Source organism: Acinonyx jubatus, chromosome C2 (assembly GCF_027475565.1).
Source record: "Acinonyx jubatus isolate Ajub_Pintada_27869175 chromosome C2, VMU_Ajub_asm_v1.0, whole genome shotgun sequence".
NCBI classification, from domain to species: domain Eukaryota; kingdom Metazoa; phylum Chordata; class Mammalia; order Carnivora; family Felidae; genus Acinonyx; species Acinonyx jubatus.
The window spans coordinates 76,924,811-77,208,661 of NC_069384.1; the positions used below are offsets into that span (position 1 = coordinate 76,924,811).

Consider the following 283,851-nt stretch of genomic DNA (forward strand, 5'->3'; position numbering starts at 1 on the left):
GCCCTCATCTAATACCCTGCGTTGTAATTCTCAGGGTCATGACAGAGTGCCATTGTTTGGCTTAAGCCAAACTGGGGCATGCTTTGCATAAGAAAGTCAGAGAAGCAGTTAGGAATGCTCTTACCATGGAGTGATAGGAAGAGTACTGCAGTGGACATGAAGAAGACCCCTGGGAAGTTGCTCTAGGTTGATCAGTGACTGGTTGTGTGACCTTGGGAGATTGACTCAAGTTACCTGGGCAATGGTGTGTCCCTACTGTAGAATGAGGTGTTCTCTACCAGCTCACCATTGTCAGTTTTCTATGATTTTGTCTTTCTTTCAGCGGTATTCAGTGTTAGTACGGACATTGGGTGTTTTCTGTATCGGCTAGCCTTGGTGCAGAAGACTGGTGATTCCTCACATGGCATTCTCCCCAGGGCATAGAGCTTTCCTGCTCCTTGCCCCGTATCTTGGAAAGTGGAAAGACTGCAAACTGATCCAAGAGTCACTGAGCAACTGTCCAAATGTTCTGAAGGGTGGCTACCCCACTGGGAATGTTTTTTTTAAAGTAAGCTCTACATTGGGGGTGCCTGGGTGACTCACCGATTGTGGGTTTGAGCCCCATGTTGGGCCCTGTGCTGACAGCTCTGAGCCTGGAGCCCACTTCAGATTCTGTGTCTCCCTCTCTCTTGGCCTCTCCCTTGCTCAAACTCTGTCTCTCACTCTCTCTCTCAAAAATAAATACACATAAAAAAAGATTTAAAACAGTAAGCTCTTCGTTGAATGTGGGGCTCAAACTCATGACCCCAGGATCAAGAGCCACATGCTCTACTGACTGAGCCAGCCAGGTGCTCTCCCATTAGCAATTTTTAAATGTTTAAGCTATGGAGCAGCAGGAAAACAGACTTTTTCTAAAATTCTATTATCCTTTAGGGGCAACAGTTTCCTGAAGTAGATATAGTGGCCTCTCTTTCCTGGTCATATATAAATGTGACATTGCAGGACCCGTTCCTGCAGGACCCCTTAATGAAAGCCACTTATTGACAGTCTCCCTATATTATTAGGCTATTACGATTTTGCTTGTGACACGTATCCCACAAGAGAGTCCAAATGCTGCTTCTCCAACAATGCCTTAGGTCTCTCTAATCAAAAGCATCTCTCTACTCTCTACTCTCCTAAGTAATTCATACCGTAATCTCTCCCTGCAAAGCCTTACTGACATTTGTTTGTTTCTTCATCTTCTACTACCTTCTCCCTAAATTCTAGACTATATGCACCTGAAGGACAAGGGCTAAGTCTTACACCTATGTTGATCCTTGAACCCAGAACACATTAGAAATGATGGCCTTTCAAGCATTGACACCTGTTTTATTCAACCATTTCAGAAGAGGCAGCAAGAATCAGAGGAAAGAGCAAAGATTTTAGAGTCAGGAAAGTGGTATTTCACTCCTGGTCCTTCTACTTACTCTCTGCATGGGCTTGTTCAAATTATTTCAAATATTCAGACCTCTGTAACAAATTCGAATTGAACCCGTAACATGGCAATGTCATCCCTTAACTTGACAGGACTGCATGAGGGCAGAAATATCTGTTGTAAAAATAAGCCTCAAGAAATAGTAGCCGATGTTATGATTATGTTTATGACTATTATTTGTCTCTATGGAATGCACCTATCTGTACTGTGGAAAGTGATATAAAAATGGATTGGATCTAAATTTGTGATACGGATTTTTTTTCCTGGCCCAAGGTAATGAGAATATGTCACAGAGAAAGATGTTTGTAGATGAGAGGTAAACATGGGAGCCTTAACTTCGTTAAAATGTTTGATTTATAAGTATACACACACAGTGGTTTGTAGCAATTATGAAAAAAATGTTAACAATCATAATTTCTGTGGTGTAGTTACATGGACAGGTATCACACTACTTTTAAATTTTTTCATACCTTTAAAAGTACAAATACTATGTATGCTAAAAAAGAAAAATAAAGCTCACTTCTATACACACCATAAGGCTTAAGGTATTCTCTGTTGATACTAAGTATTTTTTTTTTCCTTAATAGGAAGCATATCTTAATAGGAAGCCAATGGCCAATCAAGGAGAAGCTAGAGTAGGTGTCAGTGGAGTTTCAAGCTCTGGGAAGAAATCCAGAGGAAGATGGAAAGAGCAGGTGAGATCTGAAATCTGAGGGTTATACCCCAGCTGGGGATTGGAACCCCCAACCATCACAGCTCTTTCCTTTCTATAATAGACAGGAGCCAAACAGTAGCTATTGCATTGTGTAGTGTGTTTGAAAAGACAACCTTCAATATGTGTATGAAGATAAACTTTGAATATGCCATGTAGCTTTGAATCTCTTCACCTTTTTTCCTTCCTTATTCTGAAAGCCATTTAGGGAAAGAACAACATAAGAACTGTTTTTCCTGTGTATTATAACTGAAAGAAATCCATCAAATCTTTCCCAAATACTTAGTATGTTTTCAACACTTTACTTAGAAGTTGGGATAGAAAACTGTAAAACGATCACTGTGCAGGAAACACTTTCAAGAGACACATGGCCACCAAAACCCAAACAACAACAACCACAACCACATTGTGGTAACACCCATAGAAGCAGGGGTGATATTCAAACCATTTATCCAGCCATACCGAATGTGCACAGACCCCTCAGAATGTACACACTGACCGAGAATGGGTGCCTGCCCTAAAAAAATTAATGTTAACTGTTCTGAGGCAGGAAGGATCGTTCTTGCATCAAGGAGTACCTGGGTTTTAAAGGCATTTTTGACAGTGTAGTTGGCAACCATCTATTCTATTTGTTTTGTTTTCTATTTCACTTTTTACTTTCTCTTTTTTTTTCCCCAGAGAGTAAGAGAAGTGTTATGTTCTACATCACAACAACTATAATGCTTTCTAGTGGTCAGAAACAATCCCCTGCCAAAAATCAAAATGAATAGCAGAGGTCATCTGAACTGTGTCACAGAAACAGGAATATAAGCCAGGGCTATAGAGTCATACCTATGGCGGATAATCAATGAAGCTTGGTTGTGGAGGTGATGTTTCAAGAGTTAATCTTGAAAGCTGGGTCATCTTAAAGATAGATAAGGAGATGGGTGAGAGTGAGGTCAATGCATTCTGTTGGAAAGAATAGTGTATCAAGGCACAGAAGCATGAAAATTCAAGGATTGTCTTTTCATTTTATAGTTCTCAAGTGACTAGTGTTATGAGGTTCATCAGTGAACAACACACAGAAGCCTGTCTAGTCAAATTATATTCTAGCAGGGAAAGTGGTATAGGCAGAATTGGTTGGATGACATTAGACTTGAAGAGTGAATCAGTGGCGGACTGTAGATGGGCTTTATCTTTTCAGCAATGGCCAGCAGTTGAAGGGTTCTCCCTCCATTAAGGGGTCTGGGTGCATTGGAGATAGCCTGGGGGGTGACAGATTCTGGAACTGCCTAGCACAAGACCACGGGCATCTGCTTTCTGGATGTGTGTTTGTGTTCCTCCCAAGAGGAGTGATCCACTGAAAAATTACTTGCTAATTTAGAGATAGTAGTACCATCTACTACTCTGAAATGGAATGAAGGACTTGGTGTAACCCTTGGCTTTACCCCTACCTAGCTTTGTGAACTTGGACATGGATGTGACCTCTCAGAGCCTCAGCTCTTACCTGTAAACTATAACTAATAATGTTTGCTCTGCCTATTACATAAGACTGTAGAAGTCAAGAGGCAATTTATATGAAATTTCTTAGAAAACTTTGAATCAGTGTATATGAAGAATAGAAAGATTTCAAATTTATTTGTGTAATCAATCATAAGATCCTTTACCAGATTTCCTTTATCTTTGTTTTTCTTAATTTTCTGCATATATATATATATATATATATACATATATATATGAGAGGAGCTGTATATAGCTGTATATATATATACACACACACACACATATATATATACTACATATATATGTACTACATATATAGTATTTTATATACATGTATATTTCATATACATATATATGATTACATATAATTTCTACATTATATATACACACACACACATACATATATATGTATATGTATATATATACACGTATATATATATATATTTCCCCCCTGAGAGATTAAACCAGGATGCCTCAGCTGGGAGAGACATGTTATGGAGAGATATTGTCCTGGAAAATGCCTCAGCTGTTGCACAATTCTTTGCTTTTATCCCAGAAACTCCCACAGCTTTCCTCGAAATGGTATTAATTCTTATGGCGTCTTAATTTTATGTCAGTAGCAGCCCTGTGGTCTTCCTCAAGTGGTGGGCTACCTCATGTAGAACTTCACACTTCTAGAATACTCATGGTAGTAAAAAACTTAGAGCTCTACTCCTCTAATAGGGCTAGAAAAGAACAAGACCTACCTGTCTTGTCCAAGGATTCATATAGCTCACAGCAGAGGGATGCCTAGAACCTGAGCTCTGTACTCTAGAGTCCTTATAGTTCAGCTCCTCTCATTTCTATCCCTAGCACATTCTCATCATCTCAGATTTGGATTCCTGATGCGTATGAACAAGAAGTGGAAAAGAAAACTTAATGTCTTCCTTCCAAAGTGTGGGAGGGTCTTTCTCAGAGAAAGCCTGCAAAATTTTGAAACTCAGACTAGGAGTTTTTTAATCTGGTAGGTTCCCAGGATTCACCTATGACAGATACATAAAAGTCTTTTCATAAATAAATAATAGAGTAGAATAAAATAAAGTAAAATAAAAGCCTAGAGACCATTAACTATGCTTTAGGCTTTTTAGATTTTTTGTAAAGCTTATTTACTTATTTTGAGAGAAAGAGAGAGAGCTCACACAAGCAGGGGAGGGGCAGAGAGAAGGAGAGACAGAATCCCAAGCAGGCTCTGCACCATCAGTGCAGAGCCTGTGAAGAACGTGAAATCATGACCTGAGCTGAGATCAAGAGCTGGACACTTAACCAACTCACCATCCAGGCACCCCTGCTTCAGGCTTTTTAAAATAATGCTTTGCAGGTATTAACTCATCTAGTTCTCACAACAAAGTTACAAGGTACCACACTGCCCCCATTCTACACATGAGGCTCATTAGGCAAAGAGAAGTTAAGGAGCTTTCCCAAAGTCACCAGCTGGCAGTGGGAACATAGAGGGTCCTACTGCACAGCTAAGTCCTTGTTCGTATTTCCTACACACACACTTTAATGCAGACACCGATTTGCCGTAGTGCGGGAGAGACGATACATCCTCATGAACGTCAAGCATTCTCGGGCTTCAGGGGATTGTCCAGCTGGGAGGGACACTTGCCTCAGTTTCTCTAGGAGAGGGTAGGCTTAAAGTAAGAATGACAACGTTCTGCCATTAAGGACTACCTAGGTTTTTCGAAAGGAATTTTTGGGAGACAGGCCATGGAACTATAATTTTTTTTTCCTTAAAAAATTTTGGGTAAGCAGAGAAGTTGTTAATCCTTAATCCAAGTACTGCAGTGAATATTCTTTTTTTTTTTTTTTTGCATTCAAAACCAAAACCAAAAAAATCAAGAAGATCAAAGCAAGTGTAAGAGGTGTTTTGCACCATGAGCATAAAAGCCACAATTGGTTCCAACACTCCCAGAGTGCGAATTCCAGAAAGTGCTTTAGGCCAGGAGTGTTTGTGGCTAAACAAAAGCACGGGGGGGGGGGGGGGGGTGGGAAAACAGTAAAGCAAGTACAGAGGGAGAGAAAGATCCATTTGTAGGCAGCACCCAAAGTATTCATTGCCAAATTACGCTGAGAAAGAGGATCAAAAAGAACAAGAACAAGGGCTCAGCTGTGACATGGAAAAGAGACCTCTTCTAAGCAGAGGTTGTATTGTGTTGCACTAAAAGTGGGAAAGGAAGGTTGGGACTAGCAGTTCTTTGTTAGTGGCTAGTTGGATGCAGCCTTGCTGTGAGATGCGGGATAGTCCTATTTCCTGCCTGGACCTTGGTTTCCTCCTCCAGAAAATGAGGAAATTAGACCCGATGATTCCTAAGTTCCTTTTGGTCTATACCTCTAATATCATAGTGTTGTGTTTTTCTCCACCCTGACTTGTCCACAGTGCTTTGCAACAGACCAAAAAGTATCAAGGGAAGCTGAGCAATCTTTTGAACAGGAATCATCGAGGGAACCCTCAGCACCAAAGCCCATGTACCACTTCTGTGCAGACTTTTGCCGATCTCAGCCTGTCCGTCTGATTCTCATACCTTAACAAAGTTTTTACTTCTGATTCTCTCACTGTGAATGCACACGACCCATTCCACATGAGAAAGAGTGCCTGGTATTACACCAGAGTACCATGGAAATAATTGGGATGGAGTTCATAAGAAAATAGTCTTTCAGCCAAGAGACAGGAGCTCTTTTCTTCAGGAAAGAAAAAAATGCATTCTAATCATGGGAGAGAGGCAGACATTCACCACTCCTGCCACCCTCACCAAGGAAGGTCAAAGTGTTCAAGAGGCTGTGATGATGAGCAAAGACTGTGGTATTGTACCCCAGGACAAGAAGTAATGAGGCTGAGGAGATGAAAGACGGAGGGGAGAGGCAGCCAAGCTACGTTCTCATGAATAGGATATTATATGAGGGAAGAAGAAAAAGGGCAGTATATGAAAACACAGAACTCCCATTGATTACTGAATCCTGATTGAACACTAGCCAGCTAGGGGACACCATGATGCCTTCTGCCGAGTCCTGGTAAGGCTACACTTAGATATGATTTCCGGTCCTGCATGTGACTCTTGAAGTTATCACAGGTCTGAAGGTAGGGGTCGATATGAATGGAGGCAACTGCCTCCAAGGAATGGCCTGAAGTTCTTGACAAAGTACGAATAACCCTGGAGTCCTATCCACCGTAGAGGGAATCACGACTCTTCTGGGAATATCAGGTGTGCACAGAGAATGAAATACCGTGTGGATGTCTCTGGTAGTAAAGAGAGGGAGTTAGGCAATGAAATGGGACTGTTCCAAAGATAATTTTCACATCATTTTGCTGAGTTTGTGTTGCTTATGAGTAAACCAGGTAGGGTGAAACACTTTAGGGTCCCTGAAAAAGCAAAAGACAAAGGGAAAAGATGGACCCCTGTCCCAAAAGTAGTAAAAGAAAAATACACACACACACACACACACACACACACACACATTCCCAGTGGCATGAGAATCACTCTGAACACCAGGTGTTAGACTTCCTAGGGCTTTCTCCTGCCTGGCTGAGTTTCACAAAGGTGAATTTCCTAGAACATTATTTTAAAAGAATATTGGGTATTTATGAATACCAGGATTTGTTTCACTATACCAAACACACTGGTACCTTGATGACACTCCAGTTTTAGAATCCTTGGGCACAGATGTTCTGAACATATCCAAAATGCATCTGGCAGGAGGCCCTGTAGAATGACACAGCAGAATTTCTATTTATTTCACAGCCCGGAATCTGACAATGGGTTGCTCTTTGTGTTCTTTTTCTTTTCAATCTCATTTAAAATCCAGGCTTTTCTAAACCCTAGGTATTGTGAGTGCTTTCAAGTTCTTTCTCTAACTTTTAGGAAGGTATTGGTTAATTGACAAAAAATTAGATACAGTTTGATGCAGACCTAGCTGAAAAACGGTAGGGCAGGATGACCAACTTATAAAAGGTAGTACCTAGAGTTTAGAAATATAAAACCATTATTCCGAATCATTATGATTTCTTTTACAGACAAAATTGTGGTATTCCTCAAATTCTAGAGCAAATGTCAGATGAGTTAAAGTACCATAAAATTCTTACTATACTCTCTGCGGCTCCCTATGCAAAACTCTCTTTGCTAGAAATCTCTTCCTGTCTCTTGGCCTTCAGCATGTAGCTTTTACTCGAATTGCAAAATACTATACCCTCCAAGGTCCTAGACTGAGAATTCTGATATCACAATTGCAAAGGAGAAACCTACCTGCTAGTACTTGTCACCCACTTGGCACATGGATTCAGGATCAGTGTGCAGAATTACAAATCTCATAAATTTCAAGTGCACACCCAACACTGACTCTAAAATCTATACTTTAAACTCATGAACTATTCATATATATATATATATATACATACATATATATATATATACACATATATATGTGTACATATGTATATATATGGCTTTGTGACTGTAATTTGTCTTAAAATTATAACCTTATATCTATTTTGGCAGACTTGTTTCAGGACACTCTTAAGCTCTCTTTAACGGATATTGCTGAAATATGTGCCAGGGGTTCACAACCCTTCACAGATTACAGATGTGAAGATGAGGTGCAGAAAATCAAGCACCTGGCCCCAGTCACCAGACTTACTTCAGTGTAGTGTTCTTTCAACCCCATCTCTTTGTATTTCCATGAAAACCCAGGGGAGGGGCAGGGAGAGGGGGACAGAGAATCTGAAGTGAGCTCTGCGTTGACATCAGAGAGTCCAGTGCAGGGCCTGAACCACGAGATCATGACCTGAGCCCAAGTTGGATGCTCAACCAACTGAGCTACCCAGGTGCCCCTCTATAGAACCATTTCTGATATGAGCCTGAAGCACCAGGAGAAAAGACAATGTCAATCAAGCTCGGAAAAATAATAATGGACACTATGGCTTTTGGGGGTACAAAGAGGATGCTGGGAAATCTAAACTTAAGGCTAGAAGTCCCTTATGTGCTAGTTTATCTTATAAGAGAACCATACAATATGTAAGAGAAAGAGTCATTGAAGGGAGGATGCCAATCTGTGGGTGCCCTGATTCAAGATTAAGAGTATCTTCCCTGATTCAGGAAGGCTTGATTATGTACCCACCACTCACGTGTAGCCCTTTATTCTATACTTTTATTTTGCTATCAGAAGTGCCTTGTATACCAAGTGGCATCCCTGGGTTACCTTCCTAAAGAATCCAAACAATACACCCAAAAGCAGAAATATGGTCCTCAGAAGTCCTATGCAAATCGGGTAAATTTTGGTGCACACGAATTATTAAAGAATAATGACTCATGTTTTTTTAGAAACACAGGATGGGCAAGCTTTTGTCACCAAAATTTACATGGAGAAATTCTACTTGCTGAATAATTAACTATATGAGTACCATATATCCTTTGTATCCCTAGAACTATATTGCTCAACCACTGAGCCTTTTGTTTGAGAAAATTCATCTAGGAGATTATCACATGAAAACTCAGTCTGACATTTAACTTAATCAACCTCACCATCAACATTAGAGTCCAAAGTGGTGCTGTCTCTTTATATTCATCTCCTGATTTAACAATTTTGAAACACATTTTTATGTCAATTTTTTAATTTCTTTAATTTCTTTAATTTCTTTCTTTATGGGGATCAAATGAAAGATTATGAATTCTTAGGAAAAACTAAAAACAGACTACAAAGACGAGACTACAAAGACCACTATCCCTTCTTGAAAGATGATGCAGTACTTTAGAGCAACATGGCAAGAAAACTAGAAATTAGGCAACAGTAAATTCATCTCACTACCCTTCTGGGTTTCTTATTGCATCATCTTTCTGGGCCAGCTGTCTAATAAGACTGTAATGAAAGTCACTTGTATAATTTTACATCTTCTAATGGGCACATAAAATATAAAAAGAAACAGATAAAATTAATTCTAATAACATTATTTAATCCACAATATCTTTTAACACGTAATCAACATGAAAATTATCAATGAGATATTTCATATTCTTTACTTTTATTAAGCCTCTGATATCAAATATATATTTTTCACTTACAGCACATCTCAGTTTTAAATACCCACAATTTCAAGTGCTCAGCAATCACATGTAGCGAGTGGCTACCATATCAGCACGGTTTTGGACAATTCCACCATTCTTCCTTTTTTAAAAAGTTTAGTCTTTTGTTTATTGGCTCATTAGAATTGACAAGTAAGAATAAAGTAATTCCTACCATGGTAAAGAGACAAAATGTCTCAATATATGAAAAAGCAAAACCACTAAATTTCCATACTGCATTTTAGATTTATATGATAATATAAATGCTGTGATAATTGTAAGGAATACATTTGATTGTTTCTTTAAGTAGTTTTGGAATTGTTAAAACAACAATAAGAGAACATAAAACTGAAAAAAAAATGGGCCAAAGACTTTAACAGACATATCTAAACATATTTGAACAGACATATCTAAAAAAGATATACAGGTGAAAAATAAGCCTATGAAAAGATGCTCCACATATGTCATCAGGGAAATGCATATGAAAACAATGAGGTACCACTGTATACCTATTAGAATGGTCAAAATCCAGAATACTAACAACACTAAAGGTTGGCAAGGGTGTAAAGCAACTGGAACTCTCATTCATTGTTGACTGGAAGGTAAAATGGTACAGCCACTTTGGAAGACAGTTTGACACTGGGTTACAAAACTAAACATATTCTTACCATGCAATCCACCGATCATGCTCCTTGGAATTACTCAAAAGAGTTGAAAACCTATGCCCATGCAGAAACTTGCACACAGATGTTTATAGAGACTTTATTCACAATTGCCCAAATTTGGAAGTCACCAAGATGTCCTACAGAAAGTGAAAGGACAAAAAAACTGGTACATCCAGACAATGGAATATTATTCAACACTAAAAAGAAACGAGCTATTAAGCCATGAAAAGGCATGGAGGAAACTTAAACGCATATGACTAAGTGGAAGAAGTCCATCTGAAAAGACTACATGCTGTATGATTCTAGCTATATGACATTCTGGAAGAAGCAAAACCATGGAGATTGTAAGAGGATTGCCAGATAGTAAGAGTGGTTGCCAGGAGTTTTGGGGTGGGAGGAATTTCAGGGAAGTGAAACTATTCTTTATGGTCTTGCAATGATGGGTACGTGTCACTGTATATTTGTCCAAACCCATAGCAAATCAGCACCAAGTGTGAACCCTAATGGAACCCATGGGCTTTGGGTGATTATGAGGTGTCAATGAAGGTTCCTCAACTGTAACACATGGCCCGCTCTGGTGGGGGGGTGCTGATAATGAGGAAGGCTGTGCATGGGTGAGGTCAGAGGCTACATGGGAAAGTTATGCTATCCTCTCAATTTTACTATGAAACAAACTACACTAAAAAAGTCTTAAAATGTTTCTATCAAGTTTTTGTTTTACACTTCAGAAGATTTCTAAGAGACAATAAAAGCCATGAAGTAGAAATCTATATGAATAGCTAGAACTGCTCAAAAAAATAAGTTTATTTGATTATACAGTGCCTTGATAGCATATCAAGAATCAACCATTTTCTTTGCTCTTTTTCTTTTCTTGGAAACATTGTATCAATCATTTCATTTTGGAGGCTCTATCACCTAGATTTTAAGGAATAAGAATTTTGAACTTTTTGGTACCCCTAATTTAAGCTGAATCTTCTTTGCCTATTTGAATGTACATATACATGATGTGATTCTATATATAAACAGGAAAACAAACTGATATTTTTAAAGTGTTATGTATTATATCCAATGTCATTCCATAGTTATTTATAAATCTAAGTCATTAAATTGTTTTCATGCCATCTAATGTAGCCCATAAAAGAACAAACTTTCCTATTTCTTTAGTAAAAATCATCAAACCATTTTGATAGTAGATATTTTATTGGCTGAATCAATGTATATAATTGAGAGTTGAGATTAACACTGAGTTTAAAGGGGAACATGCCCAGAGCCCACCATCTGTAGTGCTGTTTCCACATACAACCAGGCATCTGCATCCCTTCCCAACACTGCTGAGGTCATTGTCATGGGAAAATCACTAAATAGACATTAGGAGTATCTGTAGTTTAGTTCCTATTCCAAAACAAACTCATTCTGATTTCAATCAAATAAAGTATTAAATCTGTGAGTATCTCATGTACCAAATGAAGGTATTTTCCTGGTCTTTCCTACCTCATAGATTGGTGAAAATAAGAAAATAATAATTTTCTCTGAGATGAGAAACATCAATATTTGAATCTCCGTAATGTCTCTTTCCTCTTCCTCAATGATAAAAATAAAGCCAAAGGACAGACAGACACACACACACGCATACACACATGTACACACACACGAACACACACACCATCAACACCATTTCTTGATGCATTTTTATTTATTTTGTAAATTTTATTGCATGCCCTGGCAAACATGGGTGTGCCTCTGGCTCACCAAAATCCCATTACACAAAATACCAAAAGACAAGCAACAGAAGCTTAAAAAAAAAAAAAAAAGTATCACATCTATAAGAAAGAAACTTTCAAAAACATTAATAAAGCATATAAAACATTTGACATTTAATTTTTGTACAATTATAAAAATAATAAAAAAAAACACAACCTTTAACATTTAACATCCCACATACTGTACTTTAGGAGAATGTCAAGAAAACAAGAGGTCAGTGGAATTAATGAAGAAAGTTCTATTCTCCTTTTCTGTTTCTAATCACCTCCAAACAAAAACCTTTCTACTCCTCAGCTAACTGCCTTGAGCTGAGGCCACCAGAACTCCATTAAGCCCACTCCCACTTGTCTGTCCCTAATACTCTTTCACCCCTTATCCTAGCTACTCATACACTCAAAGAGTGCAAGTTGCCACCAGGACATGAGGCCAGTAGTTGTGCTTAGCCTTGGCTAGTGCCAAACACATGATACAGTACAGGGATTTCTGAGTCCTTAGTGCTACCTGAACAGTGCTGAAATAGCTCAGAAGAAGTCCTAGGTTTGTTCAAACACTCAGGACAGTAGAGGAAGCTATTTCCCTCCTCGCATTGCCAATGCACAGCTTTTATTCTTCCCCTTAATAGGTTTTCAAATCCACATATTTATTCCACAAAGTAACAGTGCCCACAACCACTTAAGCACAATAAAACTTTGAAATCAAGGACTCACTCTCTTTTAACATACAAAATAAAAATAATAATAAAAAACAACTTTCCCATCCCCCTATCTTACAGTTATAGCATTTATTTTCTTATTTGACATTGTCATCTTACTAAGTGGTGTTTCCATGAAAATATAAAAACAATAATAATAATAATAAAAAAAATTTGAACTGTGGTTCTGGAAAACCCACTATCCCAAGAAGAAAACAAAAATTGAAACACAAAGTAGGCAATATCACACACAAAACATATATACACTTTTCAGGTGAAACTCACACATTATATTTTTGAGCCCGGTTAGCCCTTTTGCACTTTAAAACAGAAATGGAAGCTTATGTGCAATCAAAGCCCTTTACTAGAATGCACAGAAGGATTTTAGAGCTCATTAGCATATGTACAAAATATTTGTTTTAGAGTTTGGAAAACAAAAGTATCTTTCTGAAAGATCTACAGGAGTATTGTCATTTACAGGTTTTCTCAAAGTCTGAAGACAATTCTATGTTTAAGTGGTTCAAGCAACGCCTCCCTTGGAAGGCTGATCCCCTCATCTGTGGGGACATTTTTATGTCTATGACAGTCCAGAAGAGAGATGGACGGGAAATTGGATTCTCACAGTTATTTTCCAACAAACTCAAACTCTTATTGATCAAAAATGAAAAGTTATATAGTGATGCAACTGATGCCACAAGAAAGCTGATCTCATAATCTTATATTTTCCAAATCACTACTGTTTTCATCCTTGGAGAGAGAACGATAAACAAGCTTCTACTTGCAGAGTTTTACATCATTGGAGGATTTCCAAAAGAAACTTTTACCAAATAATATTATCTGTGTTTCAAAAGGTCTTCTAAGAATTTCAGTTCACAGCTCACTGACTGCTTACCGTTTAAAGGAGATTGAGTATTTCTGTATGATTCCTGTTTTTCCTGGATATTCTTAATAAACCTTATGACTTCAGTGTAAGAACTAGATAGAGGGCATTCATTCTGATCAAATCAAACTTAATTTGAACAGTGGTAGCAAATGTCTAATTGACTTAGTCAACCCAGTACCGAAACTTAGTTTTCAGGCTTCTGTAATGGCCACAAACGTTTTCCCAATAAATATTAAGAGATAAGGCATCTGGTATTAAATGTAAGTGGATTGCTGATATACCCAGATACATATACCAGGTGTGTTTGACCCGGTTGCCACACACCTTTTAAGAATTATTAGGCATTACCTACATTCCCCATTCCCAACCAAAAGCAAGAGAGGCTATTTCCCTTCTTCCAGTGCCACAATCCTGTGACAGTGTGAACATGGATTTTTTTTCTTGTGATTGGACTAAAAATAACCCCAAAGTGAACGAGCGTCACTAACAGCAGTGCCAGTAACATAAAGTACGCCAACATACAGAACTGTGGATATATGTATACAGTCTCTCCCATATGATAAGCAATGGTAAATACAACTGGATGCATCCAAAGGTTTGATGTGCCAACTGTTTAATATAAAAATAAGTGAAGGGACATTTTTGTCACTCACATGTGCCGTCAAGCTCCAGATACCTATTACCATACATGATACCCCTTGAAATAAAGGGTAAAGATAAACCATCCAAACAAGTAAATTAAAAAAAAATAATAAGTTGATAAGTGCAACTCAATTTCCTTTCCTTTAAATTACATTTAAACAAAACTCAATGTCCCCCACCCAAAAATACACACTGTATATTTATATATTTATATATATAGTCTTAGACTATAAGGGTGAACATGCTTTATAAAAGTCAATGAGAAATCTTTGCAGCTTAAGGAGACACCCACTGCTCTTTTGCTCACTTCCACCTAGCCATGGTAACTTCAGTCCTGCAAGCAATAGATTTGGAGGCTTAAAGCCAGAATCAGAATCAGATGCCAGGTTGGACATTAAATCAAAGGTAGCCTCTTACTTCTTCTTCCCTTAAGAAACCAGACTGAGAAGAGGAAGGAGAAGACCTAGGGAGAACGCTCTGAAGGTCAAGCACTAGTGCTTTGTAGGGAGGCAGACAGATGGGGACAGGATGGTAAGAGTTCACACGGTGGTGCTCACTCCCCCTCTTCCTTGATGCGCTGTTGCTTGTTGCGACGAGCATCCATGTCAAAGTTGAAGTCATTCCACTCATCGCGGGGCGGGAAGGAGATGGTCTGGCGCAGGGTGAAGCGCACAGCGTCAATAACGCGCTCGCCCCGGGTCTCGCTGGAGCCCACGCTGACTGTGGAGGCACCACTTGGGGTCCTCAGGAGGTGGGGAGGGGAGGAGAAGTCGTGGAGCTGTCGGTGGTCCAGGATGCCCTTCCAGATGGCATGTCTGAATTGCTCAGGGATTTTTAGACTTGCCAAATCCTGTGCAATAAGGAAGGGGAGCAAACAGATTTAGGACAAAGGGACAGACTGACGATTTAGTCCACATCATTTTATCATTCCCCAGTGTTCTGATTTAACAGTCCGGAATTGATTGATCTCCAAATTGGAAAATAAAATTAATTCTCTGATAACCCTTGCCATTATATGTAAGCAAAAGGCACAGCCTTGAGGTGCCATTTCTGCTTGTGGATAACACCCCACTTGCTCTCTAATGGTCTGTTTTTTCACTGGTAAAGTAGGGATAGTTAGATCAGAGGGCAAAAGTCCTAAACCAAAAACATGAGATAAAGGTACCTTCCAACTCTTAAATCTACCTGGCTCTAGTCACTAGAAGAAAGATATCAATGGAACATCACCACTGCTCAAATGAGTAGATGAGAAAAAAAAAAAGTTTATTAATAGGTAATGAACACTCTCTGTATACCAGGCACTGAACTAATTATTTTATATACATGATCTCATTTAATGCTCAGATTAGTGGTAGATACTATTGCACCCGCTTTATAGATTGAAAAGCTGAAGTTCAGAGAGGTTGACAAGTCTAAAGTTACACAACTAAGTAAATGAAATGGGGACTCAGGACAGCCTCTGAGCCTAAACTGCCCTAATGGCCAGAAGGTCTCTTGGTGTTTGGATAAACCAGGGTATCCAAATGCAAAGTATGTGTCCATCCTCTATTAATGGGGGTAGAAGGCATTACAAATATGCCCGAGCTTAACTATCTGTGGAGACATCTCTTACATTTTTATCTGCATTATCTCTTCATTAGCTTGTTTCAGTGATAGCTCACATTATTTTTGTTTGTTTGTTTGTTTGTTTGTTTGTTTTGGAGCAGCATGGTGGGTAGAAAGAACACTGTGTTTGGAGTAAGAAGACCTTGACGGAGGTTCTTATTCTGTCACTGAATGACTCTAGACCTTCATCAAGTCACTTTTTCCCTACTGGCCTCAGTTTCTTCATTGATAAAATGGGATCAAATTCCTTTTTACATCAGCACCCATTGTGGGCTCTTGTGTGAATATGGATGTGAAAGTACTAGACCAATTATAAATGACACTATCTAAATCTTAACCATTGGCATTATTACCATATTAAATTATTATTAACCCAGTCTGTCATCTTAGAAGGGATACTTATGAAAACTGCCAAATGTAACTATATCGTTTTCCCAGGAAGGGATGCCAAATGACTCAGACAGGTATTGAGAGACAAGCTGCAAAAGAAGTTTCTATTTCCAGTAATGAGATGGAAGAAGCTGAGGTGAGGATGCAGAAATGAGATAGCTTCCCAATTACTTCCCAGTTTGGACGTTTGCAGTATGGGCACTCCGATTTCCCATTCTGGCAGAAGAATACACCATAAAGAAGGCAACCCACATGGAGATGAGTAAGTGTAACTCTTTATGCTTCTGGAGCTCTCAATAAGTCTCTAACGCTGTAAACTGGCCTCCCTCAATCTCCATGATTCTCTGGATAGATTTTAACTTATGATAGATGAGGAAATTGTTGTCCAGAGACCGGCACAAGACCTAGCCAACACCAACAGAGATGGACTTCTGGAGAACATCTGCAGATCCTAATAGCCAAGGGAGTACCTTGACACACTCCCCAGTGGGGACAGGGAGCAAGTGGATGGCATAACTTTAAAAAAATAGGGAAGGGACCGATTCTCTGTTCTATCATATAGGACTATCAAAGAGAGGGCAACTCTCTTCTCCTCAACAGATGGACATCATTGTAAAGTTACCCAAAACCTGTCGAAACTTACTACTAAAGCATTCTCTATAGTTTTCACTTATAATTTATTCCATCAGGGAGCAGCAGCCAGGGTGATGTGTGGGGTGGAGAGGGGTGGGCACAGAGGCAGTGCAGTATGTACTTGTCATCACAAGGGCTGGGGCATTCTCATGCTGCAGGGGCATCTCTAGCATCGGTGCTCAAGGAGGGGAAAGAAGAGATCTCAACTACACAAACAGCAGCAGAGGCAGAGAATATTTCTTCCACTAGTCCAAAAGGCCCTCTGGAAGCTGGAAGAGAGGATAGTAAACCCCAAAGAGAACAGCATGAAGAGAAGCCTGGAAGGAAAATCAGATTGCCATAAGCCAGAACAATACAAGCTCCCAAGAATACAAGCCATTCATGAAGTGGTATAGGAAGCACGCACACACACACACACACACACACACACACACACACACACAGTCCCCTTCCATCCAGCTTGCTGCAAAAGACAAAGAATATCAAAGCCAGAGGGAGTGATTTTGAACCCAGTTTGATAAACTGAGGCTCAGAGAGGCAAAGTGATAACCCAAAGTCTCATTATTACTAAAAAAGCATGGATGGGACTTGAACCATGACCAGTGAATTTTCTCAATGATCAGGGATGGCTTGGCCCTATTATAATATAATTGAAAATGAGGGAACATATGGTTCTAATTGAGAGGAATGGCTGAATCCTCCTTAAGGTCCTACTTTAAGGAAAGGCAGAAGAAGCCAGTTAACAGAGTTAAAGACCAGAAGCTTCCACCTTAGGACTCTATTCCTAGTTCTGTCATCAACTCATCATGCAAATGATTATAATGTTGTCTCTCCATGATTTAAAGTGAGGATAATATCACCTGATTCCTGATAGCTTCCCTGGGGTCTCATACTGATTAATGAGCACATCTAAAAAATTCTCTAAATTCTTTCGAGATTATAAATATCTTGGAGGTGGGAATTGGGTTTCCTCTTTCCCACTCTGAATACAGTATGTGTGCTATAGAGAATTACTGGCTGATCTGACAAGCAGAGGAAGACTGATCACCAAACTTCTCACGTATGTAGGCTAAGGCCTGGGAATCTTTCTAATATGGTAATGGTTTCCACCAAATTTGGGGACTGAGGGTATGATAACAAATTTTAAAACCAGGGGGAACTGAACTACAAGGTGGATGTCACCAGGGGGAGGGAATGAAGAAATAAAACTCAAGAGAAAAGTCTAACAGTTACTTACATCCATGGAGTAATGCTCAATCTGATAGATGGTGGTCAGCCCCTGGGTCGTGAAATAGTCCAGACATGATGAACAGCCCAACCTCGCTAAGAAACTGCAGAGGGAGGAGGGAAGAGGAAGGAGGAAACAGAAACAGAAAGTTCACCCCAACTGCATTGGCGAGATAAAGGAAAACCCAACATTATCGCCCTCGGATGCCCTACAGGAAAGACTAGGGGCAGGTGAAACATATGGAGGCCTTGGATTTGAGGTTTGGGAATGGTTAGTGACTTGAACTTTAGGTCTCTAGAAATTAAAATCAACTCTGAAGATAACCTGCAGAGCAGTGATTTTCAAAAGGTGATTGGTGGAATTCTCAGGGGTTCTACACAGATAAGTGCCTTATGAGCCATTGCAGGGGGGTGAAAGGAAGGAGTCCAGTGGTCAGGTTCCCAGCGCTCTTGCCTCCTGCCTCTTCATGTCCAAAAGAGCACCTCTACTCGAATTGCTTTGTCTCCGGGGTTTCTGAGAATGGTTCACGCGGCTAAGAAAAAAATGGAGGCTACTCTACTAGGAATACTTTCTGATTTATGTCCTACTCAGAATACAGACCCCTCCTTTCTGGCGCTGGTCTCAGATTGGTGATGCCACCATCACAGAGCCACAGGTTGGGTGGCACAAGCCACACGCCTTGCCGTCTCTCTGACACTGTTTAGGACTGCCGCATCAGTCACATGGGGATCAGTACCCATTGTTCCAACAGCCAAACGAAAGGGTCATTCTGCACGTGAAGCAGGGGCAGACAATGTGCACTAGGCGTGGATGTGGCACCCACTCTCACTTCTGTGGGAAGAGATCTTTCAGGCTTCACACATTTCCCTCTTCTGGCTGTCTGAACCCCCTTGCCTAAGGTGTGCCTGCTTTGTGTATGGCAGTGTAACAGCAGCCATTGGCTTCTTGAAAGTCTCTGTCATCTCTGTAACCATTAAAACTTAAAACTTCTTTCCGGACATCCCACTCTGACATAACGAGGCCATGGTGGCTGAGAGCTAGGAGTCCTGGAGAACGGGAAAGGGAGCGAGATAGCAAGTTTACGGCCCTTCTTGGGTCCCCAGCCCTGAGCACCAGTTTGAAGGCCACAACTGACCATGTGAAACTGTGAGGGAGGAGGAAGAGGGTAAGTGAAGATGAGGGGAAACAAGCATGAAAAATGATTTGCCTATAAACTCACATTTTCACTTTGTCCCCTATGGATTATAGTGCTTTTCCTCGATTAAACACTGCTGACCACTCCACAGATCAGAGATAACAGTGCTGAACACCCATCGTAGGAAGGGCTGCTTTCTTTTTTTCCCAACTGCGTACTGAACTCTGAGAGCGTCCGCCCTCCACCACCCCGAGTTGCTGAGGACAGGCCCCCGGGGGCACATGCCGTGGACTCACCTGACAAGGCTGCAATCTGTGGGGTACGGAGGTGGGGGAGTGCAGTGGGAGGTGGATGGCATGGAGAGTGGGGGAGGGAGGGCCTGGGTGGGGCTGAGTCCATTCATGTCTCCAGCCATTGGCATGTGGGTGCCCATCATAGGAACTGAACAGAAGCAGGAGGAACAGAGAGGGTTACTGCCGTCATCAGTACCAGCTTCCCAGGGGTCCATCTTGTCTGGTTTAATGTTACCAAGGGCCTAATCCACCAGCCTTCCTTTTCAGTCTTCTCTCTCACTGCACCCCTTAAGCACCCTATGTCTCATCCAACAGAAGACAACGTTCACCAAACTCCAAACTAATTACACATTTCTCGAACCCTGCATGTGCTCCTAGGACAATCTCCCCCCACTTCTTTCTAATGCTCTGTTCAACTGCATACTACTCCTGAGGTTAATATATTCCTCTTTGCATTTGCCTTCATGGCTTATATTTCTGTCTCCCTTGTTAGGCTAACTCCTTAGGCCTGGCACAGATCACGTGCTCGGTAAACTGAGGTGAGGTGAACAAATAAACAGATCTGTGAATGAGAATGACCTCTGGAATAACTGTTTGGGAACAGGAGGATTTACTGCAATATTTGGGAACCATAGGCCTATTAAGCAAGAATGAAATGAAAGGTTCCAGCTCTTTCTTATGGTCCATTTCTGGATTGTATTCAGGGACACCAGCAACACTGATTGGTTTTTTACTAAACTACAAACTGGAAACATCTACCTATAGAGAAGAAGCGCTTAATACAGACCATATCTATGAAGCAAATTTTGTCTTCAGGTCAAAAAAACAGAGGAACATTGCTACTAAAAGATTAATGCGATTTGCTTTTATTTTCGTGAATAGCAACATGCTCCCAAAGGAAAGGCCTCTGTCACCAACTAGCCCCCTAAAGAGCACAGGCTTATTTTATCTTATCACTTTCCCTTCTGACTTTGCCGGTGCTATCAAAGAAAATTGTGAAGTATAAAGAAAAAGTAGGCAAACCGTAAATTACACAAATGTGAAGGAACAAATGGACTCTAAGATGTCACAAGAGAGAAAATGAAGTAAAAAAAAAAAATGACACTTTTTCCTTTTGCTGTCAGAGTAGCAGACCTGTCAGGGGGTGAGGTTTGGAGCCTTAGGATGAATTTATCACTAGTGAGACAGCAGTTTGGCTCTAAAGTCTTTGTTAGCAAACCAAGCAACCTTACCACATACACCTGTATCTCATTTAAATCTGAATCTTTGCCATCGGACCACAGAGAGTCACAACCCTAGCTTCCCTTAACTTTAAGAAACCAAAACCAAAACAAAACCTCTACTCTCTTCAAGGTAATACTGAAATGCAGGTTTAAAGGCTTGATCAGAATAATGAAGGATTTCAAAGGACAAGATTGAGGCATTATTTTATGAGGGGCACTGTAGGATACATGTATAGTGTTTAGACTTCTGTGTCCTTATAATACATCCTTCTGCATTTCTAGCATCCGTTTGATTTTCTCTAGTTTGGATATGCACTTTGCTAGATTTAGTTCTAGTGGATAATTCTATTTACAGCAAAGCTATATAGCAATCATCATTCATTTGGAGGCCCAATTTTCACATTGCCTCTCACGGTTATACTTAGTCGATGTGAGTAATCTGTGCGTGAATAAGTAAAAGGGAGATTCCTTTCTCTATGTCAGTTCCTTAATGACTGTATATAGGATGGCATGGACAAGATGAGAAGGCTAAGATCACAGGGACACACAATCATAAGATGTTAAAAGTGAAGAGTGATACTTTTATGAGTGGAAACGGAGCATTAGAGCAGAGAGGTTACTTGTCCATAGTTGCATGGCTAGTCCTGCCATAGCATCCAGAGGACAATCTATTTCTCTAGACTTTAAGTCTACCACACCATGCTACTTCCCACATGTTGGATATATTTCCTTTTCACTATCTCAAAGGATATAGGAGGTGGGTCCCCCAACCAGGCTGATGGGAAGTGCCTGGTTGTTTTCACAGAGATCCTTTTCTCTACTGAAGGAACAGCCTCCTCTATCTCTACCAATGTGCTTTGCCATGAACCATACACTTCCAAAGCGACGAAAAGCTCACCATGAGGAACTCAAGCCATTAGGCTGTGATCTGTCTGTTCCACTGTGCCTTTCCCCAGCTTAAAAAGCAAGCCTCTCCCCGCACCCCAGAGTGGAGTCCTCCCCTACACTAGCCCTGTGGACCCATAAGGCGCAGCTGAACGGAGATGCTCTTACTGTTGGCTCCCATGCCATCAGGAATGGTGGTAGGAGTGAGGGCGTTGCGTTGCTGAGGGTTGATAAGCTGGCTCACAGAAGGCAGCTTGTTCATGCTGTTCATTTTGTTGAGAGGTGGAGAGCTGTTGCCATATGAAGACTGAGTCTGCATCGAGGTCCTGGGAACACAAACATGGCGATGATGGTGAGCGGGTCATACTGAACGGGGCGGACTGGTCAGATCCCGCAGGTCTCAGATTGAAACGTGGCCTCGAACTACAATTTGTAAAAATATTCCTCCAGGACCTATGACAAGAAATTATTTATTTCCGAGAACTTTTGTGTTTTTTTGTAAACTAGGGAGGGATTGCAAGGCTACCATCAAGTCATATTTCTCCTGAATGTAGAGTATGAAGTTGCATATCTTCCTAAAGAATCTCTTTTGTGAGAGGGGAAACAATTGCATCTTCTTTTTACCTCTATGATTTTTTTTTCTCCATCTCTTTCCCCTCTCTGGCCCTTCAACTCAAACAAGTTTGAAAATCAATAAGGGAAAAGAAGTCAGTGAAGACCCAAAGGCTTAAGAAAGACATGGAGATGCCAATTTCAAATTGCAGCTGAGGCCTGTTGTGTGTAGCTTCCTAGGCCAGTTGGGATATACAGAAAATGACTATGAGCATCATCAAATCGGGAATTTGGCAGCACAGCCTGCTGTCATGCAGAGGCCACAACATGGAAACATGCTTCCTCTGCTTAGGTGTTCGAGGGCCTTTGAGAAAACCCATGGGGATGCCAGCCGCCTTTCTACACAGGAGAAGCCCGGAGCCCAAACAACTCTTCTGATGATTTTTGACAAGTCTCCTGGGAGACAAAGACCAACAAAAAAATTCCACTTAGCATAACTTCAATTTGGAAATTTACTCGGATTGGCTTGTCATTCTATGCATCATATCACATATGATATTCCTTACCAACTGTCACGTCTCACTCTCTGATTACAGAACTAGTGATATCTACGATCATCGGAGCAGGATATAGCATCAGAAAAAGTTTAAGACTTCCTCTAGCATATACTAGAATCTATAGGTCCCCGTGTGGGCCACTAAATATCTTTGCTTTTTTTAATCACAAAAAAAAAAAACTCTATAAATTAAATACATACACACTTGTTCAAATTGGATGTTAGAGGTAGAAAAATAGTAAGAAACAGTCCCATCTGTGAGAAGCTCATACAGTAGTGGATACATGGGGATAACAATCCAACCTACCTTATAAGGCTGTGGTGGGAACTGGAAAAGATAAGATGAGGAAGAACTTTATGGGCTATATGCCATTTACAGTGAGTATGACCACAGAACGAAGATGGGGCTTAAGCATGTTTTGAAACTATGGTGGGAAAACTCCCCTTTTACAATTTTCAGACAAAGTGCGTTATTTTTTCCTATTTGTCTCCTTCCTGCAGTCATATTTATTATAGTAGATAAGAGAGTGAAAAAACAGTTTCTCTAACATTTTATTTTGTATATATGTGTATATAAAATACTCTATGTTTTATATATATATATACATATATATAAAACTCTATATTATATAAATTATATATATGTATTATATATAGAGAGAAACTTTCTGTGTTTGTATGTGTGTGCATGTATATATATATATATATATATATGTATATATATATATTTGTATGTGTGTGCATGTATATATATATATTTGTATGTGTGTGCATGTATATATATATATATTTGTATGTGTGTGTATATATATATTTGCATAAATAAGTATGGAAATTGGTGTACAATTAACAATTCAACTGTGTTCTATAATTCCTGACTTTAAGGTAGGAGGGCATTGCTTTTGCTGTTTAGATCTTTTCAAGAACTCACAATTATAGGTCCATGTTGTATAAACAGGTGTTTATGTAATAAACCCTCCCAATTGCAAGACACTTCAGGTTACTAAGCTCTCCTTTATCCATTTTCTGAATGATTTCCACATCCCTCTGGAGGAGAACATGGTCTGGCAGGGCAGGGATTGGCAGAAATTATTATGCCTATTTTACATATGTGTAAATCTAAGGTCTTAAGAATAAATGGGCACGAGTCACACATTACTAAATGATGAGTTGAGGGTCTCCTGGTTCCTAGTCCAGGAGTTTCTTTCTTTTATTCTGTGGTAACTTTCCAGAAACAAGACAGTATTATGCATTAGGTTACAGAATCAGAAAATGGGTTAAGTGGTAAGAGAAGTGGGAGAGACTGAGATATGGTAGGGGGCAAGGGATCTAGCAGTCAGTCCCCCCAACTATCATCAATCCAACTATCATCTATCCCCGTGTTGAAGCCTAGTGTTAAGAGTTAGCACGTTGGATATACTTAGGAACACTTGTAAATCCATATCAAAGTGCAGAGAAGCACAGGGAAAAGTGGCCAAGAGATGCTTTGCCAGGTGCTTTTTCCATTTTTTCCCACTCCAGGGGGAAAACTCCCCCTGTTCAGACTCCAGGGGCAGGTTGATCTTCTGCAGCCTAAAGATACCTCTCTCTTTCTCCTCCATTTTCCCAAATCAGTCAAATGCAAAGCAAGAGCTTATGGAAGCATTGCTTGAACCATTAATATTCACCTTTAGGAAAATAAAAATATTCTTAAAGCTTTGCATTTTTCCTGCGTGCTCTAGTATAATAAATTCCTTCTTCCAAATCCTATTACACTTCTCTCCTCTGTTTCTTTTTGAGGTCTGTATTTTTGACCATTTTATTAGGTCATTTATTATGAGCAGCCTAAACTATTTTAGGAAGCTAGCTCAAAAACCATAGATGAACAAAGAAGGAACATGAAATTTGGAGTCAAACAAAACATCCAGGTTCATCTTCTAGATTTGACACAAATTAATTGATTTTGTATGTTATGCAAGGCTCTTGAGTCTTATTTTCTTTATCTGTAGAACAGGTATTATACTTACTCTAGAAGAGCTGCTATAAAGACTAACATGGAATAATATGGAAACAGCCTAACAGTCTATCGATACACGAGTGGATAAAGATTCGGCATATATACAATCACATATTACTCATTCATAAAAAAGAATGAGATCTTGCCATTTGTGACAACATGAATGGACCTGTTGAGTGAAATAAGTCAGATAGGAAAATAAATTGTATGATTTTACCTATATGTGGAATCTAAAAGTAAAATAAATGAACAAACAAAACAAAAACATACTCATAAGTACAGAGAACAAACTGGTATTTGCCAGAGGGACCAAGGATTGGAGGAATGAGCTAAGTAGGTGAAGGGGATTAAAAGGTACAAACTTCCAGTTATAAGATAAATGTCACATGGATGCAAAGTACAGCATAAGGAACACAGTCAATAATACTGTAATAACTTTGTATAGTGACAGATGGTGACTACACTTAACGTGGTGAGCATTTTGTAGTGTATATAAATGTCAAATCACTGTGTTGTACACCTGAAACTAATATAATATGTTAACTATATTTCAATTAAAAAAAATAATAGAGGGGCACCTGAGTGGCTCAGTTGGTTGAGCGTCTAGCTTGTGATTTCGGCTCAGGGTATGATCGAGCCCCGTGTGGGGCTCTTCCCTGAGGGTGGAGCCTGCTTAAGATTCTCTCTCTCTCTTTTCCTCTCCTCCTCTCCTTCACTCACATGCTCTCTCTCTTTATCAAATAATAATAATAATAATAATAATAATAATAATAATAATAATAGGTTTTTTTTAAGTTTATTTATTTGGAGAGCGAGCCCATGCATGCAAGAGGAGAGGAGAAGAGAGAGAGAGGGAGGGAAAGAATCCCAAGCAGTCTCCACACTGTCAGCACAGAGCCTGACAGAGTGCTCAAGTCCATGAACCCTGAGTTCATGACCTGAGCTGCAATCAAGTGTCAGACCCTTCACCAACTGAGCCACCCAGGTGCCCCAGTAATACCAGATTTGTAAAAATAATTAAAAAAATAAAAAAGTAAAATCTATTATATTCTTTAAAAAGAAAACATTAAATTAGATTATATGAGAGCCCTGAACATTGTCCCGTAATTTGTAGATGCTCAAGCAACTTTGGTTCTTTTTACTCTTACTCTCAGTAGCAAATGTTTAATACTCTCGTGTTTGGTCAAGGGAGTGAGAGGTATCAGTTTAAGAATTAACAGGAGGAGATGAAAACTATTCTTTCTTGAACAAGTCCAGGAATTAGGGTGAGTGGATAAATGGGGTAAGAGAGTGCAAAAAAGTCAGAAATTCTGATTGCCTCTCCTTTAATGTGGAAGAGAGGGTTAAAGCCACAGGGAGCAAGGTCAGGGCAGTCTGTTTATCATTAAGTTTTCAATGCCTGAAATACAGTGAAATACAAAGAGTATTCTGATAAGCTCTATGTGTTGTGGAAAAGGGAGCAAGACTGAATAAGTCTGTGACCAATTTAAAGGCCTTGAAGAACCACCTTACCCCCCACCCCCCTTACACATATAATGTCACAGTCATTGAGTGGAAAGTCCCAAGGATTATTGAGGAATCTGAAGAGAAGGAAAAAGTGTACAAGGACAATAAGGATCTGTGACGTGATGGGTTTCTTGCCCTCCTCCACCCTCCCAGTGCGTGCACGCGCGCGCGCGCGCGCGCGCGCGCACACACACACACACACACACACACACACACACACAAAAGCGATAATGTAGCAATCCTCAGAAAAACAACCAGGAGTAAGCCTCAGGCTGTTTTCTCTATATTTCTCTAGATTTTTGCAGGAATCCAACATAACAGAGATGTAGAAAGACATGTTTCATGTAATTCTAGTTTTGAGGAGAAATTCTGGAAAAGTCAAGTCCTAGGTCTTAACTTTAACAGCTCAGGCTTCTGTGTACATTGCTAAGAAAACAATTCAGTATCTCAGAGCTGTAAGTGACCTTAAATCATTTAGGATGAAAAACACAGGTTTCCTGATTACAAGCCTCATGCCTATATCCATGGCAAAGAGCCCAAATTCTTGAAAAGACAAATTCAAAGTCATCTCCATCTTGATGGAGATATATAGAATTCCGCCAAAGGATTCCTTTTTTTTTTTTTTTTTTTTTTTTTTTGCCTTAAATCTTTCATTGTTGGTTAGAAAGCAACTCTCTGGTAGAATTTGGTGATACCTGAGGGTAAATCTAGTCCAGCAAACTGTTTCTGGAGTACAGAATTTGAGAGGGGAAAGAGATAATGAAGATAAAACAAAATACCCCCTATCTGAGGAAGGTCAAAAAAAAGGGAAGCCATGTGACATCAGAAAAGGAATTGTTCTTCCTCAAAATTTTGCCCACGACTGCCCTGCCAGTAACCTTACCCTCCAGTTGGGTAATCTTGCTTCTAAAGACAAAAGGCGGCATTGATTCTCTAGATAGATCAACTGAAATTATACAATATTTTCCATTAGTTCATGTATATACATTTATATAAGTCACTATACATGCATTAAAAACTTGCATAAAAATGGGGTGAAAGAAAAAAAACTTGTGAAAGAAAAAGCAAATGCAAAAAAAAACTAAACATACTCATTAACCCTTTTAGGGATTTGTGAACCCCTTAAAAGGGGATTGGAAAGTTATTTGAAAAGACCTCAACAGCATAATGAGTGCATCAGATTTTACTAATATACTTTTGTCTTGAACATAATTTTTTCTTAAGTATTTTTTCAAGCTACTAGATTACTTATTTTTATTCAGAACAAGTGTTTTTGAAGCTTTTAAAAATAATTACTCAAAGATTAGAACATAGTGTAATTAAAACAAAATTGGACAACAGGTTCCACTACAGAGTTCTGGATGATGATTTTCTAATGCCCATGCCACAGAAGCCGAGTTATTTAATAGATTGGGATTTGGATTTGATTTAAGTTTGGCAATTTCATATATAGCTCGAGAGCTGTTCAGAGAGGTAGACAAATGATACTATAGTACCTGACTCCTTATGGTGAAATTAAACACCCACAGGGCTAAAATATATTTCAAGTTGAGGTAGGCATTGAAATTTATTTTTAGAACTGATGACCTTAATACAGAGCATAAGAACACCAAATACTGACAGAAGTGGAACAAAACCAAAGGGACTGTTCAATTACTCTTGTTCTTAAACTCACACATGGTACTTCAAGCATTGATGGGAAAATATTCTAGGATTAAGGAATTAAAAAAGCAAGAGAGACAGAAAGAAAAACTGCAAGATGAACCAAGATGCAAAAGTTTATTGAAAATTAAAATCACACATCCATAAAGCAACAGCCTCAATAACAAGAAATCATTGCTGTGATGACACAGAATAAAGGGCTGGTGACTTGGTGTGGGGAGAAGTGGGGGGAGAGTTTTCAAGTCTTTAAACTATTATTTTAAAATACATTTCTAAAATGGAAAGCAATAGATTCTCTAAACTCTTTGAGCCAAAAGAAAAATCATCTATTCTTACTATCTTTAAGTTTCAGGCCAGGAGTGCAGATTTTCACATTGTCTACCTGGACATCACTTAAATAAAATGTAAGTGTCCTGGACAAAGGAGTTGGAACAGTATCAGCAATATGGCTAGTTTCATGGTAGGACTGAGAGATAGGGGCTCCAATGAGCAAATTAGTCATAGATTTGGTGAGAGGCCTTTGAACCCCATTTCGGCCATTGAAATATGATCTTTAACTGCCTGGAATAATATTACTGAGGTGGTTTTACCCTCGTATTAAAATGACAAATTAGGTTTATCTGCCTTGGGGTCTTAACAATAGCTTGCGGGGTAGGGCCCCGGGGTTTCCATGAGCCAGGAAGATTATCATATCAGATGCCAACAAGGTAGCAGTGGTAGGATCTAACACAGTGTTACTGAACTTTCTATCTACATATTGAGGGGAGGACACTAATAATGCAAACTCTCTAAAAGAAGAAAAGAACATCCCCCCACATTGGCTACTTATAGTAATTATCATCTCTCTGCCCAGCAGTACACTTGACACTTTAGTGTGTTACTATTTGTAATATTATTGCATGACCAGCATTAAAAGGGCCTGACTGAAGCTCTCAGTCATCTAGAATTTTCTTATGCACAGACAATAACAACTTTTTTCTCCTTTTCTTAAAAAGACATCTTAAATTTGAGACCTGCTCAAAAGCTTCTTTATGAGTTTTAGAAACACAACAGAAGGTAACAAAAGGGTTCCAATAAACATCTTAATGCCCCTCTTTCCAACCTGAGCCCCTCCCTTCTAAGAAAAACACAAAGCTCACAGACAAACACAGGGGTTCCTGACTGCCCAGTGCTAGATATAAGGATGCAGAATCTGTGGAAAATGTCCTTTCTTGTAAAGTTTTGAGTCCCTTCAAAAGATTTTCTCACTACTGGCTGTATGCCTTTGAGCAGTTGGGTCTCTGAGCCAAAGTGTCTTCAAGTTCTGCTTACGAGGGCTGGACACACACACACGTGCACGCGCGCGTGCACACACACATACATGGACACACAAGAAACACACGCTCAAAATACAGATATGGGGTGTGGGGGGGGGGTGGTCTATGGGTACACTGATCGGTTTGGAGGGCTGGAATGTCTAAAGAAGACGTCAGACTGTTTCGGGGTTTCTCTCCGGGGCTCCACAAGCTCATTCCTGAAGCAGGCTGAAAGGAGACTGCAGAGAGGACCAGAGAAAAGAAGAGGTGAAGACTTAGGACTTCATATATTCACATCAACTGAATACAGAAATACCCTCCTACCTTCATGATCACAGTAAGACAGAATAGAATGACCTACAAAGCTATTTTTGCTCCTTCCTCATTATCCTCCTTTAAAATTTCTCAGAGATGCCTTCCTCTCAAGATTTTTGTGAAGAAATGAGATAAAGTAGTGGTAGTTAACTAGAATTATCAGAATCACCCATAGAACTTTAAGAAAGAAAGAAAGAAACAAACAAACAAACAAAACAAGATCCCTCAGAGACCAGGCTGGGGCCCAGGCATATATATTTTCAGCAAGTTCTTCAAGTGATTCAGTTGAGGACTAAGGTGTCAGGGTAGGTCAAGGTACTTAGTACAGTGCTTGGCACATTGGACTCGATGACTTGAAAAGGGAATGCAGAGACAAGAATTAACAATAATCTTTTATAAAATGTCATTGGCCCAATTATGATACCTCATTATTGTTCCTGTGTAGCCTAACTATGAAGCATGAAGAAATACGATCTTATCAGTATGGGGACTGCATCACATGTATTTGTAAAGAACTATTAATGAGCATTTTGCATGTGCCCAGATTGAGGTGGATAAATATCTTAATCCTTTCAGTCACAAACTTGGCCTCCAAATGCACATATCAAACTCATGAAAGCAACTTTTACATAATTAAGAAATCAATTATGCCACAAGGATGCCAGGAACAGATCCTTTTACTTTGCTCAAGATTGTGTAACCCTATGAACTGTTTGGGAATTATTTCCCAGATGGCTTTGAGTCACATTTGGTTATTCCTTACAAAGGAACAAAGCCATTTTTATTTGGTTAGGGCTGGAATTCAGTAAAACATCTCACCAGCAAGAATTGAGATCATCTTAAAGAATATGCCAGAATATGAATTAGTAGGGGCACAATTTACTCTCAGATAAAGAATTGTAACTGACTTCTTGTTTGGAGATTACATTTTGGGGCTTCTCTTGGAGCAAGGACTGGATGGGACAATATGCAGGAATCGTCTTTTAGTTATGACAAGAGTATATATACGGACCACGAGGGTCCAAACTTTGAGATCTAGAACTGAGATTAGTGGTGCAATGAGATGTGAGAACTTAGAAAAGTGATTTAATCTATCTGAATTCAATTAGTCACAGGTTTTTCCTCATTACCAATTCATGGCTAATAAATCTCTGCCCTGAAAACTTTCTAACAGAGCTGTGATGTTCAAAAAGTAACCCTGTATAAACTGTAAAAGTTGTGTTGTTCCTTGACCTAGAAGGTTGAACCAAATGAAATTGTCAATATCCACCTGTTTTTTCCTCTATGAGATTGGCAATTGCAAACAAATACTCTGGACATATGAAGGATTTTTTTTAATTTATTTTTTAATGTTTTTTTATTTATTTTTGAGACAGAGAGAGACAGAGCATGAACGGGGGAGGGGCAGAGAGAGAGGGAGACACAGAATCGGAAGCAGGCTCCAGGCTCTGAGCCATCAGCCCAGAGCCCGACGCGGGGCTCGAACTCACGGACCGCGAGATCGTGACCTGAGCCGAAGTCGGGCGCTTAACCGACTGAGCCACCCAGGCGCCCCAAGGATTTCTAAATCAAACTTAGAAATATGGTCTAAATCATACCTGTCAACAAGACAAAGATTTGTATATTCTCCTCTCTCCTATGTTGATAATGCTGAAAATATTGCTTGCTTCTCCCTCAGCTATGTAATCTGAGGAAAAAATACCAATACTCTTAGAGAAAGCCATAGTCAAATGAGCTTAAAGAGGTAAGGCTTTGTACTGAAACCACAAGGATACATACCAACTGACTGATACAGAGATATAGAAGTGGGCATAGATATTTATTTTAGTTTTATTATTATAACTTTCTTAACCAATGAAGCAGACAAAACACTGCAAAGAGCTGTGTCTTCCAGATCTGACTCTCATCTCACCTTAATTATAAACTGGTTATAAAATCACAGGCACAGTCATTGGGCCTCAGTTTCCCCAACTATGGTAGGATGAGATTAGAACCATGACCTTCCAGATCCCACTATGCTCCACTGTTCTCTGACCTGTATTACTGATAATCTACAATCATCAAGGGATCACCAAGGAGAAGGAAACACTCCTCAGGATGCCACGTTTGTATTACAATTAAAATAAATCCATACTGTAGAAACTCAAAAATAATTTTCCAGGAAAACAAGAGTAAGGCTAAGTATAATTTTAACAAAATGATGTTGACCTGAGATCACGGTGGAAGCCAAGACGGAGGATAAACTACAGGAAAAAAATGAAAAAGCAATACTATTGGTCCAAAGTGCGCACATCAAAAGATTGCTAAAAAGGTCTCAAGTAGCTTCTGCAAAGTTGTCTTAAGAGTTAATGTCCCTTGGGGCACCTGGGTGGCTCAGCTGGCTAAGTGTCTGACTCTTGATCTCAGCTCAGGTCATGATCTCACGGTTCCTGAGGTCGAGCCCCGGGTTGGGCTCCACACTAACAGTGCGAAGCCTGCTTGAGATTCTCTCTCTTCCTCTCTGTCTCTGTACCTCCCCTGCTCATGCTCGCTTGCTCGCTCTCTTCCCTCCCTCAAAATAAATAAACTTAAAAAAAAAAAAAAAAGAACTGTAGTTTCTTTGTTAAAAAAAAAAAGAGTTAATGTCCCTTGAAAATATGAAGGCAGAGTCCAGTGTCAAGAATGCGTCTAATTTGTCCTCCCATGAGATTCTTGTTTCTATAAACATAACCCCAGAATGTTTATTTCAATGTGAGCAAATCAACTAAAATCACACTTCTTTGCAAATGTGTATAAAGCCTACTTATATCTATACCAATTTGATTCATAAAAACTCCGTGTAAAATTTATTTTCCATAAAGCCTATGATCATGAAGGTAACTGTGAAGGAATTTTTGAAAAAGGAAAACCATGCACAAATGAAAAGCAAGCAGAGAGAAAACACATAGTGAGAAACAGAAGTAACTCAGCTGAAAATATTTTATTGCCACTTAGTGGAAACTATGTATTTTCTTCCCACTAATTTTCCCTCTACTAAAAAGAAAAGCACAAAATTGATCCCTTACCAGCATAAAATTGGTACTATATTTTTGGAAAGGAAATCACAGTCTATTATAGGCATTTTCCAAGCTGATTTTTTTCTTTTCAAATGATTGCCAGGGAATTAGATTTCCATTTTTCTTTGTCTAGTCATTCATACTCTTTCTTGGAGATTTACACATAAACAAGAGAGCTGAAAAAAAAAAACCCAGTGGAAGAACGCAGCAACCAGAGAATTTATGCAGATGTATATTACTCATTTGAGACCCATGTATATATGATACAATAAAGACAGAATGAAGCCAAATGTCTATATTTTGCAAAGATTTCATTTGCAGTGTCACATTCTTCCATGCACAAGGCACCACACTGAAGTTAGCTCTTACACACTGAGAGATAGTAACTCAAAAACATGCAAGGACGCTTTTAAATGGACACCCCAGGGAAGGGGGAGGCTACTATTTCCTCACTATTTATCTATGGCTACACATGCAAAAAAGGGATGATATGTTTCTAATGTCTTCCGGGCTTTTAAAAATAACACAAGTTTAATATGCAGTTTCTCTCTGATGAAATAGATTGCTTTATGAAATCCAAATTATAAAATAATTTCCCTTCAGAGCAATGCCACCCAGTCAGACGACAAGCGCTGGATAACTCCTCACGTGGGAGCACAGGGTTATGTATTCTCATGTACACCATGTAAATGAACACAAATTGCCTATGCCCCCAGCTGACTAAGGTAGAGCTTCCTGGTTTATCAAATCTCCAAAATTATGGCACTAAACTATTCCTTCTATGGTATGATCTAGAGAAGTTGTTTAAAGTTGTCCTATTAACTTATACAATGCTCAGAATAAATTTCCAGAGCTTTCTTAGGATTCAAAAGGTAGTCTGATTAGGAATTCACCACTAAATTGTAAACTATGGAAAGGTAGGAACTTTTCCCTCTGTCCTTAATGCTTTCCCATAACAGATCTTCAATAAAAGTTTGTTAGGTGAATCAACTCAACTACTGTAGACTTAGCTGATGATAAGGTCACAACACTAACCATATTTTGTGTCCAGATGGGCATCCCTAACTTTCTCAGACAAAAGAGATCTCTGTTAAAGGCTGTCGTTTTGGTAGATGCCAAAATACCACTTTAAAAATCACTGGAGGCTTTCCTAAAACGTTTTCATACCTCTCTACTTTAGGATACATGTATTAGCTTCCAAATATTTCTAGCAAAAAATCTGAGCTTTGACAGGCATGAAGGATGATCCCACTCATTTATCTAGAACAAAAACTGGCAAACTACAGTGGATGTAGTTTGGGCCATAGGCTAAGAATGGTTTTTACATTTTTAAAAGGTGTGAAAATTCAGAAGAAGAAGAATTATATCATGATATGAAAGTTATATGAAATTCAAGCTTTAGTGTCCATAAAAATTAGTGGCCACTCTCATTCATTTATACAATGTTTATGATTGCTTTTGTGCTACACAGACAGAACTGGGCAGCTGGCTGCAAGAGACCATATGGACTAGAAACCTGAAGATGTTTACTATTGGTGTTTTGCAGGAAAAACAAGTTTGCCAACCTCTTTGCTAGATGGTCAGGCTTTTATAAACCACATCGTTTAATAAGTATCAATGTGGCCTGACAGTACTTTTTCTGTTAAGGGGGGGGGGGGGGAGGCAGGAAGGACTATCACAGAGTAACTAGCTCAGCATGATATGCTACTATGTAATCTTTCTGAGTTCATTTTGGCTGAGCCAAACATTTCCAGAGTGCACTGGAGGCATTTTCCGAGTGTTTTTTTAATACCAGGGCATGCATATTTGGGAAAAGGTACTTATCCTCTCTCGGTCTGTAAGTGATGTTACGGGTCTGTTTCTTTGATCCTTGCTGTATGATTTGACAAGAACTAAATCGGTTTTAAACTTGAATATATTAACATACATTTTCTTCTGATATCCTAAAGAATATGCAGGATTGGCAATGGGAATTCTGTTTGCCACCCTGATTTCTCATTGTCCTTTGGGATATTCTGTGTCCCCAAGAAAACTCCTGATTAAACTTCCCACTCAGCCTTACTATAAAACTTTATAATTATGATTTGCAAAACTTCATGCTCAAAGTAAATGGTGGGATCCCTTCCAGGCAAAAAAAGGTCTTCAATGCTCAACAAGCCTGAAGTCTTTTAAGGGAGAGCACAGTTCTTTTCCACCCCTCTGCTGCTCACCCCATATGCCACAGGCAGGGGTGCTCAGAGGTTGCCTCCTGACTATCCCAGATGCAGCCCAACTCCTCAGCTGCATTTATGTTGATTAAAAAAAAAAAAAAGAATGAGAGACCTCTTTCTTTCACTTTCCGTAGTTCTGTATAGTTGCTAATAATATATCAGAAATTAATCATTATTTATTGTTCATTTGCTGTAAAAGACAAAATTTGCCTTAGGCAAGATGGTTTTGGCTTCATTTCTTTTTGTCTGGAGAGCAGAGTCAAATGTTTGAATTACTTAGACATTTTACATTATCTACAGAGACTCTGGCAATATTTTCAGTATAGACACAATATCTTACTGAAAGTAACAAGTGATTATTCTTAACCACAGATCAACAGAGTCTTGACTTGGTAACTTTCCTTTCTCCCATAAGAGCTATGCTATTCTGATTAGTCACAAAACAATAGCATTAAAGATCCAAGAGTCAAGGTAAAAATCAACATATAAATAGGTTGCATGCTGATTCTAATATGGTTGCAAACTCTGGCCCAATGTATGTAAAAATGTATTGTTGGAAGACAACCTAGAACAGAGATGCTGAAACCTGGCAATAAGACTCCACTTTGCCCTGTTGCATCCGGGCAGTTTCCCAATGAGCACACACTGGGTCTCAGAATCCTCAACACAGTGCTCAGATAAGTCACTTAGAGGAAAACCTAGGCGTTAACCCCAGTCTACGATGGTTTTCCCAAAAGTGGGTTGTTTGCATCCCCAGAAAGGTACAGGACAATCCACTGGGATAAGGGAAGATGACGTGTTTTAAAATATACACATTGTTACTAGAATAGCCTGTATACCCAAAATTCTTCTATTGATAGAGGTGTATGGTTGAGGCGTGGAGAGAACAAACTCTCTCTGTAGGAGTCTCTGTAATTCACTTGAAATGGTTTAGCTTTATTTCAGAAGACAGGTGGAACTTCTAAAGGTATGGAAAGAAACTTAGAAGGTGGTCGAAACTAAAGAGGGGGCCCCGTACCAGCTCATGTGAACCTCTCATGTTCTGCTGCCTCACGGCCTCTTCTACGCCATCCACCCATTGCCCTGCTTCTACCCCAAACAAACAGCCACTGTTACTCACACCTCCTAAAATGACACATCAACACACTCACTGTTTCTGAAGTAAATGTTGGTGCTGTTGCTGCTGTTGTTGCCTGTATGTCTCGATTGTGTGCTGAGGAAGGTACTGCATGAGTTCCAGGGACTCTTTTATCTTCAACAGCATTTCATAGGTCTCACGGCCCCTCACCTACATGAAGGACACAGGAAGGAGAAGGAAGCATGAAGAACTCTAGAACAATTAGCAGTATAGTCAATCGTCTTTGTGCATTCTGCATTGACGAATCTGCCTGCTCGCTAATGTTCACTGGTGACGTGAACATCGGTACTGGGGGTGCCTGTGGTTATTCGTGGACGTGCGCAGAGCAGCACATTTTGGTTGCTCAGGAGAACAAGGGTGTGCTCTGCCATCTTGTTTCACGGTTCCTACTGCAAACAAGTATCCTTTCCATGGTCTCTTTACTGCCACATTTTGCACATTGTTGTGGTTTTTGATGGTGAACCTGTTCTCTAAAGTGGTCCCCAAGGGTAGTGCTGAAGTGCTGTCTAATACTTCAGGTGCCAGAAGGCTGTAGTGGGCCTTAAGGAGAAAATGTGTTAGATCAGCTTCATGTAGGCACAAGTTATAGTGCTGTTGGTCATGAGCTCAGTGTTAAAATGAATCAATAGTATATATTAAATAAGGTGCCTTTACTGATGGGCTGCTGAAAATGTCGTGCCCAGAGGCTCACGGGAACTTAATCCTATATTTCCCCACGAGCAATGATTCAGTATTTAAGATAGCATTTGCAGGGATTTTAGAAGACAAAACTACCCAAAATAATGGGAATGAGCTGTAATTAAATATCCCTGGAAGGGCATTCAGCTGAGGCAAAATAGGCTTCTTCTCTCTTTAAAAGAGTCTCTGAAAAGGGTTTAAAAGTATGAGCAGGACCAGGACTGGAGCAAGGCAAGCAGGGCCCGTGAGCACTTGCAGGGCCCTAAGAGTGAGTGCTTATTTAAATTCTGCACCCTAGGCATTTTACTTGCCTCACCCCAGTCCCCTCCCTGAGGATGAGAGGCAGGGTTTGTCAGAAGTCAGAAATGGAAAGGTTTCCTCTCCCTTAACTCTTACTTGCCCCAGCTCTGTGATCACCTCTGCGAAGCTCCCCACTGACCTCAGTCTTCGTGAGTCTTCTGTCCTTTCTAGGTGCTGCTACTGCATCATGCCTGATGCTCCAGAGGCAATTATTTCATTATATCCTGTCTCCTCGCTAGAAGGCAAGCTCTTTGAAAGTAAGAGTTGTATTCTACTGATCTGCAAATGCTAAAGGCCTAGCATATTTGCCACCCCAACAGACACCAACTAAACTCATGTGAAATTAAAAGCTCCCCCCCCCTTTTTTTTAATTCACACAATCCACTGTGGCTAATTCTTTACTGCACGTTCAAGATGTAACTGATTACACAGGACCTCCTTCCTTAGCACAAACTGAAATTTCATTAAAAACAGCTTCTCAAGTGGTTCCTATCTCAGCAACTGAAAACATATTAGGTCTTTTGGAATACGTGGGATATCAGGAAAATGTTTAACTTAAAGTTCACAAGTCAGTTTCCATATATAGCCTGAGAAAAAAGACACCGAGAATCTTGGCTAACTCACTGCCTGATTGTTTTACTAGCAAGCAGTCTATTGCCCTGAAGGTCAGGGCCCAAAGAAGGTAGGGAAGCAGGTATGGCACACCCAAACCTGTTGGTTTGCTTTAGCTTCCATACAGGGCGGCAGCTCCCAGTCAGATCTCCTGGCCTTCCTTGCCTGGCTCTCAGGTCAGTCAAGATGGCATCAAGGGTTATACTCGTTACCAAGACTTGACTGCCACTCTAGATGACCAAACCTAAGGTCATAAGAATCCAACAAACTTCAACCATAGTCTAAGACAGGGAGCCTTAGCGACCGTAAGAAGACTCATGTTCCTTGTAGGAATGAACAGTGCTGTTACACAGCAACTGGGCTGAGTCTCCTAGATATTCACACGTAACTGAGGACTCTGTCTTGCTTGGCCTTCTTTATAGCACTTCCTAAAAGAAGTCACAGTCGAGTCTGGAATTGTTGTACTGTCAGATCTGTGAACTCTGTCTGGCAAAATTTCAGTCTTGGTGACGATATGGCATGACCATGCTGTCTAGGGGAATCTTATGATTCTTAAACAAAGAATCTTACGATTCTTAAACAAATTAATAATAAATATTTGGGTAAGAAAAATTATATTAGAACAGTAACTTTGGCTGGATGGGTAGCGGGAGAGGAGCCTGCACTACTGACGTATTTCAACATTGGGGAAGAAAGGGATCATTTCCTGATTTTTCAAACAATAGCTTCTCCCTGTTTTATCTCCCTCATCACCACCACCCCTTTCGCATTGTCACAGATAATAAGATGACACAGAGGAAGAGCTCATTCAGAGAAGGTAAAATGAAGTAATCGTGAATACTCAAAGGAGACTCACTGGTAAATATAACAGCTCATCATCTGGGGATCTCCGTTTTTTGATGGATGTCATCTGGATGCCGTGTGTGTTCTGACGAAAAGCTAGTGGAGGGAAAATGCAAGTTTCATCCTGGGAACATTTCTGAAGCACTAATACATTCATTAAACAGACAGTAGCCTCCGCAAGACCTGTGAGATTTGAGTTGCCAGTCCTAAACCTCCATTTACTTGGTGATAATCGCGTTTGCATTAAGGGCACACCTAACAATCATGAGGTGGGGGAGGGGAGTGAGCAGAAGGAAGACTTAGGGGAGCTGGCTTAAGTCATGTGCAGGAATCCCTGTGTCTTGCTGGCCTGCGACTGCGAACAGCTGTTAAGGAAAGGAAAGATAAATTGGTTTGGTGTTTCATGTTTCAGATCATTTGTCTTCCAAGGAGGGAAATGTGTGTTGTGGAAGTTGTCTTGGCCATGCATTCAGCTTGTGTGTTCAGCCCGTGCGTGGTAGTGCATACATCACGAAACTTCAGACATGCAGTCTCATTTCCGGGGCTGTTTTCCCTTTGGGAAAGTGAGTGAATGCAGCTCATAAATCCCTAAGGTTTCCAAAATTAGCAACTACACCATATATCCAGGATATAGAGCTGATCCTTTTACCGAAGCTAAGATAATCTATTCTTACTAAAAGTTATTAATTTGTAGGTAACTGAGGTGCTCAGGGAAGCATATAGAAGCTATACCACCAGACAGACTCAAGAGCAAAATTAGGGTGGGGATATAACTTTCTTCATATGGGTATGTATACAAAGTAAAGGCATGTATATGTGTGTGTGTGTGTGTGTATGTATATATATATATACATATATATATACATATATATATACATATATATGTATACATATATCTGTGTGTGTGTGTATATATATATATACATATATATATATATATATATATATACATATATATATATATATATATATATATATATACTTTTTTGAAGAATAATTAGGGAGAGGAGTCTAACAAGAAGGGCAAATAATACTATAAAAAGTATATATGTAAGATATATGTCAAACATACATATATACTTTTTTGAGAAATAATCAGGGAGAGAAGGAGCCTAACAAAAGGGCAAATAATGCCATATATATGGCATTATAATACCATTATAATAAAAGTATAATACATACTTTTTTGAGAAATAATCAGGGAAAGAAGGACCCTAACAGGAAGGAAAATCATACTGAACAGTTACAAGTTGATGATGAGTAGCTGTTATAACACAATACAATTTATATATCTTCAGAATACTAATCCAAATAAGATTAAAATGTTTTTTTCATGATATAAGTCATAGGGTGGTGCATTTTAAAATACTTGCTGTAGTGATAACAGGCTGACATGGGGCACCTCCTAGAATCAACTTTGCAATCAGATGGGCATGCGGATCAGTGGTTTTCACACTTTGTTCCCTGGAGGTCTGGGCCCCTCTGGGGCTGTACCGCATGGGCAAGGGATCATGGAGCCACAGAAGATCCCCTACTCCCGTCCCCTTCAAATAGAGTCACTCTGCTTTAATCTATATGCATTTTAGGTTTTTTGAAGTATTTCATTAAAGCAAAAAAAAAAGCTTTTAATGCTTAACAAAAGAAGTTTGAAAACAGCAGACCTAAATCGTTAGCCTTACTGTAAATGAGGTAACTGAGGCCCCAAGGCCCCAAGAACTGTCAAAATTCAATGCAACCCAGATCTTCAGAGTCCCCAGACTGTGCTTTGTGAAATATATTCTTAAATCCCACTATTCCCAGGAGTTCATTAGGTAGATAGATGCTATTTTCAGCCCTGATGCTCAATTACAGAGAAGTCAACTGACATCAGTAGCTGACACCCAGAGTTTCTGATTCAAGAAGGCTGGGAACTAAGAATTTGCATTTCTACTCAGTTTCAAGATAATGCTGATGCTACTGGTCTGGGAGTCACAGTTTTAGGACTGCTGGACTAAGAAATCCTCACAATGAGGATTTGCTTTTGTAAAGCTGTGGTGCACAGCTGGCGTCCATTTCAGCACCTCCATTAATGGGACAGCAGTTTGCACTGGCTGTGGGGCCTCAAGTCATACTTGCCCCTAAAGCCTTGAGGTCTTATTATGCACCTTCCCAGATGTCCTAGTCCCCACATCTGGAGAAAATTTAGCCCTACCCCATTTGGCTACTACAGCTACTTACGGCGCTTCGTACCGTCACCGTTCTTTGCGCTGTCCGAGACTTGCTGCTTCCTGATGCTGTCTTCATCCGCCTTCCTGTCTCTCCCTGGGCAAGCACAGATCCTGGCCTCAAAGCAGCGTCGGCCCAGGACTTGCCCACTAGGAATCAGAAGAGGGAGAGAAAGGGTGAAATTGAAAAGACCCTTAAAAGCCCTGGAATTCTCTCATTTCCATTTCTGATGCTGGCCATCACCCACCCACCATGACCACCAGTTCACTCATTGCTGCTCCGAGAATGGACCCAGAAGCGCTTGGCAGAACACAAAAATGCTTGCATGCCACAAACAACATTAGTAAATATGATTCCATTTGTTCCGCAAGAACCCCCAAGCCATTAACTGAACAGTTGGATTTAACTACAGATTTTGAAGGACAGTTGAGTTGAGCTTATGGATGTCTCTGGATAAAACCCCCTTAGGCAGCCCAGACTTACTCAAAGAGGTTGTTAACTGCCTTGGGAGCCACATGAAAACAAACACTGTCTAATCAGAAACTACTGTAGTCAAATGTCAAGAATTCAGGTATAAAGTGACTTGCATGCCTTCCTGGTTCTTTTCTCCCCTCTACTTTAACGCACCCTGTTCTGTCTCCACCTTCTTAGATCTTTTATGTCAGTGTTTGCAGCCAGGATTTAAAGCACAAAGGACAAAATCAAGGTTAGCTCTTTGCTATACATGGGAAGTTAATGACAGAGCAAACACAATTTCACTTTGCCCTCTGCTCACGGTGTTTTACAGAATGACAATTCCACATATGCCACTTACTCTCTGGTTTCCAGAGTAACAATGATTAAAATTGGACGGCGGTTCATCCCTCCAACACAACTGCTGTTACACATGAAATTGTACAGGACTGTCGTGAATTCAGTGCCAACCTGAACACAGGAGGAAAAAGAATCTGGGTTAACACTGATTTGAACTGATGTTTGTTCTTTCTTCCATCACAGTTCTTCTATGTAACCAACTCACTTCTCATGAGGTGATATGCTTTCCTTTAGGGAGACAAACTCTAAAACCCATTGTAGATTCCTCTTTGCCTTGCCTCTTGGGAAACTTAAAGCAACATTGGACACTACATTAGGTGAAATGGGCTTTTAAAATATTAATTTTTGATCCTATTCATTTGTAAGCTAATCCCTATCACCCAATTCAAATGGGGGGGGAGATGAAAAAATTACCCATAACAACAGCAACACCCCAGGGATATTTCCCCTATGTGAATAAAACAGTGCAACACAGATTTAAATGTAGACTTCCATAAATAACACTGTGGAGCTAAAAAGGCCCTCAGGATTAAAAATCACCTAGTCCTAAGTGGTCATTTATGGGTGAGTCAACTGAAGTTTAGAGAGGGAAAGTCATAGGCTAAAGGTCCACACAGAAAGCCAGCAAACCAAAAGACTCTGGTTTCACTGCTCCAGTGTTCTTCCCACAGAACCCGTCTGGGAACAGGGGCACAGAGCAATGTTACCAAGTTAACTTAGTGCAAATTAAAAGAGTTCTTAAGGAGACAGACAGTCTATAATAAAGTGGACGAGGGGAAGTACAAAAACTTTTGTATTTGATGACAAAGACTAAGGCAGAAATAGATGCTCAAAACACACTAATGTTCTCCTAAGTCAGCCCAGCGCTTATCTTTTTACCTGGGGTGGTTCATAAGGTACCAACACACTCTGTCTTCCTGTGATGGGGTCTTCTACATACTGGGCATGGCTGTTCCCTTCTACTCGAATCAAATGACTAGGAGGAGCAATCTGTCCTGCAGAACAGAGAAAGACAAAATAGTTAGTTCTTTGCCTTCAAAATTTAAAACAATGAAGCTGCATGGACAAAATATTGGTGGCTAAAGAAATAGTTTGTTTAATACAGAAAATACACATCCTTGGAAAAAGGAACAGATCTCATTGCCAGATATCTAATAAATGAAGGTGTACCTTTGTAGCAATAGAGATGGCTGGAATGCTCATCTGTATTTAAGGAATAGTTCTTTGTTTCTGGTGCTTAAGGTAAATAATTCAAGCTTTCACAGTACTCCATGACTATGTCTCTGCCCTGATCCATAGAGGGGATTCTGTTAACTTCCATGGGAAATGGAAGGAAAAGGATTAATTTAAAAAGACAGCTCAGCTTGAGAGAAGATGCTTCCCTCAAATTGACTAGCAAAAACATTCAATAAGGATAAGCATTTCACTGCCTATTCTTTTCTCTGCTACAAAGTATCCATATTTACACCTGCTTTTTTTTTTTAAGATCTACACCCATTGTCGGACTTGAACTCATGATCCTGAGATCAACAGTTGCATACTCTACTGATTGAGCCAGCCAGGCACCTGGTTTTACACTTGCTTTGGTCATAAAGATAAATTCATTGGCTTTGTGGTTCTGAAAGAGCTCCAGGTAGGAGAATAAGAAAAAGGAAGTATGCTTTTAAAAGAGTATAGGCCAGGGGTGCTTAGGTGGCTCAGTCAGTTAAGCAGCCGTGTTTTGATTTGGGCTCAAGTCATAATCTTACAGTTTGTCAGATCATGCCCTGCATCAGGCTCTTTGCTGACAGTGTGGAGCCTGCTTGGGATTCTCTCTCTCCCTCTCTCTCTGCTCCTCCCCCATTCATGTTCGTTCTCTCCACACCCCCAATCCCTCTTAAAAGAAGTAAATAAAACTTTTAAAAAAATAAAATAAAAATGAGCATAGGCCAGATTTCACAAAATTGGGATACCTGACAGAGCTCCAAAGGAAAGAAGCTGATCTGAGAATTGGGAGCCATAAGGGTGTTGTTAACATTTGGATACATATTACCATTCTATACAATTTTATACTCAATAAAAGTCAAACATTAAGTGTGAAAATGCTCTCTGAAGAATCACCTATTTGGCAAAAACTAAAAATAGCTATCATGTCAAACAATGAGAAAGCGAAAGAAAACAAAATATAGTTGTATCATCTTGATGGATCAAGGACAGTTATAGAAACCTATAATGGAGTCTACATATAAGGAATACTCTTTAAGGCATACTGTTAAGTGAAAAACAAGATAGAGAGGTATTGAGGGGAGCCTGGGTGGCTCAGTCTGTTAAGCCTCTGACTCTTGATTATGGCTCAGGTCATGATCTTATGGTTTGTGAGATCTAACCCTGCTTGGTATTCTCTCTCTCTCTCTATCTCTCTCTCTGCCTCTCCCCCACTGGCATACATGCACATGCTCTCTCTCTCTCAAAATAAATACTCATTTTTTTAAAAGAAAGGTATTGAAAATGAGGCCATGTAGACAAGGACTAGAAGTTAATTTGTAAAAAGTAGTTGTGTTAAGGTGGGAGGGTTTTAACTTTCTCTTTTGAAATTTCTACCCACTCTTTTTCTTCCTCCATTAATTTTTCTTCACTATCTATTCCTACATCCATACTAGCTACCTACCAATATTTCTATTTTTAACATATTTTCTATCTAAAGTATCCTAACTTGCAAGCCTCTGCACCCAGATCACTCTTTGGTGAATATTTATGTGTTCTCTTGTCCTTCCTTTCCACTTTCCTCTGCTCCTTACCTAGCCTCCTTTCATAGAACCTTAGAATATTCAATGTAAGAGAACCCATGGAAATAGTGACCTCCTTTGTAAAGCCCTTGTTGGATATGAGGCTCAGAACTTGGGGCCTGACATTTCTATGGACACAAAGCTTAAAGGAGACCCCAAGATACCTGTTCCCTGATCCATAGTCCTTTACTTTGCTGTCCCCCCTCCCAGCTTATGTCCTAGATCTTCTATTTACTCCTTTTATCCATTATTCATCTTCATTCCTTTTTCATCTCTCCCACTTTCCTCTTCTGTTTTTTCATGTTTCTCACCTTTGATGCTTCCTCCACTTACCCTTCCTGCTCAGAATTGATATAATCTTAATAATCACTCTAGGAAAGGCACTAAAGCTGAGGGTTGCCATTGCCTGGGCTGGACAAATCGGAAGTCAGGTTGTCCCTTCTACATCCTCTCATTCAAAAAAAGGATAAAAGAGAAAAAGGAGGGAAGCAGTAGGGACTGGAGAGGCAAGTCCAGGTCATCTAGTAATCACCAATATGAAATTAAGCTGTCCAATCATTATGGAAGCCACAAGTTTATCATTTTTCTCAAACAGCCCATTAGACATAAAGGTAGGCTGACCTGCCATCGGATTGCACAGATTGGAACCCCGTCGATGGGTTCCAAAGAAAAATCTCCACAGGATCTCTATATTCAAAGAGCTTAGCTAAACAGCCACCAATCCTAATTCTTACCCTCATTGAATTCACGGCTCAGTTCGTGGTTGGGGCACCGTTTCACCACCTCAGTGACATGTTCAGCCTTCTTGTAGACAGGCATGGCACGGATGACAGCGCCTTGTGGTGGTGGGGTCATCACCTTGATCTGGATGGGACATGTCTTTGCAATTTGGCAGTAGAGTTTCTTCAGTTCAGTGGAATACTGCTTAGAGATGGGCCAATGGTGGCAGGAAGGAAAGAACCAACAGGAGATACCATTACTTTCCAAATCAGAATAAGGACAACATGTTCACTTTGTACAGATGTATGTTCACAGTTGGCTACTACATACACGACAGCGAGCAATCTTATTAGAAGAAGTTATATTCATCAATCAAATTAATCATTTTTCCTACTTTAAATACAATCCCATGGCAAAAGAAGAGTTTGCATTTATCAAAACATATTTATGCCATTATTTCCTATTATCTTTAGGATAAAGAAATTGAGTCTCAGAGGGGTTTAAATAATTAATACCACAAACACCTTTATGGAGTTCCAGAAACTAAATGGAAAAACCAGTGTTTTCATGTACTGAGTAATATTTCAGAGATTGTAATTTACCCTGCCCTTACAAGACTCTAGAGAGACTCAGAGGAAATAGGATTTATGGAAAAATTAAGATGGAATGGAATATCTGGCAGAGAGTAAAGAGATCTTACCCAAGGTCAACCAACTAGAAAATTACAAAGCAAAAGTTCTCCCAAACTACTGTACTTATGTTCTCCTGTCATAGCCTGAGACCATGAGAAAGCTGACAGGGGCCATTTGGTTCTATACTCTCATGAAAAAGGACAGGCCTGTTGTAATGCCACAAATCATGGTGGCAAAAGCCATCAAGATACAGAACTCTTCACTCATAAGTGACTGTAATGTTTCCTGCCCATAATTCCTTCTGCAGGGAAAGGAAATTCAGCAGTTGGTTGCTTGGCTGGCTGGTTGTAGAACTGGCAAAATAGGGAAAAAGCATGAGACTTAGAACCAAATAGAAGAAAAAAAGCCCTATCCTGTGCTTCTTCCTCTCCCTGTCTCTGAACCAATGTAGAAAGTCTCCATTCCAATCCCTACATTCTATTAAATCTTAGTGTCCCGATCCTCTGTGTCAATTCCCCATCATGGTATTTCCTTCTCATTCTGCTGCTAACGTGAAACCACCCAGGCACCAGAATTGCCAGCCAAGAGTGGGGCACCTAGTAACACCCAAACAAAGGTAAACACACACACACACACACACACACACACACACACACACACACTCAGTTTGCAATGACATTCTTCCAGGGGAAAGACACTGGGGACCAGGAGCCAGAATGGCAAAAAGATTTATTACTAATATGTTTCAACCCAACTCTGACAAAAGGCAAATGTCCTACTAAAACGTACATTTAAAATAACCATTTTATCTCTTTCCTTTTGAAATATTTTATTTAAAGAATCCTTCTTTTCATCCCAAGCCTTTTAGTATATGAAATTTTCAGTTAAAAATTTCCTAATGCTAGAAATGTGTTGCATAATCAGCTCTCCATGCCCACAGGTCAAGGATTAAACACAGCAAAAGGGTTTTATGTAGCCTGAAGAAATAGGGAGCATGCCAAAAATTGACCACAAAAATAAAATTCTACTTGGGACACACTGAATGGAATCTAGAATAATATTTTTGTGCTAGTGTTTTTTAACCAATGACTTTACAAAACAAAGGCACTGCCTTGGGATGTGTTAAGAACTCACTTTTACTGAGAACTCTCAGAAAAGAAGCATAGCTGTTTGTGTGTTTTAGTTAGGAGATATATAATCTAACCATGGGTTTCATAAGGTTCACCTTAGGAAAAATGACCGAAAAATAAGTTTGTCACCTGAAGGCATATAAGATACCTACCCAAGTATGTAAAGACTGCAAAAAAAGAAGGATAAGTGTTCAGAATAGGACAGTTAAAAAACATATACCATTTCAATAACTGATATACTAAAATGTGAAAGTACTAAAAACAAATGTAGGCATCATCAGGTATTAATCCTCGCTCGTTCTCAGGGATGGGGGAAGGGAATCTAATTTCTGAGTCTGAATAACGATAAATAATCATAGCTTTACCATTTCCTGAGTTCTGTTGTCAGAAATGCAATCCTCACACAACCCTATGAGGAAGGTATTACAGGTATACAATCTCTTATCTGAAACCCTTGGGGTCAAATGTTTTAGAGTCCAGAACCGTTTTGATTTTAGAAAGGGAGTAGAGTTCCTATAGCATATATTATAAACACCTCCAGCAGCATTTAGGTCAGCGCCCCATAATCAAACCTTAGCATTACTTCGGAATTCATGAACATTCACGCCAACTGGGAAATAAGCATAAGGCCTCAGAGTTCAGCCTAGATTTCACCACCAAATGAATCTGCCACAAACTCCATGAAACTAAAACCGAACCAAACCAACTTTGGGTTTTGGGAGCTCTTGGGATTTCAGAATCGCAGATAACAGATAATGAAACAGCATTATTACCCCCATTTTATAGATAAGAAAATTGAGGCATGGAGAGGACTAGCCTGAGGTCACCAAGGAGAGCTGGTTAGCAACCAGTGTAGAAGAGTCCTAGTCCCAGCCTTTTAACAACGGTTCCTTGTCTCTATTTCTCTTGGCTCAGCAGTGCTAATTCGTGTACTTTTACATTTTTCTATTTCCCAACAGCATGACTATTTTCTGAACCAACTTAAAAGGCATACAATCTTCTTTAACATTAAAATGGGCTCAACAGCGGTTGACTCACCATCAACCATTCCTCTTTATTTCTCAGTGCAATAATGTTTGCTCACTGAACTGCAGAGAGAGGGAGCAAGCGATAGAGCTGGAAAAGTCCTGGATGAGGAGGAGGTCGTCCTTGGAGGCTATACTACCAGCTAGCTGGTAGCTGTGTGTTAGCACTCTTGTTACAGCTCAGGGGAATTCACGTAGGAGGCCCTGATCTTCCACATGGTTTATTAAGGCCCTTTTGTGTTCTGACCCCATCTCTCTCTCCGCCCCTCCCCGTACCCTCCTAATACATTCACCTCCCACGTGTTCTACTCATGCAGACATCTTAATGCCTCAAACACATTACACTCATCACCCACAATTCAATCATGCCACTCGGTCTAGAACAACTCATGTTCTTCCTCTGTTCTCCACACCAAGCGAGGACAATTTAGTCCCAGCCCTCTGCTAGGACTGCATCTAGTACTATAGACCACATTTTCCAGTTTTAATGATGCAGGTTTCATATTGACTAAATCCAAATCTAAATCTAAATATCAGACCAGGGCCAAGATCCCTTTGATTACTGCTTCTGGTTAAACTACTAGGCCTGCTGTTCAGTAACTAGAGGGGCTGAAGCTGAAGAGGCCTGGCGCGCTTGGTTCTTTACAAAGCCAAGCTTCTGCTACTCTGTTTCTTTTACTGGCAAATCCAACCTGTGATGATGTTTAATATTTTTCCAGCACTAAATTCGGGCTCCCTGGCCTATAGTGTATTCATAATTCTTTACACTTGCCCATTTCCCTCATCCTCTACCAAATAGCCCACTGTCACCAATTTCCCAGGCTTCTGCATGACCACAAAAAATGGGAATCTGATCTATGCCAATATTCTAGAATACACTGGTAATTTAAGTTGGCACAGGGTGGAAACTGAAACACATCTGGTTTCTCTTAATGTCTCTTTCTCCCTGGGACTTCTAAAATCTACCTTTAAACCACTCCCAACACTGACTTGACATTCTTGAATTCTAAGGTCTAATTTCTTCTTTTGGGTCTGTATTCTTTGTTGTAATCAGCTTTGAGGTATAACTTACTACAAAATATACCAATTTTAAGTATACAAGTTGATGACTTTTGACAAATGCACACAGTTGTGTAACCATCACCACCAACACCCTATTCATCAAGATTATCTTTTGTCCTTTTGCAGTTAATTCTCTCCCTGATCTCTTCCTAAGCAACCATGTACCCGCTTTCTCTCACTGCACTTTGCCAGAATTTTACAGAAATGGAATGATACAGTATATAATCTTAGATGCCTGGCTTCTTTTCACTTAGCATAATGCTCATCCACGTGTTTGCCTGCATCAGCATTTCATATTTAATGAAATTCCATTATTTGTCAATTCATCATTTATTTCCAGTTTGTATTTACTATGAATACAACTCTTACGAACATTCATACACAAATCTTAGTGAGGACACATGTTCTCATTTTTCTGGATAGGGACCTGGAAGTATGATTGTTCAGTATGTGTATGCTTAACTTTATAAGAAACTGCCAAACTGTTTTACAAAGAGACTCTGTCACTTTACATTGCCACCAGCAATGTATGAAGGTGTCACATCCTCATCAGCACTTGTTATTGTCCATGTTAATGCCATTCTAGCAGGTATATATGGTTCTTATTGTGTTTTAAATTAGCATTTCCCCGATGATTACTGATGTTGAGTGTCTTTTCATATACTTACTTCATGTACTTCATTTATATTTTATATAATAAAAAAATTAAATATAAATATTTTATATAAATAAAGTATAAAATTGAAAATATAAATAGATTTATATTCATTTTATACTATTTCATATACTTATTTACTATTCTTTTTAAAGTGTTCAAATCTTTCATACTTCTTGAATTTTAACTTTTTTTAAGTTTACTTATTTACTTTGAGAGAGAGAAAGAGTGCAAGTGAGGAAGGGGTAGAGAGAGAAGGAGAAAGAGAATCCCAAGCAGGCTCCATGCTGTGCAGAGCCTGATGAGGGGCTTGATCTCACAAACTGAGATTATGACTTGGCCTGAAATCAAGAGTTGATGCTTAACCAACTTAGCCATCCGGCATCCCTTAAATTTTAATTTTATAATTGGGTTGCTTGTATTCTTAATTTGAGTTGAAAAAGTTCTTCATATATTCCAGATACAAGTCCTTTATCAGGTATGTTTTTAAAATATGTTTTCCCCCAGTCTGTAGCTTGTCTTTTTTTTTTTTTACCAATTTTCTGTGCTTTTCCAAAACAGTTAATTTTGAGGAATCATCAATATTTTGCCTTTAAGGCTCATTTCCTTTCTGTCCTAAGAAATCTTGGCCTAGCCTGATGTTCAGAAGGATTTTGTATGTTTGCGTGTAGAAGATTTATAGTTTTAGCTATTGCATGTAGTTCTATATCTATGTTCAGTCAATTCTCCTCTTCCTTTTCATCTTCTTTTTAACAACTATCTATTTGTTCCAGAAACATTCTGGGACTCTGTTCAATAGCCTTGGCATCTTTTTTGAAAATTAATTGGCCAAATGCATTCACGTTTTTATCTGGACACTGCTCTTTTCTATTGATCTACGTGTCTTCATACATCAGTGCACACTGTTTGGATTACTCCAACTTTATAGGAAGTCTTGAAATCAGGTAAATGGCAACCTCCAATTTTGTTCTTTTTCAAGATTGTTTTGGCTATTTCAGGTCTTCTGAATTTCCATTTAAAATTTACAAGCAAGTTGTCGATTATCACAAAATACCTGGTAAAATTTTGGATGAAATTGTTTCTAATATATAGGTCATCTTGAAAAGAAGTGATATATTCACAATATTATGTATTTTAATCTATGAATGTGGTATATATATCCAAATAGGAGCCTTTAATTTCTCCCAGGAATGTTTCATAATTTTCAGTATGTAAATCTTGCACATATTTTGTTAGACTGCTCCTTTGGTATTTTTTTAATTGTTTACATGCTACTTCAAAATTTTTAATTTCTAATTTTATTTCTTCAGTATATAAAAACATAATTGATCTTTGTATATTGACTGTGTATCCTGTGACCTTGCTAAACTTATTAGTTCTAGTAATTTTTTATAGCTATCTTATGATTTTCTACATAGATGATTATATTAACTGTGACTAAAGACAGTTTTACTCCTTTCCAATATGCATGACTTTTAATTTTTATTCTTGCCCAACTGCAAGAATTGAACTATGGCCCAATTTGTTATTGTTTTATTTTTATTTTTTAAATTGATATCTTAGACCATTGATTTTAGACTTGTTTCCCTAATATAAGCATTTAATTCTGCAAAGGTACATCTAAAGCATCCCTTTGGCTATATCTACAACATTTTGATATATTCTTAATATGGAGGAATATATAAGCATTTCTTTTGGAGGTTGGATTATCCAATATAATTTGACATCCAATTATAATTTCTTTTGGAGTCTTCATATTCAATATAATAAAGGACCATACTTACATTCTTGAGAAAGATAATTCTTCCTCTAAGACTTCTGTTTATTTAGTGGGTTCCGTCTCTGGCTCTAACCTATTTCCCCTTTGCACCATTTTCTTATCATTCCAAATGGATTTTTTTTCATTGCTGTCCTATGGTCATTTTTTTTTCTGTAGCTAGGTTTTTTCGACTATAGGTATCAAAGGAAGAACCCAGTTGAGTCTATATCTGAAAAGAGAATCTCCTATATCTAAGAACTTTGTTGGTGATGCATGTCCATTGCATTGAATCTCCAGCAGCTCTTTGGGTAGATATCAAACATTCCAACCTTTATGTTTAAAGGTATAACCTATCTCATCCCACAATGCTGTCACTATTAGAAGCAGTTATGAAGGATTAAAGACTTATAAATTTCTCAACTTCTTTTTCCATAAATGTGTCTGGTTTTTTTCATAATTATAACATATGCACACAGAAATTCTGAAAAACAGAAATATATGACATATTTCCCCCACCCAGAGATGCACACCATTAACATTTTAGACTTTTTCCTATTCATATAAACACATACATATACACAAACACTCTCTCACAAACACACACACCCTTATACAAACTGGAACACACCATAAAAAATTTTGGTATCTTGTCTTATTTAACATATCGTGAGTGTGTCTAATTTAAAAATATAATGTGAAAGGGCTGTAATTATAGTATTAAAAAGAGACATACCATGATTTATTTAATCATGCCTTTCTTATAGAATATGAATTATATTATAATTTAAAAATATTAAAAATAATGCTCTTGTGCACATTTTAAAAAATTACATTTATTTATTTATTTATTTATTTTTGAGAGAGTCAGAGACAGTGTGAGTGAGGGAGAGTGGGAGTGAGAGAATCCCAAGCAGGCTCCGCACTGTCAGTGCAGAGCCTGATGCGGGGCTTGAACTCACGAAACCAAGAGTCAGATGCTTAACTGACTGAGCCACCTGGGTGCCCCATGCTGTGCACATTTTAATTCACAAATCCTTTGCAAATAAATTAGTTTCAGTTGGATCCCTTAAAACCAGATAGTTGAGTCAATGCTCATGTTAGTATTGTAGGGAAGTCCAAGGTCAATTTGAATTTTCTTCCTTTAAGTAAGCTGCTTATTTTTCCCTAGATCCTTACAGGATTTGTTTCCTTCTTTATTTTTATTTTCTTTTAAGTGAGAATATTTCTAATTTTTTTTGGAAATTATTTGGGAATTGGTGAGCTTTTTCAACTTACATACTTTAACTCAATATAATTTATTTTTCTTGTTTTACTTATATTTTTGCTTTTTCTACCCATTAATTTTCAGAAACATGCAAGTCTTACTTTGGATCCACATTGTCTATCTTTCATACATTTTATATACTCAAACATGAATTGTTAGCATCTTTTCCTTTTGTCTGCATTCAGGGAAAGCTTGTCAAAGTCATGTACATATCATATGTAGGGTTTTCTAGAGTTAGTTCTGTTCTGCCCTACTACAATTAGTTGTAAGTCTTCTATTGCACTTAAATGTTGTTCTTTATCTTGCTTAATCTCCCTTTTTACCTTATACAGTCATCTTTCCATCACAGCCTGCTGTTCTAGGTATGTTATTTTCTTTACCAATTTATAGTGCTTATGTTTTATTGCTTTGTACTGAAGCAATCTTCTAATTTTTTTCTGGTTGCTAGGATGTTTTTGCTTCCTTTGGTTCATTAAAATGCTGTTCCCTTATATTTAGAGTTCTTTTACTTCTTCCTCCCCCCTCCTCTTCCCTCTCCCCTTCCTTCTCCCCCTTGTTGTTGTTTTGATATAGGTATGTAATCACTTTTATAGTTTTCTGTGAATATAATAAGATATAACTAGGGCTAGTATTTGCATCCCTCATGTCTCTTTGACAATTGAAAATTTGACAAATGTCAATTTTCAACTTGATTCTATAAGCCCTTTAAAAAATAAAAATTGCCACACTATTATAAATAGCATGAGTGTCCAATTTAGTTGGGCTTTTTCCTGTAATTCATAATATTTTAGTGGAAAGTTAAGATTCTATATAAGAATTTGCTTATCAGCTGCCACTGTAAACTAGGCATGAGATCTATATATTAACATCATTCAATAATTACCAAACAAACATTTACTAAGCACATACTACCTATGGTCGATACTCTGTTCTATACAAGGAACATAGAAAAATAAGATTCAAAACCCCATAATGCAGGAACTTATATATCCTTGCTGTGTAGTGCAGTTTTTGAAACATAAACTGAAAGAAAAACTTAGTCTTACCTCAAATTGGTCATGGTTTAGAGGTAGAGTGAAACAATCCACTGAGCATAGCAGAGGTATACAGAATGTATTATGGGATTACAGAGGATAGAGCAATAACATATTTGTTAATAAATTAGCTATTTATTTAGTATTATATTCAAGACTCTGTTTTAGTTCTGGAAATTCAGCAGTAAAAAAAAGCAAAGTCCATGCTCTAAAAGTGTCACTGCTCTAGAATAAACAAATAAATACTATGTCAGATGGTAATAGGTGCTATAAAGAAAATAAAGTCAGGATAAAATTAAAGGATATACTCAAGAACCAGGAGCTGGGTAGTGTGGTGTGAGGGGGATATTATTTCATCAGGGAAGAATTCTTTGATATATTGATATGTAAAGAAAGATCTGAAGGAAATACACTGGATTGAGCCATGCATACACCTAGGGAAATAATATTTCAATTACTGGAGCTAGGACATGCTAAGGTCCTGAGGAGAGTATGTCTGTCAAGGAGACCAGTAAGCAAAGGCTACAGTGGTAAGGGACAAGATCTGAAGCAGACAGAATATGGGGCCCAGACCACGTAAGGCTTTACAGGCCAGGGAAAGACTTCAACTTAGTGTGAGCTAGGAAGTCATTGGAGAGGTCTGAGAAAGTGACATGATATGATTTCCACTTGAATAGTATTTTGGCTGTTATGTGAAAAACAGACTTTATAGATGGAACAGAGAGATCAGTAAAGAAGCTACTGCAAATAATTCAAGTAAAAAATCCCACTGGCTTAGACCAGCAGTAGAGTTGGTGAGAAGCAGTTGGTTTCTGGATATATTTTAACCAGATCTACTGGCAGATTGGTTGGAGATAAGAGAGAAAGAGAAAAGTAAATGTATTCTACTGGAGAAGAAAGATTTCACAGTGGTAGTAATATTTAAGTGAGGCCTTAAAAGGCAAGTTATTCACCAACTATATGGTATACCCAAGGATGCCAGAATGGAAGAGCCAAGAGACAGAGAGCAGGCTTTCCACAGAGAGGGAATATCATGGATATAAGCAGAGAGATGTTAACTATGGCTAAACTATAGGTGGGGGGAGGCAGGAGGCAGGAGGCAGAGGGGCAGAACAGAAAGCAATGAGGCTAAGCCAGGAAGGCAGTTGCCAGATTCTGAGGAGCCCTGGATGTCAGAAGAAACAGCTAGACTCTACCAGCAGGCAAAGAAGAGTCACTAAGGATTGCATACCAAGGGACGGATCTATCAGGTCAATGTATTAAGTAAAGCAAAGCCAGTAGGAGCGAGACTGGAATAAAGTAAGAGGAAGGGGACCTGTCAGGAGGTGTTCAGGCAAGAAAGGAGGAGGGCCCAAACTAGGGTGATAGAAATGACTAAAAAGGTGGAGAGACGGAGGACATAGGACTCATAAAACTCAGTCTTCTAGTTTTCATCATGAAAGCACCAAAACAGACTGAGAATTGTTTTTCATTGGAACAAAAGATGCTTGCAAAAATAAGACCAGTTATTTGCTTATTACCTTTTCTAAAAAAAAAAAAAAAAAAAAAAAAAAGAACGAGAGTTAGTTTAGGGCTCCCAACAGTCAGCAGTAAAATAAGACTTGGCTTAGTCAATGGACTCTTCAACAAATAGAGAAAACAAAAGATAGTTAGCTTTAATTCTGGACCAAGAAAATAAAATAACATGAGGTAACACTGGAATTCATAGGCCAACTTTGTTGTGAAAGAAGTAAGGGCTTAGTTATCAAAGCCAAGAGCATTAGGGAAGGACTCTTACTCAACCCCATCAATTGTAAGCAATAGTCACTGAGCTAGGGGTCAAGAGTCAAGATTTAAAAATTCTGCCTCCTCTACTCATTCCCTGGGTCTTTATGCAATCACTTAACTTCTCACCAACATAAAATTAAAATATATACATATAAACTTCTATAGCTCTTAGGGTGGAGGGGTAAAATCATGGATGGATAGGAGAAGCCTTAGTCAACTGCAAAGACCAACATAAAAGCTGTGAATTATGATTATTACTGAAGCCTCATATTTCTAAGATCTTCCACATAAAGTGTTTAATGTAGCTTAAGTAACTTGGGGAGCATTGTGAAAACATTATTTCAACCTGGTGAGGGAGTGGTAGTCAGATAATAAAAATCTGCTTAAGTTTGAATATTAACCATTTACAATGAAATCAGACAATTCTTATTTACCTGGTAGTGATCACTAAGTTCTAGACCATGTCAAGCTACTGGGTTCATTTGTTTAAGAAAATGAATGGATTTGGTTTATCTGCTTCCATACATTTTTATATACACATGTATAGATTCATAAGTAAGTACAATATAATTTTATGTGTCCTTAAAATTTACTTAAGCTACACTGATCAACATTTAATCTCAGCAATCTCTTTTCATTTCTCTTGTTTTCAACATTTATCTGTGTTCTTACATGTGGACATACTCATTCATTTTAATAGAAGGAAGAAGAGAGGGTAATGAGATAGAATGGAGGGAGACCTTCTGGCTTCATCTGTAATATTTTATTTAGAAACAATATTTGAGGGGTGCCTGGTTGGCTCAGTCAGTTAAGCATCTGACTTCAGCTCGGGTAACGATCTCATGTTCCGTGAGTTTGAGCCCCGTGCCAGGCTCTGTGTTGACAGCTTACATCCTGGAACCTGCTTCAGATTCTGTGTCTCCCTCTCTATGCACCCCACCCCCCACACTCACACCTCTCTCTCTTTCTCTCAAAAGTAAATAAGCATTAATTAAAAAAAAAAATATTTGAAGCAATATGAATTTTGGTAGGTACTCAGGTATCTAAACTTATTTGCTGTTTTTGTAGGCTTGAAATATTTCCTAATAAAAATTTTAATAAATAAATTTAATATGGGCAGTACCTGTAAGTCTGTTGCAGACTTATAATTTTAGAATATGGAGAATATAGAAATAAGATATTAGAACCCAGAAGAAACATTATAGCATGTCTTGTCCAAACTTTATTCTCCCATTAATTTTCAGATATAAAACTTAGTGAAGTTGGTTCATTAATTTAACAAATATTTATTGAACACCTGCTTCATGACAGGCTCTCTCCTGAATTCCAGGGAACTAGCAGTATACCTTGGGCTAATGGAGTTGGCTTAGAGGAAGCAATGACATTAAACAAATTATTTCTAAAAATGTGATATATGTTCTAAAGAAAAAGCAGAGGGACACAAGGCAAAATGTGAAGCTCTATTTAGTTTGGAGGGTCAGGAGAGCATCCCTGAAGAAATGATTTCTAAAGGTTGCACTAAACCTAGGCAATGTAGGAATGAACTCAGATTTCCTTCCTTCGGAAAAACTAATACTTTTACAACTTCATTACACCCTGATGACCGAGTTTCCATATAAAACCAAACTGACATTGTAAGCCAAGGATTTGGTTTTCCGTTTCTATTATCAAATCACTTGTTTCAAGGCAGTTTTAGTTTATGATACCATGGCTAAACTTTTCTTACAAAGTTAGATCAGCTTAGAGATGATTTGGTTCAGCCACTTCAGTTCCAGAGGAAAGATCCAAGCCCCAGAGAGGAGAGGAGACTTGCTCAAACACACTCAGCAACAAGGACCATCTTGACACACAGGCCAATGTCCCAACTCATGCACCATGCGGTCTTAACACTAGCAGTATGGGGCCCAAGTGGAACTGGTGTATTTCATACCAGAGTGAATTTACATAAACATTCAATATGATTAGAAAAACAAGTATAAAGCTCAGAGTTCATCTAAAAAATAAAATTTGATCACCATTTCCTGCAAGATTACAAGGATATTCCATACTGCTATTTGTTTCAATATCACATGCTTTTTAGTTTAGTAAATAAGTCTGACTAGGAATTGTGATTTTCTTCCTAAAAGGTAAGTACATTTTCAGAATGGGATCTTGAATGTAAGAATAACAGGAAATGCCCACCAATTGTTTTAAGAACCAATTTTACCCCGTCTGGTCTTAGATTTGATAAGTCAGCAGTGGATTGTATTAATCTTTTTATATACGGTATTTAGGTAAAATACCACATGAACTTGTAGCTCTTAAAATTAGGCAAATCTTAATGTAAAATCACAAAATAAAATATTGTGATAGAGAAAGAGAAAAAAAAAAGGAAAAGAAAAAAGCATATGTGAAAGAATTTACTTCCAAAGATAAAGTAATTGAGCTCTCGAAAAAAGTCATAGCCTTTGGCCACTCTGTCACTGAGGAATTTCAGGCAACTCACATGATCTCTCTGAACACTGAGCTAATAATCATCCATAGGGGAAAATGAGAGAACTTCATTAGATGATCTATGTTTCTTTTGTTTTGAATATTTTATGATCTGATGCAAATCTGTCAGAGAATTCAGTTTCCAGGTTCACACTGGCAAGGTACCTCTTTAAAAAGAATCTGGAAAACAGAGTGTTGATAATCTTTCTGATCAGAAGTACATAAAAATAGTAGGAATCAATGTGTGTACTGATATAAATGTATGCATATCCAATAGTGTGTTTATTCCTAAGGATTGCTAGCCTATGAGTAAGAACAAAGAGCCACATTTTTTGTTGGGCCTCAACAAAATTTCCTCTTCCACAATCTTGAGCATCCACATGAACAAAGTATTTCTACAGTGTCATGGAACAGAGGTGCCTCAAAACTGACAAATGAACTAACCTCTTTCTTGCTATACAATATCCCTGACAAAATGGAAAAGCAAGCTTTGCCTGAGTTTTGTTTCACTTTGTGAAGGAGGGGTGAAGGTTTGGCATACTGAGGAGTGAACTCCACAAAGCCAAATATCATGTTCAAATAAAATAACTCCAGGGGATTTTGGAAAACAAGAGTAAATTCAGCTCCTCTACTAATAATATGTTGCAAAGAGAAGTGGGGAGAAAAGCATTCCAGTAACTACGACCCCACCGTCACCACCTGCCTCAGTAGACATACTATATTACATGCCCTTGGCTGCCAGACTGGTAATTCAGTATCACAATGCATAGAGATGCCAGCTAATATCAGCACACACCTGCATAATTTTTCAACAGCTCGCTTTCCTAAAGGTGCAACACAGACCCTCCCTCCCCACGCCATCAAAAAGCAAAACAAAACACTTACTCTTTCAACCTCTCCCAGAAGAAATACCATACCGTATGCAAATCCCAAATTGCAAGGCTAACGTCACCTACAAATGTCCAAGAATATGGAAGGAATAAACATCATTGGAATAGACAGACCAGTAACTACATAACCCACCCCACTACTCCATCCATTCTCAAGGGAAGCAGCAGTATAATATAGTGTCAAAGCCATTCTGATGCTACAGTGCCAGCTTGCAGATAAATCCACATCTGGAAAGCCATCATGCTAAAAGAATATATCTCAAATTTTTTTTCTAATTTATTTTTTTAAGTTTTTATTTATTTTGAGAGACACAGAGAATGGAGGAGGGGCAGAGAGAATCCCAGGGAGAATCTGGATGTGGGGCTCAAACTCATGAAGCGTGAGATCATGACCTGAGTCATAACCAAGAGTCAGATGCTTAACTGACTGAGCCACCCAGGCACCCCTTTTTCTAATTTAGTACTATGTACACTATGACCTATTGGCCATTAGCCCACAGAATAGACCGTAGTATATAAACAAGATCCAACTGTGGTCCATGAACGCGGGGGCGAATTACCTACTGTAAGGATGGCCGGGTCTAAAAAGGAGAGTAAAATCTATGCCAAGGCTTAAATATACCAGCAACTTTTCTTGGCTTCTGCATGAATCTGAGATGATTGCAGTAAAAGAAAATTAAAAATAATGAGATTTACGAATAATCTAAAAGATGATTACCATTCACCAGTAAGAAATGCTAAGGTGTGCTTCTAACTTATGGTTCTTATTTGCAGAGAGTTCAAAGAATACAAGAGGTGAAAGGTGGGCTCTTTACAACTTCAGATAACCTATAATATTTGACAAGAAAAAAAGGGCAAGTCCCAAAGCTGTCACAACACTATTCATCTAAATATGGCCATTATCAAGTGCAAAGCCAGTCTGAATTTAGTCAGAATTATCCAAAAATATTCAGTGATTTCAATTTTTTTTCTTCTCTAAACTGTATTTTTGGAATGGCTGAGTCAAAAAGCCCCTTTTAAGAGGGTAAGAGAATGATAAAAGCAATAACTGAACTGGTGGAAAATAAAATCTTATAAAACAGATGGGATATTCAGAGAGGACAATATAAAGTTCCGGCAACTGACTTGGCAGAGGGAAAGACTACTAAGGAGGAGAAATGAGATGCTTGAGGGGCTCAGCTGTTTGAGTGTCTGACTCTTGATTTCAGCTCAGGTCATGATCTCATGATTTGTGAGATCAAGCCCCGCATCAGGCTCCAGGCTAACAGTATGGAGCCTGCTTGGGATTCTCTCTCCCCCTCTCTCTGCCCCTCCACCCAATGGCTCTCTCTCTCTCTCTCTCCAAATAAATAAACAAACATTTTTTTAAAAGAAATGAGAAGCTTGAAAATAAAAATATAAGGGTCAAACATAATTTTCAATCAAGAAGCTTTGGAAAATTAACTATAACTATCTAATTTGCTAAAATGCAAAAACAGTCTTAGCTGGAAAGAGCCAGATACAGCTCCAGTATGATCTGCTTGCAATCGATTGAATAACCTGTTTCACATATAATTGTATGGGCTAATTATATACTATGTTCCGGGTCTGTCCTCTATAAATAAACTCACTTGAGAAATATTATAAATTTCACATTTAGGAAGAGAGGTTTTTTAAAAAAAAATTAGTAATTAAAAGGTGGTCACTTTAAAGGTTTTAGTTAAGTAAATACATTCTGAACAAACATCAGGTTAATGTTCTGTCATGGCTATGATGGATGATGTATCAAAATACCAAAAGCAAAACTAGCAAGTGAATGCATGTATATAGTTTGGGGGCAGGTTCGGGTATTTTCTTGAGAAATCAGCTTTAAAAGGTTAGGTGAAAACCCAAAATATCATTCAAGAACCAATTGATTATCCTTGCTGTGACTACACCACAGTTTAATCACCTCATTTCTAAACTGCACATGTACAACCGAGTGGTAAATATCGCCCAAAGACTCACTGACAGGAAGGCAGGAGGGCAGGACTCTGGTTATGCACTTGCCCACTGACTTCTGCATCATCTTAGGGAAATCACTTCTCCTAGTGGCCTTCAACTTCTTCATTCACAAGGAAGGCATCCCACTTAGGACCGCATCTACTTCAAAGGAAGGGGAAATCTGCAAAGGGAGCTTGCAAACAGAGCCCAGGCCACCACCTCCTATTGAATCTATCATCATGATTGGGCAGGAAGAGATTCCAAAATTGGCCCCCTAGTCCTCTGGCAAGGCATTCAACTTCTCCTCCCTGTCTCCCTTCCTGCCACAGTCGTCTAGCTGCCAGACATGTACGAATTGTGTGCTTGATAGTTTAAAAAAAAAAAATCCTTCCTCCAAGCACTTTTCCCCGATGGCCCCAGCCAAAGGGCCGCCTGTTGCCACCTGTCAGTTGTGGGGATTAATTACCTGAGCCCAGGCTGGGAGCGGCACATTCTTCCCAGGGCCGCGCCCACAGATGTTGACATCAAGCAGGTGGGCTATCTGCTACCTGCTTACCTTGAAGACCAGCCCGGAGCCCACTGAGGCCTGGCAGGTGGAGGGGGGGTGGGGGCTGGGACATTCAGACTGCACCATAGAGCAACAAAACCGTGGTAGGGAGGGATGTGCCCAGATACCTCTCTGGGAAGTCCCAGGCAGCTCTGTGGCCAGCCCTGGGCACTGGCCTAGCTGGGAAACAGCTGCAGCCTCCCTTTCTGGAGGACAGCATGTTGGCACAGACCTTGGGAAGGGGTGGGGGGTGGAGCCCGCCAGCCTGGTTCTAGATGCCTGAGGGTATGAATTTGGAAAGCCAGTTTAGAAAGATTTGACAGACCTGATTGGTAATTTTGCAACTCTGTCTCCCCAGGAGGGTAAAATGACCTTTCAGGTAGAGTCTCCTGTCAGGGCCACCCCTGCCAACCCTGCTTGACCAGTCATACCATCTGCAGTTACCTTCACAAGGCAGACACTGAAGAGCATTCGCCAGAGTGACTGGTATACAGCAGGTGCTCCATAAATGTTAGCTTACCTCCAATGTTTCCTCAAGTCACAACAACCCTGAGAACTCTCAAGGGGTGAGGTGACTCTTCTGTTCTACATGTGCAGGAACGGGGGCTCAAATGTTTAAAGCAACACTCCAGTAAATGCCGGAGCTGAGCATGGAACTTCGGGCGATTTGTCTTCCTCTCAGTGCTGACGAAATGCCTGTGAAAAACCCTCATGACCGCGTGTCCTGCATACTGCATGGCCCTCCGCAAAACAAACCTGGATACCCCCCAGCAATATGGGAAGATACAATTATCTGTGGACAAAAAATTCTTCCAGCAGGAACGCGGGTGAGCAGAAACCCTGGGGGACAGGGCACCCCATCAGACATACCTAGTTTAACTTTCCGGTGTCTAAATAAGAGAACAAACTCAGGGAAAAGGTCACACCAAGCGCCAGCAGTAGGGCAGGATTAGAACCTATGACTCCCAGCTTCCAACCCCATGATCTTTTCACTGTAAAACATTCCTATCCACTTCTTTCATAAAAGGTGTTATCTGGGGGGCAGGTTGGTGGGCATATCAGGAGAGCTTCCCAGGGGCGCACACACACTTTGGACAAGAAACAGTCTATGCCACCTGTCGCTTCCCTTTCACTGCAGCAGGAACGTGTCTGGCTAACAAGGCTACCTTCCAGGGCACAGCTCTGGGTTTTAGCCCTTATTTGCCCTTAAGGGAGAGAAAGCATCTTCTTTCCCCCTCGGGGTGACTCACTGTACCCGACACCCTGCAAAGCCCTGCAGGGGCTTCCTCTTATACCTGTTATTTCTCTCAAACTCAGGGTCCAAACCCAACGCCCCCACTTCTTCCTTAGCCCTTATGTTGGCATATGGAGAAGGCAGCCTCGGGTCAGAAAGGTGCCAGGCTTGTTCAGAGCTCAGGTCACTGTCCACCAAGAATGCTTCCCATCCCTGGTCCAGGGCAATGCTTCACGCTGTGGCCCTCAGACTGGCAGGAATCCATCCCAGGGCTATTCTTCTTCAACCCTTGGATGCTAGAGTTGAAGGTCATTGTCTATCCTTCCCCAGACTCTTGTGCTTTCCTTGAAAATGACTCCCAGGGTACACAGTTCTTAAACCTCTAGTCCCTGCTGAAGGCTGCATCTTTCCAGTGAACAGAAACACATTTAGGAACTTGTCACCGCTAGACACACTCACTATATAAGGCAGCCTTATATAATGGTGTGGGCACCCTTTGCAAGATAATAACAAACCTATTAGTTCCCTTTCACTAGATTCATTGCTTGTTTTGAAGTGCCATCTGCAAATTAACCCTAAAAGTAAACTCTCTACTAAGTGTGGTAACTTGTTTGGAACTGAAGGATACTGTTTTTACTGGAAGGCTAGGTGGACCGGGCTTATGAGAAGAGATGTGGGACGATATCTTGACAGCGTGGACGGTAATAGCGTCTATTAATTTCCAGAAATGACATTGTCACTCGCCATGTGGAGTCATTACCTGCTTATAGAGCATTTTTAGACACGCTATCCATTTAATTTTCAGCTAACTCTGTGAGTAAATCATTCTTCTCCACCTTGGTCAATGAAGAATCAGAGGCTCAGGTAGATAAACTCGTGTGCTCACAACAAAACAGGGGTAGAAGACAAGGTCAGGCCTCTAATCTAGGTTTAAGCATCAAATCCAGGGCACCTACTGTACCTGTATATACACCACATGGGACATTGTACGAGATCTCCCTGTGCACTGATGTTGTCCTTGTTGTTGTGTTCAAGTCACTGTTCTATATGTTAGGACAGGAAGGGGTGGGGATCAAGTCCCTACTCTCCAGAAATTTACCATTAAGGAAAGATTAATAGAAATAAATAATGCTGACAAACAATAGAATATAAAATGAAGATACAAATGTAATGAAACATGAACACCACAGTGCTTTCTGGCTTCAAAGTCCCAGGAAGTTATTGAGACTCTGAAAAATTGTTATCACCTCTCAAGGATGGAGGCTTATAAACGTTGCAGCAAGTATTCTCCAAACCCTTAACATATGGGCTTACCATCCGTCACTTCTCTCTCCCTCCTTCCCTTTCTCCAACACACACACACACACACACACACACACACACACACACACACACACGAGTTAAGCTCTGTTTTACAACAAAAGAGGTTAGCCATTTTGAAGAAGAAAAAAAATAGACGACTCAGTTCACTCCTAAAATATTGCATACCTTCCAAATTCAGGCTTCAATTAGCAGACTAAATTATGAACAGACGTCTACAGTTTTGAGGATGACTGCATGAAAAAGAAAAATTTAGAATCTGTACCTTTCAATGAACCCTAGCATTTGCCATCCCTAATTTCCTAATGCATGCTCAAGTATTCAAATAGCTGAATATTTTGGTGATATCACTGTACAAAGTAGGACCCGTGTTTGCTGTATATTAAACACACACACACACACACACACACACACACACACACAAGCTAATACTTATGGAACATGATTTAATCTAGACACTTTGCTAAATTCTTGTGTCTTAATATAGCCTTCACAGTAACCTGTGAAGTTGATATTATGACTCTCATTTGCCAGATAAGTGAACTGAGACCCAGAAAGGTTTAAAAAAGCTGCCCAATCTTTCACAGCTACTAAGTAGCAGGGCCAAATTGAACTCCAAGTCCTCCTGATGGCAGTTCCTAACCCCCTTGCTCCTAACCTGCGGGGCACAGCTCAGGGTGCTAGGGGAGATACCCTCTGACCCGCTGCCAATCCTTATGTGACTTTAGCAGGGTGATTAGCTTGCTGGAGCTGTTGACTCCTCATCTCCAAGACAGAGATAATTCCACTAACCCCTTTGAACTTGTTGTGAGGGTTGAACGGGGAAACCAGGCAGTGTTTACCATCCAGCGGTGGGGCCGGCTAAGTGTGTGATGAACAGCAACTCTCACCGTGGTATCACTGTGTTCAGCTTCGGTACTTATTTCCACTGTACAGCTTTAGTGCTAGACCAGTGACCACCACATAATTTTAGCGAGACAAAATATTTTCAAAGCAAACTTCTAAAAATTACTCTTTGACTCAAGGTATGTTTCTGGGGTGAATCAGAAAACAGAGAAGAAAAAGTAGAGACAGAAAGAAAGGAAATTGGAAGGCTAGTTTTACCACTATAACTGAAACCTAGGTAACTGGATTCTTAACTCTCTTTCTGAGGTTCTTAATAATGCATCCTGTTTTATTGTTTTCTGTACGTGTGAGGGAGGAGCCGTACAGGTTCTTGGTGCTTCTACCTACAATATATAAACTGTAATCCTAATGCACTGTCCTTCTGACAGAAATTCAGTTTAGCAAACAGGTTTAAATCTTTCCATGAAAGAGTACCAGCAATTGTTGAGAATCATTATTAGTCTGATATTTTATATCCTTCGTCCCTTTTGCCACAGAGAAATAGACACCCAGGTGTAAATACAATGGGATTAAAAAATAAGGGAGATGAGTACCCAATGGATTTCAAAACATAAACAGAGGTCATGCTTGCTGATCTCCTTAGACTTACTGTATTTTTTTTTTTATTACGCTTAAGATACCAGGAGCTTTTAAGTGTGCTACTGTGAATTTGTGAAAAGTTTAAGAGACTTACAGTTTGCTTCAACTACAGGTACCCTACCATTCCAAGTGGACAATGACAAGATGAATTTCTTTCAAGGCTACACCATCACATAGGCAAACCGTGATGTTTCTTTACAACATATAAGTATAGGAAATCACCATGGGGAAACACTGAGATCCTGGGGGAACTGTTAAGATACTACCAAGCAAAGTTGTAACTCAATAAATTAGATCAGATTTGCTGCTTGATACCTTTAAGCCAAGTCTTAAACTTTTGTTCCCCATCCCCTTTTTAAATAAATCCACAAGAACTCAATAATTTTGAGATGTCTATTCCCATGGTTGATAATTAGGGACTGTGTGGCCAACTAATACGTAGGTGTCTGTGTTTGCTGGGGGTGGGGGAAGGAGGCAGGGGGAGGGGAGAGACATAAACAAATCCTTTCCTCTACCTGCAACACCTCTTAAAAGCTTATCATAATGTTACTTCCTATTTCTTTACAGTTCATTTGTTTAAGATGAAAACATGCTTCATCTTGTGGCTTTTTTTTCCTTTTCTTTCTTTTCTTTTTTCTCCCTCCTTCCTTCCTTCCTTCCTTCCTTCCTTCCTTCCTTCCTTCCTTCCTTCCTTCCTTTGCATTCCTTATAAACTTAATATTCTATGTAGCCCCAGTGGGGAAAAGAATGCAATATACAGTCTTAGTGATGCTATGGAGTTAGAGTAGACCTGTTAAAATGTTTTAGCAATAACAAGAAAAATAATCAAGCAAACCTGTTAAGAACAGTTATCTTTACTAACAAATCTGAAAGAGTATTGGGAAGGAAACAGATATGACACAAAGGAAAAAAGAAGGAGGGTAGGAGGCCCCATAGCCATGGAAGAGAAGAGTGCTAGTTCAATGTATATTTAAATGCATGTGCAGACTTTTTGTTATGTCACAAATGCTGAATTTGCTGTCGTGAGAGGACTGAAAAATTCACTTGTGCTTAAAGAGTTATTGTTTGAGTGAGGAATAGGACTGCCAGATATACCCGCTTAAAATTTAATCTAAAACCAATGATTCGTTTGTTAGCCTAAGGACATCCCATAAGTAGATGGGATGTACTTATGCTAAAATTTTTGTTGTTTATCTGAAATTCATATTTAACTGGATATCTTGGATCTTTTTCTAAGTCTGACAACCCCAACCGGAAAGGACATACAGAAGTTTTCTTAAGTTTTTGTTATTGACATTTTCAAATTTATCAAACCCCACACACCCGTCACCGATCTTCAACAGTTATTGACATTTTTCTAATCTTATTTCAGGATAGAGGGGAGTATGACAGGTAGGAATGAGAAGAGAGAGAGGGCAATATTTTGGACAGAGGGGATAGCAGGAGACCAGGAACAGGGGTAGGAAAACAAAACAAAAATCGTCTTCTGATGACTGTGAAACATCACTCCTGGCGGCTGGGCAGAGTATATTTTTGGAATCACAGCATGCTGTGAGGAACACAATACTCACCGAGGCAGAGGGCTGGCTTCCCTATGCACCCAATTGGTGTCAAATCTCAAGAAAAGTTACATAACTCTTCATTTGAGAAGTGAGGGTAATAATTGCCAACGTGACAGGTTTGTTATAAGGATTAAATGTGATAATATATACGTGTGTGTGTTGAAAAATATAAGGCATTTTACAAACAGAATGGGATTATTGTTACTGGTGGGAGTCTGGGCCAAAAAGGAACACTTTGATCAGAGCATGACGTGCTCCGAGGTCAGTGTGCAGTCACTGACAACGGGCATCAGTGCTCTTGCATCTGAGCTGTGTGTTGGAGAGATCCCTTCACCTGACACAGAAGAGGAGGGTGTGGGGGTTGGGGAGGAGCAGAGATGGAGCCCACTACACCAGCTGAACCAGAGCTGTAGAGGCTCCCTGTAGAACAGGGACTGTGAGAAGAGGTAGGAGGGATACTGCTGAGACCAAATCAGCAGGATGCCACTAAGTCTAGGTTTCTAGGGGGCGTGCCATGAGAGATGGTAATATCATTTGGCTGATCAATATCCTTATTTCTACAGGTCACAGGGCAAAACCTTTTCAGTTTGTCCAACCCCAGAAGAGGTCTCCTTTCCAACTGTCTACCACTCATAATGCTAGAAAGTACCTTTCTAAATAATTCGATTCTCCTTAGGTAGGATTGCCATTAATAAATGTTGATTCTCGTAAACCTCCAACACTTTGGGCTCATTCAATTTCAAATCATGTGCCCACTGAAAAAACAAAGCCTACTCTCAGAAGAGGGATTCCTTGACATTCTAAGTTGTACATGTTTGTTTGACTTATCTCCTTAGAAGATCCAAGTTGAAAAACAAAACAAACAAACAAAAAAACCCTCTTCTCTCCAGATTGACATTTTCTTGAATGTGGAATATGGATAAAACCAAGAATGAAATCTCTTGAAACAACAAATACTCATGGAAATAAACCACCATCCATTCAATCAAAGCCATGCGCATTCTGAGCACCTACTTCAAAGTCAGACATGCTGATGATAACACCTGACTAGTAAGCCAAATCTCCCCTAACCCACTTCTATGGACCATCTCATCATGGTCTGAACCTAGCTTTGCCCTGCTGGCAGACAAATGGTGGCTAACAGAACAAGGATTAAGCAGGCAGAATGGATGTACTCCAATGCCTTCATTATGCTCCTTATATCTGAGACATCAGGAGGCTGGTATACATACCAGAGTCAATATTTCTGCTCATTTACCTGACTGGCCACCTGATTCATTTCTAATTAGGACTGAGAAAAAAAAAAAAAAAAAAAAGATCTTCAAGGTATTCCCAATCAGAGAACTCAGAGGAGAGAGCTGGAAAAGGTGTCTTATTTTAAAGGCCTCATAACCTATAATTTATCCTTCCCTCTTTTAGTATCTCAGCATTAGGAGTTGAAGTTTATCAACATTAACCATCCCTCTGTATTCTTACAAGTCACACTGTATGTAGCTTCATAAATTATACAGAATCTAAGAAACAAAGCCCCAAGGGATTTAATTCTCAAACCCTGTATGGATGGGATCCTAATCTGGGCACAAGGCAGAACTTCACCCAGGTCACAGGGAATCAGGGACATAATCAGATTAAGACCACCCAACTCTATCACAATCAACATTAAAGTACTTAGAAATGAATGATCCAGTTGTCAGTCCTCAAAATTAAGAAGTGTGTGCCCTTTAACAATTTAGAAAAAAAAAACAAAAGAAATGAAAAACAAATTTATGAAATCCACAAATAATGATTGTATCTGAACAAAGTATCAAAATACACACTTTTCCTAGCCAACATGACCCAACCCGAGCACAGATTTAGGTGCAGACTTTTAGGAATTGTGTTCCTGATGGAAAAAAGAAAAGGGGGGGAGGTGAGAGTGTGCCCTTTGGTGCAGTAAACTCTCTCATCAAACCAGCTGGATTTTGGTCTTAATCACCATCATAGATGAAAGCGACCTTCAAGTTTGGGAACCCACAGCCCAAGTGCAAGGAAGGATCTGTTCCGTAAGAACAGCAGCAGAGTGACTGGGGAGACACATGCACAGAAAGTACATAGAACCCCTGGTCATGTATTTTTGTTCATTCTCAGTAGAAATCCCTATTGGAAAATCCCTGATTTAGACATTAGGAGGAGGAAAAGCAACCTCATGAAATCCGAATGGCACAAAGCCCACTTTTTCTCCCACTTGCCAACATGCCTTAAGAATCTGTGTTTTCCAAATAGAATATTAATAAATTCCCCCCCAAGTCTCTCATCTACAAAACTTAAAAAAAAAAAAAAAAAGAATCTGTCAGACTATCAAAGCACTGTCAGTGCCAGTAAAACACATCATTAAGGTGAGTAATTTTCCTGTTTACTTCAAACACTTTTTTTCCCAAACTCGAACCTGGGCAGGTCTGATCAGGTAAGGCTTTGGAACGAGTAAAAGCGTCCCCAATTTCTACATAAACGCTGCAGGCCATGGGGCAAAGACAAGTCTCAACCAGCACTCCACAGTAGTCCAGCTTCCCGGCGCCTCTGGTCTTGTCTCCTCATACCTTACAAGTATCGTCATGTCTCTAAGCCCTCAAATTCTATTTTATCCGCAACACACTCACACACATTTGCACACACATCCATGTGTTTTTCTTCCTTTTACCTGCAATTAATATATACAAATATTTGGAACAAATCATATAACAATTCTTTTTCCTGTGCACCTTTCAAAATAAAATATTTTCCACTCTGAATTCATGGGTTCTTCATGCGCGGACAAATGGCAGAATGCAAAAGAATAATCTTTTCCAATTATTAAAACTGCTGTAGTTTTTAAATGCCGCGGAGCAGAGATCTGACTTCTCTCTCTTCCTCTCTCTTTTAGGGAAATAGGTACTATTGTCTTAAACAATGTTTTTAAGGTCTGCCTTGTATGCAAATATATCTACTCTGTAATGTATGATTCCCTTCTTAAAAAAAAAAAGGAAATTAGAGAAACTGCTATCTTTGATTAATCTTTCAGTGTGGTCTATTTCTAAGGAGACAGGAAGCTGGAGTTCGAGATTAGTCTTAGATCTATCTTGTCTATATGAATAGAGCAGTGCGTCTCCTGAGTTGACTTCCCAGTCTATATATTAGAGCATTAAAAAAAAGGCCCTAAATCACAGGGAGTTCTACCGTCTGCAAAGCACTTTGGATTCTTTGGGTGAGAGGTGTTGCTCTTGTTAAGGAGACACTGCACTTACATAATCCTAAACAGGCTCACAAACTGGGAAGGCAGTTTTCAAGCCAAAGGCACGATGTTTTTGTGTTGTTTTGTTCTGGTTTTTTTTGTTTTTGTTTTTGTTTTTGTTTTGTTTTCTCTTAGAGTAGAGATGAACTTATTTTCATACTGGTCAGAAGTATCTATTTGCCCCTATTCATTTACCCTGTTTCCTTCCTGGTGTCATCACTGTCATTGCTTCTGCCTCCCCGACCATACTTACTTTCTTTTAGGCAGAACAGGGAAATGAAAAGGAAATTAAATAATGAGTGATATAGAGCTGAACCTGAGTGGAAGCTCTTATTATGTCCCCACCCTTGGGGCAGGGACATGGGAGCAAAGTAAAGGAGCCAGGAGTGGGGGGGAGGGGCCTCAGCAAATCCGGTCCTATTTATTGCTTGCCAGCAGGGAAGAAGGGAGGATCCAGCTCACCTCTGCCCTTGCTTTCTTGATCCCATTAGAAGAACTTACATTTGAGCAGGCAGAAAGGTGACAGACAGTCCAGATACTAGTAAAAAGGGCCTTTCATTCAAGGGTCATTCATGCCTGAGCTTATGAGGATAGCTTTGCTATTTATTTGCTAGATGACTTTAAGCCTAGAGAGGTAAGTAACTCTGTATCTGTAAACTGTGAGTATTAATTACTTACCTGGAAGAACTGCCGCATGAATCAGTTGCCATGATATGACGTGTCTTGTGGAGTTCTTGGCCTGATGCTCAATAAATGGTAACTACCAATTTCATCCCCATCATCTAAATCTTGAAGTTGGTCATCAGATGCCAAATTCTGACACCATAATACCATATACAGGAGAATAAGCATAATTAACTATACCGCCAGAGGTAAAAATGTAAGTCAAACATTATATTTTATTAGAAAATGAAGGAAGGGGCAAAGAGCTTTTTGTTTTAGCCTTCCTTGCTAAATCATTGCTTCTGGTTTTAGCTGGTGAGCTGTCTCCAGCTCCAGCTATTGGATCTGAGTTGGACCAGAGCTAAGGGACCTGATCTCCACCCTCTGGGAAGTTGGGCCTGAGCAACCCCCTTGGTTTCAGGACATTGACTCTAATAGCTGTTCGTCTGCCAGTCCCAGGGGTTACTATAATAGGAAGAGTTTAGCCCATCAAGCCCTTTGCAGACAAGTCAAAGCTAATGTTCATTAGCTAGTCACTGAGTAAAACCCAAGGACAAGAAGAAATGTGAATGTTCACATTGTCTGAGGACTTATTTCCCCTAATGAGAGCATGATAACTTTCAGAGCACACCAAGTTCCAGGCCCCAAATTAAAACGCCAGACCTATATGCTGTCAATCGAAACCTACCACGTATAGGCCAAATGCCCGCTTCTTTGATTACAGTGTTCCTAGAATAGAGAAATAAGATTAGGAAGGCGGAGGGGGCTCAAAGACTGCAGACAAGGACGGACTAACATCACTATTGTAAGGTGAGCACATGACCAAGAACAAAGTCCTAACTCCACCATCCAGCTGCCTAGACACTCAGGCTCCTCACTGCACCTGCAAACTTCTGTGCCCTGATCTTCAACAGGAAGATGGGGATAACAACACTGAAACTGGATGCTGTTGTGAGGCTCCGGTGATATCGTGGAAATGAAAATAACTTGCACATTACAAATGTAGAGATAAAACCATGAAATAAATAATGTAAGAAGTACTCTCAGAAAGAACTTTCTGGAAAGGGTGGAACTTTCTGCCTACGTAAGCTACTGTCTGTGCTAGGTTTATATTTACATCAATGACTGGCTGGGAAATTAATAATAAAGGTCATTAATCAATTCACGTCGAAATATTTAATAGGCACAGAAAGAACTCAGGAGCCAAGGAATCTGAAATAGCAGATTTAAATAACTATCCTGCACTTGGAAATTACAAGGGTTTTTTTGTTGTCGTCACAGAGGGCACAAGCCTGTTCTCACCTAACTAGGCTCCAGAGCCCCTATCAGTTTTCATTTCAGGGCAAGTTGGTAGCATTGGCATTGAGCAAGGAACCACACAGACAACACAAGGGCAGGCTGTTCCTCTGACTGACCACTTCTGGCCCATCTCATCCAGGAAAAGTGAGTGCAGAAACTTCGAGTTTTCTTCCATTTCCCTAGTACTATCTCAGAATTACACAATTACACACGGTGTTTTAACCCTTACGGAATTCTACACAATTGTTTCATGTTTTAACTGTTCCAGACCTCATAAGCCATGCCCATCCCACTTTTATACACTGACAGTATCCTGACAGTATTTACTGATTGTCCGTATACTCTCTTATTCCTTCCAAGCCCAAAGAAAATGTATCTTTATTTTTTCTTGTGACACATACTGATTTGTCTTTTGTTATAATTAGAGGTCTTCATTTGTCTTCCTGGCTAGAAGACTCTGAACTTCTAGAGAGAGACCTTACTTTATGCATCTTTCACTCAAGTAGTAAGCATAAGAAAATAAGAACAAATCTGCATTCTATGTAAAGGGAAATTACACATACAAAACAAAAAACTCATTTGAGTTGAAGAACTACATCACTGAGGTCTGTGATACAAACTCACTATTTTGAAAAGGAAAGAGGCTAATGATTTTTCAACTGTATTATCAAACTGGAAGTTTCTCACTCCAGTAAAATAAATGCTGATATCCAGTTTCCAGATGATTTCAGAATATTTTTTTAATGCAATAAAATGAACTTTGTCCCTAGCCCTTGCCATGAAAATGGGAGGTGCTGTAAATCAAATTGAAAGGCAGATAGTTTTTTGTTTTGTCTTGTTTTTCAAACCCACAAGTTATCAATCCTTTGTATCAAGAACTGGGACAGACTGTTAAAAGGGCAGCTCTGCACTATTATCTATAAAGTTTCTAGCTTTCTTCAGCACCCAGATTCTCTTGGTCAGATCTAAAATCTGAACTCCAGATATGCCGAACTATCTTTGTGTCAATAATAGTTTGATACTCTCTCATCAGCACCCCCATCCTCGTCTAATCACACTGAATAGCCACTTGCCTTTCTTTCCAGAGTCCAGGAAAATGAAGGTTGACAATGCAGCTGATACTTAATCAGTATACTTAATCAGATACTTAATCCCACATTGTGTAAAGCGAGCTTGTATATCAGATGAGGTATGCCTGTGAAATGGATGTAAGTTTACCCCCGAAAAAAAAAATAGTGTATTTGGTTGAAAAAAGTGAAGGTTACATTTTGGCTTATTAATTAAAGGAAAGAAAGGGTAAATATTTGAAGAAAACTGTCAGAGAAGTGTAGGAGTCACTGACACTGAAGTTAGTTGAGGAGTGAAATGAACTAATTTTCAAAGAAGCTGCTCCAAAAACTGTCGAGTTTCACCTTTGAAATACTACATGTGCCCTTCTCTAGCTCTGCCATCCCCTCCCTTAATATCTGGGTCAAATAAACAGGGAGAGAAGAAGGGGAAGCTGGTTCTTTAAAAACTGACAGTCAGATTCTAACTTCTTTGCATGGATCTAGCTTTCTGAATAAATGCTTAAAGCTCTTAACCATATTATATGTAGTATATCTACAGCAAGCTGTCGTATGCTTCCCAGAAGGAGCATGTCCCAGGCACTAAAGCAGGAAGAAGCATGTAACTGATAATTCTTTTCAGACACTTGGGTCTCCAGGCAGGTGATTAACAAAATCTCTTCCGGTCCAATTTCTATAGGTAGACTTAGAAATATGGCACCTGTAACGAATTTTGAATCCTTTGTGGGGGGACCAGTAAAAATAAAAAAAATAAAAAATACAATAAAATGTATGATCTCTAATAGGCAGTAAAAAGAATGAAGAGACTTTATAACTCAATTCACTGAACATTCATTGAGGGTCAACCATGGGTCAAAACACAAATATATTTTTCCTGTGACTGATTTTGTTAAATACCATTTCTATGTTTAATAGCATATTTTTCCCCAGTATGCCCAAAACGGAAGTAAAAGATGCCTCCATTTTCTTTGTGCTACTATTAAATATACTATTTTTGCCCAGTACAAGAACAACAGTGTTAATTCTTATACCTAGGATGGGAAACAGGAATAAAGTTTAAATTTTTCGTCTAGTACGTTTCTTTCACAGATAAGAAAATTGAAGCCCAAAGCAGCAGAATGGCCTGACCAAGGCCATCAAGTCAGTCATGGGCTCCCTGTCCAGAGCTCTTCCTGCTTCAATCTATAAAACTTCCTCCTTGCATTTCCAATGCAAGGCAGAAGCAGAGTGAACAGTGTTTCTTCATCTGGCCACTACACACATGTAGGTACTTTCTCACACATACAACGCAATAGGGTAAATAGCCAAGACCAATCCTAAGAGGAAAACAGTAAACAGAGCACCAAAAACTTCCCAAATGCTTGAGGAATACATCACTGACTTCTTTGTTACTATAGTCCTGATAGAGCTTTAAAACAACAGTGTGCAGAAAATGCTGTGTTAGGAGGAAAAAACGACCCCGATTATGCACAGCAAGGTTCTGTCTCTGAAATATATACTGCAAATCCTCTCCAAACCTCACACTGATCTGTGTTTCCCTTATCTCTGATCTGGTTATTGCAATAGTCACCCAATCAGCGTCTCTGCCTTCAGTCTTCCTGCCTCCATACTGCTGCCAGATATCTTCCTTCAATAGACTTTAATGTCACCCCCCATTCACTCACAGTCCTTCCGTATCAGCTCAATGCCTGCAAGATTGAGGCCAAACTCCAAAAGATGATTCAGAGCCCCCCTCTATCTGGCTCTGTGGACTTTTCTCCAGTCTCATTTACTGGTTCCTCCTTCCCCCTTGTCCCCACACCCCCTGCTGTTCTCCCAAATATTGCATGGTCCAAGTATACCAGACTATTCCCTCCTCTGAGACTTACATGGCATGTTCATGTCCCCATGTTTTTACTCACCTTAATCCTCCTCTATCTGGAGTGTCCTTTCTCTCTTTCCCTATAGCATGATCTTGTTCATCTTTGGAAAGCCAACTTTAAACGTGAAGTCTGCTGTGAAGGTGGGAAAATTAGTCTGCTTTCCGTGCTGTACCACACTTTGTTCAGACAAGGAATATGATCGGACCATATCTATTGAGACCCATTATATATGCCAGCATTATGATACAGAGATGAAAAGAGAAAGCTACTGCCTCTGAGTTCACATGATAATCGTGAGGCAGACATGCCATACATTGTGACTTTGAATATGTGTACAAAGTGTAATGAATGTAAGAGAAGGAAATCCTGAGTGAGGGAGTGAGTGTGTGTGCGTGCGTGCGTGCGTGTGTGTGTGTGTGTGTGTGTGTCAGGGGAGGGACATGGCAAGGAAAGGCTTCATCTACAATTACAGCTTTCAGTGTATTTTAAAGGATGAGCAGGAGTCTGCCTGGCAGACAAGGAGGGTGGTGGGTAGGGGGACATTCCAGACAGATTATAGCACCTGTCACACTGAATTACAGCTAGGTTTATCAGTTTGCCTGATAGACTGTGAGCTCTTTGAAGAAGGCTAACTCACCTATCTATTAATATGATTACCCTACAGCTTTAATAATAAAAAGGCTGATTTATCAAGGGCCTGCTCAGTGCCAGGCATTGGACCATGGGCTTCACGCACTGCATTCTCAACAACCTGCAAGCAAGATGATTTAGACCCGAAAGAGAGGGCTCTGGTAACTAGCTTCATCACCCTAATAAACTATGGAGTATGTGTGTTTTTCTTCAGAGTGCACGTTCTTGTGCTCAAGAAATGCACCTTGAAACTAAAGGTGCGGGGGCCCCTGGATGGCTCAGTTGGTCAAGCATCTGACTTCGGCTCAGGTCATGATCTCGCATTCGTGAGTTTGAGCCCCACATCTGTGCAGCCCCAGCACAGCTGTGCTGACAGCTCAGAGCCTGGAGCCTGTTTTGGATTCTGTGTCTCCCCCTCTCTGCCACTCCCCAACTTGTGCTCTGTCAATCTCTCTCTCTCTCAAAAAAACCAACAAACATAAAAAAAAAAATAAACAACTAAAGGTGTGGGTCAGTGCATTGGAACAATGGTGACCTATTGATACGGGGCCTTCAACATAGCTTCAACAAAAGTACTTGGGGACGTGAGTCCACATGCATACGATATAAAATGTAAGAAGCATAAGATGGGCGATACTATGACAGCAGTGGTAACTGTGTACTTGGTCATCCCAGGCTGGCTGAGTAATTACTCTGAAGCTTCTGAGAAGATAACATTGTAAATACTGCAAGAAAATAAATTAACACTGCATTCTTCACGTAATTACTGAGCTCTCCACATAGCTGGTGTTTCTTAAAACTTACTGATAAAAAAAAAGTCCTCTATCTTTTTATTTGGGGGTATTTCACTCAGATCCTTACTTCTAGATAGTTCCTTCATAGTATATTTTATTAATATTTCCCCTCAAAATAAAAACTGTGTCTTGATATACCAAGAAAAGTGAGCAATAGTAAAAGGAAACATTGTTAAAATAAAAAAAAATATGTGTAGTTTCATTTCCTAGAGAAACTCATTGTTAACATTTTGGTGTCCAAAAATATGATTTTTAAAGTATGTATGAACAAAAGAGAAACTAAGTGTCTGGATGTGAACTAATGCCTTTTCGAAGAAACTGATCAAATATAATCAAAATTGAAGTGACAGAAGTGAAGCATTTTCTCCCTTAGAAAGTTCTAAGACAGAGGGCAACCCCTGTCCTTCATGCATACAGTATTTATAGATGCCTCAGAAAGTATGAAAAAATTCAGTTTTATGGGTAAGAAAACTTTCATTACACAAACTTCCCCTTTGGAAACTCAAAATATTCATTTCACTAAAAAGAACCGCTACACTCTAACTTTGGGCAGTTTCCTTCCTATTTTTCTTACCACTCCCTGTCCTTTTCTTGCTTTCTTTGCCCTTTTCTCTACGTAGCTCATTTCCTTGACAGAACAAAAATATGAACCAGAAGGGGGAAGACACAGGAAAATATGAGAGGCTGCAGGAGTCATGGGGAAGAGCCGTCTTTCTTGTGAATTCAGAATATTTAATAAATTACAGCACGTACCCCCAACCCTCTGCCCAAAAGGTATCAAGAAGCAGATCACTGTCCCAAAATGTCATTACTTTTTAAAGCACAAAGATTTAAGAAGGTATGTAAGTAATGTGTATTAAAACAAAACAAAACCAAACAAAACAAAATAGCAAGTAGGCTTCTTGGCTTCTCACTCTCACTCCCACAGGGTATTTCTATTTATACATACATACATACACATACAATACACACATATAATACATATACATACATATACATACATGTATGTATATGGGTGTGTCTATATATATATGTGTGTGTGTGTATATATATATATGTATATATATATGTGTGTGTATATATATATATATATGATAAAGACAAAGCATGGAGACAGGTAAAGACAATTAAAAATCCTGTCGTTCAATCGATATTTATAGCATTTAACCTTATCCCCCAACTGGCTCCTCTCCCTGCTTCTGTTATTTTCTTTTTCATAGAGTTTTGAGCAATACCTCTGAGTACTTGGGAGCAAATATTCAGCCATTTTTCTTACTCTGTTTTGCACAAAATCTCTATCATAACCATTAAAAAGTTTGGAAAGCATAATTTCTTTGTGCCTACTGCTAGCTTAATAGGTAGATTCATGAGCTATTCCTGACGTTCCTAATATTTTTATATCCACTTCATATTGGCAACTATTTTTATACCACTCAGCTCAATGTTGGCATTGCCTACACACCACAAGGGTATATATTCTAACCACCAGGCTATTAATGCATATACTTGTTACATGAAGAAATGATATTTTAAGGAGAATCCGCTAAAACTTTATAAATCTTGTAAAAATTCGACATGTTTGAACAGGCACTGAAACACAAACAAGCCTTGGCCCTGTCTCATGCCGAATGGGTTGGTTACAGATGTTCTCCTGCAAGCTATATCTTGCCTATTACAAGAACATTCATTTCCCAAACACATCATTTCACCTACGTTGCCCAAAGCAAAACAAAACGCACACAAAAATCAGAGGAATTTTGAAATACAACTATGAACTCCTAAACTCTTTGACTAATTTATGTCCTCACAGAGAAGACCAAACATCTGATTTCCAGAATGCCACCGTATGATGACTGCTTGCTGTCCCACATGCAAGCTAATGACAAGAGGGGAGTCTAGCTTGGCATGTGAATTTTTCTGACCTACAAAACTGATGCCCGGGCCAGCAGTGACTCATAAAGCTGGAGACATTAGCTCATGGCAATGATTCAGTCGTGAGAATTCTGACGAGGGCCTCTCCCCTCACTGGTGCTTCAAGGGGGAAATCAGTCCCTGGAAGGTATGGCTTAGGACCTAGGCACAAATGTTAATGTATCTGTGATCAAGCGCCGTGAAGAGGGGCAACACTTTCTGTGTGACAACAGCCGCCCTAGTGAGAAAATAACTCCATAAGCTCGCACCTGCGGCACACTCCAGTTAGAAGAGCCTTACAAAGAGGTCCTTATCCCCCACAGCCAGCCATTTCAATCAGCCCAGGAGAAGAGTGTGAATTCTATTCTAGAGACTACTTGGCTTTCTCCTCATGGAGAGAGGGAAGGCAGAGGGGTCAAGTGTCTGGACGCTAGCAGGCTTTGGCTTTTATTACCAGGGGTGAGAGAGAACATGGTAGGAAGTTTTGAAATAGGCTGGATAATAATCATCTCATTCAAGCAGAGCCTTCAGCTTGGACATCAGTAATAGGATGTGAATGTTAATTTTGCAAGACAGGAAGCTGTAAGCCTTACCTGCTGCCTCTATCCCAAGGCAGCAGTGACAGTTTGCATGAGGATAGACTTCCCAGTTTACAGACCACAGCACTTCATTACCTCTCTCGACCCTCACAGCAACCCTGGACAGGAAGTGTCATTATCCTTGTTTAAAAGAGGAGAAAACTGAGGCACTAGGGAGGTTAAGTGATTTCCAAAGGCCCCAGCTAGAAAATGGCTGCCAACCCTTTACTAACATATTTCCCTTGGTAAGATAGCTGATCATTTCAGCTTCTGCTTTGGCTCTCCATTCCTCCTCCCTCCCTTCCTATGTAGTCCCTGGAGGCAGTGACGTCCACATCTGCTTCTTGTGCTCTCTCAACATCTGTCCTTCCCGTCTCAAGTGCACCGTATCAGTGAGTGAAAGGTAGGCCCCACCATCAAGGGTCTGCACGACTTCTGCTTCTCTTATTCCAGTCTCTCTTCAATCTGCCTCCCAACACTGCTGTGTTAACGGGCTTTATATGTAGATCAGAGCATGATAATTCCTATGCTCAAAAAAGTATTCAGTGTCAGCACACTGCCCACGGTATGGAGTCCAAAAGCCTTGATCGTCATAGGCTGGCCTCATTCTACCTTTCGAGGCTTAACTTTTGCAGTTTCCCATACATGACACAGGCAGAAGAGTAGAACTGATGTCCTAGAAAGGGCACAGTAGTCTTGCCCCTGTGTTTCTATTCCACTGCCTGTCTGTAAAGTCCACTCTCTTCCCCCACCTAACCAAGAGGCTGGCACAGAAGAGGGCATCCATTGCTGTCTTTCTCTTTCTTTCCAGCCACAAAACACTTCTCTGGATGCATAGAATTTTTAATTCAAAGGAACTTCAGAGGCTACTTGATTGGTTCTCTCATCTGAAACTTGAGTCAAGGGTCTCCTCTGTTTTCACACACTGTGGTAGCTGAGCTCACCACCACTGGAGGCAGTGCATTCCAACCCTATGGAACCAAGACCATTCTTCACTTTGAGCTGGAATCTGTTGCCCTGTGACTTCCTCTCTTTTGTGGAACTTGGGCCCTCTGTGGCCATCTAAACAAGCATAGAATGTGGCTAGTTCCAGGAAAGCTGGCAATAAAAAGGACCTCTGTGCAACCGATTGACAATATCCCCCTTTCATAGCATGGGTCTCAGTTCTTTTTGGGTTGAGGCTGTACAAATAATTACTCCTCAGTGCTATCTTCCAGAGGACATTAATTTATCTCAAAATAGTTCTCATTGAATAATTGTTCAAGGGACTTGCACATCAGAAATAGACATGTCAGGGGCGCCTGGGTGGCTCAGTCGGTTGAGCGTCCGACTTCGGCTCAGGTCATGATCTCGCGGTTCGTGGGTTCAAGCCCCGCGTCGGGCTCTGTGCTGACAGCTCAGAGCCTGGAGCCTGTTTCAGATTCTGTGTCTCCCTCTCTCTCTGACCCTCCCCCGTTCATGCTCTGTCTCTCTCTGTCTCAAAAATAAATAAATGTTAAAAAATTAAAAAAAAAAAAAAAAAGAAATAGACATGTCAGTGTGTCTGGGTGTAATTCAAAACCATAAGATAAATGTTATTCATCTTCCGGGAGCTTCGATTTTAAAGACTTTTTTTTTTTTTAAGATAAGGAGAAGGAATATGTATATTTAAAGGTATGTTTATATTAAGATTTTAATAATGAAATATTCACAGAAACAAAACAAAACAAAAACCCAGAAAGTATATGTCTTCTAAGAATCAGGACCAACTTAGATTATACCCTCAGGATGCCCAAGGTAGAGATTCATTTTTCTCTGCTCCTAATTGTGATAAAAGTTTTAAAGTACTGTTTCAATATCACTTCCACCATAAGGTATAAAGCTACGCACCAGGAGATAGAGGTACCCTTAGAGAGGACTCCCTATTACAGTTCCCAAAGAATCCATGAGTGTGGCGAGCAGCTTAGTCTATATTCTAATCCTAATTATCCAATTACGACCCATGCAATTAAAAATCACCAGTGACTAGTCACAGTGTTAGGTACTTTGCATTCAGTATATTTAATCCTATTAATAAAATGCTACCTAAAGATCTATTATTCCCATTATAAGGATGAAGAAACTGCCTTAGGCATAGTGTCTTGCCCAAGGCCACACAGATGGAGGGAGGCAGAATTCAACTGCAGGTCTATCTACTTAGAGAGGCTGAATACTTTCCACTCAAGCAAGCGCCCTGCCTCCTTCGGTACCAGTTTGTCCTCACTTTAGCAAAGGAGCCACAGTCCTTGTTTTCAGGAAGAGGCAAAGGTGTGCTGGATATCTACCAGGATGGTCATAGTACTTGTCACCGACTGATAACTGAAAATGATACTCTGTAAGCATCTTCCGTATATTATAGGATTATATGTGCCATATCATATCTCATTGTAAGGTAGCAGTTGGTAGCACATTTTCATCTTAAATTGGGAATTTACAGAAAAGAGATATCCCCCCTATTCTGTTTAAATGTTTGGAAGTATTACATTTTCTGTTTCTGAAGTCTAAAATTCTGATGTCAACCAAATTCAGAAAGCAATAAATTAGGAGCTAATCTATGCCCCACAACCATATGTCCAAGTGACAACTTCAAAACAAATTTTCAAACCATTTTAAAAAATAAAACCTGTTAATTTGGGAATGTTGGTAAGCAAGTTTTAGAAGGCTGTAACCTCTCACACTGCTCATATAACACATGGGCAGTACCCAGGCAAAATATATCCATTCTAATCCATTCCACTTCTAATTTATTTTGTCTTGAAACTTTATCCATGTGGTGAGCACAACTGACCCACTACTGAGATGGGTGACAAAAGATACCTAAGCAGCTCTGACCGTGTCTTTGTGTATGTGGATACACACTAGGACCCTCAAAAGCAGACACTATGAAAGTCAAGTTCAAATCTAAGCTTTGTGAAGTTAAGTTGTATTCTGAGACAGCGGGAAGGAAAGCTTAATTTCAAAAGTAATTATAATAAAAGAATATTTCTAACATGTAGAAAGAACGTATAAAATTGGCAGTAACTAAAAAGTTAAGCCTCACAGCTACCGAAGTCAAACCATCACTACTACACACAGAAAAGGGGATTTAAAATCGTATTGCTCGGCGGTGCCTGGGTGGCTCAGTCGGTTAAGCGTCCGACCCCGGCTCAGGTCATGACCTCGGCTCAGGTCATGATCTCGCGGCTCATGAGTTCGAGACCCGCGTCGGGCTCTGGGCGGACAGCTCCGAGCCTGGAGCCTGCTTTGGATTCTGTGTCTCCCTCTCTCTGCCCCTCCCCTTCTCATGCTCTGTCTCTCTCTGTCTCAAAAATAAATTAAACATAAAAAAAAAATTAAAATCATATTGCTTGTCTTTACTTCACTAAAATACCAGCAGGTTATTATGGATTCCTTCCAGGAAATTTCAAAGCATTTAGGGAAGTATGTGGAATGACATATTTACCATGTTCATTGATGAAGACCACCTAACCATTTGATATAAAATGCATATTTCTCAAAGAGGAACAAGAGTTGCTAGGTAAGAGAAAATAAGAAGTCCCCTTTCCTCTCCTTTCCTCAAAGAGTTCAACTTTCCTAACAAGAACACAGAAGGAAATAAGGGGTAAGTTACTATACTTTGAAGCAACATCCAGGAGATTACATAGAATGCATTTGTCAAGGAAGCCAAGATTTTAGACTGAATTTCAACGTTCAATTTCAATTGATTTGGCTTTCTCCTCATTTTGGAAATCCATATTATGAAAATATACCATAAAAGCATCTTAGAAAATATTCAACAAAAAACTTTAAGTGTGCACAGTATACTTTTACAGAAGAACCCACTTGGCATTTTCTAACAAACTATTCTCCCTTCCCCTCTCTCCTCTTCTTCCTTTTGATTAGCCTTTCCCCTCCCTGCTTCTAATCCCAAAGTATCCAAGTACATGTGGGTAGACGCTGAAAGGAGGTGGTATAAACATAAAAATGTAACAAAAAGTTTCTCAGCATAATTTTTACACATATGTCTATACCACCGTGTGAAGAGAAGCACGATTGAAGAGAAGCACGCTAACAGTAAACCATGGGGCACTAGGCAAGAAATCGATTCAAAACTATGAATACGTTACAGAAACTTCTGCAAATAGCTACCTATTGAATGCTTCTTGAGTAGGAAACTAGACTGGAAGAAGTCTACATCTCCTTCTGGTTCTGCTAAGTGAGACATCTTCTTTTCCCTAGACCTCGAGTGCCCCATCACTTGCCATTGTAGCTTTTACAGCAAAAAAGGGCACAGATGAGTTACTGCTTGTTAAATTATGTGATGACTGTCAGATGTAAAATATAAATACCTGTAAAATATGCCTTTCTGGGGGGGCCTGGGTGACTTAATCAATTATGTGTCCAACTCTTGATTTTGGCTCAGGTTATGATCTCATGGTTGTGAGATCAAACACCGCACTGAGCATGGAGCCTACTTGGGATTCTCTCTCTTGTACTCTCTCTGCCCCTCCCCCATGCTCCCTCTCTCTCCCTCTCTCTCTCAAAATAAATAAATAGACATTTAAAAATATGCCTTTGTTACACCTCTATACAAAAGTATAAGCTGTAGTCCTTGAAGATAAACATGAAATATGATCCCAAACCAGTGAATATAATGCAAGAACAATATAAGCCTAAAGAAGGAGTTATCTATGGTAAACCTTAGAGGGTGATGATATATTTTTCAAAGACTGACTAAAATTTGTCAAGTTGCCTTTTTTTTTTTAATGTTTATTTATTTTTGAGAGAGAAAGAAGAGTGCAAGCTGCAGAGGGGAAGAGAGAGAGACACACACAGAATCTGAAGCAGGCTCCAGGCTCTGAGCTGTCAGCACAGAGCCCAACGCAGGATTAAACTCACGGACTATGAGATCATGACCTGAGCTGAAGTGGGACACTTAACCGACTGAGCCACCCAGGCACCCCTGTCAAGTGCCTTTCTAAACTCAAAGGGAATAAAGTTAAACAAAATAATTTTAAAAGAGTGTGCATTGATTTATACTTGTATAATTACAGTACATTCTAGGCATGAGAATAAGCAAAGGAGAAAGAGGTTATTTATCTATAACCTCTTAATTAAGAAGAACTTCTTAATTATCACATTAGGATACATTTTCTATACATCTATTCTGTGGAAATATTTAAAAAAAAGTTATTCCAAATTTCTATTATGAAAACACTTTCTAAGGTACCTGTTGATCAATCTGTTTTATCTAATTATCAAACACCGTTTCCCAGAGGTCTAACCTACAAATTATATGGTTTATTATGGAAAGGTTAAAAGAGTGAGTGTAGGTGATAAATTTGAACCAACAGCATTTATTTATGTATTTATTTGTTTGTTTGTTTGTTTTTAATTTTAGAGAGAGAGAGATCACAACCCGGGTAGAGGAACAGAGGGAGAGAATTTTTTTTTTTTTTAAGAGAGGGGGAGAGGGACAAAGGGAGAGAGAGAAACAGAGAGAGAGAGAGAGAATGTTAAGCAGGCTCCATGCTCAACGTGGAGCGCACCATGGGGCTCGATCCCACGACCCTGGAATCATGACCTGAGCCAAAACCAAGGGTCACACCCTCAACTGACTGAGCCACCCAGATGCCCCAAAGAGATAGTATGTAAAGGTAAGTACCAAATCCTGGATCTAACGTACAACTTGTGTCCTCAAAGACTCCATGACCAAACATTCAGGCAAAGGAACAGAACTCTGTCCATTAGCACTCAGAACCTTTCTCATAAATACTTACTTTTAGGGACATTTTATCTTCTCAAGACAGCTCTGCTTTAGAGATTGTGGTGACAGTCATGATAGTAAACACAGACACAAAGTAGACTTTCAAATTCAATAAGATCCAGTTTTTTCTTTTTTTTTCTTTACAAGAAAAATCTTCAATACCTTTAAAAATTCATTCAAACCCTGAAACTAAAGAATGGTCTACACCACAGAATTCTTTTTTGAATAGAATCTTGGCAACGGGAAGATGTTTTTTAAGTATCCATTCTAATTTTCCTAGGGAAAATTTTGAGAAACACAGGTGTCTCAGATTCCTATACATCAAATCCAATAAAATTCTGGCATCAAAAAGTTAGTTAAAATGGTTATTATAATAGCATACCAGTTTTAGATAAATCAATTCATAAAATAACTTAAAATTTTATAAGTAAACTTAATATACAAGTCATTCAAGATATTTAAGCAAATTTTATAGGATTATGAGAAGTATTTTGCTCTTTTAAACTATTACAGTGGCTCGTGGTAGTCAGAATTTTGCTTTTATGACATACAGTTAATCATATCTATGACTTACTTGATGACAAGTCCTTGGTCAGACATACAATCTATAGTAACAATATTGTTCTTATGGGAAAATGAGATTTGCTTTCCCAAGAAAACAAAATAATAAGGGAAAAAAAGTCTTAACACAGGGAAGAAGGAAAAGTAAGGAAGCAAGGGAGAGAGAAGGAAGAAATATCTTTCAAGTCCAAATTATAATTATTGTAAGTTAATTCCTTTGTTACTCAACTAGAGTAACATATTTGTATTTATATAAACATTAATATTTATTTTTGTATTTTTGAGAAAAAGAGAGTATTTTTTCTTTTGCTGACCACATAAAATAAATCATAATTTAAAAGCTTTTTACTGGTTCTGCTGAAATGTTACCAATACAACACTGAGAAAAAAAGTAACTGATTAACAGTTGCAGGATCGAATTAAATGTTTTAGGAAGAAATTATTTTATATTATAAAAAACTACATATATACATGCATGTATTATTTAAAGAGTATATTTTCATCCCACTTTTATTTCTAGGGATTGATATATCTATACTGTTTCATCCATCCTTGCTTATGAATGGAAAACTGATGAAACTGTAAGCATTTAAGCAGGTACATCAAAACACAAAAATCCAGGATAAGATAACATATCATGTTTTGAGAACTTGATCTCTCAGGTTCCAAAGAGTTTCATGAACTTTAATGAGACCTCACAACAATACTGCCAAGTAAATACCATAAGACCCATTGAACAGATGGGCAGGGACAAAACAAGGTCCCCGGATCACAATGCTTGTTAGTACCCAAAAGTCTCCCTCTGAGTCCTGTGTTCTACCTCATGGGTCACACTCTTCTTCTCAGATTCAAATGAGAACCCTTAAGCTAAGTAATCATTGTTCTTCCTATCTAACATAACTTGGAAACCATTCAAATAAAACGAAATGTACTTTGAAATGGAGTACTCGTCTTTGTTCTATTTTTCTCCAAGACTCAGCAGATGATATTGTTTAAACAGCATAAAAAGTAGAAATAAAAACTGAATGATTAGCCCATGAAGGAACCACTGTTTGACTGATGAACTTCAAAATTCACTATTCCTCATATCACAATTAGAAATTACATTCCAAGTCTTCAGACCTTGGTAATACATTAACAAGGTAGCATATTATACTGGCTTTTAATTTTTTGTTTTCACTAAGAAATCATGAGTTTTCATCATAGATTCAATGTGGAATGAGAATGTTCATTCTATTTGTAAAGTGAGAATCTCTCCCTGATTTACCTCACAATAAATGAGATCTAGCATCTCTGGCTACTATCAGATTTTCTTTTAAATTTCACCTGAGGGGAGCCTGATGATGGGGCCATCATCATTATTAAAAACCACAGAAGAGACTGCTGCTAAGATCATTACCTTTAGACCTCCGTGTGTTTAATTACAGGACCCCTTGTTTTAAAAGCCATTCCATGTCTACAGAATGTCTGCAGGGCTTCAAAGAGTCTAAGATTTTTCCCTTACAATAAACTCTCCTTTAATCTTAAAAAATTGGAAATGGGTGGGCATAAAGCTATGTTATCTCAAGTCACCTTCCAGTTCTGGTGACCTGAGTAGATGTAGTAATTGCTGTTGATAGAAAACTACAAGGATTTCTTTTACACACAGTTGCTTTTACTCATGACATGAGAGCTGATTGCTAAACCCCTTTCCTGAGAAAAATACACGCTTGGTCACACTACAGAAATGGCTGATATTGGGGATACAAGTGGGAGAAGATGCAGAACTCATATATGAGAAGGCACCAAGTGCAACATTCCCTCAGTAAATGCACACACCACTCTGGCTGATTTTAAGGGATCTTTGTCAAGTTTAACGATATACTGCATTTCTTCTGAGTCATTAAAAATTTTGTATGACATTATTCTCGGTTTATACCTCATGATTTTTGTTCTGGCACACTCTCTATGTGCCAGTTAAAAATAAGCTATCAGTTAGTGAGTTGAGAAAATTGATGTGGAACTCTTTAAATCTCACTGCCGTTTTAGGATTACAATTTTGGCCAATTTTGGAGAGTTAAGTTATAGAGTTCCATGAATTCTCTAATGATAAAAACAAAAACCAAACAATAACGTTTTCCTTAGATGAGAAACCAAAAATACATACTATTATTTTTTTTATAAACTAAAATTTTAATTTTATTTTATGAGAAGGTGAAAGTCATTTATTGCATGAAAGACACTGAGAAAATTCTGCCATGACAACGTGTGGCTTAGTTTATTGTACAAAAGGATTAATCTATACAGGTTTTTAAAGGGATAGAGAATTATTTACTTCTGAGTGAAACATGTTTACTAGTAATCTTTCCCTTACTTGCTTGCTTTAATTTCCAGTTATATTATTTAAACTCCACATCATCTTCCCTGGTCACTGTTTAATATATTGCAAGGATAACATTCAGCACATCTATTGTTTTCTTTGGTCTATAGTGGTTTACAAATTTTTTAAAAAATAAAATCATTACTGTCATTTAAAGATCTGGAGATATTACATGCAAACCCAGGTTTCCAGCTGTTCTTGAAAAACTATTCTTTCAACACCAGATGGGCTTTCCCGCATGACAACAGGCTGGGGTTGCAAAGCACTTACCACTGTATGTGCTGCCATCCCTGTTCTCATCATCTGATTCCGGCTGATATTTTGGTATACCATCTCTAAGGTAGCCCAGTTCTAGTCCAAATGATATGTTAAACAAAAGGGCCTGATGATCGGATTCCCATTCTTTTTTATTTTATCTTATTTTTTTAAGTTTATTTATTTATTTTGAGAGAGAAAGAGGCAGAGAAGACAGAGGGACGGAGGGAGAATCCCAAGCAGGCTCCACGCTGTCAGCGCAGAGCAGGCCCTGGGGCTGAAACCCGCAAACTGCGAGATCATGACCTGAGCAGAAATCAAGAATCAGACGTTCAACCGACTGAGTCACCCAGGCACCCCTCGAGTCCCAAAAACCACAAGAGAAACTGACCACGACTAATGGTAACACAGTAAAGGAGGAAAAGAAGGAGGAGAAAGAGGAAGAAGGGAAGGACCAGAAGAAAAAAAGGAAACTGTCATAGAAAAAGAAATGCCAGCTTTATTTAAATTTGCTAGTTATTTCTTTTTAATTAGTGGTTAGTTCTCATATTAGATATAATAAGTCAATGCCAAAATTTTCATTTTTAAATAAAAACTATAGTGTGTTCAACAAATCTCTCAGAATAGTGTGGGAGGGGCATAAACATTAGATTAGGTGAAACTGGCTTATCACAAATACATTGATCTAGAGTCAGTCTAAACAAATTAGGGCAAGCATGCTGATTAAGTGACTCTGCTCTGCACTCAGGACAATACCCCTGCAGCATGTCTTGTAATGGAAACTCATTTTTAAATCCAATCTAGGGTTGAGTATGACACACAAACCATCACCAAGAATCTTCAAGTTCTTTATTTAGGAGAGTCTTCCTCAATACTTTGTAAACTAAGGAAGAGCTGCAGAGCAGGTGAATATGATCAATGTTATTATTTTCCTCATCATGAGAGAGGCACAAAAAGGCACTTTTTTTTCCTCATCATGAGAGAGAGGCACAAAAAGGAGATTTGCAGGACAGCTATGTCAAGAAGTGAAAATAACCTTGTTATGGGTAACAAATGTAACACTGGCGGGAGCCAGTCTACTGACTTCGATCCCTCAGCAATAAAGTCTAACACCCACTCAATTATGAGATCAGCTCAAGTCCCAATTAAATCTCAAACTTTGAAGACCAAAGTGTTTCCTTTGTGAAAAGAAGTTGATAAATCATATTCACCATGAAAAAGTGTGTCTGTACATCATGTCCTTTGATGGGCTATTCTTAAGAGTCCCAAGATTCCAGAGGGCCACGCAATGGGCTGGCTTGCATTAGATTTCTGCAGAGCTGGCAGCCTTATTCTGGAAGTCTTACATTACAGGTAACCTGATGACAGGGAGGGTGGGCCACAGGCATGCATCTCAGCTCGCCTGTGAAGCCAAGGGGAGAGAGCTTTGCAAGACTGATATGCTGGGATCAATGAAACTCTCCGGGGAACTGGCTGTTCCCCTTTCAAATGCCACCTCCCTAATCTCTCCACTTGCTCAAGTCAGATTCTTCAAAGCTCTGAACAGGACATGAGGCTGGCATGATTAGGAGAGGCAAAGGAAGAATGCTCTCTCTATAAATCATGCGTGGAGGGAGAAAGCATCAAATTTACAGACAGTTAACAATCAAGGTCAGAACTGAGGGATACTGCTTGGAAGTATAATTGCTTCCTTTAACCATGAAGAGAAAACAAAGTCTCATAATATTTATTAAGGGCCTACTGTATGCTGGACAGTGTGCTGGGCACCAGGTCAGGATGCCTGACCTCTAAGACCTTGAAATCTATGAAGGGAGAAAGTCACAAGAGCAAAAATGACTGTATGTCCAAAGGCCAGGTCATTACCTCAGACTAAGCACAACAGAAAACACTAACCTGAGGTTTTCACAGTGTTTGCATACAGATAATACTGTGTGCCATGGGTTATGAGAAAACAGCTCTCAAACTGAGGAAGGTGTGCGAGGCTTATAATCGAGACAGACTGACCTATATTCACAAAGAGGCCTGGTCACTGGAGTCCAGGGAAAGAAAACACTCTGCCCCCAGAAGTGGTGTTCTGATCAGACCTCTCGGTTCTCAGGTAGGTGCCACAGAAAGCTGATCTCTGCATCCCCACCAACTCCAAAAGCATTCCAGGTCAGTACATATGATTCTTTCTAATGGCCCCAGAGTAATTCGTTATATGGATTTGCCCCAATTTGTTGAAAGTCCCCCACTGGCGAGCGTGTAGGCTCCCAGTACTCTGCCATCGCAAATCAATATGTTGACTCTTTGATAAGTGAAATCCACTGTTGTGTTTTATTTACCACGGTGACTACAAAAGGCATCCCCATAAATGAAGTGGCAGATTAACAATGAAAAATAAATGCTGAAGTCAACAGGTTCTTAAAATATGGAGAGGGTCCTGCCTTGTGCAGGCAAGGAGGCTGCATTGGCTTGGGCAGGCATAGGAAAATAGCACAGCCACCCTGCAGAAGTCTGCGTCTGGGGCGGCCTGTAATCATTCTCTAGCATCTATTCATATATTTGGATAGTGGATAGTATCACAGTCCCTTGGGGCTAGAGTATGTATGCATGCCTGAAAGCACTAAGGAAAGCAAGAAAAGTAGAAACATTCTGCTCTGCATCCTTTCAAATTATTACTTGTTGTACGAGTGAACCTTCACAAAACTGTAATAAACTCATGAAACAAAGGGATCAAAATTCAGATTCATAAACATTTATATGCCTATGGCCAGTCAGGCGCTGATCAGTGCTCTAGACAGATCATGCAATTCTCATAATAAGGGATGTATTAACATGGCCACTTGCAGACATGAAAAAGCGAGTTTTAAAGAGATTGGATTCTTTGGGCAGGTCGCTTATGCTGCTAGGAAATTTCAGAATTGAAATCTGTACCTAAGTTTCCTGCCATTTCTAAAACACCATTCTGTCAACTGTCTTATAGCTAATGATTCCTAGCTGTAATACTGGAGTAGCACCTTAATATAATAAGTGGCAGGCCTCTCTTAGCAGTAGCAATTATATTGTAGAAATAAGCAAAGAGTCTGAAAGTAAATTCTGAATTCAGTACTGCTTGGGTCTGAATGTGTGTGTGTGTGTGTGTGTGTGTGTGTGTGTGTCCCTGAAACAGAGAATATGGAAAATGTTATCACACTTCATTTTATTTCATTGGAAGAAGTTTAAAATAAATACCATATTTTTATGGAACTGGACACACAACTGTATTTGTTATGTAAAAAATAGAGGGGTGCTTTGGTGGCTCAGTTGGTTAAGTGTCCGGCTTTGGCTCAGGTCACGATCTCCTAGTTCGTGAGTTTGAGCCCTCGGTCGGGCTCTGTGCTGACAGCTCAGAGCCTGGAGCCTGCTTTGGATTCTGTGTCTCCCTCTCTCTCCGCTCCTTCCCCATTCACATTCTGTCTCTGTTTCTCTCTCAAAAATAAATAAACATTAAAAAAATAAAAAATAGAGAAAGCAAAGGAAATATGCATATACACTTTAAATGTATTAATTGTGTTTTGGCAGTAATTATGCATAAAATCAGAACGTAAAGAGAAAACACAAAAGGACAATGACAAGTGATAAAATGGTACTAAATAGTGTTTATTACAGAATTACCAGAATACCATGTAGTAAGTGTGGCTCTTCCTAATGACAGCTGTTTCTGCTGCTTCCCGTTTGTGCACGGTTTTAAATTATAGTGTTTCATTTTGAAAAGTTGCTTTAAAATGCACATATGCCTAAGAAATAGGTGTTGTGTAATAGGACATTTAAAAAACCCTCCATCCACCTTTTGGGATGAACAACGGATGTTGTATGGAAACCAATTTGACAATAAATTTCATATTAAAAAATAATAAAATAAAATAAAATAAAATAAAATAAAATAAAATAAAATAAAAAACCCTCCATCACTTGGTCCTTACCACCATACTACACAGGGCCTGTGTGTCCCTGTATGTCTCCTTCTATCAATCAGGGGGAAAGACAGTCTAGACAGGATGGCAGACAGACTTGAACTGGGAGTGAGGGGTCCTGGGTTCCTTTCCCTCCTCGACAGGTGATAAGCCTTGGAACCTTGACTTCTCTAAGTTTCCTCATTTATAAAAGTGGGGCTAAAAGCCTCAGTTGTGAGGCTCAACCAAAATAAATGTCTGGGACAATACTTTTTAAAATGTGAGGTCTATGGGGGCACCTGGGTGGCTCAGACCTTTAAGCGTCCGACTCTTGGTTTTGGCTCAGATCAGGATCTTACGGCTCATGATAGCTCTGCCGTCATGCTGACAGTGCTTGGTCTGTTTGGGATTCTCTCTCTCTCTCTCTCTCTCTCTCACTCATTCTCTGTCCCTCCCCTGCACACTCATGCTCTCTCTCGCTCTCTCTCTCTCCCCCGCCCTCAAAATAAATAAATGATGTTTGAAAAACAAACAAACAAAAGTGAGGTCGATGTATAAGTGCGAGGATATATAATTTGGCCTAGAGACTCAGATGCTGCTATGTACAAGATACTGGTGTCTGTGGATAGATCTGAGGTCTTTTCAAGTGATTTCAACTGCTACTCAGATAAGGGTTCAAGTGTCCTAAATTTAGAAGAAATGCAACTGGGCCTAAAATGAAACTGATGATGAACAAGAAAGTACTACTTAGGAAAACTCTAGACACCACATGCTACACCAGTAGGGGAGAATGGACATCTAATTCAATCTATTCGATACAACCTGTAAAATTCTATATGGTTCTGTAAAATCTATAGGGCAGACTGTAGACAAATGAACCAAGATCCAAGAAAGGCAAAACAGCTTAACCCAGGCCACTCATTAAATGGCAGGCAAAACACCTAATAAGAGCCTAAGTCCTTCTAGAAGTGTCCTATGTTGATTATTAACACTAGCACACCAGAAGAAAAGAAAACAAATTTTACCAGACTCCTCTTTTTCCTCATCAGAGACACAGATCGAACGCAAGAAAGACCAAGTGACTTGCCTAAAGTCACAAAGATGATCATGTCTGGAATCCAGGTTTTCTGCCCCCCAAAGAGTGACCTTTCCCCTAACAGCAATGCCTACTCCTTTATTCAGGGTACAGACCTCACTGTTGTCCCACCTAAGGAAATTTTACCAGTATACTCCACAAGACATTTTATTTTCTTTTTAACCTGCCACTTAGGCATACATCCCCAACCTTATGTGTGTGTGTGTGCGTGTGTGTGCGTGTGTGTGCATGTGTGTGTGTGTGTGTGTGTGTGACAATTTACTTGTCCTAGAGAGGGGCTTTGATGGTTCGGAATTGTGTTGAATCTAAAAAAAGTAAACCTTAAGACTTCTGTATGGGAGGTGATACAGGAGGCAAAGGGTGGCTGATTTAATGTTCCACTTGCAACAAGATCTATCACCATGGTTTTTAAACCATTTTAGAAAGGAAGTGAGCAATCATTAAGTGGTCTCCATATGCCCATCAGCCCTTCAGATGTGCTTATTCCTAACACAGCAGAGCTTGGCCTGGGTATGCAAACAAAAAACTGTTAGCCTTGGAGATCAGGGATTATGAACACCCATTCGGCAACCCCTATTCTAAAGCACATTATGCTCCACTTATAAAATGGTTAGTCGGGCAGATCTTCAGCAAAGTATTACTTAGATTGATCAACCAATATTTATTAAGGCCTATGAACTCTAAGTTTACTCACCTTTAGTGTCCACCTCCAGGATTATTAATATAAAAGACACTCATGATTATAACACAGTTGGTGAGTAACACATGGAAAAAAGATCAAATTGTAGGCTCATAGTTAGAGTTTATGTTTGAAATATGAACCATGACAGAACCGCTTCTCCAATCATGAAAGAAAAGCACTAAAATAAAATTTTAGGCAAGTGTTGAACATCCTTATGTGGAACGGTAGAAAAAGAAAGAAAGAGGGGTGCCTGGGTGGCTCAGTCAGTTAAGCGTCCAACTTCAGCTCAGGTCACAATCTCAGCGTTCCTGAGTTTAAGCCCCGAGTCAGGCTCTGTGCTGACAGCTCAGAGCCTGGAGCCTGCTTCAGATTCTGTGTCTCCCTGTCTCTCTGCCCGTCCCCGACTCACACTCGGTCTCTCTCTCTCTCTCTCTCTCTCTCTCTCTCTCTCTCTTTCTCTCTCTCAAAAAATGAATAAACATTGAAAAAAATTTTAATTAGAAAAAACGAAAAAGAAAGAAAGAACACAATCTGGTGGGGCAGGTCAGAATCAGAAATAGGTCCTGTTACACAAAAGCCTCTGTCCGTTTAGGGATGTCATTTAACCTCCACATTCTTGGCTTTCCTTAGTAGTGAAATGGGAAGTATACAGCTCATCCTACTTAGCTCACAAAGAAGTGAAGACAAAATGAGGGAACACATGTGAAATTACATTGGGATGTAGTCTTATAAATGTAGATTGTTTTATGAACCATATACAGCTGGATTAAAGCAATAGCGAACTAGATGCTATAATACAGAAGTAAAACACTTTCCAAAGAAAGCTATTTGCCAAAGAGGAAAAAAAAAACCTGTTAAAACCATTCTAAAGCTATTTTTCAATAAGAGGATGATATTTCGAAGTGCTTTTAGAATCCATGCAAATATTAAGTTGTTTGAAAAACATGCATGCCACTTTGGTATTGGCCATTTTTTGATCAAGCAATTAAAACCAGCCTTGTGCATCTCCTCCCTTATATACAAATCTTATTTATAATACATTAACAATATGAACTTTTAAATAGAATAAACATTCTTGTACCTTTTTAATTTTTGAAAATATTTCCATATTTTCTTGGAAAAGTTACATATGTAAAGTTCTTTTTTTCAACATTTTTAATCATAATGTCCTTGGACTAATTCAGGACTCTGATGTACAGTTTTAGAAGCGTCTTTGGGGGAAAAATTATAAAGGTGATAAATCTATTTGTATCAATAAGTTACGATTTGTGTTCTAGAACCTACACGTATAAACAAATTTAGCCCTTCCTTAATAAATGAAATTTATATTTCTTATTACCCCATGCCTGTGATTTTATTTTTTAGCCACATATTAATATGGCATTTACTTCTTTAAAATAAGGAGACTGGTAACTATGCTACATTCTGGTAAATGCAAATACGCATCCTACGACTATGATATTTCTTGTTGGCATACTGCTTTATAGCTTTCCAAAAACTTTTACACCAAGGACCCCTGACAGCCGGGAGGGGGAGAACAGATTCGCTGAAATTACTACGTGCCAGCCAGAACACAGGACTTTGGTTCCCAGATCAGGGCTTTGCCCACTCAATGGTACTTTTTCGTTCTCTGGTTCAGTGGTAAATACTCAAAACCACAATGTCCTTGGAGGACAGGGAGAAACTGTGAAATGAATCTCTAAGCCTTGACAGAGTTGAAAAGTCCCTGGGGGGAAGGGGGTGGGCAATGAAGACCACCCTTGGAGGCAAGGGTCAGGTTTAAGGGCACACAGGTGCCCGGGGCTCTTACCGTCCAGGTGGCCGACTTGGCGGTGCTAGACTGCTGGAAAGACACGTCGAAGCTGTGCGGGCCCGGGTAGTCGGTGTTGGAAGGGATGGCGGGGGAAGGCGACAGGGCATCGAAGGTGGAGCTGGGCTGCGCATAGGGCGACGGTGCCGTGACGCTGTTCTGCGCATGGTCTGTGTTGTAGGGGCTGGTAGACGAGGAGCCGTTCTGAATCTGCTGGTCCATGCTGTTCAGGAGCCCCAGGTTCGTGTACTGTGGCTGCAGGACACCCAGAAACCCCAGAGTTAGCCATTTCAGCTGCCCATCATTGCTCCGAAAAGGCGTCATTTGGTGCATACGTTGTCCAGAAATCCACCTTGGGTCTATGAAACTTCATGTTTCAAGTAAAGGGACCAATTTGCGATACACGGAAACAGCAAGGGAAGTCTGAGGCCTGTGCGTGCCTTGTAAGGGTGCAGCCTTGGGAGACTGTGGTCTCCTGAAGAGCAACTAAACGTAGAATATATACAACGATACTGAGGTAGCATTGTATGGTGACAGACGGTGGCTGCATATGTGGTGGGCATAGCATAAGGTATAGACTTGACATCACCATATTGTACCCCTGAAACGAATGTAACATTATGTGGCAACTATATTTGAATTAAAGAAAATGTGGAATACGTGCTCATTAACAAACTGGGCAGAAATGTCCAGTGTTTAGTAGGTGTATAGAATATCTTTAAAATAAATGAATACCACATGCTACTTTCCCCCCCCCCTCCTGCCATGTTATTCAGAATGAGAATGATCACTGGATAGATATGTTATAAAAGGGATGTGAGCATCAAATTGTTTCAGATGGAACAAAAGCAGATGTTCTCCAAATTTCCTTGTAGTCTTATTATCTAAATTCTGTCCCAGGGTACCAAGAGTGCCCCCCAACCCCTGACCAAGGTCTCAGTTCATCAAGACTGGCGAAGCATCGGTAGCAAGGTAAGGGTGAGTCACCTATATGTTTTTAAAAGTAACATGCTAGTATACCATCCAAACACAGCCTAATTTTTCCTCTGTTCTTTCATTTTCTTTGCAGCAGTTTGTTCTTTGCCAGAGTAGAACATGTGTAAGAGAAATATCACTTAGTTATAATAAACATTCTATATTTGATGTAATTGAGGCGCACATTAGTTCGGGTAACTCCGCTGCCTAATGTTTTATGCCTTCTGTGCAAATGGTTACAGTAGGCATTCTGTGCATGGTGTATGGAAAGAATGAATTAACTTTTCATTAAATCTGCATGTACGGAAAGAATGGATTAACTTTTCATTTAATCTGCAAAAAAAAAAAAGTATTACTATCGGAGAGGGGGAGTGATTTGCTCAAGCATCAGCTAATAAGCAAAGAGTGGGAATTATGAAACCAAATCTTCTGACTCTGAGTCTAGGGCCCTGCCCAGCACCATCACACCTGTCAGCCTGAGGAGATAATTCAAGTCATTCCTAAACTTGAGTCAAACTGGACACATTTCCAGAAGGGGCAACCACTGTATGGGACAGGTTTGCTTGTATAGGTTAATCTCATTGTTTCTTCAAGGGAGTGAAGGGGAAACCAAGCAAAAGCAAGAAGAGAAAAAACAGTCTTGTGGGCACCCAGGAGACTGGCTCCTCCCTGGAAAAAGAACTCTGAGAGTCCTAGCCCCAGTAAAACGATGGAGAAGAACAAACTTACAAAAGCAATAGACGCTTGACAAAAATGTTAATGAAACTAAATTATTTAACCAAACTTTTGGTATTTCACATGGCGGGGGGAGAAGCGAAGAACTCTGCCATTCCCTTCAGTCCAGAGAGCATCTGTCTAAATGTTAAAGGCCGCATGCCCATTCCATTACATTTATACTTTCGCATTCCACTGCCGAATGCCACGTCCCCATTTGCTCTTCAAATAACTATTAATCTCTTGACACTTATCCCCATGCTGACAAGAGCAGCTGTTTGTCTTGCCTCCTCTCCCCTCTGACTTCGGCAGCTCCTATCCCCCCCTCCTTCTTTCCATCTTCAGCTCTCCCCTCTTGACAGGTGAGGCAGGACTGCAGGTGAGATGAGGAGGGGAGAAGAAAATAAAACCCCGAGGCCCCACAAAGCGTCCACCCCCCCACCCCCAGGCTGAATTCAAAGTCCCCAGGCATCCAAGCCTGCAGCAGCAGAGGAGGAATGGGATTGAAAAGATATTATTTGTGTTCAAGTTAAGGGTCAGCATGCAAAGCCCTCCTGAACGTCAGGGAGGAATCAGATAATGCTCCCAGAGGCACGTGCTTCCCTACAGCAGTACAATTAGGGAAGCGGCGGGCCCTGACATAAAGGACAAAGAAACTGGGCCGAGCACTTTCTCACAGGCAGTAAAATGCCTGTTGAGCCACCCTTCCCTCCTCCTTCCAGCTATGCAGAATTGGAACTTCAGCTAATTGTGGGCTTGGATGAGAACAAAGAAACATAGCCCTTTGAAAACTCTTTTTTTTTTTTTCAATATATGTAAAGAGAAAAGTTTTGGGACCAGCTTTAAAAGCCAGTGAGCAAACACTCAGCACTTCGCTAAGGACTTAAGAGAAAGGGAAAATGCATTCACCTCAGAGGCACCTAGGAGACCCCTGGGACTGCAGTGAGGCTGAACATAATGGGTGGTTCTAAAGAAACAGAAGCCTTATTCCCAGTCATTAACAGCACTGTGGGTGCTGATGGCTGGGCTTTTAAATGTCATCATTTTTAATTCCAATCAGTTTAGGTGAAAAATTTTACTTAATAACAACAGAGTGTGCCTCCACTGCCTAGGTTTCTTTATGCATCATAAAGCTGGAATTCTTAGGTTTAGACAAAGAGCTGCTCACTATCCAAGATAAAAATGGAAAAACACATTTCAATGCAAACCTTTCTTAAATGTTACTTTAAAGAAACATAACCAAGTAGTATACTCAATTGTCTTAAAAAAAAATCTAAAGTACAAAACCAGCACTACTAACTTTAAATTAATTAGCCGAAAATACAAACAAGAACAAACCCAAAGAATTCCATGAAAGGAAATCTACTTGGATACTTTGCTTAACTTTATTAAAAATCAATGTCATAAACCTGCCATGGGAAACAGTCCTTTGGAAGTTAATTTAAAAAGCATTTAGTTAACAACAACGAGAGAAGTTTCTTATTTGCCTCTTTGATTTGACAAGAGAGTGGACATGTGGACAGAGCAGCATTGGAGGCTGAGGGCAGATCAACATTGCCGAGAAGAACAAGCCCTCCAGAGGCCAGATCAGCAAAATAATTTGCATGACTTAGTGCAAAATGAAAATACAGGCCCTCTTGTTCATAAATTATTAAGTTTCAAAATGGTGGTGCACCTGGCTAGCTCAGTTGGTTAGGAGTCTGACTCTTGATTTCAGCTCAGTTCACAATCTCATGGTTCCTGAGTTCGAGCCCCACTGTCAGTCCCGAGACTGCTTGGTATTCTCTTTCTCTCTGCAACACCCCCCCCCCACCCCTGCCCCATTCCCTCTCTGTCTCTCTCTCTCAAAATAAAATTAAAAAAAATAAATAAACATTAAAAAAATGGTGATAGCAGAGCATTAAACAAAGCACAGCACCCTTTGCTACTACATACCTTGTATGCCCATGAAGCTAGCTCTGTACCAGGTTAATGAGAACAATATTTATACCTTATTTTCCACAAAGGGAAGCTTATGGGATGAATGGAGCAATGCCTGTGCCCCTTCTTTACTATAATTCCATGAATATAAGGGGTGGGGATCTTGTGTTATTCTTGGATGTTCATGTAATGCCTATTTACAGTGACCAGTAAAAGAGTGTGAAAAGTTAGAACATGGCACTTGCACATCAGTCAAAAAACTGCACTTAGAAGAACTGTATGGGGTCGTCTATGTCCCATGTGTTCTGATATAATAAGAACTATTAGCATATTTGAAATGAAATAGAAACTAGATTGTCCCTTTCTAAACCATGAGGCATCTTGATTTTGAAATAAACTTAATATATTCTGTAAACACTCGATGAATGAATGAATGCATGCATGCATGAATGAATGAATAAAAAATGTCATATATCTACCCTATCATGTCTGAAAGAGGAGACAGCCTTGTTTCCACAAAACCTGAAAGGCAAAATGAACACAACTTGTCTGAAGTCTACTGTAAGCCTGAAAACAACTGATTTCCTCTGAATTCAAACAGATGCATCATTTCCTATAAAATAACTTTGAAACAGAAGACTCACCACCTGGACCTTAGGTTTTTTACCAGCATCTGTAACTGGAATATATTCAGTTTCATCGCACACTAGTTGATCTGACCGCAGAAAGGATGAAACACACCTTGGTCACAGAGACTTATACTCCTGGTAATCACAGAACAAATTGGGGGTGTTCGGAAACATGGAGCTGTCATGATTAGTGTAGGGATACCCAGGGGCTGAATCTTAAACTGCTTGCTTTTACCATTAGGAAAGAGTAAGTTTAGATAAGTAGTATTACCAAATACAGATAAAAGTATTTTCTTGTTTTTCTCCTCTCTTATACCCTTCACATTCTCATAGCCATCTATAGGCTCTGATTTGTTTCTTCACTAAACCTCAGTTTGGATGGATTATTAGAATTAAAATACAGAAGATTAGATTTTTTTTTTCCTGAGTGGACACTGCTGTAAGAGTGCCCTATAAATGCAATCCCTATTTAGTTTCATCTATTTTTTTTCCCCCTGGGTTACACTGTTAAATGATCTTAAACTCTGAAAATAATATGAACCTAAATTTTCTTCTCATCTGCTCAGCAATACTGTGTCAGTATATATCACTGTAAATAAAACTCAATATTGAATACCTGGGTTTATACTTAAGGCTGACAATGTAATAAGTACTTTCCTATAAAAGCATTTAGCATCAAAAAAAAAAGGATCCCCATCAAGTCATTTGACCAGTGCAATGGAAAGAGGGACTTAGACATAATTTGTGTTTCTGAAAACTTTCTCCTCCAATTTATAAGAGACATGTTATAAGTTCTATTTACTAGACATTACCATCCGTAATAGCTAATTTATGGCAGCATGGCAACAAGAGCTAACAGTCTATGGCAAGAGGTTAATTCAAAAAAGAAGAAGAAAAGGAATGAAAGCCAAATCAGGAATAGGAGAGGTTGCTGTCAGGATATGTAATCGAAATTAATTTACTTCCATTGAGGAGTGCTTGGGTGGCTCAGTCAGTTAAGCCTCTGACTTCAGCTCGGGTCATGATCTCACGGCTCATGGGTTCAAGCCCCACATAGGGCTCTGTGCTGACAGCTCAGAGCCTGGAGCTTGCTTTGGATTTTGTCTCCTTTTCTCTCTGCCCCACCCCGGCTCGTTTTCTCTCTCTCTCTGTCTCTCAAAAATAAGTAAACATTAAACAAATTTTTAAATGTTTCCTTGTCACAGGAAACAATAAGTTGCCCAAATTTCATTTGGAAGAAATTATATTTATAATCTTTGACTGATTATTAGACAAGGCTAGGGAAGGGAATTGAATACTCTTTAGCACTTACCATTCCTGAATGGATCCTAGTAATGGAACAGAACTTGGAACCTAGACTTGGTGATGTGGGGTCTAAGTTCCAACACTGCCACTAATGTGCTGAAAACTCTGTGCAAGGTACATGAACCACCTGGACCTTAGTTTCCTACAAGGAGACTGAATCTCATGATCAAACATAAAAGGTGCCTCAATTCTAGCATTCTGATGGATGACCACACTCCTCCACAAAGCTATATTAAAATGCCATGAGATTACTTTCAAAACATGAGATAACCTGCTTTTTTATTTATCCAGATTTACCAAGCCAAGCCTAGAAATCAGCAGCATGCATACACTTTCCTCAGCTGATTAAACCTTTCACCTTGGGTTTCCTGAAGGAGCTCTTGTGAACATTCTAAAGCCCCTCCTGGGAAAAGAAAGCAGTTTTCCTTGTGACCCTGGCTTTACAAAGCATTCATTTGAATATGCTCTAGTAGACAGTTCTACACTTCATCCCCAAATATCAGCAGGATGGTGACTTTTCAACAAGCACTGCCGTAGGGAGAAATGCTTGTCATTTTTTAGTGTTCTATTGCCTGCCTCACCTGAAAGAATGGTGGTTTGTTTTATGCTAGAATTGAACACAACTGAGTTAAAATGCTCCATTCGCAGCCAAGAAGATATTTGTATAACAACGTCAAGTTGAAGTACCATCTTTCAACCTTAAGAATATATTCAGCATCTGATTTTTCTCAAGACCAGATTTTGTTCCTTGTAAAATATTTCGCTTCTTTTATCTTCCAAATGATCCCCCAAAGCACATGCTTCGAGGTAAAGTGTACTCATACCTTACAATAAACAGCCTGTAAGAATAAAGCACCTAAGCGCACAGGAACTTCTGGCAGCAGGCAGAGAGTTTACTAGAATGCTTTATGGTCTGACACAAAGTGCCGAGATTCCTTTGAGGCCCGAGATTCCGTAACTCAGGAAAGAGCTCCCTAAAAGCCAATGCCAGACAACCTCAGGTGAGATGAATAACTACACAGTTGGCTGATCAGGTGGACAGCAATGCCGAAAAACACTGGACAACAGCATTTGCAAATCCAGGTGGTGGACCATGTTGAGTTAAAACTCAGCCTAAATTTACTGAATTCACACTGTGGAGAGCTCAACCAAGAAAAAATACACTTCAGGTTCTTATTTCAGTCAGTACTCCTTTTCAGTAATGACAAATGAGCAAAATTATAATCACGAGCATCTAAATTCTTCAAAGGGCTTTGTCACTATCAACATACCAAGGCGGCATGGGGCTTAGCAGAAAGGCATAATTCTAAATTCAATCACTTCTAGATGCGGATATTAAGGAAAAATATACAGAGTTCCAATTTTTTCAAAGTTGGAAAAAATATGTTTGAAGACATTTTCAGCCTCTCACAATCACTACTTTGATAGCTTTATTTAGCAGAAGTGGTAACGTGAAAGGAAGAGAGTACATAGTAATGAAAATTTTCAGTGAAGGTTAGGTCACTTATATGGAAAGCATACCATGGTGATTTTAGAAGATCATCGATAATGTTTCATTGGTTTTTAAAATGAGTTTAAGGTATTTAAAAATAATTTTTGTAATATATCTGTGTAGGCCATATCAGAAATCATGACTTCGATCAGCTGGAGTGATTAAATGTGATTATCATTGTATAACAGAGGATAGCTTTGTTTACCATGATGTGAAACTGAAGACACAGCCGTTTCAATAAACAGTGACCATTCAAATGTTTTAAAAGTCTGAAACGTATGGAGCATCCATATCCAATCCTGTCTACAAAAAGAATAGTAGCTACTACTTCTACTACGAATAATCTTTCTGAGTCCTTACCTATGTTTTTTAGAGTCTTCAAGTTCTGCTCATTCATTTAATCCTCATGAGCTAGGTGGCATTATCATCCCATGTTTTATACATAACTTATAGATGAGGAAACCGAAGCCCCGCAAGATTAAGTAACTTGCTCAAGGTAGTAAGCGACACAGCCCGAATGAGAAACCGGTAAATCTGGCTTGAGAACCCACTTGCTTACTTATCTTTCATTCCAATTGCATGTAAATCTGAGTCCCTCAGATTTCTGCCTGGAATTTTTATCTAAAACTTACATTCAATGAAAGCATACCATTCTAGATCTTAAAAACAACAACAACAACAACAAAAAACAGTTGTCCATTTTAAGGACAGGATATAAAACTAACCATTCTTAGACTGTGCATAACTGCAGACAGTGAGAGACCCAGCTCCTCGGAGCCTGCCACCAGCAGCTCAGTGTAGATGAGATCATGTCTCTCTCAAGTTGAAGACCATGGGCAGGTCCCAACTGTCTTAGAGTAAAGCACCCCCCCCACCCCGAGTCTTGCCAGTGGCCTCGCCACACTATTTGAAACTCTCTCCTTTGCTCACTAAACAACCTGCAAACAGGCACTCCTCAAGTTTTTCAAAAGCAGACTCCTTCAGTCCGCAGCCCCCTCCCACTGGCGGGCTGTATCCTAGTTTGTCTTGTAGTTTTAGCTCAATGCCATTCTCCCCAGGAGAAGCCCTCTTCACCCAGGTAGGCATTCCCCTTTGTTTCACACGGTCTTACTGCTTGGACTTTCCCTCGACATCGCATCATTATAACTGAAATTATTTGTACAAATATATATATATATATATATATATTTTAAATATCGGTCTTTTCTGCTACACCATAAATCTATGAGAGATTGTATCTCGTTCATCACCGGGTCTCACGTCTGCAACGGCGTGTGAGCCACAGTGGCTGCTCGGGAAATATTTATTGAAAGAATAAATGCAAAATATTTTCCAGTAAAAAGCACTTTCAGAAGATATCTCTTTTTATTCGAATGCGCCTAACTGTTGACTTTTATGCTGAAGGAAGCCTGCCTTCAAATCGGCTTCATGTCTTTACACACTACTGCAGACTAAATGTCATGGTGCATCTGCAAATAATCTCCATGACCTTTACTCTGTGCTCTGCTTTGTTTTGGTAGGTGGGATTGTGCTTTTAGCTTCAGCTTTTATGGGAACTAGTAGCAGAATAGCCAGTCCTGTCACTCATAAGGCAGTGAGTAATACTCAGTAGCTCACACCTAGCTGGAAAGTTTATTAATGAGCTCCTACTTCCTTAAAACAAACACATACACGTTTTCGTGGCAGGGCAGTGTCTTTTCCCTCATGGCCTCGAGTTTGTTCCTAATGCATCTAGGTCAGCAGTCAGAATCCAAATCTTTGTGGCCATATAATTATTCACTTCCTACGGACGGTGCTTGTGGCCGAATGCAGATTTCTTTGGGAAGAAACCACCCGGAAACAAGCTTAGAGTAAGACGTTTGTTTCTGGTGGATAGGCCACAAAGTTTGTCCCTCCCTCTCTGATTTCCATGATTTTCTGCCCTGTTAGCTAGAAGTCAGTTTAGAATAATGCCATAATTAAGGGCTTACAGTGTATGTTTTCAGGAACGGAGATTGTACTTTATCAGACCATTTTCTTGCAAATGGTCTAAGTTCATGACTTCATTTCCCTGACTTTATAATACACACAGAGAGGTTGAAACACTAGCTTTTCTTTGCAGATAGAAAAGTAAAGCATGAAACAAGGAGTGCACTACTCAGTTTTACTATCCTATATATATTCAAATGAGAAACACTGTTTCTGTGTTCCTCTTGCTTGTCAAGTTCTTTGCTGATTGCTACATTTTTCATTGTATTTGAGATGAAAGTTTTTAGTGATTTACTACGCTTTGTAATTAGACACGGTGACTTACATAACATTGGAGTGTTCCTTTAAGCTGTCACTTTTAACTGCAAAATAAAACCGAAGTTTCCAGCTATGCAGAAGACATGCCTTACTTTGAAAAGACAGCCATCTATTCATTTCATCCTATTTACTCAATCACGAAAGTAACAGTCAATCAGTTTAATAATTACAACAGCCCCTGGTGTCTTATTTGAACACGAAAAAACAAACAAACAAAAAACTAGGACACCATGGTTAAGAACAAAATGACTTAAAGATTTCTCAGACATCCTTTAGTGATAATAACACCATTGAAAATAAAACAGGAAAGTGTTTGCAAATCATCAAGCTTATTCACCCAGAGCAAACCACCCAAATCTCTGGTGATGACCAAGAGCCATGCAGGGGACAAAATGAATCAGGGGACAAAATTAATCAGTGTGGAAGCAAGTAAACACTTTTAAGAAGTGACTGCAAAGCAAGATAACAATCTAATCTATTCAGTTTTTTAAAAAATCAAACACATTCTCTGTCCTCATGGGTAATCCATTAAATGAAAGCAGCACACACTTTACACTGTTTACCTCTGTCAGAGTAGAAGTCATTTCTTACTTGGGAAACTTCCCTGTCTTAAAAACTTTCTTGCCACTCAAGGTATAATGGAAATAAATACCAGGTTCGTGAAAGAGAGAGAGAGAGACAGAGAGGGAGAGGGACTTGTAAGACGTCAAGGAAAACCATATGATTCAGAATGTACAGGTGGAGACAAGGTTTGTGCAACGTTGAAGTCACTTTACTTTTTGCACAGGTTAGTTATAAAGAGCCATTTCTGTAATAGTATATATTATAGGCCACATTTTTATTTGAAGATACCCCTTCATGCAACAGCAACAGAACATGCCTCCATCACATTCAGGAACATCACTGGGTGGCCCTGGAGAGGATACAGAGATAAGTACGGCACGTGCCCTACCCACCAGGATTGGGAGAAGGCATCTGGGCCTCCCAGAGAGCAGTGAAGGATGAACAGAGAAATGCTCAAAAGCTCAGGGGAGGGAGAAGTTATTCTGAATGGGGGGAGGGGGGCAGTTCTGAGAAAATGTTAAGGGTGAAGTAGCCTCCCAGCAGGGCCTTAAGAACTAGAAACAATCTGATCTGAAGATAAATATCTGGGGGCTGGTGTTGGGGGTTAGAAAAAAATACCCTTTCTGGAAACTTACTATTCTGTTTTTCAGCCTTTCAGATACTTTGGGACTGGCTACTGAAATAATTTCCAAGCCTGAGGCTTATTCTGGGCTTTCTGCTTCACCCAGGGTCACCATTTCTCTCTGTGTGTACGCCCGTGGAGTCCCCAACCTTAGTCTGGTGACAGAGTCTCACATGGTCCATTTAAAAATAATCAAGCCATTCCCAAAACATCTGATGTTGCCCGTTGGTTGAGAGGGTAATGGTTTTCCTTTTAATTCTGATTCCATCAATAGAGTGACACTAATCCAGACTGATTTGAGTAAACAGGGCATATTCTCCATTGTCTCTGTGATCTGAGAAAGAATAAACTTGAGAAAGCTCACTGCCTGGATTGGAAATGGCCCCTTTGGGTGTTTTTGCGCAAGCTTGAAAGGAAAAAGAAAATGCCTGTACAGAGTTCTTTCCAAGGCAAGCTGACTGGGGGTGGTAATTCTCATAGTGGTATTACACTAAACTGCACCTATTAGTGGCTTTAGCACCAATAAGAAAGCAGAACCATTTCTTTTGTAGTGTTTCCAGAAGAGTTGACGAGAGTGTTTCATAAATTTCCGCCCCTGGCAACACACTACAGCTTGACTCAAAATTCCCTCTTTCAGCTTTTATAGGATTTTTTTTCTTTTTTTTTTTTTTTTTTACCATTTAAGAAACACAGACAAGATGCAGTTCAGATCGCACATTTTGCATGAGATATCAATTTACACTCTACCCACATCCACTAACATTCCAAAAATGTTTTCTTCTTGCCAATATTCCCTCACCTAGAACCAACATGTGCTTTACCTTAACACCAGTTACTGAACTTTAAATTGACAGGTAAGTATTACCTGGCAAAGCCATCTCAGAATGGACATGACAGCCTGATTTTACTTTGTCTTTGAAAAAGCAAACCTGAGCAGATTGTATAAACTTAGGCATTATCAAGTAAGAAATACATTTAGAAATGAGAGCTTCTCAAGATGTGTGTTTTGTTTTTGTTTTTTCCAGAGTATGAAAAGGTATGCCTTTTGAATGGGATAGATGTGCTGCAGTATCAGACCAACTAAGAAAATCAAATACAGGGAAGTAGAAAGAAAAGACTGTATAGACACTCCCTCTAACCACTTTGCTCTGCAAAGGAGGTTGTAAGCAATGTGGTAGTTGATGTTACTTTGCTGTGTCCCCTGATGTCTGCACAAAGATGAAATCGGCACAACCACATTTCGATATTGGGTATTTTCAAAATCCACTTTCTGTTAGTGGAGGATTAGGTTTGTAAGGAAGAGAACGGGATGAGATATAAGCTTGGACTTCCCCCCCCACTTATCACTGAGGCCAGTTCTCCCTCCTACCCACTCCCCTTTACATTTAAATCAAGTCACTGAGTCATCTCCCACCCTGAGCCCACCCTCACCTACCCCTCCATTATTTCTGTAATTGCCTACATGAGATGGAAGTGATGAAGGAGGTTGTGGAAGGAAAGGATATTAATATGGGTGAAGGTGAAGACACGTCTTCCCTCAGTATTTCTGTTCAAATCTCAAACGCAAATATGTCACCTCAACCAAAATGAAATTTGAGATATTTATGGCAAAGAGTTTTTAATTTGAGATTCCAAAATCTTGACTTTTTTTTATTGCTGTTTTTGTTTAATTGGGGGTGGGGGGGCAGGGTGTTTGTTTCTTAAATGAGACATTCACATTTGCTTCTGCTCTATTATTTCCTGGTTGGGATTCTCATGTAGGAAAAATATCATACTTGGTATATTCTCTCACATTTACCTCCGGGATTACTATTTGCATTTCGAGCAGTGACCAGAGAAATGGTTTTCTCATCCTGATTCTAAGATAACTATTTAGTAAAGTTAATCCTAAATAATAGAAGCAATCAGTCTGGATTCTGTTCCAGCTTTGATTAATTTAGGCATGCAATTACTGGAGTGCCTGGGTGGCTCAGTCCATTAAGCATCTAGCTTCCGCTCAGGTCATGATCTCCTGGTTTGTGAGTTCAAGCTCCACATCGGGCTCTTGGCTGACAGCTCAGAGCCTGGAGACTGCTTAAGATTCTGTGTCTCCTTCTCTCTCTACCCCTCACCCACTTGTGCTCTGTCTCTCCACAATGAATAAATGTTAAAAAAAAAAGTAAAAAATAAAAATAACAATGTAATTACTGAGTCCCTATAAGGATAAGATAATTTATCTGTCTCTGTAGAGGTCTAAGGAATGGGATCAGGAAACTCTCAACTTCACCTAGCCCAAGAAATCACGTGGGCTATTTTTTCTCCTTCCCTGCAGGATGACACCTGTCACTCCTACAGCATGTAGACAAAGTTTTGAATCATGGATTCTGAACCTTGTCCATGCCTTCAAAACATTCATAGTTTCTAGTTCTCAGAACATGGAAGTCCCTACCATATTTTGTTGCTATTTCTACAACAGCTTTCCATTTTGACATACATGCTAAATACAGATCTGTGTTTAAATCAACATTCTCTTTTCAAGTCAATATATCATGCTGGTATATCAGCATCTGGTCATCTGGTCCTATGCAGTTTTTCCTTGTATTTTTATTAATTTTACTCTACTCAGAATGACCTTCCTTCTGCAACTTGGCTGAATTCTGGTCCTCAAACTACATAAAATATTACCTTCAACCTGAGCAGTTTGAAACCATTTCATTGTCTTTGAAAGTCTTTAGTGTCTCCTACCACATTCTGTTTCATACTGAAGTCATTCATGATACCTTACGTTCACCTAGAATTGCGAATTCTCAGACACCAGAGGCTACAACTGTTCACTTCTGCTTTCCTTACACTGCCTAGCAATACGACTGTACTTAATTAGCCCCTAGTAAATGTTGGGTTGTAAGGAAATGCTTCTTTCGTGGTGGAAATAATCTAAATGGTTTGTGGATAGGATATCAAAACTACTGTATCTGTTTACCAACAAATTTATACTACTTTTCCATTTTGGGGTGGAGGTGGAGGAGATAATGAAATAAAGAGTGGGCCTTCATTTGTAGGGTGATCATATACTTTGTCTTCGAAGTGGAACACTTTTGAAAGAGAAAGTGGTGCTATTCATAATTACATTTGAATGGCATGCATAAATTAGGACAAACCAAAACCAATTGTTTCCAACTTATCCATGGCAGGGACCATAGCTATTAAAGAGAGTAATGCGCAGAGAATGTATAAGTTGTATAAGACTTTAGACATGACCCATTTCTACCCTTCCAAAGTTCCCAGAGAAGTAATGGATATTCTTGCAAGATGGCCAATGTGCAATGCAGAGAAATGCATTTTTATACTTCTAGGCTGTCTTGAACAAGTGTTCCCCTAGTACAGCTCCAATTATACCACTCTTCTGTTCAAAATCCTTCCATGGTTCATCACTGCCACACTATTAAATGTGATTTGGCCTTCCATGAGACACTCTGTCTTATATTTCTAACTTTATTTCCTAATTTTTTCATGCTTTCACTTCCATTTGAGCTATTTGACATTGCTGGGCACACCAGCATTCACCCCAGCTCTGAGCCTCTGCTGATGCTTGTTTCTTCACCCTAAATCCTCCTTCCCTCTCATATTTCAAGGACTTAGAAATTTCTACCCAACCTTACAAGTGCAGCTGCAACTTACTTATACATATAGACTTTCTTGATCCTCCTGTTTCAAGGTACTCTCTTTCTCTTTGATCCTTTATATATCTTGCTCATACTTCTCATATGACAATGAGGATCTGCCCTGTATTATAACTCTATGTACTCATTTCCTCTATGAACTGTAAACTTCTTGGTGTAGGAACTGTTTCTTCCCTTCCTACATACCATCTTCTATATAACGGATGCTTCAGGAAACATTTCTGTGAAAAGAGTAAGGTGGTCCTCTAACCAAAGTTTCCCTCCCCCCATACTAGCACTCACGAATATTGATGAAATTCAAATTCATCAAAAGGTATCAGTGAAAATGATAAGATGTTTACAGAGTTAGTACATTAATAATCTACGCTTTACTATTTTTTTGCGCCTCCAAATTGTGTTCTTAAGAGAAGATTGGGACTCAAATTCATAACCTAATGTTTGCATCAACTGTTTAATTTTGACACTTCAATACATTTTCTTTCAGAAGCCAAATCCAGTACTCTGTCAGATGTCCTGCATAAGCAACTCAGTCCACCACATTGGTGCTGAATAATAATGCTACATCAGACATCTGACTTTTTTCCTCATACATTCAAAAGAGAATTCTGAGTCCATCATTTGGAAAACTTTTCATCTTCAAAATAATAAGACTACAGAGGGGTCTTCTGGTATCTGTGTTTATCCTTTCTTATTTACTGACATAAACTGACTCAAAGAATAAATAGTGCATTCAATGGGGGGAGCTTAACTTCAAAATATTACTATGAAGGGAGGACTTATACTCCTCTATCCCACAAGCTCAGATCTCACTCAAAGCTATCATACGCACCTCAAAGAAAGCTTGGGAACATTTGGGGCAACATATTTCTTAACTGTTTGACCCATAGCCTTCCTTAATGTAACATCTCCTAACTTCAGACAGATCCTCCCTTCATGGGAAGAAGACAGAATCCAAATTGATATTATTCATCATCTGAGGAAAATTTAGTAACTTTGCTTTCAGAAGATGTATGTGGCATGGTGAAAAAGCAACCAATATTTTTTTGGTTGCCATAGCTAACCAGACATTCATTCATGTTTCTCAGTATACTCTCCACACCCCAGTTGAGGATCACTGCTCTCCTAAAAAAAAAAAAAACAAAAAACAAAAAACAAAAAAACAAAAAACAAAACAAAACAAACATGCTTTTTCCTTATCTAGGTAAAGGATAAGTGATATATTATCACCACTCATTTTTCCAATAGTAGCAAAAGAAGGTATGGTCTATCATCTGTGATCTAAGATCTCTTTCTCCCAGTCCCCTCTGCGCTTGAGGGCAACCAGTTGTAAAAGAAGCAATGCAATCTAAGACTACAGCATGGAAAGAGGAACACAGCCTGGCTGACAGCTGAATTAAATCTGCAGATTCTGCTTCCAACCTACTATGCTTTTACATATGGTGCTAAACATCAGAAAGCTTAAGATAATACATTTATTAACTATTAAGAGAAAAAAATCACTCCCATGGGAAAAATGTCTCGTGGAGACTGTATTAGGGAGGAAAGACTTTTTCCCTTGACCATTCCTCTCCAGTAGATTTGCACATCAGTTCTTTCAGGAAACTTTTTTGGAGCATTTACTATGGATCACAAAAGCTCTTTTCAGAATGCTTTCTGTCTCTCGGTGTGAAAGAGAAAAAAGGTTCAAGTAAGTCAACAGGACTCACTTATCCACCCATACCTCTCTCTACGTCAGAGAGAGAGAGAGAGAGAGAGAGAGAGAGAGAGAGAGAGATCATTAACCCCGATTTATAAAATGAGGTGTTTCTGTATAGGAGCCTTGAAGCCCCATTTACTTCTAGAATACTGGAACCCATTCACTAAAGTACCTTTCCATCTTCACACAGGAACCCAGACAGACATTTTTAATAAAAATGTCCTAAATGTCCTTCTAAGGAGGAGTTTGGAAGTCTCTTTCTGTTTCTCTTTCTCGCTCTCTCTTGCACACACACATGCATGCATGCACACAGCCCAGTTTTGTTTTTTGTTTTTTGTTTTTTATTTTTGTTTTTTTGGTTTTTTTTGTGGGGTTTTTTTGGCAAGAAGGTTGAACTGAAACTTAATCTGTGAAGTATTTCCCTTCTTTTGAGACTCTTTCTCCAAAACTGAGACCAGTCCCAGACGCAGGGTCATTCCGCGCCTGACACACCAGAGTGGTGCTTCCTTGAAGCCTCTTTCCCTTGTAACCCAAGGGAAATTCTGCCTGTTACATCCTGCCCATGTTCTCCTCCCTTCCAGACCCTTTCACTAACTGTTCACTAACAGTTTCCCAAAATCTAGCTCTGCTTGGAGGGAAAAAAAAATTGCAAAGATGTGGAAAAAGGGGTAGAGAAAGAACAGTGTTCTTACATTGTCTTTATCAACCCAAAGAAGCTACTAGGAAATTAATTTTAAAAACTATTTGAAGTCAGAGAATGGGTTATTGTTTCAAACTAATTTTCATTCTCATGGGCAGCCAGATGGCTTTTATTCTTAATCTACCCAATTTTTAACAATTTTTGTGGGATAATAGATCACTCTTTCTGTATCAAGGGTTACTAAGAAACGTTATCTTAAGATAAATTAAGAAGCGTTACAACTTTTATATTAAATTCCCGGATTCTCAGGGCCATGCGGTCCCAGGATATTTTGTATAGTCAGATATAGAACTGCATTTTTTACGGAGGACTAGATATTAAAACATAACACTATACAGCAAAGAAAGCTGTGCTTAAGTAATAGAATGAAAATCAAGCTATAAAAATTATGCATAATATACACATTATTGGAAGGATATAAAATTCACAATGGCAACACACAAAAAGAGGCAGGAAGTTAGAGAAATTCAGCCATATTTTTTCATAGATATCCTCTATACACATTAAAAGCATTCTAAGAGAAAACAGATCACTTGGGCACCTGACTATACAGATTCACCTAAAGTTTTTAAAAACGCAAACCATGGAAAGGTATTTTCTCTCATGATAAGGGTGCTACACTCTCACATATGACATGACTCTTTTGCCTCCATAAAAGGTAATCATTCCTACAGGTTATCTTCTATGCATATTTACGCAGTTTTTTCCTTCATGAGAAATAATCATTACTTTCCACTTGGCATCTTCATACTTTTCTTACAGATATCTCTAAACCACCTTTTCTTTCTATCCCTTTCTACTTGGACCCAAAGTCAGATCCCAGCCTACTTATAAATATGTGTGTGAAATAGCTCCTTAACAAACATAAAGTCAGATATGATATGACCGGCAGACCACTTATTTAGTAATGAAAACTCGCCAAGGTGGGATCAATCTTTAAAGTCACCTCCATTTTTTTTTTTTTTTTTTTTTTTTTGGTTAACTGTTTGGTAACATTTTAAGCTAACTTTCAATGTTAAAGCCAAACAAGAAACTCAAGTTTCTCCACTGAGGACGAGCAAGCCTGCTTGAATGTTTTAAAGGAAAATAGGCACTTCCTTTTCCTTCTGAAGATAACTCGATATTTCCCCTGCTATATTTACACAGTTCAGGTGTCTAGACGATAGCATGGTCAGTATGACAACGCAGGCCCTGCTTTGCTGCCCTTTGTGCGATTCTTCCTTTTGCCGTGCACAGAGTCCTATGCACTTTGTTTTGATTTTTAAGAAGCTCAGTTTGAGTCCTCCAGTCCTCCAGTCTACTTTTCCAAGCATTCCCCTGCAAGCATTTTCATCTGAAACTGAACTCACGCTCACCACCCGTTCCCCCCTCCCCCAATCTGATTAGTGTCAACACAGCTGCCCTATTCTGAGGAATGTAAACTAATATTGTTGTTAGACCTCCCTCAACCATAGGAAACTTCCTCAAAGCTTTATAGTCTCTTCAGGAGTTTTTTTTTTTTCCCCCTATATCCATTTGCCCAGTGATTTAAATCCCTGAGACAAATTTGAGGAGAGATCAGAGAGCCAAATCATCAATTCCAATCCTATATGCTATGCTACACATTTGCCACGTATGCATGTATAAATATTTAATCATGCATTGCCCAAAAATAACTTTGTAATTACACAGTGAAAGTCTTAAGTCAATCACCAGACAATAGGAACATTAGTGAAGTCCCCTGAAGATTTTCGATGGGTCTCTGGATTGATAGGATTCAAAACAAAGATGGCTTAACAAAAAAAAAAAAAAAAAAAAAAAAATTCTCACCTGGATTATTTTGAAAAAGCTTCATTTGCTTTTAGGATGAAGTCTGGAGATAGAACTGAGAACTTAACTGAGTTAAGACACAGTCAACTAATTTATCTTACTGGTACGTGAGCACACAACAGAGGAGTCATTTCAATGTATCTAGCAGAATGTGAGCTTCTCTTCCAGTCTGTTCTTCCAAAAAGGGATTTTACAAACTCCTGAATATTGGGTTTCTTCGAATACATAACATTACCCAGAAATTTCTCTTTTGTCTTTTCTCCTATTATTTCATTTCCCACTTAAAGGAAAAAAAATCTTACAGTCACCACAGAAAACATTTACCAAGAAAAGGAGATTCCTATACACGATTTGCAAAACCATTACATTGGGTGACCAAGAACCACAAATATGTAAGCTTTTGTTTAAAAATAAAAAAATGAAAAAAGCATCTCTAAATGGAGTGCTAAAATCTAAAATCCTTACCTCACTAAATTGAGTCTGGGCATTGTTTTCCAGGTACAACATGTTAGCAGTAAGATTGATCAATGCCGCTGTCCTCTCTTCTGGCTCCAGGATTTTGCCAACCCCCCCACCCCCTCTGAGACCCTGTCAATAGGAATCTACTAAGAAGATAACAGAACTCAAGTCCCTCTCTCTCTTTCTCTCTCTGTACATAATTTTAGGTTCCCTAATATATACCCAACTATAGGCATGAGGGGCGGGACTCTTGTCTTTACCTGTCCAATCCATCAACTTCCACCTGGAGTCCTCACTCCAATGGAGTGAGGCCTCTCCCATCTCATTAAGTAGTTAGAATTCCTTATCACCAATCTTTAAAAGAAAAAGAAAGAAAGAAGAAAAAAAAAAAAAACAGGAGAGAGACAGGTAAAACTTTCCCTTGTCTCTTTCACAAGAAAGTGCACTCTCTCCTGAAAACAAAACAAAATCTCCCCAAACAAACCACAAACCTGTACCACCACCAGGACTTAGAGAAGGCATTTCAGAAGGTTATTTTACACTTTGCAACTGAAAAGTAAAACTTCAGGGAAAGCTTTTGGAAGGCCTTTTTTTTTTTTTTTAAACTAGATGTGGAGTTTTAAGAATGACTACACAAAGTTAGAAATTAGGAAGAAATACTCAACTCCATGGTTATAGTTACTCAATGTAAAAATTAAAATCCACTGCCTGATAGCTAAAAACTTTTTAACTTATTCTCCACAGAGAAATAGTTTAATGCAAAGTTATGCCAACATAAGCCATTGAATTTTTCAGAGTATAGTTAAAGAACAATTTAAAACGTTTGGTCCCGTTAACTTGTAAAGACAAACATCCATATTATGTACAGGAAATAGAAACCCTGGGAAAAGTGCCCATTTTTTTTTAAGCTCTTAAAAGGAAAAAAAAAAGCACTGCTTCTTTCCATCATTATTTCTTGGGACATGGAATCAACACAATAGCTTATCTATTTGAATATTTATTTTCTCTATTGTATCTAGTTTTCATTAATGCTCAATGATAATATTTTTTCTATAAATGGATAATAAATTTTAAATAGAAAGAGTAAATCTTAAAGTTTGAGAAACCAGTTAGCTCTGCCATAAAATATATTTACATAAATACATAAAAACCGTATTGTAGAATCTGGCCTAACCTTGGTTACCATAATGTAGTGAGGATGAAATGCACCCTGATGATTATTGTTTGATTCACTAGAATATTCTTGTTACTGCTGAGTATTCTATGTAATTCAATTAGATTTATATCAAAACACCACTCCCCACCCCCCCACTTGGAAAGCCATGTCCCTCTGTATCCTGCCTGAATGGTACAACTGGCAAGACAGATGGAAGTGGATATTTAGGTTTTTTCCAAAATTTAGGGGTGCCTGGGTGGCTCAGTCAGTTAAAAATTGATTTCAGCTCAGGTCATGATCTCATGGCTTGTGAGTTCGAGCCCTGCATCGTGCTCTGTGCTGACAGCTCAGAGCCTGCCTGGAATTCTCTCCTTCTGCCTCTCTCTCTCTGCCCCTCTCCCACTCATGGTTGTGCTCTCTTGCTCTCTCTCTCTCAAAAATAAATAAATAAACATTAAAAAAAATTTTAAAGATAAGATGACTAGAAGAAAATTAGAAGCCAGGCTACATCAGTTTATAAACTTTAGAAATAAAGTGTGCAAATATATTCATGAACTTAGATTTGCCTCCCTTTTTACTCCTATTTTGCACCCATTAAATACATGCACATAAAGGATGATGTGATTGTTGGCACACTTATTTTAAAGCCCCCAGTCACTAATATTTTTTTGAAAAATATTTTCTTTTTTTTTTTAATTTTTTTTTTCAACGTTTATTTATTTTTGGGACAGAGAGAGACAGAGCATGAACGGGGGAGGGGCAGAGAGAGAGGGAGACACAGAATCGGAAACAGGCTCCAGGCTCTGAGTCATCAGCCCATAGCCTGACGCGGGGCTCGAACTCACAGACCGCGAGATCGTGACCTGGCTGAAGTAGGACGGTTAACCAACTGCGCCACCCAGGCGCCCCTTGAAAAATATTTTCAATAACATCATTTGATCTCAAGAGTCCAAGAATATGACAACACTCTGTGACACTACAAATTTATGTCAGACATAATGTTCATTTTTTTTCTCTGAAATATTGGGAAAAAATGACTTCTTACTGCCTGTAATGAACGACATGAGCTCTGGGTACAAGGGAAAAAAAGAGAGAAGAAATTACTTACAGAACACAATTATAATTATTTGCACCATGTATTTAAATTCTACACCCACTGACAGCTTCAGAGTCAACAGTGAAGAGCCGATTGTTGCTTCCTTAATCTGTGCTCTATTCCAGTGGTTCAAAAACTTGGGTGACCCTGAGAATCATCCAGAGTACTTCTTAAAAACAGATTTGTGGACCTGGTCCCAGAGCTACTGAATCAGACTCTGCAGGGATGTGACCTCTACAGCTGTATTTTGTGCAGCTCATGAGGCATTTCTGAATGAGTCAGGCTTGGCAATCAATGCTCTAAAGTAAATGCCATTAAGGATAACTGCTCAGAAAGTCAATATTGGATCATTTTTTTTTACAATAATAGGGTAGCATAACTATTTGAACCCTAAATCTAGGCCTCACAGACTCAAATGTTGATAATATTCTAGCAACATGTAAACAAATGTCATCTTTTACAAAATCAAAAGATTCCCAGCAGGATTGGATGGACTGAAATGCCAAATTCTTTCTATTGACCACCTCAGCCTTTAGCATAATCAAGTCTGAGGACGATGGTCTGTATCTAACATAGCTACTAAGATTCTGGACAAAATCTAAGCCATGTGTATCTTATCTCCCTATCTGCCACTGCTGTTTGGGTGCTCTGGGTAGCTGAGGGGAAAGAACACAGGACTGGGGGTTACAGGAGTAACTAGGAGATACAGGTTGTAATCCCAGCTCTGTCTTTAGTTTAGCTCTGTGCCTTTGGGGCAGGTCACTTAACCACTCTGGATTCAGGTTCCTCATTTGTGAAATGAGGGGCAGAACGAAATGATTTCTAAAGACCATTACAAAGATAAGAGTGTCTGTCCATAATCCAAGGAAGGAAGTGATTTGGAGGGTTATTTGCATTCTTCTTTTTTTTACTTGTATATTTTATACAACAATCTGTGCATCTCCAAACTGTATACTTGAAGCAGTCAGGTCGTCCAGACTCTAAGATGCTTAAATGACCTAAAGGAAAAGGTACAATGTATTGTGGGGGGAAATCTGTGCTTTTAGCTTTATGTAGCCTCCTGATAAAAAATTTACTAATAGTTACCAATTCATCTAAGTTTGAACTTAGCACAAACATTTCCATAAAAGAGTTAACCAAAGTGCATCAGATGTTTGATTTCAGAATTGGAATATAAATATCAGGCATTTCCTTAAACAGATTACAGAGAAGCAACAATGCCTTGCACTCCCCCACACAACAATGCTTATCCTTGCATCTCAAAGGTTTAGTAATGTGCATTAATTTTCCTAATGACTTAGTGATGTATGTAAGTATCATTATCCCCATTTTGCAGATAAATAAACAAACTCAAAGGCTTGAAGTGGGATTCCTGAGTCCTCAGGAGTCAGAACAACTGTATTTAGCTCTCATAACTTTCCATTCTCAGCGCTTTCACTCAGATTCTTCAAAGATTCATGACCTCAGAATGAGCGGTGAGTACATTGGTGGAAACGTCATTGTTGTGAATCCAGTGCTTTGGGAAGAGAAGTCACCCAAGATGTGGGATCAGTATGCTTTCCTGAAATACTACTGTTTACATATTGTTGACGGTTCTCCTAAACAGTTATTCATGTAGGAGCTCTTTGTATATTATAGATAATAACCCTTTATCATAAACATTGGAAATACTTTGCTGTGTGCTGGTGTATGTCTGGTCTTGCAAACTTTATGTGGTTTTATGGGTTGCTTTCTGGGGTAGATGAATCCTAATTTTTCTATAGTCAGATTTACCAATTTTTTCCTTATGACTTACTATTTTTCAGAGTTTGAGAGGCCTTTCCCAGCCCAACATTATAAAATTCTGCAACCATATTATCATCTCATATTCTTAAGGCTTTTGATGTGTTTTTTTACATGCAAATTGTTCAATCCTTTGGAATTTATATTGGTATGAGAAACAAATGAAGATCCTCTCCCTCCCAGAATAGATAACATACCTTTTTCATTTTACCAATTTTTTTCCTTCTGATTTGACATGTAATCTTTATAATATACCAAATATCAATGGCTCCATTTTATACCTCTATGGAAGCAACTATATAAATCCTTGAGACACTTAAAACATTTGTTTGAATTTCTTAATCCATTCTGTGTGAAGCTGAGTAGGGAATAACATGGTACCTGCAACATTCTAAAAAGTAAAGAAAGAAAAAAAAATGGAAGCAATTTTGTGTTCCTGGATTTACGTCTGCCCTCAATGGTTGGAGGTAGGTTAGGTATAGAGGGTAGGGAAATGCTTAGGTTTCATGAAGCTACATATTGGAGACTGGTGTTGTAGTGGGTTCCCTTATGAAGCCCTCAGTTCTATTGAATAGAGAGAAAAGAGAAGTTAAAGAGGTTTGGGTAAATTTGGCCAGATTTAGGTAGACATTTATTAAAGTAAACACAGATTGATGACCTGTTTTCATAGCAGCAAGCTGAGACTCCAAGAAAGAATATTCTAAATATTCTAAATATTCTGATTTTAAACATATTGAGCCTTCTATGCATTAATGACAAATCTAGAAAAATGAATATCTAGCAGTGTCCCTACTTTCCCCCTTCCCTTTAGAGCCCCACTCCCATCACTGTATCTTTCCTAACCAACAGCCCTTATGCCAGTGGAACAAAACAAACTACAGTTGAATCTTGAACATGGGTTTGAACTACACAGGTCCACTTATTTGCAGATTTTTTACAGTATACTACAGTAAATGTACTTTCTCTTCCTTATGGTTTTCTTAATAACATTTTATTTTCTGTAGTTTACTTTATTATAAGAACATGGTATATAATACATACAACATACAGAATATGTGTTAATCGACTGTTCCGTCATCAGTAAGGCTTCCAGTCAACTGGAGGCTATTTGTAGTTAAGTTTTAAGGAAGCCAAAAGTTATATGCAGATTTCCAACTATTGGGGGACCGGCACATGTTACCCTCATGTTGCTCAAGGGTTAACTGTACTTCTGCAGACACTCAGGGCCCTTCACAGTCTGGCTCCAAGCAATCCTCTTAGCCTCCCTTTCCATATATTCCACTCTGCTTGCCACATGCTTGCCCCAGCTGACCATTCTGCCCTCTTGCTCAGTCTGGCTCCTCAGTCTAGAATGCTTTCATTTCTTTACCTGATCAATTAATACATTTTCTTCTTCCTTAAATGCCACCTGCATGACGAATTATCCAATTCCCTAAGTTAAATCTTCTCTTATTTTATAAGAATACATAATTAAAAAGTAATAAGATACTATCTGACTAGGCAAAATTTTGTATACTTTTCTATCTCCCCCAGCAGGTGTGAACTTTGAGGTTGGAGTACATTTTTTGTTCATCATATTACATGGAAGGTCTAAAAGCTTGACGAATATAAGTTCAATTGAACAGTTTAATTCTGTACGAAAGAATTAGAAGGTTAAATAGTAGATTCTTTTACTCAAAGTATTTATTAGGACCCAGAGGCATTTACTGTGGGAATCAATATGCAGTATCTAATTAAAATTGAAAAAGAGAAAAAAAATGATGCTTTGATCCAAGTATAGTACTTCAAGTTCTTAATAATTATTTGTCAAAAGGAAAATTGTCAGAATAATAAAACTGCTAGCTAAAAATGATTGGGGCTTTATAGAACATGTGTGAAAGCTAAGAAATGTTGGGACTTTCCAAGCTGCCACAGAACAAAATCAATTAGATCACTTCAATGCCAGCCACCATAAAGGATGGCCAACACAGGACACCCCAAGTAACTTTCAGTGATCTTATCCATCCCAAGTGATTTCATTTTCCTCCTGCTCTGGAGAGGTGAGAAGAGTTAGCATTTGTAGAAGCTACTGAAAATCACTTAATTAATTCACCAAATCAATGCTCTCTTTATTCTTCAGCTAAATTCTAAAGCAAAATATAAGATCACATCCATTTTGGGGCCACTAGCTAGACTCTGAAAAATGAGTCTTACAGACGTAGAAAGGGAGCCAAGTTCTGTCCTAAATCTTTCAGATGTAGTCAGGCTATAATGCTTTATTTTTGTAAACTGTCAAGTAAAACGTAAAATGGTGACATTGTACTCTTTGTATTTTTAATGGGGTAGGTAGTCTTCAAAGCACTTGATATATAGCAAACTTATTTTATTCTCATATGAAATTATGATTCAGGTACTGTTATTATTCCTATGTCACAAATGAAGATGAAAACATTGAAATACAGACAAATACTAAGTGATGAAATCAAGATTAGAACCTATATATTTTGACTCCCAAATCCACACAAACCCTGTGCCATTTGAGAAGATTACGTCTTCGTATCTCTTCCCACCCCAATATTTAACCCTTCTTCAATGTCATGTTTGTAGCTCCTTTACCAGATGCCCCATTCTATGATTATACTAATAACAGTATTGTTAACCACTTCCCCCTATTTAGATAGTGCCTCACTTTGGAAGGATTCAAAAACAGTCCAGGTAAATAGATGTACAAATGCACAAAGATCGTCTCTCCTAGCACTGTTTTTAATTTGCATTTAAAATTTTGAGATCACAAAAATAATGGGGTATTTACAAGCAAAAAATAAAAAATTAAAAATTAAAAATTAAATTTAAACACCATCTGTAAGCATAAGCATAATTCTCAGAGAGAATTATTAAGACTTGCCATGATCTTCTTTCTCTGTTTATGTATGTATTCTATAAACAAATTTAGAATCATATATAGAATATATAGAGAGAACATATATAGAATATCTATAAAGAATATAGATATAATATAGTATGATATAATACATATACATATACATATTAGTTATCATAGTATTATGAGCATTTCCCATGTTAAGTATTTCTAAAATTAAAAGTTCTGGGTCAGGGCACCTGGGTGGCTCAGTTAGTTAAGCATGTGACTCTTGATTTTGGCACAGGTCGATATCATGGTTTGTGCAACCCCACATTGGGCTCTGCACTAATAGTATAGAACCTGCTTGGGATTCTCTCTCTCTCTCCCCCTTATCTCTCTGCCCCTCTCCCACTTTTGCTTTCTTTCTCCCTCCCCCCTCCCTCTCTCTCTCTCTCACTCTCCTTCTCTCTCTCTCTCTCTCAAAATAAATCAATAAATTTTAAAAACAAGTAATGGGTCAAAGGTTATGAACTTAAGTTGCTTGACGGGTATAGAATCACATTGTTTTCCAAAAAGGCGGCATCAATTGCATTTGTAGGAGGATAAGGACCACAGTACTACGGATTATCTTTTCTAATTTTACAAATAAAAAAGAACTATTTTCTTTTTCTTTTCACTTTTTTTTTTAGCATTTATTTTTAAGGGAGAGAGAGACAGAGTGTGAGCAAAGGAGGGGCAGAGAGAGAGAGGGAGACACAGAATCTAAAACAGGCTCTAGGCTCTGAACTGAGAGCACAGAGACTGATGCGGGGCTTGAACTCACGAACCAGGAGATCATGACCTGACCTGAGCCGAAATTGCAGGCTTAACTGGCTGAGCCACCCAGGCACCTAAAGAATTATTTTCTTATTTTAATATCAATCCCCTAGATTATGAGCAAGATTAAATATATTTCAATACATTTATTAGCCCTTTGCATTTCTTCTTTAAATGATGTGTTAACATCCTTTGCTTTCCCCTCCAATCTCTACCCCACTGGAACACTAGTGTTTTCCTCATTAATAATATAAGGAACATTTTTGTCATATATTTTCCAAGTTTCTTTCCTTTTTTAGTATTATACATATTAAAATAAGAACTCTGATTACTTTATTACATAAAAATTACTTCTTTTATATCATGAATCCCAGAACTTAGAGGTAACACTGTTAATAGTTTGGTACATTCTCTTCCATAGATACTAATACTCCATACAACTCTGTACATAAGATAGCATACATTAAAGATGTATTTGTTAAGTATGCATGTATGTGTCTGTGTAAACATATGTGCATTCCTATTTTTTGAAGTTATTAACATGAATACTCAAGTCATCACAAGTATTGTTTGAAACACTTTTAAAATTGCTGTATGATGTTGTTGAATTAATTTAGCCATTTTATAGTAATTGGGCATTCATCTGCTTCTATTTTTCTTTAACACTATAAAGCAAAAAGTACTACGTTATGAATTAAGATACATTGTTAGAAGCTGGATTATTCAATGTAAAGACATTCAGTAGCTTAAGGGCCAACAGATAATACTACATTCATTTCTGGACATTATACCAGTTTATCTCTAGACCGACTATATAAAACAGAGTTTACCCTATTGCAACATCATTGTCATTAGCAGCTATTATTTAAACTTCTTTAGTAGTTTAGAGCAAAAATACAAAAAACAAAATTAATTTCCTTCTATTGCTATTATACACTATTCATTAAAATGAATATATTCATCTCCATCCCCGTTGACCGCTCTGCTTTTGAGAGTGCAAGTCTTTAAATCAGACTAAGTTGCATTTGAATACTGGTGTGTTCACTTAGGTTTTTAGAACCTTCATCTATGAAATCAAAACATCATGCCGTATTATAACATTTAGCTTCCTAACCAATTCTATAGCAGTGCTTAGTTTACACTAGGGTCTAAATAGGTTTCAGTACCATTTTATTCTTTTATTTATTCCTATCTGTATTTCTGAACATGGCTACTGAATATCCTTTATAAATTCGTATTTCCATAAATACTAGATTTCTTAGTGTTTCAATAGATCATTTTAATCAGACTATCTTTCCTTCTTTTCCTGTCATAGCCTCCAAATGGTTGCTGCCAGAGTAACTGGTCTATAGTCAATTGTCAGCTTGGAATAGAGGAAAGAGCCCTGGAATCATCAGCAGAACACTGGGGTTTAGGTCCCACCTCTGTGATTTTAAGTGAGTCCCTTTTTTTGAATATTTTATGAACAAATATTCATTCAAGCCAATTGCATAACATGTCACCCTTCTTTATGGTTCAATACTGAGATATATTCCAATACAATACCAGCTTTTAAATAATTTACCCTACCTAAAACCCTAGAAAGGCAGCCCATCTTGCCTTTAAGCATCATGCATGAAAGGGTATCATCCTAAGAGTCATGGATTTTGGGTTAAGTTCTGGCTCTGACAGTAGATTGATTATATTATATAAAACAAGACATTTCCCTGTCCATTTTGCAGTTTCCAATCTGTTCATTGGAGTTAGTTTTGATATATATTTGGCACCCTATCTTATTATGATTCTAGTTTCCTTGAAGTTTGTGTTTGTCTATTTAACCATAAATCTGAATTTTACCATTGATGAAGACAGACAACTTCCCTATCAACTTTACATCTCACATCTTTTCCTTGTGGTATTTCCTTCCTAAAAAGCCTGTGAGGCAGTTGATTCTACAGACAAGTTGATTTCTATCAACTTTCCAGCCATAGAGATTTTAGGCTTCACTTTTAGTTCCTCTATTTTTCTTTCCTCAGCAGGAATATTAGGTTGGGTGATGGATGCCTCATTCTCCCTGGAGGCTGTACTTTGAGGCAACTCAGCTTTCTTTCTTACATAAATTCTCTCCACCCTTTCCAGGAAAAAAAAAATCCCTAGGCAAAATAAAAAGGAGGTGTATTTATTTTGGAGTCCTGGATGATCTCCAGGGAATAATCATATTTTTGCCTCTGAGAATCCCAATGTCCTTTTAGGGTTTCAAATCACTGGTCTGCACTCACCATTAGTTACAGGATATGTGTTCAACTGGTAAACCCAGTACAGCTCCAGGAAATTGAATGGAGAAGTCACCAGTTTGTCACTTTGGGAAAATATCCACGAGCTCATCCATGAATCTCCCTCCATTATATCTACATCACCTTTACTTCAGAGACTGTGGTGGATCAATTAAATATTCCTGGAGCCCTGTTTCTACTCATTCTCTCTTCTACATTATTCACACTTGCACTATGTCTACATCTGAAGTACGAAAAAATGGTGTATGTAAATGTGATTTATATATATTTTCAAGTTTCACTTTATGCACCCTGTGACTTGCTATGTGACCTTGACACCTCTCTGGAAGTACAGTCCCCTGGAAGTACAACAAAGGGTTGGCCAATTCTAATGGGATTTCTAAAGTCCCTTCTTGGCCTGACATTCTCAGATTCTCCATAGGCTCCTAAGGGGCACTAACTTCTCTCTTACTATGCAACTTAGATAAAGTCTGCTTGGGCAGAAAACAGCTGTTTATCACAAAATTCAACAAGGAAAGCTACTTTTAAAAAATAAGTCAGAATGATTGAGAGAGAGAGAGAGAGACGGAGAAAGCCTGAAGACCTAGCTGGACACAGGATCACTATCCCTGCCACCTCCAGGAGAGGGGTGGAGATAATTTAGGCATGACAAACCACGGTGTTTCTCAGAATTGGCAAAGCAGTGTGTACTGGCTGCTCTCCCAGGCACCAAAGTCACCAGACTGCTGTAATCTTCATTCTGTGACAACAGGCCATGGGAGAAAAAGTGCCCGTCACTAGAACCCATTTCCACTCATTCTAAGTATAGGGCATAGGAGGCCCTGATCTAAAAATAATAGTGAAAAAGGCATAAAAATAAAAAAATAAAAATAAAGTTGAAAACATGGTTCCTGGTATCATTTTTGCCCCAAGCACCCTGAATAGAAAAGAAAGTGAAGCATTCACAGAATTGGAAGGCAGGACCTAGTAAATAAGGTCTGGAGGTAAACCCTGGGCATTGTCTACAAAAATGGAAAACCAAATCCAACTTTAAGAGTACCTGAGGGGTGCCTGGGTGGCTCAATTGGTTAAGTGCCCAACTCCTGGTTTTGGCTCAGGTCATGTTCTCACAGTTCATGAAATAAGCCCCACACTGGGCTCTGTGCTGATGGTGTGGACCCTGCTTGGGATTCTCTCTCTCTCCCCCCCCTCTCTGTACCTCCCCTGCTCATGTGTACTCATGCACATGCTAGCTCTCTCTCTCTCTCTCAAAATAAATGAACTTAAAAAAAAAGAGAGAACCTAAAAATGTTGTGGTATAAACCCCATGATGAATTCTGGCTTTAAAACGTCTATCTTTCTATCTAGGATAGTCCTAATTGCGTATTTTATTGACACTCTTATTAATGGGCTAACAAGGATGCAGTAGTTTGGAGTTTTGCAGTAAGAACATTAGATATTAATGTTCAGAGCATGTAGCTCTTATATTTCACAATTTTGCAGCTCTGTGCACCCTTGCATCTCTATTCTCTCCAGCAGGCAAAGTCAGGTGAGCTCTTCAACACCCATATAACTTGTTTCCTCCGTTTTGTTCAACATCTGAGTGTCCACTGTGTACCCAGCATTGCACTGGCACCTGTGGATCACGTGTCTAATCTAGGCATCCACTTATCTCAGCTCTAAATGGCCCAATCCTGGAAATACCTGCATTATTATAGATCTCATCTCATTATTTTTTGTTCTGTTTTCATGAATCTCACACTAAAATATGAGCCTGAGGGCAAGGGTGATGCCCAACTTACTTTTGTACTCCGTGCAGCTTGGACAGAGTACATAACAGGTATTCAAATTCTGTTCACCAGGTGACCATTCTGGTTCAAGCCTTGAGATACATCTGTGAAGCAGTCGTGGCCTTATTACACCCAATTCTCACATGTGGAAGCCAGGTTACAGAGGGGTTAGATGTTATATTCAAGTTTACACACAAACTATGCTTAAGGCTGCATGTGCTCCTGTGCAAAAAAGACTGCCCTCCCACACGCAGGCCCCAAGAAGGGGAGAAAGTCTAGTCTCAGAGCAAATCAATCTGTTTATATGCGCAGCAGGAGAGAAAGAGAGGTCCCTGTTGCCAGAAATGACTCCCCAAGATACTCGTTCCCACTTAGCAGTTTTCTTCTCCTTAATGTTGATTTCCTGAGGTTCCTACTGTCACAGACACAATAACTGACTTAGTTCCAGTTTCCCAAGCCTGATTCACAACTCGATTAAAAAGTGGTGCAACCAAGTAGGTGTGCCTCTGTGACCCAGGTGGTTAAGCCAGATCTTCTGGCCTACGGAGGCCGCTGGTTTGATTTTGTAAGAACACATTACCTGCATTGATCATTAACTGGATAACTCTGCAGCAGTTGTCACAAAGAGATTAGAAAAAAAAAGAAAGAAAAGAAAAGAAAAGAAAAAGAAAAAGAAAAAGAAAAAGAAAAAGAAAAAGAAAAAGAAAAAGAAAAAAGACCCAGGAGTACTGCATCTAAAAAATATAGGTAATTTCCAGTAAAGACAGGAATTTACTTTAGGATTAAAATAGGTGTTGCTTAAAAGTAAAGAAAAACAAAGTATTAATAACTTCCTAATAATAATGCAGAAATCATTTCTTCAGCTGGAAACCAGTACACTTCAAATTGTTGAGTTCAAATCACAGAACCATGTGGCAAAGTCAGGTTCCATTATAAATAACCTGAACAAAAGCTCACTCCCCCCCGCCACACACAAGGTACAGAACAGCCCCAGTAAAATAAAAATAAAGGTGGGGCTCTTGGGTGGCTCAGTCAGTTAAGTGTCTGACTCTTCGCTTCGGCTCAGGTCACTATCTCATGGCTCATGAGTTCCAGCCCTACGTCGGGCTCTGTGCTGATAGTGCGGAGGCTGCTTGGGATCCTCCCCCTCCCTCTCTCTCTGACCCTCCCCTGCTCACACTCTGTATCTCTATCAAAATAAATAAAATAAACCTTAAAAATTTTTAAATAAAAAATAAAATAAAATAAAGCTGTGTAATTATTTGTAATTCAGTTGCTAAATGAAGCTACTAGTGGGTGGACTACTCTCATCTTAATCAAAAGCTTATCTCTATTCTTTTAATTATTCCTTTTTATTCACTGGGTTTTATGATTTAGATAGATTTTCTTCAAGTTAAGGGATTTAACCTAGTGCTGAAGGGCCGAGTCAATGACAGTGTAAGTGGTGTATCCTGAACCTATGAGTGAGATTACGACCAAACAAGAACCCTGAGGCTTCAATCTGAGCATCTCTTTAAAAGACAGATTCAGCATCTTGTCTCCCAACTGATTTCTCATTGGCGTATATTCTTTCAATTTTTGTTTAGCAACCATAGTCAGTTCTTAGTCATGGTCAATAGCTAGAAGACTATGAAGGTAGATTAAAACTCATGCATGATCCTCAAACCATCAGACCTCCTCCCCTTTATGCCTCCACTGTTACTCTAGAGGGAAACAGGTCAAAAATGCTTATCGGTTCACATCACTGGGAAAATTGTCAAACTTGAGTTTTACCTCCTCTCCCTTCCCAACTGGGAAATCTAAACAGAAAAATAAAAGGCAAGGCTTTTTAAATTTAAATAAACATTAATAGATTTAATTATATTCTAAGGTTAAGTCATAGATCTGTTTAGGGTATGTCAATGCTAAAAGGGATGTTAGAGATTATAGGTTGAGACCATTCTGTTGCTTCTCACACACACCTGCACCTATACACATTTCATTTCTAATATTGACTGAATACTTCATTGCACATGGTCTTACAATAAAACCAAAGAAGAATCAGTATCTGTCCTCAGACATCCTGATAGAATGGAAGAGACATCTCTAAACAACAATAACCACAACAAACTAATGAAGTTTATAAAGTCAGGATGAAATGTCTGTAAAATAGCAATTAAAATAAATGCGGAGTGTTAAGTTACAAGTGACAGTTCTCTGGAAACAAGGGAGAAGGAATGATGAATTCCCAGTGAGGAGATAAGAGGTTTAGTTTCATTATAGTTGGGCAGGATTTGGAAGGAAGACAAAGAGAAATAAGACAGACATTCCTAAATTGAAGCAACGGCATGGGACAAAAGACAGAGACATGAAATTATGTTTTCAAAATAACAAAATGGAGTTAGGTGACCATGGGGAGTGCTTGGGAGATGGAAGCAAGAGTAAGTAAACATGTTAGAATAAGACGGTGGTGGGCTTGAATTATCGCCATCTTTCTCAAACGTAAGGTTACTAAGCCATTATGACTTATGATTTATGATTTAACTTCCCTGAAAATACAGGTATGGGCTAGATCACCTCTTATCTCCTATGACTCTATTTTTCTAACTCTTTGGATTAAAAATGGAAAATCCTCATGTGAACAGAAAGAATATCAAAAAGATTCTAGAGTTAGAGGGAACTGCCTTCTGCCATTGCTATCACCAAAGATTAACTTCAACCACTCTTCTCTTTCTCATCCTCTCCATGCCTGCCAAGTCCACCCAACTGTCACAACAGCATTTGCCCTCTGACCTTCAGCAAACAGTGCACAGAATGCCTTTTTAAACTGTTAGATGCTACATACTTGTTTCTTTAAAGACTGACCTGCAAGGCTAATTAGAGTCCAATGCTCTGCCCATGGTGGGGGGGGGGGGGGGCAAACATTTACCCTTAGAACGGGAAAGCAAAACTAGTGCTCCCAATAGATCCCTAGCCTTCAAGGACTCTAACCCAGCAAGGGCTAGCCTATGTTCTCAAGATAATTTAGGGATTCAAATGTAAGGACCAATTTTTTCATCATACTCTTGGATAAGTCTATCGACCTCAGTAGTTAGCAATCAATTAGGCATGTGCCCATAAATTCTTTTCCCATTATTTCCTAGGACTGGAAGTGGACACATCCATAATGAGTGCCATTTTCCCTTCTTGTGCCTCAGCAAGAGCAGGGGAAGGAGAAGAGGCTCTGCCATTGTCTCTGGGAGGGAGATGTGGTATTTCAAAGATAAGGGATGAAAGAGAACGCCTGGCTTACAGTGGTGATACCTGATAGAGATACTCTAGAAATCATACAACCAAACCTTTTTCATTTTAGAGGCTGACCATATAAAACCCTAAAATGGAACATAAGTGTCCCACTGCTTGGCAACAATTTTGTGAACATGAAACGGCTCTCCTCATTCTCAGTTCTTCATTCCTATTGGGAAGAATTACATTACTAACTGCATTTAACTAAGAGAAATACATGTTTACATATGCCGCCATGTCTTATATTCTGGGGGTACCAGAATCGCCTCTTATGTACTCATTGAGCTGACTTTGAAATAAGTTTTGGTCACTAGGACAGGTTTTCTAATAAATACATCAAGCCCTTAATAAACGTTACCCTCTGCTGCTCCCTACTAAAACATTTTTCAGATTTAAGTTCAGGCCTTTTAAAAGGTAAAAGAAATATGTGAGTCAAATGAGAAAGGAGAAGTTACATAGCAGTAAAATCTGAGGACAAGATGCGTGCGACATGCAGAAAGGTGGAAGACGTGCCGGAGTATATTAGATGTCACCTCACAAAAGCTTGGATGCAAGGAGCGTGCTCGAACAAATAGAAAGACAAAAGTAAATGGAGACAAGGAGAGGAAAACAGTGACCTTAGGATTTAGGTTGTTGTGCAGAAGGTAGTCTCCACTCTGCACTAAAAGGACAGAACTTAGAATCTATCAAGAAGAGCAGTATCCTCTGGGTTTGAGATGGAAAAAGAAGAAAGAAAGAAAGAAAGAAAGAAAGAAAGAAAGAAAGAAAGAAAGAAAGAAAGAAAGAAAGAAAGAAAGAAAGAAAGAAAGAAAGAAAGAAAGAAAGAAAGAAAGAAAGAAAGAAAGAAAGAAAGAAAGAAAGAAAGAAAGAAAGAAAGAAAGAAAGAAAGAAAGAAAGAAAGAAAGAAAGAAAGAAAGAAAGAAAGAAAGAAAGAAAGAAAGAAAGAAAGAAAGAAAGAAAGACTGCCTTGGGGGAGAATGGGTTTGTAGTTATAAAAAGTTTATCTACATGTTAGGCTAAATCAAGTGGATTCAGTTCATGACAAATGACTTATTTATACATAGTTTTGAATTCTATTTTCTTCCTGTAGAAAGATTTGTACTCAAAACGGTCAGTTAAGTATATGGGTCTTAAGGATATATCTGATGACAGTATTTACTAACATTTTATCCAGCACATCACTGTAATACACTAATATGTTGTATCTGATGCTATACCTAAAAGCACTTTGAACTTAGCTTGAAGAGCAATGGTTCCAAGTCAAAAGGTGGGCCACAGAGTCCTGGCTCTGATCCTCACTAAGTCTATAGGCTCTGGGAGAACCTGAAACTCCATTTCCACGTTTATTACAGGAGGCTATCACCACCCACATTACCTAACCTACAAGGTACGTGTGAGAACTGCCCAATAAGAAATAGTGTTAATCCTGCTATTTGCCACAACGTGGATGGAACTGGAATGTATTACGCTAAGTGAAATAAGTCAGTCAGAGAAAGACAGATATCATATGTTTTCACTCATATGTGGAACTTGAGAAATTGAACAGAAGACCATGAGGAAAGGGAAGGGGAAAAAATAGTTGCAGACAGAGATGGAGGGAGGCAAACCATAAGAGACTCTTAAAAAAAAAGAGAACAAACAGGGCTGATGGGGGCGGGAGAGTGGGGGAGAGGGGAAAATAGGTGATGGGCATTGAGGAGGGTACTTCTTGGGGTGAGCACTGGGTGTTGTATGGAAGCAATGAATCATGGAAATCTACCCCCAAAACCAGGAGCACACTGTATACACTGTATGTTAGACAACTTGACAATAAATTACATTAATAATTAATTAAATAGTTAATTAATTTAAAAAAAAGTGTCGGGGTGCCTGACTGGCTCAGTTGGTATAGCATTCAACTCTTTTTTTCTTCTTTAAAAAATTTTTTTAAACGTTTATTTATTTTTGGGAGACAGAGAGACACAGGGCAAGCAGGGGAGGGACAGACAGAGAGGGAGACACAGACTCCGAAGCAGGCTCCAGGCTCTCAGCTGTCAGCACAGAGCCCGACGTGGGGCTTGAACCCACAAAGCGCAGGATCATGACCTGGGCCGAAGTCAGACGTTCAACCAATTGAGCCACCCAGGCGCCCCAAGCATGCAACTCTTGATCTTGGGGTTGTGACTCTGAGCCCCACATTGGGTGTAGATATTACTTAAAAAGATAAAAAAAAATCATGTTTTATAAACTATAACATGGAAAGGAAAAATAGCAGAGATTAGAATCTCTAATAGTGTATTAATATTGCCAAACCAGTGATACATGTAATATCTGTGCGTTCTCTTTATCATACTCCTTCCCCCAAACACATACATACACACAGACACACAATTTCTTTCACATTTTATCTCTAACTATCTCAACTGAGGAGTCATCAGCTCACAAAAGAATTCAGTCACAGTGAAAGATGGCTATAGAGTACTATTAAATATACATAGTTCTTTTTTATCTTCTGCCAAGTATGAACTTTGTCTTAAAGGAAATACTATTTGTTAAAAGAAAGCAAATTTGTCTTTAGACAAACCATAAAATGTGAAACAGCCATGAATTAAGTGTTGTTTGTTTTTTTTTCCATATCCAGTGATATGTTTTTGATCTTCAGGGGACCCAGACTAGATGGATCTGGGTCCTCTTTCCCTCCCAAGGTTATGCAGTTATTTGCATACTGTAATTATGGAATGAAATTCAAGGCTGCTTGGGTGGTAAGATTTGATGACCTTGGAGATCACTCCTAACCATAAGATTTCTATGATTAAGAACAAACAAACAAACGAGCAACAAAAATGTGGGGAGCCCACAACATAGTTAAACTAGAACTGGAGAGCATAATTCGACAATATTTCTAATGCCACTTAGACTGTGTAATGTTGTTAAATGTCTAGAAAATGATTCTAGGTGCTGTTAAATAAGGAGCAAAGTCACCTACAAAAACACGTGGCAGTCAGTATTGTTCTCTAACTCTGCTAGGAACTGGCTTCTGAATTTTGAGTCATGGTTTGCTAAAAGGAAACAATTTTGGCTTGGCAACTTACCTTCTTTGTATGAATTAACAAGATGTGTATGAAATTAACAAAGGCATACTCCAAGAGATCTCTAACTGAGTCCATCAACCTTATTAAACATGGTTCCACTTCACAATAGTTTTGTGGAGCCATAATGGCCTGAAGCTGTCTGAAAGATTTACTGTCTAAGGACTTTGACCTAAAATAAGATTTACAAGGGAAATTTTTGAGAGTAATATGAAAGCAAGAATGAGAATTACTCAAAGGGAGTGAGGCTGACATGATCAGGAGGGTTTAAAAAAATACAGTAAAACCCTTAGTTGGTACAGTAGAAGTTTCTTTTTTCAGATCTAACATTGTAGGGGAAAGTGCATACAGAACATTGCATCAAGATCAAGATAACTTTTAGAGAGATTGCTTCATATCCTGGTGGCTTAACTTCCCAGAGAAGAGAAGAAAAAAAAAAATCCTTACCACTGGCCTTCCTTAGGAAAGCTTTTCACTGATTTATGGATTGCAGAGGAGGCCACCAAGCAAAAGGAGAGACCCTATTCTCTCTTTACATCGAGAGGCCTTGATGTTTGAGGATACAGCTGCCTTCAGATGCTCAGATAAAAGACACTAAGTGCAAAGTAGTAGTATTATCTACTTATTATCCCACTTATCTGCTTATTCCTTCCTTGAAGTCCTACTTCTGTCTGCAATATCAATCACTTCTCCGTCAGCCTGTCTCACTACAAAGGGAGGATTTGATCCCCTGCTTAGCCCTCCAGAAGCAGCGGACCCATGCAAGACTAATTCATTACACCACCAAGTCCGCAGGACAAGATTATGTGGGGAGTGGGGGTGATATGCTCTTAGAGCACAATTCTTGAAAATGATGCAGACATTCAATCTACCTTTCCATCAAACACGGTCATCTAGGCACTAAACTTGGCATTGAGTAAGCACCAAACACATTAGGGGAGGTCTTGATACTTTCTCCAACTGGTTGGGCAAAATGGCAATGTGAAAGCAACTATTTAACATTATCCAAAAAAATTGACAGTCTCAAGTTGGTACATATAGATTGGTGAAATATAGAGTTCATTTCAAGAGATGGTACACAGGCACTTATTTTTTTTTTTTAATAGACACCATCACAGTATACTGCAAATAATCAGGAAAACTGAATGTGAGGCTGGCTCCTTCACCAACTGGCTATGTAATCCAGGGCTTATCACTTCACTTCTCTGAGCTTTGCTTCCTTAACGGTAAAAAGATATTATCTATTAGATGATCTCTAAAGCTGATTCCAGTACCGACATTCTCAGAGAATGCCTACAGTGTTAGGATATAAAGAAAAAGAAGCTGGCTTGCCATTGTATTCAAAATAGGTCTTGCGCTTGGGAAACAATACATAATAGTTTGGGCGAGAGACAAGAAGCACATTAGCGGACTGTGCTGAACTCCCAGCTGACTTGAACTCCTAGATTCATTACAAAGTTTCATTTAACTGTCTTCATTAGCTGTTCTTAGTACATCAAAGAAGTGTTTCCAAATCTTTACAATTAGCCATGTAAACAGAAGTACAATTTATCACTTCGCCATGCTCAGCAAACAAGGTTTCTGATACACTATCACATCCTACTGAGGATAATATCCTGACTAAAACCATTAGGTTGGGCATGCAAATATTAAACAAGGTTTTGTACAGAGAAAGGTTTCAACACTTTAAGTGAATCAATCAATAAATTTGCTGAATGTTAATGAGACTTGACCCACTGATCAACGTTAGCAGACATTGCCCAGACATTTTCTGTTTTAGTTGAATGAGAGCCAAGATCTCACTCTTTGATAACCAAGCAATCAACCAAACAAATCTTTATTCAGTCCTAAGTAGTGCTGATATTATTGACTATGCCCAAATATTCAACTCAGGAAGTCTAAACAAGAATCCGTAACAAAAAAGGAGGCAATCATGAGTAATTAAAGAAAGTAAGGGTTCCTTCAATGTCAATCCGCTGATCAATGCTGAAAATATCTTTCATGGTTAGTTTTATTATCTTCTGCAGGTAGGGCACATATGAAACAATGTTAAAGAACATATGTCTTTGGGATTCTATTCTTTCAATTTGGAGCTCCAGAACAAGAGCCATATTTTCAACTGTTTAACAGTATAAAATATTATAGGTGCCTTTTATTTATTTATTTTTATTTTGTAATGTTTATTTATTTTTGAGAGAAAGAGACAGAGTGTCAGCAGGAGAGGGGCAGAGAGAGAGAAGGAGATGCAGAATCGGTAAAAAGATATTATCTATTAAGAGAGAGGGAGATGCAGAATCGGAAGCAGGCTCCAAGCTCTGAGCTGTTAGCACAGAGCGTGAAGCAGGATTCGAACTCAGAAGCTGTGACATCATGACTTCATCATGGCCTGAGCCACTCAGGCACCCCAGGTGCCTTTATTTAGACATACTACTGACTTGTTCACTAATGAAGTTAAATTGCTTTTAATAACATTTAATTACAAACAAATCCAAAGAGTTAATGTACTTATAATGGCATGACATATATATTACATGCTTTCATGAAGATCGAGAGTGATAATGAACATGAAATAACTTTTTTAAACTGTGGAAGGTTATTCAAACAGAAGATATTTTATTTGTTTGTTTTTGATGTATAGGTATCATTTTCTAAATTCATACTGCAGTTAGCTTTGGTTCTTTCAAACAAAAACCTCTGACACAGAACATGATTTATACAGTAGAAGTGACAGACTAATTTTGAGAGAAAACTTGCAACATTAAACATTTTGTCCTGCCTAACAATCTTTAGAGATGACTTGGATTATTAGCCTCCTCAAATTTACATAAACTCAGAGAAAAATGTTCTTCAAAGCAAAAAAGAACAGCCTTCTAGGCACAATACTTTTTGATAACTCCCCAACTGCCCCAACTTCTGTTGTCTGATTCTATCGCAAATTGCTTAACTGATGTCAAAGAAGCATTTTAAATTAATATTTACGCATTCCAGACAAACAAAAAGAGCAGTAGATGGCATATGGAAATGGCAACAGAAAAATCCAATGAGGATGGACAGGAAATTGTTGGAGGGATTGTGTGTAGTTTTCAAAATTTCCATCAAGATAATGGCAGAGTAGGATGATTATGTAGTTTCCTTTAGGCTCCGTGGAGCACTCAAATTGCACCGCCTTCTTAGGGAGCTAAAAATTTGATTAAAGAGTTGAGTCCATTGGACCTCCAAACCAACAAACATTTGCTAAGCCTGAAATAAGGTCAGGCTTTGTAATGTGTTTTACAGAAAAGAAAGTAATGATTCCTGCTTTCTTGGAGCTTCAAGCTTCATGAACAATCTGTCATAATTTATAAATCAGTTTGTGACTCATTATGGGAATAAAATCAATGGTTCCAAATTTTTAGCCTTAAAAAATGTATTTAGCACTGCCAAATTTAGTGTATAAAGTGAGTGATCAACAAGATGATTCTAATTGAGAGAAGACATAGCATTAAAAGAACAACCTATCTTTTCTTATGTTCCTGATCAGCTTTCTCTGAAGGTGAGTGACAAGGAGAAGGTTCAGCATGGAATTACCTGAGGTGGCCGCTGTGAAGAATAGCATGTTTGCATGTCTTAAATAGGTGTAGTCATTAAAAAAAATTTATTTTTCTTTTGATACGTCCCTAATGGGTAAATATATTTAATATATGTAAGTCATTTATAGTGTATAATTATTATAATCATATTTTCACTCAAAGACCATATTACTTATGCAACTAGTTCTAAACAAGTTATTATGCTTCAAATGAATACCAACTAAGTGGTAAAATACAAAGCAAGGTTCAAACGTAGTTCCGCCATCTACTGGGCACATAATCTGTAACCCAAATAGATGGTACAGCTGGTTAGTCAGACATAAACCACAACTAAAATACAGAAACTGATCACCACGTCCTTAACATTGGCTTACATCCAATATTCTCTAGGGGACTGACTAGAGATAAAACTACTTCAAATAAAATTTTGCTTTTATTTTTACCCAGAATACACTTTTACTCTTCTATTCAACTGGATCATCACATAGAATCAAAGTTGTAGAGGATGCCAGACATCTTAATACCTTTAATTTTAAACATTAAAAAAATACACACATGGGGTTCCTGGGTAGCTGAGTCGGTTAAATATCTGGCTCTTGATTTCGGCTCAGGTCATGATCTCACAGTTGGTGAGTTTGAGCCCCATGTTGGGCTCCACACTGACAGTGCAAGCCTGCTTGGAACTCTCTCTCTCCCTGTCTCTCTGCCCCTTCCCTGAACGCTCTCTCTCTCTCTCTCTCCCATACACACACACACACACACACACACACACACTAAATAAATTAACTTAAAAAAATGCACACTTCTACAAACAGAATCAGAAAACAACAACTGTGAGCATTTGCTCAGCACTTCTTAAGGCTAGGCATGATTCTCATTGCTTTAACTTATATGATTTTTATTTATGATTTTATATTCATCTTAACCTACAAGGGAGGTGCCATTATAATTCACATTTTACAAATGAGAGAAGAAGCATAGAGTGATGAAATAACTTGCTGTAAGTCATAATGAGCTAGGTAGTAGACATGGGCTTTGAACAGGTTTTCTGCAGCCAAATAACTTGCTATTGTGCTGACCATGGCATAAAGCTCCTCTGGCCGTCTCTGTGCACATGCTTGTACTTCTCATCAATGTCACAGACTAGAAAGTTGCCCATTTATGTGTGTGTGTGTGTGTGTGTGTGTGTGTGTGTGTGTGCGCGCGCGCGCGTGCTTGTCTTTTCAGGCCTGCATTTAATCCATTACCTGCACTTGAATCTACTTGAACTTTCACCATGGCATCCATATACAACTGCCAAATTACATTTTCGGTACGTGCCCTTGTCACAGCCTCAAGTTGAGTCAACCATACAATGACAAGTCACCTGTTATCATGCAGTAGGTGCTATCGCATCACAGTTCTAATGCAGATGGTAAATTTGGGATTTGGGGTCAGAATTCTTTATTGTTTATGATAAGGAATTAAATTAATTGCTTAATAATAGTGCTTTGACTCTAACATTGGTCTTTCCGGATTTGGGAGCAATCTGATGAATAATTATCTAGAAAAAAAATTTTTTAATGTTTATTTACTTTTGACAGAGAGAGAGAGAGAGACAGAGCATGAGCAGGGGAGGGGGAAGGAGAGAGGGAGACACAGAATCCGAAGCAGGCCCCAGGCTCTGAGCTGTCAGCACAGCACCGACGTGGGGCTCGAACTCACAGCCACAAGATCATGACCAGAGCCAAAGTCAGAGGCTTAACTGACTGAGCCACCCAGGCGCCCCTCTAGAAATTTTAAAGAAAGTTAAAAACAATAATTTGCAACTACTTCTAATCTTTGTGATTCAAGATTTTTTTTAAAGAAAGAATTACATGATAATAAAAGTTATGACACTACCAAAAAAAAAAATGTGGATGTTAAAACTGATACAATATTGTAACATCTATATAAAACTACCTCTTAAGTTGTGTTTATTTAAAACAACCCATTGTGTTCTGTATTTGGCCCAATAAAAAGTAAATATTAAAAAAAAGTAAATATTGGGGCACCTGTATGGCTCAGTCGGTTGGGCGTCTGACTTTGGCTCAGGTCATGATCTCACAGCCCGTGAGTTCGAGCCCTGCATCAGGCTCTGTGCTGACAGCTCAGAGCCTGGAGCCTGCTGTGGATTCTGTGTCTCCCTCTCTCTCTGCTCTTCCCCTGCTCATGCTCTGTCTCTCTCTGTCTCAAAAATAAATTAAAAAAAAAACATTAAAAACTTTTTAAATTAAATATTAAAAAATATTGAGCAATACTATTGTGATAATCTCTTTCTATTCACTACCTAATTTCATTTTCGAAATAATCACATTAATCCCATGTTATAAAAGAAAAAAAATACAACAACCCTAATGCTTAGGCAGGGTGAGTTATTCAAACACCCACAGTATTTAAACACAGAGTTCAAAGCACTTAGCCCTTGGAATAAATCTCTAACAATAAAATACTACTTGATTTGTTTTATGTGTTGGCATATGACATGAGATTCCATTTTTACAGGTTATTCTAGGAAAATTTTGATATTAAAATTTAGGTATCAAGATGTCTAGAGTTGAATATCAGTTATCTCTTTTGTAAGCAAAAAATGGAAGCTGGAGAGTTATAGTGATGTGTCAGGTCACCCAGCTACGTGGTGTAGAATTCAGGACTAGAATTGAGGTTCCCAAATGTTTATGGTAGTACCTTGCTCTCTGCACAATAGCCTATCTTTGTATAGACTGGACAGTCTATTGGAATGTGTGAACCCAGAGTTTCTTTCCTTTTGTAATTCAGTCATAAGGTAATGGCTGGATTCTATCACCTATCAGACAATGTAGTGTCCTAGACTTTGCATAAGATTCATGGTTTTCCAACCACAAGCTACTCTTCAGCTGAACCTCTTGAGAGGTTAAGAAGGCTAGTTTCATTCTGCTGCTACAGAAGAATAATTTGAAATTGAAACCGAACTTCAAATTTGCCAAACCTCAGATGATTCTGGGAATTCTTTCGAAACAAAACCAGCAAAGAAAATGCCTGTTTTATTCTTCACCATTGAGACTTTCACCAGATAAAGCAAGACACTGAATTTCTGTAACACTCAGAAGAGCATCCCATTACTACTGCATAAATTAAGAGCTCGGTAATCTTTTTTTTCTCTCCCTCTGAAACTATCACAAACTATCCCTATCTATTTAAGGACTGTATACAACCAGAATAAGAAAATATTTTGGGAGTCATTACCATTCAAGGTCTTTTAGAATGACCAAGATGAACAACTAGGTCAAAAAAGAAAAAAAAAAGTTAAAAAACCCACTGGTACATCAGTTATTGCCTAAGATGCCATTAATACAATGAAGAAAGGTTTTGAAGTACACACTTAAATTTCTGTCATAGATTGAGACCTTTCTATATGTTTGTATGAAAGCATGATTGCTGCATGGCCAAAATATGTGTCAACCCACAGTTCATATCTTTTGCTTCACACTTTATTATTTGTTCATTTTAAAAGGCCATCAAGGAGAACATATATTCCATATTTTCATAAAATCCCTCCAAGGCTGCAAGGCAAGGGATCGACAAGGCATGCGCGCAGCACACAGGAAAGATTACATCAAGAGAGCTTACTTCCTGTCACCCCAAAAAACAGATGCAACCAAGGGAAAAAGCCTTCTCTTCAAAAGGTGCAAGGCAACTGTTTTCCTAATTGCTCTTATTCTTGTTGTTGTGTCAGGCTCTTATTCTTGTTGTTGTGTCAAGGTGGGGTGCATAGGTTTATTTGTGCATTTTTTAAACCAAAGGAAAGATTTTTGAGTGTAACATTTACCACTGGGTTTTGTTGTGTTTTTGTTTTGTTTGGTTTTGTTTTGCACACGATTTATGCTTTTAGAGAGGCTCGTTTTCAGAAGAAATCTGAATGAGGACACAGTGTGTAGAAAGACATTCCAATGAACTGGTTAGGCAAGTAGTTGTTTGGAAGGAACATTGCCTCTGGGCTCAGGAGGCAGATGGAGGCAGCACATTGGAGAAGGAATGGGGGAGTAGCAGGATTTAGTCCCTTCTCTCTCCAGCTCCAGACAGTGTTCATATTCATGACTAATCTTTAGGAGTACAATCCCTCACCGCCCACCTAGCCTCCACGAAAAGCACCAAATGGGAAGTACTCATTTTCTCAAATATGAAAATGTTGCTTTTGTATACTGATTTTTGCAAGTCTCCCATCCCCCTTGCCCTGGAGAAAAGAAGGAAAAGAAAGTCACCAACTCTTTAGATTCCCAGCCACATAGTTATTATTTAGAACAGGTTTTGTTATGTGTTTCCAACAGGGCACATTGGTTTATATATGTTTTCACTAATGGTTCTGGAAAATGTGTATGCGCGTGCTGTGGTCCTATCAAAGCCACGATAAGATACAAAAGAAGTCGCAGCAAGACTGAATTCAGAAGCAAGGATTGGCAGTTTGTCTGTTACTAAGGATGAAGGGACTGAGTTATCAACCAGTCCAATTCCCTGCTTTTACACATAAGGGGAATAAGGCTCAGAGGAGAAGTTGTCTGTCCTTCAACAAAAAGCCAGTTAGTGACAGCAGCATGAGGACTAGAAGCCCAGACTTCTGACTCCCAGGCCAGTGGTTTCTCCCTAAACCTACCAGCTGCTAAAGTTTGAGTACTTTTCACAATGGAAGAGATAGTGGGGTACCTGGGAGGCTCAGTCGGTTAAAGCTTCTGACTATTGATTTCAGCTTGGGTCATGATCTCATGTTGGTGGGATTGAGCCCCTGTTTTGGGCTCTGCACTGACAGCATGGAGCCTGCTTGATATTCTCTCTCTTTCTCTCTCTTTGCCCCTCCCCTGCTCACACATGTGTTCTCTCTCTCTCTCTCTCTCTCTCTCTCTCAAAATAAACAAACATGAAAAAAAATTTAATGGAAGAGATAGTAAATTTATAAGGTCCACATGTGAAATACTAATTTTGGGGCTCCTGGGTGGCTCAGTCGGTTAAGCAACCGACTTTGGCTCAGGCCATGATCTCACGGTTGGTGAGTTCAAGCCTCGCATCAGGCTCTGAGCTTCAGGCTCTGGGATGACAGCTCAGAGCCTGGAGCCTGCTTTGGATTCTGCATCCCTGTCTCTCTGCCTCCCTCCACCCACCCCCCCCCCCCCCAGCTCACACTCTGTTGCTCTCTCTCTTTCAAAAATAAATAAGCTTTCAAAAATAAATGAAAAATTTAAAAAATAAAACCCTAATTTTTCTTCCTATGCTAAAGGACCTCCAAAGAACCTAGTTTTACCTGTGATGTGTTGATTCTGGAATCTCAAGAAAAAGAGACACGTTGGTTTCCCATTACCAATGATTCACAAAATAGATTGTTTTCTTTCTCCATACTGTTTTTAGTTTTCTTTCTATGTGATCAATTTCAAGTAGCTGAACAGTTTCTTTTTCAAAACCAACTATTGCTGGAAGGCACTTAAAATATCTTGGTTAAATGGGAAGTGGACTATATCCATTTAATTCACCAGCAGAGATGGTTTGTGCTGATTCCCTTTGTCCAGGGCAGCCAACATCACTAAATCCATAATGGTCCATTGAAGTTCATATTATAGAAAAATCATCTTGACACCCAACCCAGACATCCAAAAGAGAGGAATATTTTTAAAAGCCATATTTTATAAGGCTGTCTAAGTTCTAATTTAAATAAGAGCAGGTAGTAACAGCTATTTGAATGAAACATACTCAATTCCAAGACAAATAACATGGGCTTTATGTGTAATTTACTTTCTGATTCATTTTTGTACCATGAAGATACAAAACTGAGATGATAAAATACCCACTCTCTTACTATCTCTTACAGAGGGTGTGGTGAGAAAAGCTTTGAATAATATCATTAAGAGCTCTTCAGCTTTTTGGGGAGGATGATAAGTAGATACAATGAAGAACTGTGGTTTTTTTAATGTATAGATGAATGATATGTCTCTCCTAAACACAAAGAATAATTTTGATAGACGAAAGAGACCAAAATGAAGCTCACATCACTGCTGACAATATTTTTTTGATAGACACCCCGACTCAGCTCACCTATCTGCACAAATGAAGTGAGAGGCTGCACAACGACTGCACAAACTAAATTGGTAAGTCTGTCTGTCTCTGTCTCTGTCTTTCTCTCTAACACGCACATACACAAACACACAGACACATTTAGGTTTTACCTTTTACCAGATGAAGACTCCCATAACCCTCCTAATCAGAAATAATTAATCCAGCTACGGTTTCATCTGCTTTTTTTTTTTAAATCTCTATTCTAGCATTTTATCAACATGTTTCTTGTTTTCTAGTTAGTAGCAGAGTCACCTTTATCCCACATGAGGTTGTAAAGTAAAGGGACTCATTTTCATCTCTGTTCCTACTTTAGGAGCTGGCACTTAGTATGTCCTGAATAAATGCTAGGGAAGAAAATGTAGACAAGAAATATTCCTGTAGAGAGACTCAGTCTTAATCTTTATACACCTACTTACCTTGACAATAAGAAAAGAGTTTGGGGTCAGATGCATGGCAGACACCTCCACATCTCTAGCCGCCATCTTCTAGTTACCCCTACTCTTTATGCTATATATAACTGGTTCAGCAAGACCATCAGGTTAGAATGTATCACTGTCTTTCTTGAAGGACCCCAACGCAACTATATTGTCTATTTCCTTTCTCCTTTTCTTGCCTGTTGGGTTCAAGCCAAACCAAAATGGCCTTCCCCCCATTACACAGTTTACCACTTAACTCAAAGTGTTAACTCAAGGGGTCTTGAACTAACAGCTCACATATAGGTTCAGGGAACTTAAAAATAATCATTTGCGTTACTCTAGGTAAAAGCTAATATTCTCCAGTTCTTACATATCGCCATCATTTGCTGTTCTCTTACATTGATGCTTCACACATTTAAACCTGTTCCCTGGGGCGCCTGGGTGGCGCAGTCGGTTAAGCGTCCGACTTCAGCCAGGTCACGATCTCGCTGTCCGGGAGTTCGAGCCCCGCGTCGGGCTCTGGGCTGATGGCTCAGAGCCTGGAGCCTGTTTCTGATTCTGTGTCTCCCTCTCTCTCTGCCCCTCCCCCGTTCATGCTCTGTCTCTCTCTGTCCCAAAAATAAACGTTGAAAAAAAAAAACAACAAAAAAATACCTGTTCCCTAACTTAGTTCTCACAGCCTGAAATGACTTCTCTTTCTTCTCTTTCACCTGGCCCATATATTTTCTGAGCTTTCAAATAGAAATGAATATCAGAATTCCTGCTGAATTTTATCTATATTCTCCTCTGGTGCTTACCAGTTTCTATCTTGATAAGAGTTGTTTGTATGTATCTCCTGTTTGGTAACAAATTATGAAGTCCTTGGGAGTATAAAATGCTTTGTTTATTCATCAAATCCTCAGAACGTCTCAAGTATAGAAAGCAGCAAATGTTAGCTAAGTGCAGGACCACCGAGCTGCTTAATGCCTAACGGTTATCATTCTTATAGAGTCTGATATGAATACTGTTGCCAAAGTATAATGCCCAGAAGTCATTACCAATGGCTAAACTCTGGTCCATTGTTCAATATGGGTACCCATTTATTTTCTCATCTATTCATCTCTCAATAGGTAAGAAACAAATATTTTATTTGATATGATTGATTGATTGACATTTTGAGAGAGAGAGAGAGAAGGTGTGCCTGCACATGTGAGTGGGAGAGGGTTCCATCAACACAGAGCCCAATGCAGGGCTCCAAACCAAGAAGTCTGAGATCATGAACTGAGGTGAAATCAAGAGTCAGATACTTAATCGACTGAGCCACCCAGGTGCCCCAGGTGTGATCATTTAGATCATTTATAACCTAGTTCATTAACTTCATCATTGTCTCCCCTACTGATTTTAAGTTATAGGTAGTGATAGACTAAGCTCTTTTAGTTAAATTTTGCACCCTTAGCAGAGTATCTTGAACTTAGTAAATAATCAGCAAATTCTTGTTGAATTGACAAGAATACAAGCTTTAGACTATAGTCTTTTTGCCAGGGAAAAGATTCTTATAAACCTACAGTTTTAGAAAACCACATATGATGGGGTGCCTGGGTGGCTCAGTCAGTTAAGCCTCTGACTTCAGCTCAGGTCATGATCTTGCACTCTGTGAGTTCAAGCCGCACATCGGGCTTTGTGCTGACAGCTCAGAGCCTGGAGCCTGCTTTGGATTCTCTGTCTCCCTCTCTCATTGCCCCTCTGCCTCTCATGCTCCCTCTCTCTTTCTCTCTCTCTCTCTCAAAAATAAATAAACATTAAAAAAATTTTAAGAAAACCACATTTTACTGATGAAGACACATGAAGCCAACCACTTAATACGTTTAATTTCTTTTTCTCAACTATGATATTCTACATTTTTATTTTCTTAATGGCATAGCCCAGCAGAACTTTCCACATGTTTTAAGACGAATGACAGCTAAAACTGTCTATTTTAAAGCAGAGACTGGCCTAGAAGTTCCTTCTTTGTCATTATGGTTCTGTACCCTTGGGCAAGTCACTGTCCACTCAGAGCCAGAGTTCCTCCGCCTATAAAAATACAGATGTTAAATATTGGATTGCGCCATATTTCTCCAACATCAGAATCACCTGGAGGGCTTTATTGAAAGATTGTTGCCCTCCCTCTCCTAGTTTCTGTTTCAGCAGATCTGGAGTGGAACCCAAAATATTTTCATTCTTTACAGTTCTTGATGCTGCTGGCCAGAGACCACATCTTGAGATCTAGGAGTCCATGCAGCTCTGATTTTATTATCATACTAAGATTCAAAACAAGGGATATCAGGGTATCCAATTCCAAAGCTTGTGCTCTAGAGCAGAGAACATTTTACTATGTTAAGATTACTGAATGAAATGCAAATAACTAATATAAAATGATAGTAATTAAAGTGAAAATGTTTTTTGTAAGTTCTATAAAACCTGAATGGACACCAGAGTAGATCAGCTTAATTTTTTTTTTATGTTTATTTCTTTTTGAGAGACAGAGAGAGACAGAGGGCAAGTGAGGGAGGGGCAGAGAGAGGGACACATAGAATCTGAAGCAGGCTCCAGCCTGCTGAGCTATCAGCACAGAGCCCAATGCGGGGCTTGAACCCATGAACCCCGACATCATGAGCTGAGCCAAAGTTGGATGCTTAACCGACTGAGCCACCCACGTGTCCCCAGAGTATATCAGCTTTGAAAAGAAATCTACTTCAAAATTTGATTTAATTTGAAGAAAACTTTATCTAGTTTCAAACGGGAAAAAAAGGGCTAAACAGAGATTACAGCATGCTAGTATATCTTCAAATACTACTTCCTTTTTTTTTTGAAATACAAAAATACAAATCCATACCAATTTCACCTTTTCCTACAGCAGTAATTACTCTATTTGGGATTGAAAATTTCCTATTTCCAGATTTATCATATTCTAAAGAGGAACAGCAATGAGCAATCACCACTGAGAACTGGCCACACACAAAATATTGTGTTAATTGCTTTACACATCCCATCTCCATTCTCTAAACAGTTTTTCTCTGGTGGATCATCAATACCATCATCCTCATCTCACAAGTGGGTGAACTGAAGCCCAGAAACACACCAGAATTTAGCTAAGGTCCTCCAAGTAGTGGATGAGAGATTGGGATTCAAATGCAGGCAACAATCTCCCTCCAGCTTGAACTCACTACCACTATCTTTAATAGTAGATGGAAAGGCAGGTCTACAAATCCAGAGAGTTAGGTTTAGTCCAGGGTCAACCATAAACCCTAGTGGAAACACTGGAGAAGTTCAGCCTAATCAACTTGGATCCTAGTTTTCCTGTCTATTAAAGGAAAGCTGGAGCAGAACTATGTATCATGTCTATAGCTCCTGAGTCTAATATTCTAGAATTTTCCAGGTTTTGTAGATTAAAACTATATTAAATGAACTGGTCACTGAAGGAAAGAACAGGTGACTTACAGCATATTACTTCAGACAAATCAGATTTTCTCTAAGCCAGCATGCTAGGATTTCAACCTCGTCGGTTTTTAAGAGAATGCAAGGTCAGAATCAACTCCTGTGTTTCTGCTGAAATCCTTTTCTGTTTATCTGCCCTCTTCAACTTTGTCATTGTGAATGCATATACACTAAGCACAGTGTCTTAAGTAACATTGCTGAGGTTACACCAAAGACAGGTGTTAGGGGAACTATTTCCCTGGGGCTATCATTTCCAACTCTCCCTCCTCAAAAACACAGGGAGGGGATAGAAGGAAAAAGGGTTTCTTTTCAGATTAAACACAGCGACTGCAAACACCTTCCCCTAGGCAATAAATTCTCTGCAGTGCGTGCTGCAGTTTACCCAAACACCAAATCAAAAAGCAAACAGCCCCTTTTGTAAGGGAGGAGCTGTCACCTGTCAACTGATGTTTGTGAATTTCTAGAGAAGAAAAAAGAAAGAAAGAAAGAAAATCCTTTCCCTTATTTTATTAAGCAGACTGTTTGTTCAAGGTTTGAAATGCATACTTTTGTTTAGGGTAAAAGTCCCTGGCCTGGCAATCCTGAACAAAGTGGTCCCTTCTGATTGGTTACAGTGCACAAAGAACAGAACAGGACAACAGTCTGCTCTATGGGGACCCCTGAACTCCGTCTAATCAGAGTGGATATCAGGCCATCTCATAAGCAACATTAAGGGACTACAAACCCATCTTCCAAAAACTGGAGGGTTTTTTCTATGTGGAATATATTTTGTCTATTTCACTTGTTTTTATAGAACTAATAAAAGCTTATTTGGTACAAATTATGATTGAATGATTATTTTAATGGCAGCAGCCAAGGAATGAGAGCAGTAAAGATACTAAAACAAGGGTTAAGAAGCGCTGCATGGAAAAGGAGAAAATGTTATGTACATTCCCATGTTCAGGGCTAGCCCTAGGGGGATAGCTTGCAAATATACTGGGTACCTTTCTTTCATAGCCTTTCTTCATACTGTCTGCATCCCAATGAAGCCTGTCCACCCCACTCATCAGTGCTCCATTCTCCAAAATGTCCTACTCATCTCTAGTCAAAACTACCATCCCTTCCAACGATTACAGTCAAAGGTTGTTTAAACAGGGACTGTTTCACCTCAATGTGCAAACGGCCAGAATCCCTTTTAGTCACCTAGAAGTATTCACATTTTTTTAAAAGTAGTCTTTCATGCCCAGTGTGGAGCCCAATGTGGGGCTTGAACTCACAACCCTGAGATCAAGACCTGAGCTGAGATCAAGAGTCAGACGCTTAACCGACTGAGCCACCTAGGTGCCCCAAAGCACCGGCATTTTTTTTGGAAAGAGATTGTATAACCAAAATTGATTTCAAGTTTATAGACACTTTTGCACAGTTGTAGGAGTATAAACTCATGAAAAGAAATTTGGTATTATTAACACTGGTGTTAATACAGTTTTATTCTAAGCATCTAGCACAAGAAAACGTTTTATAAATAAATATTCTTAAAAATCTATGAGTAAAGAACAGTTAAATAGATCATTGTAGATTTATGTAATGACATATAAGACAACAATTAAAGCTCTTTTGAAGCTTAGTAAATAAGAAAAATAGGTTCACTTCTGAATGCGAAAAAAGTAGACTGGAAAATTTATATATGACGTGATCCAAAAACATCTTAAAAAATCTATTTCTTCAAGGAAAAAAACTGGAAAAAAGACTAAAATTTTATGATTGTTATCATGAAGTTGAGATTGTAGATGCTTTTGATATTTACTTCTAAAGTTCTTTTTTTATGATTTTATAATCAGAGCAATTTATTAATTTGCATTTTATTATAAAAAGTAATATATATTCACCTATCTCAGAGTTCTTATGAAGAACAGCACAGACAAGTAATAACAAAAATGATTTTTAAATGACTATAATTTTATATGTCAGGAACTTTGAATGAAAGCAAATCAGACAATGAAATAAACATTGTAATTCTCTGAGGCCAATGATAGGTATTATTGTCTATCCATAAAAACGAAGGAAAGGTTCACAGAGATTATCAAGTTAACATGACTAAAATTGGTAAAGACAGAATTCCAATCACAGTGTATCTGACTAAAACTCTCATGTCATAATTCTGAAGTAATAAACTGTATAGCCCCGTTAAGTATAATGTAGTAAAAAAACAAAAAACAAAAACAAAAAACCCTTAAACTTAAACAAGTCTGCCTACACTGAACTGTAGTGTTTTTCTAGAAGACCTGACCAGAGGAAGTGAAATGGGAGAGAAGTGGGACACCTGGAAAGGAACAAGGGAATACATAGGAGAAACAAAGAGGGTAACAGTGGAGATGTGAAGGTGGTTCTAGAAGCCTGAGGAGACCTGGTAGGAAGGAAAGGGAAGGAAAATAGGGATGCCTTCTTTCAAGTGAGCTCTTGATATTGGCATCAGACTTGGGGTTGGCAGACATTATTCATGTCAGGTGTCTGGGAGACCAACATTTATAGAAAATAATTCCTGTTTATATGACATAGCAATAATCATACCCTTTCCACCTCTTGAGCCAGGAGGAGTCATGTAGGATAGGAAATTAAGAATTTTTGAGTGACTCATGCAGCAACATTGTTAACCAGCCCCTTGTAGCCTGACTAGAGCGACCTAATGAAAAATACTTTGTTCACAGAGTATGTTCGTTATAATATATATATGTATGTATGTATGTGTATATATATATATTTGTATAATATATATATACATACATATATGTATGTTATACATATATAAAAATGTATATATACATATATATTATACATATATACAAATATATAATATATAATATTTTATTACAAATATGTAATATTATTTGTATATATGTGTAATATATATGTATATATTTATATATGTATATATATGTACACAAATATATATATTTGTATATATGTATAATATATATGTATATTTAAAGAATGAAATTTTGCAAATGAGGACAAAAGATTGGCATATAAAAAACAATCTTGATACAATTCTATAATGTTAGAAAATACCTATAGGTGTGATTCTGAGACGGAGAAAAGGTTGAGGGAGGTACAGAGGGAACGTTTTTAAACTTATATTCAATAAAAATTCAGCAAATTAGAGCTCTGACATGGTTTATAGTCCTGCTTGGAAAATATAAGTACATATTTTTCTTTGAAAAAAAATTCTGATGAACAAAATTGTACATAGAATTCCCTATTCTTCCTGATATTATTCAGTCAGAATTGTAACTTTAGTATGAAGGAAGAATAACATCAACGGTAAATACCCGGTTCAATAAAATACTTATTCTCTTGAGTTCTTTAAAAATACATATGACAGTTATAAGTAAAACTTATAACATTGTCTGATAGAGTGTTCAATGTACATAGATGTATTTTACATATATTTTATATATATTTTATATATACATTTTATATATGTCATATTATATATGACAACATCATGGGGGAGGGTTATGAAACCAATATGTGGTAAGTTTTCTACATTCCATTTGAAGTGGTAAAATATTGATTCTCAATAGACTGTAAAAAATTATGACTATAATCCCTAGAGAAACAATTTGAAAATATGCAAAGAAATATGGTGTGTATGTATACATATATATATATTAATATATATAATATATGTATACACATATGTAAAATTTGTATATATGTAATATTATATACAATGAATATATATATATATATACATATATATACATATATATATATAATGAAACTGATATCAATATGCCAATTAATAGATTGCCAGAATGGATAAAAAGTGACCCAGCTATATGTTTTCTAGAAGAAACTCACACAAATATGAACCAAAACAGACAGACTTGAAAGGAGCAAAAGACAAATCCATAATTGGAGTTGAAGACTTCAGTATTCATGTCAGTAATCAATAGAACTATGAAACTAAAATAAACAAGGATAGAGAAAAACTGTATAATACCACAAACCAACAGAACCTAATTGACATTTATAGATCAGCGTATGCCCACAGAATATTCACCAAGATAAACCATATCTTGACTCATGAAACAAACCTTAACAAATTTCAAAAATTTGCAATCATACAAAGTATGTTTTCTGGTCATAATGGAATTAAACCAGAAGTCAGTAAGGGACAGGTAACAGGAAATACCCAAATACTTGGAAATTAAACAGACTTATAAATACACATAGGTCAAAGACAGAGTCTCAAGGGCAAACAGAAAATGCTTTAAACTGAGCAATATAAAAATACAACATATCAACATTTAGTGGATGCCACCAAAGCAGTGTCTCATGGGAAATTTATAAACATAAATACTAACATTAGAACACAAGAAAGATCTCAACTCAGTAATATAAACTTCTAATTTAAGAAACCTGAAAAAAAGACGAGCAAAATAAACCCAATGAAGCAGAAGAAAATGAGACCAGAAATAATAAAGTTGAAAACAGAAAGACAATAGAGAAAAACAGGGAAACCAAAAAGCTGATCTGGTTTCTCAAAAGATCAATACTATTCATAAATTTTTAGTGAGACTGATGGAGAAAAAGAGGACACAAGTTACCAATGTCAGAAATGAACAGGAGGATATTACAGACCCCATAGGTATTAAAAGGGTAGTAAGGAAATACTCCAAACAATTCTGTACAAAAAAAAAAATCAAAACTTTGATGCAATTAACCAATTCCTTACAAACCACTATTTATGAAAACTTACCCAAGATAAAACAAATCATCTCATTAGGTCTGTAACAATTAATGAAACTACTTAACGAGCTTTCCAAAAAAGAAATATCCATGCCCAGATGGTTTTATTAGTAAATTCTTCCAAACATTTCATAAGAAATTATATCAATTTTACTTAATCTTTCCCAGATATACATACAGATACCTCACACAAAGCACAAACACAGAAATCATACTGAGGTTCACATGAATAAAACTGGCAAGATGAAAATGACCATGCATCATAATTATTAATACCATCTCTCAATGGTGGGCTTAACCCTCATTTGCTTTAAACTGTAGTTTCTTTCCTATCTATCAGAGCCCAAAACATTAAAATTCTACAAAAGTCTACAAAATTCTATCTAGTCTTATCATTTTAGATATTATAAACAATGTCACAATGAAGCCTTCATTTCTGTATAGGTGTGTGTGTGTGTTTATGTGCATGTCAGTGTGTGTATGTATGTATGTCAGCATATATATTTGTGTATATACTTATTTATATATTTTAAATTACTTTGTGAAAGACATTCCTAGAAGCAGCCTTAAAGGATGAGTGTAAATACCTTTAAAATTTAATAAATTAGAATAGGCAAATTGTTCTCCAAATACGTCAATTTATACTCTTGTCCAAAGTGAAAAGGTTGTCTGTTTCCCAATATCATCAGCACTGGATATTACCAATCATTTAAATCTTTGCTGACCAGGTAGAAGACAATTTATGATGAACAGTGAATCTCATTCTTTGACTTCACAATTTTTTTTATTAGAGAAGTTGAATATTTAATGTCAATGAAACATATGTGAAGTACTTATACTCTTTGCCAAAGAGCAGGGATTTTATCTTTCTCTTATTTTAGTATCTTTTAAATTTTTATTTTATTTTATGTTATTTCATTTCATTTCATTTCATTTTATTTTATTTAGAGAGTGTGTGCATGCATGAAAGAAAGAACACAGAACGGGCAGAGAGAGGAGGAGAGAGAGAATCCCTAGCAGGCTCCACACTATCAGCACTGAGCCAAATGCAAGGCTTGAACTCATGATCCGTGAGATCACGACCTGAGCCAAAGTCGAGCCCTTAACTGACCGAGCCACCCTGGTGCCCCTCTTTCTCGTAGTTTTAAATATTTAGGTTGTTAGGGCTATTAAAACTTTGTCGTGTGTTATAAAATTTTAAATGTATATTTTGTCCTTTTTTCTATAGAAATTTCTCCTTAGCTAAATGTTTAAGCCTCATCATTTAAAACTTCTAAGCTTTACAGTATAGTATTTTTAGTAAGTTGTTTTCATAACAAAAACTTGGGCCTCTTTTCCTTTCCCTGTTTTGGTCAATTTGACTCACTCATAGTTCAAGGCTTAAATAAAAATCTCTGTAACACATTGCCTTCTCTGTAACACATTGCCAGTCCTTCTCAGGCACAATAAATCATTCCTTTTATGTGTGTCTTCAAAAAGTATATACATATGAATACTTTTCCTAAGTAACTTTATACACATTGGCTCATTTGCTACATTAGGGTGTTCTCAAAGCTAGAGACCATGATTTCTTCATCTGTATCACAAAGAACATAGCACACAGTAAGTACTAAGGAAATGTCTGTTGCTAGATCTAGTGTATATATACTTGAAATCTTATAGGAATCTTGGGCCATTTAAGATGTAGGGCAGTATGCTGTGGTCTACACCTTTCCAAATACAAGCACACTATCTGCTCTTTTGAAATGCAGAGGTGATGAGCTAAAGACTCTTCATGTATATCTGGGATGCTACAATAAGAATTTATAAAGATGGATGGTTTTAGATAATTACCACTCAAATCGCAAGGGAAAAACCCAGTTCAATTACATATGGCTTCTTCTAAAGCACAAAGAGTCAACAAATGCACAAACAAAAGTTATGTAGTTTCCATGAATTATTCCAGGAGAACATTTAAATATTGATGCCATTATCTACCCATTGAAGACATGACAGGCATACTGTGACAGTTTGTAAATAAGGCAAGGCTGAGATGTGAAGTAATATATACTGGACATTAGAATCAGAAGCCAACAGGATCTTGGAAACATAGGCTAAATTATTTTAAAAAATTGAGAAATCCCATTCATCTTCATTTGCTAATTCAATGTAGTTCAGTCTTCAGTGACATTAAAATCATTCTAATGAAGAAGGCACATATACTCTCTGCAATTCAGATTTCTTCAGATTTCTTTGCTAATAATCAGAGCAACACATTAAGATTCTGTTTCTTGACTAATTATCAAGGTGAAGGTTGTATCAAAAGTCATTAAAGATGGATGCCGTTCTCGATTTCATGATTTCCATCCTTAATAATCGGACATGCTGTTTCATGTCCACAGATTCATATTTCTTGCACAGTGAGAACATCTAGGCTGAGATCCAAAATTAAAAAAAAAACTATTACATGGAAAACGAAAGTAACTTATATGTAGCATTTTGGAACTGTTTAGCTATTAACCTATACATAAGTCAAGCAAAAATATGCTATGAAGTAATAGAAGGAAAGAACCTCACACCAGTTGCAGCAGCTACTTGTTTGAAGGATGATGTCATTTCAAAAATTTGTGATTTAGGACAACAGGATTTGTGATAACAGGACCATATGGATCAATGTTAAGTTGAATGCTCTCAGTTTCAATCAGGTCAGTCCTCCCAGGAGTGTTATTAAAAGTCAATTTCAAAGAATCAATATAAAGTGCATATATATATATATATATATATATGAATAACTGATGCTCGGGAAATAATGTTGAACACAAATGGATAATTCTTTTAAATATCAGTACTTCTTAAATAACAATATCCCTCAACCCATGAAGCAGTGTATTCTTAGGTAGATACTTATCAGGAGAGCAATGGCATCTGTGTAATTTCTTGGCTTTCTCCCCTTCATTCTTCCCATTTTCTTTAAAAAAAATTTTTTTTAATGTTTATTTTTGAGAGAGACAGAGACAGAGCATGAGTGGGGGAGGGGAAGAGAGAGAGGGAGACACAGAATCTGAAGCAGGCTCCAGGCTCTGAGCTGTCAGTACAGAGCCCAGTGCGGGGCTCAAACTCACGGACTGTGAGATCATGACCTGAGCTGAAGTTGGACACCCAACCGACTGAGTCACCCAAGTGCCCCGATTCTTTCCATTTTCTAACATCCTGTATAGCTTCCATGTCTCTTACTCAGGTACTGTACTAGGATTTCTCTAAAGTTTCCTTAGCTGATTTGTAAAAGCATCACAATGGACTTTAAATGACTGAAGTTTTGCTTGAATAGCAAATCTGGGTACTTTCCAGCAGAAGCAAAAAAACAGTGCAAGTAAAAAATAAATTACCTAAAAAGCATAATGCTTTTGGCACTGACAGACCATAGTCAAAAGGGAAGGAATACAAGAGGCAGATGGGACTGGAAGCATTGCTGATGTGAATGCTCAAGAAGAGAATAACCCCCTGGCTGGAGATATTCTAGAACTGCACTACCCAATATATTACCAACGAGCCACAGGTGGTCATTCAAATTTAAATTAAATAAAGTTAAAATTAAGCTTCTCAGTTGTACCAACCACATATCAAATGCCCAAAGGATACATGTGGCTGGTGACTATTGCATTGAACAATACAGAATATAGAACAGTTACATCATTGAAAGAAACTTCTTTTGGACAGGACTGCTTGAAAAAGAACTTTTGGACTTTATAGATAACTTCCAAATCTCATTTCTTATGACTTCAAAATTTCCTGAGGGTCTATTATGAGACATATACTGAAACAAATACTGAACATGACAAAATATGGCCCCTGTCCCCTTGAGAGACAGAGAAATAAACAATTATAATATTTTATAATATGTAATAGGACTAAAAATATACCTCAGTTGCCTCAGAGGAATGGTCTCTGCTATATGGTGAAGAATGGTGATATGGAAATTTTCCCAGAGAAGATAGAATACATGGTTGTTGAGGGGTAGATAGGAATTGGGTAGAGGGGGAAAAAAATCAACCTCCCACCCCCCAATAAAAAACCCAAGATGTTCCTAAGGACAAAATTTTTAATAATATAATGAAGTAAACAGCATGACACATTAAAAAAATCACATGCTACAGTGTGCAAAAGTGTGTGAAATGACAGTCGAAACTGTAAATAAAAAGGCTTGATTCTCCATTTTAAGCTTTATATAAATTTGCTCACTTTTATGAGTCCAGGAATCAGAACAGAAAATCCCCAGAGAGAACATACAAAGATAAGTTTGCCTAGGCTCGCACTACCTAGCAAGAGGTGATGTTATTCAGTGAATTGGGGATATCCTAATTTCGAAGCCACTGTTGTATAAGAATTTCCCCCATTTATGTTTAATTATAATACATTCCAAGGCCTTGAGTGACCTGCCTTGGATTTATCCATCAGTCTCCTTTCACTAGCTCAAAGATAACTGAAAAGTGTATTGATATTAGAATGGAAGAGGCCACTGAAGAATTGCATTTTCTTTTCATCAACTTAGTGACAAAACATCAGTGTAACCACAAAGTTACAACTTCATATTTTTGGTTGTTCCCTCTTCCCTTTCCTGACACACCTTCATCCAATATAAAAAAAAAAAAAAAAAAAGTACAATCCAAAGAAAGAAAGAAGTACAATCCAGATAAATACACACACACACACACACACACACACACACACACACACACAGAGTGAAAATTCCAGTAACATCTTCTATCAGAAAGGCAAGGCAAGGTATTTTTAAAGTGATTTCCAAGATCATGCCCACATGTGTTCTATGAAATATCCACCTTTTCTCTACCTTTTTTTTTTGTCCTATTTTTCTAGAAGGGTTTGTTTGTTTGGGTGTGTGTGTGTGTGTGTGTGTGTGTGTGTGTGTGTGTGTGTGTGTGTTTACAGGAAAGGCAACAGAATTTGTACGGTGAATAATCATTTAAAAAATAACAAAACAAAACAAGCCCACTAGCACGATGTACTGCACAAATACAGAAAATTTCATCCAAACATTTAGGATAAGTGTCTCTTATTATTATTAACCCATTACACTCGTTTGTATGAGAAACTGAGGCCTAAGGTCACTAGTGACTCAGTGGTAAAGCCAAGAAAACAAAAGTCAAAAAACAAAAACCACCTATTTTATGTATTATTTACCTTCTTTCCCCTTGTTCTATTACTAGGTACTTAAACTTGTGTCTTCACATTGAATTTACTTTCTCCTCCCTCATTAAAGAAGAAGAGTTCCATCCTGCCCTAGTATAGACAGAATTTGGATAGAATTTAGGTCTAGACTCGGACTCTAACTGTCTCTTCCCCCTATAAAACCTTGGACTGGTATCATCCTTCCCAAACTGGGATAGACATGAGGAAAGATTCAGATAAAGGATGTAAGGGATTATTCCCAGCCCACATTTCCCACACTAGTGGAAGAAGCACACGCAGTAGGCAGAGTTGATGAAGAGAATCCACAAATGCTTAATTTTCTCTACTGACCACACTGACTTTCTGCCCAATGGCTTAGCCCATTCAGAGCCACCTGCCTTCTCATATGCCATGAAATATAGAGATTTAACAGAGATGTGGATAGCATGGCCCACAGATTATAGGAGAATCTCCTGCCACTCACCCACATGGGGTCACTGAGGTCTGAGTCCTGCATGCGGATACAGTCCATGCTAATCTCAATCTTGTTTCTTGCACCATTTTCTGATGGCTCATCCACAAAGTTCAAGTCAATGGGCTGAACTGAACATATAGGCCTATAATAAAGGACAAACAAAAGGGTGTTAGGCAGGGAATGGGACTAAAACACAAGAACCAAGGGGATAACAGTGAGCTCTCTCAGTTTCAAAGATGGCAGCGCTCATTGGTTGGAGTCAGAAACTCTAGGTTTGAATCGTGGCTCAACCACATGCCGTATGTGTAATCTCAGGCAGTTCAAATCTAAATCCTATTCATAAAATGGGAATCATGATCCTTACCCTTGTCAGAGAGTTGCTGGGTGGATGTGGGAGAGAAAGGATGTATCAGGAACTTAGTATTTTATACCCCATCCCTTAGGGTACCAAGTGCTCTGGTATTTCCTCTTAAATTGTTCACTTATCCAAACTCAATAAAGAAGACAATAATCATTTTCCTAGCAAGGCATAAATGACCAACAAAATTTAGTGTTTTACCTCTTCAGGGGGTATTTGTATTGTACCAGCAACTAAGAGTCTTTAAGCCAAAGGAACAAATTTTGAATATCAAGGGAGTCATTGGGGAACCTATTTGGAGGTAGTCAGGAGACCAAAATTACGCTCCAAAATTATACCACCTTGCAATAATGATCTTCATTCAGTATTATAAACTGAATAAATCTGCAATGAATTTTGACACAGAAATACTATTGGAGGAAATACATTTTTCCAACAATATTGACTGATTTTTATTGATTTTAGGAGCACGTCATAGTAAGCAATATTTTTATAATCTGCATTTGCCCATTTATAATAATTTAAGTACAATATTTTGTGTTTATTTGATACTTACTGTTCCAGAAAATCCCAGATATGCTGGAAGACCTCTGGACTGAGGAATTCACTTGTCTGTGTGCTCTGGGACATAGTGGATCGGTAATAGCTTTCTTTCCAAGAGAAATGAGCTGGGGTTTCTACGAACCTTAAAAGAACAAAAATGAAACTAGAATTATAGTCTCTGTATTTAGGATGTTGAGTATTTAAACTAAAGCATACTCAATCAAGAATAACTCAAGTGCATTTTCAGAACCACGCAGGCAGGTACAGCGAATTTTACAAGTTGCATGAGTGGTGTTTCTTTGGGCAATGTCATGGATCCCATTTTGCCATACAGTTAGACAATCACATCTTCTATCAAGTTATTCTGTAACTAATAATGTTGTTAACACTCTACACTTCCACTATCCAGCATCAATGCTCTGAAGATTTCAAAAAGAAAATAAACATTGCCTCATTAATTCTGACAGCCAGGGTGACCTATTATTAAACTTGTTTTAAAATGACTCAACTGATTATCTGCCCATTCTGCCTCCAGCAGGTAAAAAGTAGAATCAGAAAACAGAGAGGCGTTCAGAAAATTTAAATTTCACCTGCAGCAAAATCACCTCTCTCATAACTACCATCTCAGCATTGTGCCCAGGGAAAATAAACTCAAACCTCTGAACCTAGTTTTTTCTACTTTTAAAAAAAATTTTAATCACCAGTTAACCTACCTTGATGTGTATGTGGGTGGTTGTTAATTGGAATGTAAAATTCTATGTTAGACTAAAGGATTAAGTATTCAGACTAAACATCTGAATATGTTGCAAATGAGTATTATTTCTGTTTGCTCCATTTTGTTGCTGGGTCCCCACGTTTGCCTTTACTTAAAAAAATAACCTTGATCCCTATATAATGTGAAGGAAAATATCAGCTTTCTCAGGTGATGCTGTCTCCAGTTGGCATATTATCTACACAGATCATCTTAGTATGTGATTCATTGTGACTATCAGTAGACTAATTTTACCCCAAGAAGAAATTAACTAAGCTTTTCATCATTACTTTTAATATCATAAAGTGTTAATAAATAGTGTACTAAGATAGTCAATCATCTTAAATTTGCAAATGAATACTCTGAGCTTGTTACATAACAGAAGATAATAGCATTGGATTTATTGTTGATAATTTCCAACCTGTAAGGAGAAATACATTCATTTACTCAAGTTAAACACATTATGAGCATCTATTATTTACTAGCAAGAATAAAGGCCACTGAAAATAAAAAGCAAATAAAACAGTGTCATCTCTAGAAGATCAATGTATAGAAAGTAAGACAGGAAACCAAACCTCTAATAAATAGAGTATGTGTAACGCTATGAAAGTACAAAGATAAAATATATCAGCTCACCTAAGGGATCAAAGAAAGAGCCTTAAAGAAGGAGAAGAAATTCGCTATGCCAGGTAGGGATTAATAATATGAGTGAGCAGTCTATGGTGACAGCATAGACAAAATCCTAAAATGGAAAATCATTTGGTGTATGTGAGAAAATTGCAAGAAACTCTATGTTAGTAGAGTATAAGATTTAGGGCAAAGAACACTGGAAAACAGAACTGGAGAGAGGAGAAGAAAATCATACGCTATGTTTAAAGAAAGCTTAAATATTTCAATACTTTCAGGTTTTGCAATACATTTCAAAATTAACTTTTAATTTTGAGATAAATACAGATTTACATACAGAGAGAGTCCATGCACCTTTTATGCTGTTCTCCCAATGGTATACAACAACTTACAAAACTGTTCAAACATATTCCAACCAGGATATTGACACTGCTACAACTCACTTATCTTATTCAGAAATTCTCAGTTTTACTTATACTCGTGTGCACACATGCATCCATGCATGAGTTACGGATGGATTTCTTTCTGCACATCCATATCCACCTCTACAGCATTAAAGGGTTTTAAGCATGAGGCTGCCAGTCAGAATATGTTTTGTACTGAGAAATCTGGAAGCTGCATGAAGGAAAGATTTCGAGCACATCAGTTTATGGGCAAAGTGGTTCCACCAGTCCAGGTAAGACAAGAGGATGCTAGCAGAAATGGGGATGGAGAAGATGGCCACAAACTGAACTACTGGCAAAAGGCTAAATCAGACCCTGCTTATGTTACATTCATATTTTCCCTCTAGTCACTCTCTGACACCTAAAGACCTTCCCTATATTTCTGCTGTCCCCACTAACCAGCTGCAAAACCGCGGGCAAGTCTCTGAGCTTCAGCTTCCTTGACTGTGACACAGGGACAGTCGCCTCTGCTCTGCTGCCTCACAGACACCTACCCAGTCCTCAATGATCTCCTCCCCACAAGGCATTTCCCAGTCCTTCACTTGAACTATAATCTTCCTTCTCCAAACTTTCTTGGCCTTCAGTTGCATCTCGTCAATGATAATTCACCCTACTTTCCTTGGACAACAATCGAATGTAGAGAATTTTAAGTAACTTGAAGGCAACGTCCATATCTCTTTGCATCCCTTACAATTTTATATTTCCTTGAGGTTGGAGTGGAAGGAACATGGGTTTTGAAGTGAGACAGACTTGGGTTCAAATTTTAGCTCTACCATTGTCACACTTTAAGGACATGGTCAATTTACTTAGCCTCTTTGTATCTTCAACTATGCTTCCTTTACCAGGTGGTTGAAATAATGTGCTACCTATTTTGTATACAGTGCCTGGTGCCTGGGTTGGATTAGGTCAGGTATTACAAAATGTGTATCCAGGAAAAGTTGCTGAATTGAACTAATTAAATAGCATATTTGAAAGGCCTGTGGAAGCTGTAAAAGTGTCACACAAAAGTTATTAAACCTGAATTATCCCCTCATTTCTCTCCAGTTCAAACTGTTCTTTCTCTTTCTGTGTTCTTTCACCATAAAATGCTCGCCATCGCCTCTCTTTTCTCTCCTAGATCACCTTTATTGACATTGAATAGGGCAATAGCCCCTCTCCTTTCATCCCTCCCCCAAGACCTCAAGCTTTACAATGACTTTACTACAAAAGTTGAGAGTGAGGTTTGGAATACATCAGCAGTTTTCAAATTGGTTGCATGAAACTCTAGGGTTTCCGGTGCCTCCGTGTGTTCACCAGATGTAAAGAAATGGCCATATTGATAGGAGTCCAGACGCTCCTCCTTCTTAACACCAAGAAGTTTGGCTTTTGCCTGTCTTATGTATAGTAGTGTTCCAAGCAAGATTTCATTTGAAGAACAGGTTCTGTTACAGTGTTTTAGAAAATCAGTGGTCTAAGTTGGAGGATCTTCACTGTCTCTCCTGTGCAAATCCAGAATTGATTCCAGGTCTCTGAATAAAGATGTAAAATATTATTGACAGGAAGGAAGGAGATCAGCTAGTGCCATAGGGCAGGAAGAGTGAGGTAAACCCTACCTATCTTCAGAGGCTTTGCCTTTGGATGAATCTCAGTGTCAATTTACTCATGGAACAATCACTGTGTTCAAGGGGGTTTGTCAAACCAGTCACACCCACAGACAGGAAGCCTCAAGTCCCTTTTTTTTTTCTTTTCAGCTTGTTTTTTGTGGATTAAATACCCTGTGCTCTTAGTATCAGCAAAAAAAAAAAAAAAAAGGAACCCTACTCTGTAGAAGTGAGCTGAAAACCCCAAGAGGTATCCACCAACAGTTTGCATTTTCTCTTGCTTTTTTCTTTTCTGCCCCAGGAGTCGTCACTCAAATCCCTTACATTAAGTTTCTTTCAGCACTCCTGAAAATCTCCAAATCTAATATTTCAGAGTTCCAAACAACCTTAATATTATAGATGGATTTTAGAATTAATAGATCTCTGAGACCATCTAGACTACTTTTTCTTATTTAATAGGTGGAAAAGTGAAATCTAAAAAGAACCAGTTCACCCCAGTTATATTGTACTCAACATAAGTCTTTACCCACAGTCCAGGAAAAATAAATTGAATCATCAGACACAAATTTTCATCATGAATTGCCCAACCCTTGGCCTCTTGGAACAGTTCCCATACTTAGCATTTTCTGGATATTTAAAGCCTCTTTACTCCCCTTTAGAGCAACCATACTTAAAACTATGAGAGTAGGAATATACTTGATTGTATACCAACATCCTCTAATTCACTTAACAAAACAGCATTTGGTAGTGATGCAGATCAGAAAAGAAGCTGATTGGCTGTTCCTCGACTTCCTGATTCAAAGGCTCCCTTGACAGGGTGTCACTCCTTCTGGTATAGAGACAGAATGTGGCATGGGGAACACCAGAAAAGCAGACCTGGAGTGCCCCCTCAGGAACTGTGCCAACACTTGGAAAGATGGGGTCACACATGAATCTAAACCTTTGGGGACCACATAGAATGTCAAAGTCACTTGTGCCCTTAAACACTGTCTAGACTTGCTATCTATTTTCACAAGGAAACTGAGGCTGATACCTTAAAAACTTAGCCTAGATCCACTGTTGTGCTAGAGCACTGGCTAATGAAAGCAGACTGTTCAATATTCTGGAATTTTTTCAAGCCAGTTTTTAAACACAGTCATTATTATAATTTATTACAAAGTATTAAACTTTAAATAATGTTAAAAGCAAAGATAATAAATACTCAAACCTGATCACTTCCTAATTATTTTACTATTATCTATGTTCTTGAAAGCCTTTTTAAAAAAATAATGTAGGGAAATTACTCAGATTTTTAAAAAATCCTGTGTGAATTTCTTGCTACACTTATCTAATGTACTTTAGTGAACTATTTATGTGCAAAAGACTCAATAATACATATATTGAGATTACGTGAAAAGCTATGCGGGGATTTATTGATGAAGGAGACATGTATGTTGTTTTTTTGAAAGTTTTTCATAGTTTAGTGTCAGAAATAGAACACCTTCAATGTTTGCCTAATTTTTACCCTCTGTCATAACCTTATGTGCTCTTAATTTCCCTCTGGACTGGGATCTTCTGAAGGGCAGAAAAGCCAGCATGGAACATTCATTTTGGTTTGTGCTCTATTTGCCTGGTGATTGGCAGAAAAGGATTGCCATTGATTATGACAGGATTTCACATCACTGGGCCTGCTTTTCTAGTTTTCCACATGACACTTTTAGGCTCAGAGAGGTTAAGGAAGTTGTTCAAGTTCACTCAGCTAGTAAATGATAGAGCTGGGCTTTATTTAGTTACTTAATTAGTTAATAATGCTGGGCTTTAAATTTAAGATTGTATGACTTCAAAGTTAATGCTTTATTAAATTATATATATATTATATATAATATACATATATGCATATATAATATACATATATAATAATGCTCATGCTTTATATATATATAATATATATATGGTTCTAATTTTCATTCATAATAAAAGTTTTTATAGTTAGAATTTTTTTTCTGTAAAATAACAAAAATCCTACCAACTCTGTCTCATCACAATCATTACCCCTTTTCTTCCAAGTGAGCAGGAAATGATGTCAGAAAACACATACTGACCAATGAATGATATTGACAGAACATTTGGCCTTTCTGAAGATTCTCAATATTGGTAAGAGCTGACTCTAAAATGTCATGTAAGAAAAAACAGCTGAGGTCACTATTGTTTTCCAAGGGGACTTGAGCAGTCAAAACCTATGGGATTGTTCCCAATTCTCAGATAAAAGTGATTTAAAACTCTGAACATGACTTCTTCTGTATATCCATCCATCCAACCTACCAATCCATCAAATTATTGCTTAACCTCTCTGGACCTTCCCCCATACAAGTCTTCCAGTTGGCCTCAGGAATTTTCCAAATCACATAATGCCATTTTTATTTTTAGTTCAGAAGCAATCCTGCATTTTCAGCTTACTCTGCTATTATAACCACTCTGATTATTAATTGTCATACTTAGTTTAAAGGATGTTGAAGAACACCTTGATGCCCTTTAATAAATTGCCTAATCATTGCACACAACAGTGCCCAAGAGCCCTGGAGGAGTAAATTTATTCATATGCTTTAGATATATGTCAAAGTCCAGAAACTCACTCATATAATCTAAATAAGGTACATTAACATCTTTTCTTCATTAAATGGAAATCTTTCCTTTTCAACTTCATGTTGAAAAATGACCAGTCTGTTCCTTATCTTTGTATTAATCCCAGAGTCAAACCCATATATCAACTTCACTTCCAGCAAAGAAAACTCACATGGATAAAATGCATTTAGAGCACACACACATACACACACACACACACACACACACACATATATAGTATATAAATATATTGTATATATATATATAGTATATACATACAGTATATATATTGTATATATACATTGTATACAATTATATACATTGTATACAATTGTATACATATTGTATATATATGTATTGTATGTAGATATTTTTTTTAATTTTATGGTTGAACTGATAAACTGTATTCTTAAGAAAATCTCTTTTGTATCTGTCAATATCCATTTATCCTCCATTCTGCCATAATTAGTGGAGTTCCTTTTCATCTTCAGATGCCTTTTCTCTTCCCACTACCACCTGTCTGAAGACCTGATTTCCCACAGCTTGCTTCTGCCATAACCCTTTACTGTGCACCCCGAACTCCCAATTCTCCCATCAAAGTCTACATATATCTAGGGTCAACTCACCAGTTGTTAACTCTGAGATAGTGATCTTTTCTTCTCTCAAGTACCAAGTCCTCTAAAGTCGATATTTTGTGCCCCAGTCTCTATCCTAACCAATTGCTGCCTTCAGGTAATGATTTGTCTGGCTGTAACCCCGATCTCTCACACCCCCATCCCAGTGAACCTTCCTGCTGCTATCATGTCACTGGTCAGCAATCTCTTCTAACTTCTGTGTGATCATCAACTTCCCCAAACAGTATTTCTATCAGGCTACTCCTTTCCTGACTCAGATTTCATAATCGCTCATCTTCATAGCCTGGGCAAAATATAATTAGACCTCATCCCTCATCCTTTTTATTCCTTTGGACAGACCCTCTTTTCCAAATTATTCAGCTAGCTGTACCCTACATGTTATTTCTTTTCAGCAAGTGTCTTTTCAAATTATAACCTCTTATACTCCACCATCTTCCCCCAGGTCACATTCTTCACATTTACTAACATCTAGTACAAAGCTCAGCACACCTAAAAAAGGTACTGCAATACACTAAATATTTGTGTTGCCTCCCAAATTCATAAGTTGAAACTTAATCTCCAGAGTCATAGTATTTGTAGGTGGGGCTTTGAGGCGATGATCAGGTCATTATGGTAGAGTCCTCATGAATAGGATTCATGCCCTTATAATAGAGGTCCCAGAGAGCACTCTTCCCCATTCCTCCTTGTGAGATTACAGAGAGAGAAGACTGCCATCTATGAACTAGGAAGTGGAACCTCAGGAGACACTAAATCTGCCAGCACCTTGATCTTGGACTTCAGAGCCTTCAAAATTGAAAATTGTAAGAAATAAATCTCTGTTGTTTATAAGCTACCCAAGCTGTAGTATTTTGTGATAGCATCCTGAAGGGACCAAGACATCCACCATATTTTTTTGTTTATTGTTTGAGTTTACTTTCTCAATTTGGCATGTTTTAAGCATTCCTGTCCCTAGTTAATTCTACCATAATTTACTCATGTTGAAATGGTGTTTCCATATTGTATACCCAGGTCCTCTAACAAATGAGAGGCTGGGAGTCAAAACACATATTCCTACTTTCCTGGTTCTTTCTAGCAAAGAGTTATAGAACAAAAACAAAAACAAAACTGAAAAAGGCTTTATTTCTCATCCTCTATACTTTCTACAAATAAGAACTCACAGGGATTTTATTCACAGTCCCACAGGAAACCTACAGGGATCTCGTGCTAAACCCCAGGCATCCTGGCTCCCTCTGCAATGCTCTGAAGAAAGTGTGCAATTATAACTTCCTATGGGGCACCTGGGAGGCTCAGTGAATTAAACATCTGACTCTTGGTTTCTGCTCAGGTCATGATCTCACAGTTCATGAGTTCAAGCCCCGCATTGGGTTCTGCACTGACAGCAGAACCTGCCTGGTCTTCTCTCTCCCCCTCTCTCTCTGCCCCTCCACAGCTTGCTTGCGCTCTCTCTCTCTCTCTCTCTCTCTCTCTCTCTCAAAATAAATAAATAAAATCATAAAAAATGTAAACTTCTTGTAAACTGAGCTGTCTCTAAATCCATGAACATAAAAAAAAACAAAAAACAAACAAAAAACAAAAAAACAAAAACATCATCCAACATCACTGTCCTATAATAAATTGATCAGTTAATAGTCTGATCCATTTAAATCTAGAATTTGGCTTCTGGTGAAGATAATGATAAAGGAGACTTGAATCCATCTTACTTCTAATATCATTTTTGACATTATAGCACGCAAATATAGACACTTGCAAACTTACACACAAGGAACATATCTATAAACTGCTCCCAAATTACAATTTAGTAGACATCTGGGGCTGCCTGTGTGGTTCAGTCAGTTAAGCATCCGACTCTTGGTTTTGGCTCAGGGCATAATCTCACAGTTCCTGAGTTCAAGCCCCACATCAGGCTTTTTTGGGATTCCCTCTCTCCTTCTCTCTCTGCCCCTCCCCTGCTCTAACTCTCTCTCTCTCTCAAAATAAGTAAATAAAATTTAAAATTTTTAGAAGATATTTGAATAAATGTAATCACCATTACATCAGGCTTTGAATATGTTAGAGTTTTGTACTAATGTGAAGACCTGATAGGAAGTTCGTGTAGCATCCATGACTGAGATATATGAGCATCGAGTTCTGGAAGGACTATGGCAAAATACAAATCTACAGGGGAGTTTTCTTAGGATGCAGTTTTCTTACGATTGCAAGCATCCTCACCCTGGATACTTACAGACTATTATCTGATCATTTATTATATTTAAACACTAGAAGATGGTAAATTATCAGATCCGGTCTAAGCTTATTTTTTCTTGCCTCAGTGCATACTGAGGCATAAATATTGTAATTATTTAAGTACTTGCCTAATTGTCTCCATTAATATATTAGTATTTTAAATATAGGATGGTTTCACAATTACTAGAGCATATCTCAGAAACATAGTGGTCAATATTTTATTGCTACATAAATAATGATTCACATTTGTTATACATACTCTAGTATGAAGTTATTTCCACATACATCTCATTTGATAGTCATATTATGACCTATGTATCATCTGAACCATATGAAATCATTATTTTAGAGGTCAAAAATGGTGAAATATAGCAAGTTTATATGGCTCAAATTCATAGCATGGGTATTAGTATAGCATGGAAATTCATAGCATGGATAATCAGTTAAATAGCTGATTAAAAGACTGGTTAAGGTCATACATTCCAAAAGTCAATGGCACATCCAGGTCCTGAACCTCATTCTTAGGAGTGATTAGATGGACAACCCACCAAAGAAAGCAACAAGGAGTGACATTTGTATTAAGTGATAAGAGATTTTCTGTGTTCTTTTTAAATATAAATTTGTCTAATGTGTACATTTTATTCTAAATATGATCTACAAATTATAGCAAAATAATTTAATGTGTTTATCAGCTGTATATGTGATGGGCTGAAGAATTAGTAGTAAAAATTAAAGAAAAAAGCGCTATGGCAGGAAGCTTCAAGAACAAATTCTTTGGAGCACCCACCCTTACCGATTTGCTAAATTATCTTATGTATTTCCTTCAACGTAAGGCCACCATATATTTTCACCTGCCCTGAACTCCATTTGTTCCAAGTCTTGGTACTGAAATAGCTTAACTTCAAAATTTTAAGGTGCATTTTATTTTATTATAACAGGAGATAAGATTTTGGTGGTATAAAAAACAGAAGTTTTTAAACATTAAAAATCAATTATCTTGTTATTCCCGACCCTCACAAACACCTTCATTTTCTCTGTTCCCTTCATTCTACTTCCCTTTGATCATGCTTTACCCATTTTGCAAAAGGGTTTTTACAGGGTCTGTCTCATGTATAAAGTTCATATTACCATGTTTACCTAATTCCTTAACAGTTGATATAAGAATTGTTTATACCAGGCTATTTCAATAATTTGTTTGTTAAATTTTATTCTAAGTTCTTAAACATACAAATTGGCTAAAGGGAGGAAATGCAGTTTAACAAACCTTAAATTTTAGAGACTTTTTTTTTCTGAATGGGATATGATGCATGTTAAAGGATATTACCTGGCAGTAATGTTTGATATTTAAATAATAAATCATAAGGATTTATTTATTGAGCAACACATTTATAGACATCATCGTGAAAAGAAGCAGGAGAAAGAGAGAGGCTCTGCCATCTTTGGTTCATCCTATCTGCACTTCTGTATATATTTTCAGACACTTACCTGAAACTGTATTATCTATTTACTTATATATTGTCAGTTTCACCCATGAGAATGTAAACTCAATGAGAGCAGACTGTTTGTTCACTGCTGCATCTCCAGGGTCTAGAACAGTGCCTGGAAATACTGCATAATGCTTGTGAATAAAGAACGAGAACATTAAGAGATTTCATGGACTGGAATCCTATCTGTTTCCTTTTCCAACTACCCCTACCCCATGTTCCCAACACTCCCATGTTAGCTATTGCCTCAGTTCCACTTTAAAGACGTGAGGAAACTATAGTTCTCAATAATTAAGAAATGTCCACACTACAGCCTCTTGAAGATAAAAACTTACATGAATATATCTTTGCATATATCTTTGCATATATGTTCATATATAAATAACAGAATTCATAATAGTACGGCATTCATAAATATTTGTTGAATGAGTGAATGAATGAATGGCCTTTGTTCACACAGACTAGTAGAGTTAGTGTACAAATACAGGTCAAATTGATTCCCAAGTCTTTTTTTTTCTTGATAGATCACAATGACTCCTGTGAGGAAGTGGATGTTTTGCAACAAGGAAAGAGAAAATTTTAGGAAAAAAAAAATACAAGCACAAGAATAAAGAGACAGGTACATACACCTCAGAAGTTCCTGAGAATTTCAATGTGATGACAACCCAATAAAAAGTTTCCCAATGGTGATCCTGAATCATTAAGAGTTTGCATGGTAAATACTATTCTTGGTTTAAAAAGACAGTGAAGTATGCCTTATGCTCAGAAATATCAACCTTCCAATATTCTTTTAAAATACTATTTAAAGAGTATATGCTTGTTTATCTAGAAAATCCAACAGCCCAGAATGACATATTCCCAAGGGCTCCTGGTAGAGAAATTTTGTTTTTACTAAGACAGTATGGTTCTCTTTGTTCCTTTCTGATCAGGATCACATCTTGTCTTAGAGTACAGTTTCTTATTTACAGTTTCTAATGGAGATGTAGCTCTTGGGCATAAGAACCTCATTTATTTCAGTAGTCTAACACAGTAGCAGGCACCAAGTGGGTGTCAAGCAAAGGCTTCAAGAAGGAAATATTTGGAAAATAGAGTACACATGACTATGCCAATCCCTATAGAAAAAACAGTTAACATTTGATTGCTGCTGTAGGCAAGGTATTCTGCGATATGCCTGACATGCATTTATTTCCACAACATCCTGTGATGTACATGCCAATACTATCCCATTTTACAGATAAGAAAACTGAAGCCAAGTGGTAATTTACTTCCTCCAGAGTACATGGTAACTGGGAGGATGGGACATCTGAGGTCTGAAGGATTTGGTTTGAGAGTCTCTAGTCTGTTAATTACAAAGTGAATGGCTATGGGCAGATTATTTTGCGTCTCTAAGGCCGAATTTCCATATCTGTAACAGTGAAAAAAGAAACAGCACTTATCTCATGCAAGAGGGAAGGCCTTGAAATCTTACCTCAGAAGGTTACTCCACTTCCTCAGCAACGGGCAGTCGGTGTCACACTTAAAGTTCAAGAGAACCACCTGACCCACATTTGGAAAATACAGAGTCCCTGTCCCTACCTCCCAAAGATTCTGTTTCAAATGATCTGGAATAAGGCCCAAGAATCTGCACTTTAAAGAAACTGCATGTGAAAGCATAAGGCTTGAGAAATCACCTACATTCTAATCCCTTTGAAGCTTTTATCGAAAATGTAGCACCTTGATAAATCTGCATTTTCTCCAAATATCCATCCTCACATAGGCAAGCCATTATCACATTCTTGCTCACTAAAATGTCTTTTTTATCACCTGAATCAAACAGTATGGTGTAATGATTACAGTTAATATTGTACAATACATCCTACATGCCAGGCATTGTTCTAAATGCTTGATGGATAATAACTCATTCAATCCATCAACAATCCATGGTAGTTTGACTATTTGAATCCTCATTTTATAGATGAGGAAACTGAGCCACACAGAGCATAAGTAACTTCCTCAAAGTACACACTCAGTCCATGAGGGTGACAAAGTCAGCCGGCTGGCTCCAGAGTCTGGAGCCTAACTATCTATCACACTGTGCTGACTCTCCCAGAGACAGAGGTCAGAACCCTGGCTTGCAGGTGATCCTGGTCAAGTCTCTGCTCCTCTCTGGGATTCAAGTTCCTTCTCTAGGAAGTGAGGGGGCTGTCCCTAGTGATCTCTCAGGCCCTCTGGTCCAAAGATCCTATCATTTATTTTACAGGAGACTTTTGACCTTGTTATCTGACGGACCAAGGCTCTAGAATTGCTGACGGTAAGACACGTTTTCTCTTCTAGAACTGCCCCGCTGTTATTTTTTCTTTACCTGCCAATTCAGAAAACTTTCCTCTGAGTCACTTGTCCTTTCTTCTTGGTGAGGAATCCAAATGCACTTCAGTCTAGAGCCGGTAGGTAGATCTATCTCTACAGACTTCCTTCTGAGCCCGCACTGCTGTCTTTGTTTAATCAGGCTTCCAAAGTGCTTATGCCTGAGCCTGTTTCAACCTCATTACCCTCCCAAAGAGGCCCACCGGCTTCTTGTTCCTGCTTTGCTATTCTCCTTTTGAGCAACAGCACTTTTCAGACCTAATTGGTGCTCAGTCCCATCTCTCTAGAGTCGTCCTCACACCTGTAATTCTGTGCTATCACCCCATTCCAGGCTTCAACTCATGGGTTTTTAGCCTCCTTTTTCTTAAATCTGGCTACACGTTACGACACTTGGGGGGAGGGCTGAAAATAGAGATGCCTGGGTGCTACCCCAAAGCAATGAAATCAGAATGTTGAAGAATAGGATCTGGGAAGAAGTATTATTCAAAAATTCAGAAGTTCCACAAGAGATTCTAATGTGCGGCATGGTGGAGCAACACTGGTGTCCAGGGCTGATGATTCTCTAGTGGGGGGATAAGCAAACTGGAATCACCTGGGCAGCTGGCTCCTCCTCACGCCCAGGGAGGGAAGTCTGGGCATGTGAGGCAGACAAGGAGCCACCTTCCAGGTGGTTTGAAGAAGCCCCTTTGTGAAACAAAGTTCTAGCTGAACCTTTAAAAGCAAGATGGATCACTACACCTTTCTTTCACCCACCTTAGTGGAATATCCCGAGGCTTCTCACTGCATCCTGCACCAAGTTATTATTTCTTTTCTTTTTATGTTTTTTAATGTTTATTCATTTTTGAGAGAGAGAGAGACAGAGAGAGAGATAGAGAGAGCGCGCGCGCGCGCGATGAGTGGGGGAGGGGCAGAAAGCGAGAGGGAGACACAGAATCTGAAGCGGCCTCCAGGCTCTGAGTTGTCAGCACAGAGCCTGACGCAGAGCTCGAACCCACGAACCGCGAGATCCTGATCTGAGCCCAAGTCAGATGCTCAACCGATGGAGCCATCCAGACGCCCCTATTTCTAATCATGAAGAACAATGCAGAGGAAAAAGCACTTGACTTGACAGTAAGATCCATATTCTTCTTCTCTGTCTGGACTAACTCGCTGGGTAACTTTGGGGGATTCCCTTTTTTCAGTCAAAGCTTCATTTCCTCCTATGTGTAAAAGAAGCTAATTGGATTACTAATCACTAAGCTTCCTTCCTATTTTAGTGTTCTTCTATTTGAAGGCCCCAAACCTATTGTTCCTCAACTGTTACACAATCAACCCCAGTTCTTTCTTTCCACATTCAGCTGACGCCAGACGGCACATCTAGGCAAACCTCTTCCTGATCCCTGGTGAAGATTGCCCACTGCAAACCAATACCGGGCTTCAAAGGCTCTTTTAAACTTCCTTACTATACCAAGAACTACTGCTGCCCAAGCTTCAGTTCAGGCCCCTGGGTCTTCACAAAGGTCCTTCCTGTCAGAGTCCTCTGAGAGCAACCCCATGGGAGAGCAATCGCCTTTCACATTTCTCAGCGTCCCACCTCCTGCAGGAAGGCAGGGATGATGAATCCTCTAGCTGTCCAGTGATTAGAAGGTAACTGCAGTGTGGCCTTGGAAGGCTTCTGTTTGCTCGCTCTGTCTTAGTGGGAGATGGCCGAGTCTGTAAGGAGGTGCTGGCTGATGAATGTGCAGCAGAGAAATGGTAGCCAGAGTCTCTCCCTTTCCCTTTCTGCCAGCTTCTAGTCCCCGTTTTCTTGGGAGATGCACCATCTAAAGGTGTTGGAGACAATGGCCTCTAAGGCCACCTACACTGAGACTCTTTCTAGGTAGTATGTACAAGTATGTGGGTGTTTTCCCCCCACAAGTAATTGGAATATACCTACACTAATAATGATAATAAAAAATAATAAAATTACTATTTGGCAAGATGAAAACTTAAACTGAGGAATGTTCTTGGGTTTTGATCTGCTCTGCAGTGGTCAAGATCCTCCTCTTTGCCCTAGTTCTTTGACTTTTGAATCTGGGATTGGAGGAAGGAGCAAAAGAATGAAGAAAAAAAAATTAGCAAGGGTATTTTAGTGAATCTACTGAATAAAAGGCTCTGAGTCAGAATAAAGGGTAAAAATGAAACATACATTGAGCTTGCTGGGGAGGGGAGCTTGGGCAGTAATTGGCAAAAGAGAGATTAATGGAGTAACATGAAGACTGGAGAGAAAAGTAAATAAGAAAGGAAAGTGTTACTCAAGGCTACAAACTGGCTCTTCTTTAACATCCTTCCAAAGACCAAAAATAAATAAATAAATAATAAAGGAAATTTAAAAGAATGGAAGTAAACAAATGAAAAAAATGAAAATTCTTTTAAACTGTATTTCATCTGTGCTTTTTTAAAAAAATTAATGTTTATTTATTTTTGAAAGAGAGACAGGGAGCATGAGCAGAGAGAGAGGGAGACACAGGATCCGAAGCAGGCTCCAGGCTCTGAGCTGTCAGCACAGAACCTGATGCAGGGCTCGAACCCATAGAACTGCCAGATCATGACCTGAGCCGAAGCCTCACCCTTAATGACTGAGCCACTCAGGTGCCCCTGATCTGTGCTTTTTGAACACTGTACTACCTAGACAACCCCGACTGGCCATAGGCTTAACAGCATAAGAAGCATGATGATATTTAAGACACTTACCTACCTTTCACACAAGGAGATTCCAGAACAGTTCATAGAGAAAAGGAGAGGCATAATCCCATAGAAAAAGACTCTCCAGGGAAATCTGACTCCAGAAAAATGGAAGACTCTCCGGTAAAAAAACAGAGGTCGATAGGGGCACCTATGTGGCTCATTCGGCTAAGCATCTGATTCTTGATTTCGGCTCAGGTAATGATTTCCCAGGTCCTGGGATCCAGCTCCGAGTGGGGCTCTGCCCTGAACTGCTTGGGATTCTCCCTCTCCCTCTCTCTCTGCCCCTCCCCCACTCTCACACACAGAATCACTCTCTCTCTCAAAATAAATAAATAAAATTTAAAATATTTTAAAAAACCAGAGGTCTACAAACAACTACCCACATAAACAACTGCCGTCTGTTTCTGTAAAGCATTTTAGAGTGCCGCCATGCTTATTTGCTTCGAAGCGTCTGTGCACCGCTCACATCACAGTGTCAGAGTTGAGTAGTTGCAGCAAGGACTACATGGCCTATCAAGCTAGAAAGAGCTGCTATTTGACCTTTTACAAGACTTATTTATGAGTAACACTACCAGACATTTTAAAAGAAAACTTAAAAAAATAAAAGTTTAACTGCATAATCATGAATACTTCAAATTATCAAGGAGGCAATGGGTAAGCATGTCTGTTGTTGGAATGTTTATAAAAACAGTTGGGGGGGATAAGAAGATTTCCAACAAATTAGATGCTAAGAGAGCACCTACGGAAGTGTGAAGTACGGGCACAACATCAAGGAGACAAAGGGGATGTGATGGCTGCTGCAGGAACGAATTCAGAAATTTACAGCTCAGAAGGAGCTGAGCTTTGGTAAGTGCTGCCACAGACTGGTTCTAGACTGGATGATGTAGGAGCAAGTATGAGAGGAAGGTTTCGCTAACAGGAGCAGCATGGTGTTCTGGCCACTGCAATGCTGTCGCTGGAATTTCCCTCTGCACAGTTGGTAATCCATGATAGTAAGCTCCACCCCTGGTTGATGCTTATGATGCATCCTTGAAGTTTATTTTGCTGTAGATGAGCACTTCCTGTTTTTCCAATATGTAGCCCCTGTCCATCAAAGCATGCCCTTAATGATATTATCTGTCTTTAACAATTTGTTGTTTTTGTTTTTTAACAATTTTTAATTTTAGCTTCCCGGAGCCTGAGGGGAACAGCACATCAAAGAGCAAGCTTTCTCCTTTTCCCACATAAATGAATTTCTTAAGTCTATCCTTTGCATATATGTTCCCCATAACTACCAAGTCTGTCTTCTCTTTGTAAGCTCAGTGTAAAGATTGACTTTTGGAGGGTGGATTCAATTTCAGGCTAAAGGAAAAGAAGAAAACTGCTCTAAAGGATGGTGCTTATCCAGTGCAGAACAGATCTCCTCAGGCCTAATTTCCAGATTTTACAGAAGCAATAAATAATTTAGGGATTGGACAAGCATGATTATTTTTGATTAATGAAACTGACCTAATTTAAACAGGATATTTACGACCCCGATTCCAGATATTCTCTGTGACCTGCAGGTTAGTGAGGTCATGTTATTACAACATTGCACATAAAAAAATGCAGATTTAGAACATTTGTATAAAAAAAAATCTACAACCATAGCTGTTTAAAACAATATAAATTTTCACTTGCCAGTTCATCCACCTTCTCCTAGGAGAGGTCAGCTGCTGCCTGTAGCTATGTTTCCTACATCTTAGTTATCAAAAACAACTTTATTTGTCTATTTTTCAGTTATTAAGTTTGTCACAAGTATAGCGTGATACTCCCAAGTGAATAATGATCTGATTCAAGTGAAAGATGATATTTAGTATATTATTAATTATGAGATGATCTGTGATTGGCCCAGATGAAGGTGTGTGTTTGTGTGTCCAGAAAGTTATTAAATGGCAGTAGAACAACTTCTTAGTTTCAAAGATGCTGAAACATGGGAGTGACTTACGGGCAGAACACAGTGTGCATGTGGGTGTGCGTGTGTGTGTGTGTGTCCATATTTTTTAGTTAAATGTTTTACCAAGTTATTGCAACAAATGGTTATGAACTAGATCTAAAGGTTCTTGGAGATTCTGATAAGTCTCTGTTAAACAAGGTCTATGATTGGTAGATGCACTGAAGAGAAATTTTAGAATAGATTAGTGCCATAATGGGAAATAAATGTGAATAAGATAGCTTTTTATTTTGGGTTATTTTCAAAGGTTTGGCTATAAAGTTCAGGCTACCGGAAAGTCCTTCAGTCCTGTTGCAGTGAGTGCTGTAGATTTCTGGCTTCTCCAGTGTGTTGAGTGAGGTGAAAACTGTAAAGTTCTTTTTCTAATGAAACAAATCCACTGTTGGTACTGAGTTGGGGGGGGGGGAAGAGTGGCAAATTCCATCTCTTTAACAGAAGTGATCATGGAATAACGAATGGTTCCATATTTTGGAGTTAAAGGTGAGTGAAGGATAACCTAAGTATGTGTAAATTACCATACTGTTTCTACAATGTATTTAAACTGAGAATGTAAGAAAATCTTACAATGCACATTCATTACAACAAAATCGTCTTGAACAAATCTGCTATCCCTTGGGGTTTGACCTCTCTCAAGAAAAGTGAAAATAAAAGTATATTTCACGAAAGGGAGCATAATACATTAAAGGGAAGTATCTAATATAATTAAAGACAAAGGTTCTAAAGTGCCTAATGGGAGCATTGGGAACTGATTGGAAACATGAATTTTGGAATCCTGGTTTTGCCACACTATAGATGTTTGGCTTTGAGTGAGTTATATATAAGCTTTCTAAACCCCATTTCCCTCATTTGGAGAATAGGGATACAAATACCTACTGTGTTATGTTGCAGTAAGAGTCAAGTATCTGGTCCAGATCCTGGCAGGGACTCAATAACAGGTAGGTAACAGTTATCACTGTTCTAAACTGTGGTCTAAAGTGAAATTCCCATCCCCTGAGAATGATGAGTCATGGTGGTTACAGTGAAGTGCATGGTTCAGTTCTGTGGAGACTTAAAGTTATTTCTCAGACAATTTTATGGTCTCTTGATTTTGTTAACAAAAGAAAAGCAAACCAAGCCACTGCACAGAAATTTATACAGTGATAAATCTTTAGAATTCCACACTAAGAATCCTTGTGGTTTATGTACAGTACCCAGATTCTTTACCTGGCTAGCTGCTCTGATTTTTAGCACCAGATTTATATACCATGATGACTGGACCCAAAACCACCACAGGGGTGGTCTCAGACTTGGCACTTGTGACCTTATTAAGGGTGTAGAATCATTTCCCATCAGTGACTGTATGTAATTGCAATAATCGTTTGCTGACAGGTATACACCTACTAGGTCTTTCTGCTGAACAAGGCACATTTCCTGAAGCAAAAAGTAGCACATTCATAGGAGACCAAATGTATTCCCCCTGAGAACTTCATCTTCTTGCTGGCCAGAAAATATCCTACATGATCTTTGTTTTAGAGTAAAAGATAACTAGGGGCACCTGGGTGGCTCAGTCAGCTGAGCATCTGACTTGGTTTCAGCTCAGGTCATGATCTCAGGGTTGCCGAGATCCAGCCCTGCTTCGCGCTCTGACCTGAAAGTGTGGAGCCTGCTTGGGATTCCATCTCCCTCTCTCTCTCTGCCTCTCCCCAGTCTTGCTCGCATGCACTCTCTCTCCAATAAACAAACAAACAAACAAACACCAAACATTTGAGTAAAAGCTAACTACAGTGGACAATAAATGACGTACTCCCAAAACAACTGCCACAAACTGTATTTCTCGTTCACACTAAGTCTTAGGAGAATATTTACTTCATGCAGCTCTCCTGTCCAACTTTTCTATAAGCAGAAACTCTGAGATCCAGAATCCTTCCGTCCAGGCCAGGCTATCCTTCAGAGCCTCAAAAACTTCCCCTGGGTCCTCTCTATCCCGCCTATAAGTGAAGAGAGGAGGGAAGGGGAGACAAGGGAGAAGAGAGGAAGGGAGAGAGCATGGGAAGGATCTTATAGTAATCTTAGGAAGTGGGGAAGTAGCAAGCACCAGTTCTGCCATATTGCATCGGTCAGAACCAAGTCATGTGGCCACATCTTACTTTAAGGGAAGCTGGAAAATATAGTCAACCGTGGAAAATAAAACAGTTTGGTGAACACATACCAACCAATCTTTTTCTTTGTTTCATTTTTTTTTTTAAATTTGGTTTTGGATTTCAGGATGCAATTTTTTAAAAAAAGATGATGCTGGTATCTGTGCATGTGTAAAACTGACATAGTTCTGAGATGCATGCTGAGTGAAATCTTTGACATGTATTTACCTCTTTTATTCATACTTCCTCCTAAGAATCTAGAGGCCTCTTACTTCTTAGAGGACTTTGGAAAGATTATCTCTAACCAAGGGAAATCTATCAAAGACTATGATGTACACCAACGAGAGAGAGAATCTTGAAAGCAATCTTGAAGGTAGGAAAAGTAGTTACTCGAACAGCCCCAAAGTTTACATAAAGGAAACTTCTCAAGATTTCCAAGCACCTGACCTATAAACAGACACCTTAACAAAACCCTGGCAAAGCAAGATTTCTTTCCTGTTGCTTGTTTTTCTGTACTTGTTCTTTGAATGTTGATATTCCTGCAGTGAGCCAGTACTATGTGAAAGGATGACTCCTGGAACCAAAGCTGAGAGTTAGTCTCTTTGCATATGTCTCAGTTGGCTCTCAGGACAAGCAGAGCACCAGAGTTAGGACAGAACACTGGGAACATGAGCACCTTTCAAAATGTCATGACGAGGAAGGGATGAGCCCAGAACTTGAAAACACTTAGAAATTGTTCCTTTTCCACATTCCAACTTGTGAGAGTCCTTTGTTATCTTAGATCACACACAAATTCCAATTACATGGTGTCTTTAATTTAGCTACAGGTGACAATAACATACCACTGAGCATCTGTAAATATCCTGTATAAATTGGAGAGTTGGAAACCCACTTTACCCAAGTTGCTTTTAAGTTTCAGATGTGTTACACAAAAATGGGAACTTTTAAAAATATACTTTGGAGAGAATGTAAGACAAAGCTTTAACCACTCTTACCGTGGTGGACAAAATCTTTTCACTTGATGAAATATTTCCTAATTAGTGATTTGTGAAATCTCTTAAAAAACTTAAAAATGACTTATACTTATTGTGTTCTTGGCATGTTTACTAATATAATATGCAATTATAAAGATTATGAGAACTTTAGTTGTAATTGTGAAAAGGGATGTAAAAAACTTCCAGGAAAAAGACACCTAATATTAGAAATTTAATAACTGACTCAATTAACTCTACATATGAAATTGTAATTTAATTATTCAATTATAATATTTGTAAGAGAAAGATTTGAAATATATTTTGTTATTTAATGGCAGCCTTCAATCTCTGCTCCTTTCAAAATTCAAAGAGGAAGTAAGTCAGGGAGATGGGAAGATTGACTTTGTGAAGTTGTAATTGGAACAGTCCCCTGGGGGTGGTGGAACACATTTAAGACTGCTTCCTAGTGGTTTGGGATAAGATAAATTTGTTTCAGATGAAGGAGACTCACCTCAAGAAAATTAGCTATTTATCCAAGAACTCAAAGACCAAAGGGAAAATATCAAAGGCTAGCTTTCAGTCCTGCCTAAAACCAGATGCTCATGTGTAGATTGTTTACTTAAGCACTGATAACCAGGCTCTTCCCCACTTGTTAAAACAAGTTAGTAGTTTGTCCATTCATTCAGCAAACATTTACTGAGTACCTATTACTTGCCAGGCAGTGTGTTAAGTGCCAGAAATACAGAGAATAAATCAAATGCTCTAAGAGCCCATGGGTGGGGGTAGGGATGGAGATGGAGAGGCCATCAAACCCACATTAAGAGCTAGGTTTGTGCATCTCGATACATATCTTTTTTTAAATTTATTTTCTTCTTTTTCGAGAGAGTAAGAGCACACACAAGCAGGGAAGAGGGGCGGGGGGGGGGGGTAGGGAGAGAGAGAATCTTAGCAGTCTCCACACTCAGTGCGATGCTGGGCTTGATCCCACAACCCTGGGATCATGACCTGAGCTGAAACCAAGAGTCAGATGCTCAACAAACTGAGCCACCCAGGCGCTTCTCAATACATGTCTGATCTTTAAGCTAAATAATCAGGAATTCCAATCCCGACCTATCTCCCTACTGGAACGGTGGTCTGGGGGAACTCCACATAAACCTAGATCTTAGAGCTATAAGAGATAGTGATAATGGAGACCCCCATCACCCCTGAGTTTATAAATTGGCCTGATTACAGCAGACATCTTCAATGGCTTCCTATCAGGTTTGAAGCCCAAACTCAATGGCATAGTTTTGAAGATGCTTCATGATCTGACTCTAATCTCATCTCATAAGAAAATATAATTCATAACTAGTCTTAATTTCTGAAAAAGTTCTTGCATTTCATGGCGTCTCTGCCTACTTTACTTTCTTTCAGTCATATGTGTTTACTAATCAGTGACTTAGCTAATCTTTATATCACCTCAAATATAAGTCTTCAGAAATGTTTCTTATCCCTCTCCAGTCAAGATAACTCTGTCTCCCATACTTCCATGGTTAGCTTCTAGTTCTTACTGAATTCTGCCTTGTGCAAAAGCTATTTGTGTGCATGCCCATTTCTATTCCCTGTAACTGAGATCAAGGGTGATGTATTACTATATCTTAATATCCAGCACGGTGCCTACTAATAACGTTGGTGCAGGGGTATAACCTCAATAAATGTACATTAATTTGAATTGCTCTATGTTTTCCTTGTCCATCTTGGGCACTAAAACTCTCCAAAAGAAGGAAAACTCAAATTCTGTCTGCCAGCCAGCTATGACTTTTTTCCAGGGTCCTCTAGACCCTCTCCTCTGTGATCCTTCATACTCTTGCTCTTTCTCTGTCCATCCAACAACACCCAGATCAACAGCTTCCTATTACAGAAGTTCCATCAACCCACGCCTTTCCCTCATATTCTTTATTCAAGCCCAGGGGTGACAAATTCAAATGCCCATAAGCACAAGACACAAAACATCAATGCAAGAATCCAGCTGGAGGACAGTAAGAAGTAGATGGACCTATCTGGAAATAATATGTCCCATCAAGGCAACTACAGGGGCACCTGGGTGGCTCAGTTGGTTAAGCCTCCAACTCTTGATTTTGACTCAGATTATGATCTCAAAGTTCAGGAGATCAAGCCCTGCATTGGGTTCCATGCTCACAGCACAGAGACTGATGGGGATTTTCTCTCTCCCTCTCTCTCCACCCCTCCTTGTGCATGCTCTCTCTTTCTCAAAATAAATAAACTTAAAAAAAAAAGCAACTGGATTATATTTTTTTTGTCATACAAAGAATACTTTTTGGATTATAATGCTGTCATCATGCTACTACCTTAACATAAAGCAAGTTTAACTGCATTAAACTCCATTCTCCGTATCTTTGCATCTTTTTTCTCTCCACCTGAAGTGCCTCCACTTTTATCTACCCTTCAAGGCCTGGAGCTAATGTAACTTACCTCCTTGAAACCTCTCCAATCCCTGCAGTTGGAATTTGAAATTAGTTTTGACCCTGTTCACACTGTCCCTTTTAAAGAGCTCTTGTCTACCACTCATCAGAACACACCTCACGCCAGTTCTATTTGCATCCATGAGCTCTTTCTTATGGTGTCATCCTCTACCTCCCTCAGCACAGTGCCTCTGTACACACAAACTCTATATATACTGTTGAATTAAACTCACATCCCTTTGAAACTTCCCCTGAGCTGTAGCAAATTCTACAAGCCAGGTTTCTGAAAAGCACTACACCCACATTATGGATGGGAAAAATCTATGTTTCAGATGATGAGGCAATGGTCCCTGACTTAACTATAAAACCAGTGGCAACATCAAGGTCAGAAGCCATATCTCTGACAATGCAAGGTCCACAGAGTTAGATGCCCTCGCCTGGAACACCATTACCAATGTGTTTACACAATACTCCAACCTCTCCAAGAGAACAGAGAGGCACTCTAATTGATGAAGACACTCTTGATATTGAACTTATTTATAGTCTTTGGAGAGGAGGGAGACAGTTTGGTGAGGGTGCTGTTAAAACTCTAGGAACTTGGCAGCAACCGGTGCACAGGAATTACCCCTGCTTTGCATTTTAACACTGCTGTGATTTGTAGACATCACTATTTAATGAAGCACACAGCTGTGCCAGAAGAGCAGGGGCGGAGTTTGGCAATAAAGGGTTAGCAGGAAATCTGGCAATCATGTCGTCTGGAATTTCCCTAACCCAGTCATGGCCCCCCTCTTCTTCCTTTGCCCTCCCCCAGCACAACCTCCAGTCACTCTGCAAAACGACCATTTTAATTACACAAATCACCAAGCAGAGAAAGTGCGGTAGAAGTCTTGCCCTTTCACTCATCTTTAGCAAGTATATTTTTACAAGTCCAGGAACTAGATTGGCCAAACCAGCAAGATAAAATAAGAAATGATCCAAACCGCCAGCTAAAATTGTAATGGAAATATTGAGGGAAGCTAAAGACGAAATCTCTTTGGATAATAGTATAAATTATTTCTTTTAATTAAATTAGCCCTGCCCTTTCTTATTTTAGCTGCAAACAGAAGTTTCCAAAGCAGCGATTTGAAAGTTGAAAAATCCTGTGGTGTCCTGTGAAGCTGAGTTTTGTAGTGGGGTTCAAGTCCTACTTCAGGAATGTACTGATCGTGAGACATAGAGAAGTTAACTTGGCCTCTTTGAGCTATGTTTTTGTCCCCTACAACATGGGGATAATAGTATATATCCAATGGGGATGTTAGGAGGGTTACCTGAGATGAGTATATTTATAAATTCTGGCACCTAGGGGCACTCAGTGTATGTTTTCTCTTTTCCTTTCCTCCCTCACTCATTTCCCCCAACACATCCATACATTTCCATGACTTAACAGATTTCTTTTAAAACGTAATAGATTCAAGTCAGTAGTTGATATCTGGAGTGTCACACAACACATTCTTCTTCCGATTGCTAAATAAATGATATGAATTATCGTGATGTCTTTATTTCAATGATTCAAAGTATCTATCTATCTATCTATCTATTCACTTCCAAAGTGTTCTTACAAAGTATAAGCAAAGGCACAAGTATCTGTGCCCTTTATAGATAGAGAAAATGGGAAAAAGGGTTAAGTTGTATGCCCCAAATATTTAAAAGAGAACTACAATCCTTGAGTTATATCATCCTTTATTAGCTTTCCCCATATTACCTCAAAGTATCCTCCTTGGAGTTATAAATCAAAGACGAGACTGATAGTCCACAGAAATGTTTACTAAAGACATCATAAATTAAAAAATCAACTGTAATTCCTAAATAAAGCAAAGGGAAAACAATCAGTGTTCTATTTGCTACATGTTCCATTAAGAATAAATAACATGGGGGTGCCTGGGTGGCTCAGTTGGTTAAAAATCCAACTTCAGCTCAGGTCATGATCTCCCAGTCTCGTTAGTTTGAGCCCCACGTAGTTGAAAGCTCAGAGCCTGGAGCCTACTTCTGATTCTGTGTCTCCCTCTCTCTCTGCTCTTTTACCACTCATGCTGTTTTTCTTTCTCTCAAAAATAAACATTTTAAAACATTTTAGGGGTGCCTGGGTGGCTCAGTTGATTAAGTGACCGACTTTGGCTCAGTTCATGATCTTACCATTCCTGACTTTGAGCCCCACATTGGGCTCTGTGCTGACAGCTCAGAGCCTGGAGCCTGTTTCATATTCTGTGTCTCTCTCCCTCTCCACCCCCTCCCCAACTCACTCTCTGTCTCTATCTCTCAAAAATAAAATAAACATTAAAACTATTAAAAAATTTAAGAAAAAAGAGGAGCACCTAGGTGGCTCGGTTAAGTGTCAAAATTCAGCTCAAGTCATGATCTCCTAGTTCCTGAGTTCAAGCCCTGTGTTGGGCTCTGTGCTGACAGTTCAGAGCCTGGAGCCTGTTTCAGATTCTGTGTCTCCCTCTCTCTCTGCCACTCCCCCACTCACACTCTGTCTCTCTCGCTCTCTCTCTCTCAAAAATGAATAAACCTTAGAAAATTTAAAAAAAAGAATAAATAACATGAAGCTCTGTTAAGTAAGGATGGATTTAAAATAAAGACAAATTAATGTTTTAATGTCATACTTGTTTTCAATTTTTGTCCTCATAATGGAAAAAGAAAATAATAAGACGAACAGTGAAAAGGTTAGACAGAAATATAATCTTCATGTTAGCTGGAAGCTTGTGAAGTAAAGCTATAACTAACTCATAAATTCAATTCTTTTGTGTGGGGAAGAAAAAGCCATTTATGTTAAAAGTTGGAAAACATCACAAACCTACCAAAAAGGAGAAAGTAGTAGTTTATTCAACACTGTATCTTCCTTGTTTTCAATAAAGCCGAATAGTAGTAGTGACTAAAACACATGTAAAAAAACCCATATTTCAGCTGAATCTTAAATTTAATGACATACAAGATAAATAATATACCATACCATAATCAATTAAAAAGTGATAAGAAAGAAGAAATAAGACAGGGCAGAATACTAAATAACACTAAGGGGACATATAACTGCGTGGAGTATGTCATAAGACATACCTAATCACGTACGTTCCAGATGCATGCGATTGTTTTTGTTGTAATGTGAAGAACTGAATTTCCACTCTAAAATTTATTGAACAATGGAAAAGCTCAACACTCTGCTACTCTATCGGTATTTCTGCATTATAGAGCAATCTGTGGGTATAAAGAAGTTGATGAGCAGTAATCACTTTTTAAGTATTTTGAAAAATGAAAAGTCCTCCTCCCCTTGTATATTATGTTATTTTCTGGGAGGATACGCAATCTCATTAGAGTGGAGTAAAATAGTGGATAATGAAGGAATCCATGAACGAATCTGCGTCTCTGCCGGGTGGCTTTGGGGATTGAAGCCCCTGGCCCGTGTATTCTCAGTACTCTTGCATTGTGCTCCCTTTTGTGAACTGTTCATTTGCGATCAGCAAACATGCTCCAAGGGTCTGCTCTGTGTGAAGTATCACCAGCCACTTTGGTATACCATATCTCAGGAAGCATATGCCATTTGAGTTTTTTTCTCAGAGATTAGATGTATTCAGGCCTGAGAAGAAATTAAGCAACCAAACTGAACGCTGTTATATGCCATCGGTCACAGAGTATAGATTTTGGCATAAAATTTACAAGTGACAAAACTGAAAATCAGAATCTGATGAGCAAAAAAGGAAACTGAAAGATAGACTGTGGTTTCTTTTAGACTTTTGTTCACAAAATGACAATTTGGTTTCCTTAAATGAATATGTTTTGCATGAGTCCTACCACGGGTAGAGAAACTATGTGCTAACATGGGTTCCAACTTTAAAGTTAAAAGTAGTACATATAGTTATTTGAGTTCCACATTAGTAAGTCATTTTTTTAAGTTGTGCATATTGTCAAGACTGCTTTCAAAGACTGTTTATTAATGTACTGCTCAAGATCATGAAATTAATATGGTGGGCCACAACTAGCTTAAGAAGAGAGAGAGGGAGAGATGGAAAGAGAGAATGAGCATGTATATAAGCATAAGAGATGACTCTGGCATGGAATAAATCACAGTGGAATAACTGGAATATATCAGATCCCATTGCATATCGTATAGATAAGTATTGTTTTATGAAATTTTGTGGTTCAACGGATAGATAATTATGTGTCTATGTATGTATGTGTTTGCACAGTACACATATGCTACATAAACAGCATACTTTTGTTATGGCTAGTGATCAAAAATATTGGAGGATTACTCTAAAGAATAGTTAAGATATGGGGCGCCCGGATGGCTCAGTCGGTTAAGTCTCTGATGTCGGCTCAGGTCATGATCTCGCAGTTTGCAAGTTCGAGCTCCACGTTGCGTTCTGTGCTGATAGCTCAGAGCCTGGATCCTGCTCCGTATTCTGTGTGTGTCTCTCTCTCTTTCTGCACCCCCCCACTCATGCTCTGTCTCTCTCTCTCTCTCAAAAATAAATAAACATTAAAAAATTTTAAAAATAATAGTTAAGATACATTTTTAAGTTTTCTTTCATTCAATTTTTTTCTTTAAAGATTTTATTTTTAAGTCATCTTTGCACCCAATGTGGGGCTCGAATGCACAACCCCAAGATCAAGAGTCACATGGTCTGCCAACTGAGCCAGCCAGGTGTCCCTAAAATTCATTTTTAATCAGCAGTTAGTTTCTACTTATATAAGTATAACATTTTTTTTACAGGCTTTAAATTTGTCTTACTGACTTTTAATTTTTTATTGAGGTATAACTGACATACAATGCCATATTAGATTCAGGTGTATAACATAATGATTCGATATTTGTATACCCTGTAAAGTGATCGCCACACTAGGCCTGGTTACCATCCATCACCACACATAGTTATAGAATTATTTTCCTGTGATAAGAACTTCTAAGATTTACTCTTTTAGCAACTTTCAAATATGAAATACAGTATTATTAACTATAGTCACCATGCTATACATTATATCCCCATGACATATGCATTTTATAACTACAAATGTGTACCTTCTGCCTCTTTTCACCCATTTTGCTCCCCCTCACCCACTCACCTCTGGTAACCACAAATCTGTTCTCTTTATCAATGAGCTTGTTGTTTTCAATTTCTTCTTTTTTTAAAAAAAAATTCTTATTTAAGTGAGCTCATACAGTATATGTCTTTGTCTGACTTATTTCACTTAGCATAATGCTCTTAAAGCCCATCCATGTTGTTGCAGATGGCAAGATTTCATTCTTTTATTATAACATAATAATATTCAGATGTTGTATATATGCCACATCTTATTTATTCATTCATGTATCGATGGACACAGGTAGTCCCCATAGGTTGGCTATTGTAAATAATGCTTCATAGGGGTGCATAAATCTTTTCAAGTTAATGTTTTCATGCTCTTCTGGCCAGAAGTGGGATTGCTGAATTATATGGTACTTATATTTTTAATTTTATTGAGGAACTTCCATACTATTTTCCATAGTAGCTACACCAGTTTATATTCCCACCAACAGTGCACAAGTGTTCCCTTTTCTCCACATCTTCAACAATACTTATCTCTTGTCTTTTTGATAAACAGCCATTCTAACCAGTGTGAGATGATATATCATTGTGATTTTGATTTAACTTTCTACCTTTTAAGTTATAATTATTATAACGTATTAATATCTTTGTTATTTTTATTTTTAAGGTGATAATTTTTTCAGGAAAATTATCTAAATTTTAAATTAGTGACATTATTAAGGTCTTACTATGAAACATCTAGAAGAGCAAAAATTTTAATACACTATAATCATAAACACATCCTTACCTTCTGAGACAGCAAACCTATGCCTGGGGTAATTTCCAAAGGAAAAAATTCGAGACAAAGAAAATATATGATTGTATATAGATTATGACTACAGAATTGTTAATAACAAAAAATACATAACTCACCTAAAAATCAACATGAAAGACTTTATCATGTACCAGCAAGTCTACAAAGTACAATGTTATATGCAGTCATTAAAATCATCACTCTGGCAGATTCAGAAAAATGCGTATATGGTACATTTAATTAATACAACTTTATCTGTGCTGTGGTTACAGCTTTTCAAATATTCTGCCAGCATATAAGCTAGATATTGGAAGGAAACAGGAAAACATAAAAGCGTAGGTTTCAGGAGTGATTAAATAGTAGATACATATTTTAAAAAAAAAGAGGTTAGAGTGGGAGAGAGCCAAAGCATAAGAGACTGTTAAAAACTGAGAACAAACTGAGGGTTGATGGGGGGTGGGAGGGAGGGGAGGGTGGGTGATGGGTATTGAGGAGGGCACCTTTTGGGATGAGCACTGGGTGTTGTATGGAAACCAATTTGATAATAAATTTCATATATTAAAAATAAATAAATAAATAAATAAAAATTCTGTTTGTAGCTCATGTTATCGTAAAACGGTGCTATTAAAAATTCTTATATCTTAGTATGGTTCTAAAATATGATCAATATTGACAACAATTATCAGCAAAGCTAAAATTCTTTAGATATAGCTAAAATCTTAGGAAAGTGAGCTAGCAAGAGTGCTTTGAAACCTATTATAAATATGAGCAAAATGAATCAAGACCTATTGTATATGGTTGGGGACCTCTTTGTGTGTGCACGGAATTATATGAGATGCGAAGGATTGTCCCTCCTGGGTTGGAGGGGCTTGTTTGGGGTTTCCATTGAAGCAGCAGGACTCTGGAATCAGAACCACTCCTGCTTTAGGCAACATTTCAAGCCCTCTCTGTGGCCCTACCTTATCTATTAAACACAGTTGGTGATAACCCGTGTGCCTTGGTCTTTGAGAGATTTACCTTTTGCCTGGCTGATAGTAGGATCTAGGTAATTCTGGGTCTGATTTATCGGTGTTAGATGGAGGAGAAGTACACCAGCATCAGATGTATAGCTTGATGTGTCACAAGATGCCGAGAGCCCACGGGCAGAAGATAGGAAGAGTCTCTAGGGCAAAAACCAGAATTAAGGACTAAGGTCACAGCGGCAACTTGATCTATTTTCCTGCCAAAATAATGCTTGCCATAATTGTCATCCTATGTGTTAAATGGTTCGCATCGGGAGATGGTAGTGCTGAAACAAGGGAGCGATTGTGAAATACTACAATGTTATATAGAGGTTTTTTCCATATTTATTTTCTTTGTTTAATTTTTTAATGTTTATTTTTCAGAAAGAGAGAGAGATGGAGCATGAGCAAGGGAGGGGCAGAGAGAGAGGGAGACAGAGAATCTGAAGCAGGCTCCAGGCTCTGAGCTGTCAGCAGAGAGCCCAACGTGGGGCTTGAACTCACGAACTGTGAGACTGACCTGAGCTGAAGTCAGACGCTTCACCACCCAGGTGCCCCAAGATTTTCTCCATATTTAAAAAGCGTATTTGAGTGCTTGTAAGAGTGGTTCATACCTTGGTAGACATGTTTGGGCAATATGGGATGGATACATTCTTCTTTAGTTTGGCAATCCAAACTAAATCTGGACCTTCAATCTGGGCCTTCTTTCTGGATGTTCTAGGCTCTGAGGTGCCACAGCTACTGTAAAAGGGCTGCTGCCATTGTTAATCCACAGCCCACTATGTCCTGCCTCGTGTGAACAATTTAAAGCAGCAGATGATCTCTTTTCATGCCTATACCAGTGTTTCTTTCTATGGTTTGACATATAAAAAATCTTTCACATACTTGGAGACTCCATTGTACCCCTACAGGGATTTTCCTTTATTGAGGATCTTGAAAACAATAGGTTCCTTTTCAATTGACCAAATATAAAATTATATCTTATACTAGGCATGTTTTTCTGTAAACTGTACATGCTCTCCAGCCCACCAGAGGTTTTAACTTGAGGGTGGGAGGCATGAGGACTCCAGAGGATAAAGGCAGCTCTGTGCTAAGGTGCAACTCCATATACAGTAATGACATCTGCTAGTTAACATCAACCATAAGCTAAGAGTAAAGAAAGCTGAAATATATATCATATCATATCATATCATATCATATCATATCATATATAGGCATATACATGGCAGGAGTTTCTATGAAATCAAGGCAATCACTTGTTCTATAGGAATGTCTTTCAAAAGTATACAAATGTTGGGGTGCTTGGGTGGCTCAGTTGATTGAGCATCTGACTTTTGATTTCAGCTCAGGTCATGATCCCAGCTTCGTGGGACTGAGCCTTGCATCAACCCCAACCTGCATCAGGTTCTGGGCTCCTGTAAAACTGAGTTTCGAGGCTGCTTAAGATTCTCTCTCTTTTCCTCTGCCCCACTTGTGCACGCGCTCTCTCTCTCTCTCTTCCTAAAAAAAGTAGTATACAAATGTTAAAATGTTTCCAATCATTTCACCAAAATATGTCAGGCACTTAAGTGTCATATCTTTAAATTTATATGGGGAGGCTGTGCAGAAGGAGTGTATCCAATAATTAATACATTTGTTTAACTCCCTGGATGCATATTAGAACCATCTGGAAAGCAGGAACCCCGGGTGGCTCAGTCAGTTACGCCTCTGACTCTTGATTTCAGCTCAGGTCATGATCTCACAGTTCATGAGTCTGAGCCCTGCATCGGGCTCTGTGCCGACAGCACAGAGCCTACTTGGGATTCTGTCTCCCTCTCTCTCTGCCTATCCCCTGCTCACTCTCTATCTCTCAAAAATTAAATAAAAATAAACTTAAAAAAAAGAAAAGGAGTTCAACTTGTGTTCATTGAAGTTGTCTTTATTTCCCAGTAAAATTTTCCTTGAAAAACATAGTTCAGAAGTAAGATAAAAACCCTCGATCGACTTGCCTTCTCCTTTCATCAATAAGGACACAAGACCCCAGAGAAGAGACCTTTCCTTGCTTAAGGATGCCATAGTCTAAATTCAAGTGAATCCTTCGTTTCTTTATTCCCAGAGCATAGGGTTTTTTTCTCCTCCCCAGCAGTGAATTGCTGTTATTCCTCTGCTTCAATAGAAATAAGCAGAAGTTCATATACCTAACTACCTAGCAATGATGATACCACTTTTGTAGTATTGACACTCCCATTACAAATTAGGATGTTGCCATATGGAATCATTTTATGGAATGACTCATTATTTGATATAATATTGCTTATTTTAAGACATATGTATATATGCAATATATATATACATATACATATATATGTTATATATTGCATAATAATGAGAAATAATCTTTAACCCTTGCTGAGATAGGTGACTTACATCTGTTTGATTTCCTGGCCCTCTCTTCTCTTGTTTCTAAGTCCTAAACTATAGTTACTTAAATTCTTTTAAATAACAAAAATTCTGTTATTATGAGAACCTCTTTTTTTTTTTAAAGCTGAGGTAACTATCCTATTGACTTTTTAACTCAAACTTATATATCACATACTACATACCAGATATTGTGCATTATTAACCCTTATTACCCAATTAACACTTATACCAATCCTACAAGGTAGGTTTTATTATTATCCCCATTTTATATATGAGGAAACTGAGACACAGAGTGGTTAGGCAATTTGTCTGAAGGAACACCCAGATAGTGGCAGAGCTGAGACCATAACCAATTCCAATAACAAAGTTCAGGCATGTGAGTCTATAATACACTCCTTCCCAGACAGCTTGCATTGAAAAAGCCTGGGCTGTCAATCACTAAGTAACACTAGACTTCTGTGATTTTTCTATTTTTTATCTCAAAGAAAAAAAAAAAAGAGTCACTCCTAGGAATTTTTTTACCTGGCTGGATTTATCAAAATTTATAAAACTTCTGTGGAGAAGAAAATTTAGCCTATTTTATTCATTTTACTCTTTCAAAACTGTTTTCCTACAAACAATCTTAAAATATGCATGGAACCACAAAACACCCCAAATAGCCAAAGTGATGTTGAAAAGGAAAAGCAAAGCTGGAGTCATCCCAATTGGGGACTTCAAGTTATATTACAAAGCCATAGTGATCAAAACAGTATGGTACTGGTACAAAAATAGACAGACCAATGGAACAGAATACAAAATCCAGACATTAACCCACAACTATATGGTCAACGAAACCTTGACAAATCAGAGAAGAATATCCAATGGGAAAAGTCTCTTCAACAACTGGTGTTGGGAAAACTGGACAGCAACATGAAAAAGAATGAAACTGGACCACTTTCTTACACTATACACAAAAATAAATTCAAAATGATTAACAACCTAAATGTGAAACATGAAACAATTAAAATCCTAGAGGAGAATACAGGTAGTAACCTCGTTGACATTGTCTATAGCGGCTTCTTACTAGATGTGTCTCTGGAGGCAAGGGAAACAACAGAAAAAAAAAACTATTGGGACTTCATCAAAAAGAAAAAACAACAACAACTAAAAAACAAACAACAAAAAACTTCTGCACAACAGAGGAAACAATCAACAAAACTAAAAGGCAACTACAGAAGAGGAGAAAATATTTGCAAAGGACGGATCTGATAAAGTGTTAGTATTCATAATATATGAAGAACTTATGAAACTCAACACCCAAAACACAAATAATCCAATTATAAATAGGCAGAAGACTCGAATAGATATTTTTCCAAAGAAGACATCCAGATGACCAACAGACACATGAAAAGATGCTCAACATCACTCATCTTCAGGGAAATACAAATCAAAACTCTACTGAGATGTCACCTCTCACCTGTCAGAATGGCTAAAATCAACAACATGAGAAAGAACAGGTGTTGGCAAGGATGTGGGGAAAGAGGAACCCTCTTGTACTGTTGGCGGGGATGCAAATTGGTACAGCCACTTTGGAAAACAGTGTGGAGTTTCCTCAAAAAGTAAAAAATAGAACTATCCTACAATCCAGCAATTGCATTACTGGGTATTTACCTAAAGAATGCAAAAATACTAATTCAAAGGGATACATGCACCCCAATGTTTTTAGCAGCATTATCTACAATAGCCAAATTATGGAAAGAACCCAAATATGCATCTACTGATGAATAAAGAAGATGTGGTATGTGTATGTGTGTATGTGTGTGTGTGTGTGTGTGTGTGTGATATAGGATTATTATTCAGCCATAAAAAAGAATGAAATTGGGGTGCTTGGGTAGCTCAGTTAAGTATCCAACTCTTGATTTCAGCTCAGGTCACAAGATTGAGGTCAGGTTGTGAGATCAAGCCTTATATTTAGCTTGCCTGGGATTCTCTCTCTCTGTTTGTCTCTGCCCCTTCTCCCCCTCAACATAAATAAATAAACATTAAAAAAAAACTGGTAAGTAGAAATAGTGCTTTAAAAAGAAGAATGAAATCTTGGGGCCCCTGGGTGGCTCAGTCAGTTAAGCATCCAACCGCGGCTCAGGTCATGATCTCACAGTTTGTGAGTTTGAGCCCTGAGTCAGGCTCTGTGCTGACATCTCAGAGCCTGGAGCCTGTTTCGGATTCTGTTTCCCTCTCTCTCTTCCCCTCCCCTGCACGCACTCTGTCTCTCTTTCTCTCTTTCGAACATAAATAAACATTAAAAAAATTAAAATAAATTTTAAAAAGAATGAAATATTGTCACTTGCAATAACATGGATGGAGCTAGAGTGTTATGCTAAGCAAAATAAATCAGAGAAAGAAAGACAAGTGACATATGATTTCACTCATATGTGGAATTTAAGAAACAAAGCAAAAGAGCAGGGGGGTGGAGACAGAGGTAAAGCAAGAAACAGACTCTTAACTATAGAGAACAAACTGATGGTTATCAGAAGGGAGGTGGGTGGGCAGATGGGTGAAATAGGTGATGGGGGCTAGGGAGTTCTCTTGGATGAGTACCAGCTGATATATGGAAGTGTTGAAGCACTATAGTGTATACCTGAAACTAACATTACACTGTATGTTACCTAACTGGAATTTAAATTCAAAAAAAAAAGATTTTTTTTCTAATTTTTAAAACATTTCCTAAGTGCCAACATGGTACTAAACTCTAAGGAAACAAAATACAATAATAGTACCAGGAGTGCAAAAAGCTATGTATAATATAAAGTGACACATGGTACTCATTCAATCAAGAAATATTTACTGAGTGGTTCTTCTCTGCTGAGCACTACACTAGGTCCTGAGGAAATGGAGCTCTGGACAAAAAGACCTGTCCCTCCTTAAACTTAGAGGCTAGTGAGGGAGACAGACATCAGTGAGACATAGTAATTGCTCCCATAGAACTCTGACAAGTGTATCAATGAAAGCATGCATTAAGGGGCTCCAAGCCTCATGTCAAGGTGTTTCCCTCAGAGTGACAATGAGACTGAGATCTGAATGGTGGGTAGATGTTATCTAAGTATTGGGCTGTCTAGAAAGCTAAAGAAACTACTTTATTGGCTGTGGATGGCTTCACAAGGGAAATGATAGGAACTGGGGCTGGAAAAGTTACTGCAATATTGCCACATAGAGAACCAGAAAAAGAGTGCTGTGGGAAGAAAAATGGCATGAGCCAACATAACCTCGCTATTTAACCTTTTAAGTCAGAGCAGGACAGAAGCCCACAGACATGTATCTACACATACATCCATACATATACACACTCCAGCACACTGACCACTTTGCCACCCCCAAGCTTTGCCTTCCTTGCAGTCTATTGTACGAGACTAGCCTAATGTGTAAGTAAAAGCTGGTTGGTCAGTAGACAGAAGATATGTATGGCTTGGTTGTCCCAATAGGAACCCAAAGAAATGTTCTCCGGGACAGGGAACAACAAAGTACCTTTAATTCACACTAAAGTGTAAGTGGTTTCTATCAGGTTTTTTCCAGTGAGAAAAGTTTTGTTAGAGATCTTGAGGCTATCTCATCAATTGTGGTCCCTCCGTGAGAGGCCAAGATGAGGTTGCATATTGTGCACTGGAGACTTGGTGTTTTTGTCTTAGTCTTCCTAACATCTGACTTGTGTAACTCTGGATAAATCATGACCAGTTTCTGAGCTTCTGTTTCCTTCTGTTCTGAGAAGGAAATACAAATGGCAGAGTTCTAAGTTCTCTTCTGGATCACTGAGGACTGTGTGACCAAAATGTGGCGCATTGGTACATTTTCTGGCTCTTCTCTGCATTAGGATTTAAGGAATTTTTTTAGGGGTCGGGGGAGTGCATGCAAGTAAGGAAGGGGCAGAGAAAGAGAGAGAGAGAGGGAGAGAGAATCTGAAGCAAGCTTCATGTCCAGTGTAGAGCCAAACACGGGGGCTTGATCTCATGACCATGAGATAATGACCTGAGATGAAGTCAAGAGTTGGATGTTTAACCGACTGAACTACCCAGGTGCCCTTCCAAAAACTACTTTTATCTAAAGCCCGAAACATCCCCTCTACCTCTCCTTTCAATCCCATCATATATAAACTCTATTCAGACTAGTAGCCACCTGCGTATCCCTTTCCTTTTCATATAGGTGGAACTTTGCATTGGGACCCCTGCAAATAGGAACAGTAAAAGTTGTTTATGTGTATAAGGCAGGCTTTGGGGTTAGCCTTGCTTCCAGTTCTGGCTGCACCACTCACCAACTATGTAGCCTCATTAAGTAGTGTTTCTCAGCTGCAAAATAAAAATGACGAGGCACCTATGTGTATATTTTAAGAGGATAGATGTGAAAATACATATGGGGTACATAGCATAATGCCTGACACACACTGCCTAAGTCAGTCTCAACACCTGTTGTCAATGATGTGATCTATTAATTTCCTACTCTTCTGTATACATACAGTATTTCCAATATTATCAATAACACTTCAAGACAAAAATCATTCTGTCCACTTTACAGAAGAGGAAAAGGAGCATGAGAGAAGTTTAATTAAAGTTTCCCAAGGTCACATTTCAAAGGACAGAGTAAGACTCAAATTCAGGTTTGTGCTTTTTGCTCTACTCAGTCCTGATTCTTTACCTAGTTAAAAACAGAGTAGCAGTCGTGGAAACTCTCAGCAAGACTCAACTTCAGCCTTCTCTTTTGGCGTTTTCCATGTGGCATGTACCCTGCTCATTCTACGCCTGGCATGGTTCAAGCTGGTTGCTTTGGGACCATGCAGGGGAGAAAGCTTTGTGGAATGCATTGTGAAGTCCTACTTATCTTCTGAATGAGTAAAGAATTTGAGGCCCTAGGGAAGAGGTGACTTACCAATCACATCTCCCCTTCAACAAGTCAAGAAACAATGGAGAGATAATCTATGACAGCAAGGAAAAAGCTCCCTAATTCTCTAAAGTCCCCAAAGAGGCCCCTGGAGGGTTTCAAATCTGAATCATTTTGGCTGAGAAGGAAGTTGGTTTCAAAATGAACTTTCAGAAAGTTGAGATTCATTGTCAATAAATCTTCCCTACAGTTTCTGTCTGATGTTTCACATTCAGTTAAAACCTTTAATTCCCCCAGGGAAACTACTAAAACAACAAGGGGCCCTTAGGAAGCTTTGTTACCAGCCCACGGAAGCAGCTCCAGAACCAAGGAGCCCCCAAAGTCAATTTGACAGGACTAACCTTCAAGCACAGATCCAGCAGTGCTAATTTGAGGAAAGTTTTTTGAATAATCATATACTATTAGGGATTGCTAAGGCCCTATCAAATAATGTGCTCACACTCAGGAATTTCAATCCTGCAGAAAAGTTACCCTTTTACCCAAACTTGTTAAGGGTAAATCATGCATTTATGTTGATCTGCATGGGAAAAGGAAAAGGAAAAGGAAACAACAAAGCTTAGTGTCAAGTCAAAACAGAGGGCAGATTCAAAAAATATATTCAACTAACATTACTAAACATGACTATGTGCCAGACATTATCACCCTTACTTTGCAAAAGTGAAAAACGAGTATAGACACAAAGAGCAAACTATACAAGGTCACTTATCCAGTAGAAGACAGTTAAGAGGATTGGTTGCATAGTGGCAAGTTCAAGCCTAGGCTTCTTTCCCCTGGGCCTTGTGAACTTGTGATTTTTTTTTCATTTTTATTCTCTATAGAGGTAAAAATTATCCAAAAACTCACTGTTTTGTATTCTTCTCACATTTGCTGCTCAGCTTAAAAATTATATATGTCCTCACATTGCTATAAGTCTGTTTTTGTAAACTTTATCTGGTTTCCTGAAAGATGGCTTCCCATAAATCAGTTGGACTTTCCCACGATCTCTCATTCATATAGAGCATGCCTCACTTAAATTTCTGTTATACTTTCTTCAATTGTGATTTTTAGAAATACCAAGAGAGAAATTTTCATAATCTTCACATCCTCACAGAAACAGACACATTCTTAACTCCCTTTTGTCACACATAACTCTTTAGGACCAATTACTAGAGTTGTCACCCTGTTATACAAAGACTTTCTTGGAAGACAGTATAATCATGTTCAGTTGAGAATTCTGTGCTAGACTATAACTACTTTTATATACGTTTGCTTATTCAATCTTCACAGTAATCATATGAGACAGGTAAAATTTATTTTCTCCTTTTTACAGTTGAAGAAACTGAGTCCTGGAGAAGTGTAATAACTTACTCCAAGCAGCTGATAAGCTGGCTGCAGAAGAGAGCAACTAGTTTTAAACTAATCTCTAGAGTCTTTGTTATTCAATCTATTTTATCATAAACTACGGAAAGACAATAGCCTCAACTGTCATCTTGCCACTATACATATATATATACATATATATATATATATACATATATATATATACACACACACACACACACACACATGTATGTGTACATATACATTTGTGTGTGTGTGTGTGTGTGTGTGTGTACACACACACACATATATAGTTCCAACTCTAGTTTCAAAGTCTCTCTTTTTAGAAAACTTGGAAACTAATTTTAACTACCCTTATGAAATCACAAATCACAGATTTTTTGGTTTGGATGGACCTTGCTAATCTGCCAAACCACAGTTCATTAACATCACTTCTGTACTATCTTAACTGTCAAAAAGATTTGGAAGGTATTAACATGACCCAAGGCTTTTTATGTTCCTATGATGGTGTATTGTGATTATTACCACACCATAGTCATTCCTCAAATTATCTGTGGAATATTTCAAGGCTGTAAGAGAGCTCACTATCTTAACTTCAAGAAATGAAGACGTCAGTGCTACTAAATGGCCCTGTTTCGAGCTGTGTGTCAACTCTTCTCACTAAAGTATATCAGTGTTAAGATGAAAATGAGGGTTTACCTTGAACTCATCAAGGGGCCTAAGGCATGTTATTGTCACAGCTATTGTTCTAGCTATCCAGTCAATAATTCTCATGAATATCTGATTCTGAACGGTGATAACACAATCGAGCACGATACCTATGTACGTACTTACTCACAACTAGGAAATTGCCACGCTATTTATTGGTCTTCACCATGTGGGGTTTCCATGTCTCATCTTTAATTTTGGCATAATAATGCTTAAGCAGCAATGATGTAGCAATAACCAAATGAGACAGAACAGGGAGCACCCTATATTGTGCCTGACCAAGAGTAAGGTGTTCAATAAATGCTTGTTGAAACACAATCTGAGAATGATGGCACCACTTTTCCATGAAGGTCGTATTACTAAGATGGAGACATGTCAGAAAACTGTGCTGCTAGTGTTTCTGATCACCATGGTATTGCTTCTACAGCTGCTGTTTAACAACCTCAGTTAGAAAAACCAAAAGGATCATCAACCCAAAGGAGCCTCTGGGCAAGCATTTAACCTCAAGTTATTGCACAATCTGTTGATCCACCTTTTATCAAGGCTCACTCCAGACACTTCACATGTCCCTGCAGATTAAGCTGCTAAGACTTCTAAAAGGTACAAAGGGATTTATCCACTCCGTACTGCAATCAGACAAGTGGTCCCTAGTCACAAAACAGCATCAGCACACAAAACTCTTCTGTTTCTAGGATAAGACACTGCCAAAACTGGGATGGCTTGAGTAAATTCCTTTAGTAGCTAAAATCCAAGTTGGTAAAAATGTATATAAAGCATCATAACTCAAGCTTAATTACCTACTTAACTTTAACATTCTAAATATGAGGATTTGGTGGGGGTTTTTTCCCCCTTTTTATTTCAGGACAAAGGAAAACCTTCAAATTCTCTATATAATAACATAGATGATTTTCAACAAACCAATGCTGGTATACACAAAGCTATGTCAAAATGCCTAGGTCTTTGGTTTTGCAAACTCTAGAATTTTTTTTTACATATATAATAATATCTTTTTTTTTTACTCAAAGATAATCAAATCTATGTTGAATTATATTTCTGTCCTATTTTCCTGTCGTTTAGATGTTCTGGATTTTTTACATCATTTCTGTGGACAAAACAATGGATAACTGGATGATCAATCAATGGTACTTGAATTCAAACTCAATGTTTAGAATCACTGAAATGTCACCTCCAGCTTCCTTTCATATTTAACACAAAATAAGAAGGATATGTCACAACTTTGAATTTGGGTATTTTATTATTCAAAGTTCACGTGCATAAAGTTAGTGAAAATAAAATCTTTTCTAAACATCAAGGTCATTATGTAGTATGTGGGGACTTGCACAAAAAGAGCAATGACTTTGAGTCAAGAGAAATGAGTGAGCTCAAATCACTTATTGGTTTTGTGACCCAAGGCAGATCTTCACCTCTGTGTGCCTTAGTGTCCTTATCATGAGGTTAAATAAGGGTATGAAGAGCAACTTCAGACAGGTACTATGAGTGTTAAAATGAGGCAGTGAAGGTGGAACTCCTGTGACACAGGAGGGGCTTACTGTTTTTCTGAAGGAAAGAATTTGTGAGCTAAAAAACAAACAGGAAAAATGGCCTTTCTTTTCTACCAGACTATAAGCTCTGTGAAAGCAGGAACCTTGTGCCCATTTCATCCTTGTGTGCATAGAACTTAACTATGGTGCACACTTGGTTCAATAAAAGTTGAATCAAATAATTCAGTAATGGTTAAATTGAATCTGCTTGTATTAATGTCTGTTATTTCTTTTTATTCTTTTTAATTTGTGTGAGACAAGTAATAATAGATACTATTATATCTATTACACACTGTCATTTCCCTAACACTGCAGTCCTATATCTAAAACAAAACATGATATAAAGTACTCAAATATTGTTTAAAAGTTAACCTTAAGTAGCAATTTATTTTTTATTATTTTTTTAATGTTTATTTATTTTTGAGACAGAGAGAGACAGAGCAGGAATGGGGGAGGGTCAGAGAGAGGGAAACACAGAATCCGGAACAGGCTCCAGGCTCTGAGCTGTCAGCACAGAGCCCGACGCGGGGCTCGAACTCACAAACTGTGAGATCATGACCTGAGCCGAAGTCGGATGCCTAACCGACTGAGACACTCAGGTGCCCTTTAAGTAGCAATTTAAATGTCATTTGGTTTAAGTAAAATCAATAGACCCTAGACCTTACAATGGGCAAAGTAATCCACTGAACTGTTGGTGATAGACATGTAAAAATAGAAAAATTTATACAATAATCTACTATATGCAGATATTGTTGTAAGAACTTTACATGTATCGGTATATTTAATCCTCATAATAAGACAGGTTCTATTATTAGCCTATTTTTATAGATAGGGAAAGTGAAGGAATAATCTATATATGGCTTTATGGCTAATTAAAAAGTGAGGCTGCACTGTGAACTCAGTCCTTCTGGCTTTAGGAAAGCATCATTAACTACTTTCTATGTCCCTTCTGTAAGGTGTAACTCATAGCCCCGTCTTAAATGAAAGATGATTGCCACCGCTAATTGAACAAAATTAAGAAAAGTAAACCATGAGGAAGAAAGGAGGAAAGAAGAACTGATTATCAAAACTCAAAGACATTTTGATTTACACTTTTAAAAAGTATTTGATTCTATAAATATCCTAAAGAATAAAACCCATATAATCATAACAAGTAATCCAGAAAAAAGCACTTGCCAATATCTAACATTCATAAAGAGAACTAGGAACAGAGGGGGACTTCTTCAGTTTCATCAAGAATATCTACAAGAAGAAAAAAATACAGCCAACAGCATATGAAATGGCAAGAAACTGGATGCTTCCGAAGATTGGGAATGAAGCAAAGATGTTCTTTCTCACCAGTCCTATTCAAAATTGTACTAGAAACCCTAACTAGTGGAATAAGATGAGAAAAACGTATCAAATGTATACAAATAGGAAAGAAACAAAACTGCCTTTATTCGAAAGTGACATAGTTGTTTCTGTATAAAATTCCAAAGAGATTACAGAAATCTCCTGAAAAAATAAGTTAATGTAACAAATTCACAAAATACAAGGCTACTATATAAAAATTGCTTTTTTATATATCAGAAATGAACAATTAGAAATTAAAAAAAATTATAGTAGCACCAAAAAGGAGAGAAATATTTGTGGCTCCTTTCTTTCCTTCGTCTTCATTTCCTTTGCCTGTCTTTGTGTTTTCTTTTTATTTACATCTCGTCTCCTTTCCTTCCTTCCTCTTCCTCTACACACTTTCATTTTTCAAACTGGGATACACCTCACTGCAATATGAATGTTACATAACTTACCAAGCAACAGGCTACAAATAGGTAATGGTCTTGGTGAAAAAAATGGAGCCTTTCCTCATTCCATAAATGACAATAAACTCTATATTATTTAAAAATAAAGGTAAATAAAGTATATAATGATATATGGTTGCATTTTCTTCTGAATTTGAGACAGATGAAGAGACTGTATGAAAAATTGAACAATGGAAGAAAAAGAGTATGACTGCCACAGAATCACTGAATCAGAGAAAAAAAGATCTAGATTTGCAAGAGGCAAAGATACTGAGGGGGGAAGGGCAGAATCCACTCTATGAGTGACTGACCTGCTACTAAGCTCAAGTTTATCATCTCCATCTCCTTCAGGCAAACCTAGCATGGATTTGATTATTGGCAGGCCAGCCATTAGCAAATGTATTAGAATCTATTAAATATGGTCTCAAGACCAGCACAAAAGAGTGATGCTCTGTAGATGAAGTTCCAAGAGTTTAAAAAAAAAATAGAGGTAGCAAAGAAAATATGTGAATTGATCCTCCCCCTGAAAACAAATAAGCAAGCAAAAAAAAAAATCATTATTTTCAGCCATGTCACAAGTACCTGTTACATAAAATCTTTCACTTATAGCCCCATCTCAAGCATCCACTTGCATGGCTTCGTTGGAAAAATAACAGAAATATCCAAGATGACCTCTTTTCTGATGTGAGAATTTAATACAGGATATAGATGGAAACAAATAAGGTGTTATCTAAAGCATATATATTTTAGTATTCAACTAATTCTTCAAATTACTTGAATTAATCCATTACAGATTTGTACTCTTTCATACATTTATATTCTTCAGAAAATTTTGGATTTTGAGTAGTGATATCCAAGGACATGCTTTCCCTAGAAGTATACAATAATTAAAACAAAGGGAGAAGGTAATAAGGCATAACAGTTTTTCTGTGTGAATTAAGCTTGGTAAAGTACCTGAAATATAAGTGTTCATTTGGGGAATGATAGTAGCTAAATCCAAAGATGGTTTTGCATTAGTAGCCAACAAATTATTTTATAAAGCATGGAATACCAAGTATGCCAAATAAAAGGAGTCACTTAATGAAATTTAAATAGGGACAATTCTTTTGAATTTGTACTAGCCTAAAGGTAAGAGAATTTTCATAGTGGTAAATGATGTACTGGAGTGCTTCTACCTCTAGTATTCTACATTTCTATTGGTCACTCAATTATTAAAACAAAACAAAACAAAAAACTGGCCTCTTTATAGAATAAATAGCAATAGACACCCGAAAGGACAATAGCAGAAAAACAAAAGACCATCTGGTGCTATAGGTAACAGAGGACAATAATATAGACTCAAGGCTCCTTGAATGGGAAGGTTTCTTTCCTTCTCCAGATGAGAGCCCTAAAGTTTAAGCAGGGCAATGAATCATTTAAAGCAGTGGTTCTTGGGGTGCCTGGGTGGCTCAGTCAGTTAAGTATCCAACTTCAGCTTAGGTCATGATCTCGTGGTCCATGGGTGCGAGACCTGCATTGGGCTCCGAGCCTGGAACCTGCTTCAGATTCTGTGTCTCCCTCTCTCTCTGCACCACCCCACTTACACTTTGTCTCTCTCTCTCTCTCAAAAATAAACAAACATTAAAATATTACAAAAAAAATAAAGCAGTGGTTCTTAATTAGGGGTGATTTTTGTCCCTCAGGGAACATTTGGAAATGCTTGGAGATATTTTTCGTTGTTAGAGAGCTTGAGGAATAGGCATACTATTGGCATCTAGCAGAAAGGGGCCAGGGATGATGCTGAACATTCTACAATTCATAGGCAAATCCCCCCATCCCACCCCAACAGAGAGTGATCCAGCCCAAAATGTCAATCGTGTGGAGGTTTAGAAGCACTGAGTTGACACACAACCAGGTAAGCTAGTTACCTTTCTATTTCTAGCAGTAAGGGAGAAGTTTAAATCACTAAATATACTATAAATCATTTAAATCATTGCATTTTCCTTGTCACGATGGAGCAGAGACTGGAAAGTTCTTGATAGTGCCAACTCCAGTTGACATTCTATTACGTAACGCATTGGATTCAAGAGTCTGATCAAAGAAACATCATCAGGACAAATTTCAAACATGTGGAAATATATTTTAACTCTGGTTGAAAATATAAAGTATCACACAGAAGAATTAAATGTGCCTCTAAAAATAGTTCTGTTAATTACCAGCCACTGCATTCATAGAAGAATTTTACAAAAGTGACTACTATCTACATTGGGTTAATCTGGCCAAAAGAGAAGAATATAAGAGAACAGTTAAGCATGCCAATAATAGCCCTAATCCATCACTCCTAACTCCTCCTCATTCCAGCCAGGATTGGATTCCTTCCTGAGGAACTCCAGCATCAATCTGAGGACATGTATCGGTAGGGAGTTCTACAAGGTGCAGCTCGGGGGGACCCATAGAATGACAATAATGTCCACAGATCCACCTGAAACTGCTGGAGAGCTGGAAAGACCACAGAATGTTAGAGCTAGAAATAAGGGAGAGATTATTTCAACCACCCTCATTTTTAGTCCAGGGAAACAGAGGACCTGAGACGGGAGATGGAGGAGAATGACTGGTCCAATGTCAAATAACAAGTTAATGTCAGAGCCAGAATCCTGTTCTCTGGAATACCCTGGCCACCATTCAACATACGGTAGATGTGCAGACTAAGTAAATATGTCCTCTATCTACTCTGTATGAACTTTGTTGAGTTCTGTATATGTAGTTGGTTTTACTCACATAGTGAAAAGCACTATATTTCATTCTACTGAAGAAATTTTCCAGGAGATTGGAAGTCTGACAAGAAAAAGCAACTTTTCCAAGGTCACAAAGCTGGCAAGTGGCAGAGCCTGGATTTAAACCAATGTAATTTCATTCCAAGTGCAAAATATTGAACTATTTGGGTTACTCAGTATGCCAGGGAAAACAACAAGGTAGATGAAAAGAGGCCAGGATTGCCACCATATTGGAGATAAAAAGCACAAGGACTTCTCCTGATAAAAACATGAAGATACAACATGTTCAAGATTAAAAAATAAACCTGCCTCATTTATTTTCAATATCTAGCCTCCTTTTTTTTTCTTCAATTCCCTGTCTCATTTAGTATATTACTGTAACAAGGAGATGAACTACTGGAAAGAGTTTTCCAATAATTTAACAGAAACTTTTCCTGTGAATTACCGTGAAAGAAATCACAACTGCTTCAAGTAGCAGGTAATCTAGGATATACTTATTCTTTGGGGCAGTGGGGGAGGGGGGAGGTGGTGGTGACCCTTTTGCCAGTCTAATGAAAATTATCAGTACCCTCAGAAGAAAAGTGAACACATATGCACATAGTTTTGACACACTTTCATATGTAAACCATTCATGGAAACCCCAGAAGCCCATGAGTGGCCCTCAAATTCTTTAGGTGAAGAATTTTTTTTTTGTTTTAGAAAAAGCTCCTGACATCAAGAAGATGTATGACTTTGAACAAATTAAATGAACCTTGGCATCTCAGTTTCTCCAATTTAAAGAGGTAGATTTGCACTCTAGATTTGTCATTCTATGTTGCTGATGGAAACCGCAGAATATGGTCGAAAGTACTCCAGAGGTACTCAGAAAACCCTGTCTGACGTCACAGATGTGTGCTCCAAGGAGGTTTACTTCCCCTGTCTGGGGCTTATTCTCTGCAGTTATAAAGTGAAGAGTTAATAAAAGATGACCTGTAAAGTACCTTTCAGCTCTAATGGCTTGGGATTCTTAATTCAGGGAAGAATAATGTGGGTCAGGAAACAGCTTTACCTCCTTAATGAACATGTAAACCCAGAGTCACCTGCTTATCACAGAAACTTTTCTGGACCTCTCAAGCTATTACTTACATAGACAAGACATCATACTAGCTCCTGGCCAGGTCCTAGGGTGTGACAAGTGAGTAGGGATGCTGTAGCAGTGGATATCAGTTTTTTTGATCAGCTCCGTTGCCAAGCTTTGTAGCCATAAACCCCTGGGGGACTGAACCCTATCAGCAGCCACATCTTCACTTACTAAAGAGTACAGTGATAAGGACTCAATTGGGTTCGGGGAGAGAATGGGTCAGGAAGTAACTTCAAAACTAGAGGAAACTGAACAGCTGTTTCTTGGACAGAGGGGCGTTGTAGCCAATACTCTCAGTGTCAGAAGTATTTAAACTGCATCCTCTTAGGCAATCAAGTATCCTTTTGAAATCAAAGAGCTTTCCCCAAGCACAAAAGGATCAGAATAAATCTTCCTTATCTTAGGGAAGATCACACCCTATACTAGCATTCACTGATAACATTTCTAAATTTCTGAGATCTGGAGACTTGAGTTAAAGTATATCCCTTTTCTGGGTCTGAAGTTACTCATATTTGCAACTCTCGAGGGTGGGCAGAGGTTGGGGAGCATGGAGAGGATTAGACAAGACCACCTCTGAGGCATTTTACTGTTTGAAGATATTAAGTGTATTTTTCTCAAGCCAACATATTTCTTTAAACTCAATCCCCCAAACCTGCAGTTCTGTTTAAGGAATCAGACATTGAATCTTATTCCTGGACTTTTTGATATAACCATGCTTCCCTTGGCCTCTAAGACATTTGCAGAGCCATAACAGATAAAGCAAGTTGCAACCTTTCAGACCACACTACATTGAGGGTTTCTTTGAAATAAAAAGGGAATAAAGAGCAATAACACATCTTGATAGATATCCTTCTAAAAAGACCCCCAATTGTTTGCTTTCACCCAGTTATTTTGCATCCACTCAGTTTTTTAGCAGGCATGTTTTGGACACCTGCTACATTCTAAAACCTTAGGAATAAGACATCACTTCTGGTTTGAGTGTGTTCATGGTTGAAGGGAAGATGGACAATGACAACACCATGCTCACAGTCCCTCTACCATGGTTTTAGAATTTGAAGGTCCCTTGAAGGACTCCTAGTGTAACCACCCATTTGAAGCTTGACATTTCTTTATAGTGGCTATGCTATGTGGTTGTCTTCCTAATCTTTGGCCAACTCAGATAATCAGGAGTCACACTATTTCTTGAGTTAGCCCACTTCATTTTCATTTCTGATTCCATTTTCCTTGGAAATTATATAAGAGCACAAAATAGGTTCCCATTACACAAAGGACATAACGATATCAATAAAGGAAGATGTGAGAGGGGGCATCATGGTCATGTATCAGCTTGGCATCTGATTTCTGACACAGGGCTCATTAACACCAGGCAAATGCTTTCCCATTTCTTGTGCTGGTTTTCCCATCTCTGGAATTGGGTTATGTGAAAGAAAAGCTTTGCATTTGCATGAACACTAGCTTAGGAAATATAAAATCAGTTCCATTTCACTACAACTGAGTCAAATCAAGTGAATCAAAAAGGGACTATGGACTTCAGTGATTCTAGTTCTCCAGTCTCTGTTGAACCTAATTGAACATTCTTTTCTGACCAGGCAATGATAAGACTTAATTTGCCCCATCGTCTGCTTCTCTCTCATCCAGAGTGTTAATTTTAGTTCTTCATTAGCCCAATCACCATGGACCTCCTAAAACCCCAACTTTCCCTTCAATAAACTTCTCAGTGAATTTTTTCACTAGTGGTGTGTTCCTTCAGTTGGCAAGTTAGTAAACTTTCTAATTATTTTTTAGCTCTTAGGTGTTTTCTGATTTATTCTTTTTCAGTAGGTGGACTCTAAGGTCCTGTATACCTGTAGCAGCCCATGAAGCTATATTTCCAAGGAAGCCAAAGGTAAGCCCACCTGCCACCCACTGTCCGAAGTTTAGTATGTAAGGATCTCTCGTTCCAAAGAACCAAGGACATTCTTCTGTGCCACATCTCTGGTTCTTTCTAAGGCATTACCACTCTGCCTTGGAGAGAGTTCTATTCCAGCCACCCCTGTTTAGATCTCTTACTCGCTCTCTTTCATTCTCATCCTCCATATTGAGGAGAAGAAGCTGCAAAGACTAGTTCTAATAGATGATTAGATATAGATATAGATATATAGATAATAGATATGATATAGATAATATAGATGATACAGATATAGACAGATAGATATAGATATAGATATAGATATAGATATAGATATAGATATAGATATAGATACAGATATATAAATATTTGTCTCAAAAAAGAAACAAAAATCAAAGTCAGAAATCAATGGCTAGGATGAGCCTAGACCTGGACACTCAGAGCATTCCTACCTGTCTTCCTTTTCTCTCCTGGAATGACCAACCACAGATTTGCACCCTCTCTTCTTGTCCTTCTACCACAAAAGCAAATAATTTAGAGACCCTCTAGCCAAAGTCCTCATTTTACAGCAGAAACACTGAGACTCAGAAATGTGAGGTGCAATGTTCAGGTATGCAGAATCATTTGGTGCAAGGTCAAGTATAGAATATGGGGTTTCCAATTCCGAAAGCAGTGCTTGTCTTGTGGCCCCATGCTCTTACTCCCTGTTAATTTTTTAGCTAGTGTCATTTTTTTTAGTTCATATTGTCTTAGGGAGCAATATACGACTGATTCACCCTTTAACCCTTTAAAGTTAAGACCACTGGGAAGAGACAAATGCCTTAAGTAAATACTGTTATCAAATTGCCAGTTCTGCAGAAAAAAAACGCTGAGATAGAAGGATCTTTCCTTCTTCTTTTTTTTTCTTTCCTATCCTTCCTTCTTTCTTCCGTGGAACACACTCATGCAGTTTCCATGATCTGAAATTCCCTTTTCCATCTTTATTTCACTCCCTAAAGTCAAGTTTGTTACTCTGTTTATATCACCCTCAAGCTCTCTGGCCAATTGTTCACTGTAGCATTTATAATGCATATGTAAGTTGTTTGATTAGCTATCTCTCTTCCTTATAGGATGTTAGGTTTTTGAAGACAAAGAATGGACCCTGATCAGCTTTATATTACTGGCACTTACCAAGTGCCTGGCACACCACAGGTACCAAATCAGTGTTGAATCATCGAGTGGAAGAATAAAGAATGAAAGAAAAGCATTTCTTTGGGGGCAACATGACCCTGCAACCATGAGAAGTTGTCACAATTCTACAAGAGACTACATCATGCTGTGTGTTCTCGTTCACCCACTCACACCTTATTTTAGTCATAATAGTATTTCACCAACTGCTCTCCCACAGTTGTTGAAACTGCAGATGTCTAGGATGTAATCAAATCTCTTGGTCCCCCAAACTTTGAATATAAAACCTTACTGAACGTATATTTCATCTTAGGTGACATGTCCAAATTCTGCAGATTTCCTTCTGGTGAGAACACTGGGCGCTTTAACACTTTGAGAGCAGGTGCTGAGCTGTTGTTATTCCAGAGATTCTGTAAATTCAGAAGTAGTGAGCAGGGGGTATGACTGGCAGGCTACTGCGATGACTTCATGTTCAAGTATAAAGAAGAGACTGCGTTCCCAATGAAGGATCAGAGGATGAAGTCATCATCTTGGCTGTGTTTGGGAACTGAAGTTGTCCAACTATATGGTGGGACATTCAATATGCTAAATGTGATAGGGGATGGAACTGATTCACCGGATACTGAGAAAGAAATGTAGCCCGTCGTGCCTTAGAAATGGCATTTCTTCTGCTGCTCTGGCATCTCGTATGTCAGCAACTGAGTTTTCAAAGAAAGATTTGTTTCTAAAGGAGGTGAATGAGTTGGGCATGTGGTATAAATTGTTACTAAAGCACGGCATAGATGGTAGGGACTTCACAAGGCAGCAAAAGGTAATGGATGTGGCTTTCTTCTAGTCTGCTACTCACTAGCCATAAGGCCTTGGGTGACATGTAATCACTCTGTGCCTATTTTCTCATCTGTAACATGGGAGATAATAACAGTAGATACCTCATGGGGTTGTTCTTCAGCTAAAATGAATAGATACAAACCACTTAATATAATGCTCAGCACATGGTTAACTATGTGTCAGATGTTATTATTCTTTTAGGTAGTGTCCTTATAATCATTAAGGTTTTGATCCATAGAATAAGATAACCCTGGGCTTGTATCTCAGCTTTTACCACTTAATAGCTGCATGGATCTGACAAGTTCATGAACTGTTAATCCTGAGTTTTCTCATCTGTATGAGAGAAAGGATGAAATCATCTAAAGCATAAGATTTTTCTGAAGATTAAAAGAAATAGCATGGCAATGTGCATAGCATGATTCCCAGTGTATTTGAGTGCTCATTAGTATCATTACCAAGAGTACCATAATACTCTTTATTTGCCATTTGGTAACTGAGGCTCTGGGGACTCAAAGATTCACCCATTGTCTTTAAGAATCTCAGGCTGGTGTGGGACGTGGAAGGATGTTTTGGTGCAATGGGGGAAGGAGAACCTTGGCAGTATGTAGAGAAGACCATAAGTTCACAGTGGCAGGAGTGATACTCATGTTATTTTTGAGTAGAAATTTTCAGTGCAGAACAAGGATGAAAGGCTTTGTAGGCAAAATTAATGAACTTAAAGCCATAAAAGACGTATCAGTGTTAATTTTCTTTTCATTGTTATTGTTCTAAATAATATTCAATGAACAACTTTATACACAGTCTAAATATAATTTTTTCCTTAGGGTCAATTCCCAGAAATGAAACTGCCAGGTCAAATGGTCAACATTCTTGAGAATTTTGCAAAATACTGTCCTCTTTTCTACCAGGATGATGTAACAATTTTAAGCAATGTAGGAAGGTGCCACTCCCAGAAACCTCGACCACACTGGGTATTAAATTTAAAAAGGAAAATTCAGCAGAAAACGGCAGCTCATTCTTAATACACACACACACACACACACACACACACACACACACTGTCAATTTGCAGTCTTTCTTTGTTAATTTTCTCTCATATTTTTTATTTTGCACCAGTATGTAAATATGCACATTAAGAATATTGGGTGCCTGGGTGGCTCAGTTGGTTAAGCATCCAGAACTTGGTTTTGGCTCAGGTCATGATCTCATGGTTCATGAATTTGAGCCCCACATCAGGCTGTGTGTGCTGACAGTGTGCAGCCTGCTTGGGATTTTCTCTCTCCCTCTCTCTCTCTGCCCCTCCCCTGCTCATGCTCCTTCTCTCTCAAAATAAATAAATAAACATTAAAAAAGAAATGCAGCTATTAAGTGATTAACACTGCCACATATTGAAATATTTTTCCTAGTTTGCCTTTTCAATTTATATATGATAGTATTATTTTAGTGTAAACAATTATATTTTTTATAACAAAAGCAGTCGGTCTTTTCCTTTATGGTTTCTACCTTTGCTTTTATACTTAGATATGCCTTCTTCAAATTCTAATAAATATACAATTTGGGGGACTCATTCAAAACCACTCAGGTTGTTCTGGTACTTGACTGTTAAACCTTCCGATTTCTTTCAGTGGCATGAGCACTTATCATCTGATTTTTAACTCCAAGCAGCAGGATCCACTCCTTGGGTCTCTGCTGTGCTTGACTGACTTGTTTGTCTACTCTGGTACCCTTATTAATATATTTTTAAATAACTGGTAATAAAAATCTAACCTTTTTTTTTTCAATTGCTTCTTGGCCATTTACTTCTCCAGATAGTTTTGTCAATTTTTAACAACGCACTATAAGTCACTTAGAATTGTGACTGGAATTCTGTATCATTTGTACCTTTCTTTGGGGGAGAACTGACTCTTTACTTATCAAGTATTTCCATCAAGATTCTGCTTTTTCTACACTTATTCAGGTTTTCTCTATTTCTCATTGAAGTTTTGTGTTCTTCCTCATATGCATCAGGCACTTTCCTTGGTAAGTCATCTCCAAATAATTTATGTCTTTGCTATTGTTCTAAGTAAGATGATTTCCCTTTAAAATTTAAACATGATTTTGTTGATATATTAAAAAGCTGTGACTATCTAAATATTTATGTATTATTCCTTAACCCACCCAATTACACACTTCAAAATTTATACTAATGGTTTTCAAGGGGTGCAGAGGTTTTATTTATTTATTTATTTATTTAAATTATTATTATTATTATTATTATTTTGGTAAGTGTGTTAAGGCCACAGGAAGGTTTCTGTTTTGATTAGAGAAAGGGAGGCTTGGGAAGACATAACCTATTCTGTTCTTCAGAAGAACTAATTAACAAATCAGAAGAACTTTTTGTATAAGAACTAAACCTCTGTCTTGAGGCCCTTAAATGAGGCCACACTTAGATCAGATGTATATGGGGCTACAATTGGTTTCATTTCCTTTGATGCAGCCTACCAAGCTCAGTGGTGGGAGAGGGGATGCAGGGAGGACACAACCTCCTCAAGGAATTCTTCCATTTAACCTGTTTGCCAGCGGAGATGGATTCAGAAATCCGGGCAGGGGATGTGGATACAGACTGCACAGAGTAGCAGAAAAACCTATGGGTTGAGAATATGGAGACTGTTTCTGAGCTCTAAGTTAGTTATGCAACCCGAGTCAAATAGTACTGGCAATCTGGACTTCGGCAGACTACAAGGTTAGATTATATTTCTGATTTGTGACTCTCTTTTGAGTTCCCTGTATTTTTACAAATTTTTAAAAAAAATTTTTTTAACGTTTTATTTATTTTTGAGACAGAGAGAGACAGAGCATGAACGGGGTAGGGGCAGAGAGAGAGAGAGACAGAATCAGAAGCAGGCTCCAGGCTCTGAACCATCAGGTGAGAGCCTGACGCGGGGCTCGAACTCACGGACCGCGAGATCGTGACCTGAGCTGAAGTCGGACACTTAACCGACTGAGCCACCCAGGCGCCCCATACAAATTTTTAAAGAATAACCTACAGAAACAGCAATCTTTTCTATACCGCATGACAATGAGATATTCTAATTTAATAACTGTCCTTTGATGAAAATCTTTCCAAAATATATGATCCACTTTCCAGCCCTTGTTGAGTGAACAAAACCTTACCTATGTTATCAAACTCGGTGTCATATAGGTCTTCAGCTTGCAGGTCATTTTCACCTCATCTCAACTCCGATTTCAGCCCCAGCTATGAAACTTCCATGCCAGTTCAGACCTGCCACATATTAATGGAGTCTCATCTCAAATTCATTCCATGTTTCTATCTGCATTTTGTTTCGAAGCCTCCTCTGATGCTGCAAAAATATGCTCAGCCTAGTGCATGGGTAGCCTGGGTAAATGGAGAATATCAGGGACTTAATGCCCCTGAAATAATCTTCAATTAAAGGAGGCTGTAGATAAACATTCTAGTCTCCTATTCTATTGGTAGAAAATTCTGGGAGTCATTATGTATGTTTTACAGGAGATCCTGGTACAAATAAGCCTCCATTGCTCACCATGGCAACTTTCATAAATCACTTCATAGTGACTCTTTTTCCCTATCTCATTTCTTCTGTGTGTGTTTCCCAGGATCATCACCCAAATAAACTAGTGACACTCAAGTCCTTGTCTCAGTCTCAGCATTTGATGGAATCTGAATTAAGGTACTTGAGATCATTGGGGCACCTGGGTGGGTCAGTCGGTTGAGCTTCTGATTTCAGCTCAGGTCACGATCTCACAGTTCCTGAGTTCAAGCCCCGCCTGGAGTTCACTTGTGGGGCTCACTTGTGGGGGTTCACTGCTGCCAGTGTAGAGCCCACTTCAGATGCTCTGTTCACCCTTCTGCCCCTCCCCTGTTCACTCTCAAAATGAATACACACACACACACACACACACACACACACACACAGATACTTGAGATCATCATTCCAAGCAATAACTGTAATTGTGATTTTTAGAGATACACAGATTTTCAGTGGCATACTCCAGGACCCAATGGGTCTGGATAAGAAGTCCTGAAACATGCTATCTCATTTTCTTTCTTTCTTTCTTTTTAATGTTTATTTATTTGAGAGAGAGAGAGAGAGAGAAAGAGAGAGAGAGAGAGAGAGAGAGAACAAGCAGGGGAGGGGCAGAGACAGAGAGGGAGACACAGAATCCGAAACAGGCTCCAGGCTCTGAGCTGTCAGCACAGAGCCCGACGCGGGACTTGAACTCACGAACCGCGAGATCATGACCTGAGCTGAAGTGTGAAGCTTAACCAACTGAGCCACCCAGGTGTCCGCTGTCTCATTTTCTTAGGAAAAGAATCCCTCAAATTGACATAGTCTTGGGTCTCTCACCACTTCTGCAGAGGTCTGGGATAAAATAGGGACACCAGTGTCATTATTACCCATCTGTCATTCTATAGCTTCTTGTCTTCAGAATTTATTAAAAATCCAGAGTTAAACAGCTTTCCTTTTCTCACCATTATGAAAATTACCCTTCACTCATGACATCGATTATGTTTTGTTGACTTTGTTCAAAGACCTGCCAATGATTTCTTTATGACTAAAGTAATAAACACAAGCATTGTCAGTTTGCATCCTATTACTCCTTATAGTAGCAACATTATTTCCATTTGCTGAACTTAGGTCAGATAGATGCTCTCTGGCAATTATTTTAAAAATTATGTTTCTAATTCCACTGGCAACCCATCTGCAAAGTAGATCTTAGTAATGAAGCTGACTTTAAGGTAAATTAAGAAAACTGCCAGAGTGAAACAAGTGTGGATGATGGAATTGTGTCGTTGTTGTTACCATTCATTACCCCAGGAATGTCTGACACTAAAACACAAGATTAAATTTCTCTCATCAGTGTCCATCCTTTGTTAAATTTATTCCTAAGTATTTTGTGGTTTTATTTTTACACTGTTATAAATAATATTGTTTCTTTTGCAACTTTTTATTATTGATGCAGGGAAATAAAATGGGTTTTTTTTAATTTATACTATGTGATCTTGCTAAATTATTAATTCTAGTAAGTTGCTTTTGTAAATTTCTTAGGGATTTCTTTGATGTACTTTATAGGTTTCCAATCTTTATGATTGATTTTATTTATTTGTTTGTTTAGATGTATTGCCCTAAACTGGAGACTTCAGAATAATATTGAATATTCATTGGCAAGAGCAAACTTTCCTTTTCCCCCCACTTAAAGAGGAAATGATTCATATTTTCTCATATAGCAGAATGTTAGCTGGAGGTTTTTTTTTTTTTTTGTAGATGTCCTTTATCAAATTGAGAAAGATGTCTTCCTTTCTAGGTCCTAGAGTTATAAAAGGATATTATTCTGTCAAACACTTTTTCTGCATCTATTTAGAGTGTGTGGGTTTATTTTTTCTTTTGATAACGTGATGAATTAAACTGAATTTCAAATTTTTGAACAAACCTTGAATTTCTGGGACACATGGGTGGCTCAGTCAGTTGAAAGCCCACCTCTTGATTTTGGCTCAGGTCATGATCCCAGGGTCATGAGTTTGAGCCCTCATCGGGCTCTGCACTGAACACTAAGAGTGGGGACTGCTTAAAATTCTCTCTCCCTCTCACTCTGCTCCTCTCCCCTGCTTGCATGCATGCTCTCTAAAATTTAAAAAAAAATCCTTGCATTTATAGGGTAAAATTTAGTCATGATATGCTATTAGTTTATCTACTGCTAGATTTGATATGCTAATATTTTTAAGGATGTTTGCATCTATGTTCCTGAGAGATATTGGTATGAATTTTTCTCTTATTTGTAATGTATTAACCACATTTGGCATCAGGAATATGGGGACTTCAGTTGAGAAAAATTCTTGAGTTGAGGAGAGTTCTTTCCTCCCCTATATTTTGAAATAATTTATATAAGACTGGTATTATTTCTTGTTTAACTGTTTGATTGGATTCAACACTGAAACAGAGAGATTTTTCTGTGGAAAGGCCTTTGATAACAAATTAAATTTATTTAATAATTTAGAGCTATTCAAATTTTTATTATCTCTATGAGTCAATTTTGGTAAGTTATATTTTTCAAGGAATATGTAATTTCTCCTACGTTCTTAAATTGATTGGCATAAAGGTGTTCATATTACCATATTATCCTTTACTGTCTTGAGTATCTGTTAGGATACTTTCTTTTGCTCTTGCTATTGGTTTTTGTAAAATGTTTTCCTTTTTTTTTCCTTGATTGGCCTTGCTAGAGGTTTAATAATTTTTATTAATTCTATACAAAGAACCAACTATAGCTTTAATTTCTCTCATGTTAATTTATGTTTGTGTCTTATTTTTCCCCTTTTACTTAGGCTTTAATATGCTCTTTTTTTCCCCTATCATCTTAATGCAGGGACTCACATCATTATTTTAACTTTTTTCCCCTAAAATAGATGTTTAATGTATAAATTTCCCTCTGTACTACTCTGACTATATCACTGTACTCTTTGTCATTCATTTCTAGTGTGCTTTATTATTCTTTATGTCCTACATTTCAGTTCCTATCTAGCATAATATGTTTTTGGCTGAAAAAATTTCTTTTAACATTTTGTGTTGTTAGTGCAGGCTTGCTAACAACAAATTCCCCACATTTTGTGTTTTTGAAAATGTCTTCATTTCACCATTGTTTTTCAAAGATATTTTCATAGGATATGGAATCCTGCTTTAATAGTTTCTGTTGTTATTTGCTTGTTTTTCTTTTTTGCTTTTTTTGTTTTTTGTTTTTTAGTTTTAGTTTAGTTTTTTTTTTTTTGGTGGGGGGAGGGCAGGTACTATTTAAAAGATGCCATTCCACTGTCTTCAACCTCTTTCTTCTTTCATATTGAATAATCTCAAGTCCATTGGCACTTTCTTCCCCTATCTCCAGTCTTCTGTGAAGCACATGTGGATTTTAAAACATTCAGTTGCTGCACATTTTAATTACAGATTTTCCATTTTATTTCCTTTTATATATTTCATTTCTCTACTTAAAGTCTTCATCTGTCTACCACTAAGACTGTGTTTTCCTTTTAGCCCTTGAAATTATTCATAACAGCTTCCTGAAAATGTTTATTTGTTAAATCAAACTCTAGGGCCATCTCAGTCTCTCTATACTGACTTCATTTTTTTTGCTTGTCTTGTAATTATGTTATTTGATACTGGGCATTTTGGATGATATGTTTAGATATACTAGATTTTGTTATTTGTCTCTGCCTGATGATTGTGGATTTTTGTTCAAGCAAGCAGTTCAATTACTATGCACCTTGAACTTGTATTTGCTCAGTTTTGTGCTTATTAGGACATATCTGTGTAAAGTCTACAATATTTCTGAAGCCCCTATAATGTGGTGAGACTTAACATCTAAGCCCTGTATCTTCTGTGGATATTATAAAAACTCAGTTTTAGGCTTTAAAAGTGGTGTAGAGTAGGCCTCACTCTAAGGGTAGGAGTCAGAAAACTATTGCCTGTGTGACTCAAGCCTGGCTCAGTACTTGGGTATTTTATAAATAAAGCTTTACTGGAATACAGACACACTCATTATTTATGTGGTCTGTATAGATGCTTTGACACCACAAAGGCAACAGAGAGCATACGGACCAGAAGCCCTAAAATATTTACTGTCTAGCCCTTTACAGACTAAGGGTTCTGATGCCTGCTCTAGGACATGATCCATATTCTTAATGCGTGGTCTTTCTGCTCTCTCAGCTGACAGCTCAAGATATAAATAAGATTTCTTCACTCTGGCTTGGTGTGGAACATCTGTGCCTCCCATAAGTGCACAACCTTCGGTCTCTCTCTTCTGCTCTCATCTCTATAGCATTTGCTTGCTTATAAGCCTCCCACCCTCTCTTTCTGTACTTGGGAAGCTCAGTTCTTACCCAGAGACTTGACAGAAGCACCTTCCAGGATCCCCACTCAGCTCAACTCTACCCTCCTGGTGTGCTCTCTTATAGATTCCAGAGGCTTCGGCAACTTTTAATTCTGCTCTCTGCTGTAACTTCAATAGGACCTCTGTGCTTTGCTCACAGTACAGTTCCCTGTCGCAGTTTAGAAAGTTGTTCCCAGGCAGAGAGCCAGGATAATCATGGAACATACTTCATGAGTGTTTCTTTCAAGGATTTCAGGCTTGCACTATCGGTTGTTCAATGCCGTCAAACAGTTTTCTCATGTATTTGTTTAATGTTACAGTGTTTGCATATGATCACAAGTATAAGTTCATTTATCGTCACTTTGAAATACCAAATCCACTTTGTAATCCATTTTTTTGTAAATGAATGTGACTGAGTAAACATACAAAAGCATTTTACCTGTTAATGTACACTGAGCCAGCTATAAGATTATAGTAAAATATGTTATTTGAGAACTACCCATACGAAATAAGCTTGAATTTAGAATAATGCATCATTCTGTTCTTCCCTTAGAAGCTGTGAAGAATTTCTTCAGTTGCCTTCCAGATCCCTAACATCCCTCAAAGTAAATGAAGCAGATTAACCGATACTATATAATCTATTATTATTTTAGTCTGTTTACCTATTCTGAATCATTTATTAATATTCTTATCTCTCTTCTCCTTCTCTAAAATGTTGAAATTCAGACGGTAGGTTGACTTTGAACATTTCCAATTTTATTGGCTTTGCTAAAGAATGCAACATCATTCTTACCATAGAAATCTATTTGACTATTCTCTGCCCCTTCATTGCATAGAAGGAAAGGCATCCTATGTTACTTCTGTGTAAGTCCGTAGGGGTTTTGAATTATGATAGAGTGTGTACTTCTTCCCTATTCACCCAAAATAGGAGTTTCTTTGTTAAAGGGTCACAATTTTAATAGCACAAAATCAGATCACTAAGTGTTTATTTTTATAACTATTATCATTATCAAGGAATTGGACAAATTATGTTTAATTAAATGATACTCATCTGTTTATAATTGGATGCAGGCTTACTGATAATATGTTTGATAAATATATTATGGCTATAAACAATCTCTAAAAATAAGAAAGGCCTAGTAAATATTTGAATAATGGAGTTCTGCCATTACTACCTTTGCTAAGGAAAACTATATTTTCAGTTAGATATCAGATATGCAACATAGTCACAGTACTCATAATTATATGAATATATATTGGAGTGTTCACACTTAAAGTTTCTTTCTGGTTATGTCTCACATAAAGAACTTAGGTTGAAATAACACTTTCACATACTGGAGGCTATTATTAAGTCAAAGTTGAACTTAAAATTAAAAATAAAAAAAGACAGGCTTTTAAAATAGACGCGCTAATAAGACCTTAAGTGAACTTTCATGTTTTGGCTGTGGAAATTAGCAGACTTTTATCTATAAAAAGGGTAATTGGTATGTTAGGTAGGTTACTTTCTGCTGCAAGTAATAGACACCCCAGTTAAAAGTGGCTTTAAAATAATATATTTTTCATATAACTAAATGTGAAGTATGATTTCAGAATTAATTCAGTGGTTCAATAACATCATCAAGGACTGGAGTTCGCTTCTCCTTCCTCTGCCATCTTCCACATGTTGGTTTATGCCCTCAGACATGCACCTTCATAGTTTCAAGCAAGCTGCAATGGTTACAAGTATTATTTACCTCATTGTCAAGTTGCTTAGGCACTGATCTATTTGAATGTTTTACACAGAACACACCAAAGTGGGACCTGTGGGACCTGATCCTATAGGAAAGCAGTTAAACAGGTATAAATATAAGACTATAATATCAAACTAGGCTTAAGTATGTGGCTAGCAGGGGTCAATTGATGTCGGTGATATTTCCCTATTTCCAGTGTTATGCTGGTCCAAGTTGAACAATTGGATTTGGGGGGGGGGAAACATCCCTGAATTGTAGTATATGTTATTTGCATAGTGTAAATACTCCCATCGTGGCCAATTTTAAGCTAGGAAAATGATGTTTTGAACGCAGAGTTACGAAGAGATGGGAGGGGCACACTCTTAAACGTGAGTAGTTTCACCACACAAATGTATTAGTGTAAACCTGAACAGCACAGATAATTGTAAAACATGGCAAACAATTCAGAAGAAATGAGTTTTAGTTACTCATTGTGTTCACCTTTAATATCGTTTGCTTAGTTATGAGCTTGTATACTTTATTTTTTAATAATGGCCGTGTATAACAACTGGCTTGTTGTTATATTTTCAGAATTCCTGAAAATATAATGACCGGCTGTTCTGAACTAGCTTGAGCACACCACTGTCCCCCACCAGCCATCTCCCTTCTGTCTTTATTAAATTTACAGCCTTATACCATGTGCACATATTTTATTAAGCATTATACACAAAAACATTTTGATTGCATTCACCGTAAAAGTAGGTGCAACTTCGTTCTATCGAATATCCAAGGCAGAAAATTGGGCAAAGCTTGAGCACATTAAAATATTTTATAAACTCAACGAAAAGGCCTAAGTAATAAAGTCTTATCCAATTTTACTGATATTTGATCAAAAGTAAAGAAAACTGAAAAACGGCATCTTGAATAAATGATAGAGCCACACGTCTTAAATTCTGAGTCAGTATTCCTCAGCCCTGCTCTGATTCCAGTGTGGTCCTGGTCAAGGCGCAGTGAGTCATGGGGCATGGTTTTTCTCACTTGGAAAATGGGAAGGCAATACCAGTCTTGAAGGTCTCCTCTAGTTCTAAAATTTGTCATTGTGATTTTCTAGAACATCTATGGCTTTGAGTATAACTTGTCTGAGTCTTTATGCTTAAAGTGAGTTTCTTATAGACAATATATATTTAGGCAATCTCTATCTTTTAATTGGTATATTTGGACCATTCATATTAAGTTGATTATTGGTTTTGGTGGGTTAATATTGACTATGTTTGCACCTGTTCTTTTATTTATTGGATTTGTTATTTGATCCCACTACCGTCACCTCTTTTCAAGCATACTTTGGTTTTAATTGAGCATACTATATGATACCATTTTATACCCTCTATTTGTGTATCAATTACAATTAAACATTTGCCCTAGGGTTCACAGTATGCATTTCTAACTAATTTAAATCTGCCTTCAGATAACACTATATTTCATGTGTAGGGTAGGTGCCTTACAACAAAGTAACTTCCAATTCCTCTTTCTCATCTCTTGGGACACTCCTGCCATCTATTTCACTTAGCTCTATGTTTTAATCAATTAATACATTGTTACTATTATTGCTTTAAGCTGTTTTCTTTTAGATCAAGAATAAGAAAGAAATTTATTTTACTTCACTTATTCTTTCTCCAACCCTCTTCTTTCCTTTCATATAGGGAAGATACACTTATTCAAGCATATTACCTATATTATTTTCCTTCTGCTGTAAGGACTTCTTCTAAGATTTATTGCAGGCAGGTGTGATGGCAATAAATTCTCCCTAGTTTTTGTTTGTCTCTTTTTTTCTTTCACTTTTGAATGATAATTTCATTGGATGTGGAATTTTAGGTTTGTGGGGTTTTTTTTCCCCAATCCATTTAGTATTTCACTCTTTTTTTTTCTTGTTTGCCTGAATAATTTTTAGAAGTCTGTTGTAATTCTTCTTCTTGTTCTCCTTCAGGTAAGGTGATTCCCTCCCTTCCTCCTTCACCCTCAGGTTCTTTCAAGATTTTCTCTGTCATTGGTTTTCTACAGTTCAATTATGATATATTCCTATAAGTGTGTGTGTGTGTGTGTGCGTGTGTGTGTGTGTGTGTCTGTGTCTGTGTGTTTGGTTTTGGTTTTGATGTTTCTTGTTGTCTGAGCTCTGAGATCTGCAGTTCTTGTTTTCTTTAATTTGAGAAAGTTCTCAACCATTATTACCTTAAATATTTCTTCTGTTATCTTGTCTCTTTTTCTGGTATTCTTATGACAAGACTGCTATACTTTTTGATACTGTTCTTGGATGATCTGTTTGTTTTTTCATTCTTTTTTTCTCCTTGCATTTCAGTTTGGAAGACCCTATTGACTTATTTTCCAGTTTATTGCTTCTTTCCCTGGCTGTGGACTATTGATGAGTCAGTCTACTGATGAGCCCATAAAAGGCATTTTCATTCTTGTTATACTATTTTGTGTGTTTGAAAAGGCTTTATTTTTTACAGCAGTTGTAGGTATACAGCAGAATTGAGCAGAGACACAGAGATTTCCCATATATCACCTACTTACACATATGCACAGCTTCCCCCATGTGCAACCAGAGAGGTACATTTGTGACACTTGGTGGGCTTAAGTTGACACATCATTGTTGCCCAAAGTACATGGCTTATATGAGGGTTCACTCTTAGTATTGTGCATTGTATGCAAATATATAATGACATGTATCCACTATTGTATCCTACAGAAAAGTTTTACTCTCCTAAAACTACTCTGCACTCTGCCTGTTATCGCTGCCTCTCCCAAAGGACTGGCCACATTGATACTTTTACTATTTCTATAGTTTTGCCTTTTCCACAATGTCATATAGTTGTGATCCTACATTATGTAGTCTTTTCAGATTGGTATCAGATTGGTTCAGATTACTTTGTAATATGCATTAAGGGTTATCCCATGTCTTTTTATGTCTTGATAGTTCATTTCTTCTTAGCACCAATATTTCATGGTCTGGACATACCTGTTTATTTATCAATTTACCTATTGAAGGGCATCTCAGTTGCTTTAAGCTTTTGACAATTTTTAATGAACATCTACATGTAGGTTTTTGTATGAAAATAAGTTTTCAACTCACTTGAGAAAATACAAAGGAGCACAATTACTGGATCATGTGATAAGAGTATTTTTAGTTTTGTTAAAAACTGCCAAACTGTCTTCCAAAGTGGCTGTATCATTTTGCATTCCCATCAGCAATGAATAAGGGTTCATGCTGCTTCACATATTTGCCAGCATTTGGTGTTGTCAGTGTTTTGGATTTTGGCCATTCTAATAGATGTGCAGTGGTATCACATTGTTTTAATTTGCAATTCCATAATGCCATAAATTGTTAAGTGTCTTTTCATATGTTTCTTTTCCATCTGTTTATCTTCCTTGGGGAGGTGTCTGTTCAGGTCTTTTGCCCACTTTTTAATCAGGTTGTTCATTTTCTTATTGTTGAGCTTTAACAGTTGTTTATATATTTTGAATAATAGTCCTTTTCCAGATCTGTCTTTTGCGAATATTTTCTCCCAGTCTATGGCTTATCTTCTTATTTTGTGACAGAGTCTTTCACAAAGCAGCAGTTGTAATTTTAATGAAATCCAGCTTATCCATTAGTTTTTCATTGATTATTACTTTGATATTATATGTAAAAAGTCATCACCACACCCAGGTTCATCTAGATTTTCTCCTGTTATAGGAGATTTATAGCTTTGAGTTTTATATTTAGGTATAATGCATGCATTTAAAGTTGATTTTTATGAAGGGTATAAGGTCTGTGTTGAGCTGTGTGTGTGTGTGTGTGTGTGTGTGTGTGTGTGTGTTTTGTATGTGGTTATCCCCTTGTTCCAGCACCATTTATTGAAAGGCTATCTTTGCTCCATTGCATTACCTTTCTCCTTTGTCAGAGATCAGTTGACTGTACAATGGTATTGTAATAGCGTTGTAGGGTGACAGGATAGCCATACTTGCTGTGAGCATAGCACAACATAGAGTTGATTAGTCATGGAAATTAATGTAACATTCTATGTCAACTACACTTCAGTTAAAAACATAAATCCATTGTCTACATTTATGTGGGCTTATTTCTGGGCTCTTCCTTCCCTTTCATTGATTTATCTGTTGTTTCACCAATACCACACTGTCTTGATAATTGTAGCTTTATGTTAAGTATTGAACTTGAGTATTGTCAGTCCTCCAACTTCTCCTCCTTCAATAATGTGTTTACTATTCTGTGTCTTTTATCTCTCCATATAAACTTTAAAATCAGTTTGTCAATATCAAAAAATAACTTCCTGCTATTTTTATATAGATTATATTGAATGTGTAGATCAGGATGGGTGGAACTAATGTCTTGAGAATATTGAATCTTCCTATCCATAAACACGGAATAACTCTCTGTTCAGTTGTACGTTGGCTCCATTCATCGGTGTTTTGTAGATGTACTCATACAGATCTTATCCATATTTTGTTAGATTTGTATCTAAGTGATTTTTTGTGTGCTATTTTAATTTTTTTCATTTAAAATTCCACTTGTTTACTGTTAGTATACAGGAAACAAATTGATTTTTGTACATTAAACTTACACCCTACAACTTTGTTTATAACCATTTATTAGCTCCAGAAGTTTTTTGTTGTTGCTGTTGATTCTTTTGGATTCCCCACATAGATAATCATGTCATCTGCAAATAAAAGAGTTTTATATCTTCTTCCCAGACGGTATACCTTAAATTTCCTTTTCTAGTCTCACTGTGTTAGGACATCAAATAAGATATTGAAAGCAGTGGTGAGAAGGGATATCCTTGCCTGTTCCTAATCTTAGCAGGAAAGCTTCTAGTTTCTCATCATTAAATATGTTAGCTGTAGGTTGTTTGTAGATTTTTTTTTATCAATTTGAGACTACTTTGTTGAGAATTTGTGTCATGAATGGGTGTCAGATTCCGTCAAATGCTTTCTCTGCATCTGTTGATACGATCATGTGATTTGTCTTCTTTAGCCTATTAATGTCATGGATTACATTAGTTGATTTTTGAATGTTGAACCAGTCTTGAATGTTGAACCAGTCTTGCATATCTGGGACAAACTGTAGTGTTTTTTTAGCATTTTTTTATTTCTATCATCTCCGTTTGATTCTTAAACTTTCCATTTCTCTTCTTATATAATTCATCAGTTTTTTGCAGGTTTTCGACTTTTTCTATGAGAGCCTTACAATACTAATCTCCTCTTGGATAATTCCAACACTGATATCATATCTGAGACTGTTTACAATGGTTGTTTTGTTTTTAATACTGTGACTTTTCTACCTTTTATATGCTTGAGGATTTGCTGAAAACTGCACATGCAATAGAATGATAGGAACAAATAAATTTGCCTTTAGTTGGATGATTTATGTCAATACTGGTAGAAGTTAGGTTATAATTGAAGTTTGCAGGAGGTATAGGTGTCAGAAACTTCAACTTCCTCTAGTGTCCTTATTTTTATTTTCTTTTTTTGATTTTGAGTTTTCCTCTACGAGAGTCTGTGCCTTGCAACTCTTTCAGCTGAATTTGCTGCTCTTATACTGGAGTCCACCTGATATAGTGGTGAGATGTTGTGGAGAAGAAGGCTCTATAATATTTCAATTAAATCTCAGTTATTCAGTGTGTATCACAGGGATGTTATCTTCAGAAGTGCTTCTCCACTGATATAGCTTTATGGCTCCTGACCACTTCTTCCTTTCAGACTGCAGTGTTTCTGATCTATTTCCTTGAACCCTTACACTGTCAACGATGCTGTTTTTTCTCCTTATGAAGACATTGCGTGTGAACGGGGCTTGAGTAAGAAGATTCCCAACTGATGAACTTCTGACCAAGTCTTTCCTTCTGGATAACAGTCCTTCTGTGGCGTTGTGGAGAAAACCATTGATTTCACAATGGTTCCTCCTTCCTTCCCCTTCAGTGGAGGATTTTACTCAGTCTCCATTTTGAGAACCCGGTGGGGTTTCTGGTATCAGTGCAAGAAAGGTGGTGGTGGGGGGTCTCCTCTAAGACTGCCGTTCCAACGGATCTGTCGGGGACCGAGATGGTTGAAGCAACCTCCAGCAATTAAACAATGTTACCAATTAAATTTTCCTCCTACTTTGTGGCTTCAGTTGTGGCTAGGTAGTTCCATACCATATGTCTCTGGATGAATCTATCTTTTTAGGCTTTGTGGTAGTGATTTGTCCTGCAACTTTACTTCACTGATGGGTCCAAGAAAAGCAATTGGCTTTCACTTTGTCCAGCTTTTGTTGTTGTTGTTGTAAGAGAAAGAGTGACAACCTCAAAGATCCTTACATGTTGGAGTGAAACCAGGAGTCTCTGATTTTTAAATATTTTACAGAAGCAGATGTCTCAATTTCTATATAATTGTGTTCCAATAGACTAAAAATAGCTCTTAAAAATATTACTAATGATCCTTTCACTTCTGCAAATTCTGTGAGTCCCTGAGACTATAAACTATGATATTTGTTTTGTAACTGATGATCGAGGCTTGAAATCACTATGAAATACACTGCAGAGAGCTACAGTTCAAGAGCTGTCCCATGATCTTCCCACTCAGGTGTTCTCAGTGGAACGCAAAAGCTAGAATTTGGCTTTTCTCCACCAACCCAATTAAGATCTCTTCCAGCTCATCAAGCTGAACAAAAAATACATTGAGGGCATGTGACAATGGAAAATAAGAGGACATGGCATGAAAGAGTTGGGCCAAGAAATTTTATGTTGAAATCTGAGTGTGAGGTATCCAGTACAAGAGACATTTCTGAATAACTAGGTCATTAATGCAATACGAAAGGGCTTTGTAATTTGTAGGTTTTTCAATTTATTCTATTGGTTATTCCTTTAGGGGTTTTTTTAGATATTTTGATACTTTTTATAAAAAGGTATCACAACATTGGCATAACTGAGCACTTTAGTCTTTTGCAAGATAAACATTAGTAATATCAGACCTGTTCCATAAAAAAAAAACAACAAAACTCAGCTGAGAAATACTTCTTTAAGTTAATGTAAAAGAATATATACACCAGAAATCTGTACACCTTTTACCTCTTAGTAAATTCCCTAATAGTAACCTCGGAGACTTTTAGGTTCTAATATCAAAGCTGTTAAACAAAGTAATCATGAATTGATCTAAAATGAAACAGATTTTCTTTCCATATAGTATGTAGAAGAAAATACAACCTATCTTTGTTTCATATACGCTTCCATCTTAATAATTTATATTTCATTTTGTCACAAATGATACTTGTCATCTGTTTCTTTGGCATCATTACATTTTTAAAAATAAAAACAGCATGCTTTTACCTAAGTATTTATTTATCTCATATGTTTACCAGGATACTTCAACTGGTTTTGTACTTTAGGACATTTGCTGGCAGATGGGTCTCATACTTTCCCAGCTTTAGCTAATAAGCACAAAGTTGTCTCACAGATAAATGGGAGATTAGGTATATAGCATTTACCATGAATAACATAAACACACATAAAGAGAGGATCTAATCATGAGTTGATTCTTTAATCTTTTCAGCCCTAGTGGAGGGTGGGCTGAAATTCAACCATTTCTTCCCCAAGCACAAAGGACCACATGAAACACTTGAGATGCTTCTACCTAACACACTCTTTTGGAGCTAAAATAACAAAGACTAAGATCTGCTTAGATTTAATCCCTTAAAAAATATAAATGTTACAGACAACTAGACAAGCATCTCATTATAAATGAAACATGGTTTAGGGCAAAAGGCTTGAAGAAAATTAAACACTCAAAGGAATTTTTGCTTAACAATTACAGCTCATGAAATCTTATCTTCCATATATCCAAAATAGTCTAGTTTTAGGTAGACTCAACTGAGACATCTGGAAAATTAAGTTATTTGAGTATTATTATTCTAAAATTAACAGCTACAACAACAACACGATCAGCAGGTACCATGATTTGAAAAGAAAATTGTACTTGTTTTGATTCGATCAGTCTAAATGTAAGAGATAATTATTAAGCAGGATTTTAGGAGAATTATGTAAGACAGTTCATAATAGTTACATACACTAGGAATAACTCAGAAACTGAGACATAAGATTCATTCCTTTTGTGAGTAAAGCAAAAATATAGTGGATCTCATTGGCAAAGTCACCAAAGAGAAATGATCTCACGCCAAAATTAGAGTAAACTCCTATTAGACATATTAACATATTTAAAGGAAGAAGGTACTAGTCAAAGTGGAATAGAGAATTTCTTGGTCCTTGGTCAGGACTGAGGAATAAGAAGAGAGATACATGCTGTTGGGTCTCTAGCTCTGTTGTGAGACCTGTATATTCTGGTATATGAGTATTTATATGTTCCTTTCAGTATGTGTATCTTTATGGACTTAGTTATACGGAGATAGATCAGGTTATCAAATTATCCGTTACCTCCATTTTTGTTTCTGCTATGCCTTATTCACCTAGCAACATTATGAGTCTAATTTGCTATCTATCCCCTACAATATGTCTACGGGAGAAGAATATACTTATCAGTCAACAGAATCTTATTCAAGGTGGTCATACTTCTCATTATGAGTTAACACGCTGACTTTCCATTTTCACACATCCATCTTAGAATGTTTAGTTAACCAAGAAATTGATGTTGTGTTGAAACATCAGGCTTCTAAGCTTTCATGTTTAAGAGCTAGCTTTGGATGGACATACACTTACTCAGGTAATGCCATGCTGTGGAGATGAGATGCCCTTTTACAGATGACACCCAAGCGCCAAATAAGGTCCTTCTACAAACTTCAACAATTGTATTGGTCACCTTTTGAAATATATCCTTGATACCACCACTATTTACCACCTTGGTACAAAGCACCATCAACTCTCATCTGGAACCAAAGCCTCTGAACTTGATCTCTATAGTCTATTCCCCACAGAGCACACAGCCAAAGTGATTCTTTAAAATAGAAGAAAAAATAACATCCTTAGGGGAGAAATATCAATCCTTCTTTACATCCACCTTCCGAAACCCTGCTCTTTGAAAATTGGCCTCACCTCTTAACTTGGTTGTTGTTGACTCTGTTCCAGCTACTCTGATCTCTGCACTCCCTACCTGGGATTCTCTTTCTCCCCCAGATCTCCTCCTTATTCCTTTCGGATCTCCACTCAAAGGTCACTTCATCTAAGAGGATTTAAAGATGGCCATCCATTTAATATAGTACTTCTTCCAAACCTGTCATTCTCTCTCTATACCCCTTACCTTACCTCCCTTTTATACAGAGAATGTCTACCATTCAACATATCACGTGCTTATTTGTGGGCTGGAGGTGCAAGTTCCACAATAACAGCGACAAGTTTTTGCTCACCAGTGTGTGGAATAGGGGTTGGCACATGGACGGACTCAGCACAGTTTTTAATTTAACAGCTGCAAGAGAAAAATATGTCATAACAAAAAGGCTATTTGATTAAGTTCCGGGATTCTAAGTCTGCCTTTGCCCTCAAATAGGCATCTGTGTGACATCAGCAAGTCACTAGCTCTCTACCTTCAAGTAATTTATCTGTAAGGTGGAAATATTAGCTCTGGAGCTCAAATCCTATATGTGAAGGATTTTACATGATAAAACCCTGAACAACTATGAGAGTTTTGGACAAATAAGATGCTCAAGCTTACAAACAGGATAGGTGGCCAAGTTGAGTGAGAACACTGTATTCTGAGTGTGTAATGGTGATTGTGAGTTTTGGTTCCTCCACTCACCAGCTCCATGATGTTGAGTCATTTACCCAACTCTTTTAAGCCTTATTTCCCTGGCAAATGAAAAACTCTTTCTTTTTTTTTTTTTTTCAGTATGATTTTTTCCCACTCATTTTAAAGAAATCATATCTTATCATCAGGAAAAATGATATAACTAACAGTAACTAAGGACTTTTTATTAGCCCTTTTCCCATAGCTCATCAGCTAACAGGAATTTACAGAACATGCACAAGTGCCTAGCACTGTTGTAGGTGTTTGGGATAAATCAGGGCACAAAAAAGACAAATACCCTGGCTTTGTGGAGTTTAAATTCCACAGTGAAGAGACGAATAAGCAATAAATACAGAAAGCAAATGAAATAGTATTTTGAAAGATGTTATATGGACAAAATAGTATAGTAAGGAACTGGGGATTATGAAAGGAAGAGGTCAGGTTGCAATTAAATAAGAGGTCATGACATTTGAGCACACAGTCATTGAAAGACTCTTTTTTCCTCTTCCTCTTCTCCCTGCCTCACTTTTTTCCCTTAAAGTTTTGAAACTGTTGCTTCCATGCCTTGGCTATTGGAATGATGCAATGAACATAGGGATGCATAAAAAATTGAAACTATACTATAAATATATTTTATTAAAAATTATAGAATTATGTATTCCCACTGAGTAGTACATTGTACTACTATTGACAGAATACTATTATAAAAGACCTTCAAAATTAGTTATTTAGTCTTTTCATGCAGGAATCTGTAAGCATCTTAGTTATGACATACAGGTGATCTCATTGGGTCTCTTAATATGGATTTCCTTAAAAGAAGTAATATTTTATATCCATTCATCAGTGTATGGACTGTGGGCTGTTTCCATAATTTAGCTATTGTAGATAATGCTGCTAAAACACCAGGGTGAATGTATCCCTTTGAATTCATATTTTTGTATTCTTTGGGTAAATACTTAGTAGTGCAATTGCTGGATTGTAGGATAGTTCTATTTTTAACTTTTGGAGGGACCTGCGTATAGTTTTCCAGAGTGGCTGCACCAGTTTGCATTCCCACCAACAGGCCAAGAGGGTTGTCCTTCTTCTACATCCTTGCCAATACCTGTTGTTTCTTGTGTTGTTTTTAGCCATGAAGTTGTGGTATATATGAATGGAATATTACTCAGCCATTAAAAAGAATGAAATGTTGCCATTTACAACAATATGGATGGAGCTAGAGTATTATGCTGAAGGAAATAAGCCAGTCAGGGAAAGATAAAGACCACATGATTTCACTCGTAAGTGGAATTTAAGAAACAAAACAAACGAGCAAAGGGAAGGAGGGGGAGAGAGAGAGAGAGAGAGAGAGAGAAAGAGAGAGAGAGAGGCAAACCAACAAACAGACTCTTAACTATGGAGAAGAAACTGATGGTTACCAGAAGAGAGGTGGAGGAGGAGTTAAAGAGGTGATGAAGATTAAAGAGTACACACGTGATGAGCACTGGTGTTGTACGTAAGTGTTGAATCACTATACACTTGAAACTAATATTACACTATCTGTTAATTGGAATTTAAATAAAAACTTAAAGAATAAAAAAAGCAATATTTTCATTGCAAATGAAATAAATACCCATTTTCTTTAAAACTCATGCATATTCTGTAGTCCAGGGTTTTGGGAATTCATGATTTTTAGTGTTAACTTTTCTATTCTTGGAAACATAGAAGGGAATGGAGGAAGGACAGACTCCTCATTTGGCTTCCTAGGGCAGCTACATGCACACTGCCCAGGTAGTTGTACCTTGTAAGATGAGGGTGGCTAAAGCTTTGCGTGGCTTTGCAAAAGCTCTTTAGGCTAACGCAATGAATCATTTCTCTCCATCAGCCTCCTGGATTTTATTGTGTGACTAAAGGAGCCACCAGAGGAGAAACTGTTGAGTTGGGCCCTCTAAGAGAGAGGTTATTGAGATTAGATTAGATTTAATAACTTTGGTCAACTACTCATCACAGAACATAGACATATGGACCAGTCACTGTCTTAGCACAGATACTACTCCCATTTTTAGAAAAAAATTTATGCCCCAGTGATGACCTAGTTTTTAGGGTATGACTAATTACTAAAAAATCCAGTATAACAGAATAGTCACTTTTAGCCTAAAATCTGAAACTGAAGAACCACATCAGCATTTAGATTGTTATCTTTTTATAGTGACCCTCCTCTTTGTGTTTAAAACCTTTCTACCTACAAACTGGAGTTCAAGATTAGTGTCTATTTGTTAGGACTTCTGGAGTTCTTGGAAGTGATAAAGTGCTAGACAAATGCTATTATTTATAGTCTGTCCCCGTTCAATGAAAAGGATCCATAGACTGCTGCTGCCAAGAGTAGCATTAGTTACCCAGCCAGATAGTTTCATTTCAAGGTTCCCATTGGTTGAGACTGAACAGAATTCTTGAGCAATGAAAATCATGGCACTCCCTTGTGACTAGAGAAGCCTGTTTCAGACCCAAGCTGCCTCTGGTTTCTGGTAGTGTCTGCCTTACACGGGTTCTCACATGGTTTGCCATGACGACCAAAACCATTTTGCCAAGGAATAAATTATGGATATGACAAGAAACCATCTCTAGTCTCAAACCCAATTCATTTGCTTTTCTAATTTTCATTTTCAACTTTTTGGCCAAGATTTATCTCTGTTATAAGGAGACAAATACCAGTAGGCCAGGTTCCTATATGCCTACATCTTCCATTTGGTCCTTCATTTGGTGTAAGACCATGTATCAAGGGAGGGAAAGGTGATTGAGGAGTGAGAGGGAGGGAACAAAGTGCACAAATATGGAGCAAAACATCTCAACTGAGTTAAACAAATAATTATTGAATACCTGTTATGTACAGGACTCCATGTAAGACACAGTATATAATCAGAAACAATGAAGAGCTTAGTGATTTAAGTAAATATAAATACCTTAAGATAAATATAAAGTTCTATGGTATATCAGAGAGAAATACAACAGAAATTATTTGTGATATGCAAAAGATTCATTCACTAATTCACTCATTCATTCATTCACATATTATGCATTTGTAGAGCAGTTTGTCCTCAAATTTGGCTCTCCAAGATTGTATTAATGGTACAAAATGTACTTGGTAACATTTCCCCTCTTTAGACTGTTTTTCTAGAATGTAAATGATTTGTTTTATGGTCTCTAAGCATACCAAAAAGACAAAACTTATGACAAAAACCATTCCCACATAAAATTTACTGAGCGTTAACTAAGGCACCGACTATAAACAATAATTTTCTATAAATCAGGATCCTACTCATCTCCATGAGTGTCTAGATGTTACCTGGACAAGTTATTCTGTGCCTCAGTGTCTTCATCTATGAAATCTGAATATTAAGAGCTACCACCTATCTAAAGATTTCTACGTGCCAGATGCTCTCTTAAGCAATTTATACTATTAACTCATTTAATTCTCAAAGCAACCCAGTCAGGTAGATACTACTATCCATGAGGAAATAGAGATTAAGTTAGGAGATTTAACAATTGGCAGAGAAGGAATATGAATCAAGGCACACTGGCCCCCAAATCCAGTCTCTTAAACATTATACTACTGTCTCTTGGTTAGCAATTGATAATCCTAGTAAATCTCCTTAAGGTGGTTTGAAGATTAAATGTGTAAAATTAAATATGTAAAACGCTTATAATAGTTTCTGGTGCATAGTAAGAACTCAATAAATATGAGATACTTAGCTGTTTATGCTTCATCCTCCTTTTCTAGAAACACAGTGTCAAAAGTTGACATCTTTAAAAATTAGTAACCGTGGTTTCTTTAGTTGCCCCAGTTAATAGAAAAGTGTTCATTAAAGCCACATCATTTTACATCCATTGAATTAGCAAAAATTAAATATAGTAATAGCCAAAGCTGGGACTCTGACAAAATACATTGGCGTGTCCCTTTCAATAGTAATGTTTTGCAGAAACTTGAAAAAATATATTCCTTTTTATTTATGAACCCTCTCACTTCTTAGGTGGAAGCATATTGTGGAGAAAGCGGCCAAGTCTTCAGATGAGACGGCCCTGGTTTCCAATTCTGACTCAGATGAGGAGGAAAATACAAAGCGGTCCTTCCACTTACTAGTTAAGTCACCTGGTTGTATTAGTTACCACTCTGAGTATTTTTTTCTTCCATCTGCAAATTGGGATGTCACTTGCCTCAAAAAATGTATTATAGGAGATAATGCAGGTATTATATGACACTTTGTATGGACTAAACATGCATTAGTTTGCTTTCCTTAGATATATGTTCCATGGGATGATCCCAAAGAAATGAGTCAAAAAAAAAAAAAAAAAGCTGGTATATAATATTGTAAATTTTTAATAAAAATTATAAAACTTAATAAAAATTTAATAAAAATGATAACAAACTCAAGGCTCAATAATGGAAATAAATATATTAAGTTGCATTGATATTGTGATCCCTATGCAGTTACTTATGTTAAACGCAAAAATACATAACAAATTAGAAGTTATTATTTATTTTTATAATTAAAACATTGAAATTATCACTTTTTAAATGTTTATTTATTTTGAGAGAGAGAGCGTACACATGTGAGTAGGGGAAGGGCAGAGAGAGAGGGAGAGAGAGAATCTCAAGCAGGCTCCACGCTGTCAGCACAGAGCCCAGTAAGGGGCTCTATCCCACTAATTGTGAGCTCATGATCTGAACTGAAGTCAAGAGTTGAATGCTCAACTGACTGAGCCACCCAGTCACCCCAAACATTGAAATTATTTTCTTATAACTTCTATGTATAAAAAATTTTGGCCCTAGAAGATGCCATATAAAACAACTGTTTTAAAACATTTTTCCCTGTTGGCTTCCATCATTGTTGGGAACATGTTATTTGTCTAGTAAATAATTTTTGATATCATTAATATGAACTCACAAGTGCCTTTATCTGAATATACTTCCTCTGAGAATAACTAAAGTGTTCTAACATTTATGTTTATGTTTCCTCCTGAGCTCCTGAGCATTAATGATCTTCCTTTACTGCACACTTAATTCAGATGGTTCTAGAACCAGTGTTGCTGCAGTAAAAACAGTACTAAAAACGTCCCAGTTTTTCAATTCCTTATCATATATACAAAATAAGGATTAAATATTTACTGAACATTATTGAATAGTTTTATAGTTGACAATGTTGAACTATTTAAAGCATTATCATTTCCCTCTTTCTATTTCTTGTCACCCAACCAGCATCGTTATCAATTTATTAAATATTATTTAACTTAAAAAAATCCTTTAAAATGTACTTAGCAACTTAGATAAACTAGATACTAATTTTTTTTTCTTATAAAACCAAAAATTATATATGTTGTAAGTTTTATGTGTTTTTATTTGGGATATGTTACTGTCACAATTTCTTATTTTTTGCTTACAAAATGCCCCAGTTTCACTTTTGCAGAGAAAAGCTTAGACTGGTTTAAAAAAATGTGCTTTGTGATATTTTTAGCTTTTTCATATATATTCTGTCTTCCTAAGAAGCAAAGAAATACAGAGCTTCTGTGAAAGAAAAAAGAAGAAAGGAAGGGGAGGAGAAAAGGAAAAAGGAAAAAAAAAACTTTCCACACTACTTCTTTGAAGGATTCAAGAATTAAAGATAAAATTGTATATAAATTGTATGTAGGAAGATGAGGGGTACCTCAAATGCCAGAAAGAAGGTTGCTAGTGCATTCATGGGGAGGACAACACCGAAGGCCTTTGCTCAGTGAGAAGACTTGATTCTACACGAGATTCTGTAGATGAACTGAATTCACCAGCATTAACTTGAGTGTATCATCCATTAATATGCCAAGTTTTAGCAAAGAAATCTCAGATCCACATCAGCCTCTACAGGAATCGCTGACACAGGTGGAAAGATTTATCACATTTGATAGTATCAATTAAGATGCTGAAAAATTTCATTTGGACTAGAAGCCTTTAGATTGCTCATAATTTAGTTTGAAAATCCTGTCCAACAGAAAGTTTTCATTCATCCCCCAAGATAACAAAGGTGGGAAAAAGAAAGACAAAATGGAAACACATTTTATTAGCACTTTCTATTTGGAAGAAGTTGTAAAATTATGGAGAAAATGGAAGATATCTTTCTCAATGAAAGCTTCAATAAATATACTATATTTATTTTATTTATGTAGTTAACAAGTAAAGGACACTATTAAATGAAAGCATAAAATAGAAGTTTGGCAGAATCAGAAAAAACAGGAAAGAAGAAAAGCTAATGACGAATTTCAGAAAAAATATATAAAAGCTTGGGACTTTTAAGGAAGCTCTAAAAGTTGACTCTCTTGATGAAATGTTAGGATATGATGAAGCAAAAAGGTCAAATGCAGTCAACAATTTTTAGGTATAACATATTTAACTTTAGAGGGCAAAGTCTATTACAGTGTTGCCTCTACCATGGATTTGTAGGTATCCTATTATTTATTTCAAGCTACACTACCATTTGTAAAAAGGCTTATGTTAAAAATCTACCCTGGGTAACCATGTGGTTGATGAAATTATCACACCAACATCCAGTTTTTTGCTTTTTGAGTCAAAATGCTTTATCAGTTTTAACATGGTCATGATGCTGGTTTTCCCCTCAACCATGAGAGAGCTAACCAAGTTCATGGAAAGTGAGAAAGGGTGTTTTCTGTTCAACTGGACAAATTAAGCTTGCTCATTTGAAAAAAAGAAAAATGTACTGGAAATTTGAAAGTGGCAAGGGGATTTTGAGCCTGACAATGTTTCTCTCTACTTAACAAATTCATTCTGAACTTTAAAGAGTCTAATTCATAATTAAGACTCAGATATAAGTAAAGAATAGGAGGCAAACAATAAGAACAGAGTGACAATTAATTCTCTCCATTTAAATTATCTCCCAAATATTATGGCTTAAGGTAAAACCAACACGTTAATAACTGTCATTTCCAAAACCTTGACTAACCAATAAGTACACATCACTTCATGTCCATTTCTCATCTATTTTAAATGGAACAAAGTGATTTTCAGGAGTTTGGAAGTGCATAATTACATAGACTAAAGTCTTTGGACTTTGATCATAATTATAGTGCTTTATCCATCCATCACTTGTTGCTTGAGGACTGTTCCTTGGCGAGTTATTTAAAGGAGATAGGAACTCTGTCAGGACAAATTTGAGCTGCAAAATAGCTAATCAGAAACTTGGCTCTCTTGACTTAAAACAGATTGAAAATTGCTACTTTAATCTCACAATCCATTTGGCTCTTAAGTAAAGTGAGAACATGAAGTCTCTCTTTAGGAAGGCATGTGTCTGTTGTTCATATCATTGGGTACCTTTTTTCAAGCTTCCTATTGGGACACTGGGTACAAGTTTGTCTCGCTATATAGTCTCAAAATTGGTTGTGCAAACAAATGAATCATCTGCAGTGCTTGATAGAAAATGCTAGTTTTGCATTCCTTCCCCTCACCCTCAATTTCCCAGAGAGATGTATCAATGTAATTGTAAACCTAAAATTAACTGGGAACCTTATAGCATCAGAAGGTCTAGAGCTGTTTTTTCAATAGTGGACTGAGAACTACATGAATCAGAAAGGTTTGTTTTGTTTACAATGTCATCCAAAGGCTCCACCTAGACTTATCAAATCATAGTCTCAGGCTGTTGATAGAACATTTCTCTGAATTCCAGAAAACATCAGAAATGAAAATGTACATCACTATGTTTTCCTGAAAGCCAACTTGGATGTTACAATTTTGGGCATCAGTTACCATCTAAGAGTTGAATATAATATACCTCCATGGAAAGCATGTTGAGGAACTTGAACAGAGGCTACTAACAGAGATCCCACTTCCAATTTGCTGCCTCCAGGGTGGGTGCTTTGCATTTGTAGTCCTCAGCAAGCAGGTGTCTTCCTACTCTCCCATGAACTCCGTTGTATTAGCTCTATATATGTAATTCTACATTGGATTCCCTGAGGTCTAGGACTATATCTCACTCTCATCTTCTACTGCCCCCACTCAGCACCAAAAAATAAAAATAAGTAAATAAAATAAAATAGTTTCTGGAATTCTTTAAACAAATCAAAACCAAAAAAAAAATAGTTTGAGTTTCTACATCTACAATTTGAGGATAAAAATCCTTTACGTGGTGAATTAGTTTCCTATTGCTGCTGTAACAAGTTACCGTGAACTTGTGGTTTAAGCCGATACAAATGCGTGATCTTACAGTTGGATAGGTCAGAAACCTGACATGGCTCCCGCTGGATTGAAGTCAAGGTACTGGCAGGGCTGCATTCCTTCTGGAGGCTGTAGAGGAAAATCTGTTACCTCGCCTTTTCCAGCGTCTAGAAGTGCCAGCCTTCCTTGGCTTATGATCCCCTTCCATCTTCAAAATCTGTTAAGATGTTTTTCACATCACAATTCTGACTCTTTTTCTCCCTCCAATTTCCATTTTTAAGGACTCTCATGATTACATTGAACCCACATGGGCAATCCAAGATTGGCCTAATTTAAGGTCAGCTTAAAGCTTAATTCCCCTTTGCTGTGTAATATATCATAGTTACTGGTTCTGGAGATTAGCACCTGGCCATCTTTGGGGGCCATTATTCTGCCTTTCACACCTGCCCACCTCCCAGGTGGATGAGATATGTAAGGTACCGGGAATACTTTGTTAACCGTAAAGTTCTATACAGTTCTAATAAAATGATTAATATGTTCTGTGGTAGAAATAACATTGAACTGGATAATGAGACTTAAATTCTAGGTCTGGTTCTGCTTCTATTTTGTTCTGTGATTTGGGGAAAAACACTTTGCCCCTCTGGGATTCAGATTTCTCAATTCTGAAGTATAAGTACTGAGAGAGACAAGCCAAGATCATGCCAAGACCCATAATTGTTGTCCTTAATTCAAAGATGATATAAAGCAAAATGGAACTTCAGGTATGCCCACATGAGGACACAATTGTTGCTGGAAAGGAATCCCCAGTCTAGCTGATGTGCTATACACACAGAAGCACAACTGAGCATTACACTAAGGGAATGCATTTCAGAGTTCTGTTGGGTTCATATATAATCCTCCAAGTCCCAGCCGTGAACAGTAGATCAGAGGTTGTAATCTCTGATTACTTTATGAGGAAACTTTTACTTAAATAGCTTAAATGATTTCATGAATGTCATACAGTCAGTTAGTGATGGAGTTAAGACTGTGATTCAGATCTTTTAACAAGTTCTATGTGCACTCAACTAACACACTTCCCCGCCTCTCTCCCAAATAAATGCACTTACAGCAAAGGAGTAGCATACAGAATTGTAACCCGTCATACTTCGGGCTAACCACAAATGATCATAAAGTTCTTTGAGAACTTATTCTGGTGAATATTGTAAGGCTTTGAAGCAGTTTCTTGTTGGTTACAACTGATGGATACGTTAGTCCCTGTTGACAATTTGTACCTTCATATTTCTTTAGGAACCAATTCTTCCTGCCTTCTGCCTTGTCAATCCAAGCACTGATAGAGACAATACACCCAGACCGTTGCATGCTGGCTTGTTACAGACAAACAGTGATTATGGAGATGGCTAAAATGAATGGAGCAACCTTACTAAAAACTGTTTTGCAATGGATGGATACATCCTTTATCTCACATATGAAATTGTATTATTATATGTTATATCAATTCTGCAAGTCTTTGTATGTGCATAAAGAGCACTGTGGGAGTATATTTCATCTTCATACTTGTCATGATCCTGATAGGAGTAAGAGCACTTGAAAAAAGAGTGATTGTAGAGAATTTAATGAAGAAACTATGTATCAAGGTACAAGGAATAGGATAAGGCTTTTTGGAGTTAATCATGGCTGAGACTGGCTACCACCTCTAAGCTTGAAAGAAAGGGAGAGTAGGGACCAGTTACTTGAACTCAAGACATTTGGACCTGTGGCAAGGGCATCTGACAGGACCTGCAGCCTTTAATAAAAAAATCCAACAGGGAAGTGGCCTGGGAAACATATATCCTAACTTCATTCCTATGCTCTTTTAACCCAAGAGGAAACCAGAGGATAAAGGAACTGTCAGTGTAGTCTTTAGAAGTAAGCTTCCAGAAGAACAAAACAAGAAGAAGAATGGAGGACACATGTGGAGAGACAAGTGGAGGGCACCCAACACAGAAGTACACCTGCCTTTCTGTGATTTCATCTGATAAATGAAATGATCTTCCACTATAAGTTCTCTGTCACCACACTTCCTTTTGGAATATATTTAGAAAACAGAGTGAATAAAGTTGACCTTTCAGCTAGTACAGCATAACATTTTCAATCAATATGTAATTTACACAGGAAATACTTCTTACTCATCCATACACCATGCTAGCAGTTTGAGCTTTTTTGAATAGAGGGGACTGGCAAAAAGAACACAAAATTATCGTGCAAGTGGTTCAAATTTTAATGTTTCATTTTCTCTTATTTTTAGCCCTCGGCTATCATATTATGTTCAAGATTTAATCTTGGTTCATTTTTATTATCACTTTAACTGCTTTATTTTCAAAAAATTATATTTTGAAAGAAATTAATCTTCCTTTTAGAATTACTCCATTAAAAAAATCTATTTTAAAAACTAGATGGCAATTCTAAAAAAAAAAAAAAAAAACACAGGATGAAAGACGGCCTCGATTATTACCCAACAACACACTAACAGAGATTTAGCTTCTAAAATGCTAAATTTTAGATTCATCTTGAGTTTTTAACCTATTAAAATGTAAACAGAACTTATTGTTCAGTTTTCATTTTTAAGAAAATGGTAACTTACCCACTGGCTCTTATTTATTTATCTAGCATAATTTCATCTATGCTTTGATATTTTGTGAAAACCAAGTTAGCAATAAAATGACAAGGCTTGTGATTTTTCCCACCTTTTCCTCTTCTTTGTAATGGTCAATGTCATCAACAGGGGAAAACTAAGCTGTATAGTTTTCATGCCTCTGTGGTTATCAGAAGTTTTTGCAAAGACTAAAGTAAATTGGATCAATACTGGGGCAGAAATAAACGTATAGTGTCAATATTTTTAGGTGCAAAGGAAAAAAAACAGTGAAATCGCAATTTTAACTGAGAGAATGATTATCATAGTACTTTGAAATTGGCTTTTTGGGAATGGCATTAACATTCAGTAATAAATGGTAATAGCATCCCTCATTTATCCTATTCTGTGATAGAAGGAAATCATGCATTAAAGTAGCTTGGAGTTAAAAATAACAAGATATCTTGTTCTTTTCTCTTTTGAAAATTCCCTTTCATGACTTCTTTCAAAAGACAAGGTCAGGAAAAAGACAGATTTAACTATGTAGATGACGATGATTATGGAATGATTAAATTTGGTCTTTCTTAAAATAGATTTTGTAAACTGAGAACTACAAGGGTTGTCTGCTAAGAAAAAGCAACTCAAACCCATTCACTCACTAGGCGTTAAAGTGAATATTGTTTATTCTTACTTTGGCAATATACAGTATCGCAGGTTTCTTATAGTGATAATCCACTTATTCATTTACTCACTAAGCAGGATAGATAGGAAAATAATAATAATTCAGCTCTTAAAGTCTGTGGCAAAACATTTAAAATATTTGAGGAAAATGTATCTGCTATTAAATATATAAGTATCGCTGAGTTAAATAAATGAACATCACAGCCCTATCTTACCCATTTTGGTATTTCCAGTGACTTGCACAGAGTAGATAGATGATCAGCAACGAACTTTTTTCTGCTCTTTATTTGCCACTTAAGTTTTAATTACAAATAGAGAGGACACCATCTTGCCTAACACCATTTATCAGGTGAATAAATGTTTCCTGACCCCGCCACCCCCGCCACCCCATGCCACTATCTCACAGCTCCCCATGTGCTTTTGTCCTTTCCCCAGAAACAACACTCACTGTGATTAAAGCTCAGGGCATTTGGCAAAGTGTAAAACTATTTTAAAGTATTATGGGTATTTTGAATTTTACAACATGTCCAAAACAGATGATTTTTGCTCCATGAATTAACAGGTTGCAGGGACAGTTTGAGACACAATTTTCTCATTTATTTATATTTAAAGGCTTCTCTTGTCAATCACTAGAAATGCCTCCAAGGCAGAGGTATACAGGATTGACGTGTGGGTTTCTAGTCAATAGAAGAAAGTTTCTTCTCGAGCTGAGGTAGATCCAAGTACCTATTTAAAAAAGATATCCACAAGGGAAGCATTATATAGCAAATGTTTCACCAGAGCTATGCTCGTAGAATAACATTTCAAAAGAATTTCAGTAGGATAGAAAATTTTGTGTCTGGAAACAAATTTTGAGAACCAGAAAATGTTGGGTATTTTGCTCTTTATTGACCCAATTCCAAACTCCAACTAAATTTAATTTTCAAATTATCCAAGAACATCAGCTCCAGGGCCGTCCATTTTTGTTAACATTGTCGTTTATGGCAGACAGTAAGGCAGGAATCCAATCACCACTTACATTTCCTATTTCAACCCGGAAAACCACAAACTTGCTTCCTCTCTGTCTCTCTCTCTCTTTCCTTTTTCTTCCTCTCTTTTCTTTCTCCGCCATTTACCTTTCTGCTTTACTTTTCTGCTTCTGCTTTCTCAGACAGCCCACCAGAAACCTCACAGGAAGAGGAGCAAAGTCTACATAGTCCACATTAGTGTCCTACATGGTGACAAGTCATATTAATGAAAAAGATCACACATCTCCATAATTGCCTAGGCAATTTGACAGTAACTGAGCCCTTCCCAGAGAGCCCACTCCACTTCTAGTACAAGGTTCCAATAAGCACCGGTGGTGAATGACAAGTTAACCCCTTTGGAACCTCACCATTTTCAACACTCAGAGGACCTCTCTCATTAGTCTTATAAAATAAAGTATGAAATTCCAACATCACATCTCATGCTGTTAAATTAACAGCATCACACTGCTACATATGACTTAAATATCTCCCATAACTTTATGACTGGAAAAACACTGTTCAGATTTCATTTACCAGTTTAAAAATAGCAAACTCTAATTTGAAACACATACACACACATCGTGCATGCTCGCTAATATTCCCTCTTAGTACTAGGCAAATGTTTCTTCCTATAAACATAAATAAAATTCAGTATCATCACAAATTTTAAAAGTCAGATTTGTCAAAAGATGATGTTTGTTATGAAACAAATCAAGAAGAAAATATTTCTTAGAGTCAGAAAGACAAGCCACAATCTGGCAGCATAACAATGGCTACTTCATCTATTTTTAATGTATAAATCAAAAGTATTCTGTGTTTATTTTGACTCGAAGATAGACCACAGATTATCATGTCCCCGTCCAATGACATTTCCTCTTCTTGGGTGGGTGAGTGCTGAGCAAGGCAAAGAACAGAGTTTAAACATCTTAAAGGGGTGTGACAATTTTTCAAGAAACCACGGGAAAATTGTCTTCCACCCTTGTCACTTCGTAGATCCATACACGAACTAAAATCAGAAAAGATGCCCACAGACCACTTTCCGTTCACAGAAAGTCCAAAATAATATCGCTGTGCTCATAAACAAGGAGGGGTTGCCCTTTGTCCACAGCACAAACACTCATAATACACAAGGCACTCCAATTAAGTTTTGATAGAAGTTACGTCACATTTCAACTCACCGCTGGATGTATGGGTCGGGACAGTACTGTAGGGTGGCACACCGTGAAGTTTCACAATTCATTTCCTCCAACTCTCTTTGACAGTCAACAAGTGGAGAACAATTATATAACATATACACATATACCTGTGTATATATAGATATAAAGCCAGGAGCCTAAAAGCAATAGGGTCAAATGCTATCAGACATAGAAGTTTAGACACTTCCCCCCTTCACACACATTTGCAAAGAGGCGGAGCGTTTCTTGATTTTAGCCAATGAGATTTGTCAAGTGACTAAAACCTCAGAAACACTTGATTCTTACCAGCTGGGCATCCTCTCTAAAGTTGTTCTTCCCCCTCTACCACGGCTTTAGAGTCCTGGAGGTATAGTGGCCACACTTGTGGGCAACTTGGAGGCATCGCCGAACTTCTGGTCTCTCCGGTGATTGGATGCTGGCATGAATGGCATCAGAGTTTAATTTCAGCAGCCTGGACTTTTGAAACAGAACTAAGCTGATGAGTGTCCACCCTGCTTAAGTTAATTAATGTTTCCTTGTATCTGCATACTGATATGAACTGAGGACTTCTATAACTGCTCCTGGTGCTTTTTTTTTTTTTTCCCCCAGAGCTGCTTAGGAAGGGTGTGTGTGTGTGTGTGTGTGTGTGTGTGTTTTCATCTCCACCTCCCCGCCCGCCTCTCCCCTCCCCCCGCCCCCCCCACTTCATTCTCCCTTTCAGCCAACCGCCTGTTGTGGTCACAATCTCAAATAGCAAAGACAGGGAAATTCCTTGATTATATTTAACCTAGAACTCACTCTTCGTCTCAACTAAGAGAAAGAGATATCCATTCACATCCCTTAGAAGTTTCGCCTGCCACAAATAAAAGAAAATAACCATTACTGAGTTGGGTTTTTTTAAGATCCTACCTCAAACACACGCACATGATTTTCTTAAAGTGATAATAGTATATTACTTCAGACTCTTTTGAAGCTTACAAAATCATTTCAAATTGCCTGTTATTGAAAACATTCTAGGTTTACTTCAACCTCTATCAGTGTTGTACTTTCTTACTACGTTTTCCTGTTTTTGCTGGTTTGAGTTTCACTTTGGCTCAACCTACTTTAGAGTAAAATCATTAAATTGTTCATATATCCAAAAATCAATATAATATCAGAAAATTCTACATGCAGAATAATTTATTTCCTTTCTGAATACAGGCTGTAAACCTGTCCTGGTTTTGTGGATTTGGAAATTGAATAAAATATGATTCAGAAGCTAAATTAAAATAGACTCCAGCAGGAAAAAAAGACCAGTTTGTGTGCCTGAGTGTCACCAACAGGGCAAGTTCATGTCTTCCACTCACTCCCTAATCACAGGTCACCTGTGAACTGTGACAGCAGCAGTTGTCGAATTTTGTGACAATCTAAAATCCTTTCCAGAGAAATTTGACATTTCCTTAAAAGAAATTCCAGTTCAAAATGTGTTTCATAAAAATATTTCATTTGTTGCTTCAGCCAGGATAGAAGGGAGAAGCTATTTAAAACTTGACATTCTCTTCCCTTACTTAGCCTGAGAGTGTCTAACATCTGTGAATTGTGAAATTCACAAACATGCTGGCCTGAGCCCCAGCCAAATCAAACAGCTTGTTCTACAAAATGTGAAACTTGAAGGGAAGATCATTTTACTAATGAATTAGAGATTCGTTAATTGGAATTAGAGTGTTTGGCTTTACTCCTGCTACTGGAATACAGGTGACTGGAATATACAAAGTTCTTAAATTGAAAATAGTCAATTTCCTCTGGCTATGGCCAGGTGACTCCATCACGCAGGGCCTTGTTTTCCCCATTTATAAAACGAGAGGTGAAATAATGATCTCTAGTGCAGTGCTTCTCAACTGTCAATGCATCTGTGGGTCACCTAGAAATCTTGTTAACAGGTCCTCTAGTTCAGTAGGGCTGTGGCAAGGCCTGAGACTATTTCTCAAAACCCCCCATGTGATGCTGCTGCTTCTGGTGTTAGCATCACATTTTGAATAGCAAGACTTAGTACTCCATCCAGGCCTGATATTTATTTACTTCTAGGAAATAATCAGGACTCTCCTACATATTTTAAATTACCAGGAGAGGCTCTAGGCCCCCAAATAAGTTATCAATTTGCAAACATTTCTAGCATGTTTTTCATTTCAAAAGGTTTATAGCCTAATTTGTAGAAAGCGGCATTAAAATTTTTTTTAATGTTTTATTTATTTTTGAGAGAGAGAGAGTGAGAGTGGGAGGAGGGAAGAGAGAGAGGGAGACACAGAATCTGAAGCAGGCTCCAGGCTAACCAGCACAGAGCCCGACACAGGGTTCGAACTCACGAACCGTGAGTTCATGACCTGAGCCGAAGTAGGACACTTAACCAACTGGACCACCCAGACGCCCCTATAGACAAGAACATATAAAACGCATGCCTTGACATCAATAGTTGTTATTTAAAAAAAAAAATCCTAAATTTACTTGGCTAAGAGGGACAGCTGTTAAGTGGCAAAAATGTTTACATAAATAATTATGAAAAATATTGGGTACTATTGCATTGCAGAAATAAATGCAGAGTTACCTGGTCCAAGGGCAAAAAGGCAAATTCTTTAGGATTCGACATCATGCCAGTAGCATACATCATCTACAACCTGGGAAAAATAAGTGACGATTATATTATAATTACCATAATTGCCACTTATATTAATATTACATCTGTCTTCCCCCAGGGGTATCGGGTTACTATACAAATGCGTAAATTCTGTCTTTGGTCTGCAAGTTACATGTTTTTCCAGCAACTTAAGTCTTTTAGGCAAAGACTGTAATAGAATAAGTTACACGTAAGCCTAGGAAAAGACAATTGCCTTTCTGACCAAGACCTACAAGTTTGAAGGATATCGTTGGTGACAACTTTTGATGTGCACGAAGAGGAAGAGAAAGTTATGGGCAAAGGGAAACACTGGCATTTATGGCCTGGAATTCTGGACAGAACGTAAGAGAAAGGGACACTTTCCCCTTCTCAGCTCCTAGCAGCTGAGAACGTGCACTCTGCCAAACTCAAGTGTTTTAAACACAAAACTTTGTCCCTGATGCCCATGTGAATTATTTCACTATAGCTCTTCTTTATGCACTCCATCCACTGGTTACCTCCTTCCCTGGTTGCTCTCCTGCCTTGGATCATATTTTGTCCTCCCCTCCAGAATGTTTTTACACCCCATCTGTTTATATCCACATTCCACAAATCCTTCAGAGAACAGGAAGCCTTTCTCATCCCTCCAGGTGAAAGGAAGCTACCCCACCTCTAATGTCTATATCTGAATCATATCTATACTTGTACAAGGGCATCTGCCTCGTAGATTTGAGCAATTTTTGCATAAGCCCCGTCTTATGTACTGGACCATGAACAGACTGAGGGCGGGTTTTCTAGCGGGTTTTCTAGCTGATTTGTCTCCGCATCTCCAGGGACTAGCAGAATATGGCTCAGTGGAAGAATAATGTGTTTATATCTTTGCAAAAATCATCTAATCCTAAGTATTACAAGTAATTGAAAAAGAACTTCCATAAAACACTTGACTTTTTAGAATCAACATTATTGGTGTATAATTTAAATACAAGAAAATCCACTAATTCTGTGTTCAGATTGAGGTTTGACATATTGTATGCCACCACAACCAAGATATAGAATATTCCATTACCCCGAAAGTCCCCTCATCTCTCTTTGCAGTAAATTCTTTCTCACCACTGACCCTAGACAATCACTCTCTTGCTTTTTGTCATTATACATTAGATGTATATTATCCAATGCAGTTTTCTCTGATGAAGGAAATATTCTATAAATGCACGGCCCAACATGGTAACCACTAGTTACATGTGGCTAATGTGTTGGGGAAATAAATTAATATTTTTATTGAATTTTAATCAACTTAAACTTACAAAGTCACCTATAGCTAGTGACCACCATTGGTGAGCAGTGCAAATATAGAACATCACATAAATAAAGACACATAGTATGTATTCTTTTGTGTCTAGGTTCTTTTACTCAGCACATTGTTTTTGAGATATATCTATGTGGTTACACATATGAGGACCCGGTTCTTTTTTATGGCTGTTGAACATGTGGTTTCTCTCCTTTTTCTTTCTTATTTTTTGTTATTAAGTACACATTCTGGTGTTGGATACTCAATTTTGGCCAGAAGCAAAAGTCCAATAGACTTTTGAAGAGCTCAATAATAATATATCCTATCGAGTACCTTAGTGATGTGGAATAGCTCATTTTTTTCCCAAGGCTACTAAAGCCCTAGAGGAGACAGCGCATATGTAAAGAAACTGGCTAACCTGGGTTTAGTCTGATCTCTGGTGCCAACTTACCCTGACCTTAGGCAAGTAGCCTACTTTATTTGAGCCTTAGATTCTTGATCTTTAAGAGGAAGGATGTATCAGTGAGAATTCTTTTGTGATAAGCAATAGAAACTAATTCTGGCTAATTAAAAATCAAATTATGAAAATATGTTTTTTAAGAACCATGAAAATTCACAGGGTGGAAGAGGAAGTTGAAAAACGAGGTTCAGGAAAGAGAATCAGGAGAGCTTCAGGGATCTAAGTAACAGGAATGAATAGAGTCACTTCACGTTGCCACCACCAGAATAAATCAGACCCAATAGGTTTTTTTGAACTTGAGTCATTTAGCTTACAATTCAGATTCTTAGAAGGGAGATCCATTTTTGGCCAGCAGAAGTCTGAACACATTGATTGATAACCCCACCAAGACAGGACCAAAGAGATTTTCTGAAAGAAAATAAGAGTTTTTATTACCCAAGGAAAGGGCAATAGGTACAGGACAATTGAAAACAACAGATGCCATCATGAAGGGCTTAGAGTGGATGATCTCGCACATTCCTTAGAGCTCTGGCTGTCTGTGGCTGTGGGATTGGAGAAGCTGAATGTCTTTCTTTTGGGTTACTAAACCTCAGGTCCTGTCCTCTCCAAGTCATCCTGGCCTGTACCTCTTTTATAATATGGGAATCAGGAGAGAAATTTTAGCATACAAGATGATAGAGTAAATTCATCAAGTGTCAGTCATGTTGAAGGGACCGAGGACTTGGGTGATTTTTAGTCTTACAGCATTCTTATGTAGTACATAACTTCAGTTTAACCCCACAATCTCTGTTTTAGCAAAAACCGAGTTCTGATTTGGGAGGGGGGTGGGAAACTCTACTAACCCTTCCAACTTTGTGCTCTATGAATCTAATGTTTTCTAAAGTCAGGCACCTAGAACTTAAGAGTGCTGGATTAAGGTCAAATGTTTTATTTATTTATTTATTTATTTATTTATTTATTTATTTATTTATTTTTTATCCATGAAAATGCAGATGCATTGCAAGCTTAGCAATACGCTTCCTCTGATTTGACCTCCACCTTTTACTGGTCGCTGGAATTCATCAAATAGAAAACAATGTATAGGTATGCCAATGTCCAAGAGTCTACTGAGAAGAAAGAAGACGCTGCAGAGGGTGTTTGAGAAAAGGGACACTTCTCTATTCAGAGGGCATGCAAGGAAACACAGAGCCCAGTTGGGGAGGGAGGAGGTTGGCAGTTTCCCTAACAGACGAACCTGATACTCTCCAAGTCACACCCAGTGTCCAAAAGCAATGTGGGTGGGCTTCTTTTCCAGACATCCCTGAACAGCTGTGTGAGGGTTCCTCACTCCCACCCCTCCTTTGCTTAATGCCACGTGAGTGAGAGATAAATAAGGAGACACAGGAAGTCCTTATTTGGCACTTTCCAGATTTTTTTTCCCCCTGAACCATTTAGCAGTTGCAGATACGAAGCACCTTACTCTGAATGCCGTGGTGTGCATTTTCTAAAATGAGGAAATCTCTTACATAATCACAATTCAATAACTGAAATGTAGAGATTAACATTGATAACGTTTTACCTTCTCTATACATCTTACTCAGATTTTTCCGATTATCCCAATAATATCCTTTAGAGCAAGAGAAAATCGTGGCTATCACACGTCTTTGTGTTTCATGACACAGACATTTTTGAAACGTGCAGGCCAATTATTTTATAGAACAGACCTTAGTTTATGTTTAGCTGATGTTTCCACATAATTAGATTTAGTGATGTATTTTTGGCAGAAACATCACAAAAGTGATACTGTGTCCATCTCAATACCTCGTTTCAAGAATGACTGTTTTTAAAGCCCACCACAAGGTTTTCCCCAGGGCTCACCTCAGCATTAGATTTAATATGAACCTAATAAAGTTAAACGTCAAGCCCTCTCCCCTGCACAGTCTTGGGAACTACTTAGCAATGCAATACATTTACATGCCCATTATGTTTCTGTAAAACATACAAATGTGAAATATTTGAAGTCCAATCTTCTCATGTTACTGTCTCATTCTAATCCAATTTCCCCTTCATCACCTTTCATGCTGCACAGGGTGGTTGTGGAGGGGCAGTGGAATTTTTACGATCCAGCCAAGGGCAAGTTAGATAAGGGATTTTTTTACTTTGGGTTTCGGGGAGATATATTTATGTGGTTTGTAGTCACATCTGTGTAGAGTTCAATTATTGTGACTCATCCTGTCATTGGAATGGCTTCCAAGAATTCTCCTTCTGTCCATGTATTGACTCAATAGGCAGAGTGTCGCTGAAGCCTGGGGCTGGAGGTCTTATCCTACTATGAATATCCCCTACAATAACTGCCATGGGAATGTGTGACTATCAGAAGAGAAACACAGTGCACAGATCCAGAAAATAACCTGGGGAAAATTTTTTCTTCTTTTTATCAGGCATGTAAAATTATAATCAGTGGAATTAATATCATCAGTATTTAATCAAAACCCAGGTTCTCGCCTATCTCTTATGCAGCATATACAATTACAAATTAACCATGTATTATCTGGTCATTTATTAAGTAGAACTTATCCTTATACCTGTGTTTGTAGGACTATGAATGTGTGGCAGCAAGTGTGTTTGTCAAACCTTAGAATGGGACTGTATTTATGATATTAAGGCTGTATATGTGATATATAAGAGTCCAAGATTCTATGACTATAAACCTCCAGACTACATTTACATATGATTTATTTATTTATCTATCTACATGAAATCACTTTGTTTCAGAATGATTTGAGGTAGCTTATAAATACATACACTTATAAGAAGATTAAAGAGTACATATGCAACATTACCAAGGGCTGAAAATAGAATAAAATTGGGAGTTGGTTTTTAATGGGTATATAGTTTCAGTTTTGCAAGCCGAGAAAGTTCAGGAGGTTTATTGCACAACAATGCGAATATATCTAACACTACCAAACTGTACGCTTAAATTGTTACGATAGGAAATTCAGTGTTAGGTGTATTTTACCACAATTAAAAATAGTTTTTAATTTAAAAATATGCGTAGGTGAATAAGGAAATAAATAATCAGTATAAACATCAAGGGTAAGAAAAATGGGACAAAATCAAGGAATCAAAGACAGTATTTGCTCACAAAATGTATTACATGAACTTCTACACTTGTGCTAAAGGTCCATGAACTTACCTGTGAACTTCTAGGAAGTCAGTGTAAGGAGGACTTGTATGTCATATTTTTGATCCACGATAATATCTTAGACTTGTTATACATAGCACACTCCAGGTACAAAATAGATATCTGTTTCACGAATAAGAGAGGGGAGCACCTGAGTGGCTTAGTCCCTTACGCTTCCGACTCTTGATTTCAGCTTAGGTCATGATCTCATGTGAGATGGAGCCACATAGGGCTTGGCGCTGACAGCACAGATCCTGCTTGGGGACTCGTGTCTCTCCTCTTTTTCTCTGGCCTTTCCCCACGTGCATACATGTGTCGCGCGCAGTCTCTCTCAAAATAAATAAATAAACTTAAAAAGAATAGGGGCAGAAAGATGGCATACACTGAGTCTTCCAAATGAATTGATCTTTGGCTTCTAGTCTTGTAAATCTGATGAATTTGTTTGATTGCTTATGACAAGTAAATGGACAGTGGATGATGTAATGAGGCCTGGCTTTCTAGTGGCTTCCAATATGATTCTCTTGCAACACCCTATGGCACTCACTGATTTGACAGTTGATTCACATATTCAATATGTATATTCCTGAAGGGCTTCTTCTCTGTGCCCATCAGGGAACTGGGAGCTGTGGTTAGCAAGTGGATCACTTTGATTCAGTCCCTGCACTCAAAGAATCTTCAGTAAATTGGAAAACAATTTTTTTTCGTTTCTCTCTTTCTTTCTTTCTTTCTTTCTTCTTTTTCTTTCTTTCTTTCTTTCTTTCTTTCTTTCTTTCTTTCTTTCTTTCTTTCTTTCTTTTCTTTCTTTCTTTCTTCTTTCTTTCTTTCTTTCTTTCTTTCTTTCTTTCTTTCTTTCTCTTTCTTTTCTTTCTCTCTTTCTTTTAAGCTTCTTACACAAAAGGATGGCTATGGTATAGTTGTGTCTCTGAGTTGCTGATGACCATTTTGCCCCTGGGCTTCGGGTTTGGGGCACCTCGTGCCTTATTGATGCTGATGAGATAAGGGTATGTTTACAAGAATTCGTGAAACATGTGTGTAGGTGGAAGAGAATATAATGCAGCATTCTTATTTACTTTTTGTGGTTTAAGCCCAAGAGAGTCAGTTGTGGCTGATAGACACACATTCGTTCGCAATTGTTTGTCTTATTGTTTGCGTATGGATCATCAGAACATCATAAAAGCCATCGTCTGTGGAAGAAGAGAGGTGGGTGTGAGCCAAGAACCCAAGGCCTGATCTAGACCTGTATATCCCAAAGACTATAGCATGATGATTTATTTCTTAGACCACTGGGTGCTTTTCTGGCATGTAGCTTCCTGAAACATACTGTTTGTTTATGGAGCACAGCTCCCTAAAGGGGGACTAAGGACATTCGTAAAGGCTTTTTTAAATTTTATTTTTTTGAAAATTAACTATACTCAATGTTACAATGGAGTTTTAGAGAGCATTTACTTAGAAAATGTCCCAGAAACAGAATGACTTAAAAGTAACAAGCCTGCATATAGCGCTTTACATGTTACAGAGCACTTTCACATTCTCTATCAGAGTCTCCCAAGTGACATGTAGAGAGACCCAGCTCTTCCTACTTCCATCCCTGAACCCATCTGCTCAATAAAATGACATTAATTAAATGCCTATGGTATACCTGGTCTTGTGCAGGGCTCTGGGAAAATAAAGGTAAATAAAACACAGTCCCTTTCCTCCTCATAGTACGTTTGCAAATCCAGAATTTTTATAGTGTTTGCCATTTACTGAATAGTTTATGTCATTATCTATTTAGATAAAAACATAAAAACCCCAGGAATTAGGCCAAGGTAGATGTTATTATCTCCATTTTGCAGAGGAAGAGAAATCTGGTGACTCTGCCTTAATCATTCAGCCAGACAATGTGAGAGCTGTGATCTGAACTCAGTTAAACCTGCTTCCCTAAAATTATTGCCACCCTTCTGACCCCCCCAAAAGCTTCAGAACATATTGTGTGCATTTTTATGTCTTAGAGTCCCAGGCATGGTCTCTGGCACATATCTCTCAATGTTTTTTTCCTGGTCCAGTTAGCCTGTGATAACATAAGCACCACAAATGCCAACCCTTAAAGGAAGGCATGAGCTCATGACAAGCACCCACATTTGGGCCAGGAGTCAAGAATGTTAACTCTGCTTATTTTGAAATCTGGGTTGTGCACACTGTTCAAGCATGTGGGCGTGGATGCACTGATAAAATGCTTCTGTGGGATGGAAGTGATTCTTGGGGCATCCTTACAGGGGAATCCGCATGGGATGACCCTTGAATAAATTTTTGTTTACAGCAACATCTCTGTGCCAAGTTTCTAAGGAGTAAATTTAAAGTACGACCTTGGAGGAATAACACCAGTCTGAAAACACAACTGCTCTTGGCTGCTTTTAGGTAGGTAACACTATTTTGCCACTCAGCTACTGAACCAATTAAACCGTCTGGATTCCTATTCAGTATCTCTTTATATTTCTGTTTTACTTATAGTCTGTTATATTTCTGAACAGAATAAGCGATTTTCCCCGTGGACCTGAACAACCATCTATGTTACAATAATGATTGCATAGATATCTTTTCAAAGTAAAAATCATCTTTTTCTTTCAGATCATGAGACCTTGACCATACACATATAAAGAGAAATGTGTGAAGAGAGAAGAGAAGGAAAGAGTGAGGGAGAGAGAAAGAGCAGATATAATGATGATATTTATATACAGGTGTACATATATGTGTTTTTATATATTTACACAAATATATCTGTATGTGTGTATGTATATATTATGTATACTGTATGTATATACTTACATTTCATGTATAATAGTATCAATATATAGTATCTATATACAGACAGTATTTACTAGCTAATTTCCCCCTACAATTTACTTCATTTGGTCCCAATAATCAAGTCAAAAAAGCAAGGCAAAATTACTTTAAAATTAAATCTTAAAAATCCTTTCATGGAAGAAAAAAAAAAACTTAGGTAGTTTATTCTCATGGTGTGGAAAAATTTATATGGGACACTATCACAAAATCAAGACAAAGGAAAGGAAAATCATAAACCCTTAACAGTAATTATTTCTGGGTGGATGGGTTTGTGGAGTGAAGAAAATATTTTCTTGCTAATATTTTTCTATAGTTTTCATATTTTACACAGTGAATATGAATACGTTTTACACTCAGAAATAACCCACATTGAACCAACTATCAAAAATACTTTCCTACAGAATTTGTCTCTGGAATGCATGTCTAGGAGAAGGGTGACACAAATCATGCCAGAATACATGGATCTAGAAAATGTGTCTCTGGGGCGCCTGGGTGGCTCAGTTGGTTAAGTGTCCTACTTCAGCTCAGGTCATGATCTCATGGTTTGTGAGTTCAAGCCCCGCATCAGGCTCTGTGATGACAGCTCAGAGCCTGGAGCCTGTTTCAGATTCTGTGTCTCCCTCTCTCTCTCTGACCCTCCCCCGTTCATGCTCTGTCTCTCTCTGTCTCAAAAATAAATAAACGTTAAAAAAAACATTAAAAAAAAAAAAAAAGAAAATGTGTCTCAATTCCCTGATGGATCTGGGTCTACATTTCTACTAAAGAGAATTTCTACTAAAGAATGGGAAAGACTTTCACTCAGCCTGGCTCCTATAAGATACTTGTGATGCAAGAGTGGTAACTGTGGAAATACACAGCTCAGCTCTTCTGACATGGACTACGTAACTGCCTGACAGCCACAGCACTGCTCCTTCCAGCCACATTCTATCCCAATGTGGCCATACTATGGGATAGAATAGTGACCACTATTAAATACTGGCCATTACTAAACCAAGCCCATTCAGGAAACACATGGAACATCTCCATTGAGTGATTTTGATGCAAGAATGCTTCATTGGCCTGGCTAACGTTCCTTGAAACTGCACTTTGGTCTGAAGCTCTTTCTACTGAATCTTCCTTCTTTTCCTTTCTTCCTCTTGGTTTTCAGAAAGAGTACTTCTTACCCTTTGAAGTAATGCCACTCCTTCCCAGTCTTCTTCAGCTTCCTCCTTCCCAAGGCATCCTCCCTAGTACATCTTTTGCACATCTAATTCCACCTTGGGGTCTGCTCCTCATAGGATACAAAATGATGTAAGTGATCCTGAGAGTTGTCCAAGAATGCACATAGAAGCTCGGTATTTAGGACTGACCCACGTACCACCTAACAAGTAAATAGGGTGGCATCCAGAGTTATGTGGAACATGAGTAGTTTCTGGCTCAAGTTGAGGCCAAAATAGTACAAATTTCACTAATGTTGACCTGGAAAACACCCACTGTAGGGTTCTAAGATTCAGGCTTTTAGGGAGATACAAGTAACTGGAACTGTGTGGTTACTACTAGGTTGTACTGACTCTCTGCAGAAGGATATTGAGAAATAGAGGGCACTTAACAGGCAGTTAAACAGGCTAAGTGTGAGAGCCAGATGGCCTCTTTGGTAGCTTACAAAGAGATGAGGACCTCTTTGCAAAAACAAACAAAGCTAAGCAGCAGACTGAGAACCTGATCAAGTCACAGAGCTCAAGAGACATTTGAATGCTCAGTCAAGGCTGGTTAGATATACCTGAGACCCTGAAATGTGGGATAGGACATTAAATAGATGCCTCTGATAAGCTGGTTCTGTAGACTCTCTGTCTTAGTTGGGGCCAGTACAGCAAAGTATCACAGATAGGGTGGCTTATTAAAAAACAAATTTATTTCTCACAGTCTGGATACTGGAAGTCTGAGATCAGGATCCCAGCATGGTCAAGAAAGGGCCCTCTTCCCAGTTGTAGACTTGTTATGTCCTCACATTTAAGGAGGGGCTAAAGAGCTTGGTGGCATCTCTTATAAGACCACTAAGCCCATTCATAAGGGCTCCAGGCTCCTGACCTAATCACCTCCCAAAGGCCCCACCTCCTAATGCCAGCACATTGAGCATTAGGATTTCAACATATGAATTTGGGAGGAGGGCACAAACGTTCATACCATAGTACTCCCCTGATATCTCAGAAATTATAGAACTTTCTTCATACTGGAAGATGCTACAGAGGCCTTTCCCGGAAAAGCAGCCATGTATTTCACCTCACGAGTTCTTTACCTCCTCTCTTGGCTATGAATCTCCTAAATAGGGTTAAATATCATTTCTTGATGATAAGAGAACCCTCTGTGCATGATGAAGGAAAGAAAATAATTATGCATCAAAGAAATTGCCATAATTAGCTAGCATGTGCCAGCAAAAGTCACGAATATAACCCTGGGTTTGGATTTTGAAGGTACCTGACTGAGAGTGCTGGGATATAAGACTACACGAGAAAGAGTTCATTAACTTGGGTGCACTTTCTCATAACATGGGATTTAACACCCTGGTAAGTACCAGCATAGAAGGGGACAGCTTACTGCTAGAGAGGCTCTTAAAAGTCTGGAAAAAAGTGATGAGCAATGATGAGAGAAGAGGAATTGCATGACTTTCCCTGGCAGGTGACAGAGACAGGATAAGGAGGCTAAGGGAACTAGGCATGCTAGAATGGATATATATTGTAAAGCCAGAAGGCCTGCCAGGGGATATGTTAGATGGGAAGGCCAACATGACCCATGGTTTTCCAAGGCCATCAAAAATATGCTAAGGAGAAGAACAGCAGCATCACTAAGAAGTTCATTGCTGGCTCTCCTGTGTAAACCATAACTGGTGGTAGGGAAGATTGACACATAGCTGGACTCATTAATATCCATGGCAATGATGCCCATCTCACCCCTGGTAACAGAGGCCAGATAGTACTATTTACCTGCCAGAATCTAGGAGGTTCTAATTACCGTAATGACCAGCATGGTCAGAGGTGCAGCCAAGGGGCTTGACCCACAAGGAGCTGTGGAGGTGTTCAATAGAACACAGCATACCTAGGGGCAACCTAAATGGGCAGTGAAATGGACAAGTTTTGAATCTACAGGCAGTAAAAAGCAAGAATGGGAGAGTGGGAGCTAAAGACAGTCACAGAGCACAAAGTGACAACCCTTGCTTGATTTGTGACTTAAATCATTATTAGATCTATAATCCATTGACTGAAGAGGTAGCTGGATTCCTAGGAAAGATAAATCTGACACTATGGCAAGTATAGGCCATGGCAATTCCTTCAGGTTTCCCTGTAGAGACCTACAGCTGCAGCCAGGTTCAGATGTGTGCAGGGATCTCTGCATTTAGAAGCACTCCTCACTCGACTTAATGCTGCATTGTCACCATCTTGAAATTCTTAATTTTATTTTATTTTTTAATTTTTTTAACATTTATTTTTATTTTTGAGACAGAGAGAGACAGAGCATGAATGGGGGAGGGTCAGAAAGAGAGGGGGACACAGAATCTGAAACAGGCTCCAGGCTCTGAGCTTTCAGCACAGAGCCCGATGCGGGGCTCAAACTCACAGACTGCGAGATCATGACCTGAGCCGAAGTCGGATGCTTAACCGATTGAGCCACCCAGGCGCCCCTTGAAATTCTTAATTTTAAACAAGTGACCCCACACGTTCATTTGTACTAGACCCCACGCATTATATAGCCAGTTCTTACCGCCGTTGCCTTCTGTACATTGGGTACAGAAGGTCTGAGTTGACATCAATGCCCAGAAACTTGAAGTGTAATCATGGTCCCCTATTGGAGTGGGAGCTCACATGCTTAGGTAATAAGTGGAATCTGCGTTCAAATCCAGCTCACAGTAGGTTCACTGTGTGTGGAGACCGCCCAGTGGTCATTTTTCTGGTCATCAAGTGTTTAACTGGAATCAGTATACTTGACAATTAGACTGATGCCCACATTGGGTTCTTGGCCTTTAGAGAAAGAGCTATCAGAGTGGGAAAGGTTAAGTGAAAACCTCTGAAACTGCTCATTCAGTCAAGGAAGTAAATAAAAAGGAATGTCACATTCTAGGAAAGATGGTGATGATCAGTGTCATCATTAAAAAACTAAAAGATATAGAATAAGGATGAAGGGAGTACCCCAATCATATCTGTTGTTTTTTTTCAATATGGTCTGTGCAGAACTCAGATGGGTCTTGGGGACTAAGTGTAAACTCTTGAAAGCTCAATTAAGTAATAGCCTTGATTGTAACTACTATGCCAGAGATTACATCTTTGCTAGGGCAGATTAACAAAGTTTCAGGTACATGATATGCAGTCATCGATTTCCTTAATGTATTCTTGTCAATTTTCATTACAAAGAAGGATCATAAACAGATCACATTCATGTAGGGCATGCAACAATAGTCATTTATGGTTTTGCCTCAGGGCTATGTTAACTCACCGTCTCTTTGTCATATTGTAGAATGAAGGTATCTGGGCTGTCTGGTCAACCCACAGAACATCACCCTCATTTGTTATATCAATAACACCACGCTGATCAGGCAGGACAAACAACAGATGGCCTCGCTGGAAGCATTGATAAGATACATGTGCTCCAGAGCATGGGGGATAAACTCTACAAAGATTCAGAGTCCTTCATTTCAGTTAAGTCTTTAGGGTATGTCAGGAGTTTGCCAGAATATGCCTTCTAAAGTAAAAGAAAAATTGCTACATCTTGCATCTCCTACCGCAAAAAAAAAGCAGAGAGCCTGATTGTTTTTTTGGGGGGTTCTGGAGGAAACATATCCCATGCCTAAGAATAGCTCTCTGATCCATATACCAGGTGATCTGGCCTATACACTGAGAGACAGGGAAGACTTCAGGGGTCTGGTGGCTCCAGTGGGAGAATCACAATGAACACCCTGATATTTGGGAATATGTCCATACCATTCAGAGCAGCCAAAATAAGTCTTTTGGTAAAATAGCTCCTGCTATGTTATTGGGTCTTGGTAGCAACAGAATACTGGGCCATGTGGCACTGAACTTCTATTTGTCTATAACTACATATCATGAGCTGAGTTATTTCAGTTCTTCTGAATCATAAAGTCAGCCCAGCACTTGTCAAGCTAAAGATGAGAGTGGTACACCCAGATTGGACCCAAGCAGGACCAAAGCTTGGTTAGCAGCATGAACAGGTAACTCAGACCCCCATGACCCCCCCCCCCCCAATCTACAGCAGTTGTAACAGCAGCCTTCCTGTACTTTGCACCTAAGACTAGCTGAAGGAGGTAGAAAAACCTGTCCATGTCCTGTCACAAACAACCAACTATGACTTTGAGTAAGAGAGAGATGGGAATATCCAAGAGATGGAAAGAAGACAGTGCACTTGGACCAAAGTGAGAGAGTGAGGGGGATGGCACAAGATGAGAGTGACATATTGAGGAGTCATATTATACCAAGTCAGAAGAGGTGCTGGGTCTTATTCCAAGAAAGATAGAAAATATTTGAAAGGGTTCACACAGAGATGAGACATGATCCAATTAATGTTTTAAAAAGATTGATCTGTCCTGCCTGTGGCGAATGTTCTAGAGGTGGGGCGAGAGTGGACCAGGAAGATTAGTTAGGAATCATGTGGATTAATAGCAATCCAGATCAAGAGAGGACTTCAGCCTACCCTATGAATGGGTTACATTGTCTATCCTTGAGTGGGATGTAGCTGTGTAGGTGGATGACACAGTCTCTCTTACAGCTCACATTCCAGTATCTGACATTCTGACCAACTCACTTTCCAAAATACATGTGTCATGGTATCCATATAGCTCAGCAGGATCAGTACACATGTAATAGTAAGTGCTTATCCTCTTAAATATCACTCCCAATATCTTGTCTTTTGAAAGCCAACTCCTATAGTGAATTTCAGATTAAATATACTCCACATGAAACTCTGTCCCTAGTTCCATATTGAAATAAAACAAGAGAACCACAGAAATGAAGGGAATCAAATCTCTGTGTATATATATCAATATATATGGAATTTCTTACAAAGGGCTGAATGCAATTAAAAGAAAAGAAAAGAAAAAGTTCCTACTTAGACATGCTGAGCCAGTGGGGTTGCCTAGGGTGCTAGCAACAGGGCAAAACTTCCCCAAAGAATAAAGAAACCTTAAGAACATTCCTTAACCATGGATTTAGTCCATAGGATTACTCTTTTGAAATAACATCAATGGATGATAATAACATACCCATTCCAATGAAAGCCTTTTACTTCAGTTCTTATTTACTCTCTGTTAATGATGTCAACACTTTGAATATTACAGTTTTCCAAGAGAGAAAAGGAGAAGTATTCATTTGGATAAACTAGACTCAGAAATTGTTGTGTGTTAAATGAAACATACCTGTTACCTATGTATGGAAAGAACTCTAAAGGAAGTTTTAAAGACATAATCAAGATTTATATTAAAATAATTTCTTATTTATGTTTCAGTATTTTTCATTCATCTTGCCTTAATGGTTAGGAATTTAGAAAATATAAGACTCTAGTGATACAGGGGCACCTGGGTGGCAGAATCAGTTACGCGTCCAACTTCAGCTCAGGTCATGATCTCCCAGCTCGTGAGTTCAAGCCCCACGTTGGGCTCTAGCTGACAGCTCAGAACCTGAAGCCTGCTTTGGATTCTGTCTCCCTCTCTCTCTCTGCCCCTCCCCGACTTGTGCTCTGTCTCTGTCTCTGTCTCTCTCTCTCTTCAAAAATAAATAAAACATTCAAAAAAAATTCAGTGATACTGTCAGGTTGGTGGTATCTCAATTAGACAGTAAAAGAAGGGCAAAGAAAAGAAAAATTCACCTTATGTGAAACCATAATATATTTTCCCTGAATTCTAAGATTAAAATGAGTTGCACCCATTCATTAAATCGACACTTAACGTTCCAAATTTTGGGGGGGAATCCAACTGTATATTACGGAGAGGCCAAAAATTTGTGAAGTTTTTAAAATACTCTTTTTATTTTAATATTGAAGTGCTGTGAATGTGGGTTCCTTTGGAAAGATATTAAAATATTCTTAATTATAATCTTGACAGAATAATTGGGGCTTAGTGTTTGGGTGACAAATTATGCCATTGCTGATTGGAGCTCTAGCTTCAAGTTGGGAAAAAAAAAAGACATAGGATAAAATACCTTCAGGGACAATTCATGCAAATAGTTGATAATGTATTTAAACCACATTCTGCCTTAAATTTGTTTGGAAATGAGGCACAAAATGAACCAACTCGAGTTAAATAAACATGTCATGAACGTAAAATATATAAAGTGTGTTTACATCACCAGCATTCTGGGGTTTCAATCTCTCACGGTTCAATGCCTTAATCATTGCCTTCCTTGTCTCTTTGTGTTTCTGACTGTGAAAGACATCCTGGCCTCAGCAACCCGGGGTTTATCACGTGTCTCAGAACTCAGGCCCTTGAGCTACAGGACAAATCACAAGAAAACTCATTTCTAGAATTCTGATGACAGATGAGCTGAGTGGATGAAAGGTAATAAAACAAAGTTCTTACAGTGGGCTCTATCCACTGCTCTAATTCCTTATAAACCCTCTGCCCTCAGTCTGATGTTATACTTAGTAATGGTCCCTCCCCATGACATCTCAGGGGATTTCAAGAGTATCTGCCTCATCTATCCCTAACACACACACACAAACACACACACACACACACACACACACACACACACACACACACACCCTTCTCCTTCTTCTCTGTTTTAATTAGAAATTTGATTACTTCCATAACATGTTTATTTTTAAAAGCCTGGTTATAGTGGTTAATTGACTCATAACCTGGGAATTTGCTATAATCAGAGATCTTTGTATCTTAAGCAATTTAAACTTTTTACCTCTTTTTATAAGGGCAAACTATCCCAAGTCCACTGTTTGTTTCAAGTCCAGTGAAATTTTAAGTTATGTTTGCTAGCCTTTTATTAAATTTTATCACAAAATAATAGAATATCAGAGCTATGACTTTTGAGACTGTATGTGGTATTCAAAAAACATTTTATGCTCATCTTAAAAACTATATAAATAGTTTAAAGTGGAAAACATAATCCTGCTATCCACTATTTTATGTCTTGGCATTTCCTTTTAGACTCTGTTTAAAGGCCCACAAATTTATGTATATACAAGGCTTTTGAAAATATATGTATGTGTATATACACCCATAATGATACATATGCTGTTATTACACATTCTGCCTTTTCATTTAACCTTGTATTAGGATAAATTTTTATATACTCATAATAGTCATAATTATCATTTTAAACTACTTTATATCTATTGACTTGAAATGTTCCCACTTAGCCATTTTACTAGAATAAAAATTTTAACTTTTTTTTCAATTTTTCATGGCTGGGAAAAATTTCGATAATCACAGATAAGGCAGTAAATACCTCTCCACAAATAACTTTTCTTCTGTTGAGTTAACATTTTATTTCTTAATTATTTTTTTACACTTTTTTAAAGGTTTATTTCTTTTTGAGAGAGAGAGCAAGAGAGTGTGAGCAAGGGAGAGGCAGGGAGAGAGGCAGAGAGAGAGAATCCCAAGTGGGCTCCATGCTATCAGCACAGAGCCTGATGTGGGGATCAATCTCATGAACAATGAGATCATGACCTGAGCTGAAACCAAGAGTAGGTCACTTAACCAACTGAGCCACCCAGGCATCCCTGAGTTAACATTTTAAAATAAACTTTCTAGTTTGAAATAATTTTGATTTACAGAAAAGTTATAGAGATAACAGACAAGTTCCCACCTACCCTTCACCCAGCTTCCCCAAATGTTAACATCTCACATGACGATGGTATATCTGTAAAATTTAAAAAATGAACATTAACTAAACTAACTGAACAACAGACTCTAGAGAGAGGTACCAGGTTTTCAACTAACACCCTCTTGAAACTTTTGGCTTATGTCTTTCTTTCTCTCTGGAAAGTTATCAGCCAGTTCATTTTAAAATATTGGCATACTGGGGCGCCTGGGTGGCTCAGTCAGTTAAGGGTCCGACTTCAGCTCAGGTCATGATCTCACCGTCCATGAGTTCGAGCCCCGAGTCGGGCTCTGTGCTGACAGCTCAGAACCTGGAGCCTGTTTCAGATTCTGTGTCTCCCTCTCTCTATGGCCCTCCCCCATTCATGTCCTGTCTCTCTCTGTCTCAAAAATAAATAAACGTTATTATTTTTTTTAATATTGGCATACTAAGGGCACCTGAGTGGCTCAGTCAGTGAAGCACCTAACTCCTGATTTGGGCTCAGGTCATGATCTCATGGTTTGTGAGATCGAACCCCACATCGACTCTATGCTGATAGTGTGGAATTCTCTGCTCAGAATTCTCTCTCTCCCTGTCTCTCTGTCCCTTCCCATCCCTGCTCAAAAATAAATAATATAAGTTTTAAAAATATACTGACTATACTCCATTCTCCTCTTCTTCTAACTTCTTGGTCATGTATGTATCTTAAATCTCTGTCCTTCTATGTTGCATTTTGGCCCATATCTCCATGTTTACCTTTTAATTTTTTAATTCCCTTCTCTGCTATTTCAATCTGCTGCAGAGCTCATCTGAAGTTTTTCTTTTCTTTTCGTTTTAATTGTTGTATTATTTTTACTTCTAGAAAAATTTATTTGGTACTTTAAAAAAATTTGTAGTTGTCCTTTATAGTTTTATATTCCCACTGGTATTTTCATGCTTGCCTTTTATTTCTTTAGATATTAGTTATCTATTGTGTAACAAATTAGCAAACTAATTAAACTTAGTAGCTTTAAATGACACATATTTATCAGTTCTCAGTTTCCATCAGTCAGGAATCCAGGTACAACCTAGCTGGGTCCCCTGCTTCAGGGATCCTCACAAGGTCTCAATCAGGCTATCAGTCAGGCTTTACCTATATCCCAATGCTTGACTCATGTGTTTGTTGCTGGATTCAGTTCCTTATAGGCTGTTGGATCAAGGGCCTCAGTTTATCACTGGCAGTTGACTGAAGGTCACACTCAATTCCTTGCCACATTAGCCTCTTAAACATCAGAGCTTGCTTCTTTAAGGCAAGTAAGTCAAGGAGGCATGAGAGGGTGTGGCAACAGACACACATAATCATAGAAGTGACATTCCATCACTTCTGATGTTTTCCATTTATTGGAACAAGTACCCATATCTGGCCCTCCCACTCAAGGGGAGAGAATGATGCGAATGTGTCAATACTAAAAGGTCAGAATTGTAAAGGGCCATTTTAGAAACTTATCTATCACAACTAAATAGCTATTTTATAGACTCTATCTTGTAATTTCAGTATCTGAAGTCTCTTCAGGCCCTGTTCTGCTCTGGGGTTTTACTTCCTCTCACTCATGGTGACTTGTTTCCTTGCATGTTTTGTTATTTTTGACTATGATCTGTTCATTTTAGTTGATTTTATATATGGATTTTTTTTTTGAGGTGTAGAATGAAAGTAACTCTCTAGAGTCAATTTTCATTTGCTTCTACCTCGTGCCTATGGGAATTTCCAGTCATTGTGCAATTAAGTTTTTATTTTGATGTGTTTAGATCAATAAGATGGTATAAATTTTGGCTGAAAACCTGCATAAGGGTTAGCCTAAATTGCAAATTAGGAGTGGTGATATTTTCTTCCTCTACTGTGTGTTTAGGTTTGTGACTTTGATTTCCCTTAATGTATCCTGTGTGATATGGGGACATGATTATTTTTATTTCATTATTTTGTACTGTGTATAGTCTTTGATGTCCAAGTTTAATGGCAAGATATATTTGTAGACTCCTTACATTGGATATATTTTTTATATCCTGTTCTTTATGTCTTTTAAAACTATGAACACCAAGGATCAAGTTCATCTTGGTCAATAATCACTTTCAGAGTAAAACTTGCATCTAGTAATCCATCACATTCCTGCATTCCTACCTTCACTTATTGCTTTTGTGTAGAGGCTTTTTCACTTTTCCTCTAGTTAATTGATGCATATAAGATTTTTCCCCCTAAGGTACTTAGTCATTTTCAATAAGATTTTAGACAGTTTCCTAGCCCAGGCAGAAGAAACTCAGAGAAGTGAAAAAAAACTCATCCAAGATCACACCACAATAAGGTACAGAGCTAAAATTCAGACTCAGGACTCTGACTCCAAAGACAATGTTCTTTGTACGTGCTTCCCTAGGAGAATAAAAGAGTTTTATCTTTCCTACTAACAATTTAAGGAAAGTATATTTATTTGTTTTTTTCAAGTGCTCTATTCACCTATCTATTTAGTAGCTGACTGTGCGGTTCAAGATAAATCCTCAGTAGGGACTAGGCTGGAAAGTAACTGTTAGAGCTGATCGTAGAAAGTGAGAGAGGAATTTTTGTTTTGTCTCTGGCTTCTTTTTAGTCAGTTTTTTAAACGGGAGAATGAAAAAGAAAACTTATTTTCCAGATGAAGGCTGGAATCCTGAGTCATTGTGTGATATATATACTTTCATTATACTTTTCCTAGCAACAAGTTTCTTGAACAGTCTGGGTTTGAACTGTGTGGGTAAATGTATATGCAGATTGTTGTTAAATACGGTAGAGCACCATAAATATATTCCCTCTTTATGGTTTCCTTAATAACATTTTCTTCAGGTTACTTTATTGTAAGAATACAGTATGTAATACATATAACATACAAAATATGTGTTAACCAATTGTTTATGTTATCGGCATGTCTTCTGGTCAACAATAGGCTACTGAAAATTTTTGAAGGGTTGAAAGTTATACTTAGATTTTCAATTGTGCAGGGAAATGGTGCCCCTAACTCCCATGTTCTTCAAGGGTCAACTGTAGTTTAAAGGAAAAGCTATGTAGTTGAAATGCCTAAATAAGTCAGAAGATGGGGGGAGAGGAAGGAATACCGGGACTTCAGGACTGTGCTGCTTTTGCTTTTGCTTCTGCCCATGAAGGCAATAACAATGAGGTTAAAACAAAACCCTCAAAAGAGACTACCTGTTGTTTACATGGTTGTCGAATGGTTTCTAGCAAAAGAAAAGCAGAAATCGGTTTGAGCCACTAATCGCTCACCTGCTTTGGCAAACAAAACAGAACAAGATAAACTCTCAAAGGAAGAAACTCTTTTGCCTTCCCATGCTTTTCTTAAGAAAAATTTGGGGCACCTGGGTGGCTCAGTCAGTTGAGCGTCCAACTTCGGCTCAGGTCATGATCTCACAGCTCGTGGGTTTGAGCCCCACCTCAGGCTCTGTGCTGATAGCTCAGAGCCTGGAGCTTGCTTCGGATTCTGTGTCTCCCTCTCCCTCTCTGCCCCTAACTCACTCGAATTCTGTCTCTGTCTTTCTCAAAAATAAACAAACATTAAAAAAATTTTTTTAAAGAAAAAAGAAAACTGAGTAATAGGGTATTTACCAAAGAAGAAACAGATCTTGAATTAAACTTAGGTTAAAAAGAAGCTAATACAACCTTAAAGACCCCCATTGAGCATATAGTCCAACTTCTTCACCTTCTAGATGAGGAAAGACAAGCCCAGAGAGGGCCAGTGACTGGCTTGGGAATACACAGGGGGTTAGAAGCCAAGTTGGGATTAGCACTGCTGCCATCTGCTTCTAGTCCAATGCTGGTTCCACTCCTGCATTATCACTTGTGTAGAAAGGAAGAGAAATAACGTTCAGCATTTCAGGAATCAGCACATGTGCCTGTCCTCCTATATAACTGGTTTCCAACCTACTTATATTCCTAGCAACTGGGTCCTGGTAGAAGAGACTCTATCCTTTTGCATTAGATGCTTATCTTTCAGAGTTTATTTCCTCATGCAGCTGAAAAGTGTATAAATGAATTCTTAACCCAGGAGGGTATCCATTGCAGCACACTGGCTCTTTGCTATCAAAGAGAAGCATGTGCCTCTAGTTTAACAACAGAGTGTTCATTATTAAAGAGCAGACTCTATGAGCTATATAATTGACCTTAGGGCAATCCAGAATTTGCAAACAGAACTTCTGGTACAAAAGGAGAGGGTATGAAATCAGTGTCATGATGCAACAGCCATTCCCTGCAGCTCAAAGAGGAGGCTTTAAAGCATAGTCAAAGAGAATTAATATTTTCTGGTACGGATGCATCACTGGCTGCACAAGGTGATTTTACTGTGCATTATACTTTAATTATAACTGCGCTTTAGCCATCTGCTCTACTTCATTCCATAATTATAGATGCAAAAAGCATTTCACAACTCCCACCCATAAAAAAAAGATCTGAGGGATTTCATGGCAGACTTGCTCTGAGCTCCTCCCTACACTCTTGGCCTGTGGACTCTCCCTTCAACGGTACACTTGAATAGACCAAGAAAATGTTTGTGATGCACTGATCGTGTCAAAAGGTCTGCAGTGTCTGAGCTTGTTCCGTTCATTAATTATTCTCTTCTACTGTTATTATACACACTTTGACCAGCTTCCTATGTCATGGTCATAGGTGACTTCTTAGTCACATATCCTTCTTTTTATTTTGCATTTTAACCATTTTTTATTGGGGTATAATTGACACACAGCATTATATTAGTTTCAGGTATACAAAATAATGATTTGAATATTTGTATGTATTGCAAAATCATCACCACAATGAGTCTAGTTAACATCTGACATATCTTTTCTAGATCTACTCTCCTCCCTAAAAAAAATAAATAAATAAAAATTAGTCCTTTTACTTTATTTTATTTATTTTATTATTTCTCTCCAGTGCTATTGTTTTAAGCTTTTCAAACTCCTTCAGAGAACCCTACTAGAAAGCTATTATTGTCCTCATTTTTTATTTTATTTTTTTCAGTGCAGAAGAGAAATTTCCAGTGTTTAGAAATTTTCTTCAAGATGACACAGTTGGTCAGTGGCAGAATAAGACTTGAAACCTATCTGCAGGTATCAGTCCCCACTCTTTCCTACCCATCACTGTCACGCATCATTTGAAAGTGGTATTTAGGGGCGCCTGGGTGGCTCAATCGGTTAATTGTGTGACCTGCTCTGGTGACAATCTCACGGTCATGAGTTCGAATCCCGAGCCCCGTGTCGGGATCTGTGCTGACAGCTTGGAGCCTGGAGACTGCTTTGGATTCTGTGTCTCCCTCTCTGCGTGCCCCTCCCCCTCCCCCGCTCACGCTCGCGCGCTCTCTCTCTCTCTCTCTCTCTCTCTCAAAAATAAAATAAACATTAAAAAATTTTAAAGAAAGTGGTATTTAAATTCCTGTTGGGATAGAGGAGGTGTGCTGAAGCCGGCTCATGGTGTGTCATGAAAGCAAACTGCATTTAATACTTTCCAACCTCACAGTTCAATCATTCATGTCCATAGCTTCAAATTGGCCATGGTGGGGGTACAAAATCGCCACACACTACAAATCAGAGTTCTGCCTGCTTCTCTCTGAGCCAGGTATTGATCACTTACCAGAATCCACTGAATATGGGAAATAGATCTATGCATTCTCAGAAAAATAACATAATTTGGAACACAATGACCTCTTCATCTCTGAATTTGAATAATGTTCATATGAATGCCACTCACGAATGAGAAAAAGCTCAGCTCTTCAACTAAACTTTCTCTCATGACTCTTTCAATATTCTAAAATAGGACAGTCACCTGAGAGAAAGAGGACTCTTACTCGAGGCAGTAATTTCAGAATTTTTTAATGAATCCATTGGCTTTAAAAGTTTTCATGGTTTTAAAAACAATCATCAGATTAGAAGCTTAGGTGCCCAGCAAGGCTCAAGATGATATAAAACTGTCCGAAAGCACAGACTCCAGGAAAATAACTGGTCCTTGGCCTCTGAGCTCATTCCCACTGGACACGAGAAGCTTGTGAGGAAATGCTTTCTGAAAGCTAGATTTGGGCATTTCTGAAGAAAAGGAAATGAGCACATGTGGCTTTTTCAAGGGTGCTAAAAAAAACAATTTAGAAATTCCCTATTTCCCTCTCACCAAAAATTCATGCAAATGTACACAAAAGCACAAATTCCAGATATTCACAAGATTGCGGTTCAAATCCAAGAGCAAAGTCATTAAAACACACATGCACACACACACACACACACACACACACACACAACACACACACATACCACAAACCTGAGGTGAAGAAGAGTTAAAACATCAACTACGAAACCAAAAATAAGCACCGACTTTCTAGGCAGAATACGAAGTGTAAGCTTTTTACCAAACATCTAGTGCAAATCTCCAATCACAAAGTAAGAGAAGCACAACACTAAAATTCAGCACATGTTATACTGATTAGAGATTCATATAGGTTCTCGATATAGCAAAGACAGCTGCATCAGATGGTGTGTATGCTTCCTAATGGACATTTGAATTTATATATGTGCTGATCTCAAAAATTTATTTGTGGTGACCTCAAAAGTACTTAGTCAAAGCTGATAGGAAGATTTAGTACTCATACGTAATTGCCAGATTCTGCAGATGTGTTTTTTCAGCCATTACTGGAGCTACCTTTGGAGAATCCCTAAAAGGCAAGTTTATGCAGTTAGTAGAGTACAGTGCTGACAGTCAGGAGTCTTAGAATAAAGCAGCCCTTAGAATGAAGGCTTTAGAGAACCTCTAAAGCAGTGGGGAGCAGTATAAGGAGGCAGTAGAGGGAGATAAATTTAGAAGCTGGACTCCTTGGTTTGTTCCCTACCTGTGCTACTTACTAGCTGTCAGACTTTGGGCAAATTAGTTCAACTTTATGTCGTTTGGTGTTCTCAATACTCTAAGTACTATAACAGAACTGCCTTCCTCTTGGGATTCTAGTAATAATGAAAGAATTATACATATAAAGTGCTTAGAATAGTATCCGACATGTAGTAAGTGTCTAATAAATGTTGCCTCTTAACCCACTTAACCCCCTCATTTTACAAGATGAAATACTGAGCCCTGAAGAGGTTAAGTGCATTATTTGAAACAACATGGAAAATTAGAGGTAGAATTGGGATTAGAACTCATGACCTCTTTACCACTGTTCTACCACCTTCTCCAATAGTGCTGAATAGGTTATTTACACTTATTCAGTTAAACAAGTATTATCAAACTCTTCTGGGAGTTAAGTTTCTCTGAACACTTCCTCCTATACAAAAGTAAATAACAAATTTAATTTTCAAACAAGGTCTTATGACTCTGGATGAATTGTTTCCACCCTTCAACACGCTACTGCTTCTCCGTTATGTGTTTTTGGAATGGTATCTTATTCATTTATTTGTGGAATAGGAAAAAAAAATCAATAACAACAGTAACAGAGAAGATCCCAGAAAGCTTATGTATAGGCATGATGTAAAAGTGATTTGATCATGGTTTGCATTCAAAAGACAAAGAGGACAGAACAAACGAAGTACAAAATTGGGTAAACAATTTTCAGATTCAATGCAGACAATGAGCAAGCCAGCTACCAAAGAGATTGACATGGGGGCTTGCTCTGTGTCCCTTGCGAAAGGAAATTCTCCTGACAAACTATAAAATATAGATTAGCACCACAGACCCTATAAATGGTGTGGCTTTGGTAAACTCCTTAATCTGCAGCCCTGAAAGCAGCTCATAAAGAAGAAGCTGCCAGACCTCACTGAACATTATAGTCACTGTTACTGTTCCTGCTGCTATTGCTATCAACCATGTGGGTTTCCTATCATTATTCATTTTGGGTGTTCTTCCACTTCTGAAAGAAGGATTGTACTTTTTAAGTTTTTTAGTATTTATTTATTTTTGGGAGAGAGAGAGAGACAGAGTGTAAGCAGTGCAGGGGCAGAGAGGGAGACACAGAATCAGAAGCAGTCTCTGGCTCTGGGCTGTCAGCACAGAGCCAAATGCTGGGCCCAGACTCATGAGCCATGAGGTCCTGACCTGAGCCGAAGTCAGATGCTTAACTGACTAAGCCACCCAGGTGTCCCTGAAAGAAAGATTAATTAATTCGTTACTTAATCCATTAATTCATTAATTCAATTAATCCATTCTTGGTAAGTATCCAAACTTGTTTGAGCTTTTCAGTTTTTGCTTTGCTGTGGTCTCGGTCATTTTAGCAGTTATGACTCAAAACATGGGGAACTCTCTCCTGGATCTGCCTTCTACTTGCTGTCTCCTAAGAGTCAGTTAACTCAGCTTGAGACTCCCAGGTTCCTTGTTATAGAAGCAGGAACTCTATGAGCCTGGTTTCAGCCTCTGTCCAGACTATTCAGATGGATGCCTCACCCCTGAATACGGTCTTTCAGGTTTGTTTTGTGTATGTGTGTTTTGTTTGTTTTGTTTGTTTTTGTTTTTGTTTTTACTTTATACAGCTCAGACCACAGGCCAGGCTGGATTAACAACCTCCGTCTTCCCCACCCCAAAAGGCTCTGGAATTCTACTTCAGGTCCAGCCCTCTTGTTCTCACTAGACAAGATTTAGCCGAACATGGTTACTAGCAGTATTGCTATAGCTTTTTCTTAGCCAGGTTCATATCCTGGTCTCAGAGTGCTATGTGATGCTTCACAGTGTTGTAATAAGCTTATGTACTATAAGCCCTGTGCTTCTTTCTATTTTATACAGATAGGATATTCTTCTCTGACCTTATCTGACTTGAGGTTCATAGAGCTTGTTGCACCTGTAGTTTTATACCTTTTACCTCCTTTGAAAACTAGCCGAAATGTCTTCCAATATTGCTTATTTCTCTCTCTTGCCCTCTTTCTCTTTCTTCTTTCTGTATTCAAATTATGTTAGATTTTTACAACCTGTGTCTCATTTGTTTCTTAGACGCTTTTCTTTATTTTTCATCTTTATTTTTTCTCTTTTGGAACTAAGATCTAGTGATTTTCTACTGACCTGTCATTCAGCTCACTTATCTTCTATTGTTTTGCTTCTAATCTGCCACCACTCTCATCTATTTCATTTATAAGTTCAGCTTAGTATTTTACAATTTCCATTTAAATTTTTATAAATTTTAAATTTTTGGTGAGATTATTTATCTTTTTTCTCTATACTCTTCTATAATAATCCTAGTTATTTATAAGTCTCTATTAACTCTATTTTGGTTTATATATAATAATATGTAATTATCTACCTTTTTCTCTAAGGTTTTCATCATTTCAGACTGTTTTTTACTATGTTTTGTAATTTTTAATTTGCTTTTAGATACTTTGGGTGAAATATTTTGGAGATTCTGAAAAATGTCATCTTCCTCCCAATAGGATTAAGATTCCTCAGGCAGGCAGACGTATCTGCACATGATCTTCATCCTGTCAAGGACTGGCTTTGAACTTCGTTAGGTTAGGTCTATTTCAGCTTTGACCATACTTTGAAGGCACAGCCCTTACTCTTAACCCGTAGTTATTTCTTCCAGCCACAGTACTTTCTGGGGTCTCAACTGAGAGCCTGATTATTGACCCAGGTTCCTCCATCTTGGTTGGATTGTGGCTCCAATATCTGTGTTCCCAATACTTCATGGGTATTTAGATCTCTGATCCTGTATTCAGTCTCCATGCTACTCTTTCTTTTGGGTTTCTAGTCCTGCACATGCCCAGTTTTAGAGTTGGCCAATAACTCCAATGAAATATTTATATTATATGTTGGAGTTTGCTGGTAGGGCTTCCACTACTCTGTGATATTTTTTTACCTTCAATTCTAGTTATTTGGTAGCCACAAAGTCCAACCTGTGGCTCCTCTAACTAGTAAGAGTAGTGCTTTCTATTGGAGTTCTCCACTAGTCATCCCCAGATGTCCTGCAGTGCAAACTAGAAGTTTCATACAGGGAAGATGATAAATCAATAGTTATGCTTTTTTTTTCTTTCAGGATTCATAACCCTGAAATTACACCTGCATTATTTGGTCTTAAATTTCTTCTATTATTTGTTTTATATATAGATATATAGTATATATATTTTGATAGGTACATTTTTCAGTAGAATACAAACTGTTCTATCAAGGCTGAAATCTAAAGCTACAAGGCAACTGTAAATATGTAAACAAATGTTTATTTCATGATCCCTATATAACTTAATTTATTTTCAATTTTAATTCAATTTTGAGATGGCTTAGAAAAAAAGGCCTTTTGTGAAATTTGTTTACTAAATAGAAATGAAAAATTCAGTTTGAGCAAAAATGAAGTAAGAAAACATATAAACCAGAAGGGTTCACATGGTTCTATGAATATGCATCATATTTGGGTCTGAGTTTCTAAGTAGCCTAGGCAAGAAAAGAAACATTATCTAATACATAAATTTCATTTCCAAAAAGGAGAGAGAATATTTTCTACTTACACAGAAAATATGACTTTTCATAATATGGAATATTTTACTATTTTTAACCATTTATTTATTTTTGAGAGACAGAGCATGAGTGGGGAAGAGGCAGAGAGACAGGTAGATACAGAATTTGAAGCAGGGTCCAGGCTGTGAGCTGTCAGCACAGAGCCCAACTCAGGGCCTGAACCAATGAACTGTGAGGTCATGACCTGAGCCAAAGCAGGACACTTAACTGACTGAGCCACCCAAGGTCCCCTTATATGGAATATTTTAAATAAAATATTTTATGTGAGACTTCCTATAAATGTTTTCTCTAAAATGCCATAATAGTTTTTATATTAAAAGCCAAAGTGTTGTCATTACATAATAAAAGAATAAATATATACTTGTTTGTATACTTGTTTGCATCAACACCAGATGACAATGGCCAAACATTTACCAAAATCTGAAAAATAATATAAACTTCTACTATCTTGTTTTTGTTATATTTTCCTTTTTACACCTTTAGAAATTCCAATAAAATATAAATAATGAATGCAAATCCATATTTACTTCATTATGCATTTAATTTTTACAACAATATCTAAAGGCATTGAGGCATTGAGGAAATTTCACCATACATATGTGAACACTAGTCTGATATACTAGTATGTAAGCAGACAGGCATCAAGATATCAATCAATTGCTAAGAGAAAGATTATGTAGAAGGAGTCTGGTCAAACTTATCCCATGCCATTATGAGACTGTCCTCAAGGTGGATGCAGCTGAGTTTCTACCTTAAGTATGCTTATGCTTGTTGAATGAACGGATGTACAAATGAATAAATAAATAGATGAAAAAATGAATGTATTTTGGCCCCACACTTGAGGACAGTGCTCACCTTGCAGATGGGCATTAAATGACCCCAGCTGTGGGATTTGGAGAGCTTGGTGGGTGATAAACCATCTCAGTACTCTGCTTTTCAATTTTATCGGCATCTTTTATAAGCCATCTGTAACATTACAGTGATACCTCAATTAACAAAGCCTTTGGAACAAAGCTCCTTTATAATCAAGTTGGCAGCAATGACTAGCTCATAAACATGCAGAGCATGCTACCATGTGTCATTCTGCTCAGTGACAATGTTCCAATTAAGCTGCATGTATGCACATGGCAAAATATTGTTGTGCACAGCTACCATTGGCAAACACAGCCAATAGAGCTGATCCCAGTATTCCTGTGGTATTGTTTAGCTTGTTCTCCCTCCCTGGCGTGTTTTTTTTTTTTTTTCTGATCTCTGTTCTGCATTTAATGCTCATATCTCCTTCTGTTCTCCTGCCATTTATCCCAACCTTATCAAAAGAAAAAGAGGAGGTCCCATGGATACCTCTTCATACCTGTGGCTTGCCTGGCTGATCTCAGTTACATCTCACACTTGTGCACTAGCTAAAATACATTCTGTAACCATGTCTGCCAGAAGTGCTGGGCATGGGTGAGGAATGTTTTACAAAGAGCACTAGAAAGAGCCTCGCGTGTTCTATGTCCCAAAGGCTCTGATGCTAACTCCCATGCTCTTCCGCAGCCTTTGTTGCCGAGCCTCAATTTCCACACTTACAAAATAAGATTGATGATCTCTAGGCATCTTTCCAGATACAACTTTCTGGTATTCCAAATCCATAACAGAAAACAGATAGAGAAAATTAACTGCCTCTCTCCCATCTCCAAGAGTGGTAAGAATTGAAAATGTCAGTTCTGGCTGATGCTGTTTTATGGTTCTGAGTCACAAAAGAAAACGGATTTCTTTGATGATATTTCTCTTAATATATAAAAGATATCCTCTCTGGGATGCTTAGTAACCCCTTCAGGACAAAAAAAAATCAGAGAATTACAAAACTAAGTGGCGTGACATCACTGCTATCTTCTCAGAATCTGGGCAGAAGTTTCAAGAGTCAGGATATGATTCACCATGTTCTTTTCACCTTGCTTCTGCAGTCATGGAACCGTGTATCAAAATTTAGCCTCCATCAGCCTTTGTCCATGAGTTTTTGCGTTAAGCCTGTCTTGTCCACTCATTTCAGGTACATAATGAGTGAGAGAAAAATTCTGCAGTAATATGCTATTGAAAAGCAAACAAGTCAACATGAAGTGTTGTGAACTGTCAAGCCCAGCTTTCTCCCACTCTGGTTCTCCTCCCCTCCACCAGCCCCAGGCATTTGGGAAGGTGGATAGAGGAAGTCTAAGTACACTATTTGCTGTTACAGGAATAGTCCTGTTGGTACTGCAACACTGGGCGTTTTGCCTGTAACTCCTCCGAGAGAATATACCAAGGGCTGTCCTTGAGCTCAGAAGGTAAGGGCTTCAAAGTTGGGAAGTATGCTTTCACGGATGCTAAAATATGTAAAGGTATTCTTTCTTCTCCTTTCCAGTTATTCTTCCCTTACTGGGTTCTGGAATCTCAAATTGATAAGGACCTTACAAGAAATGTTATAAATGTTCTTTCTGATGGCAGAATCTTCCACTCCCCTTTGAAATAAAACCCAGCTCTTTCATGAGCATTCTCTTTCATATGGAACTCACTTCACAAGGCAACCAGCTCCCTTTAGACATAGCATCAACTCCAGCAGAGTCCTTTTCTCTGTGTTAAAGTGAAATATGCATCACTGAAATTTCTACCCAATAATATCCCTAACCCTACTTCACAGGGCCATAATTTAATCCTTTCCCTTGCTAGCCCTTAAATAATTTTAACACAGAAGCAAATTCCCTAAAATGAGACTCCTTGAAAATTTCTCCCAAAGAAGGAACTTGAGTTATAGAATTGGTTTAGAGAGGGAATGATAATAATAGAGATGTGAAAGGGGTCACAACATCATCATCATTCTTCTTCTTCTTATTATTATTATTATTATTGTTATTGCTATTATTGTAGATGGAGTAAAAATTAGCAAGAAAGAAGAGAAACCTTCAAGTCCTCATATCTGAAATGAGTTGGTAAGTCAGTTTGATTCAGCAAAAACAGCAAGAGTCAAACAGCAGTTGGCAGGAGCTCTATTTTGGCAAGGGGATACCTCAATTTCACATTCCCCCTGTTTACTCCAGTCTCCATTAACTCCCTTTGTTGCCAATTATCTAAAATAAAAGTTCTCCTGCAAGTTCACCGATGACTGGAACGAGAAGAGATAAACTGGTAAAGTTATAAAGTGACTAAGGATAGATAAGCTCAGAGATAAACAAAGGAAGGCATAGAGAATGACACATTCAGGGCACAAAGAAGTATTTTCTAGGTAAGAAAACAAGCCACATCTAATACTTCAAAACTTAAAAGGAACAACTGAACTGCTCTGCCTTTAGATCATACATCGAAATGCAAAAGCACAAAGGGAGAGTAATGTGATTAGCAGACACATGGGTGAAAGATTTAGGGCTTTTGTTTTCCCCCCAACCAGAATGACATGATTATTTGAAAAATAGTATAAAATGGCGGTTCCATCTATGGTGGGGTGTTCCCAAACAGAGGCAGTAGAGTGTGCTGTGGTCAGACCCCACCAAGGGTATGGTTCTAGCTATCATGGCTTTCAAAGAAAGTAAATATCCTGGAAAGTTTTAGGAGAGATTTGATTAGGTTGGTAAGGGAACGAAGCTATGCCTTCAGAAAGAAGATTGAAGGCTCTTGAGGATGTTCAACTTGGATCAGACAAAGCACACGAAGAAATGTGAATGGTTTTTCTGACAAAGAGGAATTAGAACTACTACAGAGAGGAGAAAGTTTCAGGAAGCCAAAACAAGGTTCAATATAAGGAAGCACTTTAGAAACAGTAGGAGCTATCTACCAGTGTAGTAGGACATCTCACACAGTAGAAAATAGGAAGCTGAGAGTCTGTTGTTGGGGATGCTTTAGGGTCAAATTCAGGCATCGGGTGAACATTCTAAATCAGTAGGTCCTTAAAATATAAAACTTGACCTCAGAACAAGATGGTACCTTAGATTCTGAATGTGCTGTTGTCTTAAGACAAGCCTCACCTAAGTAGGAGAGAGGGTCCTTGACTAGAGTTCTAGTTTATGCTTTCCATGAAACAGTTTTGTGACTGTAGACAAATTACTTTCCTTCTCTGGACTTGTTTTTCCTTCTGCAAAAGACAGACATTTATACTTAGATCAGTGGCTTTCAAACTTAAAATATTAGCCAGAAGTATATATAACTAAAATAATTTTTAAAAAATTTAAATGCACTTGAGTTGCAGTAGGGATGGGCCCTCTTTTTTCCCCGAGGCTTCTCAAGGCAGCCTCTGCAGGGGCTCTTCACAATTCCTTAGGTTCTAAGCAGCATGGATTGATTGTAAGTCATTTCCCCACCGATCTCTGAGAAGCTATAGTTTGCTGTTCTCAGTGTGATCCAGTATTTCTTTTCTTTTTTAATGTTTATTTTATTTTTGAGAGAGAGAGAGAGAGAGAAAACGACAGAGACAGAGCATGAGTTGGGGAGGGGCAGAGAGAGAGGGAGACACAAAATCAGAAGCAGGCTTCAGGTTCTGAGCTGTCAGCACAGAGCCAGATGTGGAGCTTGAATGCACGAACCGTGTGATCATGACCTGAGCCAAAGTCGGACACTCAACCCACTGACCCACCCAGGTGCCCCCACAATTTCTTATTTCATAGGACAAGAGAGAGGACTGAGGGCTTTGAAAGCCATCAGGAAAGTGACTTCAGGAATTGAGATAGCACATATTCAGACGTAATCCCCTGAACATTCTCTGGATCTCACTGTTTCTGAGACCTTGTTTATTCTTTTTCCCTGGTCTGGAATATATTTCCACGTTTTTGCACTGGCCGAAATTCTATACACTCTTCAAAATCTGCCTCACATTTCCTCCAGAAAGACTGTTTACACAAGTCCCCCTCTCCCCTCTCCTTTGCAATTTCTCAGAACACTGCATTATATTCTTGCTTTGTTATTCCAAAGGATCCACAAACTGCTTAAGGCAGCACAGTGTAAAGTGCTTGGGGTTAGAAGTCGGAGCTTCTCCACTTGCTGATCACGCAAACTTGGGTACTTCACTGAACATCGTTAAGGTTCAGGGTCTTCATCTGTAAAATGGGAACGGTGCACCCATTCAAAAGGGTTTTTGCTGTGTGCGTGTGTGTGTGTGTGTGTGCGCGCACACACGTGTGCAGATCAAAAGAGATAATGCATGCAAAACATCTGGCAAGGAAAAACCTGATGTTATTAATTCCACTCAACATTTCTTTTGCCCCAGAGGAAAAGAAATTTAAGCATTTCTTGGGGAGGATGTTTTATTTTTGTTTTTCATGACTTAGATATCTCTTCCTCCTGTAGTCCTTTGACCCAGTCATTGTCCAATATTTAGAAACACTGAAAAAAGTAAATATATATATTTATGGAAATATATATATATGGAAATTATGTGTGTGTGTATATATATATATATACATATATATATATATGGAGGAGGAATGATCTCCTTTATTAGCAATGCTTTATAGAGTGCATGTTTATATGTCTGATCTATTTTGATCCTTACAGCACCCTATGGTGAATAGTATTGTCATCCACTCACAGGTAAGAAAATGGAGGCCAAGGATTGTTTCTTCCCCAAGTCACTCACTAGTTAGAAAGGAAGTGATATGCAAAATTGGTCCTTCCTTATTCCAAAACTCACAATTTTCCACCTTGTTTTGCTGCACAAGTGGACCTTTCTTGGTTTTTGCCCTTGGGAAAGTTTTAATGCTTCCTTTTAGTGTGGGTGCTGGAGAAGAGGAGTGATATCTCACTCTAGATCAGAGAGGACAAAGAACAGCCAGGACTGCCTCATCCTTACAGGAAACAGGCTAACAGTCTTGCCTCATGAGTGGGAATCCTTCCTGGTAAAGCTGCTCTGAGACATCAGGATTTACAGCCTTCTCCCGTGGGAATAGCCGTGTTCCTCCCTTGCTCCCCAAAGCCGTATGTGAGGAGTTAAACTCTTCTCCAAGGGAGTTTTTTCTTTGTTCTAGTTTTGCCCTTGCTTGTTTCCAGATTGATCCACAGCTCACTCTCCACCCCCCCCCCCAATATCCTAGATTTTGCAATCACCCTCAGGCCTTTTGAGAGAGAGCCATGTTTCCTCATGGAGTTGTCCCTACAGTCCATTAAGGGCTGTTTCCCCTGGCATGGTTGTCCCCTAAGCCCTTGGCTGAGACCCATAGATCCAGACTCACCATTGAAATAAGCCCAGTCAATTCAGCAACCCCAAATTTGGGAGGTCTGTGTATAGGAAAACCCATAAAACTCTTTATGCAACAGTTGCTGACAGATTTCACCTACCTTCCTTCACCATGCACCCAGCCGCCTACACTTGGCCCCGATATGTAGTCCAGGAGAGTAAGCACGTGCTCCTGGAGGGGGAACTTGGCAACAACCCTTCCTTCCCTGGGGCATGGCTGCAGATTATGCAGAACCGATAACTCACCACTAAGAGTGCACATCATGACGGCAACAATTTCAGGCACAGACGGGTTTCTCACTCCAGCTGAATTCATGGCATAAGAACAGACTGCTGGCTCCACCCGGGCCTTCCCAGGAGCACACTGACCTTCGTTCCTTTGGGTGAAAGATAGAAATATGCCCACAAGCTACCGACAGCAGATCGCCATTAGCTTCTTCCCTGTCTTGGTTTAATTGGGGAAAATGGCAATTGGAATTAGGATTGAAACAAACACATGAGTTTTGCAGGAACCACTCCCTCCTAAAAAAAAAACTCAGAGAACCACATAATGATGAGGAAATTTCAGACAAAGAGCATGACAGGACAGAAACATCGAGCATGGTTCTTTCTACCTATTCGACATATTCAGCAAAGTCCTTGCTAATCTCTTATATTCTAAGTGTTTTCAGAAGTCATCATACTGAGCTTATGCTAAGTGTGTATTGAGTGCTGGGCACATACTCAGTGAGTAAAAGAATATAATACAAGTAGAAGACAGCCAAGACCCTCTCCTTGAGAGGTTTCAAAACCAATTGCAGAAAACTGCATGCAAAAAAACAAATTTATAAGAAGGTTTAGATTATGTGGGGAGATGAAAGCTGCACCCAGGACAGACATATTATAACATATAAATTGGGGCTCTCATCCTGGCTCAGCTGTGTGACCTGACAAGTCTTTTCCTTCACTGGTCCTCAGTCTCCCCCATGATAAAATGGGATACCAGAAGTATAATTTGTGAGGTTGTTTCTAGTGCTAGCATGCCATGTGTCCCCTCCAAGAAAGCCCATGTTTCTAAGTGGAGTGGAATGAGCCCTGAAATGACAGGAGCCATTGATCCCAGCACTGGCCTGGCCCTGGATCAGTGTGCTATCTTGATATAACTGCCTTTCACTCCCCGGGTTTCTGCTTTACCATCTCTAAAGCATCCAAGCTGGAGAAGTTCTGTAAATTCCCTTTCCTGTATGCCATTTAATGAATCTAAATATCCTATCTTAAATTATTTTTGATAAAAGTATCCATTTAAGCAAGAAAAGAAAAGAAAAAAATAGACCCCCTGAAGGCACCAGATTGAGTATTTGATGTTATTCAATTAAATTGGTTTTGACTGGAACATAGCATCTTTTGCACAAACAATGACTCAGAAAATTAATTAGCCTCTGCTTTAATTAAATAATAATTCTGTTTAACGCCAATTAAAATACCACATCTGAGTCAATTCACTGCAGCAAGGTGTATTTAATGCAGGAAACATGCTCTTTTGCCATTCGAGCTGGGTTGATGACTGAGGCGCTGGGGCTCTTGATTTCTAGATAGGCACCCAGGGGGCTCCCACCACAGGATGAAAATTTCCAGAGGCCATGGGTGCAGCACATTTTGATGAAATCTTGCATACCTTAGCTTTCTTCATCATATTTTTTTTTTTTTGCAGTCCTATTATTAGCATTAAAGACACAGGAAAAAAAAAAGTCTAATAACAGTGCTGAACTGTCAAAATGCATTTCCAGAAGCCAAATCATTTTTGCTCAGTGCAGCATCATTCCAGAAAACTCCAGTTACGACTGGACTAAAGAGATTTTCTAACTTTGCTGAACTTTAGTATGGTATCACCTATTAAGTCCCTGCATAGTTGACATAGTGGGATCACTGAATAATAATAATAAAGTATCCCCTGGTGTTGCAACAGACATAATCTTTCTCTCCTTTGAAACAACATGGCTTTGGTTTATGCTGGTTTAAGGGAGTCACTATATCCCATATTAGATTTTTTGCATAATTATGCTATACCCCACTATGTGTCTTAGTTTCTTGACTCACTAGCTATGTTAATAAAGGTTACACTTTTAAAAAGTGGTTTATAATTCATAAGATTTTCCCATGCATTAATAATAATTTTGGAGTCTCATAAGAACTTTTAAACATTGGTCAGGTATTATTGTCCCTTTTTGCAGGTAGGAAGATTAAAGTTGAAGGGGTTTCAGTAGTTTGCCTAACTTCACAGAACTAGGCCACCCCCCTCCCCACCTTTTCTTTTGAGCCTGGACTGATCTTATTGGCTTGTCGGGCCAATAGATTTGGCAGAGGTGGCATTCTAGGACTTTAAGGCCATGTCATGAGAAGTCTTGCAAGTTGGCCTCCTGGAACATTTCTCTGGGATCCCTGAGTTTCTATGAAGATCAGCCACCTGGAAGTCACCATGCTGGTAAGGCCACACATGTTATGCTTATTAAATGTCCCAATCAATCTTAGCCTGCCAGCCATCACCACCAAGGTACGAGATATGTGAGTGAATCTGTGTAAGGAGCTGGAGACCAGACATCTGCCAGTTAAATACTATTGAATGACCTCAGTTAACACCATATAGAGCAGAAATATTGCTCAGCTGAGCCCCAGAATTCCTGGCTCACAAAAGAATGGGATTTAATAAAATGTTTATTGTTTTAAGTCTCTTAGTTTGGGGGTAATTTGTTACTTAGCAATACATAACTGGAACACCAAATTATAAAGAAATAGGAAAGAAGATCATTATAATACTATGCAGTCTGCTGTTTGTTTCTTCAGTGAAATTAGAAGCTAAAATTTATGAGGCACCTGGGTGGCTTATTCAGTCAGTTAAGCATCTGACTCTCGACTTCGGCTCAGGTCATGATCTCACGGTTTGTGAGTTCAAGCCCCACATTGGGCTCTGCACTGATGGCACAGAGTCTGCTTGAGGTTCTCTGTCTCCCTTTCTCTCTGCCCCTCTGCACTCTCTCTCCCTCCCTCCCCTCCCCTCTCAAAAATAAATAAGTAAATAAACTTAAAAAATAAAGAATCTAAAATTTATGTCATGGTACCATAACTATTCCTTTTCCTCCCAAATCCAGAAACCAACTTCCACTGCCCTAATTCAAGACCTTTCCCCTCTTTCTTTATAAATTCAATAACCCTTCTGGGGGTACCATGTACTAAATGCTGTGCTAGCCAGTGGCAATGAACTGAAAGCCTCATGTGGGACAAATATGTATACATTAGCAATTACAATAGAGATAATTGCCACAGTGGTTGAACGCATGGAGTGTGGAGCCAGACTACTGGGATAGAAAGTATTGATGCAGCACTTTCCAGCCAATGATCTTGGGCAAATGCTTAGCCTTTTACAGCCTTGGTTTCCTCAGTTCTGAAATAGGAATACTATCAAGAATCATCTTAAAGATTGATTAGAGAATTAAATGAAATAAGGCATGTAACAGTTATTAACTATAAATGATTATTTGGGGGAATAATTTCAACATACCTTGTTTGCAGTTGGGCTATGTGAAGGGAACAACACGGAGTACCCACCACATTAAGGGCACCTGGCTGTACAACGCTGTCAGGGACAGTGGAATGAGCTGAGGGGTTTTTTTGTTTGTTTTTGTTTTTTTTCTGTTTGGTTTGGTTTGTTTTGCTCCATGTGCAGCATGGAGCCCACCATGGGGCTTGAACTCATGACCCTGAGATCCAGAGATGAGCTGAGATTAAGAGTAGAGTCAGACCGACTGAGCCACCCAGGTGCCCCTGACATTGTGAAAAAGTACATCCATGCTTGACATAGATATCTTTCCTTGTAGGGAAAACTGTTGGCCCTTCTAGTGTGGAAGGGGTCTGATGTGGTCAAGCTGCCGTCAGTGGCCAGTTGGTTTCCTGGAGAAATAGTGCCATATGAAGGGATTGGTACTAGATTTTCAGAGACAGTAGTAGCTATCTCAGCCTTGGTAAGTGGCTGTTTTGGGTATGCTCTTGAGCCCATGTGTAGACTTCATCTCTGCCACCAGGGCCAATCTGTCCATGTGCCTTCTGTGCTCGTTCTGGAATGGTCAATGGCAAAGGCTGACTAACTTAAATTAGCCAAGTTATTTTGTCTACTTGGCTTTTCAGTACTTCTTTAGTGCTGTCTGGTGGGCATTAACGTGTCATGCAAAAATATTTACACTTTGTGTCCACCCCTTTATATGCATTCTCATACCCCATATCCATTCCTTGGATCTCTGTTTTCAAGTATTCTTTTTTTTTAAATTTTTTAACGTTTATTTATTTTGAAAGAGAGGAGAGAGAGAGAGAGAGAGAGAGAGAATTCTAGCAGGGGAGGGCAGAGAGAAAGGGAGAGAGAAAATCCCAAGCAGACTCTGTGCTGTCAGGAGAGAACCCCACCTGGGGCTCAAACTCACAAGTCATGAGGTCGTGACCTGAAATCAAGGGTTGGAGCTTAACCAACTGAGCTACCCAGGCACCCTTCCAATTTTCTTGATAAGACAGCTGGGTCATTGGCCCAGGGATCTATGTATATTCATTCATTGGGTCACATTGCAACATAAAAGGTATAATTGGGCTCATTGTTCAGCAACATGCATTGGGAATGAAGTTGATTCAAATAGAATTGAACTCAAAACCAGATGACAAGTCATAAGATTGTACTACGAGGGCAAGTAATCCTTCAAAGTAGTTCCTATATTTGTAGAGGGATTCTCCCAAATTCCCTAGGCTTGTTCCAACCAACCCCTGTCCCTACTCAACTCCATCACTTTTTTCTTTTCAATCACTGTTGGCAGATAAGTGAAGAAAATGACCTATGGAAATTTCAGTCGAAAAAGGAAAGGTAATACTTCACTACTCCCTAGTTTACCACTTGAAAATCATTACTAGAAGTAGTCCATGTAGGACTACAGTAGAAGAGTAACAAGCTTTCTATAGAGAGTAAAATAGTGAATATTTTTGGTTTTGCAGGCCATATGGTCCTGTTGCAGCTCTGCCATTGTAGCATGAATGCAGCCACAGATAATACACAAATAGGTATGCCCTGTTCTGATTAAACCTTATTTAAAAAAAAAGGAAGCTGCCCAGATTTGGGCAGTGGCCATAGTTTGCCCCTCCTTGCTATCATGAAAAGGGGTTAAAGATTGAGGCTTATAATTTGTGTCCTTAACTCTCCTAAACAACCAAATGTCACCCTTGAAAGGTTATTTTTCCTTCAGTTTCCCCATCTGTAGCTCACAGCACCTACCACAAAGTTTGCTGTATGATAAACAATAGTTTGCTTAGTCAATAAATGCATAACTATATGATAGACTTTGGCTGGATGGCCGCTACTTTTTTTCCAAATCTAATACCCTTTGAAAATGTCATCTGATCTAGGTAGTTCAATTTATTTCCAGACCTCTACAAATCATGGATTTTGCATGTCCCCATGCTAATGAGATTAAATAAAAATGCAAAGGGTTCTAGCCATGTAAATCAAGTATGTGTGGGCCCACATTCAAGGGCATTTTAAAGAGTTTGAGATATCTCCTTAATCTTGCCAATCATTCTGACTCAAAGGAATCCTAAAGGGGAGAAAATGTCCAGTTTGGAAGCCAACAAAATTATATTTATTTAGCCCTTAACTTTGTGTCCATAATCCTATGTTCAGCGATACAAATTTTAGCTTGTTTGCCATGAATTACTAAGCAAGTCCACATCCATTTTTGTTCATTGTAATAAGACAGTTTTAATAGCAATCTTTTACCCATGTCACAGGCAAGGCATAATAGATGAATATTAAGAATCCTGCTGCAGATTTGAAACAAAATCAAAGAATGTGAAAATGGTAGGGACCTTATATAATCTAATCCTCATTTTACATTGGAGAAACTAAAATTCACAGTAACCTTCTAAGAAGACTGTGCATCAGATCATGCCACTTTCTATTTAAAATCCTTCAGTGCCCTCCTAATCATTCACTCACTCAAGAGATGTTTTGTTAGCAACTGAGCTGTACATTGGAGATTTAGTTCTGCACAAAACACACTTTTCCCTCTCTTATGGAACTTTCTATTATGAAAGAAAAGCATTAAATAAAGCATTAGAAAACACACCAATACATCTATCAAGAAGTGCTACAAATGAAAAGGGCTGTGTAAACAGGGTGGACCATACTCAGATATTTAAGCTATAATCTGGAGCATGGCTGTCCTGGGAAAAGGCTGGGAGTAAAGCATATGAAGTGGAAGGGACAATAGCATATGAGAAGGCCCTGAGAAGAGAAAAAAAAAGGAATCAGTTGCTTTCTAGTAACTAAGTATAGTATGCCAAGGAGAGGAGAAAAGAAGTATTTTTTGCATGAGAGTACCGTGATCACATTTGTGTTAAAAATTGTCTTCTACTCTGGCTACTTTTTGGAAGCCTTAGGAAGAGGTAAGCTTAGCAGCAGGGTGATGAATTAGGAAGCTATTGCAGTAAACCAAGGGAAGATAACGGTAGCTTGGATGGGGTCATGTTGAAGGATATAGAGAATCACTGGGAAATCTGGGATAGATTTTGAATCAACAGGACTTAATGAATTATTGGAAAATATGACTTATGGTATATATTACCAAACCTATGTGATATGACACAATCAAGACACTTAGTCAAACTTTGTTGACTCAATGATTAAGATTGAGAAAGGTGAAGCAAGGTCACATGGTCAAGGGAGATAGAATACAATTAGAACATAGGTTTCTTAACTCTAATTCAAAGGCTCTTTTCAAGTCTACTATTTCATCCTTCTGACATATCACCAGTAGAACTTTAGAATAGTAGTTCTCCTATACAAATAAAAATTTGTACAATTTTAGTGTCAGCTAGACCTAAATTTGAATTGTCTTCTTGACTTGTTACTCAGGTAATTTTTAAAGCCCTCAATGAATCAATTTCTCATATAAAAATGACAGTACTTTATTAGACAAGAATTTACTGAGTGAGTATTAATTGTCAGACTCAGTTCTAATGCTAAAAAAAATAGAAAAAAAATGCCAAAATCACTTCAATCATTAACTTTTCTTTTTCTGTTTGGGGAAGAATACATGTACAAGTCATTGTCTTCGTTCTATCCCTATATTTTCAGTAACACAAAAAACTAGAAGCCAACATTGTCCTTACTGCCTTTCCAGCTGACATCTGGCTAGGTTCTGTGACTGGGCAGCATCGGTGGAAGATTGGAAAGCAGAGGGTAGAAAAGGCCCTTTACCTGGTCTTTGGAGCTGCTCCAGGTGGCAGCAATAACAATGGCAACAAGTATGTGTTTCTGTACTCACTCTCAGACAGCAGTCTCTAATGTCCCACCTCAGCAAAGGACTATTCACGAAAAAGGGAGTCATTATACATATTTCCAACAGAGACAATTTATTATAAGGATTTGGTTGCAAAACGTTGAAATAGTTTGAAGATTAAAAGAGAAGAGAGGGAACGTTTCCAGAGATGAGGAACAATCATCCCAGAAACTACACAAGCAAAAAGGAATCTGTTGTTGCCCAGAACAAATGCACTAAGGCTGCTGGAGCCCCCACTATTGCTGCCACTCCTGTTAGAACCTCTGCCACAACTCCTTTGCTGGCAGCTAAGGGCCTCTACTCCCTGCTGACACAGTAGGTGCTCAAGTACAAAGTCTATTACCATTGTTGCCTCTAAGACAAATTCCAAGAGTGCTATGCCACTAATGCTGTTCTTGCCACTGTTGCTGCTTCTGTTGGAATCACACTAGCCGGGCAGGTACCCTGGAGTCACACCAATTGCTATGACTGCTATTGCTACTCAATATATGGCTAGACACAATATAAAATAGCTTCTCTTTTCCTTTTGTCCTCCAGTCTCCTGACTGATCCTCTCAATGACAGAATATATCCAGAA

General features: G+C 38.3%; 1 protein-coding gene across 12 annotated transcripts; it reads right to left on the reverse strand.

Moving 5' to 3' along the window:
- Positions 1–12,075: 12,075 nt before the first annotated feature.
- On the reverse strand, positions 12,076–240,737 carry TP63 (tumor protein p63). Of its 12 annotated transcripts, XM_053221061.1 has the most exons (15): positions 240,431–240,737; positions 240,128–240,282; positions 156,980–157,108; positions 156,075–156,207; positions 95,264–95,518; positions 44,986–45,172; positions 42,366–42,481; positions 41,488–41,597; positions 40,686–40,822; positions 38,482–38,564; positions 36,049–36,185; positions 21,939–22,096; positions 19,666–19,810; positions 18,244–18,337; positions 12,076–15,228 (listed from the first exon to the last, which is right to left on the reverse strand). In XM_053221061.1, the coding sequence occupies exons 2-15, from the start codon at positions 240,238–240,240 to the stop codon at positions 14,932–14,934; spliced, it is 2,094 nt and encodes a 697-aa protein (XP_053077036.1). In that variant the 5' UTR covers positions 240,241–240,282; positions 240,431–240,737; the 3' UTR covers positions 12,076–14,931. The 12 variants fall into 12 exon arrangements, with proteins under 12 accessions (XP_053077036.1, XP_014919845.1, XP_014919844.1 ...); XM_015064359.3 differs by lacking the exon at positions 240,128–240,282; XM_015064358.3 differs by lacking the exon at positions 240,431–240,737 and having other exon boundaries at positions 40,698–40,822; positions 240,128–240,357.
- Positions 240,738–283,851: the final 43,114 nt, after the last annotated feature.

Bases quoted from the DNA above. Each gene is read 5' to 3' on its own strand.
- TP63 (XM_053221061.1), bottom strand. From the start codon at position 240,240: ATGTTATATAATTGTTCTCCACTTGTTGACTGTCAAAGAGAGTTGGAG. The intron at 95,519-156,074 runs GTGAGTGGCAGG...GGTGTCCTGCAG, and splicing joins ACCTCAGTGACCCCATGTGG to CCACAGTACACGAACCTGGG. The intron at 18,338-19,665 runs GTGAGTCCACGG...CTCCCTCTGCAG, and splicing joins ACAGATTGCAGCCTTGTCAG to TTTCTTAGCGAGGTTGGGCT.